Source organism: Manacus candei, unplaced genomic scaffold, assembly GCF_025592945.1.
Source record: "Manacus candei isolate 608988 ecotype Guabito, Panama unplaced genomic scaffold, ASM2559294v1 h1tg000071l, whole genome shotgun sequence".
Classification (NCBI taxonomy): Eukaryota; Metazoa; Chordata; class Aves; order Passeriformes; family Pipridae; genus Manacus; species Manacus candei.
The window spans coordinates 4,856,875-5,131,175 of NW_026138119.1; the positions used below are offsets into that span (position 1 = coordinate 4,856,875).

Sequence of the window (274,301 nt, forward strand, 5' to 3'; positions counted from 1 at the left end):
CCTCAGTTTTAAGCAGACTGAGGCAGCAGTTACTTCGTTTGAAGAAATACCCTCTGACCCCCACAGTTCCTGCTTGAAACTTTGCAGGGAAGTCCCTTTGCTGATGCAAATCAGGTTTTGTTTCCTATTTCTCCTCTCTCACATCTTAAGCTGCTCATGTGCAGCAGCTGCAAATGCTCATTTTACTCCTTCATGTTTTAAAGCAAAAATATTTTTAGCAATGCCCTGAAGAGCTTGAAGCATCTATTAAAAATAAAATAAAAATATAGTGTCATGAGTTGACACATGATTATAACAGAGCTCCTCAAACAACCTGCACTGAGATTCCCAGGGCTGCCTTTAGTAACCTTTGTAAATTGGCCCCTGAAAAGCCGTCTGTTGGGCACAGTCCTGGCAAAAAGGATTTTGTTAAGAGGGTGGTAAGGGACTGGCACAGGTTGCCCAGAGAAGCTGTGATGCCACATCCCTGGAAGTGCCCAAGGTCAGGGTGGACAGGGCTTGGAGCAACCGAGGCTAGTGGAAGGTGTCTCTGCCCCTGGCAAGGGAGTGGAACTGGATGAGCTTTAAGGTCCCTTCCAACCTAAACCAATCCCTGATTCTGTGAAGAAACCCAAACATGGCAGAGCAGCACTGGAGAGCCAGGTAACTTTGGGGCTGTCCCACCTTTCCCCAAGCTCTGCACCTGCAGCCTGAACCAGGAGCAACTCCAGTACCCTTCTCCAGGAGAGGGTGGTGTAAGGGGGGGTGACAGGTCCCTTCCAGCACTGGGGTGGGTCTGTGAGGAGGCAGAGCTGCAGCCCCAGGCCAGAGCAGCACCACAGTCCCAGGAGTGGAGCCACAGCACTTGAGCTTATCTCGGGCACAGGGACCGGTCGGAGTCCCAGTCCAGGCACTGGCAGCACAGAGTGTGCCTGCGTGAGATAAGGGCAGGCAGGGGGAAGTCCTGGCTCTGCAGCAAGGGACAGACACACGTTTGTAGAGAAGGAGCTTTATGACCTTCTAGGAGCTGCAGAAAAAGGAGGGATGGGGGGATGGTACAAGACAGGGAACGTGCTGAGCACAACCCCAGGGCCCTTGGGGGGGTGGATCCCACAGACAAACATAGGTGTGCAGAGCTGAAAAACGTGTGGACACATCCAAACTCATCCCTGGGTGAGGAAGAGTCATAGAATCACTAAGTTGGAAAAGACCTCGAAGATCATTGAGTCCAACCTTTGGCCAAACACCCCCCTGTGAACTAAACCAGAGCACTGAGTGCCTGTTCCCTGTGGCTGCAGGACCCCAGAGCCTCGTTGCTGCAAGAGGAAGGACAGGGATGGACTCACTGCTGACCCAGAGCTGCTCACCCCTGTGAGCCACAGCCGCCTCTTCCCAGCCCCTGGGGCTCCACACGACATTTATCTAGGAACAGAAACTCCCCTGGCACTCCCAGACACGCTCATGCCAAAGCCTCATGCAGGATTAGTTTTCCTTGTAAGCAATGCTGGAAGCAAAGCACAGGGGACACATGAAAACTAAGAAGGGATAAATAAAATGTGACTTCAGCCTCCGAGCCTGCAGTGTAGGGACACGTCCATGGCTGACAGGGAGAAGGGAGGCAATTCCACACCAAACTGCTGGAAAGGACAGAGACCAGTGTCCCTGGTTCCTGGGCAAAGGGGTGGCAGGAGAGGCAGAGCCACAACCTGCCTTCACCTTTCCATGGCCTCTGGAGCAAGGGGCTGAGATGTCCTGCAGCACTTTTCCAACCTCCCTGGTCTGTCACAGGGATCTTACTCATCCCTGACACTCACCCCACATGTGAACACGCCACAGCAGCCACTGTTGAGGCTGAGAAGCCCATCCTGAGCAGGGTGATCATGTCAGGAACACATCTGGTTTCTCCCATGGAACTCACCAGGATTTTGGTCAGAGACACACCAGCTCTGCCCCCAGCACTGCTCAGGCAGGAAGGTGGCTGTGAGGGACAAGGCAAGCCCAGGGATACAGCCCAGCAGCACAGGATGAACTTCAGCCCTGTGATCCCTTCTCAGTCTGACAGCAGTGGGATGCCATTGGCATTTGTCCTCCAGTCTCCTCTGCATCACAGCACTGTGGCACAGAAGGGCCAAAGGAACGATGTCCTTCCCTTCCCAGGAGACAGAGCCAGATACAGCCAGGACCACTGGTACTCTGCAAGACACCCACATTCTGGAACACCAAGCATTATACAGTAAAAACCTTTAAAACATGAGATTAAATATTTTTCTCCTACCTCTCTGTGACAAAGGTACGCTTTCTTTGCTCCTTTTCCAGGAAAAGGTTCTTTTCTTTTTTGCTCTTTTAGCCTTGGAGGAAGCAGAAATCCCTGGTCTGGTCTCCCCATGGGTTTGGGGAATCCTCTCTGTGCCTCAGGCTCCCCTCTGCCCACCAGTGTGACACTATCCCTGGTGCTCTGCCATAGCAGCATCACCAGCACTCGGCTCTCCGCTGCCTCAAGGCCACAGCGTGGTCTCAGGGGAGGGGAAAATAAGTGTGTTCTTTCCTTAGAAATAATTAAGACTCCACCTTTGATAAAAGCCCAGGAAGATTTCTGCTCATACTGAAGTGGCAGGAAAAGAGGGGCACAACCACCTTAGCACAGACAAAGGGATAAGCTCCTTCAGAGCAGTGGTGGAGCAAGTGCTGTTAGTTATCAGAGGATTAACCAACATGGACAAACTACTGGAACCAAACTCCAAGCCTGGTTAGTCCTTGACTTCTTCTCCAAGACTGCCAAGACTGGGGCTTTCTACATTAGCAGCTTTGCTCTTTGGTGGACATCTGTCCCAAAAGAGAGGGGGACAGAGGCTCCATGACCACAGGCCACTCAGCACAGATGTGACACAGCCCGTGACAGCTTCTGGCAACCACCAAACGAGCACCACGAGCACTTGCCAAGTCCTTGAGTCATCTAATGAAAATGCAGATTTTTCAAAGTCGACTTTGCTGGGGTTTGTGCATATTCCTGTAGGCTTGTGGTCACGATCAGCCTCTGCACTGCTCAGCTCCTCCAGCAGCTACTATGGAAACCGGGAGCAGCACCCGAATCTCAAGGGCAGATAGTTCAGAGGGTTGGGTTGTTTCAACCATTATTTGGGAAGCATTGCAAGAAAATGGGTCTGGAGTAATTCTAAAGGCACTTCACTTGCCAGGAGTTAAAACAGGTACCAAGCAGCAGAGCAGGGACAACCCCCAACTGCTCCCATCATTCCAAAAAAGAAACTTTAAATGGCTCAGCATGCCAACATCACATTCTTACCAAGCCAATCTTCTCCATAGCAAGAGGTTTCTGAGCTATCTGGGGGAGCACAGCTGATACGGCCTGGAGAGGAGGTGTCACATGCCACAGCCAGGGGAGATTAATGCAAAGAATTTAAGGTCAATGGTTTGGGCCAGCTGCTATTTATAAAGAGGAAGGAAAGCAGAACAACAGTTTCACCTCTAGGCCTTAAGAAATGTTGTCTAGTCAAGGAGAACACACCAGGAGGGGCACACTTCAATCCAGCTTCAGCTTTTCTTCACCTCCAACCAGCAAAGTTTGGAGCATTCTCTCCTCTGTTCCAGGGCTGTGGTCCCTGGATCACCAGCACTGACCCTCTCCCATCACATGGGCTGGAAGGTCACACACAAATCCCAATAGTGCTGACTCTAACGTGACCCACAGCACACCTGGGTCCATAAATCCAGGGCATATGGAAAAGCCTTGGGAGCCTATGGCCTTGCAAAGCCTCTCCACAGCTAAAAACAAGCCCTCTTTATTCACTGAATTTCCCACATTTCTTCCTTCTTAAAGGGAACCTACCTAAGGTTGTTCCCAGGTGCAGAGATAGGAAAGTCACCTGCCACAGGTAGGACAGGAGTTAGGACAGACACTGACTTTTTAGGCTGACTTGAAAGAAGTGATTTCTTCAGGAACTGTTGACAAAAGTAGTTTATAATGCTGGACGTGAAAACAAAAAATTATCATCTATTTACAATTCCCAAAAGTGACCACAGGCCCACCAAACCAGAAAATGCCACCTGTTTCTGCTGAAAATAGAAGCAGCAGAGGTACCCCAAAACATCCTAACAGGACCAACAAGATAAACCCATCCAATCTGCAGGAACTCAGCTAACACATGAGATATTATTTCAAATACCTCATTCCAGAGCCACAGAACCTGATTACATCATTTGGAGGTTTCACGGAGGTCAAATGCATCAAACAGAAGAAGTGTTTGGCCAGAATGCCTTCAGGGCATTCTTTAAAACATTTGCTCAGTACGTTCAAGTATAATAAACACAGGAGAATTTCACAAACAGTAGTGACTAAAGCCAAAAGCTACAGGGAAAAAGCACAAACTCATCCATGTTAGAAAAAAAAAAAATGTACCCAACAGTAGAATCCACGAGCCAAAGCCATGAGCTGCAAAATCACTGATGCCTCTGGATGGAGGTCAGGTGTGCACTTCCAGGGCCAGAAGTTTTCCCTATAACCCAAGTTCCATTTTTTTTGAGTTCTGTAAAATTTACAGAAAGGTAAAAATAGGAGAGCTTTTACTTCCCACCTCTTTGCTGAATGTTACTGCCATGGGAACGTGCTCTGCACGCTGCCAGCTTCTTCTCAGATAATTTCCTATTCCTCCACTAAGCCTCTGGCTCACACATGACTCAGTTTTAGCACTTCACTGAGATAAGCATGTGCCCCATCCTAGACTTAAAATTAGCAGGGTAAACCTCAGTCCCTTCTTAAGAGCCTGGGATAATCAGGCATTCTCTTAATGAAAAATGTGCTGGTTTATGTCAGGAACCAACTGGAGCTACTCCCTTGTGTAAGGCAAGGGATGAACAAGAGAAAAGCTGGAAACCCCAGAACACAGGGAGATAAACCCTTCCAACACAAATAACACCAAGGCAGATAAAATAGTTTAATATAGAGCGAGAACAAGTATTGCATAAAAATAAGCAAAATCTTTTCTTCTTTAAAAAAAAAAAGGAAAAAAAAAAAGAAGTCTGAGAACTCGTATTTAAAAGAAAAGCTGGTTGGATATTGATCACGTTGGTGACTCAAGAATGCAGGTTCTACAGGAGAGGTCAGCATGTTCCTAGCTTCTCCATCCACTAAATCCAGAGGAAGATCTGTGGAGCAAGGAAATGAAAAAAAGAAAACCAGGGCAATGAGTGCTAGAGCCTCCCTCAAGGCAGCATTAATTCAGCAGATCTCTCAATCAAACCTCCAGTCTCCCTGGTACCAGAAGCTTTTTATGAGAACACACGAGTATTTCCAGCATCTTTTACCTGAGCCTGCAGCAACACACCCTAAGTAGATATAATTGTGCTTATTCTAGAGCCTGTCATCTGCAGAGATCCATGATCTCTCTGCTTGACAGGGAAACAAAGTTTAAGAAACTTGCTGGAAGGGATCCAGCCAGGCAGAGTGGATGACAGAGTTAACCTTTAGCTGTAAATCATCATCTCACTTCAGCCACAAAAGTACCAATTTATTTCATTCCTTGTTTCAATCTGATAAATGGAAGAGATTTTCAGATTCACACACACAGTCTGAGCACACACATAATGTCCCTGAGAGGTGGAGAAAGAACATGATCCAGTTAGAAATTCTCTCTTATGAAACAGAAGAACCTCACTGGAAAGCACAGAGCCTGGACTTCAAGCTCTCTGCAGTGCCACCAAAATGGAAATCAGCACCAGTATTTCACTGTTATTTTCAGAGCTTGCTCTTGTAAACCATTAAACTTTTTCTTCTGATTCTATTTGTATTTTTATTGAAAAATTAGATACAAAAATGGTACTTACGTGTTAGGTGAACCAAAACCAAACCCTGAAAAATTAGAAAAATAGTTGTTAAAAGGGAAAAATGAACACATAAGATTTGTAGTAAATGCCCCCTCCCACACACAGACTGAAAAATATTTCTTTCCTGCCTTAGGCCAGGAAAAAAAAAGATGGGCAAACAATAAAGTCAAATCTCCATCTAGAAGAGAAGTGACTTGTTTGGCTCCTAAGAGGGCTTGGCTTTCACTGCTCATCAGCCAGGCCATTCATTAGCAGCACTGCAGACAATGTGCCTGGTTTATTCAGCTCTCTGAGAGCAGCTTTCTGGAGATGGTGTGTGCTTAATGCACGTCCTTGGTGACAGGCAGCCACCAGTGAACGTGGCCTTCCACAGGCTCTGCTCTCAGCCCTGGGTAAATCACTGGGGCTTCACTGAATTGCAGCAGAAAAACACTTGGCTATTGGTGCTCCAGCTCAGTTTTGCAGTAGTACTTACACACAGATACCCATGTGCATGGTACTGAGGAGATATTAATTATTTCTCAATATTTTCCTTCGAGGAGAAAGAGCAACTCCACAAAAAGGGATGAAAAGCAACAATCTGATAAGGTGTGCAGAAGAGGGAGGTATTGACATGCCACACAGCACATCAGTGATGGAATTAGGGGCTAAAGGCTGAGAAGGTGCTATACCCCACTCTGCAGCTCAGCTTTCCAGGACATGGTGCCTTATCTATAGCAGAGCCAGGATCAGGCAGATTTTTGGCAGGGAACTGATGAGTCACACCCAATTTCCAGGGATAACCAGAGACGTGGTGGTTGCTTAGGGTCATTATATTTTCACAGAATCACACAATGTGTTGAATTGGAAAGGACCCACAAGGGTCATAGAGTCCAACCCTTACCCTGCACAGGACCATGTGCCTGAGAGTATCACCCAAATGCTAATTTTAGCCTCTCCTACCTCCTCCACCTGTCCCAAAAGCTGAGAATCCACTGCTCTGTGTGCCAAAGCCGGTGCCCTGCTGTGACAGGGATCCAAACGTGGGGGTATTTTGGTTTGCCAGGGTGCCAAACGATGCTGTGTTGTTACTGGTACCACCAAACCTGCAGTTTTTAAAGAGAAAAGCTGTGTTTGCAAACACCTGCTCACTTACACTGGAAGTCTGTCCCCACACCAATGGTAACAGTGCACTCCTTAAGTGAGGATACATCAAAAGGTGAGACCAGTTGATATGAATAATTAGAATAGGTCATTTTGGAAAGAGAGTTTCTGGTTTGGGAAAGATTATTGTACATAGAAATGTCTGTTCAGCTCCCATTCTTAACATACACCAGGCAGAAAGGCAAATATGTTCATGCTTACCCAGGGTATGTTTTTCAAGTGCTTGGGAAAGCCAACTCCAGCCATGAAATGGAATATTTTAATTCAACTCTGTGTGTAGTTTTCACTAAAAGTAGTGCATCATTTCGTTTCACAAACAGGGCAGCAAACACAGAATTAATATGAGCTGCTCATGTCTGGAGCACAAAGCAGAGCACAGATACAGAACCCACGCTCCAAATTTCAGGGTGTACCTTACTCACTGCCCATGAGACTATCTGCACATTTCTCAATTCCTTTTTTTTCCCCAGCCCATTTAGAACCACAAAGAGTTCCAGTGCTTCTCTGAAGATCTGCATCTACCTGGCACTTCTCCCCATCACCTCTGGATCACTTCCCTAATTGCCTTTGGGAACTGAGATAAAAAACAATTTTATATATGGAAATTTGTCTCCTTTCTCCACCCACACTGTCCAAGCAGGCAGTGCAGAGCTCCCAGCACGACACACTAATGAGACCACGATATGCATTATGGTTCTCTGCCCCCTCTACACTCCTCCTAATTCTGAATGTAAGAAATGCACTCAAAGAACGACCTTCAAGTTTAACTTAAACTGGGCAAAATGCAGACACAAGATTTCCAAATGCCAAGCTCTGCTAAAGCTCTGCAAGTGCACAGCTCTACCAGCACTAACCCAGCACAGCCTCCCCTGAGCAGAGCTGGACCAGTCACAGTGTGCCAGCTTTGCAGAGCTCTGCCTCACACAAGCTCCTGTCATTTCTGACTTAAAATATGACCTGACAGCACGTTAACCCACCTCTCCATCCATCCACATCTAGTAGGCTTAAAAAAACCCCAAAACACAAACCCACATCAAAAGCTATCTCTGCAGATAAAAGACAGCCCTTGCAGCAGTGTGACAAGCAAGTCACCTGGTAAAGGACATCACCTCTCCTCTCCCAGACACTGCCAAGTGCACACACTGCTCCCACAGACAGCATTAGATACCAGGGCAGTTCAGTGACTCTGCATCTCTGGCCCTGCTACCCATCCCCTGTGCCTCTGCTTTGGCTCTTGACCCCTGTACCTTGCAGGCAGCTTCAGCTTAGAGCCACAAATGTGGCTTTGAACAGAACAGGTTTTTTTAGGTCTTTTAAAAGAGAAGCAAGATAGGGTGATACTTCTAGAACAAGAGGTTTTGCAGTGCTCCATCTTCTCAGGACTATACCACAACTCACAAATCACATCTATCTGGTGTAAGGCAGTGGAAGTGAAAACAGTGACAAGGAAAACTTGTGGTTCAAACTGCTCCTTTCAGCTGCAACTGAAACATGCCTGTTGGAAAGTATGATCAGGAAACAGCTTAAGCTACAGGCAGATTTTTTTTCCAAACATATAAAAGACACGAGATGCAGCCACTGCCTGGTAACAATTTAATCCAACCTATCTTGCCCAGGTCTTTTGTAAAGCTGATGTGCAAAACACAATTGAGAGGCACTTGAGGTTAGTTTATGAAAGCAAAACATTATTTGCTCACAAACAGTCAGAACTGCAGACTCTGAAGAAGTGTAGTGGTTTCTATTTTTGACACCCCAGTCATCTATTGAGTGATGGAGATTTTTCAGAATTGAAGCAGTATGAATCACATGTATTTCAGTCAGCAGGGTGTTCTCAGGAACTTGGAGCTAATACGGCACAATGTACTGGCAAGTAACTTCCTTGGAATTGGGATTTTTAAAGTTTCACTTCAGGAAAAAGGCAGAAAGGAAATCCTACACAGATGCTACATTATACTGCAGAATTAAACTATTGCTCAACATTTTGTGGTGAGATTTGGATTTTTGTAAAGCTGCCTGGGAATTCTGCACACTCTTCAAAAGTTTTAAAAATCAAAATCACATTCCTCAGGCAACTCTGAAAATATCAGACCGAGTCTGCACCTTTCTAGTAGAGAAAAAAATTGTCAAAACTTCCCACAAGTTCAGTCACTGAATTATCTTTCTTGAGTCTGCAGACTGCTTATGCAAGACCTCTGTTTCATCAACACGCTGCTTGTTCTGAATCCCATTTTATCTTTTAAGCTTCCAACGTTGTCAGGGAGCACATCCAGTTTCAGTACAAAATCCTGCAGCACAATGGCTGGATGTCAGAACTGAACAAGCCATCAGCTAAGTTAAGCTAAGTCATCCCTACAAGTGCATCCTTCTTTGTGGAGATTTAATCCCACCCTTTCCAAAGGGACTGTCCAATTTGCTGCACGGGAGCTCTGGGCAGCAGAACCCACAGCTGGAGCCTCCCACAGCTCAGGGGTACCTGCCCTAAACCTCTCAGGGAATTAGCAAGTTACACTTTGGGGTGTTCTAATGTGTCTTACATAAAAGGCAGTTCCTCCTGAAACCAGACAGAGACAAACACTTGTGAAATATGTAAACACCAGCACTGGGAAGACATCCGGTTTCCTCTCCTCACTGGAAGTTTTTCCTCTTTTTAATTGGCTCTGTTCAGTCTGAGTTTAACTGCAGGGCATGAGGGAGCACTGCTGGCTGGTAGCACAGTGTTCAAGAAGTGCACTTACTGCCAGTAGCAGAAGCTGCTCTGCAAGGTTTGAAATTCTGTATTTGCTGAACAAAGCCAGGAATAATGTACTGTCTGCTCTGGTGCCAAGCACAGGCTTAAGGGGTGCAGAACAGGTAAAAACAATCAGTGTGGGATAAACATAAAGCGCTCTGGGAGCACAGGCTGTTACAAGTGCCTCATCCCAAAGGTGAGGGAGCAGCCTGAATTCTCATTAGTAGCTCTAGCCCAAATCTAACCAGTGGATAAGGTGGCTGGACAGAGTCACAGATAACAACATTTGTTATTTTCTTTGCTAGGCCTGGATTTGCACTCGTTAAGTGAAATACTCCTGCATTCCCTTAGACAATTGCAAGATGACATCTCTAAAGCTAAAGATTCAACACAGTAGCATCAGCATTAAAATGAGATCACACACATTATTTCCTTTGGGGTTAAAGCCTTATCTTTATGCCTTAATTGTTGTTTTAAAACAAACCAAGGACATTTTTGAGCTCGCCAAACAATCAACGAATGTTTTCTTCCCGTTAATGCGGAGGTAACTGAGCATAATCTTGTCATGCAGGAATGTTGTTTTCCCCTGGTTGCCTTACCCAAATCCTCCAGCGCTGGCTGCTGCAGTACCCTCGCCGAACACTTTGCCTCCCGTTGAGCCCAGAGGGCTTGAAAAGGTTGGGGCTGAACCGAATGCTGGCACCCCTCCGAACCCAGGGGATCCCCCGAAAGTGGGAGGGCTGCCAAACACTGGAGCAGCACCGAAGCCACCTGAGCAAAACAGAGGCAAAAAAAAAAAAAAACAAAGAAAAAAAAAAAGGGGACAAGAACATCACATAAACAATAACACAGAAAGAGAAAGGAAAAACTAGGTTTCCAAGTAGATAATGGGGTTTTTCATCTTATCGTATGAACATCACATTATTTATAAAACTAACTGCAGGGTGTTTTGTTGCAAAAGAAACAGGTGAGAAGTGCCTGAATGCATGCAAGAAACTGCAACCAAATTAAATAAGCATCCACAACAAAAACACATTCTGTGTCTCTTGTGCTACAGCTCAGTCCTAGAGCTGCACTAGAAGGTGGTAATATATTGCACATGCTTGCACACCGTGAAGGAATCTCTACTTGCTTTATACAGAATAACTCCCAATATCTTAACTGTGAGAGAGCAAGTGTGCAGAATAACCATGGTCCAGTACAAATACATACAAAAGGTCTTAGACTGATGCTTTTACTATTATTATTATTATTAAAAAAAAAAAAAAAGAAGACATATCCATTCTTCATCATACAACTCTTTACCATGGGAAAAAAAAAAATCTCATCTTATTTAGTTTTAAAGCTCTGCTCCTCACCATTTAAACAGATGACTATCCAAAGGACTGCAAGTAGCAATGGGGAATGAGAAGTCTCCTGCAAGTAGCAATGGGGAATGAGAAGTCTCCTGCCAAGGTCAGGTGTATGAACACTTGCTGCTGTGATTTTATGCAGGGTTTTACCCTGGATCCTAATCTAAAACTCTGGAAGGACACATAAGTGTCCTGCAGACAGAACTTTTCTTGCAGGTGAGTGCTTAAGATGGAATAACTCCCCAGTGCAGTGAGCAAGTCTGCCCCATCTCTTAGGATGAGAGAGTAGATGCAAGCTTGGTTTTTAGGTGCTCCAGTGATGCAAAGATTCAGGAGGCAGGGTATTATCTAATCCCAGTTTAAGTGGTGGAAACTAAAATGCAAGGATTAAATGCCAGGTCAGTGGAACTGCACAATTCCCACAGAACTGTGCTCTGCTCTTGGCAATTTCTCTTCAGGGTTTAGCTGCCTTCTGCAGTCCTCAATGGGCTTGTACCCAGATTATTTTATTCTCTGTTCATCTGCTGATATGATTGGCCTGTTTCTAATTGACACTGTGGAACGTGAAGGACACCTGCTCTTTTGTCTGGTTAGGGATGAGGATGGGATACCACTGCACATTTTAATACCCAGGGTGAAATTCCAGTCCATGTCAAGGTAATGGATACTGTTTGGCTGTAAACACAAAAGGTCTGGAAAAAAAATAAATGCTAGGCCTGAATTATTTAAACACAGATCAGATATCTTGTTACCTCTGTCTCTAGGAAGTTATAGCACTTATCCCAGGGGCTGAAGCTTTGCTCAACATACACTCTCTTTTGCAATGCATTTAACATGTTTCTCTTTCTTTTTGCCACTATTTGTAAGTAGTGAAATGGGGATAAAAAGGGTTACAAAACCCAGAGTGAAGTTTGTAAGATAACATTCCAAGGAATTATCTAAAATAGCAAAAATTCTTTCAGTTCCATATTCTGTACTCTTCATTGTACAGAATATAGGATCAGAACTAAGTCACACAGCTCTCTGCTCTTAAATGGCAAAGGCAATTTTTGGAATTAACATTTGAGGATATGGTTTACTGGGGGCTTTCTTGCACAAGAGTGTAAATTTTTGCCTTGAACCCACCACTTACAGTTCCTTTCATAAGCCATTAGTTATTTTTATTTATTGTTCAGAGACAATGCTTGTATGTGCCAATGAGTCCAGTCTGTAGAGAGCCAAGTGGTAGAATTTTAAATATTTCCCAGACAAACTGTCACAGTGGGTGGATTCCCAAAGTACCTGCTTTGTTTGGACTGGAGAACCCAAAGCCTTGAGAGGCCACACTTCCACCACCGGAGCTGAAGGTGCCCGTGGGCTTCTGCTCTCCAAAAGATGAGCTGCCAAATCCAAAAGTCTTTGCTCCACTGTTTCCAAATAAGCTCGAAGAATCTGGGGAGATGAAGAACACTTGTCAACAGCCAATACTCATAACAGTCAATATTCTACACTGCACTTCATTAACTGAAGCAGCAGAAAGGAAAATGCCTTTTCCTTCCCCAACCCCCAAGCACACAATGAACATCACACTGAAAACAATGCAGAGAGAAGCCAAGTTTTCCCCAGTTACAGGGCTTTGTAGTTCCACCAAGATCCATTCTGGATCTGATGGACCACTAACAACCCTTTATTGCTGCAATCTAGTAAATCACCACAATGGATGATTTGTTTAGATGCATCCTGTGCCCCAGTCAGTAAAAGACAATCCCTCAAGTGAGAAATCCCAGCAGCTACAGTCAGTCTCTCCAGGCAACACAAATATCAGCAAACCACAAATTAAAGATTCTCGGCTGTCTTGGCAATGGCCAGTATTTCTACACATTACTATCTGACAGGACCTTAAAGTAGGAGAAATAACTCATGTTTTCATCTTTCACAAGGCTAAATGCAAAACTGAGTTTTTGCATTTAGAGTCAGGACACAGAACAACCAAAGCCTTTCTCTGGTGAATCATCTGTTTTATTTCATCTCAAAACCCAGCACTGCAATAAATTATTAAATTGGCAAGGTTAGAAAACTGACCTCAACCATTAATCCCAATGGATCATTAAAGATGTAATAAAATAAATGAATTTACTCTCTCATGAGTTGAAGTGTTACTTTTAGCCACTTGCAGCTAAACCTACAGCTACCTGCTTAACCACAGGTCATAGCAAAGTTGGATAAAGTTATCTTGAATGTGCTGCACAGAGACATTCATTTTTAGGATGAGGTCGACAAAACTTCTGTCCCTCACATATTTTTTAACTTGGTTTCTCTTGATTCTTTAACAATTTTTACAGTCTTAGGGCAGATGAGAGATAATTAAAGCTTTCTAACTTCCAACTAAGTTGGAAGCAGAAATTCAGTGATATTGATTTAGAGTATTTCATTTTAAGGAAGGATTTGGCTGAGAACTCCCTACAGAATATGGGTATTCTTCACACTTCCTGCATCTGCTTGTTTGTTTCAATGGCTTCTCTACTTGTTTTCCATAAACCTAAAAGAAAAATTCTGGATTACACATCACACATACTCTCAGTTACCCCCTCAAAGCCTTTTTTAAATTAACACAGAATTTACTCAAACACAACCAGCAGCAGAAAAGCAGATGGGATCACAAAAGCAGATGGAAATCACAGCACATTTTGTATTCTTGTTTTGCTCACTTACTCTGGGAAGCTGCAGATCCAAATCCTCCACTGGAGGAACCGAAGGGATTCTTATTGGCTGCATCCTGACTTGGCTTTCCTCCCAGACCACTGAAGAAGCCTCCACCTCTCCCACCACTGCCAGTTCCAAACAAGCCTCCACTGGAAGAAGATGGCTGCTAGAGAACAAAAAGGACAAAAAAGGGATTTAAGTGAAGTCAAAGCAGCACATGTTCCCAAGGCTGCTCTTTCTGTCTGGCTCTGGCCTATTCTGGATTTATGAAGGGGCTGACAAACCAGCAAGCAATCACCTTCCAACACGGAATGCCATGAAATTTTATTTAAGTTTGCCTTAAACTTCATCCATGGCATAGAATAACACCTTTGAGACTTGCCCTACATTGTTCACTTTCCACTTAGCATGGAATAAAGGCAGGTGACTTACTGCATCTGTGTCTTATCTTGCCTGTGATAAAATGTTTGTGCCTCCAAACCCCTCAGAAAACATTCATGCAGATGCTAGTTTGGTGCTCACTACAACAGCAAATGTCTTCACTACAGACTGGGACATGTTTCATTGAACACATCAAATTGTATTTTTTTTAAAATATATCAGTAATAGGGAACCCTGATCAAGTCCCCTACATGTAACAGTCCCTTGTTTCTACAACAATCCATAAATACTTGCCTGGCCAAAGACAGTGCCTCCAGAATTAGCTGCTTGCCCAAACACAGAACCTGTGGTACTAGAACCAAAACCTAAGAAAAGAAAGAAAAACAAACCACCAGAACTATTAGTAGGGTATAAGACAGTCAGGGAGGTGACACTAGTCCAGGACAGGGAAAAGACAGGTCTTCCATACCAAAATACAGGGATACAAATGATGCTACCAAACATATCCAGGCTGCACAAATACAAAGCATGTTCCAATACACAAATAATAAAATGCACTGAAAGTTTATTTGCAAGTCCTTCTCCTCCTCTTGTTGTCCAGCTTAAAAACAAACAGACAATAAGAGGCCTTTTCACTTGTGGGAGTGTTGCTACCAAGAGAACTGGATTTCTGTGAACCTGGCTACAATAGTGCTGCAAGTCCTGCACAAGCTCTGCAGCTTTCTGATTGCCCTTGTGTAAGGAGGATCTGAGCTTTGTTACCTGATGACTCCTGTTAAAGATAATGAAATGTTTTGATTAAAAAAAGAACTCCCCTTTCCATTTCCCAGTTCACTTAAATGTGCCTTTTGTAATAAAACTTGCATTTCTATAATTAGGAACACCTTTCTCGAGCAGAGTTCACTTCCCCCAATTTAACTATTCTCTGTTACTGTAGTTAAAATGAATAAGCAGTTGCCTCCAGTGCCATAATTTTTAATTAAATGAGCCTAATTAGTTTTTCTTCCTTGCAAATACATGCTCTCTATTATGACTATGTACTTTTCACTTTTCCCTGGGAGGTCTCTGAAGATTGTACAGATGAACTTCTGTAAAAAAACAACAATAAGCAGTGAGGAGAACAAAAGGACACTGAGGTTTGGTCTGTGTAGGTATTTGATTTAACTGTGTGGACAGGATGGTCGTGCTACTGTTATATTTAATTTTGAGATGTTTCCAAATGCAAAAGCAGATTTAGCGGATTATTCCTCACTAACTCATCACTTTGAGGGCTTAAAATTTTTTTGCCACCCCAGAAGACAACATGGTATTATACCTGTTTGTACATCCACTGTTGCACATCTGAAGGAAGGGCTGCATCTGTATTCATTGCCTTGGTTATGGTCTCAGAGCTGCCTTTGCCTCTTCCACGTAACAATTTACAACACTTATATTTATTGTGCAAGAGGCAGGACAAGGCGTCGTTCCAAATTAAATCAAGGTAAACTTGTAAGTATAAAATGAAGGCAGGATTGGATTGACAAGGCTGCACTCAAGAGAGGCCTGCTGATGAACAGTGAAGCAGAGCAAAAGCTTCTTTGGTCTCCAACATTAGTCTCCCCCTCACACACACATTGAAGCTTCTGTTCTTACTAACTGAAAAAAAACCAAACCAAAACAGAACAAAGAAGGAGAAAACCCACCAAAAAAATGAAAACCATCAGGTGCCACAGGGGGAAAAAAACCCACGTCACATCTCCCAGTTTGCTCTTACCTGAAGCCTGGCAGAAGCTGAATGCAGCAGACGACGTGGTGGTGGTGACAGCGGCGGTGCTCCCGAAGACAGATCCCCCCTGCCCAAAGCCAGTGCTCTGCCCAAACACAGGGGGGGTGCTTTGCCCAAAGAGCCCCCCTCCAGTGCTGGCAGATGGCTGTCCAAAGAAGGAGCTGGAGCTGTTGGTGCTAGCCGGTACTCCAAAAACATTCACGGTGCTCGAGGCTGCCGTGGAAGCGGCCGGCTGGCCAAAGGCTGGCATTGTCCCAAACCCAGACTGGCTAAAGGTAAAGACACTTGCAGAACTGCTTGCAGGCTGCCCAAAGATGGGTGCTTGCCCAAAGGCTGGCTGACCAAAGCCCCCTGTCGTGGTGGTGCCAAAAGCAGAAGTACCAAAGCCCGAGCTGGCAGCCGGTGTGGTGGCGGTGGCAGTGGACAGGGTGCTGGTGGTGAGCTGCCCAAACGGAGAGGATGCTGTGGTACCTGCTGGGAGCTGTCCAAAACCTGGTGGTGTGGAAGGGGTGGCAGCTGTATCACCAGCAGCAGGCTGGCTAAATGCTGAGCCAGAAGAGCTGGAACTTGGAGGCTGAGAGAACACCGAGGAGCCTGCAGAAGTGGGGGCAAACACAGGGGCACCGACAGCTGGACTCTGCACAGCTGTAGTAACGTCAGAGGGAGCAGCCAGCACAGCCGTGGCTTCTGCAGGAGAGGCAACGTTTGCTGCAGAGGTGGGTGCTGAGACACTCTGATCTGGTGGGGCGGCTGCAGAGATGGCAGGAGGCACCGGTGCCTTCAAATCACTGGTGGAGGCAGGAGCAGCCACGGCTTCGGGGGGAGGCGGTGCCGCCGCGGTGCCGGAGCCCTCCAGGACGGTGTCCCCGGCTGTGGCCTGGGGTAAGGCGGCTTCTTTCACTGGCTCTGAGAGCTGTGCCTGTGGGGACTGTGCCACTGGAGGTGAAGACACAGCTGCTACAGCTTCGTTTTCAGATGTTTTTTCTGACACAGGTGGTAGTTTGGCATCCCCTGCAGACTTACTAGAAGCTGCAGCAGGGATGGCAGTTTGTGATGAACTGGAGAAACTTCCAAACGAGAGGGACGTTGAAGCAGAGAGAGTAGAAGGGGTAGAGGTGGATGTGGTCACACTGTTTGTTTGCTGAATACCAAATGAAAAGGTGGGTTTGTTGCCACTAGAGCCTCCAAGATTAAACACCCCAGAAGCCCCTGTGTGGGTTAACTGGACATTGCCAAAGAGATTGCCTGTGGCACTCGTGCTGATGGACACGGATGCCGTGCCAGCTGACGTGACTGACGTTGAAGCAGCTTCTCCAGCTTTTCCTAATGTCAGGGGAGCAGCAAAATTAAACCCAGAAGGTATTGTAGATACTTTAGTTGACTGAGTTCCTGCAACACTGGTAGATGGTGCTTTAGTGGTAGTCTTGGCATTATCATCTACTTGACCAACCCGTAGTCCTGAGAAGCTCCCCAGAGTTTCCCCAGCCAGATTACTCTGAAACAAGTGATCTCCTGGTTTAGATGGAGCAACATCCAACTTGCCAGAGGCTGTGGGGGGAGCAGAAGATGTTGTTGCAGCAGGTTTGTTTGACTGGGTGCCATCTGCTGAGGAGCTACTTCCCACTACGCCTCCTGGAGCACTTGCTGACTTGTGAGACCCAAAAGCAAAGGAGCCCTCGGGAACTGGGGCAAGTTTGGAACTCCCAGCAAACAAAAATGGCTGGGTAGAATCTTTAGCAGGGGCTGTTGGAGAGAGAGAAGAGGTTACAAATAGAGTTAGGGTATGCAAAACTCATTTATCAGTCTTACAATACTAGTCCTCTTCAGCACTTCACAGATTGACAGTGCTCTTGCCTCAAAACTATAAAGCCTCTGACCATCAGGTAGCTGCCACTTTCATATGCAATCAGGAGACAACAGTAACATCTGAAGACTTTATAGCCAGGGTGGCAGTGAAAAACACCGTTACTGTCATGTCATAGCCTCCACTTAACCATCCCTGTCTTTGAGTACAGACAACCCCAGCCTTTGGTTCCTATTTGTTTTTCTACTGTTTGATAAAAATATAGAAGACCTGATTACTACAAACCATTTGCTATTGACACCACTTTCACCCTTTCTTACGTGGTTCAGCTAAACAATTCCTGACATTCACTACAGAACTGTTTAAACAGAGTTTAGGTCATAAAAATACTTTCTGAACACTTAAAGAGTCTTCTACAAATTCAAATCTTTACAAATTCAGCTATTTAGAGACCACCAACCAGTTTCTACACAGCCTGCTTTCAGCTTTGAAAAACTAGAGAAAAGTTCTCAAATATAATTACCAAAGCAGCTCCACTTGTAACATACACTGCTGTCCAACAGTGTGAAACTGCTGAAGTTTTAAGGGAGACTGGGCTAGTTTTATTTAATGTACTGTCATTTCATTTCTGAGCACCAAACACACAATTTCTGACTTGAAAACATTGCATTGGTGCTTAGACCTTGGGCCAATTTGGACAAAGTATAGGAAATCTGCATGGAGATCAAATAACAAAGAGTAAAAGCTTCTTAGCTGAGCTGTTATTATCCTTCTGCTTTCCCCTATAAGTATATTAAGTATATTTAAGTAACATACTCAATAACATCTCTTTTTTTCCTCCTGAGGCACTGAAATTCCTTCTGTTGTTGTTCCATCACCAGCTAATAGAGACAAAGGTGCTCCTACCATTTCACAGAGCAGTGTGAAGCATCTGCCCTCACACAACACTGTGGTTTGCAAGTCTGTCTCCTGCACCTCCCTCTTCTCCTTTATCTGTGTTATTTACCTAAGGTTTTATGTTAACTAAACCTTCACATTTTAAGCCCAGTTCATTCTCTCTGCTTAACATCAACAGAGTATCAGTAGCACTACTGTGACTGTGATGGTCTAAGGACAGAAACAAGCCAAGATTTGTAAGAAAAGGTGATATCTCTTATCAGAGCAACCAGTAACATTGGGAGCAAGTTTTTGACCATATGACCTCTTTTGCAAGACCAGAATTAAGAGGCAGAAAACTTCAAGAATATTATAAAGAAGATATATTGGTCCCCTTTGTCTAGGCTGGGCAAATATGATCTACCTATGAAGTGGAAAGGCAGCCTATGTATTGTCACTTCAATTTTAGAAGCAACACAAAGCCATTCCAAGCATTTCCCTCTGATTACTAAGTGCTCATTTCACTGGATGACAGTTTTCTCTGTCAGTCCACCTCAGCAACTTCAAACCTACAGATTAGAGACAGCAGAGGAAATGACTACAGATGTCACCCTTTTTATAAACTGGTACCTCCTAAAAGTTCTTGGCAACAAATATTTTGCTTACTCTTAACTGAAAGGCAGGTGGCCCAGATCCCTGTGTCACGGGACAGAGCCCTGTATGTAGCCTGTGCATGTACTGTTACTGCAATTTTAGTACTACAACTGCAATGTAGAACAAGAACCACATGAATTAAGGAGAGTAAATATTCTCTTAGTAAGGAAGAGATGCTGTTGGCACACTCTCCCAAACTAACCTTGCGAGGAAGCGAGGCTGAGCGGCGTCGGTGAGGAAGCAGCTGATGTGACACCACTAAAATTAAACACAGGCCTAGGAGGAAAGAGGAGGAAGGCAAAGAATGACACTTAGCTCAAAGTGTTGAAACTCCCAACCATATGATTAAGACAACTCTGAGACTCAGATTTCCAGTACACACTTGCACAAGGCACACAGCAACAGTTTCTCCAACAACTCAACTGGAAGAGAGAAGCATGCACACAGACTGTGCTCCATTTGTTTCCTCTCTGACAAGCCTTCTAGAGGGTTAAAGCAAGTCAGAATTCAAAGTTCTTTTGACCACCCCTCACCCTCCCACGTTCCTTCCTTTCTGCTGTATATTTTTCCCCATGCAGCTTGGCCACTGAACACCATGCCCCAAAACTTATAGCTTTGGGGAGACTGGCAAGAGAGGAAACCACAGTGGCAACTAGAGTTTAAAACAGCTAAAAAGGGAAGAGTCAGTGCATGTACAAAAGGGAATAACACCCATCAAAAAGGAGATCACTCATAGCAAGACAGAAATTAAAAGTTACTGTTAACTATTTCACATTAAAAACATTCTGTCTTGCAAAAATACTGTGATCTTTCATAATGAGCGCTGGGGTCTTACAGAGATCTTCATTCCCTGAGGCTTTTAAAGCTTTCTCTGATTCTCAGAGACCAGCTGCTGATATAGAAGTAAGGCTGTGGAACTAAGACATCACTGACAACAGCACTGTACTTAGCATATGGTTTACACACTGAGGCACTGCACATGGGACAAAGGCAGGGTTGTTTGCTTTTTGAATCTGAATTTCCATCACTCAAAAGGACTCTTTTAGCCCTCTGAAGAGCACAGCAAGGCACTTGGGTAACATCCTCTTGACAAACGTGCAGAGAAATGGGTAAGACTGCAAGAAACCAGCCATTTGAAAGTACGTGTGTTCTGAAATACTTAATGTTGCCCACTTCATAAAGAGAAACTCCCTTGAGTGTTAGACTGGTAAACATGCAGAATTTCAAACAATCATGTCTAAGGAGTTGTCCCTCTCCCCTAAACACAGATTATGTTTAGATGTGATCAAAGAAGTATTTCTGCCATCCCTGAAAAAACACTCCCTAAGAGAGATTTCAGAGTAACTGTATGTTCATAACATGTGCCTTGCTTTGTGCTATTGTTATGTAACAGCCATCACCAGATGGCAGGGGGCCTCTCTAGTCACCTTCAGGAACTGACTTTTTTTCCAAGCCAAAACATGAAATTTGCTCTGCTGTACTAGAATAAATAACTCATTCAGCAAGCCTGACCATCAGGACAGATGTCAAGCCCTAACTGGGAACTTGTTCAATACTCCACTGTAGATAAACCCCCAAAGCAAGCCAGTCATCCTTTACTCTTGATTAGTTACACACTGAAAAATCTCAAAGCAACACGATACTGCACCCAAGTCTCAGAGACCTTCAGACCTCGCTCAGGCTTCCACAAACAAAGTCTTCCAAGAACTCTGGTACAAAACTCCTGCCCTCCCAGTCTAACACCTGCAGGTGCCATTTTATAGCATTACACATCTTGCAGGCAACACCTGCTGTAACAGCCCATACTCATATTTAAAGTCAACCACAAAGAACTCTTAAGGTTCATACAGACCCCGCAGAAGAGAAGGAGAACGCTTTGTTAAGCTGTGAAGTTGTTGCTTGTACTGATGTCACAGTAGAAGAAACAGCTGTAACTGTTTTTACTGTCCCTTGTCCTGTAAGTTACAAGAAAAACAAATAAATATAAGGATAAAACATCTTTACAAACAAAAAACTAAAAGCAGTTGTCGTCCAACTATCAGAAAAGGAATGAATAGCTTGCACATGCAGTCTGCAATTTAATAAACTTCAAATAAAAAGGAAATACTACCAAATTCAGGGGCTGACATTTTCAATAAACCAAAATTTAAGAAGCATTTGCCAAGTCAAATATGATTCCTAGCTATTTTTACTGCTTTTTACCCCTGGCTAAGACGCAACCTACATCCACGGATTAAAGGCAAAAGACCAACAGAGATGGATTTCAGACATTTATGCAAGAGGCTTATAAAACCATGTCCAATGCAAGCATTATTATCTAATACACATTAAAAATCAATTCCTTCCTTCCCTGTCTCCTCTTCCACCATTTGCATGAGTGATTTTAACTGAGCATTCCTTTCCTAAGAAACTTCCAAACTGTGTGAGACTGATCACAGTATCTGAACTGGCTCTGAAGCTGGTCTTAGAGTTCAGTGCTCAACACACCCAGCACCAAATTAGTTCACTTCAAGCTTGTTCAGGTACTCCTATAATGCTGTGTGTTTAAAAATCAAACCAGCATGTTTAAAATGTTTAAAACCAGCATGATTTTCATGTTTTGAAAACAAAACAGCTGCTTTTGATTTGCTGTCAAACCGCAGCAGCCTTTGGAAGACGTGCTTTTGTGTCTACTGATAAGGATTACATGTCCCGAGTCCACTCTGAACAAGGAATTCTATCACTGAATTCTAGATGCAGGAACAGAGACAAAACACAGGGCAAGACAGAAAACCACCCTCCTGTGCTTCTGTAACTTGGTTTCTCAAATTCTCTCCCTCAAGACTGGCACAGCAACCTCTCAGGGGAGGCAAGTCTTTTCTCCTCTGTCTTCATTCACCCTGAGAGGTGGCAAGAGACATCCAGGCCTTATTTCCACCCCCACTCACGACAACTTACCTGAGATCTTGTTGACAGATGATGTTGGACCAGCTGTGGATGCCACAGTACAGGGTGCACACACAGAGGAAGGTGGAGTCTGTCCCTTAATGGAGCTTGTTAGAGGTGTCTAAAAACACAACGCCAGGTCAGTGCAGTCTGTCCATTGACAAAGGTCCTTGGACATTGGTTTGGTATTGTTAGTCAAGCAATGACTTAAGAATAAAATAGAGGAAGGTGGTTGAAGCTCTCAGAATTGCCCTTCAATCTTGGGCCCATTATGTCCTGACACTTAAATACAGAGTCAATACTGAACTTTTTCAACAGGTCAGTAAGCCTCCATGGGCAGCAGCTCAATGATTCCAGGGGACAAAAACTGCTGTGTTGTTTTTTTTTTTTGGATGTGTAGATATAAACCCCCCTAGCCTGACAACCAGTAAGAAATGTTTTCAGTAGAATAACAGGATAAGTGAACTACTCTGTCCCTTGATTGCCTATCACTTGGGTTTTTTTGGTGTATCTACCTAACACAGTTTCCTTTGCTGTTTTTTTGCTGCAACCCCTCCTGCAGCAAGGTTGTGGCCATTAGAAAGCTGCAAGTCTTCAAAAGTGAGAAAAGGCAAGACATAACAAAGATATGTCTCTGGCATCACACTGTTGAGGTCGCAGATAGATAAATGGTTTGTCAAGAATGCAGGGTAAGCTGTGAAAAGTGATTTTTAGATGATTTGTTCATCAACAACAACTAAACCCCCAAACTGGGCTGAGCATGCCCAGGTACAGCATTCCCTAGGGAAAGGGTTCTGTATCAGGTACCTGTTTAGCTTGATTTGTAGCAACAGTAGCCAAAACTTGATGAACTGCCTGGGCTGCAGAGTGAGGCACGGATGATCTTAAAAAGAAAAATTAAATAATTATATGAATAACTAGTCTGAAAGAGGATTTCCTCTCCTCTCAGAAAGCACAGCTTCCAGGAGCCTCGAACGACCACCGCCATTAAAGATTCCACACACAACTCCAAACGAACAAATCTGATTAGAGAATAAACCTCTTAAGTGAATCAGCCACATTTAACAAAGGAAGTCTGCAAGTGTGTTTAAACCTCTAGACTTAAATGATCAAGTCTTCTTCACATACTGAAGGGAGTCAGGGCTTTCTATTTTACAGGGAGTTGATGAAATATCAGCAGGTAAGGAGATTACAATTTTATGCTTTGTGGATAACAAATCTAAGCAGCTTCCTTTATAGTGTGGAGCCCAGACAAATAAATGCAATGCTCAGAAATGCTGAGCAAGGAGACAGAGTTGGGAGGGGGTGGAGAGAGCATTTCCTGTCTTTGAAGTGTTGCACAAACATTAACGAGGTCATGGCAAGAACTGTGATAAAATTAACCTGCATTCTACACTACAGGTTTGGGAATTCGACCATGAAATAAATTATACATGAGAACCCACAGAAAATTGCTGCAGAAAGGCAGTTTCTTATGGGGTGCAGCATCCAACCTCTGCACTGTGGGCTATTAACACACCAAATCACCATAACTTGGGAACAGCCATCCAGTTTTAACACCTCCTCAAGGTATGTGGCCCACCAGGTTCACAAGTTTCAATGGCCAATACCAGAAGATTCCAGAAGCTTAAATTCAACACTGTTTGCATTTTTTTTTTGTGGCAAAGGCCAGCTTTCTTACCCTAGCAGGCTCTCTCCATTTCGACTCAGGCCAGATGTTTCCTAAGGCAATAACCAATCTCTGTACTATAAAAAGGGCTGAGGCTGAAGTGAATCTGGGCATCTTAAGTTGTCTATCTTGTAAAGCATGTAACTTCCCAAACTGCAGTTACTGTCTGGTCAGCTACAGGCCAACTGACAGGAATTTTCTACCATATTCCAAAGGAAGTGGACACATGCATGAAACATTCTGCATGGCCATTTGGTCTTGGATATGGTTTTGTGCCTTAAACAGCTTTGCATTACTAGTAAGTCCTTTCTCCCCTCCAGCAATGCATGCTGTCTCTTCACACTGCATGGTCTGGATTTGCCCTCTGCCCAAAGCAAAACTAAAGCAAACAAGGAAAACTTCAAGATTAACACTGGAAGGAGTTGGTGTTGGGATGGTGCAGCTGTAAACTCAAGTTTAAACTGAACAAAGAAGAAAACAACAGAAGGTCTGTGAAATTCATGACAGGGTGGGACCTTTCCCCCAGAAAAGTCTCAAGACCATTTGACCCACAGGTTCTCTGACAAGGCTGTGGAAGTGCTGGGTTCCACTTCAGTTGTGGAAACTGGATTTTTTTTTTTTCCCCACTGGAAACTATGTATCTGTAACTGGACTGGGACCACCAACAAACCCAGTCACAGGCCACTGAACAACTGATAACAACTGAAAAATCGTTCCTGCTTAACAACCCGAAGAGTGTGCTGTGGCAGCAAAAGGGAGCCAGGATGTCTGAAGTAGCAAAAACTGATGAATTAACTTTGCTGGGTGAATGCTCTTCATTTTAGTGCTGAATCTGACTGGCAAGCACGGTTCATTTGGGTAGAATTTTTAGAAAGTACATTTTTATGAGGTCAGCTATAAAATAAGACTATAGAGAAAGCCTTCAAGATATCAAGCTAGCTGGAGATCTATAAATTAGAGAGATCAATCAATACTGCCAGTCTAAAACTACTTGAAAGTAAGACAGGTCTTTAACTACAGCTCAAGTGAAAACCAATCTCATTTATGTATTGCTTGCTCACGTCCTTCTCTATGCACAGCCAGTACTTTCTACTTTTTTCATCACAGTTCTGATGAAAAAGAGAGTGGAAAAGTCTTCCTGGTCACAATACTGCTAAAATGCTCCCACACTGTTTCACAATTAAAATGCAGAAGAAACCATGAAGTCAATGTCAAGGTCAGCAGCTGAGCACCACCACTGTAAGACTGTTCTCTGTCTGAAAAGCTGCATCAAAGGAACTTCACCTTTTTTCTTTGACAGTGAAGAGTATAAAAAAAAAAAATGTATGAAAACCAGAAGTGATGCAACAACAGCACTTGTCCCAGGAGCTGCATGTACAGCTCACAGTTATATGGATAAAGGATCTGCAACTCTGAGATATGTGGTGAGTTTATCCCACTTTATGCAGTAAGCCCAACTTTGCTCTTACTTCTCAGCAGCACCCTTGCCTTCCCAGCCCAGAATATGGTGGCCATGCACTATCCTGGTCTTAAGCAGCAGTAGCAACTTCAAACAAAGACAGTTTCAAGGTCATTACAATGACAGGGAAAAGGACTAGTTCTGTGGCTGGTGACAGAGCCTGGTGATAAGACAGAAATCTTTGGAATGAGCTGAGCTGGCTGTTGTCTGTACGAGGCAGAGCAGGGAGGCCAAGTGTTACAGCTAACTCACAAGAAATCATAACAACTTCAAGGTTAAATAACAGAAGTCAACACTCATAATTTACTCAGGAGGACAACCTGGCAGCTCTGTACTTCCCTAAAGTGATCAGCCCCCAGTGACACACAACCCTTCAGTCAAAATTCTGATTTCAAAAAATTTGAGACAAGTTTCCAGAAAAGCCAGAGCACAGTTCTGCCTCCCTCAGGGGGTGAATCTGGGAACAGACAGAAGAGGCATAACTCCAGAGGTTTTCTCTGTAATGGATGACAAAGTAGAAGGAAAACATCTGGACAGCCTAAAGTCAGACCACACTCAGAGACAGAGGGCTGCACGTCCCTCACTGAAAGAGGCAGAACAGAGGTAGTGACTGGAGAGATACCAGGTCCAAAGTACATATTAACAGTAAAACCATTGGATCCCAAAAGGAGAGGATGCCCTAAAATGCATTTCACAGAGTAATGGAGAAGGAGGTTAATACTGGTCTCATCATTTGTTCAGGACAAACCATGAGCAAATCCTTGAATGACCCGGAAAGAAGATCTATCTTTCTTTCTTTCATTCCACAAACCCAACACTCTTCTCTAAAACCCCTTTAGGCTTTCCACAGCCAGGCTATGTAAAACACTGCTACTGCTCCCCACTGGCAGATGTGCTCTACTGCAAGTGTTACTGAAGGCCACTCACCCTATTACTGCAGAGACAGCTGGAGTCAATGCACCAGGCTTGAGTTCTCGCACATTCACCACCTGAGGAACGTTTTTCAGAGTTGATTCAGTCAAGGAGGTGCTTACAGCTTTAAGGAACAAAAAAAGAGAGGAGGAAAAAAAAAAAAAAAAGATGTAAAGATGATCTCCATATTAAGCATTTCATTCAAGATGGTGCCTGAGTAACTCCAAAAAAATCCATCTCAGTTTCTACAACATATGTAGCATATCTGGCCAAAAACATTTGGTATCTCAGCCCTCAATAAAGACACCAGAGAAGTGGACAATGATCTATATAGTTGGTACAATTTTTGTTGCTTGTTGACCAATTATTCTTATGAATTTTCCCTTACACACACTGTAACATCTTCAGTTAACAGTGTAGTTACTCCCCAGCCTCTGCCAGAATTCATGTCACTAGTTAACCTTCTGCACTTAGGCACTCCTCAGGCAAGGAGAATAAACTAATCCAATTCCTCTACCAGTAACTGAGTTCTGTGTCTTTTCTGCACTGGCACTGCAGTGCTGGAGAAGCACCAAGAAATGTCTAAAGCTAAACAGGAAAAGCTTAGATTGGGGAACTCTTCTCCTGTCAACTCAAAACCTTACAAGCAAATCCAAGACCTAACAGTTCACCTTCAAATTTAAATTTCAATATTAATTTGTTTTTACAATTCAGATCTTTAATTGCATAGCTAATAATGAATAGTTATTACTACAGGCCAGTGACATCCTTTCTCTGCTCTCCAAGAGTTTCCTGCACACAGATCAATGGTTGTGCCAGGACCTCATCAACATTTCTGCCACTGCACAGATAAGAAAGGCAGAATAAGTTTGAGGTGGGAGTTCCTCAGGCATTTTGTACTAGTAGCTTCCAGGAAGAAGGAAGACAAAGATGCACTGGATAGCTCAGAGATGCAACAACTACAGATCTGTGTCACATTTTGTCTGATGATCTTCTCCTCTGAGAGAAATAAATTCCTGTGAAAGCCACATTCAGCTGCTCAGAGGTCACTTGGGCAATTAGCCATCCTTTTACCTGGGGACTGGTTAGCAGCCATCTGCCTCTGCAGAGCTGCAGCAGCTGCTGCTTGTGGTGCTGGAACAGTGACAGTGGGAGCAGGGGCCCCATGTTTCACAGTCTTTGTTGCAAGCATTGTGCTGTCTGCCCCTTGTGGTATTATTCTGTTTGAAGACGTAGGCACTAAAAAACAAAATGCACAAAAACATTACAGTCCACTGTATCTCTACAAATCAGGCAAGTCTTTGAAAGCCTTTGCTGAACTGCAGTTCCTCTAAAGTGCACAGTTTCCTTCTGACAAGACTGATGTGCAGACCTTTCAAAACAATCAACACAATCTGTCCCTAGCAGTTTTGGTGTATCCCAAGGAATTCAGCAAGTAAGTCTCAATAGATGTCATTTCAGTGCATTAGAGGACTTTAAGTTTGCTGTTACAGACACTTCTGGTGACACTTTATTTTTCTCTCTGGTTTCAAAGATTAAAAAACCTCTCCCACACAAGGAAAACTGAGTGTATGCAAATACAGTTCTTAGTGAGACTTGCTGGGCTCAGAACTCCTAACCTTGGCCACATCAGTCAAATGCAGCAGTACTTCAGTTTCCTAGTCTTTAGGGCAGTATTTTAGGTCACTACAATCTGAAAGAACCAGGTTATCATGAAAACACAGTCAATGAGTCAAGGTCTTTTAGTACTTTTAGCTCAAGTTCATGAGTTAACAATGCCACTCTGCTATTGCTCCGGGGAACTTGGCAGCATAAATCTGCCTCCTGCAATCTCACTTCTCCAGGGCCTGAAGCACTGGCAATGGATACAGTGGTTAAAGATACCCACAAGAACATACACAGAATTGAAGAGGCACTGCAAACACAACTCATGCAAAGTACCCAGGGAGAGGTGCTGCTTCCCAAAGGACGGAGACTGAGCCATCAAACCAGGCTGGATAGAGGGAGTTCGGACCACAGGAGCATGACGAGGGATCTGGACTGGAGCAGCCTCTTCTTCCTGGTCCACTGCTTGGGAATCATCATTCTCCAGTGACTGGGAAACTGAGGATGTTGAGCTGACTTCATCCAAATCTTCATAATATCTTGTGGACAGGAAGGCAGATCGGGACAAACTTGCTGCAATATCAGAAACAAAATCATGTGTGTATTAAGTTGAGGGAACCATTCAGCCCAACAGCCACAACAGGTGCACCCTATTTTAGGATGCTCTTCTATTGGCTTGTTTTAATCCTGCATTGTTAGGATTTGACTTCTTAGCTGCCAGGAAAGGCAGCCTTCAACCAGACAGTAACTGGAGAAAATTCTTACTGATAGCAGATGGGGGAACAGGAAAGGGTTGAGAAGCCAAAAGCTAACTTCAGGACTGAGTCCTACAGCAAGTACTCACCCTCCTAGAAATTACTTCAGACTTCTACATTAACTAAAGGTTTACCTGGAGCTGTAGACCTAATTGGTGGAGTTTTCCTCTTGGCTAGGAAATTCCTCAACTGTGCCTGCTTCACTGGGGACAACTTAGCTGAAAAATGGAAGACAGTTATTAGTCTGTAATCGAACTGCAAGTCAAAAAAAAAAAAGTAATTCACATTTATGGTCTGAATGCCAGGAAGAAAGAATAAATTACCAGGTGCTTTAGGCAGAGGTTTGGCTTGTGATTTCAAGGTAGTTTTCATCAAAGCATTGCGCAGGCTTTCAAGGTCGCTGTCAAAACTGGGACAAAACAGAGCAGTGAAAAAACATCATCAGCAGAAAGCAGTCAAACAAATCAGGAACAGAAGTGGGCCAAAAGAGCCACTAGAACCACTGGAAGAACAATCTGCTCCTCTAGACACTGTGTGATTTAAACAACTATTTTGGAAACTTCAAGAGTCATTCGCTTCTTCCCCCAAACTCAGACAAACAACCAGCAGTATCTCAGCCTGGAGGCTCTATTATCCCATTTACTATAAAACCCCTTAACTTCTAGGGGAAATTTCTGACACAGCATTGAACAGTGTGTCACAGAATATAACCAATGAGCTTCTATATCACCCGGGCACAGTTCACTGTAATTTTTAGGGACATCCTGTCCTCCCATACCATGCCCACAAAACATCATTCTTTGGAGGATGCACCTTTGCACACTGCTAGGGGCAAGAGAGGAGGAGTGTCAGCACCACTCAGAAACTCATGTTACACATACCTCTGAGCACTGCTGAGAGATGTATCGCTGGGAACACTCCACTGAGATGTCTGATTGTACAGGCGGAGCTGCTGCAGGCTGTTCACCAGGTGATTCAGTCTCTTCCTCTGCTGGTTGATTATTTCCCGGTTATTAGCCAGGGTGTTAAACAAAGTCTCTCGCTCAGGAACGATCAGACGCCTGAAGGGATCAGATCAAGAGGTAAGGACCATTCTGTCTATCTGGCCACAGGCAGGCAAGCAAACACCAAGGGTTTAGGGGTTCTGGCTACTTAAAACTCAGCGAGGTTTGGTGGTTCTGGCGACTTAGACTCAATGAGGTCAAACATGGTTTGGTTTGAACAACGAAGAAGTTCAGTTCATCTCCAATGCATATTTCTCCTTTAGATATGCTGCCCCTTTATCCATTTAGCTCATTTTCTTCATGATGTTTTATCTATTAGTAAGGTTTCATTAGCTACCATCAATGGATTTCTACAAGCCTTACAAGGTTCTTTCTATAAGCACTATTTTCACTTACACAGAGACATAGCAATGTATGTAACACGTATGAAGCCAGAGAGTCTAAACCTGCAGCTCCCAGTAGGTGTCTTAGCCAAGCTTTACTCCCAGACCCCTTGAAAAAGATCATACTGTTAAAAGGCTTCTGTCTGTTGATTAGAAACTAATTCCCAATTCACTGATGTGTTCTTTATAGTAGTTCTGTACTCCAATTTCAAAAACTTACTTCTGCTTTCTCTTCTGTTCCAGATGCCGATCCCACTCCAAATCCAGAACATCATTCACATCCTGAACAGCAAACTTCACGTACTGGTGCAAGCGCCGGATTTCCTGCCGTGCAAGACAAAGTCAGTTTTTAATTCAATTCAGAAATCTCAGTTTCAGAAGCTGAAGACTCTTTGGGTTCATTCAGTCCAAGCCATGCAGCACTTCCCCAAATTTCTGCCTGGAAAGTTTTACCAGCACAACAGAACCAAACATAGAGAAAATTTACTTATCAGTCAATGGGGTACAAACAGGGTTTAGCTTGGGCATTTTACCCCAGCTCTCATTTCTCTCTCTAGAAATAATACTTTCCATAATATTTGCAAAACATTGCCAGATCTTTAAAGAGAGGGTTTTACAAACACCAGGCATTGTACAAAACAATCCTTATTTCAAATGTCATTTCACAGAACATGAGTCATTTGCTCCCATTTTATAACGCTGAAACTTCTAACAATTGTAAGTGATCAAAGCTTTGCAGGCAATTCGCGAGGCTCTGGGAGACCAGCGTTCACAGACCATGATTCATGAAAGCATTCACAAATGCTCACAACTCCCACATTAAGGCAAGGAATTAATTTGATTTTTTATAGGTAGGAAAGAAAAAAAAATAAATAAAAAGCAAGCACGGAGAGTAAAGAGACTTATCCATGACCACACAGTTGCACAACTGCCACGGCTAAGCCAGAGACCTCTGGCCTCAAGCCCTGATCCTTAAACAAACCCAGCACTCAGTCTCATTACTGTCATCCCTCCAGCCTGCCATGGCACGGCCATGGCTTGAACTCTGACCTTGTAAATTGGAAATGGCAACTGCAGTTGGTTTCAGCTCATCCCAACAGAATGCTCACTTGAAATACAATGATGAAGCAGCCAAGGAACATGGCTTGGGAAAGATTCCACTGCAAGTGTTTTCAAGACACAGCATGAAATTCTAGTCTGACATCCCCAACCTGAAACCAAACCTAGTTCTGCTGTGGGCTTAGTGTTACACACTGCCAAGGCCAAGTTTTCTCCCTCCAGCAACTATATAGCAGCAGCTCTCTGGATACCAAATCAATATGGCTGGACATCAGAAAATTTTCAGGATCTTTAAAACTTCATTGAAAACTAAGACACAAAGCTGACTAAGGGAGCTTTTCTCACCCAGGAGAATGGGGATCATGCAGACTGAGCAAAATTTAAGAGTCAGAGCAGAGCTTTCTCACAAACTTTCAGGTCAACTTTCTGAAAGTTCTCTCCTTACATTCCAGTCCACTTCCACTTCTCTCTCAGTGTGTTAGCCTTTCCTCATGATCCTCTCTCTATAACAGGGAAACATGCATTTCAAGATTATCTCTGAAGTCACAAGCATATGCTTGAACTGTTACAGAGACATACTGGACATCAAAGCAAGGGGTGCAATTAAGACTGTGAATCAATCTACAGAACCCAGGTGAAGATCAGAGATCAGACCTGAAAGAAATGACTTTGTGTCAGCTCATTTCTAATAACTACATGCGTACTCCTGATAACTCCTGCCACAAAGATGACATTCAATTATGCCTTCAGCCTGCCAGTCAAACTTCTTGAGAGGAACTTATCAGTGTATAAAAGACCAAGTATCATTTGTAGGGCACATTCACTCTATTTTGCTTAGGGTTAAATAGCCCTCATCACCAGAGCTGTAACACAGAGTGCTTCACCCCTATTTTCTTTCATGTCTTTGAAAGTCTCTTTATGTACTGCTGGTTATTTTCCTTTGTGCCCCAGCTTTTAGAATATCATTAAGCTTTATGCTCCACCATCCATGAAATTAACCACACAATTCTGTAAGTCATAATAAATCATCAAATTGTTCCATAAGGCACTTGCTGAAGATAAAAATAATTCCAAGAACTCTTCTATAAAGTGTAGGAAAAAAAACCCAACACTCTTTTATCTGAAATCCCTGAGCAAATATTACAGGCTGAGAAGGAACAGGATGTCAAGAGTCACATTCTAAGCTTAGAATAGACTTAGATCTCAGGTGAACTACTTCCCTTCAGCAGGAGTTTTGAATCACTGCAAACGGCAACAACAGAGAGGAGCAATAGGAGAAGATTTTCAGAGTGTCTTTAAACTCATGGAAAACAAAGCTCACTGCACTTTTGCTAGACTATGTTGAAACAGCAAATACCTAGGGCAGAACAACAATGCTGGGCACTTGCACATGCAAACCTCAGTTATATTTTATTTAAAACTCTCTATTTTCGTACCTGAAGCTGTGCTTCACTTTTGGGATCCAAAGGTTTCTTATAGAGCAAGTGTAAATACCCCGAACTACGGTTCTGTTCGTTCTGTTCTTTAGCCTCTTCTACCCCTGCAAATCCCTCCAGCAAGGTTGTCTTCAGAATACTAATATCTCCATGAAGTGACTGCAATTAGAAATAGAACAGATGGGACAAGGTTCAAAGTAGGTTCTCATTGCCATCTCCAGCACAAGGGCTTTTGCAAGCATCTGCCTGAAAGCACAAATGCAAATGTCACCCCCACAGTAACACGGCAGAGTCAGATGTTCCATCTACATCAGTTCAGCTTTGGCAGGTTAAGCAGGAACATCAGGTGAGGAACAGTCACTGCTGAGGAGCTAAATGGTTTACAGCTTGAAGATACCCTGCTCACCTCTGTTGTCTCTTTAATTTCCAAGAGGAAGGTGTGAAGATCGTCTGACTCGGTTCGCAACATCTTCATTTCCTCTGGAGTTCCAACTTGGAAACAGGCTTTGGAAGTCCGGGCCTTCAGCTCCTCCATCTCCTTTTGAAAATGTGCAATCTGCAAAGTCAAGAGGAAGAAAGTGCAGCCAATGAAACACAGCAGGGTCTGGAACAAATGTCACAGCTCCTGGATCATGCTTCAACTGCACCATGAACACCTGTCACTTTGCAGCCAAAGCGGGAAATTTCTCTTGAACGTTTATCAGGAAAGAACAGTCCATCTTTTTAGCACAGTGAGTGAAGATGACTGAAGAGGACACACAGGCAGCAACTACAAACCAGGCTGATTATCTTGGGAAAAATTTCCATTCTGATTCCTAAGCTACTTACAGGCACCATCAGAACACGGCTGAACTGAAGTGTCTGTGTCTTAACAGTTTCTAAAATGTAGAAAACTGCTTCAAAGTCTCACCTCCTCTCTGATTCCTGCTATGACAGGGTCTGAATCCTTCCACTGGTGGGTCTGTTTTTCTACAGCTGCATTGGGGAGTGCTGATTTGCCCTGGGGAAAAAAAAAACAAAACCAATATTAAAGGATATATCCATTGCAACAGGGAGCTTAGAATACCAACAAAGGCCTTGTGTTAGAAACTACATTCAGACACCAGATAACTCTGATTATAACAACACAGATCAAAACACAACTCTCTAAAGACATGCAGAGAACATTGTTTTAGAACCACAGATTTGCTGTTATTTAAATGTCAAAAGCTAGCTAATTCTTGGACCTAAGAATACTAATTCTGTCCAAGGAATTCTAAGCAATTGATGGGCCATGCAAAATATTCACCCTCTGAAGAACCCAGTCCAGTCCCTGTTACCTGAGCAGAGCTTGGCTTTGCTGCAGACGGGGTGATTTTGGGTGTCTTCTGTACTAAGGAAGCTGAAGGAACATTTTGAGCAGGACGTGCCACTGGAATTTAGGAAGAGGAACAGTAATTTATGAACTTATACAAAGGTTGAGAAAACAGGTTGTGATCAGACACATAATCACAGCTGTCAAATCCAACAGCAGCAGTGCTATGGGCCCTAGCCAAAGAACACACCTTCCTCAGGTGCCTTTTCACTCCCAGTGAAAACTGGCTAACAGTAAAAACTGCTACTCTACAGTGGCTGGCTGTACCACTCCTGAGGACCTTGAGACCCCCAGTCACACAGCCATTTGAGAGATGGAATATCATTCTGCTAAGAAGTGAGTGCCATCTGATTTGAACTCATTTGTGATCCTTTTGAACTCTAGTCAATCCAGATGCAAAGAAAGGCATCAATTTGTGTGACTGCCCAGAAACATGCATAATCAGAGCTGCATTACAGAGCCCTGAAAATGCCAGAACTTGGGGATGAATGTAAGCAGCTGAATATAATTGTTTCACATATGTCTCTCTGAGGGATGAAGAGCACGAATGGAAAAACTGCTCAGTTTCAAGACTAAATGCATCACACCATTATGGTGTGCCAATCAGGAGGGCCATTAAAGCAAGAAAACCAAGAAAGAAAGAAGCCAAATAAAGCTCTCTATATCCTAAGACTTTTAGAACATTTTTTATAATGCACTATTCCCAACAACAGGATCAGTCTCCTACCCGTGGGAGGCACAGGGGATGAAGTCTTCAGTGGTGTGGCAGGAGAGGTTGGGACAGGTGTGGACTGGCTCAGAGAACCTCCAGAAGCAGGTTTTGAAGTGGTTGAAAAAGAAAACATTGTGGAAGTGCATTGGCCACTGCTGCTCGTGGGAGAAGAGGTGTCTACAGCAGTGAACCTGCAACAAAAAGCAGAACATCTCTCAGCTCTGAACTGATCCTGCTGCCTCCCTTCCTCCCTCCAAAATGAAGCATTCAGTTCCCATGAATTAGCATCCAGTGGAATCAGCAACAACTCAAGCTCCAGCTGTAACACCAGGAGGGTAGCTTCTGGAGATGGTGGGGAGGAGCCACTCAGGATAATTTCTGAATACATGGAACCACAAAGACCTCTACCACAGACCCACCCAGTGAGCAAAAGCCAAATGCCAGCAAAAAGTACTACACTGCTTCAAAATGCACCTCGTCATTTCACACCAACTATAGCAAATCTGAGCTGCCCTTCAGTGTCATCCTCACAGCAAGGCTCAAGCACAAATTCTGCAAGAAAAGATGAATTTCTATTCATCTGCAAACTCATCTCCTCAAGGCAGCCAGTTTACATATTCAGCCAATTCACTGGTGTATCATTTGCTTTATACACAAAATATAAAAAGCCCTAAGAGCTCCCATCAGATCCTGGTGTAGTAAAGATTTTCCCAATTAAAAAAAAAAAAATCATTTGAACCATTGGAAATTTCTTGTGATACATTTACATAAAAGTTGCTTTCTATAAAAAGCAGCTTCAATTAACATAGCTCTGTGTTTTAAACCATTTTTTCTAAAAACAGAGAGCAAGTCTCAGGAGTTGGAGGGAAGAGTGGGTACATGAAATCTGAGAACATTCACTCAAACCCATTTTACATAGTTTCTAATCAATATTATTTTTTTTTAGTTGGTGTGAACAAGCTTAAAAGATTCCAGATCCTGTGTTCAGTGACCAAGCATCCATTTAGGAACAAAACCAAAAGGTCTGGCACCTTCTCTGTCGAACACAGGAGTGGCAAAGCCATCCATCAACTGTGGATACAGCTTCCCCTCAGCTCTCCAAGTTACTCTTCAGGTTGGGGGAAGGAACCTCCAACAAACACTCTTGTGCTATCACCACCTCAATAAATCAGTCCCAGACAGAAGGGATTTCAAATCCCAGAGTTTTTAACCATAATTTGCATCAAACCAAGGCATGGAATTACCATTTGATGCCTATGAAGAAGACACATAAAAAAACCCTCCTAGGTCTCAGGCAGTTTGGCAAATTATCAGTCTAATTTTTGGCATTGTCCCTTCACTTATATCCTACCCATGAACATAACCTCTGGCATGGGAAGCACTGAGGGTTTTCACAGCTGAGACAGCTACATCTTAAAGATGGGCTTCCTCAGTGCTTTCTTGGGAGCATGGGGAACAGCTGTCAAGGCAAAAAGCCAGACACCATCTTCAGAACTACCATACAATATCCATGCCTAGAGCAATTTAAGAAGTAACCAGCCCCTGCATTCACTATTTATCTATTTACTTCTCATTGAGGTTCACTTTGACTGAAGAAGCTGAAGGTGCAAAAGATGACTTCTGAGCAGCAGGAGCTGTGGAGAGCGGTGGCCCAGGTGAGCTGTCTGCAGCTGGCTTAAAGTTCATGGATCCAAAAGGAAAGGAGGTGGCAGGAGCTGTAGTGGTGCCCACAGGAGGAGTCATGGATGCCTTAGGAGCAGCAGAGGAGAATGTTGCTGCTCCAGTCAGAGTAGGAGTCTGGGCTTGCTTGGAGGCATCAGTGGCAAAGGGGTACGGTGGAGGATCACTGCCCGAGGAGCCAGGTGTCTTCACAGCTGAAGGCATGAAGGAAAAAGCAGCTGTTCCACCCCCTGTGGGAGGCTGACTTGAGGCAGGAGCAGCAGGAGCAACACCCGGTACTGTGTCAGGCTTCAGAGAAGTTGGAGGAGTGGTTGGAGTTGGGGCAGTGATTCCTGCAAAAAGACAAATTGGAAAGGAGGAGACTCATCTGGCTGCACTGACTAATGGCAGAAGGTATTGCAAGGCCAAATGTTGTTTGATGGGGACAGCTCAGCACTGCCTCACTCACTGGACAGACAGCACAGTGAGGAAGAGAGATGGCAGAGCTGGGCCTGCAGTCCCCAAACTCAGCAAGTGATACAGAAAGTGCACACAGTCCAAGTCACGATCAATACTACAATCTGTCTAGATTAATGTTGTCTGCAGTTTCCTGTGAAAAGGTTTCACCTCTCTCCATTGATTTTGATGAGGTTCCTGCCATCTCAAGTAAAACAGGCAATCAGCACACAAGCCAGCCAGTGCTGCAGAGGGGCAGGCTGCCAAACAGCAGCATTGGGGATGGGGAAGGAGAAGCAAATTTGGGTTTAGAGACAAAAATGATGCTTTTGCAGTTATTACTCCTGCACTCAGACAAGCAAAACAATCAGCTTATCTGCCTACCCCCGCACAGAGAACTGCCTATGTCACACTACACAGGGCAACACATCTATAATCCAAAACAAAACTACTATTCTTCACCTGCTGACACAATTTTCACAGAGCTGCAGAAAGCTATCGTTTAAGTAAGGTTTGCTGCAGCCAAACACCTTAGTTTGCATCATGACCTCCTGTGGCAAAAGTATGGAGGAAAACCATCACCTCTCTGAAGTGTGCAGACCACGCTCTGGGTCTGCAAAGTGCTTGATCCTTGTCCCCAAGCAGAGCCTGCAGCCCCTGCTGCAGTTAGAATCGTGCACCCCAAAGCTGGACAAAGGGCCTCCTAAAACTGCTTTGGCTCTGTTCTCCAAAGGTTGAGTCTAAGAGCACAGCCTGCAAAGTGCTTGAGATCCTACAACAGACAGGACTAGATGATTTCACACTGATGCACAAAGGACACAGAACAGTCCTGGGAGCACAAAGCACCCATCATTACACAGAAAAAAAATAAAAATGTTTTCTGTGCTCACATAAATGTCTGACTACCAAACTGACAGACGAAGACGACACAGATCCACAAATGCAAGTGTTCCCCTACCCCACTAGAGCACTTACCTGCTGACTTTGGAACTCTCTCTCCTGCCAGCTGCAGCGGCTCTGGGGTCACAATAAGTGACCTGACCCCCGGGTTTTGGTTGATCATGTAAAACGGGCAGAGCACACCGTCCGTAGAGAGCAAGATCAGAACTGGAGCTGGGGCAAGGATCTTGTCATCACCTGCCAGAGATCACATATGTAAGTCCTGCAGTCAAAGTTTCTTGTTCTGTTCCTACTGGCATTGCCACCTTACTGTGACTTGATGAGTACAATATTTCCTACATTTCTCCCTTCATGATTTTATTTGCATTTTTGTTCCCTTGCTTCTCTATGAAATGCCCAGTTTTTTCCTTTTCCTTTTGTTGTCCTTTCTGTTCCTGACTTCATGTTTCATAATTTCATAGATGAAGAGTTATTTTGGCACTCAGATGTCACCTCCTGAATGACAAAGTCCAAATTCCACCCATGAATTCCTGTGCCAAGCTTTTTCATATTTTGAAGTAGTCCTTTTTCCTCACTGATATGCTGCTCCCTCCTTCAATCCTCTGTCCCTTTCAGCAGTCCCCATATTCCAGTGGGTCCTGTCACCTCATTAACATTCATATCCATAAAGTACCAAAGAGAATTGCTACATAGGAAGCTTCTTAACTTTAAAGAAAGCCAACATCAAACAAATATCCTTGTGATCTGAACCTCTGATATAAAATGCTTGTGTTATTTGCAGCTGCTCTGTGAGTCTGCTTCAGTTAAAAAATTCTCAACACAGTTAAAACGTTCCCTATATTTCCAAATAAAAAAGTCAATAATGGTTTAACCGCCTTTAATTAAACAAAAAAACTCATATAATCTAGAATGCAGGAAAAATCTGCTATAATCATGGTGCCTTGTTTGTCGGGCAGTGCAGTGGATGGCCATGCTTCTTTACCTATTGATTCTTCAAGAAAAGCATGCTAGGGAAGGGCAGTTTCCACATGGGAACAAGCTACAGGACAAAAGAGGTTTGTTTGCAACCTAAACTTGCTGTGAACTGCAAAGGCAATTGGTTGCACTCTGTGAGAATACAGAGAATGTGTTAGTAAAAAGCTTCTCCAAAAGCCTTTCTAAAAACCCTACAGGTTTTAAAAATCTGTCCTGACAGATTCCTTAATCCAGCAACTGTATAGATTAACAGAGAAAAGGCTTCAAATTCAATTTGGCATTCAAGTACAAAGTTTGACCTCAATTCCCTACTGTAGGTTTTCATTCAGGTAAAGTTCTCAGTTAACTGGCACCCTCCTGTGCTCTTCAGGAACTCCTGACTGCAGTACCTTCCACTCTGCCTGAAGGCATCTCTATTTCAATCTGTCTCTGGGTTTCAAGGGAGAGTTCTCAGAATTCACTAAGATACAACACAGTAGCTCAGATGTAGCTTCAGACTCTGACAAGGTGCTCAGAAGAGCCTTCAGGCAGCACAGAAGGTACAGCAATAGTGCAGCTGCCTAGATGTAGAGCACAGCAGGGTTTAGGCAGTACAGACCCTGTGCTTTAATGCAGAATTAAAACCTACACATTCACCTCAACAATCTTTGCTGTTTCTGGCTTTGAAACCAACCCATTTTTGCTTTAGATCAGTGCAAATGTACTTCACACAAAACAGTTCAGCAAAAGGACATAAGTGACAAGAATAAAGAACACCTTGCAGGCAGCCTGAAATCCCCAGTGTTAGAACATGACTCATTTAAACTCACTATTATCCCAGTTCTGTGAAACACAGGTGTAGCTCAGGAGCTTCGTTTCCCAAGTCTGTTACTGTAGTATCTCAGGCTCCTGAAAGCTCCAAGGAAGAACTGTGTTTAACACTTTGCCATTTGAATCCTTACACAAAAGTAAGGCCACGTGTTGTTGGTTTGGTACAAAAGGTAGGAGGTGTGTCAGTCTGCCTTTCAGAACCATCTCCCAGAACCCTGAGCACCAGCCTGCCCCTCAAAAATATCTCCTACATTGAGATTTTTGGACTACTCCACCAGAGAGACTAACAAGACTTACTGATCATGATGGGCATGTTACTGGTGTAGTCCACAGCAACACCAACGGGCAGAGTGTCATCACTTTTATCTGTCACAGGAAGTTCTGCCCTGCTGGAGTCCTCCAAAAGCCACAATTCCCAGTTCTGCAAAAAGCGAGAATATTAATTTGACTACTGCTTTCCTGTGATCAGCTCTCTTCAGAACTCCAGCCTAAAGGACTAGCTAGAGAGGATCTACTTAAATTTTTCACATTAACAAGTGCCAGAAGTATCAGGGCCCTTCACAGATCTGTGTGTGACTTCTCACACATCACTGCATGTCACCTCACATGAATCACTTCATTAAAGTGAGCTTGACCAAATTTTGAGACTGCTAAATGAATTATGAAAAACAGACTTCTGGTATTTGGTTCACAACCCACTGTTTCTGTTTGTGCTTTCTCTCTGTGTCACACAAATCTCTTGTTCATCTAAGAATTATCTTAAGATTAGAAGCTTGTTTAGTTTTGAGGTGCTTTTAAAAAATTCATCCTCTCATTGTATTCCAGGTTTTATACAGGTTATACTTAGATTTCTGGGAAAGAGGAGGTACACATGCACAAATACAACACAAAATATATTCCCCAAGTGGAACAAAAACATTACCTGATCCCCTTGCTTGGCAAGAATGCTGACTTCTGTGGAAGCTGCTGAAGCTGCCAGAACCAGATCCCTGCAAGCATGGACACAAACAGCTTAAAACTAACAAGACAGTCCACTGCAAGGTCCCCAGCTCCACAATTCATTATTATCTATATAAATTTGCAACTAGGAATCAACTAAGAATACAGTTGTGCAATACAAAAATGACTTTCCCTGCCAAGATGAGGGGAACATGTCTGGGACATCACTACAGAGCTTTTTCTTTCTTTCAAAGCAATGATTTGACAGACCCTGTATCATCATAAATAACAATGGTCCAAGTCAGGTAGCTGAAAAGTTAGAACAGCTTCTTCACACAGACACATAACTGAGACAAAAGTCATGCTTTACCCACCCAGAAACTTAAAATCTCAAGGGAGATAGTTATGACAGATTTTAAACAGTCTTATGTACCTACACGAAATCATACAAATTCTCACCAAACGAGTATGTTGGCACGGAGATAAAGCATGCAGGAGAAATAAGCTGTACTTTCACAAAGCATTTTCAGAATAGCAATTTAATTTCTCTCAAACTCAGGTATTATATAGTTTACAAAAAGAAGGAACACAATATAAGGAAAGGAATGACCACTCAGACACAAACACCAAGGGAAAGACCTTGCCATGATTCCTGCCACTCACCACTCCTCAACAAAGCTGAGGAAATAATGATGCTGTCTCTCTGTGCAGCTCCCATAGCACGGCTCCATGAAATTCACAAACTTCTCTGGTCGCTTCTCTTCCTTTTTCTGTAAAAATCAACATTCCTAATTTATCTTCCAATGCAGAAACTGAGTAATCTCCTATAAATCTGCATCAGGGTACACCAACAATGTCCTGATTTGATCTCAGCAGAGAACAGGGTGAACTCATTGATTTTCAAGTGGATTTTACTTCCTCCACTGAATCCCTCCAACCTCAAAACCATGATTTACCACAGCACCAAACTTGAGTTCTATATGATGCCAACAATAAAAGCAACTTGCCACTGTAATAAACAAGTCAAGAACAAGCAACAAACACTTGTGTAGCTGTGACTTGCTGGCACTTACAGGCAATATGGCTATGACCACTTCTGGGGCTGTTTCCAGAGTCCCATCAGCTGCTGCATACACGATAGTAAAGACATATGTGCCAATCCACAGTACATCCAAAACTGAAAGGGAAAGCAAATACCTCAGCCAGAAACACTTCAGAATGATACTTCCTTGGTTATCTTGATTTTAACTGTGCACAGCACACAGAAGGAAATGACAAAAAAATGGCAACTAACTCCTTAACTACCAAGTTTCAATGATTTGTCTGCAGAACATCAAAATTATTAGGGGGGGAAATTCTTTGATCCCAGAAATTTCAAATACAAGCTAAAAGAATATATTTGGGTTGCTTGATGATATCACAGATGAGACAATGCCAGTGTTTCCACATATAAGTGGTGGTGTGGCATATCCAAATGAAGCATTCCTGCTTTTCTAAACTTTCTATTTTGACATTGTATTGAAGAGGCAAAATGATGAGGTGAAACTCATGTGGAACATGAGAATTGGATTTATATTCAGAAATTTTCATGCTAAAGGGAAATACTTGTGACAGTACTGTCTTATCATATCAGTGAACAAAAAATAGCTTTCAAAATGCATATTGAAAACATTCTAGAAATAGAGCAGGACTCTGGCCAACTGGTAATTTTTCTATGCAATTCAAAGATATAGCATTTTTCCCAAATATGTGAATTAAATCACACTGTAATTACATAACCAGTGCAGTATACAGCTGCTACAACTAAAGACAACAGGAGAGAAAACAAGTTAAAAAGAAATAAAAAGATGTACCTTTAACAGGATTGTCCGAGTCATAAAAAGGAGGACAAGGGATTACTTTCTTCTCCTGTAGATTCTGCAAATAAAACAACTCTTAAATGCAAAGAAAAGACAACGAACAAAGCCAACTGCAAGTTTTGCAGAAAGCCCACAGAATTGTTTTAAAGCAACTCACTCTTTAACACTCATCATGTGCCACTCTGAAATTGTGACTTTTTAGTGACCATTGCAAAACCTTAAACTAAACCCAATCTTGGCCTAAGACACTTGAATATTACTGAAGCACTTGGGCAGCATTACATGGCTCACACTGTGTGCCACCTGACCAAATGCTGTAGCTTCTGATGAAAAAAGATTAAAAAAATCATATTGCAAAAGTATTGAGCAGATATAAGGCCTTACCATCAACAATACTTACAGGTAGATATTGCACCACAGTGCCATTTTGCCTCCCTACAGCCAGTTGTTTTCCCTTTGGGCTCCAACACACTAAGCAAAAAAAAAAAAGATAATTTCATTAGCACCAAGGAACCAAACAGTTACAAGGTCCCACAAAAACAGGACCAGTAAATTAAAACTGCTGTATTTTTCCCCCCTTCAAAAAATCATGAATCTGAATTAAACATGGAATCATCCAGACACAGAGAAAGCAAGTCTGAAGAGATCAAAAACCAACAGCTGATGATGCTTATTTGCCTGTTTTCCTGGCAATGAGAGTCAAGGCTGAGACAGCAAAAGCCACAGGTGAGCCCATTTGACAACTCACAAGACTCAGCTGCTCCAATCAACTGGGAAAGAGCAATTCCATTGCAACACGCTCTGAGTCTCAAGTTTAAATCTTTCCTTTTTTGCAAAGTTTTTTTTTTTTAATGTTAAGAAACCTCCTCCGGAGACAAACAGCCTGTGTTTTCACACCTACCGATGTGCACCCGCCCTTCAGCGCCCAACACCCCGTGTGCCACCTGAGGATGCCACTCACCAGATGTCACAGCCACGGAGGACGGGAGGGTGGCATGGACCTTCACGGAGTCTGTGACCTGCAGGACAGAGATGCTGCCATCGGACAGACAGATGGCCACCATGGTGGGACTGGCGGGGTTCCACTTCAGGTCATTGACTGTGGCCGTGCTCCCCGAGTCCTTGGCCAGTTTGTGGTAAGCAAATGCCTGTTTCTGCTGCTTTGCCTTTTAGGAAACACAAATACATGAGACAAAGCTGATCACAGAACTCTCCCAAAGTTATAGCTCAAAGTGGTTTTGACCTTTCTATAAATTAATGATTGACAAAAAGACGCAGATTTATGAGCTTACTGAGCAATTCCTTTACAAGACATCTCTCAAAGAGAGACACAGAAAATCCCACCCCAGCTATTCCTCTCCTCTGCTGTATTCTGAAAAAAAACCAAACCAAAATCTAAAGCAAAACCAAACCCACTTTGCACACACTGTACCTGATTCAGGAATGTGCGGACATCGAAAAAGCTGATGAAGGAACCGATCTCACTGGACGTCATACACACAGAGAGGGTGAGATTGTCACAGCTCAGAGCCAGGTGCTGCACAGGAAACTTCATGGGGACCAAGGTACTCTGAACATTCTCCACTGAAAACACAAAAAGAAAAGAAGACAGAATGAAGGGGACAAATTTAAATAGCAAGAACTGTTCTTGTAAAAAAATACAATTAGAAGGAGTTTATGCAAAAATCCACAGTCTTATTAACAGCAGCTGTCAAAGATAACATGAAAAACTGAGGAAAACAGAAAAACTGAGGGAAAGGGGTACATTTGTGTGTAGGAAAAATCAGCCCCACTGCATGGCACCAAACACAGGTGACCCTGAACAGGAGCACAGAGCTCCTGGTAACATGTTCCCAACAGCAATTAAGGTTCTTCCCCCAGAGGGTGGTTGGGCACTGAACAGGCTCCACAGGGCAGTGGTCACAGCCCCAAGGCTGCCAGAGCTCAAGGAGCATTTGGACAAGGCTCTCAAGGATATGGTGGGGTTATTGGAGTGTCCTGTGCAGGGTCAGGAGTTGGACTGATGATCCTTGTGGATCCTTTCCAACTCAGGATATTCTATGAACTGTACTTCATTTCAGCTACAGGTACAGCAAATATTGTTGCTGCCTTTCCACACAAGAACCTGTGGCAATTCAAACCCATGACAGAGCATGACAAGGTCTGCATCATGTATCAGAAGCCAAGAGCTCCGTGTTATAAATCCCACATAAACCTGTCCCTGCAAAGACCACGGAATGTCAGTGCATCTTACCGATTTTATTGGGATCTTCTCCCAGCTGGTTCTGCATGAGAAGATCTCTGGTGTGGAAGATCTGCAGGCTGGTCCCCCCACCAGCAAAGACCAGCCCATATTTGTTGGACACTGCGAGGAGGCTGGAGCGCTCTTTGGGAAGGTCCTCGGGAGCATCAAAGATACGGACCTTCTTCAGGGCTCTGAACTGAAAATCCTGTTGGGAGAGAGTTGGGAAGGAGCTGTTCATGTGCAGGGCAAGAGGAAGGGTTTACTTCAGCTTCTCTAAGGCAGTAAGTGAAAGAGCCTCTCCACAAGAGCTGCAAACTCGTGCCAAGGCAGAGCCCACATTGTTTCTGGCCATCTCAACAAATTTTATGCCTCATCCAGGAAAGACTGAGATCACACCACGTTTTTTCTACTGGCTGAACTTCCCTTCCACCCAGTGCCTGTGCTCATAAAACCTGCAGGAGCTGAATCTGTTTGGGACATCTGACCTTCTTAGGAACACACCAAAAGCAGCCAAGGGATACAGAGGAAAAGAGAAGGGAATAAAGCAAATACAGAACAGGACTGAACAAAACCTGCTGCTACAAATCACACACTTTCTTACATGGATCTTTGGTTGCCATTGTAACATATGACACACAGAACAGACACAGGTTTTCCTCTCACCCACCCCCAGAAATTACTTCGTACACTCAGATATTTTTTTTTTTGCATTCATTTCTCTCATAATTCACATTGTCCTTTTGGAAACAGGAGGGAGAGAAAAGCAGAGTGAGAGATAAAAGCCTCCAAACCCACAAAGTGAATTAAGAAACAGCAGTTGCACTGTTACCAAGCAAAACCTGAGGTTCCCTTTAGGAATGACCCTCCCTTCTCAAGTAGAGAAGGGAGATCTAACACTGGATCTGATGCCAGTAACTCCAATCAAGCATCTGAGTTTTATTTCCAAATTATTTCCAAAGCATTCCATAAGCGCATTCCCGCAACCTGAGGAACTGCAGGAACTCAGAAACTTCTGCAACACAAAAAGCCCAATTTCCCTGTTTCTGAGGGCAGAAAGCAGCTGCACAAAGACCCACACGTGCTCCAGGAACCTGTTCCCCCGTGTCTCTGCTTACACAGCCCCACGGGAATATTGGGAGACACAGCCAGGGGCAAGGCTGGCACCACACAGCAAGGCTCCAGTTTACACTGCCCCACAGCCCCACGTGCTGCTCCCAAACCCGGGAGATTCCCAGCACAAGGCATGCTCACAGGAGGGCTTAGGAACGCCTCACTCTTGTCCCAGAACAAGGCTCGTCCAACTCTCCTTCATCCCTGGAAGTGTCCAAGGCCAGGCTGGACGGGGCTTGGAGCAACCTGGTCTGGTGGAATGTGTCCCTGCCCACGGCAGGGGGTGGAACGGGATGATCTTTACGGTCCTTCCAACCATTCTGTGGTTCCTTCCCCAGGAGTTACCAAGACCCCCCTCCATCAAGGCCACGCCAGACTCTCCCTTCCACCCCCTTGTAGGAGACTCCGCTGAGAGTCCTCAAGTGCTTCACAGACCCTGCAAGGATGCCCCGAGCCGACCCCGGTTTGTGAGTCCCCAAAGCCCCCTCAGAGCCCATCACCCCCTGCAGCCCAGACCGAGCCCTCCCCAAGCCCTGCTTCCCTCCGGCCCTAAGCCGAGGCCCCTGGGCCGAGTCAAACCGCCTGTCGAACTCCCCTTTCCCCCGGCCGGCGGTCCGCCACCTCACACCCTCCGCCCCTCACCTTCATCTCCCGCTCGGGGATCACGTCCATATCGTCCCCCATGGCGGCCCCGGGGCCGCAGTCCCGCCGCCCGCGCCCCGCCGGGACAGTCACCACACACTTCCGCTTCCGCCGGGGCCGCTCTGGCCGCCGCTCTCGCTGCTCCGGGTCCTCCCGGCGGCACCTGTGGTTAATAAACCCCCTTTCCCCCCCGCCCCGTTCAGTCAATTAGGTTGGAAAATACCTCAGAGGTCATCGAGTCCGCCTGTGACCGAACACCACCAAGTCAACTAGTCCGTGGCACTCAGTGCCACGTCCAGTCTTTCCTTGCGCACCGCCAGGGACGGTGACTCCACCGCCTACCGGGCAGCCCCTTGCGATGTCTGATCGCCCTTTCTGGGAAGAAGTTCTTCCTGATGTCCGACCTAAATCTCAAGATTATGTCCTCTCATCCCGATTTTTTCCACATGTTCTGAGGCAGGGCCAGACCCGGTGGGAGCTGCAGGACCCCCATCCCAGCTCTGCCCTAAGGAGGTCCAGCCCTGCTCCATCCATAGGGGACGTAGGTCGGCTTCATCCTATGGAGATCCAGCCCGGAGGGGACAGACCCCACTGCCACCAGGGATGGGGTCTGGCTGTCCCTGCCAGGCAGGCGGCTGCTCCGCCCCAGCCATCATCAAAGCAAGGGGCTCTGATGACTCTTCTGTATCAGAGATCCAGTGCTCTGAGCTAATCACGTCCATATCATCCCACGAGGATCAAGTCCAGCTCCTGGCCCTGCCCAGGACACCCCAACACTCCCACCCAGTCCCTGAGAGCATTGTCCAAATGCTCCTGGAGCTCTGGCAGCCTTGGGGCCGTCACCACTGCCCTGGGGAGCCTGTTCAGTACCCAAACACCCTCTGGGGGAAGAACCTTTTTCTAATGCCTGACCTAACCCTCCCCTGACACACCTTTATGCCATTCCCTCAGGTAAAATCCTGTTCCCTTGGTATGGACTGCAGTGGGAGCATAGGGATGCTCTGGGTCAGTCCCTGTACACCTCCAGTTAGGGGTGGCTGAGCTGGAAACACAGAAGCTCTGCGAGCTGGAATAGCTTTATTGTGCTCCAGGGAAACACAAAAGCAGCATGTGGGTTTTTGATCACAACAGGACCTCGATTTCTTTACTTGCTCCTCAAGTTTTGGGGCTTCAGCCCCCACTCAGACAGAACACCAGCACCAGGCATCACCTTACACTCAGCCCTATGGGGACATGTTGAGAAGAGCTGTGTTCATCTTTAGTAGGTTGTGCTACTCTTTTCCAGGACCAAAAAGGACAAGGATTTCCATAGAGGCAGAAGCAGTGATGGCCTTGGGTAGTGACCCAAACTGTGGCAAACCACATCCAAATTTCCCTTGTGTAATAAGCTTCCTTTATTTTCTATCTGAACAAAGGTTTTACACACATAGCCCAGAAAAGCAGGTGCATTCCCAGAGGCTACCAAGCAGCAGAAAGCAGAAACAGGGCTCTGATCTCAGGAAAATCCTGTCCTTTTGAGAAACACATGGAAACAGTGCACCCAGTTATTCCCCAGGAAACCTGGTCTAACCCTTTTGATAATTCACATTAGACAAGAACCTCAGGCAACTGCTTCAAGAGCAGAGAGGATGAAAAAAAACCCACCACACTCTTTCAAGAGAAGCATTGCAAGTGTCTGCTCTTGTTTATTCCTTAAAACAAGCACTGCCACCTGCTCTCTTTCAGTAAATCAGGAAAAAAAAAAAAAAAGACAGCTTTCAGGAGGTGGCCTCTGTATTTCATCACACAAACTCCATGGCATTTGGTCAGTTACTACAGACAAAGATCAGATCAAGACAGTCCAAACCTATCTCCAGGATCTGCTTAAGGGTTTATATTAACAGTCTTGGACACCAGCTCCCTTAATCCGCAACCAATCATATGGACCAAGCTTCAGAGGAGATAATACAGACTGACACACAGTGTAGGTTCAGGAGATTTATTTTCAGTCCTTGAAGTAGACTGGTGCTGCTTTTGCTCATAATTTTTCTCTCCATTACAGTTTTGGTTTTCACACAAACAGTAGTGAGAATTTTTTTTTTTATTTTTTATTTAAAAGTGCAGCCTTTGGCAGGAACAATCAGCCTAGTAGAGTTAATCATCTGTATTTCCTTTAAAAAATGTACTTATTAAACCATGATTTTAAAAAAGTTAAAAGCTGTCAAGAACATTTAAGAAAAGAGTGGGAAAAGGGCAAAGAGCAAACACCTGGGTTCCAGAAACTGTGTGTGGAACAAGAATCACCACAGTAACCAGAGCATGGATAGCACAGTCCCAGTTCACACTGCATACTTACAGCCATTCTGATTTTGCAGACTTGAGGGATTATCTATGAGGGAAATGTACCCCATAGGCCCAGGGGACCCAGATGAAACACATACAGGGAGGTCTGCAAAACCAGAGGGACAGAGCAGCTGACTGAGGACAGATCCTCATCTGCAACTGGTCTGGCAGGACTCAGTTTGATCACCCAGCTTCCTTTCACCTGAAGGTTTGACTTCCCCCAGGCACCCTGTGGGGCTGCAAAGGCATCACAGCTTGTTTCTGCACTCCATGGATGGGACAGACAAACAACCCGTTCAGAGGTTATGCTCCTGGTCAGATCCAAGTTGAGATTTATCAGGAAGGGGGTCCCTAAGGTGACTTTAACCATCCTCACTCACAGTGGGTGGTGTTGGACCCCTGGGATCTGCCTGCAGGATGAGCCCCCGGAGCAGACAGAAGCTGTCCCTGCAGGCAGCCGTGCCCACCCCAAGCCAAAAGGCCCTGCAGGCAAGATCTCTGTGTCCAAGCACATCCCCACATCCACCTAGAACATGATCAGACAGAGCCTGATTTGCACTTTGAGGAGATCAGGAGGGGAAGAACTAGTCCAAAGTCAGGAAGTATAGGATGGAGTAGAGAAGGCACTTATTTCTTTTCACCCATTAAGCTGCTCCCAGGGGCTTTGCCAGAGAAATGCTCCATGTCTGGCAGCAAGGCCCTTTAGGTACCTGTTATGACAAGCACAGCTCCGAATCCATATGCTGGGAAGAAAGCAGCTCCTTGTCTGAGAAATGCAGGAAGGGCAGAGGAAAGAGTAAGATCACAGGGTATTTTTTTTTTTTTTGGTCTCACATTACACTTGGTGCTACAGCTTCTGTCTAAGAGATCAAGCAGCAGAAAGACACGAGCTGGGGGTCTCCAGCTTCCCTTGCTGTTCCTCTAAGGCAGGTTAGTTGAAAACTAGGACTGTCCACAGTAAAAAGAGTAACAAAGCACAGGTAACCTCTGTTACAGACCAGCAAAGCAAACAGTGCCCATTTTGCAGCCTGTCCTCTTCAAGGGAGGCTGGCTATGTCTCTCTCTGGAGGAGGACCAGAAGGTTTTGGGTTGCTTTCATTGGCTTTTCCTTCAAACATCATGACCCTGCAAAACACAACAGATATTACCAATTTAAAAAAAAAAAAAAAGGCAAATGCATCTTTGCCCATCGTTAGGCATTATTTGCTGAACAAGAGCATCTGGCTCCTCTGCAAAGGGCACCCGATAATTAACAGAGGAGGGAAAGCCAACAGAGGGCAGTGCTGCCAGCCTGGCTTTCCCAGCAGCTTCCAGAAGTGTGTTCCAAAAGTCTCTGCCGGTTTTCCTCTCAGAGCCCAGAGGATTAGCACATTTTGTTTAGACAGCCACTTCCGAAATCCCCCGGGCACACACGGCATGCCAAGCGCTCCTGATGCGTAAAAGCAAAAACCACCCCTGGCCCACCTTGCACATAACCACACAGCACAACATTCAGAAGCCAACACCAAGCAAGCAACAGCAACTACATTCCAGGGAGAGGGGCAGGGACAAGGAGCAAGGCACTGGCTATAAGAATCCCAAGCATTTTGCAGCCACTAGCACTGTCTTCCTCCCTAAGGACTGCAGCTACGCTGGGAATGCCAGCTGCCTCGATGGATCAAAGGACTGCACTGCTCTTAGGACAGAGTTTTACATTTCTGCTCCTGCTCTAGAGAGTCCAACAGACAATGGGGTTTCTGTTAGCAAGAGAAGGGACCGGTTTGTGAAAGCTGCTGCAGCTGGGAGGAGGGATGGAAGATATGGGACAGGCTGCAGGCTCAGTCTGGTTCTGTGGAGAAAGAAAGGAGGAGCAGGGATGTCAGAAGTCTGCGTGTGCTTGGAAGACGAGCATCCCAACACACAGAAACAGGGCACGCAGTGGGGAGACTCACTGCCAGCAAGAACGTACCAGCTTAGAGGAACCTTCCTCCCAACCTGCCCTGAAAGCTGGCTGTGTTTCTAAAGCTGCCTTCGAAAAGGGGGTAAGGAGGATGGAGAGGAGCTGCTCCTATTCATGGTGGTTACAGACACAAAAGCAGGGCCAGCCTCTGTGGCTGTGAAAGGAAACACCAGGCTTCAATGGGATGGAGATGGAGCCAAGCAAGTGTTTGGAAGCCATTTGTTACAGCAGCACTTTCAGAGCCCTGTTGAGAGGGCAGAGGGGGCCGTGGGAGGCTAGTGCTGGCAGCCTGTACCACAGAAAACCTCTCCCAGCATGAGCCAGCTGTTTCAAGTATGTGCCCCATCTCCTACCGCCTCCAAAAAATCAGGCGGGGACAGACCATCCTGTGGGAAACAGGAGCCAGCACTGCTGGTGTTGGCAGGACCATCATTAACCACTCAAGTCCTGCCACCATCCACAGGGGAAGCCTCTGCCCCAAAGCCAGCAGGAGCCTCAGGGAAGAGACAGGAAGAAGTCCTGCAGTGTGGAATGCCTGCACACCCTCGGGAAAGGAGGAGATCACTCCCACTGAGCACGTGGGAGGAAGCCTGTGCTAACACACAGCAGGCAGCTCTGCTGGGAGCACTTGCCACTGCTCAGCCTGGACATGGGCTTATACACCCTCTCATGTCACTCTGCAGACTCCCCCTTCACAAGGGTCCTGTCTCCCTCCACAGTCACTGAGCATGCACAGCTCCACCTCTACCAGACAGAGCAGCTTGTGGCTTCCCAGCTCCCCAGCTCAGGTCCTGTGTCTTCCCTGCTCCACCCCGGGACACTCACAGTTTAAGCACAGCAGAGCGTTTTCCAAGCATCACGTTGACAAAGTCCTGGTACGAGATGGTGTCGCTGACCCCTCCAGTCACCTCAGAGATCATCTTCTTCAGTTCTAGGTGGGTCTTCGGAGCCCCCAGCTTCTCCATCATCCTTTTGACAGACATCAAGTCTACAAGAATAAGGAAATGTGACCACACTAAGCACAGACCAACCCTAGGGACAGAGCCATGAGTTCCCACCTCAGCTGTGGACTCCACGACTGACAGCATTAAGCTGTTGCCAAAAGCCACGAGAAGCCTTCCAGTACAGTTTACTGCTGTACTGCCCAGTACAGAGCATCACTGCCCAGTTATGCAGCTCAGGATAAAAGCACCACACACACACAGAAGAGGGACAACTCTCCTAGTGCTCCAGAGACACGTGGGGACACTGCTCTCCAGCTCGGAGTGCGGTGCCAGGAATCACAAGGATGGGGAGGAGGGAAGCAAGACCGGGGTTAAAGCTGGAGACAAACAAGCTGTGGGGAGCAGGCGCCCCTGCCCAGCGCCACAGGCCATTTCCTTCCACTGCACTGCTGCCTGCTGAGACCTGCGGGCCCCTTCCCTCCCGGAAACCCTGAGTCAGGCCTCTTCCAGCTCCCCACAGGCTTCATTTCAGCTGGAGGACTGGTGGAGGAGGGGAATGAGGCAGCAGCCTCCTGGAAGGGCACAGGTCACAAGTGGTTACACTTCTATGTCAGCTCCAGGCCCGCAGAAGGCTGGGTCTTTATGTAACTGGTGCTTTCTGGACCCAAAGCAGGGTTGCTCAGCTGAGCCAGACTCACACCCAAGTCCTTTGCTTCCCTCTGCTCCCCTCCCTGCAAAGCAAAGAGCTGCTCTGCACCAGAAGTGCTCATGGATTTATACAGCTTCTGCTTCAAGCCAGGCAAACCCCAGGATTGTCCAAGCCCTGCGGCTTCCCAGCTCTGGATTCCCAGCTTTCCAGCAGAGGATTGAGAAGAAAGCCTCAGCAAAGAAAAAAGGAAAAGAAAAAAAGCATTTAGAGCAGAAAGAAGTGGAGGAGCTAAACAGAACTCCAGGAGAACAGGACTGAGAAGAGCTTAGATCCTGAAGTAGGCAAGGAGAGACTAAGGAAGCTGAGAGGCAAGACCTAGAAATCCAAGGAAGCTCCTGGCTGAAAAAATCAAGATTCAAGCAAGGCTGGGCACAGAAAAGCCCACAAGTTTTCCTCCTCAGCACCACAAAGCAGCAGATACAGCAGCAGACATCACCTCAGCAGACCGTTGTTCTTCCAGCCCAGCATCCCTCAGAATCACTCACCAATCTCCCCTTGGTTGTTCAGGTCAAACTCCATGTATTTCTCTGGAAGAGACACAGAAGCAAGTTAGCAGGACACTAGAGCAGGGGATGTGCAGGGCTTTAGAGCACTGCCTGCTTGGGGCAATGAAATAAAAGATATGGAGATAACATTGATATACTGCCGAATGCAAACTTCAGAGGGGGAAACCATCTCAAGGCCTCATTTTAGTACCCTTATCTCAGTTCTAGGGCTCTAGAATTAAGTACTCTGTAATTGTGGCTGCTTTTCACTTAAGCTGAAGGAAAACACTGGCATGAGAACAAGGTATCGGCTAGCCATGAGCAGCGTTAAAAGGTTTCCAGCCAGAAAAACAAAGCTCTGAACAGCCTCCCAGAAGGAGTAGCAAGGAAAACAAACCCCTGAGCACTCCCAAGATGAAGCTTGATCGGCTTAGGAGGGGGATTAAATGACGCAGTTGCCTGCAATAACGAGGGAGAAACTCCACAGTCCTCCCAGCACTGTGCTCGCTCCCAGAGCAGCTCCTGCCAGGAGAGATGCTCAAGGACCACATCAAGAGGGCCAAACCAAGAACATGCCTGGGAGCAGTGATGCTGGAGCAGGTTTTTTTGCCCTTCCAGCCTGCTGTCAAACACTGCTGACTCGAGCAACTCCAGCATTCTCAGAGAAAGGCAGAACCTGCTCCAGAAGGTCTGATTAGCTCTGCAGGACAAAAACTCTCACGCTGTAACAGGCAGAGCACTGATTTCAGTTAGAAAATTCAGAATTCCATCCCATGCAGTTTCTGCCCTTTGGAGTGGTACACCTGGGCTTCCTACAACTCCCCCCCCTCCCTTGCTGTTCCCCATTTAGACTTTAAGCTCTTCAGGCAAGGATTTGTCTGTCTTACAGACCGTACAGCTCCCAGCGCCTCAGGGGGCCCCCCATCATCTCAGCTGTGCTAAATGAAAAGAGCAAGATGCAAGATGCCTGCTGCCACCATCCATCAGTGCTGAGCTGGAGAAATCACCACTTGCCCTGCAGTTAGCACTCGCTCCCCACAACAGCCCCCGAGGACTCAAATTAACTGAGTCCTTCCAGGCCGCTCCTTTCCCCCAGGAAGGAAAATGGAAAAGACCTTTTGCCTCTCCTCCAGGGACACCAGCAAGCAGACGAGCGTGAACAGAGAAGTGGCAGGCTAATTTAAGGAGTCAAAGGGAAGAGTGGTTATTGCACAGAGCAGAGCCTTCCCAGGACCTGTGCTTCCAAAGAAAATTGCTGGGTTAAGTGGACTGATGGGCAGCTAAGGGCAGGAAGCAGAGGAATGGCTTGGATGTGTTCACCTGGGTCTCAGCCCATGGATTACTGCTGTCATGAGCTGACCAAGACAGACCTATAGGAATATCACATACAGACCAAAGCTGCTCATGCTTCAGGCAGGAGTAAACGTCTCCCTTCAAGCATCCAGCAACTGATCAAAGATGAAATTGGGGTTGTAACACGTGCTTAGGGACCAAAGCAATGCTTAATTGCTGTCTCTCCCCACACTGCCCCACCATAACAACCTTGTGCAAATGAACTGCTGCCTCCCTGGCAGGGGTCAGACACCCCAGCATGTGCCTGGGGACACAAACCCTGCTCTGCCACATCCCTGCCCAGCACATGTTTTCTTTTCTTCTCATCTGACACTTTGCCAAAAGTGCAGAGAACAGAGGCAGCTTTACACCAGCCTCAGCTTGCACATTGATCTCTTCCTCCCACCCCAGTGGCAGGGATTTAGTGGGGCAAAACCATGCGTGGTCCCTCCCTCACAAATACATTTACACCAACACTGCACAGGAGCTCCCCAGGCCCAGCTGGGAGGTGCAGCAGGAAGGGCAGCAGAGAAAAAACACTCCCCCCATCATCACACAATGAGTTGCTTGTTGGGGGAGCTGGAGGAGGCGTTGGAGAGTGGGACAGGCCACGGAGGCAAACTCACGAGGCAGCAGGAGGAGATGCCAAAGGCTCCCATTACAGGGAATTCTGTGCCTGTGACCTACAGTTGCAATGTTTGAAGAGCCCCAATTGTGACAGGGAAAAAATAATGCAGGGCTGCAGCCAAAAGCCAAAGTCACACAAAAGGCAACAGAAAGAGAACGGGGAGCACAGGAGGCTCCTCTGTGCCCAGCAGGGTAAGGGATCACAAAACCCCAGCCAGTTTCTTCCACGCTGGATTGCAAAGCCAAAATTCAAAGGGAAATAGCAGACAATGCCTGAAATGGAAGCAAGGTCAGGTTTTATTTGGTTAGAGCCGGGCTGAGGACAAGCCTTGAGGGCAGTGTGACGCACAGGCATGTTTTCTCAACTCCCTTCAGCCACTGCTTGGAAAGAAAGTAGAAGTACCCAGAACAGCCCTGCCAGATCTTGTCCTGTAACCAGTTTGGGGACAAGCTCCAGAGGACTCCAGGCTTTTGAGCTGTTTCTCTATTCCTTGTCCCAACAAATGGCCCAAACCTAAGCACTAGATCTGCTGACCCACTGGAGTTAGGCTTTGGCCAGGACTAGACACATTACTGCCATTGCCTCCAGGGTCAAGTGGCTGGGGAAGGACCAGATCAGACTGATGAAACTCTTGAGCAGAGGAAGTCCCCAACTTCTTCAGAAAGCAGCTCTGTGGGAAGAGGTCCTCCTACTCACTGGAAAAAAAAAAAAAAAGGTCCAGCTATTGCATGGTCCATTATGCCAGTTAGCTTGTGTGGGTAACTAGACAGAAACCATCCTCCTTCACTGCTCCTCAGAGTTTTGCCCACGCAGCAGGTTTTGCAGTAATAGCAGCCACCAGGCAGGATGTCTGCAGGGTGACATGTCCCTGCCTTGCAAGTGGGAGAAGCACAAAGGCTCATGTGGAAAACACCCCTCCAGGGAGTTTCAACGAGTTCCATAAGCAAGGGGGAGGCATCCATCCCAGCTCAGTCACTTGTATTTGGCAGAGAATCTCAGGCTGGTAAGATCCAAGTGCTGAGGAAAATAATCTGGTTCAGGGCAAACAGTCAGGCTGAAAGGACAGGGAAACCCTCCAGTTCTCACCTTTGAATGCTGCCAACTTCTCCTCCAGGTCTTCTTCATCACTGAACTTTGGATCACAGAGAAATTCCTATGACAGAAAAAAATAATAGCCCCAAGGTTAAAGATGCAAAGGAAAACACCTTAGAGGGCATGTACAGAGGCAGCATTACCCAGAAGACCCACACAACTCCCAGAGAGCCACAGCTGAGCAACAGCACCAGGAGACTTGAAGATGGGCTGAATCCCTCCACACCTTGTCATTAGAATTCCAGTGCAAAGGGAATCCCTCCAGTATCTCAGATTTCCCAGCAGCAGCTTGAGGGAAGACGGGACCCCACGTGCCTTTGGAATAACTGCATGAAACCCCATCTTCTTGCTTACCCAAGGTTTCAGCTCCCCACTGAAAGCTTAAGCACATATAGCACGTGGACTGGGCACCTATTCCCAGCAAGGGCTCCTAGTCCTTGCAAAAAGCACTCTTATCTCACACTTCAAACTCTTGGATAACTCTGAGGGCTTGCAAATAGAACAGGCAAAGTTTGCAGAATGTCATACACCCAGGAGGACGGGTGTGTGGGGCTAAGGGACAGGCTCTCACTCTCTCAGACCAGCTATCCATTTTCTCCCCGTACCCTGCTCACGCTGGAGGGGAAATCCCGGGTCACTTCTGGTCACTTGTGCCTAGCCCCACCTCAGAAACCTTCAGATACCCAAGAGAACAGACCACAACTTGCACAGCCAGCTCTGCTGCTTTGCCCTGCCAGCAACACCCCCCTGCAGCTGTGAGCAGCAGGGTCTTGCTCCTGTCCCTGCCCTCCCACACCGCCCAGCTCCAGCGAGCCCAGCACAGCTTAATGACTCGATCTGTGTTCAGCAACAACACCACATTCTTCAGTGTAGAAATCATTAACATCTGCACAGCTTATGCATGGCCTATCCAGGACAAACCCCTCCAGGGGTTAGTGGATGGAGGGCTGAGGCTGTTCCCTACCCTGGGTATGTTCCTCACTGTTGTTCTCCATGCTCATGGGGAAGACAGGAGTGGGTCACTAAGAGATGAGGATTTCTGGCACTGGTAGTGCTGGGGCAGCATTGCTTGTGATTAATGAGACCATCTACCCAATGAAGCCCTACCTGCAGGCACTAAGACACCAGGACTGCACGAGGTCCACATGCCCAACAGTAAGCCAAATGCTCTCCAGCCTCCGGAGCACACTCATTCCTTCCAGAAGGAAGGCTGAATCCAGCTATCCTCAGGTGTGATGAACTGTGGCAGTCCAGCTGCTGGGCAAGCTCCAGCAAAGACACAGCCCCAAACTCATGCCTGGCTCTGCTGCCACAGCCAGCCTTGTGTGCTGATCACTGTCAGTCACCCTGATCCTGCTCCTGTGCTCTGAGTCCCTCCAGCCCACACACCTGGAGCTGCTTCCTCCTTCCTCACTGGGACAGGGGAGCTCAGACCTGCCCAGGGAGTCCTCAAACCTTCACTGCCAGTTAACCACTGCTATGGCAAGTCCTTTACCTGCAGCTGAACTAAGGTTTTGTAGGAAGCTCACTAGGATAGAAGTGACTGCCATCCTGTCCTCCCACCTCGTGAACCACAGACAGAGACCATGGCCACTAAACCAGTGTGACACTGACTTCCCTCATCACCATGGTCACCAACTCAAATTGAGAGCTGTGGTGAAAAGTGGCATTCCCAGTTCCTTCTTTTGCTCTCCTTTGCTAACTCAGTTTCATTTATCTCAGTTATTTCTACCCAGGGGTATCATTTACCAGCCCAACACAAAGGCCCCAATTGAGCTCTGAGACTTGGGCCCAGGCAGCAGCAGAAGTCACCAGAGACTGGAGTAGTGTTACCTGCTGCCATCGCCACTGAAGAGCCTCTGGGGAAGGCAAACATCACTGAAAAACAACACAAGGTCAAAGCACCTCCTGACCACCAGGTCATAGCTTCACTCCTGCCCTGCAGGAGCAGCAAACAGCTTCCACCTACCAGCAGGACAGAGTGTGTGAAAGCAGAGCACAGCATCTCTCTGAGAGCAAGAAGCAGCACAGAAATGGTGAAGACCAAAGGGAATGTTACATCCATACGTGATGGCTGAGGGCCACGTGCCCAGGAGCCCACCAGCCCCTGGCAGCAAGGTACAAGAGCAGGACAAGTGACATTGCACACATCTGTGCAACCCCTTGAGTTTCAACCTGAGGAGGACTGGATAGACCACCAGCATCCCAGCTCTGCTCCAGGTGGAAGGAAGCAATAGGGGGGTGTATTTGAAAGGCATTCCACCCTCCACATTGTATGTGAGCTGGGCTGTGACTGCAATAAGGCAAACACTCACAATAGCACACAGGAATTCAGTCCCCAGGGCCTGTGACTCAGAGTGGCTGAAGTTCCTCCTAGAGCCCTTTGCTAAAGTTCCCATTTTAAGGGGCATGTTCTATTAATAAGAACTGCCTAATAAGCCTCTCCCCCGCTCCTGCCCTGAGCAGCCTTTCTTGAGCTGTTGAGAGACTTTTCTAAGCCAATAACCTCAGCCACACAAGTCCCAGCAAGGCAACCTGAGCAAAACCAGATTCTTCCTTGCTCCCCAAAAAGGTGACCCCACCTGGCAGGCCAAGCTCTTACTGGGATATTTAAGTGCTCAATGCCAGCTGCCCTGCCTTCTGGTGCTGGGAAGGGGCTGAGGGATGCTCCTGCCTGCCTGGATGAAAGAAGTGGGCACCTGCTCCCTAAGAGGCTGAATTTCTTCCCCACAGCCCAGCGTATTAGTGGGTAAAACTAGGTTGAAACTAATCTGTGCTGGATTAGACTTGCCACCTTGATGCACGAGGCTGAACAATGTGATTGCGTTCCCCAAGAAGAGGGGAACAGGCAAGAGGGGAGCCCAGAGGAGCACTTCAAGCTGGAAGAAAGAAGTCAGTACTAAGACTCAGCTGTCCTTCAGCAGCACATGTGCACTCAGGATGCTGCCTGCCAGACCCTTATCCCAGTGAGGGCTGCAGGGAAGAAACCAGCCAGGAAAACAGGGCTGGGAGGGAGCTAATTGTTAGGATGAGACAATGAGATTAAGCCTGACAGGAATTTGGCCTGATTGGTTTTATTAGGAGTACTTGACTGTTTTACAACCCTGGGGCTCTTCAGGTCTTGGGAAACCCCCTCTCTGGCTCCAGCCACAATATCAGCCCAAGTTTCTATCAGCTCTGTGATGGAGAGGTGTGCAAATGTTCACTGCACTCCCCCCACTGCCACGCAGAGCTGGCAGAGAGACCAAAGCAGGGCAGCATGGGGGCTGCTGCCCTGAGCACGATGGCTTCTCAGGATCCATAGGCAGCTGCTACCCATGCTATCTGCAGCTTGGTTTTGAGCTGCTCAAACCCCCTCTCCCAGCACTGAGCCGACACACAGGGCAGCAAGGATGCAAACAAGCAGCTCCATCAGCGGGAAGTTATGTAGCTTGTTTTGGTTTTTGTCATACAAACCTCACCCAAAGGAAAAGCCAGAAGTGATGGCAGCTTAGGGGATTGATAGGAGCTTCTGTCCTCTGTGTGGGAGAAGGAACACAGCAGTGGCACCCAGCAGCATCCCAGGAAGCGCAACTTCCCAGACTCAGTCCTACAGCTCCCACCAGCTGAAAGATCACATATCCATCCTGTGCCTGAGTGATGCTGGAGGGTGGTTCTGGAGCAGCAGAAACTGCAGCAGTAAGTACAACACAGTCCCTTCATCCTCAACCTAAGGGCCAACACCACCTTGGCTAGGGGAGATACCTATGCACCTTCTTGGAGCAGAGTGTGCCATGTCTGCCTTCCAAGGGCTCCTTTTTTAGCCAAGTGCTCTTATTCTACACCTTAATCCTGCAGCACCTCTTTTTCCACAGCACACCCTAGTTTCTAATTAATTGAATTATTTCTAATGACTTAATTCCCTCTCCAGTGACCTACATAAACTTCACCTCCACTGTCTCACTGCTGTCTGGTGGAACATATTGGCACTTTTCACAGCTCAGTCAGTGTGAGGGCAAGGTGAGCCACCATCTCTTCTGGGCTCTCATCTCGTGCAGTGATTTGACTTCTCCACCTGTAACACTAAGGTGCCACTGGCTATAGGAGCAGGCAACCACCAAACCCACCTGGAAACTACGCTAAAAATCCCAGCGTTGATTGTTTCAAGGTTAAACCCTTCTTTTCTCCCTCAGGACCGCTCTTAGCCGGGAGGGATGCCAAGAGAACTGCCCCTGCCGCCATGCCAAGCGAGGGACAGGGCAAGCCTGACGCTCTGGGGAAAGGACCTTGCCTGACCCTGGCATGAAGGGCACGAAGCCCAGTGCACTTTGCACTAATCCAGGAGCTGCCATTCCCCCTGCCCAAGGCTTGGGGCACGTCCAGCCATCCTGGGCTACTTATTCATCACCCGCTGTAGTGAAAAGCTAGAAAGGCTGGAGTCAGCTCTGAGCAGCAGCAGCAGCTCCTCGTTCCGGGAAGAAGTCGAGGAAGAAGCTGAAGTGCTCAATACAGTGGAGGGGAGGTTGAAGTCCTCCAGGAGAACAACAGCCCCTGTTCTTGCTGGAGCAGGTTCCCAAGGGGACTTTCACGGCAGCCGGTCCCCAGGGCACCCACCGGCGCCGCTCGGATCTGTCGGGGTGCGGGCGCTGCGGGGAAAGAGCCGCCTGCGAGGGCAGCACCAAGGGCTGCGGGGATGGAGCACGAGCCCCGCAGAGCCCCCCTGCCTCCTCTGGCCGCATCCCCCTCTCCAAAGCAGCTCAGGCAAAGGGGGCCGCAGCTCCCCTTACGCCCACCGCCCTCCTCCTCCTCCTCCCCGGGGCAGCCCCCTCCCCTCCCGGCCGCCCCCAGCCCGTTCCCCCGCCGGGGTGGGGTTGGCCCGGGGGCGGCCCCCGCCGCACCTTGTTGATCTCCTCCAGCCGCCCGTCCTGCGGGGCTCTCCGCAGCCCCCCGCCGCTCGGCCGGCGCGGAGCCGCCATCGCACCGAGCCGCCCCGCGCCCGCCGCCGCCTTAAATAGGGGCGGGCAGGGCCGGGCCGGGCCCTCCGCCCCCCGCCCTTAACCCCTTCCTGGCCGAGCCTGCCCCACGCCGGGAGGGCAGCGCGGACCCGCGGGGGGCTCGATGTACCGAGCGCGGGGGGGAGGCACCGCCGCCCGCGGGGTCCCCGCGGCGGGGAAGGGACCGGCCCCCTCTGCCCATCGGGCATCGCTCCGCAGCCGCCCCGGGACGGGCATCCCCGCGCCGCGGCTCCCCGCCGGTACCGGCGGCGGGTCCGCGGGTGCCCCGTGGGGCGATACCTTTCCAGCTGCTGGATAGACCCTGGAGCGCGAGCAGCGGGAAAAGGGATGGACCGAGGGACGGCCACAGCCGGGCTGATGCGTGTCCCGACCTGGAGCTGCTGTGGCGATCGCCCCCGTGATCTCAGCCTGACACCTTATGTTAGGAACATGTACTAAAGTGGTGTTTAGCAGGAGCTGTCAGACGTTCGCCCCTCACCACTCCAAATTCAGCTGCATTTCAGCCCCTGCTCTTTCAAAGCAGCAAGAGCAGGCACAGCGTTTGCCCTCTCACCTTCGCATGCCCTGGCTGGGCAGCTGTGTGTTATATTAAGGATTTTTAATGGATACAACTCTAGGCAGGTGTTGCCAGCTAAAAACACAGAATTCCGGGGAGAGCAGGAGGGAGCGTGAACATCTTCAGCAGCAGGCACACGGCAGAGGCTTGACATTTCTGTAACAGCAGCAAATTTGTGTGTTCACCGGAGATGTATAATTGTCCTCCCAGGGAGACAGTAAGTGGCTGTGGCTCCCTGCCTCTGGCCGAGCCGGATCACACTGTGCTCTCACTGCTCTATGGTTATGCTTTCCCAGAGCTGCTCTTGGGCAGAGGGAGGGGAGGCCCTGCCATTACACCCCCGCTGCTCTTGCACCCCACTCCTTGGGCAGCTTTTGTGCAGAATTATGAAGGCAAAGGGTTTGTTCTCAGTACGAAAATCCCATGTCCCTTTCAGGCACACTGAAGATGTTGCTGGGGACACACTGAAGATGTTGCTGGGGGAATTCAACATCTATGGCAGCAATTTTACATAAATTACACAAGACTTTAGCAAACCTGATTTCCAGCACTGTGAGCAGAAAAAACACAGGTAAAACTGGTTAAAAAGTGAAACCTGCTCCAGCCTGGGGACTTTTTTTTGGTCTTATGGGAATGACTTCATCTACCTGGAGTCAGGGCACAGCCAGCACAGGGTGGGCTGAGCCAGGACCTGCCTGCGTGGCCACACAGCCCAGCCCTCATGGGAGCACAGGGGAACACACATGCCTTTCCTTTAAAGGCAATACAGCCACCGACCTCTGCCACCTCGTGGGAGTGACACTGGCAGGAGCTGGTGTCCAGCTGTTCCCCATCCAGTCTGTGCTGACTGCACAGCCTGGTGCCACCAGCCAGCTCCTCCCAGTGGGGAGGGGGCGCAGGTGCTTATGTGGGGCTGTGGGTGATGCAGCTCTCCCACCTCTCAGCCCGGTGCCTGTGCCATCCAGCCCCTGGGATTGCAGATGTCGGGCTGGTTTAAAGCAAGACCTGGTGGCACCCAGTAAGCCAGGAGGAATGGGACAGGACGCAAGGAGCTGTAGGCAGCAGTAGTGCTACCCTGGAGCAGGGGAACAGCAAGAGCTGACCTGCTCTTACCCTGCAGCAGGTAGAGGATGTTCCACCTGCCTGCCAGGAGCTGGGTAAGGGTCCAGCTTTGCTTCTGCTTGTTAATTGATCCCTGCCTGCTGCAACCTCCCTTTCCTAGGAAAGCAGACAAGTTGTATGCCCTCGGGTGAGCAGCTCTCTGCCTCGCTTCACCAGGATTCCTTTCTGCACCTCTATGACCACAGCACATGAGCACGATACTGCAAGGCACTGTGCAGCAGGTGAGAGCCTCTCTCATCTCCTGGGGCAGGAGGGACTGCTGGGTGTTACAGCCTGGGTATGTTACCTACTTGATAAGCTCTCCCTGCCCAGTGTGCCATGCTGTGGTGGGGAAGGAGAGATGGAGGAAATCTGTGATGATTCTTTGTTCACTCCATGGTGAGAAACCAGCCCTGTGATGGCTCAATATCCTGCACAGAAACGTTGGTGGTCCCTGGTAGCTGGTTGTCCCCCCATCCCAAGGACTGAGCTGGTGGCTGGAGTCTTGCTGCAGAGCACTTGGAATGCAGAGCCTGAACTGGTAACAGATAAAGACCTGGGGTGTGATACTCTGTGGAGGGCAGCGTGAGTAGCAGTGGGAGGGATTGATGCTGGTTAACACAGGGTGTCCTTCCCCCTGCCTTTCCCTGTGCAGGGGGGCACAGAGGGGATGGGGCAGCAGCCAGCAACCGGTCACTTCGAGCAGCCCTCGGGGAGGCTCCGCAAAATATCCTCCAGGTTCCGCTTGTCGGCCCGGATCTCAGCCAAGTCACTCTCGAATGCTTGGATCTTCTCCTGCTGCCGGGCTGCCTCCTGCTGCAGTCGGCTGAGCTGGCCAGCCAGGGAGCCCGGCGTGGCCAGGCGCTGCCACAGCCGCTCCAGCTGCACTTGCCCGGCACTCAGCACCGCCTCCACCTCCATGTCCTGCTCCAGGTTGCCTGGACAAGGGGAGAGGACATGAATGAGAGCAGGCAGCTGGGCAGGAGAGGTTCTGGACATACTCCAGGGGCTCAGACCCTTGGCACCAGGCAAGCTATAGGGAGCGGGTGCAGCAGGGCATGGAGGCTTTGCAGCTTCCCAGTGATCACAGATAAGCAAACAGGACTGTGGCTCCAGGCAGGGCCTGGGCACATCTGTCTTACAAATGGGTGATGTCCACCCTTTTGCAAAATTTCTTGGATGCAAGACTCCTGGAGTACTCAGAAATGTACCCAGATGATCAAAGCGGGAGAAGCTGGAGCAAATCCAACCGGCAACAAGGAGTGAACACAGCCAAGTACATCCCTCAGCTCCAAAGGGAGCCCTTAACCCAGCCCTGCTCCTTCTGAAGGTGCCAAGGGAGATCGGTGTCCCCACACCAGGCATGGGCACACACATTCATTCTTCATGGGGGTTTTCCTCAAGACATGAACCTTCAAGAAGTTTTGCTGAGACCATGGCTGATCTCAGCCAAAGAGCACACAACTCAGCCTGGATGGCTGGTGAGAAGGAGATCCAGCATCAGTGATCAGAAGAGCCCCGGGCCCCCAAGGACCCAGCCCTTCCCTGGGAACCTGCACGCCATTCCCACCCGGATCTCACCGAGGCTGCTCAGCAGGTTGTTCAGGGTCTCGATGTCTGACATGAGTGAGCCCCGGGCTTCCTGGAGACTTTTTGCCATCTCACTCACCTCTGTCCCCACCTTTCAAAAGAGACAGAAACCCAGATCAGGGACCCTGTTGACCCTTGGCTGGATGGGAAAGGGGATCCCAGGAATATCCCCAAGGCATTGCCCATACTGTGGATCCCCAAAGCTGTGTTGTTCCCTTTGCTTTGGGCTGTGGGCAGAGCTTGTCCAGGCTCTAGAGGACACAACCTGCCCAAGGGCACCCAACTCACCTGGTGTGCTTCCTCCAGGTCCCCCCTGAGCTTCTCAGCCATGTGCTCCTGTCGGGATAGCTCCTGCTGGGTCTCGTTGGCACGCCTGGCAAGCTGTCTGGCATGCTTGTGGGCCTGTTTGCTCTCCTGCAGCACAGCCTGTGCCCTCTGCAAAGGGATGGAGGTGGGGACAGTCACCTGAGGACATGCAGCCCTGCCTGCAGCGGGCTGGGCTCTGCCTGTGGTGGCTGCCAGCCTGGCCATGCCCAGCAGTTCCCCACACCCCACTCAGACCTTGGCACTCTCCTCAGAGACTTTCTCAGCCTCTCCAGCTGTCCTCTGGGCTCTGATGGAGAGGGACAAGGAGTTTCCCAGTGTCTTCTCTGCCTGCTTAATCTTCTTCTGGGCATCCCCCAAAACCCTGTTCCGCACAGTGGCCATCCTCCTCCTCAGGGCAGCCAGGCCCTTCCGATGCCGCAGCATCTTCCTCATGCCTGTGGGGACAAATTGGCTGTCACCAAACTGTCCTCTTCTCCCCTTGGCACCCAGAGCCAGTGTGGTGAGAGCCAAGCTGTGGCTGGACATGCTCTGACTGGTGCCTTTTACCTTCCAAGCTGGCCAGGAGGGACTTGGCATCAGAGTGCACAGCTTTTCCATGTGAGACAGCCGAGGTGGCCGTGTCACGGGCAGAGCCAGCCCGGTCCCACAGCTGGGAGAGGAGAGGGAAGGAGTGAGGCTGAGGAGTGCTGAGAAATGTGGGTCTCAGCCAGCTCCCATTTGGCATGTGAGCTCCTTGGGAGACCTGTGAGCCCAAGGGGAGATGTCTCCCAAAACATCCTTTCCCTGGCCGTAGGCACAGTCCCTCCTGTCGCTGGAGCAGCAGGGGTGGGGCTCCCCATGCAAGTGAGCAGCAATTACCTGCTCAAAGCCATCAGTCCTCTGCAGCTCCAGGCGCAATCCAGCTGCCAGTGTGCGGGATGTCTCGACAGCCTGCTGAGCCAACAGCTCCTGGGCTGCTGCTGCCTGCTCCAGCACTGCCAGGTCCTGTGCCAGGGCTCCAGCTTGCACTGGCAGTACCTGCTGTGGGGTCAGGAGTGCCAGAGCTCTATGAGAGCATCTCCCAGCCCAGGAGGCAGCACTGCTCAGGGAGCAGGTTTACCAGCCGTAGCTTGGGTGCTGCTCACCTGCCCCAGAGCAGCCACCTGCAGAAGTTTCTTGGCCATGTCTGCGTTTGCCTGTTGCATGGCTGCCAAAGCTCTCCTGGCCTCTTCCATGCCCACACCCAGCTCCTCCTGGGCCCGTTGGATCTCCTCATACCTATGTGGACAGGATGCTGCTGTCAGCCCAGGCCCTCTGGTCCCTCAAAGGAGGGAGATCTGGCTCCAGACACAGATGTAGCAGAAAAGGCTGGGGGTTTTCCCTGAAATACCCACAATATAGAGCACCCTGTCTTTTTACTTGGCAACACTGTGGTGCAATGATTTTGACAGGGCTCAGCACGTCCCTGTTGGGCAGATGCCAAATCACTGTGATCGAGTCCTGTGACAGGGACCTGGCCAGAGGCAAGGAGCTGTGATGCCCTGCCAGCCCCTCACCCAGCCTCCAGCTCACGCTGCGCGTTCCTCGTCGCATTCCCTTCCAGCAGACTCCGCAGGAGCTCGGAGCTGGCGTTGGAGGCACGCAGCGCTCTCCTGACCACTGCTTCCACCTCTGCAACAGCGCCCTCGTGGCTGCAGGGACAAGGACACTCAGAGACATGATATTAGGATTGGCCTCCCTGCACCTCTGGCTGGGCAGACACCTCGTCTGCTTGTTGCAGCCGTACCTCTGGGACAGAGCCCGTGCCTCCAGTGCCCAGTGGCTCCAGTTTGTGGGCTGCTGAGGGATTTCCCGGGGAATCTCCTTAAAATGCAAACAGTAGCAGTGAGACCATGGCAAGGAGCAGGGACTCTCAAGCCCCACCAGCCCAGCACCAAGAACTTCTCAAAGGGCTGGGGCAAGAAAAATAGCTCCTCTTGACTCAGCTGCAAGGAGGGTTATACCCACACAGACCCCTGCTCACCCACTGTGCTGGTCACATCCACATCCCACCCCACCAGTCCTGGGGGCACATCCCCCTGCCCCCCAGGACTGCCAGCAGCCCCCCCAGAGCCCAGCTCACCGTGGTAGCCAGGGTGTCTGCAGCATTCAGGATCTCCTGCTGTGCCGACTGCAGCACGGCCCCGATCTCTGACAGCAGGATGCAGGTCTTGGCGGATCCCTGGCCAGAGCAGCTGGTGGCCTGGCTGGCGTTGGTGAGACGGCCTCGTGCGGTGTTCAGAGCCCCTGCCAGCTGCCCCAGCTGTGCCAACAGGGTGGCCCAGGCACCTGTGAGCAGCACAAGCAGCTCATTGTCCATAGAGGTGCTCAGGGCTCCCTGCTTGCCTTGTGGGGCTGCCCCACGCCCTCCCTCCCACCTGCTAAGGAAAGGGGAAGACAGTTCCTCCTGGTGCTCAGGAGGGACCCACATATGCAGCACCCAAAAGGCACCCAATGTGTTGGTGCTCAGCCATCAGTAGCACCCATCACCACCTGCTCCAAAACCTCATGGGTGCAAGCATCCCTGCAGTCCTCTGTCCTACCCAAAAAAGCATATCCCCCCCTCTGCGCTGCCCTCTGGGTCACCCCATCACCCACATTGAGTCCAGCACTGACCTGGGAACTCCTTGCATCCACCCAGCATGTCACACCACCCTGCAGGAGCAGAGGGCACCCAGAGGGGCCATATGGGGCTCCTCCATGGTGGAGGGAAGAGGAGTCCTCTATACCTTGCAGGACATGGGGAAAAGGAGTGTCCCTTGTACCTTGCAGGAGGTGTGGGCTGGGCAGCCCATCTCCCCGGGGTGCATCCCCCAGCATGAGAGACTGGCCTGGGTGGGCATTACACCCTGGTTTCTGCAGCCATTCCTCCATCTCCTGCAGCCTGGCCTTCAGCTGGTCAGCCTGCAAGCAGGACACAGGGGGACACGGGGGGACAGTAAGGCAGGGCGGGGGTTGGGGTGCTGTGCCCACCTTGGCAGTGCACGGGCTGTACCTTGTCCTTCACCAGCCCGTAGCAGGCAGGACACTGCTGGCAGTGGGAGCTCAGAGGGTCGAGGAAGAAGTTGGCCTGGCACCGGTCGCACTTGTAGCCCACAAAGCCAGGGTGGCAGAGGCAGGTGCTGTTCTCGTGGCACTGTGGGGTCACGGAGCCCAGCGGGGAGCAGTTGCAGGCTGCAGCAGCGGCAGAGAAGTGTCATACTGTGCCTGCCAGCCCTGCTTTAGGGACCGAGGCGCAGTCCCCACCCCCGTTACCTCGGCAGCCCCTGGCAGAGAAGCCAAAGAAGCCGTGGTGGCAGCGGTCACATTGCCTCCCCGTGACACCTGGCTGGCAGGAGCACTGCCCCGTCACTGCGTGGCACTCGCTGTCACGCGACCCTGTCGGGTGGCACTCACAGCTGGCACGAGAAGTGGGGGGACATGAGCAGGCAATGGACCCAAAGAGCAGAGAGCAGAGCCGGGGAGTCAGGGCCACCCTGCCCCTGGCAGCCCCAAGCTGTGCCTCACATACCTCCTGCACCCCACGGTGGGCTCCAGGCCGTAGTAGCCAGGTTGGCAGTGCCCGCAGGCTCTGCCCGTCACGTGTGGGAGGCAGTGGCACTGGCCCGTGACAGGATCACAGCCCTCCAGCCCCGGGTCTGAGCCGCTGGGGTTGCAATCACAAGCTGTGGGAGACAAAATAGCACCTACATCCCAGCACAGAGCTGGTGGACAGGACTGTGGGAATGGGACACTGGGGCTGGGATCCCCTGCCATCAATGTGGAGAGTCACGTCCCCCCATCAAACAGGACTTCGAGAGGCTGAGCCCCTGCAGACCAGAGATTCTCCAGGGATGGATGGCAGTGGAGAAAGAGGACAAACCCCATTCCAGAGCATTTGGGGCTAACCTGGACTATCCATCACCCCCTAGACTCACTGGGCATCCCCTTTCCACCCTCTGCCTCCACTGCTGGGAGGATTTTGGCTGCAAGTGAGCTGTCCCCAGGACTGTACGTACGTGCACACTTCCCAGCAGGGCTGGGAGCCAGCGCGTCCCCGTAGAAGCCTGGCTGGCACCTCTCGCAGTGCTCGCCCATCGTGTTATACACACAGCGCAGGCAGCGGCCAGACACGGGGTCACAGTTCCCCACGGCATTGAGATCCACGTTCCCATGACACTGGCAGGGTTCACAGGGATGCACAGGCCCCCTCTGCCCCAGGGGGTCCCCGAAAAACCCGTCATCACAGAGCTCACAGCGTTTCCCTGAGGAAGGTGAAAAGATGGGGAGGGTTTGGCTGTGTCGGTGCTGCCCACAGCTCCCGTGCCCACCCACCCCCAGCCTCACCTCTCTGCCCCGGGGGGCAGTGGGTGCAGACCACCTCCCCACTGCTGGGCACCTCGGTGCAGGGTGAACCTCCGGGGCAGGGACAGGGCTTGCAGTCATCAAAGCGCCCTACGAAGGGGTTGCCATAGAACCCGGGGCTGCAGCGCTCGCAGGAGGGACCCTCTGTGTTGTGCAAGCACTGGCAGTGCCCTGTGGGGAGAAAAACAGAGCTGAGGGTCTGCAAAAACCCAGCCCCGAATAACAGCAGGGACCGTGGGAGGGATGGAGAGCCCAGCACCGAGTGTGGTACACAGGGTGCCAAGAGGGATGTGCAGCTCCAGCCAAAGGACCATGCTGGGGTTGCACATCTCCAGCCAGTGCTCAGAACATTTTCCCTCCCTTCCTTGTCCTTGCTCAAGGGAGAAGGTTTTGGAGAGGACACGGGGGGACACAGCTGCGCAGGGACAAGGCAGAGCTGGCACAGGCAGCACCATCAGTGTGTGTGTGGAGGCTGTCGGCGCCTGCCATAATCAACAACACATTTCTCAGCAACGAGACACGTCCTTTCCAGCCTGTCATGGAAAACACAAGCAGCCATCCCGGCACCCACTGGGGAGCATCTCCTCCAGGGCAATCCGAGCTGGTGAGTCAGCCTTCCGAAATCGGCTGTGAGGAGGAGAAGGAGGAGAAGGATGAGGAAGGGTGCTCAAGGAATCCCCACTTCCAGGCAGATGCTCTGCTTCACTAGGGAGAGGAGGAGCTACAGGGAAGATTTTCCCCCACAATTTGTGGGGTCAGGTCATACCGTGAATGTTGCGCAGGAGGGAACGGGTGTTTTTTCCATATTCCCCACCTCCAGGCAGTCAGACAAAGGAAAAGAAAGGAAAAGCGGGTGGCAGGAAGAAGTGGGAAAATAAACTAAAGGAAGTGCGCAGGCTGGCAGAGCCCAGGCCAGGACATCAAAAGCCTGGCCCCGTCCCTGGGGATTGTGCAGCAGCGCCAGCCCCGGCTCTGTGAGATGAGGGCAAGTTTGCAGAGCTGCCACCACCCCCAGGAGCTCCCCTCCATCCAGGATCTCCGGGTAACAAATGCATCATTGTATTTCCAAGCTCTTTCCAGCACTTGTTGGAGCTGCTGTTGTCTGCAGGGGATGGGGAGCACAACAGCACCTCAGGGCTCTGGTCTGCATTTCCTTGGGGCTGACAGCAGCAAGGCTGTTGGATTCACACGGCCACCTCAAGCTCCATGGCAGCTGTTTGCAATCCTGCTCCCCTTCCCCATCCAAAGCCACCCAGACACTTTGTCTGGCAGCAGAGGTGAGTGACAGCACCCTGTGAACCACCCCAGACACAGCCATACTGCCCCAAAGACTTTGCTTTGGCTTTTTCCTCCCTTCATCTGCAGTCCCTGCTGCAGTCACACACCTCTGAGCTGGATCTGGAGGCAGAACAGGGCTTAGGCTGGCAGCACAAGGGCCAGCTCCTCCCGTGTCTTCCCACAAGCCTGGCACTGATGTGTTTTCCTGCTCTTTTCTTTGTTTCTCTGCTCAGGTCAACCCCCAGTTTGCAGATTCCAGGGCTGTGCCCAGTCCTGCTCCACCCATCGGGCAGCAATTCTGCCTGTGAGACCCAGCCTGGCAAAATCCTCTGCCTCTCTGCTGCCTTGACCTCTGCTCCCACACTCCTCTGAGGATGAGCACCCTTCCCTTCTCCTCCTTAAAGGTCATATAGTGCCATGAAAAATGCCCCTCTCATTATAAGTTACCACCGTTATTGCACTTCATTAATTATCTCTGTCTTTACAGCTACAAACCCAGTCCCTACAAGCAACTCGACTTGCAAATTTTGGGTGCAGCAACCCCCACCGACGGTTTCAGAACAAGCACAGACATGGATGTGTCCCTCATGCATGGGGTGAGTGGAGGGGCCGGGGGGTGCACACCTGTGAGGGGGTGACAGTCCCCGTGCTGGTTGCAGGCGCAGGGCACGCAGCTGACGAAGGGGCCTCCGAAGGGGATCTCCCGCTTGAATCCGGGCGCGCAGGACTGGCAGAACTGCCCGGCATAGCCCGTGGGACACGTGCACTCCTCCACCCAGCCCGCCCGGGTCCCCAGCCCAGGGCTGGCAGATGTGAGCTGGACCTCGCTCAGGGACAGCCTGCCTGCGAGAGGGGAGAGCGGCCTGAGGATGGGATGGCACATCCCATGCTCGGCTCTCTAATTCCTGCCTGGAAGTGCTCCAGACAGGCATAGGAGACACCAAAACACCTTCTGGAGAGCCCAGGGGTGTTCGCAGAGAGGAGCCAGCCCCTGCTCCAACACACCCCCTGCAGTGCCTCTCGTTCATGAGAGTCTGCTGCTGCTTTGGTGTCCCCGGCTCATCCCAGCTTGGTCCCTGTGGGAATGTTGAGTGTAAACCACCCACCTCGCACGGGGCCGCGGCTCACACGGAGCCGGAGGGCGGTCAGGTTGGAGAGCAGGCGCTGGAAGCTGAAGGCTGACAGCAAAGGCTCTGCACCCTCCTCTGCCTCGTGCAGCCTGTTGGAGAAGGAGCACGGGAGCAAGGACAGGGCCAGTCTTAGAGCCACGTGCTGCAGGACAGCTTGGCTCCCTGGCTGGGACCCAGGCACAGCAATGGGAGCACAGTTAAATCCCTGATGGGGGCAGAGAGTGGGGCTGAACCCCATAGCAAAGGGCAGCCCAGACAAGATCAGACACACTCTGCCCTAAACCCCACTGAGGTTCCCCAAAGCACTGTGACAGGTACCTGAAGGCGACAGCTTGCTTTCCATGCTGGGGCTGATTCTTGCTGCTGGGCATGGTGATCTCCATCCCCTCACCCTCCAGAACTAGCTGGACTTGGAGCAGAGGCATCCCGAGCTCTGTCCCTGTCCTGTTCTCCACTCCCAACAGCAGGGACAGGAGCTGCCCATAACTGAGGCGCTGGTTCTGCAGAAACTTCTCTGCAAAGGGAGAGAGGAGCAAAGTCTGTAGGACGTGCAGGAACCAGCTCTGCTGGTGAAAGTCCTATTCCCACGAGCATCATCAGGAGCCAGAATCACCCTCCTAGGGCAGTGCCAGCTCCAACCTGCCCTCCCAGGCAGATCCACTGTTCCAAACCTCCCCACCACCTTGTATTATTGAAACATGCTCAGCTCTGGAGTAGAGCCCAGTGCTTCACACAGCAGCATAGCAGTGGGACACCCCATGAGAGTACCAGGGGGTCCTCACGGCAGAGCAGCACCCCAGGGACCCAGCACACACAGTACCTGGTGCACGAAAATCCACCGGCTCCTCTCCATCCCACTCGGTGAAGATCTCCCCGCCAGCCCAGCGCAGGGGCAGGTCTGTGGTGCCTGGAGCTGTGGCAGCCCAGCCCTCCAGCCCTGTGTGACAGCACACAGTGGAAATGTTCACCAAAGGGAGCACCAGTAAGGTGCTGCTTTCAGGGGCTGTGTCCCTCCTCCCCAGGCTCTCCAGGGTCTTGGAAGGGGCCAGCACTTTGTAACACCCTGTTCCACTCGGGCTGTGTGCTCTCATGCACTAGAGGGTGGCCCTAGCCAGCCCCTATCTGTTTTTTTTTTTTTAGATTTGGAGGAAGTTATTATCTTTAAACTTTTGCCTCCCTGCCTGTGCTGCATTGCTAACATTACTGTGGGCTGGAGAGTGCAGGAAGCCTGGGGAGAGATGCTGGAGAAACCCAGAGAGAGATGGGGCACAATTGCATTAAGTTGGTTTCCTTCAGAAGCCAGTTAAACTCTCCCCCATTCTCTAGGGTTATTTCTTCTAGCCCTGCAGGACAAACAGTTGGAAATCCCTTCCCAGTTCTCAAGTGGGCTGTGCTCAGCTATCAAATCATCCCCAGTTTGGACTCTTTCACCCAGGACAGGAAAATTCCATCTGATCCAGCTCCACTGTAGATTGGGGGGCGCTTTGGGGAGTGGGGCTTTAGGAGAGTGTCATGGCTACATCTCAGCCCAGGGCTTTGCTAAACCAGTCCCAAAAGGAAAAGCCCTAGATTAGCTGTGTAAAGGGTGGAAAAAAGGACTTGATTTAAAGCCTGGCTCTGTTTCAAGGCTGTGGAAGACATTCCAGCAGTACAGCAATTGGCAGCGTGGCTTAATTGCAATCAGGATCAACCCGTGCCTGGCGGGTTCGTATCCATCTGCTCGGCAGGGGACAGGCGAGGCAGACAGGGGGTGCCTGCCGTGGGTGCTCATCCCTGCAGGGTGCAGGGGGGGAGTCCTGCTGAGCGGGGACTTGTGGTGAGGGCTGCGGTGTCCCTGCAGCAAGGGCTGCACACGCCGGGATGCGCGGCAGATGGCAGGGTTTCCCCGAGCATCCCGCACACATCCAGCCCTGCCACCACAGCCCTGGCTGCAGCCAGGCAAAGAGCACCCCATCCTGCTCTCCCAGCCACCCTGCCACATACCAGACGAGAGCGGGGAGAGGAGGGAATAAAGGGGAAAGTTCACAGCAGGCTCCATCCTTTTAGATTTTAACTTTCTGAGCTGTTTTTAGTGCTCCTGCAGTCACTGGTATTGTGGGGCAGCCATGCCTGGCCCCACAGCCCTCCCTGAGCCATGCACAGCCCCAGGAGCAGGTTGACATGGAGGTATACTATGAGGAGCCAGGGAGAGCCCATCCATCCCCATGAAGCTGGGGGCAAAAGCAAAGGTTTAACAGTAAAATAGGGGCAAGCCAGAGAAAATCCCCACTGGCCATCACCACTAGTTAGCCATAAAGGGGAATGCTCAGCCCCAAGAGGTGTGCTCAGCCCAACCCTTCCCAAGCTTTTTTGGCTAGAGGTGGCACAGCTGTGCCTTTTGTTTCACCCAGGGCTTAGTGGTCATACCGTGGCTGAAGTTGGAGCGGATTTGAGTCTCCTCGTATCCATCGGCTGCTGTGCAAGCGGTGGAGTGGCCGTAGCAGAAACAGCTGGTGCAGCCAATGGGGTTGTGGGGCTGCAGATTAAACCAGCCTGGCTGGCACCTGAGCACAGAGAGGAAATGGGAGAAGGTGGCACAGGGCAGGCAGAGCTGCAGGGAACCCAGGGTGGGACACTGGTGGCAGCTCCTTGTGTACCCGGTCCCAGAGGTCCAGAGGGATGCAGCCCCACAGTCTTGCCACCAAGTCCTGTCACTGATCCCAGACTGGAAAGAGACAGTGGTCCCATCCCCATCCCAGGGCCGTGCTTACCTGTGGTGCTTACCTGTTGCACAAGTGCCCCTCCACCCTCTCCTTGCAGGTGCAGTGCCCTGTGTTTTGGTCGCAGGTCCCAACGCTGCCCGCTGGGTCACAGGTGCAAGGTCTGGATGGAGATGAAGGCATGAGGTGAGCTCTGCTTCCATCCCACTGCTCCTGCCCAGGGCCAGGCTCCTCCTCACCTGCAGCCACCTTCACTGAGGCTGTGGTAGCCGTCCTTGCAGCGCTCACACTTCCAGCCCGTCACGTTGGCTTTGCAGAGGCAGGTCCCCGAGTTGTCACACTGGGGCTGCAGGGAGCCTGTGGGGACCCCAGCCAGCCCTGAGGCTCAACAGGACGGACTCAACAGAGACACAGGGTGGGAGCAAATGTGTAAACCTCGAGCAAGGGAGAACCCAGCAAAACCATCCCTCCCAGCTAACTCCAGCTGGGACAGGGGTTGTGCAGCCGCAGCCCAGCTGGGCACAGCCCCACGCACCTGCGGGGTGGCAGTGGCAGGGCTGGCAGGCTGCCTGTGGCTCCCAGCGGTAGTGGTTCTGCCGGCAGCGCTCGCAGTGGGGCCCGGCCGTGTTGTCGCGGCAGTGGCGGCAGTGCCCGCCGTGCCCGCTGCGCCGGAACAGCTCCCGGTCGTAGAAACACTCCTCGGAGCGGCCACTGCAGTTGCAAGCTGGGGGGAAGGCAGGAGAGGGGGTGAGCACCTGCGGGGCACAGGGCTCACCCAGGGGTTACAGCAACCTCCTGTGGGGTTGGATGAGCCAGAGGGACCGCTTGGCTCAGCAGTGTGAGCTTTCGGCAATGCTTCTGCCACTGGAAGCAGAGGCGGGTGCAGCACCACGCACGGGGCAGATGGCTGCGCTCAGGGGGTGAGGGAATGGGGAATCCACAGGGTGATGCTGTGAAGGGAAGCCCTGGGGTGCAAACCCTCCCTCCCTTACAAGCAGGTGCTCTCTTCCTGTACAGGAAGGGCAGGAGCCTCCGGATGAGCCAATGCAGCACCAGTATGGCCACACACCTTGACCACAGAGACAGCCCGAGCGATACTCACGGAGACACTCGTTGGCAGCCTCGGCGGTGCCGCGTGCCCAGGGCCGGTCCTGGTAGAAGGGCTGGCAGCGCTCGCAGTCCACGCCGGCCGTGTGGTGCTGGCACACACAGACCAGCTGCCCGGCCTCGTCCGGCGCACACTCGCTGGCGTGGCCGTTGCATTTGCACCTGTGGGGAAACCCCAGCACGGGGGAGCCTCTCTGAGCTCCGTGTGGGCAGCGGTGGCAGTGGGACAGTGGCCAGGCTGTGTGTGGCCCCTCCAGGCCAGCCACGGGGTGAAAGCAGCTCGAGGCTGTGCTGGTGTTGAGGCCGCCCATGGTGTCCCCGAGCTGATCCCAGTCTGGCCAGTCGGAAGGTCACACGCCGAGGGTGGCCTGTGCTAACCAGCTCCATCTGCTGACCCCGAGCGTGGGACAGCAGCTGGGAGCAGTCCCAGCCCTGCTGCCCAGGGCAGACAGCTCCCTCCAGGGTGGAGAAATTTCCCACTCGTCCCAGCTAGGGAAGGGCACGTGCAGCACAGCCCATGGGCAGCACCGAGTGGGTGCCTACTGCATCTCTGACCCACATCAGCTCCCCCTTCCCACAGGCAGCTGCTCCAGCTTCTCGGACTGTGTCCGTGCTGACTCCAAGCTCCTCCACCAACCTCAGCAGCCTCAGGCTGTGGCTCCACTAGAACCACAGGGACCCCTTTTGCCATGCCCGGGGACCAGCAGGGCCACAGGAGGAGCAACACAAGCCCCAGTGTCATTAAAAGCCATAGGGCTGGGAGGGGACAAAGCAAATAAAGCTGGTGGAACACACAGAAGAGTTTGTGGGGAAAAGACAAAGACCACCTTCCTGTACAACTGGGGAGGCTCCAGGTTTTATCACCCATCTCTGTATTTCCAGCTCTGGTTTACATATGGAGGAAGCCACATCTGGGCAGGTTTCCCAAAACCACAGTTCAAATAAGACTGTTGTGGAGCAGCTGCCCCAGCCCCACAGCCCCAGGAAGGTCCCCATACTCCTGCCCTCACCCCAATCTGGCTGCCCCTCACCTGCCACCGACTGAGAAGTCAGAGATAGCGTAGTAGTATGACTGCAGCACCTTGGGGTCCTTGAAGATGTCATCCCCAAATGTGTTGAGCCGGTTCAAGGAGATAAGCAGGTCAGTGACTGTCACCCACTCCTGCAGGGGACACAGGAAATGCACCTTGTCAAGGGGTCGGGGCCACCAGCTCCCAGCTGGGACTCATCCTGCACCTTTCCATACAGGGATGCTGGGCATCACCGGTGCTATTACCCCACGTGGGTGCAATAGTGCTCTCAGTCCCCGGGGCTCCATACACCCACCCCCTCCCGCCCTGGCAGCACCTGCAGCGCGGGGCTCCCATCGAAGTTGTAGGCGCTGGGCCGTCCCTCGAGGGTGGAGAAGGCCACGTTGCCCCCGCTCAGCGGGGAGATGTCGCTGAACTCATCGGTGCAGAAGGCCACCTGCTCATCCTCCCCCGGCCTCAGGTACTGCCGCGGCCGCTTCCCGTAGGTCTTCTGGCAGGATGCGCTGTAGTACTGGAAGGGCACCCAGGGCCCCCCGGCGTGGCTGCGCTTGTAGATGGCGAAGCTCTCAGGGCGGCTGGTGTGAAACTTCAGCCGCACGTAGGTGATCTCGTAGGCTTTGCCTGTGGACAGACCCACCGTGCTGTGACCCTCTCCAGGCCTCCCGATGGGCACCACCAGCCTAAATTACCCCAGTGCCCCATCCTGCACAGCTGCTGCCATCCCGCTGCTCCTACTGCATTGTCTCCCTCTCCACACCACAGCCAGAAGAGAAGAAATCACCATCCAGTTGCCCTTAACCAGCTCCTCCATGGTGCAGCTCCATCCAGCTCCAAACTGATTCTCACCCCAATGCAACGCCCACCCCTTGAGTGGGTGCACTGGTGGGTTGTATGGGCAAGGAGTCACTGCAAATCCAGGCTCTATCCAGCAGCAGGGAGGAGAGTCAGGCCCACAGCACTGAGAGCATCCCCAGGGCAGTGCCACAGGGATGGAGAGTTGGAAAGGGTCAAGGCCAATCCCTTTCCCAGCGATTCCCAGGGAGCTGCGTGCCAGGACCCAGCCTCACTGCCATGTTTGCTGGGATGAAGACAAAGAGAGGCCACCAATCCCTGGGGCAGCCAGCAAGCTCTGAAAGCACTTGAAAGAATTAGCAGAAAGGAGAAGAGAAAACACCAAAGTGAACATCAGACCCTCTTAATTGCCAGAGATGAAGGACCAGCTCAAAGCCTGGATTGCTCCATAACAGCACCACTCCTGACAGCACAAAACAATTAGCTGCAAGGTTTTGGCTTTATTTGAAAAGATAATGAGTTGGGAATGTTATAGGGGTTATTCTGGGACTAGGAAAACAAGCCTTTAATTGGGCCCATATGAATACTGTCGCGTATGCGCTGCGACTGCTGCGGGGGAGCCAAGGCAGTCGGCTACCAGCGCTGGGAAAAGCAGCTGCATCCCATCAGGGATGCGGGGAGCGCCCGGCTGAGTGCCTGGAGCTGGGGACAGACCCGCTTCCAGCCCACCCGGAGGTGACGAGGGCCAAGAAGGGTCTGCAGCCAGGCTGTCCCACCATCGCCACGCTCCCCTGTGCCTCTCCCCTCCCTCTGGGACCCCTCCAGGCTCATGACAGCAGGGGTGCCCTTGTCCTGCACCCCGAGCAAGGGGGGGGACGCCTGGCAGGCGCCGGTTCCCAGACAGCAGGGTCCCAGGGGGGATGTCTACCAAAACAGCGAGGTCAGGGCCATCACCTCCCAGAGCTGTTTCCTCTGGGAGAGGAAGGGAGCTCAGTGCTGTGTCAATAAACAGCCTCTGCCCCAAGCCGCTCCGCTCGAGGGGAGGGGTCAGCTAGGCTGGGGGAGCCCCATTTCGGTGTCTCCAGCCGGGATGGAGGAGACTCACTTCCCTGTGGAATCATCCTGAGGGAGTGTGTGCTTATTCTAGACAGGTTTTTCAATCAGCCGATTTCTACTTAGAAAAACCTGAACAAAGTGTTCCCTTGCCTCCCGTGGAGCCTGAACTGCAGCTCATACAGCACTGGGGGCTCCAAGAGGATTTTGGAGAGAAGCCTGTGGGACAGTCGCACTGCTTACATGTCCCCAGCCACCTCCAGCCCCACAAAACCTCAGCACTGGGCTCCCGTCCCACAGGAAAATCAGAGGCAGAGTCACAGACATGGGTGCTGCCTGATCTAGACACTCCAAAATGAGCCATTGACATTCAGGGAGCTTCCTGAGGAGCCCTGGTGTCTGTTGCCTTCACAAGCCATGGATATTTTGGGTTCCTCCCTGACGTCTGACAGAGCAAGTGCAGGAGCCATGGACACTTGGGATGATCGACCTGCTCTGAGTCCAGTGCACTGTAACGGCACGGCTGGAATCTCCCAGGGAAGAGAGGTTTAAAGGAGGATAATCTAGTTAACGCCAATCAACAGCATGCAGGTAAACACAGCTCCTGTCCAACTCATTCCATACCTTATTTAATAAACTCCCCAGGTAACCACTCTGGAGAACCTACATGACGTGTGTCTGAGCAAGACAAGCAGGCTGAGGGGACACTTTGCAGGGGTTAAAACACCCCATTACCCGGTGGAGCTCACGAGCAAGGACTCATTCTGGGGAGGCTGCAGGGCCAGTTGGGCTTTCTCTTCTTAACCCAAGTGAAAGCATTAAGGCAGCAATAAAAAGGTCTGCAGCTGGGACAGAAACAGGGCCTGGCAGCTCTGGCAAAGTCAGACAGTGATGTGCCAAGCACCAAAATGGCACTTTTTAGCACAGCAAGATGTAGGAGCCATGCAGGAGAAGGGGACATTTGCAGAAAATGCTCCAGCTCAGGAAGGGCCACAGGGACTGGGTTGGAAGATGAGCTTGGTGCAATTCTATAGCCTTGGCTGTGTTAACATAGACACAGCAGGGTGGGCACAGGGACTGGACTTCACAGGAAACCCGAGTGCAGGGTCCAACAGGGACCACAGACGAGCCAGGGAAGAGCTGGAAGAAAGGCAGAGACTGGGAAGCAAGCCCCAGGGCCTGTGGAGCCCGCACATGTCGCTGCGCCAAGCTGGGATTGGTGGCCACAAACTCGCCTGGTGGCACTTTCTCAGCCACACAGGCTGCACTCGGGTGGTCTGTGCCCCAGGACACCCACAGATAGATTCGGGGCAATCTGACAGTGGACAAGAGGCCGGCAGATCCCCTCGGACAGGGCTGGCAGGAGCGGGAGCAGGGATGGCAGGTTCCTCCGGCATCGCTTCTCGTGCCCGGCGGGGAGCCCAGCCCCGGCCCGGGGACAGGACCAGATGTCCTCCCGCTCGCAGGGGGCTGGGAAAGCGGCGACCTCCGCCCAGCCGGGCAGAGCCCGCGTCACTGCCGGGGCAGGCACGGACCCTCCACGGCCCCGGCGACCCCAGCCAGCCTGGGTGCCACCAGCACGGCTCTGGGCCACACCAACACTCAGTTGTCCCCTTACCTCGCTGGGCTGTCCCCTTACCAGCTCTAGCCGCAGCCCCTCCACTACCCCCCTTCGGCATGCAGATGGCAGGAGACTGCAGAGAATGAAGATTTTACAGCGCTGGCCAACAGCCAGGATAGTTTAGATGGTAGGAAAATGTTATAAAACCTTTTTAAAATGCCAGGCATGCCCCGTGGGTTTTAAGTACCCTCCAAGCAGGCGGCTTGCACAGTATTTAAAACACAGAGGGGCGGATTCCAGCTGGGGAAACCTACTGGGACTGCACGATGTGTGCAGAGCTCTGCACCCCGAGATATACTGGGCACCCTCAGCGATGCAGGGGTGAAACGGCAGGGGCTTGGCACCCGTGGTGCTCACTCGTCCTGGGCAAAGCTCTCCCAGGGGTAGGAACCACCTATCTCCTGCTCCACAGACCTCCATAACCAGTAAAACGCAGCTGGGGATGAAAAGGAGGGCAGGCACCCCAGTCTTGGGAGTCTGGGAAGCAGCACAGGCAGGCATAGCCGCTGGCATCTTCATCCCATGAAGGACCAGGGCTGATGGACAGGGCAGACCCTCCCTGAGTCCTTTCGGTGCTTTGCAGAGGGCACCTCCCTCCTTGCACCCCCTAAAAGACCTGGGGAAGCTCCTGTCCTTAACTCAGCACCGGCACCAAGAGCTACCAGATGCAGGAGCATCCACCCTTTCCCCCCCATCTCTGCACCCACATCTCGGTGCCCCCGCAGCCGGTGCCCCTCACCAACACCACTGCTGGCACTTACCGAGGTGGAGGGTGATGTTGACGGAGTTGGGGTGCTGGATGCCGAAGGCCATGGACTGGCTCTGCCACCAGGTGCTCTCCTCCTGGCTGTGGAAGTCGGTGAGGAAGGAGGCGTTGTGGTGGAGCCGGGGGTCGGCGGCATCGCAGCGGTGGCACAGGGCGCTGTCGTGGCGGGTGCCCATCTGCAGGCAATAGTCCTCCGGGGGCGACCCGCACGTGTTGGTGGCCCGGGCGGCCCGGCCGAAGGCGGCGTTCTCGAAGACGGGCATGCAGCGGCGGGGCTGCCCCCGGGGGTCCAGGCAGGCGGGCGAGCCCCCTGCCCCCAGCCCCAGGGCCAGCAGGGCCAGCAGGCAGAGCCCGGGAGGCCGTGCCATGCCGGGGCTCGCCTGGCTGGACTCTGAGCCTCCTCCCGATGGCAAGGCGGGAGCAGGCAGGACGGGATGGGATGGGACGGGACAGGGTGGGATGGGACGGGACGGGTCCCCTTACCCGGCACCTCCTCTCGCTCCGAGGTCCATCTTGTGGAAGCTGCTGGGAATGTCGAAATCTTCGTCTGTGAGCCAGAGCTGTGGGGTTGGTATCACCGCAGGCCATCCTGGTCCTCAGGCTGTGGGGATGGGCAGGATAGGACCCTCCAGTGGGATACATCCCGGCCCCGTTGCTTTGGGGATGGGGGATTTGCACCTCCAGCTGCGTGGATGGAGCAGAGCTCCTCCATTTCTCAGCCCCAGGAATGAGCCCCAGGAACGTGCCTCACCTGTAGCTTTTTTTCTTAAATTGGTGGTGGTCACCACTTTTCTTGCAGCCCTAAAATCAAAAAGGGGTTAGCGAAAGGCTTTGGAGCAGACCCAGCACCCTCTTCTCCCCTGACACTGATTTATGGGATGCCAATGCTCCTGTACTCACACCAGCCTGGCTGGGTTGTGGGTCTGTGACACTCCCTTCAATGCCTCCACACCAGCACCCACGAGTGGGGGTCCCATCTCTGCCTGCTGCCATGGACCAGCCCAGTCCTCTTGACCAAGGTGAGGGCACATCCCTGTGGAGGCATCTCCACGAGGTAGCAAAACCCAATCATCACCATGCCTCATTAACAGCTCTCAGCTAATCCTAATTATAGTCTGTGCCAAGGGAATCCCTCTGGGGACCACGGCACCTTCCAGATTTGACTCATGGGGGCAGGAGGGTGACAGCAAATAGGGGGAGAGGCAGACTGGCACAGTGCCATGCCCCTGGGCAGACCCTGCCCCACACTCCACAGGAGGTGTGTTTGCAAAAGAGGGGTGCACAGAGGGAGCGCTGCCTCTGACTCCCACGCTGCTTCACTGAGCTGCCCACAGGGGCCTTGGAAACTTAGCTCTCATTTATAATTTAAGCTCCCTTCTTCCCCTTCCCTTCCACTCTTATTTATTTTACTCTCCTTCCCCGTACACACTGCGGGAGAAAGCACCGGAGGGGAGCTGTGAATCAGAGTCCTGGGCAGCGGCTCCTGCAGCAGCGCCGTTTCAAAGCCCCATTATCATATATTGACCCAGGCTCTGACAGCCAGAGCCAGCTCCGCTGGGAAGGGTGAATTTCCCAGCACTGAGGAGCTCTGCAGCAGCTGCCTGGGAATGGGCGGCCAGTGGCAAACACACTGTCAACCTCCAGGGAGAAGGAGAAGGGTTTTCAGCTCAAGAGTTGCCCCGCACATCTCTGCCAGCAGTTTTAAGCAGATTTGCATTCTGCAGGGATGAGGCTTTCCAGATGTTTTGCTTTCCACTTGCTGCTGAGGCAAGGAGATGCTCTCTTGTGTCATGGGTTTGCTTCCTCCTCCTTGGATGTTACACACGCAGAGGAGATGATTTCCCTGCCCAGCTCATCCCCTCTTGCACAGGGGCCCATGTTAGAGAGTGATGAGACCATGTAGTGGGGGCTCGGTCTGTGCCCATGGGATGTACAGTGGATTCAGGCAAAGCTGATGAGCATCCCAACCTCACCTCCTCCTCCAGCACAGCCCACCTAGCATGGGGGGATGGCCCACAGGGCCAGGGCTTGATGGCAATTGGTGGTGACACTGCTGTGCTCAGCAGTGGTAATGCTGCAGCTGGAGTGGGAGCTGCACATCCCTAGATGGATTCAGCTGCACCCCGGGCTGAACGAGCCCCTCATCTTGTCAGGTGCTGGGCACAAGTGTGCCTCTTGCCTGCACAAGGAGATTCCCCTTCACATCTAATGTTACTCTGCAAGAGAATGGCAGGAGTAGCCCCCACAGGACACACCTTCCTTGCACTGTGATTCCTACCAGGTTTGGATGGTGGCTCCTCACAGCAAAACCTTCAAGCACAGATGCATCACCTGTGCCATGGGTGAACTTCACCCCTGGATATGAAGTAGAGCTAAGGCTGGATATGGAAACCCCTTGTCTTCCAGAGATATGGATGATCTTGAACAAGAGTGTCCTAAGAGTGATCAGAGCTGGGATTTGCCCCCAGCCCAACTGGTGTAGCAAAGCCCAACCTCACCTGAAGTTCTCTGTACCTGGAGAGACTTCACCCGCTGCCCCAGGACTTTGGTCCAAGCGTGGCAGAGATGTGGTGACCAAGTCTGGGATGACACACCAACCTGCCCAGGAGCCTGGGATGGGGGGGACCTGGAACCCTGCAAGGGTTAAAAGCCGTGGAGGCGGAGAGGAGAAAATGTTCTTCTGATTTGCTTAATGAACGTTAATTAAGAAGACAGAAGATAGCAGATTCCTTCAGGGTAGAGATGAAAGGCCCGTTAATTAAATCGGGAGAGCGAGGAGCAGGGCCGACTGATCCTTCTCGTGATCAGACCTGACAAGGCAGGCGTGGGGCAGGAGCGAGGTGTGCCGGAGCCCACAGCCCCCCATCTCCCACAGCCCAGCTCCAGGCTGGCAGCACGGCCAGGTTTCAACAGGGTGCACAGGACTGGGTGCCACCACGCACTTACCTGCCCCCATCCACCCCATGGAGCTGTGTGGGACCTGGGTTGGCGTCCTTGACTCCACTTGCATAAGGAGTGATACTCTGAGATGGGCACACCCTGGTTTCCAGCAGAACCTTCTCCAGAAGGGATGAGCTGACCTTGCTGTAGCACTGGTGAAGACAGAATGGCCAGTGCCTTCCTGAGGAAGAGGAGGAGAAGGAAGTTTGGTCACTCAGGGGTTTGCCCCAGGTCCCAGCACCGATGGGAGCTGGGCTCAGGTTAAACAGGAGCAGGTCAGAAAGACACTGGCCACCACTTTGTGTTGTGGAGGGACAAGGCTCTGGGATAGACACCTTCTCCCCATCCCTGGCTTTCGGCACACAGGCTGCCTCTCTCACAGAGTGGGCAGCTCCTACCACAGGTGATTTGCCAAAAAGGGCTTTTCTGCCCACAGCTGAGACCTGGGAGGCTGTGGCACACTAATGGGATTCTGCTGGCAGCTGCTGCCTCCGCACCCGCGCTCCCCGCCAGCTTTCAGCACAAGCTTATTTTTAAAAGCAGAGCAGCTCAGCATCCCAAATCACAACCCAAAACTGCAGCATCCCTACCTGGCCTGCCCCTAGACTGTGACCAATTCCCTCTCCCATCCCATCCTTTACCCTGGGACTGGAATGGGAGTTGGAGGCAGGTTCAGCTGCACGATGCCAGGAGTATTTCAAAGGGCACAGCCACAACGCTCTGCCACTCTCCCAGCACACAGATGAAGGGACATCTGGGGTGATGGGGTGCTCCTTGTCAAAACTAGCAGCCTCTTGGGCAGAGGGGAGGAGAGAGCAGCTGCCAGCCTAATCCCCAACTCTGCTCCCCATGGGGCAAAAGACCCCATGGAGGGGGAATGGGATGTGCAGCATAAATAACAGCTGGAGCTTCTCTCGTGTGCACTGGCTTATTTTGTAAACCTGAACTTTGCAAAATGTCACAAAATGGAGAAATGAGAGGCTGGGGATGAGTAAATCTCTATTAGAAATTCCCTGGGATGGCAGCAGTCATGTTCTCGCTCGATGATGGCACATTACAGCCCAGCCCGGCTCGGGGAGCGGGGTCATGTGTGGCGCTGATTGCAGAAAGTATTTAATTAACACTGCTGTAAATACAGCGCTAGTGATGCCAACCAGACCACGGCGGGGCAGGATGCTGCTGAGCTGCAGGAAGTTTTGCCAAGGCAGGCGGGAGGAGATGAGGGAGGGCAGAGAAAATCCAGCAGATTTTGTCCCTGCCTTGCCGCAGCCCTTGGGGGCATCAGGAAGCACGAGGAGGATGGGACAGTGACACTGCCACCTGAGAGGGTGTCCCCTGAGCAAGAAGGCTTCACCATCAGTGCCCAGGCAAGTAGGGAAAACCCATAACTGGGAAACAAACTCTGTCCCAAAGCAATTGCCAGGATACATATCACTATTCTCTCCCCTGATGCACAAATGGTTTAGAAGTCACCTTTTCAGAGCTAATAATCCCCAAATTCTCTCAATACCTGGCAGACAATGAAAATAGTAACATCTCAGCTTCACTCATGCATGACCACAAGCTCATCATCTCACTGATGAGCTGAATGACACCAGATCTGACCCAGCCCAAGGACACAGGGTGACAGATGAGCCATTGCTGTCCCCAGAACACACACTTCACCCATCTCATCAGGCTCAGGAGGTCAGGGACCACAACAGGAGGAAGGGCTGGGTCAGAGTAGGACCAGCCAGTTCCAGGCACAGCCAAAAAGGCCCTTTCCCCGCCTGAGCTCATCAGCAGCTTAATGACACCCGCTAAAAAGCTTCAAAGTCCCTAATCACTCATCATATTATGGCTGCTCACGAGTGAGGCCAACCAGTACAAACCTCCTCGAAGCCTTTCTAATTAATGAGCTGGAGCTTAGGCTCTCCCAGCCCAAAAGCAACATCTCAAATAAAACCAGCAGCCTCCTGCCAGCCCTGACCTCCTTGATAAACCCCTTTAATGGGCTTGTCTGCATCACCTGAGGGCACCCCATTGGCTAAGGAGGAACATCTGTCTGTCTGTCTGTCCTCCCCTGCCTCCCTGCTGTGGGTGGGGAGATGTCCATCTGCCCATGCATCCATTGTTCCATCCATCCATGGCATCCATCTGTCCCCGTGGAAGCCATGGGATGTGCTTGCCATGGCTGCCCCTAACCCTGTGCCAGGTCTCTGGACATGTCCCCTGCACATCCCCACCCACGAGGTGCCCAGAGCATCCCCTTCACCAGGAGGCTGGGTGACAGCTGAGCAGCAGCAGATGCCACCAGATGGTCACCACAACCAGAGACCCGGATAAACTGATAAGTGGGAGGGTGCTGGAGCCCCTCATTTCCTAAGTGATTCCCTGTACCAGTCCCGAGTGGAGTGAGCTCGGGATGGTGGCACTGAGCTCCTGCCCTCAAAGCCCCCAGGACCTTTGCAGCATTGGGACACCTGCATCAGCTCTGCCACAAAGGTTTGGGGCTGCTGTCACCCCCCAGGCTCTCCCCTGAGAGGGGCTGAGCACTTGCAACTCTTCACAGTGATGGTTTCTCAAAGGGCTTTGGAACAGCAAGCTCAGAAAGTGCTGGTGGTGGGCTCTCAGGGGGCTTTGGAAAAGCAGGCTTAGAAAGCACTTAACCACTTTTTGAGCCTGCTTTTCCAAAGCCCCCCAAAAGCCCATCGCTGTGACGAGCTGTGAGTGCTCAGCCCCTCTGCCTTCCCCTTCCCTCTCCCTCCCGTCAATCAGAGATGCTCCAGTACACTCTGTGACAAATAAGAAGTTGCTGTGGTACCTTTGACTTTAAAGCAGGAGAAATAACCCCTCTATAACGTGAGCTACCGTGTCTTTATATTCCCAAGCGTGTCTCCCGGGATCGGGGCTGGGGCTCTGATTTAATAATCTCATGGAAACCAGTGCCCTCATCCAATTACCACGGGGATTTCGGTGCAGTCAGCAGCTGAGCTGCCGGTAGCCCCCGGCATGGGAGTGAGCCCTAAGGGGGACCAGACCCACCGTGATCTGGCTGGAGTCACCCCAAAACTGCTGCGAGGGGGGTCCTGAGTTAATTTAGCACCCCCAGACAGGGGCTGTGCCAAGGACTTCGTTTAGACTGGGAAGCGCTGGGGGAAACTGGGAGAGCGAACGAAAGATGAAGCATCGCTCCAGGCGGCAGCAGAGAGCTCTGTGGGTAACATCCCTGGAGATTTCCACTTACCGCGGGAATAAAATCCCTCTGTTTCAAACTGGAATGCCTGCTGCTCCGCATCCCCCTCCAGCCACGGAGCCTGGATGTTCCCTGGTAATCCTGCATCATTTATTTTCATTGGCTGACAGAAAAAAAGTGCCGTCAGAAAAGCAGTGTTAGCTGTGCTGGCTGGCATGGAAAACGTTGCTTTAATTGTATTTTATTTGGCAATAAGGAAACAGAAGCAAGAACAAACCCTCCAGATATCTCCTCTCTCTCCCCATTTAAAATTTCAATTTGGTGATTTTATGACAATGTTTCTGATAAAGCCCAACAAAGCACATTAAAGTGAGATAAGTGATTTATCCTTTTCTGTGGCACATGATCTTTGGACACATTTCCCAGTCTATAAATATTAAGATGGTTAAAAAAAAAAAAAACCAAACACAACCAAACTTGTTTGGTTTTCTTTTCATGTCAACTGTTATTTTTCAAAGAGCAAACTCACTATTTTTTCCAGCCCTTTTTTCCATGCTTCTGATCTCTAAAGGCAAAGCCGGGAAGTATTGGACATCCAAACCAAAAAGCAGCCTCACTCCCTCCAGCCCTGGTCTGGGCATCACACCATCTCCTGCTGTGATTTTACACTTTCAAGGCCATTTTCCTTGAAAATTTCCCTTCCATCCTATTCCCAAAGAAATGGTGTCATTGATTTACTATTGAAAAGGGAAGAAGAGGCTGGCTCGTGCTCTGATGCCAATGCCAGCTGGGAGCTGCACCAGCTGGCCATGATTTGGAGGTTTCCTGACCTTTTCCCAGCATCTCCACAAGTCAGGAGGATGAAACCTTCCAAACTGCCACGACATCAATGTATAAACCTGAGGATTTCTCTGTGCCACCTGGAATAAAAAATTCTGAGTCTTGACTAACCAGCCCAGCTCGGTCAGTTCTCCCATCCCGAGCATCCTTCCAGCATCCTGCAGATTTATTTGCTGCACAAAGCTCGCACCCAGCGTGGCAGTGACGCCTTCAAGGCACCAGGTGTTCCACATGGTGCGGGGGGAGCTCGGGAAGGGGTTAATGGGTGGGCAGAGGCAGTGCCGGGGAGTTGCTAGGAGACTTGGGGCTTTAGGATGCTGGATGTGACGCTCAGCCAATGGAGGAGGCCTCTGAGGAGTAAATCTGCTAATTTGGGTGTCGATGATTGCAGGGGTTAGGGGTGGATGTGGGTGCTGAGCAGGGCTGACCCTGACCCCCCCTCCTCCCAGCCCCACACCAGTGCTTTCCCATCCTGCTCCTGCAGTTTCAATTAAACCACTGAATTAATCTCTTGCAATAAACTCGGCCGCTATTGCAGTTTGCTTTGGGATTCATCATCACTTTTCCAGCAAATACAGCAATTAAACAGAGAGGTCTTGGTAGCCTGGCAGGGAAAGCCGGGGTTCCCCCAGGCTGATGGCTGGGATCAGGGTGCCTGCCCCCCCTCAGGGATAGCTTTTGTCAGCCCAAAGCCCTTTTAGGGGCTGCTGATAACGATGGAGCTGGGGGAGGCACCACTGCCCCCCCTCACCTGCATATGCTCCTCCAGATGGCCCAGGCTGCTGCTCTCCATGTGGGAAAAGGTTTTAAATTAAAATCTTCCCTGTGGTTTTTGGCGATTTTTGGCTGGGCTTTTTTCCCCTCACTTTCCATTGCTCTGATCCATTTGCCATCATTAAGTGTAGATGGAACATCGGCACAGTGGAGTGGAGGGGGGGAGGAGGGTGGGCACAGGGTGGTTTTCAGCCAGGGTCCTGCCCTGCAGGGGCAGCCATGCGCCCCAAAACGAGCCCCTCTCAGGCCAAGGTTAGCTCCAACTCCCCACAGCCCTCCTTGGATGCCTGGAAGCAGAATCACTCCTCTCTGGAGAGCCCCTGCTGAGCCCCCCAACCAGCCCCTCTCATCAGCACCAATGTCCCCCTGTGCCACCATCCCCTGTCCTGCCAGAGGGGTAGGAGGGTATCTTCAGATGTCCATCACTCTGGATATCCATCCCAGCAGGATCTGACCTGGCTCTGCTCCAAATCAGAGCCTTCTCCTACCTATCAGCTCATGCTGTTCCCTCCACCAAGCATATGGCCCCTGGCTTTGCAGGGATGGGATGGGGCAAGTCACAGCCTTCCCTCAAAGCCTCATGCCTGGCAGAGGAGCAAGACCCATGCTGGGGCAGGATCTGGCCCCTCCAGGGACTCTGGGATGCCAACTTTTCTCAGAAACAGCGGATTACAGCACATCAGCTCCGATCAATACTCTGCCACGGCAGAAAGCAAAGGGAAAAGAGGAACAAAAAAAGGTTTCTCAGTTGCAGGGGATTTGGGGGTTTTGTTGTGTTTGGAGGGAGAAAAATAAAAGCCTGAGAAAAGGCTGGGCAGGAAGGGTCAGAAGGTGAACACAGCAGCCCCCCACCCCCTTGGGGCACTACTGCAGGGTGGGACTCTCTGTAACATGTGGGGTGCCAGGGAAAGCACATGGACATGGGGTGGACATGGGGTGGGCATGGGGTGGGTACAGGGTGGGCATGGGGTGCTCTGCTCTGCCTGGTACAGGGGGTTTGATTCTTTCCTCCCCAGATCAGGGCATCCACAGCAAAACCCTCCTGGCTTCCACCACGCAAGCAGGGCAAAAGCTGGAGGAGAGGGTTTGGCAGAGGGGAGAGAGAAGAAGAGATGCTCAGTCCCTGGTCTGGTTCTGCTGAGACCCTCACAACGAGTGACCAGGCTTGGGGATGCTCTAGACAAAATGAGGGTGTTAAAGGAGGTTGTTTGGAAACCCAAATGTCTTGCAGGGGGATGAGCAGAAGAGATGCCCCAAGAGCTGCTGCCACTGACCCACTGTTGGCTGCAGCCCAGCACATCTTCACGGGTGGTTTGTCTGATTGTCTGAGCCATCGATTCCTCCCGTGGAAAAAAAAAAAAGGCCCCGGCACAGCGAGGGATGTCCTGCCGTGCCTCTCAGTGATGGACACAGCACTCAGCCCCTGGGAAAAAGGCTCCTTCCCTGACAGCCAAAACAGCCTTTCCCTGCCAGGCGGGGGAGCCTGCACAGAGCAGTGACGGGGACAGCAGCTGGGAACACCGCGGGCTTCCCCCCTCCCAGGCAGGGACCCCCCAGCACCCAGTGGGGACAGCACCCATCGGGGACCTGGCAGGTTTTTGTCCCCCGGTCAGCGGCCTGGTGAAGGACCAGCGAAGGACCATCCGGGCATCGCAGCGCTCTCCCCTCGGCTGCTTTGGGATGAGGCTCACGCGCCTCCTCTGCATTCTGTGCTCTCGCCGGCGCGGGGACGAAGAGCTTTGAAGGAGCTGCCCTTTCATTATTAATATGATGATGATGTCTGACGCCGCGCGTGTGCAGCGGCGGCTCTGCCTCCGGGGGCACCCTGCCAAGGAAAGCGCACGCTGTTCCTCGGGGAGGGGTCGGTGTCCCCCCCACGTCAGCCTTGCCCCCCGGCCCAGCGCTGCTCCGTGTCTCGGGTGTGGTTCTGCCCTGCACAGCCCCTCGCTGGGCTGGACCTACGGGACTTTGGTCCTCTTGCCATCTCTGGCCTGCAGCATTTTGGGGATGCAGACCAAGTGTGGTTGAACTCAACAAGGGGGGTAAAGTGTCACTGAGCCCTGTCTTGGGGTGTCCCACTCCCTGGGGTGTCCTCTCCCCTGACCCAAGCCAAACCCCTGCCCAACACCACCACTGCAACTTTGCTTGCTGCCTTGGACCACAACATAGATGACAGTCTCTGAAATTTTTAAAAAAGACTCAGTTTAGTCCATGGATCTGGTCCCGTGTTGCTTCAGCCATTTTCTGCCCCCAGGCCAAGCCGAGACCCCTGGGCAGTGTGGGCAGAGCTGGCTCTGGGAAGGGAAACACTGCCAGGAGCCGCAACTCCCAGCAGGACCCGCAGCCTCCCGGCATCCTCACATCAAACCTCTCTCCCGTTTTTGCCCTCAGGCCACAGCTTGAGACATGAATCATCCCCTCTGTCTGCCTATAGATCAGAGCTGAGCTGCTGACAGAACCCCTTCTCCACCTATCCAAGCCCCTGTCAGCCCCCAGGGGGGCCCATGCCCATTGATGCCCAGGCATGGCGTGTGCCCAAGTCCTTGGTGCACCCTGAGCATCCAATCCCTCCTGGCACAGCCTATGGAGTGGAATCCAGGGCTGTGGGGCCATGGGGCTCATCTGGCTGTGGATGCCCATATCCATGTCCCCAGTGCCACAGCTACAGCCAGACCCCATGATGGGTAACAGGAGGTGACACAGCTCAGCATGAGTCAGGGATGAGCCAGGCCAGTGTCCCTGCCATCCCCTGGCCCACCAGAGCATGGGCAGGGCTCACCCACGGCTCCCAGAAACATAGCCTTCTCCTCCAGGCAGGCACCCTCTATCCTGCTCATCGAGTTGCTCGGAGACTGGAAACTGGGAAAAGCACTGGGAGCGGCCGAGCCAGAGCCTCGCGGGCACCCCTGTGTCAGGGTGCAGCAGGGACACCCCACACAGGGCAGGGGCTGTGAGGGGCCAGCCCTGCCTGCACACCCCTGCCAGCGGGCTGCCAAGCATCCCGCCCCGCACCACCTCCGCGATTCGGCTGTGGGTTATGTCAAGGTATGTTGGATTGCAAATTAACCATCAGCCCTCTGCACGGTCCCGGCTCCATCTGCAGAAAATGAGTTGCTGGACTTGGAGAGTGTCCAGTTGTGCAGCTCGGCGTGCCTAACGCCCAGGGCTGACAAGCCACTGAATCACTCCTCCTCGCGCTGCCAGGCCACATGAAGCCAAGATGCATTTCTTTTTAATGATAAGTTTTTATTGTTTGGAGTTCAGCTAAAACAGCCTCCCGGGTGCCCGTGGCCTGATGCTTCCAGAGTGGCCGAGCAGAGCCGGGGGCTGAGCCCGGCTGGTGTGGGCATGTCAAACACCCCACTGGTGGCACGAGCTGGCCGGTCTCAGCTGTAAAGGGAAGTCCTTGAAAACCATCCGTGGGGAAGGAGCTGGGCTGCCAGCCATGAGCATCGCCCGGTAAATCCACACACAACATCACTGCAGCCAAAGGCAGGATTTGCACCTTGCCAGGAAACAACACATACACACACACACACACAGAGTACTGACTGCTTGAGGCAATGCCTGTGATTCCCTCTTTTGGAACCAGCCGACCCAGCATGCACCAACTCTTCCCCAAATGGGGTGTGTGTCCTGGAAAGAAGCTGCTTGGACCCCTGCCCCCCAACACACATACAACCTGACACCCCCACACACCTTACCTGCCACCACATGGGAGCTGCTGGAGGGTCCCAACTTGAGCTGAGCTCCAGGGACAGAGACCCAGGGGGGTTTGAACCAACCCCCAGCCCCATTGTGCTGCCTGTCCAGGGGACAGCCCCATGCTGCAGGACAGGAGTGTGCAGGGTGGCTGCAGGGCCCCTCCAGGAGGTTTCCCAGGGGCTTCTCAGCACGGACAGATAACCCAGCCTCCCCCTAGATGGATTAAGAGAGGGCTGAGCCATTGCTGCTCTCACGATGCTCCTCTGAACCTCTCAGCAACGCTCCTGCCCGCAGGTCAGACAAGTGGCAAATAAAAGATTTACGGGAAGTGCGGCAAAGCTGTGGGAAGGAAAACCACATCCACTCGGGAGTGGCGGCACATCAGGCCGGGAGGGACTCCTGGCACGCAGGGTCAGCACCGCTGCTTTGGGCTGACAACGCTGGGGTTTGGGCAAGGGATGCTCCAGTGGGCATCGGTGTGACCCCGCAGGGAGGGGAGCTGCTGCCTCCTCCCCCATCAGCCCGCACCAGCTTCCCACTGTGCGCTGGGCTTTGCTCCGAGCCCCCCAGCACTTTGGCTACCCTTGGGCACAAAGGTTATAGGGGGGTGGGGGCGTGCCAATGGCCCCCCTCTCTCTGCCCAGCACCCTGCCCATTCCTGCCCACCGGTGGGATTGAGCCCCGTCAGCGTGGGGGTGAAGGGGCGTATCTTTGGAAAGGGGGTGAGCGGGTCCCCAGGGCATCCGCCTCCCCCTTCGCCCCCCGGTCCCCTGTAGCACCCCTGGCCCCGCCGGCACCAGCCCCCACCTTACCTGCTGCCGCTCCTCCAGCTGTGCTGCCACATCTGGGCAGCTGCGGAGCCCGGGGCTGGAGGAGGGGGGATCGGGCCCCAGCCCGGAATGACTGGGGCGGCCGGGGGGCTGCGGGCTGTGCTGGGGGGGGCGGGAAGACCCCCCGGTGCATCGCCGGGCGGGGGGCCCGGAGCGGGGCCGGGGGAGCCCCGGGGGGGAGCGGGGCGGGCGGGGAGGGAAGATCCACCCCCGTGTCCGTGCCCGTGTCCTCCCTCCCTTCTCTTCCTCCCTCCCTCCTCCTCCTCCTCCTCCGCCGCCGCCGCCGCCGCCGCCGCCCGTCCTCCGCCGCGGCCAGCCGGGCAGCGCGGGCGGGCCGGGGGCTGCGCCGCCGGGGAGGAGGTTTGGGGGAGCCTGGGGGGGTCCGGGCACTTACTTGGGCTGGAAGTTGGCGGCGAGATGGGGAACGAGCGTTGGAAAACCGTGGGAGGAGCCTCGCAACTTGAGGATGGGCAGCAGGAGAAATCGCAGGTACGGGGCGGAGGGCGGAGGGGGGGTCAGCCATCCCGGGGGTCCCACCGACCCCCCAGTTCCCCCAGCGAGCTTTCCTCCCAGTGCAGCCCGGCGTGGTGAGCTGCCTCCCGGTCCTTCCCTTGCAGAGGCCCCCGAGTTGCACCCCCTCAGCCCCCCCCCCCCCAGTTATTGTGTTTATTAACCCGCGGCCAGGGTCCCCCCCGCCAGCGCCGGGGCTGCCCCCGGCCGGGTAGTGGGCGATGCTCCGGGGCTGCCACACTCCTCTGCTGAACCGCTGCAAGCTTTAAACTGCTTAAATAACCCTTTAAAAGGGATTTGGCATCTCAGCTCCCCGCGGCAGCCAGAGCCATCCCTCCCTGTTCGGGGGCTCCCGGCTGCCTGGCCCGCTCTTAACCTCCAGGAGCGCCCCTGGTTTTCGGGGGGGAGGCCGGCGTTGCGGTGGGTGCGGTGGAGCGGCGGCAGAGCCTGCGGTGACACGCGGGGGATCCGGCACGTGCCGGAGCCCGTTCGCACATCCCGCTGCACGTGTGCCAGCCCCCCCATCCCCGGCACGGCCGGCTTGGAAGGGACCTGAACGCTCATCGCGTTCCAACCCCCCTGCCGTGGGCAGGGACAGCTTCCACTAGACCAGGTTGTTCAAATCCCCGTCCAGACTGGCCCTGGACACTTCCAGGGATAGGCACAGGCACGGCTGCACGGCCGGGCACGCTGGGCGCAGGCAGGGTGGGAAGAAGAGGTGCTGAGTATGGACAAATGTGTCTAGGAAGAGCTGGAGGAGAGTGAGTCTCCGACTGTGACTGGAGGGAAGGAGCCAAGAGCTGGCAGTGCTGCCCTTCCTCCGCACCCCGGCGCTGGGCGAGGGTGGGGGGAGCAGCCGTGAGACACGCTCGCCCCCAGGTCTGACACTTCCTGTCCCCTGTCACCCGCAGTGAGGCAGGAAAGGGACTTTTGCCTGGGTTGTCCCTTCTGCACACCCTTTACCTGCGCCCTCTTCTCCCCGGTCAGCCCCTTCACGGGAACGGCTTTCGCGCCTCACGGGAGAGGGGCTGCGCACCCCGGGAGACCCCTGACCCCCCAAGAGAGAAACCTCACTCTTCCCTCCCCGGCAAAGCTGCCTTCCTGCGCGCAGCCCCTCCACGCAGGGATCCGAGCAGTGCCATCGGGCTGGAGCTGCCATCCCCCGGCTTTGTGCCCCCCGTGGCCCCGAGAGTGAGCTGGGCAGGATGGATCCAGCCCCACCTCCCGTACGGGACTGGACGACCCAGCCTGGAGCTGATGGTTCGCGGTGCGTTGCAAAGGATGCACAGAGTTTTCCGTGCTGCGATCCCAGCTTCTGTAAGCTCCGCTGAAATCCCAGCCCAGCCCGCCTGCATGCTCACCCACAGAGCCGGCTCCGCTGGGCTCGCCAGCCTTCCCGTCTCCTCTTCCCTTCCCGATCCGCAGAGCGTGGCGTGGGAGCGGTCGCAGGCAGGCTCTGGATGATGAAAAGAGCTGGGAACGGGAGCGGGATTCAGTTCATCTGCTCGGTGCCTGCGGGGAGCCAGAGGAGCGCGGCGCTGGGCTCCGGGAGGCGGCTGGGATACAGCCCCGGCGCCGGGCTGAGAACAGCGGGGCTGCACAGGCGGGGAGGGTGGAGAGGGACGGGGCAGTGGAGCAGAGCAGGGCAGGGCAGCGGCTGGGATGCAAAATGAGCTGCTCGAGCAGCTCTGGGCAAGCAATGAGTTGGGGGGGCGGGGGGGACAGGGGACTGACCCTTGCTGCCCCGGGGTGCCTGCAGGGCTCCAGCGGGAAGGTGGGGGTACCTGGGCTAAAGTTTGCTCCAGCAGCTGAGCCTGGGCAATGCAAGCCAGTGCCCCCCTGCCTCGGAAGCAGAAGAGGGGTCCTGGTTCAGGAGGAGAGGACCCAGGCAGCCAGATCGCTGCCTGCCATCCCACAGCAGCACTTGCCTGGTGAGCTGGCAAGGAGCAGTGACTTTGGCAGGAGCAAAGGGCACCTCCTCCTCAAAGGGCATCTGCCAGGGCAGAGCTCAGCCTCTCCTGCCACCACTCTGTCAATGCTCTCCAGGCATCAGTCACCTCTGTCTGCTCTGGGGACAAGCCAACTGGTGTCCTCCCCTCCTTTCAGGCTGTCTCCCATCCCCAGCACAGGCTGGGAGGAGGCTGGGGGATGTTTTGGGGGCACGATGGGGTGCAGGGCAGCCTGCAGGTGGCTCATGCAGTGTGGCTGGGGCACCAAGGACACAGTCCCCACAGGTGACCGAGCACAGAGCTACTGCCTGAGCCAGTGCAGGGCATGAAGAGCCTGGGTCAGCTTTGCACCAGGGACAAAACCATACCTTGGTTTCTGCCTGGGGCTCTTTTCCAAGCTCTAGTCCCAGCTCCACAGCAGATTTGCAAGTAAAGCTCCACTCATCCTGAGCACCACCCAGTCTTCGGCTTCTACTCTCCTCAGAAAGGAGTGATTTGGAGACCTTGGGACCTCCAGCCTGATGGATGTCTCCAGAGGGATATCAAGAACCAGGGGCGTGTCCTGCAGCTGCCTGAAAGTCTTGGCAAGAAGATCCAGGAGCCTGAGGCCACGGAACAGACAGCAGGAACCCCTGGGGTCATGAGGGCCGTGGCCATGGTGGGGCAGGAGCATGTGGCAGAGGCATCCACAGGGTCCAGTGCTGGGAGCTGGCCATGCTATCATGCTGGGGGAATTTGGGGGGACCACTATCCCTGTTTGGAGCATTGCTGGTGCCACTGACTGAGTTTCCCTCCTCTCCCCACTGCAGGTTGCCAGGTAACACAACCTGCCAGCAAAATGCCGTGGGACTCGTGAAGCTGCCGCCACTCAGAATCTTGTGGTTGCAAGCAGAGGGGCTAATTTTGGAAGGGGATTGGTCCCCTATTCCTTGTGCCGGTAGGAGGGCAGTGATTCTATGCCTTAAAGGCTGGAAAGCAGCTGGATACAGCTCCCGGTGTGATGGTAGACTTGAGCAGAGCTGCAGGATTTTGGTGTGTTAAAGCCCGGTTGGGATTTGTGTGGCTGTGGGAAGTGAAGCATCAGCTGTGCACAGCTCTGCTCTGGGAATCTTTACTGCTCAGAGAGGTCCCTTGGCCCATCCATGTGCCCCCTTGAGCTGGGGACATCAGTGCAGTGGGGAGCAGCAGCAGCGGGATGGGAGGGCACAAAGTTGTGGAGCTGAAGGTGCTGTGATAGCCAGGACAGCCACAGGGACACGGTTCCTACTCACCCCATGGATCCCAAACCTCCCAATGCTGGCTTTTTTCAGCAGCCATCCCTCCTGTCACTTCTGTGCTTGCAGGGTGCTGAGGGGCTGGGTTGAGCTCAGGTCCTGGCTATCCATGTAAGGATCTCAGCAGTGGGCATCTCCCACCTCTGTCTGCCACCATCCTGCTACTCCTGGGTGTCCCTTGTGCCCCCAAGCCAGGGCTCTGTGTCTACAAACACTGGGCAAACTCCCTGACCCTCTGCTTGCCAAAAGCTCCCCTTATTGCCTTTGACATCTTCTTTTATCGTGTGCTGAGGGGCTGAGCCTGGGGCTCTCTCCTTACAGAGCTCCCTGCAAGTGGCTTCCCCATTCAAGCCAGTGCTGTTTGCATCTCCAGCCTCACTCCCTGGGCTGGGGAAGAAACCTGGAACATCCCCTGGGGCTGGTGGCCGGCCAGTCCCTCCACAGCTGGGGTCACCTTAATGCAAATGGTTGCGTGAGCGTGAATGAAATGAAGGGTGCTTGAAGGAAGGTGTCACTCCAGATAGATGTGCACAGGAGGGGACAGGGCCTGGGAAATCTTTGCAGATGCAGCAATTTTCCCCTCGTTTCAGGGGAAAGTAGTCTTTGTCTCTCTGAATCTGCAGTTTGCTGCCAGCCCTGCAATTCCTTATGACAGCTGTGGCCAGGGTCAGGGGAAAATCACAGCCTCTGTCCTGCAGGTGTAATGAGGAGGGGAGGTGGAGTGGGACTGGGAGCTGGCGGGATCGGGTGGCAGCTCACTCCCTCTGCACTGACTGTGTTGGCACTTCATGCTTTGCAGGGAGAAAAGGCTCTTGGTGGGCAATGGAGCAGCTCCCACGGGCTGAGCCAAGGGGTCTGTACAGCAGCGGAGCTGCTGGAGGGGCCTGGGGAGGGTCAGAGACCTTTCCCACAGCACCTTTCCCTCACCAGTAGGCTCTGGGACTGGTCTGAGGGCTTTGAGAGCAGCTCTGCTCCCCTCCAGCAGGCAGTGAGGGCGCAAGGGGGATGGGGACATGTGGCAAGCCACAGCTGGGAGATGCCCCATGCAGAGCAGGTCCCCACGATGCTCAGGGCAATGTGTGCCCAGCAACAACCCACAGCCTCCCCTTGCTGCTGGGGCAGCCCTTGCCTCCCCTCCCCTCCCTGCAGTCCTGACTCCAGGGAACACGGGGGGTGTTTTCCCTTTCTCTCCCCATATTTGTGCCCAGGGCACCAGGGACCCCCACACGCTGCTCTCCCAGGGACCCAGGGCTGCTCCAGCCGAGGATCACCACCATAAATAAAACACACCAGCGGGAGCTGGCGGCTGCCGTGCCTTCGCTCTCGTTATTATTTCATACCCTGCTCCCAGGCGGGTTTAGCTGCTTTGCTCACTGAGTGTTCACCTGTGGCCTCCACGTTCCTGGCAGAGCCTCAGGGCTCCCTGGGGTCTCCCACCTCCCCTCATCTGTCACCACCCCCTTGGCCAACCTTGTTGCTGGGCCCCCCCAAAGCCTGTGAGGGTTTGAACCTACCTCTTGGAGGAAGGGGAGCGGGATGGGTCTGTCCGGACGGGCGCTGACGGTGTCTGTCTCTCTGCCAACAGAGGATGAGCTGCGGGTACATCCTGTGCACCGTCCTGCTGTCAGTGGCCGTCCTCCTGGCGGTGACAGTCACGGGGGCCATCCTTTTCATGAACCACTACCACACGCCCGTCACCGAGTCGCCCCCCGTCATCAGCACCAACCCCGAGGAGGCCAACGCGCTGGTGACCATTGAGAAAGCCGACAGCTCCCGCATCAACATCTTCATCGACCCCAACTGCCCCAGCGCCGCCGGCACCCTGGGCCGCATGGAGGGGCTGCAGATCTCCCTGCTGCGCGCCGTCACCGACCACGACGCCGAGGCCAAGGCTACCAAGAGCCAGCAGAAGGCCCTGCTGGTCACGGTGGCGGACGAGGTGGCCAAGCTGCTGACACACGCCGTGCAGCTGCGCGCCGACTGCGACGGCCTCAAGAAGGGGCACAGCGCCATGGGGCAGGAGCTCAGCGCCCTGCAGGGAGAGCAGGGCAGGCTCATCCAGGTGAGCCGGGGCTGTCAGCGCCGTTCGGGGCTCCCTGGGGATAGAACACCCTGTCCCGGTGTCCCTGAGGGCATTGCTGGTTGCAGCCCCTGCCCATGGTGTCTGGGGGAGACCTCCAGCAGAAGGAGCTGAGGTTGAAGGTGGGTTCTTGGGAACTGCAAGTTGGGAAGTGTCTCGTTGCCAAACCACCTCAGTGCCAGTGAGCTGGGCATGCAGCCTCCCACATTGTGGTTCCCCTGGCTCCGGGTCCAGTTTGGAGGTTCCAGTCAGAGCTGAGCACAGCACAGGACCTTCCCAAGGACAGTTCACACAGCAGTCACCCTCCCCTTATTTCCAATCCCCAGAATTGCCAAGCTGATGAACTGTATTGCAGTGCTTACCTGGGTATGCTGTGGGTCTGCCAAGTGTTGTAGCAAGATCCAGGGCACGGCTGAGTACTCAGCTCCATGCCCGACCCTCCTGGTGCTCAACTCCCTCCATCCGGAGCTGTTTGTTTCTCTCTGCTTCGCTCCCCATCCTGCTGCTCTGCCACGGCCACCCCGTGTCACTCTCCCAGCCCGGGTCACCTCAGGGAACGATGAAGAGCTGGTGGCTGCCTCAGGACACGGATATTCCTGCCGCCTCCGTGATCCTGTCCTTTGCCCAGAGATGCTCTTTATCCTGAGGGGTGGCAGCACTGACACACCCAGGTTCAGGGATTTCTCAGCCCTGGTGGCAACAGGCACTATCTGGAGCCTGACCCACAGCCAAAAAGAGATGCCGTAAGGGATCTGCTTGGCTTTATGTCCCCACCAGCCCATGCCCTGGCAGGGAGCACTGCTGAGCCGTGGGAGCAGGCAGAGCATCCTCACAGTGTCAAGGGGCTGGGGCGTGGAAAGGGTTTAACCACATTTAACCACAATTCCGTGTCCCCCCCCGCGTGTCCCCTGCCCACAGCTGCTCTCGGAGAGCCAGACCAATATGGCTCGGCTGGTGAGCTCCGTCAGCGACGTCCTGGACACGCTGCAGAAGGAGCGGGGCGGTGCCCGGCCCCGCCTCAAGGCTGACCTGCAGCGAGCACCGGCCAGGGGGGCGCGGCCCCGGGGATGCTCCAACGGTGAGACTTCATCCCTGCCAGTCCCTGGGGAGAGGGATGTGCCTGGCGCTGCTCTCGGGAGGGGGAAAACCACCCAAGATGGGGCAAACCACCCTGGAGAAGGGATTTAATACAGCGAGGGGGCTGGCAAGGTGATGGAGGAGGAGGGAGACAGGGAGGTGTGTCCTGGAAGGGGGGGTTTCTCACCACGTTTCTCACTAGTTGTCTGTAAACCAGCACAAAAGCCACTTCACACCCCTGCAGACCCACCTGCTCCCCAGGCAGATGTATCTGGGGCAAAGGCAGAGCGAGGAGTGACCGTTTGCCTCCATTTGGGTGCAGAGGGTGGCCCTGCACGGGCTCCAACAGTCACATTTATCAGCGTTTGGTTGAGTTGCAGCTAAGACTGTCCTGGGGCCGTGAGCACATGCCCACCCTCTGCCCACAGCCCTCTCTGGGCATCGGCTCCCCCATCCCCAGCTGGGTACCAGCGTGCCCTTGCCATCACACGGGGGACGTGGGGTCAGTCCCTGCAAGCTGCTGGGGGCTCCCCGTGGTGCAGCGTCCCCCTGGGCACCGCTCACCATGAGCATTGGAGGAGAAAGGAAGGAAAGAGCAAGGCAGCACCAAGCAGCCAGCTAGAGCTGGAAGCGAGGTTGGGAGCCTGGAAGAAATGGCAAGACACTAAATTAGATCATTAATTAACCAGCTTTCCTCGTCCCACCCCATCCCAATGCCACGCTGCAGGCTCCCGGCCCCGAGACTGCTTTGACATCTATGCGAGTGGACAGCAAGAGGACGGGATTTACTCCATCTTCCCCACGCACTATCCCTCCGGCTTCCAGGTCTACTGTGACATGACGACGGACGGGGGCGGCTGGACGGTGAGCTGCCACCAGGCTGGGGGACACCGGGGGATGCCACTGCTGGCCACGGGCTGGCCCTGTGCTGGCATGCCGGGGGTGGGAGATGTCAATTTTAACACTTGAATGTGTCGTTGGGATCTGGCATAAATGCTGAGGGGGTCTGGCTGCACACAGGGGCCCAGTCAATGCCCGTGCTGGCAGCATCAACTGAGCTTCCCAGCAGTGCCAGCCAGACCCCTGAGCTGGAGCCCAGCAGCCCTGCCCTGGACTGGGATGGGGAGTTTGGCTGGAGCTGGAGGGTGGTTTCAGGCAGGGACTTGGATGCCAAGGCATCCAAGGAGTTTGTCCTTCTCAGTGGGGCTGGGGCACAGTTGGGGCACAGCGTGGCTGCAGTTGTGCCATGGGGCACAGGGCTCTGCTTTGCTATGTCCTCGTGGACGTGGTGAGCTGGTGCTGGGGCTCAGGTCAGACCCCAAACCCAGCACTCTTGGCCTCATCTGAGGCCAGGGTGCCTGGGGCGCCTGGGATGCTGCGCTGATTCACTCTCTCCCTGGCTGCCCTGTCCGATTCGCTTTGCCACGGCGGCTGCCACGGCCGTAATCACAGTAATGGGGGCAGGGGGAACGGGGGGACACGGCAGCACCAAGCTTGGAGCCCCCCCATTGCCCCAGGGACCACTTGGGTGTGAGCAGCCTCCCCTACCCCAGAGGGCATCACCTGGGGTGCCAGCAGGGCAGGAGATGGTCCCAGGGAGGTGGTGGGGGCTCACTGGGAGGGGTGGGCAGGCAGCCTCTGCCCCGGGGACACACTGGGTGAGCCGGGCTAGCCAGCACCCCTCCAGCTGGGTGCTTTAGGAAACAAATCCCCACGATCTGATTCCCCTAAGCAGCTTTGAGCAGTGCCAGGAGGGAGCTTAGCCCCCCTGCCCCCAGGGACTGATGAGCCTTTGACCTCCCAGCGCCCACCCTGTGCAGGAGGAACCTGTGGTCTGTGAGTTGGTAGCAGCAGCTCAGGTGGGGAAGCCAAGGCACAGTGCAGCCCTGGAGACCTCATCTCTTGGGGGCTCACAGAGGGAAAAGGAGAGGACCTCTCCGGCTCTTCAGGGTGTGGAGGGTCTTTGCAAACCCCATGCACAGTCTGCACAGCCGCCACCAGCCCCAGCCATGCCTGAAGAGCAGCCCAAGGTGATTAGCGAGACACTCAGAGGCTTATTTAAAGCTGCTGCAGCCAGGAGGGCTCGGGCTGAGCTGGGGAGGGGGCAAAGGAAATGATTTTAAGCCCAGCAGCACCGTGGGGGCCTGAGAATGGGATGGCACAGCACTGCCTCTGGCACCACAGCCAGGCAGCACCTCGGCTCTGCCCTGTCTCGATGGCATGAGGAGCCAAACCAGGTGCTGAATCCCACTGTTCCAGAGACAGACACATCCAGAGCAGGGTCAAGAGCACACAGCCCAGGCTCCTGTTTCTTGTGGCTGCTCTGCAGCAGCAGGTCCCAAACATACCTCTGGTCCCTTGGGTACAGGGGTTGTCTCAGTCACATCCCACAGGGCTGGGCACGAAGAGGGTCCTTGTGTCCACTGGCTTATCCAGGCTCCAGGTAAGCCATGGCACAGCAGGGTGTCGTGGTGCAGAGCCTGGGAAATTTCCCTCCCCTCCTCCTCTCTGGAGCGATTACTCCTGACATTTGGGCTTATTTGCATGTGGGTGGGTGGGTGGAAGTGATGGCAGCAGCTGAATCAATTTTGACTCGGGAGCTTGGGAGCTGCTGAGCTAAGCTTTAGCCTGCACGGACAGCTTAGAGACCACAGGGCAGGGGGAAGAGCTCACTGGGTGCTGCTCAGCACCTCCCTGTCCCCGGGGTGTGATCTGCGGTGCCACCCTGTCCCCTCGCCAAAGGCAGCTCCCTGGTCACTCCCCATCCCCTGCCTCGGGAAGGCTGAGCAAGGCACAGCTGTTTTATCCCCCCTGGTCCTGCCTGCCAGCCACATTTGCAGCTGGTGGGGATGTGGATCCAGGTCAGTGCCCTGTGCTGATGGGAACATCCCCATCCTGCGCTCAGCACCGACTGTAATTGCAGTGGCTGCCCTGGGCTGACCTGTCCTCGTGGCAGTGCCGGGGTCCAGCTCTGTGATTGCCCAGCCTGACCCTGACTCCCTCCTTGACACTCACCTCCAGCACTTTATTAAAGTAATAATGGGATGATGGATGGCAAGGAAGGCTCAGTGTCTCAGGAGGCTTCAAAAAGTTGCCTTTTCATGTGCTGTTTGTCTTTGGAATGTCTTTGCAAAGGCCACACGCTCCTCACGGTGCCCCTGAGCCTCCATCCAGCATCTTGTCCCTGTAAGCCATGGTGCCACAATGGCTGTGTGCCTCAGCATCATTTTCCATGTACAGTGCCCATTGGGAAGTGGTGGGAAAGCTGAAGGATGCAGAAGAAAAGGCTGTGCCAGCAGGACTAGGGCTGTGGTAATGTTAAGCGACAGCTTCCAGCTTCACGGGCACCTGCTGTGCCAGGCACAGCTTCACCAGCTCATCCTTCACTGGAGGGGTCCCAGAGCAGGCTGGGGGATGAGCAGACACATGGGCTGGGTAAGCCAAAGGCAGCTGGAGAGAGGAGCCTGGGGAAAAACCTGTTGTTTCCAGAAGATATGATTTATGTGTCGCCACAAACAGGGATGAGATACTCCTGCTGGTGGGGACAGGCAGGAGTTCCCGGGATGGGCAGTGCTGTGGTGATCAGCACTTCCCAGAGACTGGCCTTGCAATGCTCTGGGATTGCCTTGTCCAAGGCTGAGCCTGAAGATGGTCTCCCTGCTGTGACGGGGCTCAGAGGAACACTGTGGGGCCAGGGCTGTGGGATCTGTGCCACGGCTGCCAAAAACCCGACCAGGAGCCCGAGCACTGCACAGGCAGAGAAGTGATGGCAGAGTCTGTCCCCAGACTGGGCCTGCCTGGGTTTCAAGCACACCCCAGGTTTGGTGGAGCTGAGGGAGAGGGAGCAGAGCCCTTCCTCACTGCCAATGCCACAGCAGTCACAGGCTGATGCTCCTGCTTTTCTCTGCTTTTAACCCATTTTTCTGGTTTGGTGCCTTCGCAGGAGCCTGTCCCTGTCCTGCAAGTGTGACCAGGGGAGGCAGAGAGTGAGGGAGATAAATATTTCAGCCTCGCCTTTAAAGGGAAGGAAATCCTTTTTGCTTAAGAGGGGGTAATGAATATTTGATGAGGAGGAAAAGAGCAGCGAGGCAGGGCTTGGAGGGCGATGAGCCTGTGGGTCTCCCGTGTCCCCAGCATCCCAGTGCACCCAGTGTTCCAGTGCCCCCAGCATCCCAGTGCACCCAGTGTTCCAGTGCCCCCAGCATCCCAGTGCAGGCAGCATCCTGGTGTGGGAGGCAAGGAGGAGTGCACGGTGGATGCACAAATGAAGCACAAGGGGGACTGTGCATAAGAGATGATGAGGATGGAGCAGGAGACCTGGGAGGACACAGGACCTCCAGCACCCGCCAGCCCTTCCAACCCGGTTCCAATCCCCCTTGGGGACGAGCCTGGTGGGCAGTGGGGCACTGAGGGCTCCTCTGGGGTGATTCCTGATCCGTGCCAAGGCTCAGCCAACAGAGCCATGTCCCTCATGCTTCCCTGGGCACCACTCAGGCAATTGGCCTATTTAAAACCACGGGTCAAAGCCGATTAGGAGGGAGCATTGGTGCTGCATCCACTGCCTTCCCCACACGGCAGCGCCGGAGCCGACGCTGGCTGAGGAAAATCAGCTTCAGGCCCCCGTCCAGCCGTGCTGTCCCCCTTTCGCAGCAAGCCTGAAGAAAGCCCCTTTAAGTGGGCTTAACCACAGCTTCTCAAGTGCTCAACGCAGGGATAAAAATTAAGGCTCTAATTCTAGAAGGTAAGTACAGCAGGATCAGAGCCGGGCCACGCCGAGGAGCGTGTCGGAGCCTGCGGCCAGCAGGCACGGCCCCGAAAATGCCCGTCTGGTGAAGGGCAAGCTGGTGTGAAGCTCATGAGGGATGAAACCCTGCTTGTGCAAGAGGGCAGGAGCAGCCCAGGGGAGCAGAAGCACGGTGGCTTCCCAGCCTGCGTCAGGGCTCATCAGTGTTCCTGGAATTGGGGTCCAGCCCCAAAGACGGGGTGCTCTGCCCAGCCAGGGCATGGGATGGCTTTTCCTAAATCACTGAGTGCTCCCTGCCACAGCCACAGGAGCACAGAACTTGGTGGGAGTGGGGCAGGCTGGCTCAGCCAACTTTAATGCAATTAATCCAGGACTGGAGGCTTAATTAAGTTCAAATGGTCAGATACGAAGCAGCATTTTCTGGATTGCTGTCAATAAATCAAACCTGAATAAAAGGGGATAAAAGGGGATGAAACACACAGGACACAGCACACTGATGAGCAGATGGCAGAGGAAAAGGGAAAGGCTCCAAGGAGAAAAGACGTGCTGAGCCCCAGGATCTGGAGGCTCTGCAGGGGTCAGGGTGGTCAGTGCCCCCCAGATAATTTCTCTGAGAGATAAAGTCTCTGGGAGACTAACGATGCCATCACAGGGATGATGCCTTGTAATGGGGTGGCTGCCCAGGAGAGCATGGAGATCCAGGAGGGGGAAATCAACTGCTGGGTTTTACACAGCTCTGAACACACACGGTTGGTAGGAGGGCTTGGACTGGTCTGGGCCGCACGAGCTGCAGGACAGACCTCAGGTCATGCTGTCCATCCATCTGTCCTTACCTCTGCTCCCATGTGCAACAGCAGACCCAGGCTGGTTGGAGGTGGGTGTAGTGTGCTCACCACTCCCGGGGGCACAGGACACCTTCCCACAGGAGCAGGCCACAGGTTTCTGGGGCTCTGCTCCAGAGGGAGGATCCTGTGAAGGGTTTTATCTGAACTGACTCACCCACCCTGGGATCTGACAGGTGATGATCCAGCATTTCCCTGGGGACCTCTCCCCAGCATCCCTGTATAATGGCTGAGCATCCCTGTGTAATGACTGGGCTGATGGGGTTTAATTCGTGCCTGTATGTGATCAGGCAGTGGCAGGGAGTGGTGGGCAGCACGGTGGGGAGCAGGGGGGCTGCCCGGGGTGCACAGCCTTGGAGCAGCCCCACAACTGATGCCCTGTGTGTCTCCCCAGGTGTTCCAGCGGCGGGAAGATGGCTCTGTGAACTTCTTCCGTGGCTGGGAAGCCTACCGGGATGGCTTTGGGAAGCTGACAGGAGAGCACTGGTTAGGTGTGTGGGGCTGGCAGTGCTCACTCCTGGGTGGGCTGGCAAAGCCTGGGGTCCCCTGAAGAGGTCCAGGGTTTCCTTTGCAGAGGAGGGCACACCAAGACACCCTCGGCCAGCGCCCATGTCCTGGGAGTGATGGGCTGGGCAGGCAGGGAGGGTGTCAGGGGGCTGCACAGGGCAGGGAGGCAATGGGGCTGTTTGACCCCGAGCTGAGCGTGTGCCCTTTGTGTGCAGCCAGAGTGAGGGATGGAGGGTGGGAACCGCTCCCTGTTCCACCCCAGGCCCCCTCCCCAGGGCCCACTGGCCACCCCATCCCCAGTGGGGTCCCTGCACTCACCCCTTCCCTCTGCTGCAGGGCTGAAGCGGATCCACATGCTGACAGTCCAGGGCACCTACGAGCTCCGCATCGACCTGGAGGACTTTGACAACGGCACTGCCTTCGCCCACTATGGCAGCTTCGGGGTGGGGCTCTTCTCTGTGGACCCCGAGGAGGACGGGTACCCCATCACCGTCACCGACTACTCGGGGACGGCAGGTGAGGCAGCGGAGTGGGGGGACACACATGTGGGGGCAAGGGGAGCCCACAGCCACCAAACCCTCTCGCTGGGGTGTTCCAGTCTCCTCTGGCAGTGGCACTGGCTGTATCCCTGCGGCTGCAGGGAGCTGGAGGCAGTTAACAGGATTTTGCAGGAGACTCATTGCAGGAATCCCACTGTGGTGCCCAGGAGAGTCCCATGGGGCAGGGAGCTGGCCCAAGGGCAGGAAGGGCTCATCACATCTCCTTTTCCCCGGGACAGGTGACTCCCTCCTGAAGCACAATGGGATGAAGTTCACCACCAAGGACCTGGACAACGACCACTCGGAGAACAACTGCGCCGCTTTCTACCACGGTGCCTGGTGGTACCGCAACTGCCACACCTCCAACCTCAACGGGCAGTACCTCAAGGGCCACCACAGCTCCTACGCCGATGGCATCGAGTGGTCCTCCTGGACCGGCTGGCAGTACTCCCTCAAATTCACCGAGATGAAGATCCGGCCCATCCGGGAAGAGAATTAGCTGGATGGCAGGAGCCCCCCACACTGTGCCCAGCCCCCTGCCCTTCCCCACCACCCTGCAGCCCCGTCCCCCCCCAGCTGCCATCCTCCCCATCCTCCCCGAGGGCTGGCCCATCTTTGAGGGGCCTCTGGGGAGCACCTGCCCCCAGTGAGGGTGACTTTATCTCCTGGGCATCCACGGACATTGCTGGACCTTTGGTTCCCACTGCCATGGCTCCGCTGCAGCCAGAATGGCTCTGTCCTGTCCTGTGGCTGGTGCTTACACCCCAGAGAGGGCAGTGGGATGCAGGGATTTGGGGAGCAGTGCCCAGCAGGGTCCAGCAAGGAAGAGAAGGGGCTGCCTGGAGGTAGGGAGTAGCCCAGGTAGGCTGAGCACCTCTGATCACCTCTGCTCCGGGCACAGACTCCAGGCAGTGGCCTCACCAAGTGACTGGGGGCACTTGCCACAGGGAGCCCCAAGACCCCCAGAATCCCCCAGACTGGGACAAGGCTGCTCCACAGTTCCAGCTCCCCCCATGGTGCTACTAGTGATGGGGAGGGCTCAGCTGGGTCAGCCTGACTGTGCCAGTGATTCTTTCTCTGGACTACAGAACATTCGCCTCTGCCCCTGGAAGAGCAACACAGCTGGGAAGGGACGACTACCAGCTCCTTAGTCCCTGTTGTCCCTGTCCTGCCTCCTGGAGCCTCCCCATGGGTCAGAACACCCCAAAGCAAGCTGATGCAGTGCTGCAAGGATGTCCACCCAGAACTGAGCATGGCATGGAGCTGTTTTGGCAGCACTGGAGAAATGGGAAGTGCGGCAAGGAGGAGGAGGAGGCGAGGAAGGTTCACTTCCCAACACGGCTCTACCTGCATTTCACAGCTCCTCCCTCTCAACCAGACTCAGATTCATGTCGGCCATCCAACAGCTGTGACCTTTCCCCAAACCCTTGGCTTTGGGCAGCACAGACACATCCCCCACGTGAGCCCCCTCTGCTCACTGCCGGCCCGGGGACCCGCGTTCACTTTCCCCCCGGCTGAGCCGTGTGCTGGCTCGGCACCTGCAGATATCCAAAGCCTTTCATTTCCTCAAATCCCGTTAAGGTTTTGCAAAAAGAAGCCCCGAGTGGGGCTTAGCATCTGCAGGGCCCTGATAACTGGGCAGCAGCGGCGCCATGCACCAGCAAACCCAAGCAGGAGCTGCTGTGGGGTGCGGGACTGATGTCTCCTGCTGGCTCCCTGGAAGGACTCAAATGGGGGATTTTGTCCAGAAGAAAACTAGAACCAAATGTGAGAAGGCTCTGAAGCAGGAAGGGAAGGAGACAGCAGGGACCCAGTCACCCTGTCCATCATTTTCTGCCTGTGCTACAGCAGCAGTGGGGACCAGAGCCCTGGTCCCCCGAGACACTGTCGGACAGATGGATGGACCGAGGAGGGGAGGAAAACTCCCAGTGTCCCCATTTCCAGGGGGGCTTAAGGCATGGGGAGATCAAAGGCTCAGCTTCCCAGCTGTGCCAGGTTTTACTGCCCTCTGTGATTCTTCTTTTTTTAAGCCTTCCCACCTCGGATCCTGTGCTGGACAAGCCCGTTCACCTGCTGGTGAGTCCCTGCCTGTCTGTTTTGCGAGGAAAACAAGGACAAACAATGTATTGGGATTGCTTTTCCCTGTTCCAGAGACATTCCTCAGAGCCCTCGGGTGAGGATGAGCTCTGAGTGCAGGCACCAGCTCTACCTACTCCAACCCTGCCCAGAGCAGCTGGTCAGGCTTTCTGGAACAATGGAATTTGGGGAGCTCAGCAGTGGCATTTCCCAGCTCAAGAGCAGGAGTCCTGACAGCTTCCCAGGGCCTTCCTGTGCCCCACTGGACCTCTGCAGAAAGGGTCCCGCCTGCACCCATCTTTACTTCTCGTTCATTTATTTTGTGGAGTAGCTGTAGCTGTGTTTTCTAGCACTTGCCTTTGGGCCAGGAAGGCACATGGAGCCATGTGCCGGGTGGGAAGGCCCTCCCCTCCCCAGACCCCTCCACTGCTGTTTTGCCACGCCGGGGAGGGGACACTGTACGTCGGTTTGTCGGTAGCACATCCTTGAGTAACTGCCTGTGTCATCCGGGACCCCCCAATGACTTTGTTTTGACTTGCACGAGAGGTATTTAATCCATGCCAAGACGCAGGATTGCCCAGGATTATTCCCAAGAGCGCACACATTGCTCCATGGCCCTGGATTAGGTTAAACCCGTCCGCGGTGACACCTCCCCATAGAGGGGAGGGCAGGGGCGACTGGGGGTCCGGGATGTGGCCACGTACCTTCCCAGCAAAGCCCTGAGCCAGGTCGTGGTGTGTAGCAGTGCCGTGAAGTCTCTCTAGGTCGTGTGTGAGTGTGTCCAACGCTGTACATGTGGACTTTCTAAACTCCTTAATAAAAGGATCTCATCGTTAGCCAGCGTCCCGGCGGCTGTGCCCGCGGCGCAGCGCGGGGCCAGCGCCGGAGGGACCTGCCGTGGTGATGGCAAAGGGAGTGACGCTGGATCGCTGCAGCCCCTGCTGTGCTGTGGGGACAGCTCCTTCCCTGTGCCAGGCTCGTGGCATGGAATCCGCGGGAACTCGATCACTGAACCAAAACCACTCTGCAAAACAAGGGCTGGGGAGAACCGGGGGGCAGTGGAGGCTTCCCAGAGCTCCAGCCCAAACTGAGACACCGTGGGACCTCAGGGTGGCCCTGGGGCTGGGACTGGGAGGGTGGCAGGTCTCAGAGCCAAGGGAACCCTCTCCCTGCTCTGACAGGCAGAGCACCAAGCGATGCCCTCAGCCCCTTCCCTCTGAGCTGCTCCCCCCACGTCCCATTCTGTCACAGGCCAGGACAGACCCGGAGGGGACAGCAGGGTCTCAGGCACTGGGGACCACGTTTCAGCCCTGGTGGCTGCATGCATTGACCAGTGAGGGTGGGAGTACTTGGGCTTATCCATGTGGGGCCAGTCCCTGGGGGAATTCGGGGGTACAGGAGTCTCCCTTGGTGCCTGCGTACCCCCCACACTTACACGTATGTCTGGGACCCCCAAGAGCTGCACACAAAGACACACCAGCCAAAGGGGGGGGACACACTTGTGCCCCCAGACAAGACCCTCCCTCTCAGCAGCATCCCCAGCTGCCAGGGGCTCAAGGCCAGCTCCCAGCCACCGCTCCAAACAAGGCAGCAAATGAAGGTGGCGCGTTAATGAGCGGTGTTGCCGTACTCACACTGTGGCAGCTCCACCAACCCCTGTCCCCCCCATCCCCCTCTCCAGCCCCCTCCCCGAGATTCCCACCCTCTGCTCTCTTTGGCCACACGTTCAAGAGGTGACACAGCAATTAGACCTGGCGGGTATTTAATGGCCCAAGGCAGGCTGGCTGCTCATCTGGGCACAGGGCAGCTCGGAGCAGGGCCAGGGCCAGCAGCGCTGGGCAGCACCAGGGCAGAGAGGTGAGTGGCTGCTATATGTCTGTCTGACTGTCTGTCTGTCTGTCTGTCTGTCCCCACATACCTGCTTCACACCCGCAGCCAGTGAGGAGGCAAAGGAGCCAGTGGGAGCCAGGTGGGGACCCACCAGCACCCCCAGACCCTGGGAAGGGACTCAGCACCTCTTCTCCGGCTGCACCCAGTGATTTGGCTCCACGATGGGCAACTGGGTGGAAAAAGAGAGAGAGCAAAATGACAGCAAGGTGTGAAAGAGGCAGGGAGCACCCATAAGTGAAGCCCCTGGGCTGAGGGGTGCTGGGGAGGACATGCAGGGGCTTTGGTGCAGCTGGGTCTGGTGTAGGAGTCAGGAGCACCCACCTGCAGCAGCCTCCACCCTGCAAGCAAGGGGCAGAAACCCTGGCCCCCAGAAGCTGCAGTGACTTTTACGCCAACATCTCCAGTAAATAATAAATATAATAAGAATTCTTAATAATAATACCACCATTTCCCCTTCCTGAGCCTTTGTGGGAGGCACCATTGCACATGACCCAGGACTGCACTCACCCCCACTCTGCTCAGACCCCACTGCCAGGGCACCTTCAACCCCCATAAAGCAGAGGGATGTCGAGCACCTTCCTCTGCACCTGTGTCATCCAGGCACTGCGGGCAGGACTTACTCGTGGGGACAATCAGGGTGATGCACAAAGTCCTCCCGAGGTGCCTCCAAGAGGAGCGGGCAGCTCTGGAGCCCTTCGCCCTGCCCGGCTCTCAGCCCCCCACCCCAGCAGAGCCCGGCTGGCTCCCGGCTGCGAACCAGGGGAGTCGCTGCAAGGCTGGGATTTGTGAGCACGGAGCTGCTGCTGCTGAAGGGCAGCGGGTCTGAAGGAAGCGTGGGGAGAGCTCAGACACCCCCAGCACCCGCACTGGGTGCTGGTGTGGAGGCTGCAGAAGGAGCAGTGGGTGCTTAGTGTGGGGTGGAGTTCTAGCAGGGCCAGCGGGGCTGGTCTGGGGGTGCTGCAGCAGGGGTGAGGAACTGAGGGCAGAGGGCATCCCGTGCTGCCGCCTCAGCCGCCGCCCGAGGATGCTCGGCGGTTTACTGACCTGCCTTTCCCTCCCTGTGCTTCCCCCAGATGAGAGCACCCTACTCGCTGTCCTGCCTCTTCCTCCTGAGCCTGGGGACCTGCTTCCCTCCCAGCGAGCGGCGGGAGCCGGGACGCCCCGGGGAGGGGACCCTGCTCGGTCCCAGGTGGCAACCAGCGGCGGAGGACCCGGGCGCCGGCTGGAGGGCAGGGGCCAAGCGGAGGCGAAGCGAGGAGCTGGACGCGCTGCTGGGCATCGCCCGGGAGCTGCGGGGCTACGGCTCGGCGGGGGCCGGGCAGCGGCCGGGCAGGCGGGGGGGCTCCGAGGTGCTGCCCGCCGCGGGGGAGAAGCGCAGCGGCACCCTGGGCAACCTGGCCGAGGAGCTCAGCGGCTACAACAGGAGAAAAGGGGGCTTCACCTTCCGCTTCGGGAGATGAGGGCTTGGATTTGATACCCCCCACCCTCCTGCGGGTCACCCCGTCCCGTCCTTCCCTTCCATTTCGCCTGGGTTTGCTCGGACAAAAGGGTAGTGGGGGTTTTTTTGCTGCTGGGATTGCCTTGGGGATGGGGGACACCGCGTTTGCTCCGCTCACAGCCCTGCTCTAGGTCTCATGTCCCTGTTCCCAACCAGTGCAACAGAAGAAGAGGAGGGTGCCTTAAAAAGAAGCCCCTACATCCCTTTCCTGATCACAGACAGTTTTGCAGGGGCACAAGGAAAGGGCCGAGCACTGGGTCGAGTGCTGCAGTGCTGGCAGAGAGCAGGGGTGGCACATTGGGACAGGTAGAGCAGGGGTGGCACACTGGGGCAGGCAGAGCAAGGGTGGCACACTGGGACAGGCAGTGCCAGTAAGGCCAGGCAGCAAGGCTGGAGGGTTAGAGTGGGATAATCTTGGTGGTGACAGTCCCCAGGGACTGCCTGTAGCTGCCATCCAGGACCGGCTGTTAGGGAGGAGAGGGTCCTTCAGAGCTCTCTGCCGAGTTGCTGCTCTCCTGCCTATTAAGGAAAAGTCCCTCCGGCAGCAAATTCTGCTTAGTGTCAAGATGCCGCTCACACGAGGCAGCCCCTGCGTGCAAAAACCAGGGCAGAGCAGCGGGGTTTGAGAAAATCTTGTCCTTAGCAATCCCGGGCATGAGCATGGAAACCTGCCCTGGCATCACTAGTCCTGCCACAGCCCCAACACCCCTTTCACTCCCTGGCCCCCAGAGTCAGTCCTCACCAGGGTGAGGTGGTGATGATCGACCTTTTGTATCCTTGTCACACCACCCCAGCACCTGCCTGGAAGCCTGGCCCTTCCCAAATCCTTCCTGGCCTCATCCCCACCTATTCCCAGCTGTAGAATTTGGGTGCAGAAGGGCTGAAACAAGGACTTCTGCACCTACCCAGGGCCACTGAGGACTTCTCAGTGTCTCCCTGCTCTCCAGTCCCCAGTGGTGCAGCTTTGGGAATCACCAGCCCCAAAAGCCAGTACAGCCACAGCGGTGCAAGACAAACCCCACTGCCCAGACACTGCCTTCCCCTCCTCTGGGCAGACTGAGCTCTGCCAACATCGGCACTTGCTCTGTGCCTGCCAGAGGTACCAGCAATCAGAGCTCTAACTACCTGCTGCAGGCACTAACAGCAACTTACACACTGAGAGACTGCTGATATTTCATTGCAGGCACAAAAATGAGCCGGGAGATGATTTGCAAGCGCTAAATTGCACCCTCAAAAATCAGAGACCGTGGCAGGACTTGGTTGGGGGAGTAAAAAGATTAAAAAAAAACCCCTAAATCAGGTTGCAAGAGGTGCATTGTAATATCCATCAAGCAGACAGACCACTTAATGCAGTGCTGCGTGAGTTGCTCTGGCAGCAGGAGCAGTAACTAAAGGCTGGATGGAGGAGCTGGAACCCCTGGGAAAACATCAGCCATGGGGTTCAAGGAGGAGTGATGGAGACACTGGACCAGGCTCATCTAGGGAGGGTGCAGAACGGGAGAGACTCCAGGTTTGCAGGGGCACAGAGGAGATGCCAGGGTTTGGTCCTCACATGGGGACACCACCAGCTGCGAAGGCGAGGAAGGGCATTTCCTTCCCCTGCATCCCTGCTGCCAGGACCACCTCACACTGCAGGGACCACAGCAGAGACCAACAGCACTCAGGATGGTTGAGCCCACACAGCCCCCCACCCCAGGCACCCCCAAACCCACCTCCATCCCTCTCGATTCCGCCCCACCACAGGCCCTGGTTTGGGTCGGGACGCAGGCGCCGCGCTCGCATCCCTCAGTGGAGACGGGAGCTTTATTGATGTTTCTATGGCAACTACTCTTTTTTTCCCCCCCCTTTCTTTTGAGTGTTCAAACCATCAATAAATACGCACTGATCAATTTTACCCTGCACTGGAGTCGGGGGAGGGATGGGGAGGGAGGAAGGGGAAAGAGTTTTGGAGCAACTCTGGGTTAGTGAGGGCTGGTAAATCCCTGGCTTTGCTGTGATGGATCATTGCAGGGAAAAGTGGCATTGGCTGCTGCGGAAAGGGAAAGGAAAACTGCTGGGCAATGCTGTGGCCACAGAGATGCCTGAGCTACTGCTCTCAAGAGCAGGAGAGGAACAGGCTCAGAGCAGCACGATAAAAGCACACGTATAACGAGGCTGACTGATGTCCAATAACCTCTGTAGAACTCACTGAAAAGTGAAGCACTTACCAGGCAGGTGGGACAGAGCTTGGCTCAGCCCCTGCACCCCAGGGCTCCTTGATGGCCAGCTTGGTGCCACAGGGGTGATGCCATGCCCCTCCTCACCCTCTGGCAGGAAAGGGGCTCCCGTCAGGCTGAGATATGGGGCAGGTGAGGGGCTGTGGCACCCCTGGAGCTCGCCTTGGCACACACCTTAGGGTGGCTGGTGTGCTTGGGAAGAGGCAGCATTCCAGGCTCTTCATTATTGCTCCTTGGTGATTAACACTGCAGGGAGAGGGGAGGTAAAAATGAATGGAAAATAACTGCCTGGAGTCTGGGGATGTGTCTGGGAGGAAGGAGGGGGGAACATGCAAAGAACGATCCCCAGGAGGCTGGAAAGCCTGTCTCTGCACACTGGACGTGGTGTCTCCCATCCAGCTCTTCCCAAATCCTCCCCTCCCTGGTCCCTTTGTGGAGCAGCCCCTGAGGGGACACCGAGACCCCCAACACCTTTGTGAGCTGGAGTCCTTGGAACCCACCTGCACAACAAACTGTAAGGAGCTGGATCCACTGTGGAACGGCCACACCGGTGGCAGAGAGGAGCGTGGACAAGGCAGGACATTCCTGGAGCTCTGGCACCACTGTCTGCTGTGCCAGCCAACCCACACAGGGATGGCACCAAACTGGCACTGGATTCTTCTACACACGGCCAGTGGGCCCAGGCAGCAAGGGCTGATGCAGACAACTGCTGCCAACATCACCACTGCTGGGACCCTCTATAAAACACCCCCTTATCCTCCCCTGCCCAGGCACAACCCTTGTCCCTGTCCCAGCCCCATCTCTGCCCATCAGCTCCATTCCCACAGGCTGCTCCTCACCTTTCCTCCACCCCGAGCAGACCTGCAGCACTACAACACACACAACAGGAACAGCAAATTTCAGAAGCCCAGGGGATCCTCTGCAGAGAAAGAGCCCGATTTAATCACATCCAAGGGACTCATGAAGAGGCTCGTGTATCATAACTGGGTCATGCAGTGCTGCGGCTCCTGAGCACTGGTGGGACCTTTATCAGCAGAATGGATGGCAGGACAAGCACAGAACCCTCAACACGGGGGCAGTTGCTGGGAAAATGTTCAGCATGGACTGGCTTGCAGGTCAACTTTCTGCTGAGCTGGACCTACCGTTCAACACCCACCGGGCAGCACTGCCAGGGAGGACAGCTCTGAGCCCAGCCCCTACATGGGAATGACTCGCAGGGCTGTCCCTCATCCACAGCTTTAGGGGCACCAGCACTGCCCAGGCATCAGGACTGAGCATGGATTGATTCAGGAGCATCATTCCCAGCAGCCCAGCCAGGCCAGGGCTCAGCCTTGCACCAGAGTGTGTCCTGCTCTGCTGCCAGCCCACTCGTAGATGCACAGGTGATGTCAGGATCCCTCTCCTCAGAGGTGACACTGTGTTTAGGTGTGTTTTCCTCTCTTTTCAATTGTGGAAGGATGAATGTCAACCAAGGGAGAGGCTGTGGGTTGTCCCTGACCATCCTGTGGGACAGGCAGCACTCCCACAACACCTGAAAGCACTGCTGGCCCAGCAGCACCTCCACAAACCAGGCTGCCACACCAGCCTGTCTGTAATAATGTGGGATTTTTAAGAGAAAAGAGCCTAAAACACTGACCACATTTTATATCTCATGACAAGCAACTTCTCAACAAAAGGCAAGATGACAAGTTTTCCTTTAAAACGTAAAAGAGCGAACATTGTAATTTCAAAGACACGAAAACCAAAACAAAACCACAAACACAGCTATTTTTCCCCCAGAGCACTCTCACTTTCAAGCTCAATAGCCTTGAAAATTGGAGCAATCAAACTGTTAAATGCATCGATCTGTTAAATCAACTCCTACTGTATTCAGCTAAATTTAGCCTTTAATCCCCTCTCTTTCACTCCCAACACCACAGATCCCCGGGCTTTCCCCAGCCAGGTAACCCAGCCTCTGCCTTCCCACGACACCATGGACTGGTCCCTAAGCCAGGGGAGATGAAGATCACCAGGAGTGGTGGTATTTAGGGGCAGGTTAAGCTTCTCCATCTTCCCTCAGCCCACAGCTATTCACCACATGCAAGTCTTTGAAGAGCAGCCTGGACACTGACCTTGCCAGGATCTTGGTCACACTCCCACCTGGAACCCTCCAGATTTGCTGGAAAGGCTGAAGATAAAAATGGGCAACCAAAAATGAAGGAGGGAACTGTATAAGGAGAGAAACTCATGGGTCATTTCATAGCAGAGGAGGAGGGAACCACAAGAGCAGCTGAATTACAGATTACAAACCATTAACAGGAAGAGAAGTCTAGTCAAATCTCTGATTTAAATCTTTGAAGACAACAGTGAAGTCTTTGATTCAAAAGAGGTGATGACACAGTCTTTATTCTGTGCATCTCTTTTCTCTCCTGACTTCCCAGAGCCAGATCAAAAGAACATGGAAAGGGGCTGCTGCCTGGCTCCACAAATCCCTCTGTGCCAAAGGGCCACAGTGAACCCCCCAAACAGGGAACCCCTGTTTTCAGATGCTGAATCTAAGGGGAGGTAACTGGGTTGGAAAAGCTTTGCTAACAGACAAACACAGGTTTTCCTCAACATTGATTTATTTTTAAATACACTACACAAGAGAGACTGGAATAAAAAATAAATCAAAAAAAAAAAAAAAAAAGAGAAGAAAAGTAGAGAAAGAGAGGAGGAAGAATTGAAAGTCGTGTACAGAAACAATCTGTACTGGACTACATTAAAGGGGAAACGACCCCCTTAAGTATCACAGAGATGAAGGACAGAGCTATTTACACACTGTAAAAAAGACAAGTCTACAAAAGTGTGTAATAACAAGATACAAATGTATAATATAGTGGCACAATATGTTATCAAAGTAAAAACAGTACCTCCAGGAAAGAGACAGTCCAAGGGTTGTTTTTTTTTTTTTCTCTTTTCTTACTTACATTTTTAAAGGCAGCCTGTGGCAGAAGTGTGTATTTTCTTTTGAACATTTGTCACGTGTTAAGTCATGGCTGTTTGTGAGGGCGAGAAGTGGTGTGAACACACACGAGTGAACTACTAGAAATCATATACAAAACAAACAGTTCCCAAGAGAACAGCATAAAATACAATTGAAGGCAATTAGTGTTTAAGATACACAAGAGGGGTCACAAGAGTTACAGAGGAACAGGACATGAAAAATGTGTTTTTCTCATGTTTGGAACTGTTAAGAGGAGTTAAATTGCACTGTTAATAGCCCTAAACCTTGTTCTTTCACTATTGTCACAAGTCACAGTTAGTTCCCAGCCGTGCTGCATTAGTTGGGAAGGTCACAGGACCTTGGAAAGGAAGGCCAGGAGTCCTGCTGGCAGCATTTTGTGGCAGTTTCCTTGGGAGATGCACCCAAGGGAAGTGTCTGCAGTCTTCACAGATCCTTGTTTGATGCTGGATGGAACCACACCACCATGAAGGTACTAATGGTTTTACCCCAGAGTACTGGCACTGGAGCTCTCCAGTGGAGCTCCACTGGCACGGAAAGGCAGGCACCACAGCCCCTCAAAGCACAGGAGGGCAGAGGCCAGGCCCCATCTCTGCTCACAGAACAAAAAACTGGAAATTCAACTGGAGGCACAGCAGTTCTCACCCACTGCAATGTGCAGGCTCAGCCAAAAGGGCTGCTGGAGGCACAGTGGTGTCTCAGAGCTCATCCCAAGCCATCCCCCCTCACTGCCACCCTCTGGCTTTCAGGGAGCAATGCCTTGCTCAGCATCAGCTCCCCGGGCTCTGCAACCCCTCACCCCAAACACCAGCCCAAATAATGTCAGATATCACGAGACTGTGATAGCACAGCCTCCTCCAGACCTTCCCCACTCCTGTTTTGCTACCGAGGGAGATTCGCAGGTGCTGCCTCCAACATTGGAACCCAACAACTCATTTGAGCTCAACAACACTGAGAATCTACTGAAAACACAGAAACAAAGGGCAGCTGGTGAAATCACAGGAAGAATTTGGGCAATCATCACTTGTAGCATTCTGTCATTCAAAAAAAATTTACACTAATTATTTTTCCCCCTGCCCTCCCAAGCGCCAAATCTGTTGCATTCATGTCAGGTAAATGTCAGACTCGGGCCAGGGCCACGTGCTGCAGCTCTCCCAAGAAACACAGTGGGTATATTGCTATCCAAACACTCCTCCTTGTGTACAGGGGGGCAGAGAGAGGGGACAAAAATGCAGTACAAAGTCCTCCTGAGGAGGGTGGTATCTCAGTGTCCATCAGCCTGGCTTCAGTCTTAACGGTCTGTCCAGAATAATAAAATATTACTAAAAAGGCATGGCGTGACATCAGCATTTAGACTTGTAGTCCACAAGGCAAGAACTCCACAGATAAGATGATTACGACTATATGAAACACAGGGGATCTGAGTTCAGAGGGTGGAAAGTGCCTCCTGAACACAGCCCTGCCCTTTGGAGCTGGGGCGTCCAGTCACAGTCTGCGTCCTTTGCGCAGCCCCAGCCTGAACGCCCCGGTCCTTTTGTCAGTCCACACGTTACTCTCTCCCCAGTTGGCTTTGGCCCATTGTGTGATTGATTTGACTTGAGTGTTTCTAACCCAGTTTTTCTGCTACCTCTGAACAATGTCGCTGATTTCTTTCACTGAACTGAGAAGTTTGCTAAAGTCCTGGGTGGCCGCGGCACCGCTGCCGGCCGTGGCCGGGCAGATCTGAAGCTCCCGTAGGTTGTTCTCCAGCTTATTGATGGCCTCCCTAAAGGCAAATTTGTTCCTCATCTGCTGAATGGAGTCCACGTAGCTCACGCAGAAGGTGTAGAGGTTCTTGCCAGCCTCCAAGACAGCGCTGTGGCTCGCCATTTGCTCAGAGTTCTTGCTGATGGCGATCCGCAGAGCCTCGGTGCTTTCCAGCACCACCCCCTTGGTGATGGTGCCACTGGCAATCCTCTCCGGGGGCTGCCGGGTCTTCCGCAGCGAGACCCTGGTGGATATGAGAGGGATGAAGGCTGTGGATGACGCCTGGTCCCCGCCTGGGGCAGAGGGTATGGACGAGGAAGAGGCAGCTGGGGTTGCTGTGCTCAGCAGCAGCTTTGTAGAGGACTGTGGCTTTGGTACAGAGGGGATCCCCAGCTTTTTCACACCTTCCCCTGACTGGTTTGGCTTGACAGCATCACTGCCTGCAGCCTCTCCAACCTGAGTCAACTGTTTGGATTTCGGCCCAGACACCACATCTGCTGCTTCATGGCTGGGACTGTGAGAAACCTTCCCAGGCTTGGCGATGGAGGATGAAGAGAGAGGGAGTGGAGGGGCCGGTTTCAGCTTTGATAACTTCCCTTTGTCCTTCCCTGCTGACTCCGAGGTCTGCTTGATCCTCCTCAATCGTGGCTCCTCAGAGGAAGCCTTGCTGGCCCCCATGAACCCAGCAGGGTTGGGTTTGGCAGCAGAACCTTGGTCCATGGTCACAGTGGTACCTAAGGCACTGGATTTGACCCCATCGTCCTTGTGGAGCCCGCTGGAGGAAGGAGGGGCAGCAGGTTGCCTACGGCCAAGTTTTGGTGTCAGGGTGGGAGGGCTGGAGCCAGGGCTCGACTCTGCGTCTTTGAACACATCATCAGTGGTCTCTTCATTTTTCTTAAGCAGCCGTGGAGGAGGGGTCACTGTCCCCCTGACAGCAATGTCAGTCTTGGCCTCGTTTGCTCGCTTCCGAGGCAGTGCTGGCTTTTCACTTTTGTGCCCCCCGAAAGTGGAGGAATCAAACTGGCGTCCTGTGGACTGCAAATCCCGAGGCAGAGTCACGGATTTCCACTCCGTGTCCTTCGCTCCATGGGGCACACAGGAGGCTGAGCAGGACCTCAGGAAACGCTTGCTGGAGTTGGAACTGCTCTCCTCCTCCCCAGCCACCCCTCGACTGCTGCTCATCGTGCTGGACTTCTTCCGTAAATGGGGAGACAGGAATCCCGAGTTCCCAGCAACAACCCCGTTGGTGACACCAGCCCCATTGCTTGGGTTCTGAAACTTGGGGGGGTCAGCTGTGTCTGTGGGGGGTGCAATGAAAGCCCCATTGCCAGCATCCCTGCACTCCTCCTCCCCACCCGCCCGGCGGTCCGAGTGTCCGTCCATCTCTCTGAAGGAACTGCTCCGTTTCGGAGGGGTGGGAGCAGTCTTCTTCTTCTTCTTGATCAGGGCACTGAAGAGGTTGTGCTTTTTGTCCTTTGGAAGCAGCCGTTCATCTTCATTCAAACTGCTCTCCAGGGTCACCCTCTCCTTCCGTGGGAGCAAGGGAGAAATAGCAGGCTCATGGTCCAGAGGGTCTGCAAGGGAAATGAAAAGAGTTTTCTGAGCGTTGCTCCAAGAGCCAGAATAATCTGTTTTCTTACAGGAGCAAACCTGCAGCACCTCCAAAAGGTGGAGGTTCTCTAAAGAGACACAACTTCAGAGCAGAGCTAAAACAAGTGCAGCCACACTCAAGCCTGGACTGAACGTGGTCCCTGATACTGCATCCATTCATTCCTGAGGTGGCTGCCAAACTGCTTTCCCTGTAGGTTTCCCACTGAAAGAACATCACACAAACATCACATATTCGTGTTCAGATTCCCATCCTCACATCTGGAGACTTGTCTAAACTTCACACTGTGAAGAAGATAAATACAAAGAGGCCTTTGCTTTAGTCCCTGTGCTATTGCTGTCTTTTGAATCGCTGACCCTCTGAATTAATAAGGCACCTCTGTAACCCACCTCCATCCCCAGGCTTCTCCTTCATTTTCCTGATGTCACCCTTTGTGGGGAACGGAAATAACTGTTCCACGAGCAGAAATCAAGACCAAGATATGACACTTCAGGTCGTACCACGGTGAAGATGCTCAGCTTTGTACAGTAACAGAGGAAAGGGGCAGCACCAGCCTCCTTCAGCAGCACCGCTGCGGAGGGAAGTGATGGGGTGACCCTTTCTCCACTTACAAGAGGTATTTAAAAATGAATAATGGTTTATAATAAATTCATACAGAGTCCTGAAGATCTCTGTGTTTGACTGACAGAGGGGCTCATTTCCAGGCCAGGCACTGTGAAGGCATTCTGATCCAAAGGAGGAATGCCTGCAGGGCAGCAGATACATTTACAGCTTGACTAGGCAGTAAGAGGGGAGGTGAAGCAAAGTCACAGGGGGAGGAAGGATGCTTCTTAGTCACATGTTGGACACCATCATGCTATGGGTAGGATTTTGGTTGAGGGGAGAGAATTTGAAATAAAATAGTTGTGGACTTGGAGAAGATAGCACATTTTCACAGGAACACCATTCCCACAGGACTTATGGGGACCTGGACAGCCAGAGCACAGGTCATGGCCTTTCTGATTATAGACACAGTGGAGTTGCAGGATCCACAGAAAACTAGCAGCTTGCACTGAGGATCAGCTTCCAGCTGCTGGACTTGCTATGGAAACACTGACAATTGGAAGGGAAACTGCAATAAAACTTTAATGTGCAAAATTTTCTTTCACAGTAAAGAGTGAAATGACTCCCAGCATAATGTTAAAATCGTATTATTCCTGCTGCACTTGAATCCCTCAAAACTCTTAAGTATTCAAATGAAATTATTTTACTTCAAAAGCTTGTAATAATAGGCAATTTCATTTCCTATATATGGTAAATAACCTTCATTTCTAAGTCACTTTTACTTTCTTTTCCCAACATTTTAAATCCCCTCCTTTTTCCCCCTTCTTTGTCTAGATGTGCATTTGCTACTGAAACATGTACTACTGGATGAACCTGACACTACATAAAAAAGGTCACATGAATGGTCAGAAGAGGCAGCCTCAACAGGAGCTGAAAAAAACCCCCACTGTATTTCATTTTACCTTTTTATTTTTCAAACGAGGTAGATACAAATCTCCTGTACTCATTCACCCTTTTTTATTTCCTCGGAATGGCAAGTAAACGTTTGAAGAAACTGACTGGAAGTTTAATTTTATGGAAGATTCTGTAAATACCTCTTTGCCCCTCGCTGAAATTATATTTGGTGCCTGCCAAGAGTAATACTCTTCTGTGCTGCAAGCACAAATCTGGTAGGATGGAAAGTGAAGAAACCTCCCTTATGGGGCTTGCAAAACCCGAGCTATCACCCCGCTCTAAATTATGCAGTGTGGTAGTGTAAAGTGGCTTGAACACAGCAGATTACCCCGCACTCAGAGGCAGTGGGAGATCCCACTGATAGCTCCTGCCAGGGAATGGGAAGAGGATATGATCAGAGAGCTCTGTGCTCAGGCTCTGGTCTTTAGGGAGCTCCAGGTAACAGCCATTATAAGTTAAAAGAACTCCAAGGGCTTCTCTAAGCAACGGCAGGGATAGCACCAGTCCCTCAGCCAGTTAAGGATTCACACTCCCAGCTGCTGTGCGTATCTGGTCCCAGAATTAACAACCTACCTTTGCAAAAACTAATAAAAGGAGTTCTGGACCCAGGACAGCAAACTCAGCAGCCTGTCACCCAGAAACACAGCACTGGTATAACAGAGATGGCACCTGTTATTAGGTACAGCTCTGCCTACGTGAAGGCCTGGAGCTAGATGTGCATGTTGTTTTTCCCTGTATTTCCTGAAGGAATAATGACTTTAATTAAAACCTACCACATTCCCCCTGGCCTCGAGCATGTGCAGTCTCCAAGCCCTCGTTGGCATCTTTGCTTTCAGCAGCTCTCCTTGATGTTCGTGTCTTAGTTGGTAACTCTGGGGCTTGGAGGAAATTGCTCACTACACTCCTCATGCCCTTCTTTCCCAATTCCTTCTCCACCTCTGCAACGCACAGAAGAAAAACATTTATTAAAATCAGCAGAAGATAAAAAACCACTGCACTGTTTGGAGTTAATATCACAAAAAGAAAAGTGAGCAATGCAAAGCAGAAGTTCCTTGAGGTTATTCAGCCATTTGGCCCTTCAATATGAGATGTCTGCTCCCAAAAAATCCCACATGCAAATATGTATCTGCTTTCTATGCCATTTACTACCAGGTAGTACAACCTAGGACTGAGATTCAGTGAAAACAGTCTATGAATAACATGCAGAGTTAAGGATGCAGTCAGCCCTTTCCCCATCTCTGGAATTGCTGGTCCAAGAGGAACTTACCATCTGATATGCTGGATTCCTGAAACATAGTTTCAAAGGCCTGATGGATCTCAGCAAAGGAAGGTCTATCAGAAGGGCTCCACTGCCAGCCTGAAAAAAACACACCACCACTCAAAACTTCCCTCCAGCAGCAGACACTCAATACTCTGCACCAGGAGCAGCCAGAAATCACACTTCCCTTCTAATACACTGAGTGAGATAAAACACTGACACAGAAATCTGATTTACAGGGTGCTGGGTGTCTGCAACCACTTTGGCTCAGTGACAGCTGCAGATACCCAGCACTCCCTAAATCAGGTTTCCATGTTAGTGTGTGACAGTAGGTGCTGAGCACCACTGGAAAAAAGCCTGTGGCACTGAGTCACGTACCAAGAAGCCACAGTGAAGAGGAACAGTCAGTCCTGCAAGAAGTCAAATGAAGCTCCTGCTTCATCCTTGAGCACAAGCTTTTCTTTAAGTTGTCAGGAAAGAGGAAACAAAGAAAGCATTGAGATCCACAACAAATCTCTCCCCGAGGCCTGTGGGCTCCCAGCAGGGATGAACAGCTGGTTTCATGGAGTGTTCATCCTCTGGGGAAAGCAGCTTTAACCAAACACTTCCACACAGCATTGCACCTTCCCTGGGACTGGCAGGGGGTTTCTTGTGCCTTGCTGCACGTGGCCAGATCCCGGCACTTTTGTTGCACCCTTGCAGAGCCAAAAAGCAGCATTTGCAAGGCTGAGGAACACTTACATGCTCTCATGAGCTCATAAACTTTCTCAGGACAGCCTTCAGGGCGCTCCATACGATAGTCTTTCTCCAACAGCTCATAGACTTGAGACAGGTCGATCCCAGGGTAAGGGGACATACCATATGTTGCAATTTCCCACAGCAGAACGCCAAAGGCTGCAGCGGAGAAAAAGGGAGGGGGAAAAAAAGAAGAAAAAAAAATCAATAAGCTTTGTTTTCATCTTAAATTTGGGAGGATGTTTGGTGGGACTGGTCACTAAACAGTGCTGCACACTTAGACCAGCTCTGGGTGGCTCAGACCCCATGCTCAGCAGCAGCTTAAATGTTAAAGAAGCGTAACAAGCCTCTCCGTCAGCACAGACAAGTCTCCTGCGATATGACAGGGTAGAATTAGACTAATTTTCAATGTATCAGTTGTCTCAAACCTGAACGCCTTGAGATCCTTCAAGTCCTATTAGAGGCACAATTAAGAGACTTCACAGTGGATTAGCTGAAACCGCTTCACTGCTGCACTGCAGTCGCTCCCTCAGTGTGACAGCTCCTCTCATTTGCAACCTCTCCCTGGAGGACTTGCACATTTTAATAGCTCAGTGTTTTTGGGGTGCCCTTGTTTAGCTGCAGCGTGGTCTTGAAGGGAAATGTGGGAGGCAGCAGTGAGAGGAAAGTTTTAGCAGTTGCTAGCAAGACACGGTGAGGGCGAGATGTTCTGGTCACAGGGAAAAGCTGAACAGGAAAAGGGAGAGCACAAAAAGGGTCTTGGAACAGGCGAGGCATTCAATTCTTGGGAGCTGGTGGGGATGCAGGTCAGCACCAGGGTCAGGCAGCTAAACCCAGGAGTCAGGCACACAGAATAAACCCAACACCAGTTCAACAACCTGCATGTAATTAGTTCAGTCACCCTATTCTGTTCTTAACCTGAAGAGAAAGCGATTACAATTCTGCATAAGTAAGGAAATCACATCACATTACATGGCAAAGCCACCAAGGGCAATTTACATTAGACATTTCTGTGCACAATTTTCTTTGATTGCTGTCTTGAGGCAGTGAGGTGAAAACATCTAAACTCTGGCATTCCCAGCAGCAGCCGTGGCCTCCAGGGATAGCAGGTTTGCTCTGATCACACCCCAAAGTCCACTGCCCCAGCTCTGCTTTGCAAGGTTACAACTAACCCTAACTAAAGATACCCAATACTCCTGTGGGATCTTTTCTCCTGGATTAGTCTACTGCTGAAATGCAACAGGGATCCTGCAGCCACCACAGCAGCACCCTGAGGCTGTGGCAGACAGAAACAGCCAACATCACTTGCAAGCCCAAAACAGCAGAAACACCTTGGTCAGCAATCACATATTCTTTGGGAGGCTGTTTTGGGCTTTAGAGAACATTTTGCATCAGCCATCTACCTAAAAGTTTCTTCAAAATAAAGCCTTTCTCTGCACAGTTTCCCCCAAACTGCAGAAAACTTCAGCACTGCTTCAGTACTGTCTGCTGGTCTATATATAGAAGATGTTCAGGATATCATTTTCCAAGTGCTTTTGGGACCATGTCCCACAAACTTCTATCTCATGTCACTGGGCACTTCTGAGAATTTGACCAACAGCTATGGCAGAGATATAAAACCCAAAGAAGGGCTGATAAAAGTACAATGAGATTTTCCGTGGTCAGATTTGAAAGAACAGAGCTCCACTTAGCTAAGCCTACTCTTATCACCAGCACTTCAGGGCTCTTCAATAACCATTTGTCATCAAATTTTCCCTCTGCTTCTCCTCATCTCACTCCAAAGATTATTCTTTTAAAATGCAGAAAGATGAACGTGGAGCTATCGCTAGACAGATACACACATAATTATTATTTTTTTAACATAAAATGAACCAGATTCTTTCCTCCCTGAAGTAGTTAGAAAGTTTTTTTGCTATATAACAATATATCCCTTCATAGTCCTGTGCCATAACTCCATCAAGGCAGTAGCATTGGTGTCCTCTAGTCCCATTTCATACACTTCTATAAACCCTACAGTATCCTTTATTTTCATATTTGCCAACAACTCAAATATATAAAGTCAGGTCAGCTTCCTCTGTGCTCTGCTCTCAGACTGCCCGAGCAGAGATTAATTCCTGCACTCTGACAAGCTCAAAGAACAATGTGGCTCAAACCAGGGAACGTGTTCCCTCCTTGTGAAATGTTCCACAATGGCCTCGTTTCACAGGCCTGGAAAAGAAGACTATAATCTGCATTAATTTGTACATGCAAACTCTTACCCCAGACGTCGGATTTAATGGAGAACTTGTTGTAGGCCAGGCTTTCTGGGGCAGTCCACTTGATGGGGAATTTGGCTCCAGCGTGGGCCGTGTACGTGTCACCCGTCATTAACCTGCTCAGGCCAAAGTCTGCCACCTTCACCAAGTGGTTCTCCCCTACAAGGCAGTTCCTGGCAGCAAGGTCCCTAAAAAAAAAAAAAAGGACAAAAAATAGGCAATGAGAAGTCTTTGCCATCTCACTTTTAGTGATAGCAAGGAAACCTGCTGTTCCCGAAGAAACCTGGGCCTGTGTGATTATTTTGATCAGAGTATTAAACAGAATTTCTGTAGTTACATGCACACATGTGAGAGGGAAAGTTATTTTCCATCCTGGCTTTGTAAGACTGTCATCCAAATGTTTCTTTTTTTTTTTTTCCCTAATCTGAAGTGAGAGCTTCAAGAAGCCCCCTCAGTTTCAATAAAAGCTGCCACCCTCAGGATAAAAATAATTTAAAGAAATGTCAGTGCTCAAGTTATCAATAGCTGAGGATGAGCACTGAAGAAACCCAGTCTCAAAGCCTCACTTTTTGCCCACCCCTCTAACGCTTCAGTCACCCCAACTAACACCAGTTATTCTCCAGACTCCTTTTCCAGTCCTTGCTCAAGCACCAGGATTAGCTCCCAGCTCTGCCCTCCCTCCTTCCAAGCGTACCACCTTTTACAACACAACTTGTTCACACCATCTTTTGGCCTTTGAAAACCTGTTGTAGCCTCTGCTGTCAGTATTGACATTTTCAAGGGACTGGGCAATAAGTAAAATTAAGCTTGTCCTCTGCATTTTTTCACCTGGCTCCACTCTGGCAGGTGGGAGATGTGCATATTGCATTTGCCTCTTCCCTGGCAAGGGAAAACCTGCTTGCAGGAAAACCTGTTTGCACACTCAGAAATGCTTCAGGAGGATAAAAAGGTAAAGCACAGAAGTATATCTTTCCTAATGTTAGGTTTTGTTAGAACACTTTTCCAGATTAGGTCACGTTGAACTAAAAATTGATTCTACCAGGAAGCTCCAGTGAGATCTTTAGATAAGAGGTAGACACTGCCACTGTTTCTTTTGCTTGTTCTGCTCAATCAGAATAAATTAAATATTTAAAAAAAAAGAGAAAAGAAAAAATTACATCTTACTAGATGCCCATTAAATTTTCACAGTGTTTTTGAATATACCTGCTTATCAATGCTGATTACTACAATGTGTATCTAAATAAAAGCTCCTCTTCATAATCAAATTCCTCCTCCCTCCTGATTCATTAAATGAGGTCAGAGCCCAGCATTTGAATCCATGGATGTGAGTTGTGACAACACTCTTCAAATAATTGGGTAGGTGGTTATGGGGGTGGCTGATAAGGAAAAATGCTACTATTTATTTTAGATAAATGGATCATCAGAAATAAGAGGAAATGAAGTGAATGGCAGAGCAGACAAACGAGATTCACACAAAGCAGTTTTTAAAGTTTACTTCCTGCAGGTTGACGGGACAAAACACTTTCAACAGAGCAAATCAAAGGCTGGAAATTTTAATTGGCAGCATCACTGTTCAATTTATTGACCGATGGCAGCATTTAAACAGGCCTTTCAGGCAGCAAAGGCAATGCATGACTTGGAGGAGCACCTAGAACTTTACACACGATCTTCATATTTGTCTCTATGAAAAAACACGTGCTAATTCCATATTCCAGTTAATTGGGCAGGAAAGGTCACGCTACAACACCGAGAGCATCTTGTATAAAGCTCAGTGACTCTCCAGCCCCGGCGCAGGATGTGTCATTATATTGCCAGGAGCCCACTTCTGCAGATGAGGAACGTAAAGCTCCAGCCATAATTGCAGCACACTTAAAGGTCAGAGTCTCTGAGACTTTTAAGACTGCAGAGATGCTTATTAAAGTGAATACGCAATCCGGACAATAGCGGGAACAATCCCTACAGAGGATGGGAAACAAGGTGAACCAAATAAGAAAGAACATGGGCTGACGTGGCTCTTAGAGGGTGGCTCTGCTGTGAGCACTTGCTCACATCCAGCAACACCAACTGCAGTTTTAATGGCTGTTACAATCAAGGAAGTAGCTTATCTGGTCCATTAAAAGTCTGTTACTTTGGGAAGCCTTTACAGTTAAGGCCCTCGCCCAAAATATAAAAGAACTGACGTGTCTTTCACCTGCAGCTTCTTCAAAGGTAAGAGAAAAACCCTGAGAGAAAACCCATCCTACAGACAGGTTAACAGACTGTGTCAGAACACAATGCACTAGTGTGTTAAATATAGAACACCAACTGCATCTAAGCCAATGCCGTGACAGCCTGAAAGGCAGGAAAATACATCAAGGGGTGTTCTGCGCTCGAGATTCAGGGGTGCTCATGGTCCTTCCTACCTGTGAATGAAGTTTTTCTTCTCCAGGTACTCCATGGCTGAGGAGATCTGAGTTGCCATGTACAGCAGCACCACAGCATTCACCTCCTGCCTGTTACACTCCCGCAGATAATCCAGCAGGTTCCCATATGTCATGAACTCCGTGATGATGTAGAAAGGAGGTTCCCGTGTGCACACCCCTGGGGACCAACATAAAGGTGCCAGTGAGTGTTTGAGAACCTCAGTGAATCTTCAGGTTTTGTCCTCGAGGGCAGTTTGCACCTCTAGAAGGCAGAAATATGGGGCTTATGGAAAGAATGTGTTCTGCTTGGAAGTGGTTAATAGAGGGGTTTAATTTTCTGCTTCAGGCTCTGGCAAATTAAACATTAGGGAGACGAGATCATTAAAAACCATGTATTAGTGGTACAAATTGTGAATTTTGCCAGACAATAAGTGTCTGTATTTAAAGCCTTGGTATGGTAAGCAGCTTATCTGCTCCTTAACATCCATATCACTGCACAAGGGTTTAGTTCAAATCCCTCTGCTTGGTATTTATCACTTACCTAATAATTGCACCAAGTTCGGATGCTTGATCTCCTTCATTACTGCAGCTTCTTTCAAGAACTCTTCCACTTCCATGGTATCCTCCTGCAGAACAATGGCAAAGCTTTGGCAAACAGTGTGCACAAAGGGGGAACAGATTTTTGTATGAGGACACAAAAAGAACTGCAAACTGACAACATAAGCCATAGTTCTTGCAAGGTAATTTTTCCCTGTAGTCACATCACAAAGCCAGGGAGTTAGGAACATTGGTTTTTTTGTATGATTTTAAAAATACATATTTTTGTCATTCTTATTCTAACTGAGCTTTCTGGGGAAAGAAAATCCATATCCTTTTTGTGAGGGGTCTCTCACAGGAACACTCAGGAGCTGAAAAGGAAAAAAAATGTGCTTGTTCCTAACAGGAAAAAAAAGATAACATGAAATAAAAAGTACAGCAAAGGAACAAGAATGAACATAAAGGGAAGGACACAACACAATCAAACGCTTGAGAAGCTGCTGAAATTCAGGTCTGCAGATTCAATGGGCAGGAACAAGAACCCCCTCCCCATCCCAGACAGGGAGGCACAACTGATGGCAGCTACTCTGTGATTGAAAGTCCAAGGTTTCACAGATTCATTTCTGGCATTTAGAGCCTGACCCATGACGTAACCACTGTGGGCAGACGTGTCACTACCCATTTGCTGGATGCCATAAAGTTACTTGGCACAGCACAAACCCAAGGAAGAGACAGTCTTGCTCAAAAGACATATTTTTCTGAAGCAAATATGCCCCAAATGGCCGGAAGGTCGTTTCAAAGTGGTGCAAAAAATACAGATCTATTCCTAAAGCAATGTTTCTTTCTATATCCATATTTTTTTTCATTGATGGATTAATGTTGACAGGCTACATGGACAAAGTGTTTTAAGGAAGGATTGGAAAGGATTTACTGCTGCTGGTGAGAATGATAACAGTGGGCTGCCACGGTGAGATCCAGCCAGCTCCCTGCTTTGCAGTTAGCACAGAGAACATTTTTCCAACAGTTTCATTCAATCATTTACTATTCATTGCCAATTAGTTTGATTGGCAGCTGCAATTTTTCTGAACACACTGTCAAAACTAATAGTCCAAAGGTCCTTGTGAGCAGGACCTTAAACTGTTCTCTTTGGCAAAGGAAACTGGGTTAATAATCCAGGTTGCAAAATTACCCTAAATACGCCTTGATCTTATTCATGCTACACAAACCCTGGAAGGTTTCTCCTCTGCATAGCTGCTCCACTGTTTGAAATCTCCTACCTCTGAGTGACCAAATTAATAGGAAGGACACATACAGAGAACCACTGTAACAATGATCTCTCTGAAAACCTGATCTCGTGCAAAGGACCAGCCTTAACCGGCTTCCAGCTCCCACTGGAAGAAATAAAACAGTTCTGGCTGTACAGTATTTTCCTAGCAGAGCACAGGGCCATGCCATGGCATTAAGGGACACTGGGGTTGTGTGTTGTCTAATTTAGAACACAGGTTTCTCTGCTGGGGAAAAAATACAAAAAAAAAAAAAGGAGAGACAAAAAAAAAAAAAAAAAGAAAAAGCAGAAGCAGTCCTAGTGGCTGCAGACTCAAGGTGTGCAGTGAGAAATGTGCTGAGCTGACCAGCTCATAGCAGTTCAGCCATTAAATGGCCCTCAGGAGAACACGCTGTGGCCACAGTTACAGCAGGATGAATTTGGTCCAACACTGTGCAGGTCACAGAGCTCTGTGCCCCATTCCTGCAGCCACTGCCTGCCTTGTGCCCCCTTTCCAACACTGGGGGTAAAAACACAAATTCAGAGTGTGTCCCTTATAAATACTGATGTGTCCTGTGCAACTCGTGGAGCTGCCAGTGATGCATTTTAATGGGAAATATCTCAGCACCACAACACTGTCTGAGGAACAGTGTGTGCTGCTTGAATTGCCTCCTTCTAGAGTTCTGTGCCAGCCATGAGCTATGTTTAGACACTTGATAGAAAACTGAACAACAAATGGGTGTTCATAAGCATCATTATTCAAAAAGATGCTGGAAGGACCTTTTTTCCCCCTCTCTCTTTTAGTCTGCCCTCCCCTTTTTCTTACAGAGAGATCTGGAGTAGATGGGGAAGGAAACAAGAAGAGTCATATAAAGTTTTGAAAAATATTCTCTCAGAGGAAAATAAAATGAGTCATCTGAAGGGTTGCACAGAAGCTGCGAAAGGCTTGTTTTCCCCAGTAGAAATGGGATATAAATGTGATTTAAAAATGTTTCCAAAAACTTTGAAGAAAGCTATAATCCCACCTGTCAGGCAGAACACTAATGGATTTTAAAAGGTGGATTATAAATTCGCTTTTAAGGATGGTTTTAGCGTGCATAATTGCAGGTTGGAGTGTTTCTCAACTCTCTCTTCTTGGTTGTTCTTACACTCCCCAGTGGAACATGCTGCTCCATGCTACATTATGAACCACTTTTAGCAGTGTTTCATTAAATATTTATTTGATATATTTGAAACAGCCATGGTCTGTATTAAGGTTTCTCCTCTGCACAAACAGATTTGATGGGATAACATACAATTTGTCTTTGTTGAGGGGTTTTAGAGAGAAGAGAATGAAAGCAGGATGAGAAGTCTGAAGGCGTCGGGAATCCTCACACTGCAGCTCACAGCAGGAAGATGTTACATCAAGCAGTGTTCCAGGAAAGCACTGAGTTCTCCTCAATATAAAAGAGGTGTTTTCTTGAACCTGGTCACATCCCAGCTCACCTGCTCTGCAGCACTCCCGAGTGATCCCGAGCAGGGACAACACTAGATGTCACTCGCTCCCTGTGCAAGCAGCACTTGGACTCCCCCGCTGGGAGCAACAGCAGGAGCCTCCAGAGTACAAAAAAGGCCAAAATGAAAATACTTTCTGCAGCCATAGCAACCCAGAAGTACTAAGGCAGCCACTGCTCAGAGAGTAAGGATGAAATATTTTCCCGAAATCAAGGAAAGGTTCTTCCCCTGGCACTAAAGCATCTACACAGTTCTCTCCACTTCAAAAATTCCACTGCAAAAAAACCAAAAAGAAACAAACAAAAACCCCTGTTCTGTTTGTTTCTGCAAGACCAAACCACGTCCCCATTCGAGGAGAAAGAACATGGTGTCAAGTTCGCATAAACTCCTATTAAGCAATCAAATGCAATGTGTGCAGATGGTGCCAGAAGATCTCAAGACAGTTTTATAAACATAGATGAATTAAGCAATGACCTTATGAACTCACAGAGCACTATTTGCATTTCAAGAGACAAGGAAACCAAGACACAGAAATCAGGGAGCAGAGCCAGCAGCAGAACTGATTATCCAGTTCTTCATTAAAGCCACTTATGAATTTTAATACATCTTAGCTTGGATACCCTTTTTCCTCCTCTTGTGTGTTTCGATCAGAAGCAGCTGTGAACAATTGCTTAAGACTTCCAGGTACACAGGGAGCTTGTCTTTTGGGAGAGACGCCACATAAGACAGAAAATCAAAACATGTAAAGCCTCCCTGAAGCACAGCCTTTGAATTTTGTGTTGACTGACTCATAATCCACAATTTTCCTTAACACACCAGATTGTGCTGGTGTGTTCATCCGTGAACAGCTCACCTTTACCACACCCTGAATGCGAGACACCACGGCACTATTTACTTTTCTAAGGTTTCATCCATTCTGAAGTAAAAACTGTGCTGTTAACATCCTCCTTTGTTTATATATGAGTGTTTCACGCATCGCATAAAACGTAGTAGGATCAAGCTCTTTCAGAAATTAACTATTCCAAGCCTGCAGCACACAAAGGAAGGCCCAACATCAACCCAAATTTCTGACCAGGGCTAAGGGCAGGGCAGACACCCCGAACTCGCGCTTCCTGCTGGGAACGTTCCGAGATTGAGTCCTACCTTTAGAGTCTTCACGGCCACTGTGAGGTTGTACTTCTTCCAGACTCCTTCATACACCTCTCCATACTGCCCTCCACCCAGCTTGTGCTTCATGGTGATGTCGGTTCTCTCGATCTCCCACTTGTCGTAGTTGGGGGACACGCCGTAGATCGTGGGCTTGTTGCGCTTGGGCGCCGGGTAGTGCAGGGTGGTGATGAGCCCATCTGCCACGGTGGAGTGGTGATGGACCAACTCTGCCAAGGTGTTGAAGCGGCTCTCTGAAGACACATACAGCTGGGAAGCAAAGAGACACAGAAAACTCGTTCAGGTAACGCACGCTGCGGTAGGAATACGCTCATACGTAGAAACCGCATCGCAAAATTGTGAAAGCGGAGTGTTGCGCTGCTTCTACTCAAGCTGCAAGAACTATGAGCTCCACAAGGTCTTGTAACCAGCTCCAGAGCCCAGAACAGTCACTGCTTACATGGGAAAGGCATCGATTCAGGAGAAAATACATGCACTTCGCCAAAACAAAACAGGGGGAACGACTGCAAATAGCACCAGACTGACATGCTGCTGCTTGAGGTGTCTCTTTTCAAAAGGCTGGTCAGTAAACATTGTGGGACATTTCCTGGAGAGTGGGGGGGGTTGTCAGCCTCAGTGTCTCAATTTCACTATTTCTATTCAGGTTATGACATTTCCTCCTTGAAGTGTCCTTGGCAAAATGGAGGTTTCCCTGCTTTTTCCTAAGCTTCTGCAGAGCATTAGCATGAAATCAGGGAGCTGGTCTGCTCTGTCCTTTTGATGGGCACTGATCGATAGCACAGAAGTAAAATCATTACCACTGAATGAAAACCTGCTGCGAGGCATGATAACCCATATTTGTTACCTTCTTAACATTTATACAGAAGATCCATTTTAAGCCTAAAATCCTAGTAAAGATAACAGACAAGTGACTCCCTCCCACCAGAGGGAAACTATCTCCAATTTTCATCCTCAAGCCCAGCCTTCTGCCAGGCAAGGTGACAAAAGCTAGGGATTTAATTATTTGAAAAGTGATGCTGGTTACACCTGAAGGAGAGGGAGAAATCTTTGTATCAGAGTGCACTTTGCCTATGCTGGACACAGAAGATGGAAGAGCTCCATTTCTCACAAAGGACCAAGGTCTGGCAAGGGACAGACTCGCAGGAAGAACAGCACCATGCTGGCCACCCAAATTTCTGTCCAGTCCACACACTATTCCTACTGCTCATATCACATGCCAATAGCTATGATCAAACTTCTCAAATGCCTCTGAATTGTTGGATATGCACTCAACAGGTTCTGCATGTGCAGTGGCCATCTGTCAGGGATTTCAGGAGGCTGGGAAGTTGACGGAGCTGCCAGGCATCCAAAAATCCCAGGCTTAGGGTCAAATTCTGTCTCTTCCACCTGGACAGAATTGCTGGATGGAAAAAGAAGATGCACCAGTGAACTTCCAGCAATAAGCAAATATGTCTAACAGAAAAGGGAGATGCATTTGCAAGAGGGAGAAAAAAAGGTGTGCAGGGAGGGACAAAATCCCCCTCAAACTCAAATAAAGTCTTTGTACTGGAGACTGGCAATTCCTGTATGGATACACCTCCTTTGCAGGCATCTGTTTACTATACAAACTCATAAGGAGAATGAGAAGAAATATTCTGAAGCATATGGGAGCACAGGCACTACATGCAAGAAAAGGTGAGGGAAAAGAGCAGTTCTATCATCCAAGGAAAGAGGAGTAATGGATGAAAGTGCCTCTCCCCCTCAGCATCCTGCTTGCCCACATCCCTACTCAGGTTTATGAGGATGAGCCACAAACTTATGTATGTCCAGTGACTATTATGGTCAGAATTGGTAAAAGCTGATAATCTATGTGTGTCATGGACTTATTTGGAAGAGATGCAGAAAGGTAAAATGCTCAGCTCAGGCACACTGTAACTGGGAAAGGGGAAAACAAACACAGCAGTGAACGACCTCGCAGATCAGCCACAGTTAGACTGCAAGGTACAGGGAGGCCATTGGCTTTCCAGCTATGGCCTTTGTAACACAACAAGGGCCCCTGTAAGGGTTCTGGGAAGTGAACACTAAATAGCATTTGTCATCCAAAAAAGGCAGCTATGCTGTAGAAACCTACCTCGCCAGTGGTGGGAAATCACAGCCCTTGTTAAAGGTTTTTTGATGTGCAAGGACACTCAGAGTGGAGGGTTTTACACCCTGGTCTGGAGAAATCTACTTTCCCTTCACTCTTGTTTTTCTTTTGCTACAGATGCTGATAAAAAAAAACTCTGGGGGAAATTCTAACTCTAGAAAATAAAGGTATCCTCCTGGGGAGCATGTTCACAACCCTCTACCAAAATGAGTTGGATATTGTTTTGGTAAAGTGACCAAACCTCATTCCAACACCACAGCTAAAAAAAAAAAAAAAAAAAGCCCCAAACAAAAAAAAAACCCCTCCAAACCCCCACAACACTTTGCATGGTCAGTGAGGTGAAATCACCTAATAACAGATGTTCTGAAAACAGAAAAATGACAACATAAGAGGCTTTCACAGCTGCTTGGTGCGAGCGACCAAGCATTAGCTGGTACAACCACAATTTAAAACAAGCCATGCCTGTTTGGGAACAACTTGAAGTACTTGCAGTGGTATGAGCAGTTCACATGTTACACCGAGGATTAAAATCTAAAAATATGGATGTAGAGAAAGCTGGACTCCAGGATTACTTGGAAGTATTAGAGAAGTACGGAGAAGGAAGCTGCCCATGGTTTTATGACAGCTTATATCTCATAAGAATTGGAGATATCTGTATTTAGTGTGACAGATTACATGATCTTGTTATAGAAGGAGAAGAGGCTAAATAAATGGCCAAAGGTTTCAGAGAAAACCTGCATCAGGATGGAGGACATTCACACCAAAAAAAATCCATGAAGGTCCCTGATAAAGGAGTGAGTCTGCATCCGAGTTCAGCCATTGGAGGGTCCAAGAGACTCAAGCAGGACATGAATCCTGATTCCTTAATGCTGAAGACAACAGGATTTGAAGAACTAGCTGGGCAAGGCTGTTTATTCAGTTGGTTACTCAATAGGAGGCTTTGCCTCAAGTACTATCAAGTCAGGAAAACCAAGTCCTCTGTACCACGGAAGTGGTTTACCAGATGACTGGCTGCACTGTGCCAGCCAAATCAAGCAAGCTCACTTTTAATACCTTCCTTAAAAAAAACCCCAACCAACAAAACAAAACATTAGAAGGTGGTCCGGAAGAATATGACCCATTGAAATGGGAAATAAAGTAAAAAATCCCAGAGAAGTTTTTTTTAAAGTTGTTGAAGCCCAATGCATTCGGTATCACCAGTACTAAAGTTAAGACAAACAAACCTCTGATCTCTTCCTAGTCCCTTCAACTTCCCTCCAGACAAAGCCTGGGTAAGGCTGTGCAATGCAGGACACACATTCCTCTAACACCTCTTTTTCCTAAAGCATGTTCTCTCAGGCAAAGGATATGATCCCACCAAAGCCATTCATCCTTACTGGAGAACTTGCAGACATTAAATTCCCTGGACAGGCTGGCTAATGATACAGCAGGCTGGGGAGGCCCCAGGTGCTCAGGGCAGTGAAGGTAAGAGCTTTCCTTTGGCACAGCCACGCTCTGCTGCAAAGCTGGTAACTGAGTGTGACACGAGTAGCTCAGAGAAGGAACCTGCTCCAGCAGCCTCCATTCCGCAGAGGGACAAACAGGGATATTGGCTGCTTCTCCCCCCAGCTCCTCAGCTTTGACAGCCAGGGACAGTGTGTTGGAAGAGCTCAGTGTCCCCCAGCCCAGCAGCAGAGTGGGCAGCACATCTGGCACTAAGCTGTCACAATTCACTGCCCGGCTCATTAACACAAATTGAAAATGATGGGGTTTAACACGCCAGGCTGCAAACTGCAGCCCATGATGCATGGACATGGCAAACTGCCCCTTCTGCAGGGATGCTGGCACTTGGCACAACACCAGGAGGACTGTGGTACCTCTTCACTTGCCCCTGCATGCAGAGGTGAAGCACAAAAGCCACAGCTCTCTCAGCCACTGCTGCTCAGTTTAGCATTTCCAGCCACCATGAGCTGCAGTGCATTGTTCCGACCTGCACCTTTTCTCAAAACCACCAATTCAAACAACTTAGTGGGAAATGAACAGTTAACCTGGCTAATACAGACCTGAATGGATTATTGTAGCTCTGCAGAACTGTGTTTCTGGGATAAAAACAGCTCTGCTGGGATGAAAGCCCTCACATGCCAAACCCTTTTAACAGCTCAAATGGAGAACATGTGCTCTCTCCTCACGGACACGTGTTTATTTACACCAACCGAAGGAGGATTCGGTTCAAAACATTCACATGTGAACACTGCTCATCTGCCAGCATCTATGGGAATAGAGGGACTATGAGCTACAGAGACAGGAGGAGGAATAATATTATTCCAGATTGCCATGTAGCCCTTCAAGTATGCTGCACGCCACAGTGCTGATGCTGACCACAGAGTGTGTCTACATGGGAGGGAAAAGGAAGAATCAAAGCACTGTAACTTGGAAACACGTTGCCTTAAATAACATGGTCAGAATTGTCTCAATTACAACCTGTTTGCTAAAGCAGGCAAAAAGTATTTCATCACTGAATAAAATCTGTTTATCTTATTAAAGGTTTCTGAGAAATAAGGAATGTGATGTACTGGTTCCCTATGTTTTCACACTAAAGATTTTGCTGGCAGTATTGCTGTAAGAAGAGTGAAGCTCTCACAGGACAAGGGAAAATTGGGCACAGTGGGCCACTACTGTGCTTGATTATTTCTAGTTTTTTCTTTTGAAGTGATTTAATGGCACAGAATCTGTCATCTATTAGATGCTGGCAAGAAGAGCCTCAGCAGCCATGCTCCAGACCCACACTTCAACTTCTGCACAGGATCTAAAGAGACACTGCTTAAAACAGATTTGTTAAAAAACGTTTTCCGAAATCCAATGCCAGTAGAAATGTTTCCATGAAATTCAAACAAAAATCTGTGGAAAACTACACTTTTATGCTAACATTTCTCTGCAGCATCCACAAAGCACGGCATTGCAACACTGCTACAGCACACAACAATCTAGGGAAAAAATGAAGGAACTAGGGACACAGCCCATATAAAAGTGAAAGTGCCTACCCGTCTCCAATGATCACGCTGAAATACTGTAGAGAAATCAAAACAGTAGTTAAAAATACTGCAGAATAGCTCAAAAGCATTCTGTCCCTAATATTTACAGGATTACTGTAATAATTACAGCAACAGGTGCTGACTTTTCTATTTGGCAGTCAAAGAGATTCTCTTTTGAACATAAGGGACAAGAATTCATCCTCAGAATCTCTTATTAATGATCTCCATTACATTCAGCTCTGATGTAACTCTGGTATCTTCTACCTTAAAGTGTTTCACTGCTGAGCTGTATTACACCACAGTTTGCTAAAGGAGTAAAAGTGTTTTGCCCCGGCCACGTCAGAATCTCAGAGTTTACTGTAACTACAGATGACAAACGCTGTGCTCAGGGTTCAGAGCTGCTCAGCTCAATTGCTGCTGTTTGACCTCGTGCAGTCAGCGGACAAAAGCATCCCAGCCCGGTTTTCCCTCAGGGTTTGGATGTCCTGGAGCCTACCTTGCCGTCGGAGGCGGTGTTTATCCGGTAGTGGTACACCCTTCCCTCGTACCGCAGGGAAATGGATCTCTGGCCCGGGCTGCTCTCGCTCTCCCGCACCAGGAAGCTCCCGTTGATCCCACTGCTCAGGAGGTACTCGGCAGCGTTCCGTGACACCGGGCCATGATACCAGGAATGCTTCTCCAAACTGTTCACGGGGGTGATGTAGTTGCTGGGGACCCAGCCCTGCCCGTTCTTTGTCTGGGCCTCGCACCACTCCCCGTTGTGATTGTAGCCCAGGACACGGAGCTTTTCACCTTGGAAAACAGAAAACGTATTCACACATGGCAAACCTGGCAGCTGAGGACAAAGATAGGTTCTTTCTGGCTAACAGATCACTAGTAATCTCCTAGAAGAAGAGGTATCTGACTCAGCAGGGAGCATGTGTTTCTCTTCAAGCTTGAGTGGACCCCTCCAAGCCAAATAAAGTCACATGCTTCAGGAGATTTTCAGGCTCTCGTGCAGTTCTGCACTAGCTCCAATACTGCTTGAGCTTAAAAACTCAATCCAGCAAATTTTATTTGAACTGAGCTGGTTTGATGGAGCCAGGAGAGAACTGGAGTGGATAAACAATTAAAAAGTAATTTCAATTAGCAAGGTAAGTAGACGTAACTTGGAGTACATGTAGTGTTTTCTTACTCGATCCTTCTGGTCCTTATACCTACATACACAGTCATTTGTCATACAGGGACTGTGTTTTGGAGAACTATGAAAGTAGAGGCCAGCTCCAGTGGTTCTTGCTTAGTTTAATTTCTCAGTTCAAATTCTTGCTCCTAATGGAGACCTTAGTTTTGAGAAACAGTTTCTCGTTCAATGCAACAACAAAAAAACCCAAACAAAACAGTTTTAACCTTTAAAAAGGTTATGATTCTGTGAAATACTTGTATTTGTTTAAGAAGAATCCTCACAGTAAAAAACAATTCCGTAGGGTTTAGTGTATAATTCAGTTATTTCACTGTGACTTTTCTTCCTATGCCTTCTCACACATTCTCAGTGCCATTCTGCCCAGTAACCTTACCTTTAGTTATGCTGAGAGTGTTGTCCCCACTCGCCACAAAATCATACAGTGCAACAAAGAGATGGGGATCATTTTCACTAGGGCAGGACAGAAGGTTTTCCTTGGAGTTCCAGCGAGCTGCTTCGCTCAGACCTTGGGGCTCAAAGTCTGACACTACCGGTCTCTGAAGGGCTTCTGGAGGAGAAGGAGAGAGAGAAAGGAAAAACCAGGTTCATTTTGGCTGATAAAAGCCATCTGGTCAACCCACGCACTCTGACTTTCTAATTTGCATTGTTTCTTGACACGTGTGCTCCTCATGCATCAGAAGACAGATGTGGACAGCTCTTCAACGCAGATCTCCTGCCACATAGGCAGGACACTCCTGTTCCAGAGCTGTCCTCCAGCCTTCCCAGAGCCCCCAGCTCCTGCCTCCCACAATACACAGGAGAAGGAAAGTCCCTCTCCCTCCCTCCCTCCCTCCAGTAAATGCAGCTCACGTAGGCTGTTTGCTGCCTGCAAATCCTTTGGCTCACACCTAGCTGCTGGAATGGTTAGATGTGAAAACAAACCCAAGACCTTTAAAAGGTAAATCCCTTAATTATCCTATAAATGAAATGGCCAGAATGTGCGGCACAGAGAGCCAGGGAGGGTGAGATTTCTAAGACATGGTATTTAAGGAGTTAGGTATTTCTGTTCTTCACAGTATTTTTAACCACTTTCTTCTTATCTGAGGACAAGGCAGTGCCTTTTTTGTTGCCTCCTCTTGAAACCAGAGCACAGCAGTGAGCACACTGGGCACAATGAGCTGTCTACATTTCTAGGAACCCTGAGAAACCTTCAGAGAAAGAGATTCCTAGAAACTGAGCTACACAGGTGAGTAAAAACCAACCCCCAAAGTTTTTTGTACACTGCAGCACACTGGGCATATAATATTCTGTGATGATCAGGCAAGTCCAAGTCCAGCAAGGAATTTTATTGCAGTTGCTCCTGCAAACTCCCCCGCTCTGGACAATGAGTGAAGAGTTTGGGGCAGTGATGCCCCAGGTAGTTGTGCCCCCTCACTTCAATGTGCCATCCCCAGATATTCTGGCAGCCCCACGTGTGACTGTGTTAGCACAAGCAGACCAGGACAATAAGTTGTGAAACCCTTGTTTTTCGAAGGGTCATTTTCCATCTGGATGAGTTTTTTGAGCGAGGTCACAGCACTGCACACAAAGCACTACGTCAGTGCAGCTCTGGGGACAGGAAACACGGCACTGTCACATCAGCCCCTTGCGCCACAAAACTGCTCCTCATTACACAGCAACAGCCCCCACCTGCTGAATCCCTCCTCTGCACAGGCAAACACAGCAGGGCTTTGGAGGGAGAAATACCTGGCCAAATGGTTCCTACATTATCAGGTCACCTGGGAGCACAGCTCACTCTTTATATTTGTAGATTCAAGAACTGATACAACTGACACCAGAAAACATATGGAAGTCAAGTGTGGATTGGGACAGGTCCAAACTACATTCCCCAATGGAGAAATGCTGAAAAAAACACGCTCCCAACCCTGCAAACACTAACAATACACAATATTTTCCAAGCTTTGGTGGTATAAGTGCCACTATTCACCCACAGACAATCTGGCGTCCTCCATGTGTTGGTCAGGTCACCACTGGAAAAGGCTCTCTGGGTGGTTATTTATGTACATGAGTACTACTGTATTCTTTGGAAAACACAGTATCCTATATGTGAACAAAACAGCAAATATAGATACTGCTGGGTCTGTTTTCCCAGCTAAACCGTATCTGCAAGGAGATATATTTTTGAAAGCAAAATAATTCCACTTTCTACACTCTTCCAAAGTAAGAAATGTGTTGGGTGTTTTTTTTTCAAAGCACATTGACATCCTTGCCTCCCCTTCCTGTGTGTCCTCCAGAAGAATATATTTTAATAGCCTGAGTTTGTTTGAAGAGGGACAATGAATAAAGAAGGAGGAAATCCACTTTCAGAATAAGCTATAATCATTTCACCATGAAAATGCTTTGATCCTGTCAAGCCCATTAAGCTCCCTTATCAAACACAGGGCACTGCAGTGACTGGAGATACTCCAAGGAGTTACACCATCAGTAAACACCTGGAACAGACAAACAGCAGAGCTGTAAGCAGCACATACACAACCTCAGCGAGGAGCCACACCGTGATGCTCTCCCCAAAACAGCACAAACCAGCACATGCTGCTCCGTGGGATGGACCATAACCTCTGTTAGGAAGGAAAATGCCTCCCACATGGGGCATAGATTCGACAGGAAGGCAGGAAATCCAAGGCAGGCTCCCCTCCAACTCCAGCGCGATCGCAGCCCAGTGAAGGACGGATCATGCACAGCCATGGATGAGGATGTGGGAGGAAAGCCAAGCGCTCCACAAGAATCCCTCCCTTGTGCCCAGGGATGCTGGGACTGACTCACTGCACACGGATGCCAAGGTATGTGCTTCGATTCATCTGTGAGACAACACTGTGCCAAGAGCCAACAACACCCACAGGCTGCAGTGAGAGAGTCAGGGAAGGCAGGTTTTGCTCGATGACATTCCTACACACACTGACTCAGTGATAATGTCTGCAAACCCAAGGACCAACAAGAGCAAGGGCTGTTAAATACACATATGAGAATGTGCGAAACTGGAAAACCACCCCAGTGGCCCAGGATGCCCATATGTTCTGTATCCCCCAATGTGACCCCACTGTGCAGCAGCCACCAGCACCCTGGTGTGGGTACATGCTGAGCATGAACCCCGCTGTGCAGGACAGAAGGATGGGGAGACGCCAGACCCAACTCTTGGATTGGGTGGGGCTGGTGTTTCCAGAGGGCAGAACCCCAGGTTAAGAACTGGGGTGGGGAATGAGAGGATGGGCGGCCAGAGAGGGAGGATGAGGCCCTGAGTCAACACGGAGAAGAGCATAAAGGAAAGAGCAGAGTTGTGGTGACCCGAGTGTAGCAGAAGCTTGATAGACCGTGACAAAACACACTTTTAAAGGGCTGGGCCCCAAGAGGAGGCTGTCAGCAGACTGAGGACACAAACCTATGAAGCGAGAGAAGCAGACAGGACACGTCCATCTGGGAGCCACGTACAGCCCGGCTGTCAGCAGCGTTTATCCCCGCGAGCGATTCTCCGGTAAATTCGCCCAGACATTCCAGTCCTTCAGAGCAGGAATCAGACATTGCTGTTCATACGTATTGAGGGTCTTTCTCAACAGCTTCCTCGCCTCCTACTGCTGGTTTTAACTACAATTTTACAGCACTTTCTGAGCTCTTCAGTGGGCCAGATTCCTCCTAATAAATCAGCCTGGCTGCTACACCTACGGGAGGCCATCCTGGCACGGCGACGGGGCAGGAAGCAAAAGTAATTCAATCTGTTATCGCTGCGCTGTCGTTCCTTCCGTGCATCCACTTTGTCTTGTGCTGCATCCCAGTAAGACTGTCATTTATTACTCTGATCATACAGTGCTCTGGATAACACCTGGATTCCTGGTAGGAGTTCCGAGGCAGCGCTGTAATTCAGTACTCCACTAACACCAACTAAATGATGACTCTTAATTAAAGTGGTGCAGACTTTGAAGTAAGACAACAGCAGCTTATATTTTGAGGCACTAGGCATAAGAATGTCATCATTTCCCTCCTAAATTAAGTTTTTTACCAGGAGATATTTATGCTTGCACACTAAAAGGTTTCGTAAGGGTAACTATCTCCTGCTCATTACTGTTTATACAAAGCCATGAATCATCGTTAGGGGCTGTGTAAGAAGTTCTCAGACATGAATAATTCTGGTCTAGATCAACGCAAGCAAATTTCCTTCCCAATGTAAGGGAAGGGTTGGGAAAAAAGGCAGGAGCACAGAATTACACTCGGCTTCTCCATAGCTGACTGCAAGGCAGTCCCGAGGGAAGGAGGAGACCTCCTGTCTCCCTGCAAAGCAAACATCCTGTGGGCTTACAAACTGTGCTGGCAATTTTTCCACAAGGTTTGTAGAGCGAGGGAGAGCAGAATACATCTAGTAATCTCTTTGGAGGTACAGCACATGCCACCTAAACCTTCTTCCTCTACATTCCCTGTACTCTTCCGCTGGAAGAAACTATGATAAATGGCAGAATAGTTATGGATATTTAATACATCCAAATGGTCCTGACTCTGAGCACATAAGATGGAGCAGCTGCCTCTCTGTTCAATATTTCCTTAGTGACCCTCATGGATTCCCTATGCCTGATGGAATATGGATTTAAAAATTTATAAAAAAAAAAAAAGTAAACCCTATCTTCCCAAAAAAGAAGGAAGGATTCATGTTTTATTTCAGATTCATCCCTTTAGTGAGATCAGGGTCACGAGGACACTCATGGCTCCTGCTGCAGTGCCTGTGCTCAAAGGGGCCCTCACCACCAACTGAAGGGCTGGATCTTGTCTAACACTGAGCTCCCTTGGTGGTGTGCTGTCTCCCCCTCCTTCTGATTCTGCCATCATCAAACACATCTGTTGTTTTTTGTTTGGTTGTGGGTTGTTTTGTTGGTTTTTTCTGGAAGTTCACTCTTACACAGGTCTGTAGGTTCCCCCTGAGCTCATTCACTGAATTTATTCCATTTATAACCCCTTAGTGACATGGCAAACATCATCTTTCCCCAGTCAGCAAATCACAGTTGTAGATGGATGGAGTGGAATAGGGGGCACGGCAGAAATTTGGATTTTATTCCCAAATCTGCTACTAAGCTGCTTCCTGACCTTAGACAATAACCTCTGGGAGAGGAAGGGGAAAGAGTAACAAGATCCAAGTGAACTTCAGTGACACTTCAGTATTTCTGACAACTTCACCTTTCCAATTTTAGGTTTGGTTTCCTTATTAAGGGAGCAAAAGCAGTGATGTGTGTCCATTTCTGAGCCATGGGAAGGGAATGCACCAAGCAAGAATCACCAAGATTTACTGTTATATTCCCCTGTTTTACTAAGCAGCCCCACAGACTGCTCAGGGAAGGACTAACATGTCTGTAGATGATCAGTTTTAAGTCTGAAAACAGTTACAGCTTTCCCCAGGAAATGATAATCCTTTCCTCACCACATCCCATGGGAAATGGTAGCAAAGCACCATCAGCCAGATTTTTAAATGAGGATGGGACAGGCAAGAACCACTGGAACAAGCACATAATTAACACGCCATTACAGAGCCAGAAACGTGTTTAACAGCAAGAACTCTACAAGGGGAGGCAGCAACTCCAGCTTATTGCATTTGCTCTTCCTAACAGGGTGACCAAAGCCCTCCCTGCTGATCCTGGTGACATCAGGGCAGGATGAGTTGCTGCGTTGCTGATTTGGCTCTGGCTCAATATGTGCCCAAACACATTAAAAACCCTCTCTCTCCAGGAACAGGGCAATGGCTACAGGCTGCTGCTCCTCCCCAGGGTTGTCTATTCTGCTGTTACAAGACACTCTTAAAAAAAAAAAAAAACAGAGAGAGAGAGGCAGTCTGACAGCTGGCAGGACAGGAATCATTTCAGTTAGAAAACAAAAGGACTTTACTAGTGTCCCCAAAAAGTTTTTTAAACTTCACAGTGAACACTGACAAGTTTTAAACAAGGCTTCTGCCTTTCAGTGGTAGAGCCAAGCCCAAAAAGGCAGCGAGAGTATTTCAGCCCCTATTTGGGACATGGACACGTTCTGTTTTCCTGATCAGATTGGCAGCACTACTCGCTGTGCCTCTTCCCTTCTACTCTTTACCCTTTCTTGGTGTGAAGTGGGTGAGGAATTATTCACTTTGGCAAAGGCAGAAAGGAGAAAGCAGATGACAGAAATTCAGATCTGTCACATTTTAAAATAATATTTACTAGTGGGAATAGAAATGAGGGCAAAGAAATGCCCAGCTCAAACATCAATATGAAAACTCAGTCATCACTAGAACCAGTTGAAACTTATTTTTGATGAAGTTAAGAAAAGATTTCAGCTTCTTCAGGGAGCAGAGCAGCCTGCCCATGCATAGTACCACACACAGCCATGGGCCACAGCACCTGCCAGCCCTCCACACCACCACAAAGAGGATCCACAAACAATCCTCATTCCTGCAAACTAACAGAGCATAAAGGCCTTTCAGAAGGGACCACCATGAAAAGAAAACCACATTTCTGATTACTTGGTCAAAAGGACATGTGGCTGACACTAAATCAGCCCTACACCAAATCCGGACTCAGAAAAGTATTCTCAAAAAATGTGTTTAAAAATACAAGTAACAGACTTGATTTTCTTTTGATTTTTGCTATTCATCGACCAAGCACTGCTATGTTTTTATAAACACACAAAATACAAAATAAGAAACTGAATTAAATAAAATGTCATCCATCCTCCTGGCTGCAACTGGTTTTCCAAGCACCTAATGTTTAAGGTTTCCTAAACTAGTAGTAAAGAAACTTTCAGCTTTCCCTTTGTCCTGAACAGCTTCCCATACAACTAAGATATCAGGAGCAAAGTTAAATCCTCCAATGATATCACCATCATCTCCTTAATCCTTTCAGAAGCTTCACAGAGGCTGTGGAACCCCCGTGGGAATGGACTGGCCATCACATGCTGCTCACAGGGATCCAGGAGCAATGATCTCTAGTTTCTGACCCTTGACATAAAACTGTCCCCTTCTCATGATCTGCCAAGCTTAAGTGGTTTCTATCAAAATTAACAAACCCGTATGTAAAAACTCGTTATCTTCTTAAGGGCAATGCAAGCAAATGGTTTTCACTCATGCCCTTGGAGTTCAGGGGTTTGGGACAAGCCACCACCACTCTTTCTAAAGAGTCCTCAATAGCACTTTCAACCTCATAATAATTTTAATAAGAAAGCTGCCCAGGAATACCATGTGGGGACCTTCAGCTTTAGAAAGGAACAACAAAAAATCCTATTTTTTTTTTAATTATTTTTTTTTTCCCCACCAGATGAGTATAGATTCTCACTTCTTACCCTGCTACCCTGCTTTCCAAGAGGTCCCCAGTAGATTATGAGGGTCCTGGGCTGCCTGTCCTGACTGACTGTCACATCGTGGTCGCAGTTGCCACATCTGTTCACCTTTAACACGCCACTCAGCTTTGCCCCATGCTGAGCTGAGAAGTGAGACTGAGCTACTTTGAGAGAAGACCCTTTAAAAGTTCAATGCTCGTTTCCCACCCCATTATTAAAAAAAAAAATAAATATGCAACGGCAGTCTCAGGGAAGCAGAAGGTGAAAATATTACAATATTAATCGTGTTAATGATCACGTTCTTAACCCGCGCTGCCGATATGGCCAAGTTAAACTATGTTCTAATCCTATTATGCAACTGCATTGCAAAGTGGGAAGGGGGGCAGTGGTTGTAAGGAACACAAAAGAGAAAACTTGCAAAAACAGTCAGGGTAACACCCTTGTAACATCATCCTTTAGCATTCATTTCTGCAGGGAAGAGAGGCCCCAGATGCTCTGCCTGTTCTCCCAGGGCTGTGTTGAAAGATCCAACGGCACAGAGAGGAGGCCCAGCACAGCTTGGAGCTCATTCTCAACACACAGACTGAGCAATACCAGAGGCAGGGGACACAGACAGAGGTTTTATAGACTTAAAAGATCACAGAAGAACTCAGTCACAGAAAAAGATCAAAATTACTCATATCCATCTACCCTCTGTTTGGTTTCTGAAACTTTGAATAAACAAAAAAAGTCCTCTGGAAACCGTTCTTTGACTTTAGAGAACAGAAAATTCTTCAGAGCCACTAAATGCACCCGACAAACACAGACTCTTGATCCAAAACTACTTCAAGTGAGTTTGCCACGAGCAGCCATTTGTAGATTTTGAGATTCCTAACCTATGAATTTCCGAGGGCCGTTTCTGCACCGAATATTTGAGAGTTGAGCAACAGCGACTCGCGATAGGCCCCTGGAAATCAGCTGCTGCCTTTCGTGCCTCTGATTTGATGAGTTAGCACGGTCCTCCTGGCATGTGGATTATTTTTACTGAGGCAACATCCAGCAACACAAAAGAAGTTGAAGGAGCCTGGACGGCCCCAGTGGGTCGGACACAGGGGCTGGGGCTGGATGGGGGGACTGTAACGCTGCTCCACAGGTGGGGTGTGAAGCCATGAGGTCATGCCAAGCAAGACCTCACCCCAAACTCCCCCCACCCAGCACGGTGCCTCAGTCGCCCAGGCTTTCCATCCCAAGTAGTTGAGTCCATATGTTTAACATCTCATTGTCTACAAGCAACCATGGGTGTGACTCAAAAATCACTTCTCAAAAGCAAGCATGCGAGAAAATTCAGCTCAGTGAATGCCTGTGGAGAGCAAACTTAGAAGGGGATAACCAAAATTAACTAAGACATTATGCGTTAACTCACGCTGAAAATATTTTACGGATGGACTCATCTAAATTCTCTTCTTGAGTCTGGAGTTGGGTTTTTTTAATGTCCAAAATAAGGGATATCTTCCCTCGAAAAAAAAATAAATAAAGCTGAGGCCTGAAGATACGGATTTGTTTATGGGCTCGGCAATAAGATCACTTGACATTTTACAACCATAAATGGTAGAGCCGCGCTCCCTCTGTATAACTGCACTTAATGAAAGGCACCTGGGTCTGGACGCCACGAACACCCCTCGGTTCCTTCACCCCAACACCCAAAAACCCAGCCTGAACCTGGGCAGGATCAAACGTGCCCCCAAGCCTGGCCCCAACTTCCAAGAGAGGGATATAACTCGTGTCCAGGATAGTGGAGGGATCGGGTTGTGCCCCCTGGGAGCACGACCCAACTCCAGCCCCTTTGGGTACTCACCTTCCAGGTAGCAGCTGGAGGAGGAGGAAAGCCCCTTCTTCGATTTGCAACCCACCAATTTCAAGCAAATCTCCAACATTTTCATTTGTTAGAGTTTGGCTTCGGCTGTCTGGTTTCCCTTCCCTCCCCCCCTCCTTCAGCTTCTTCTCTCACTGTGGAATTATCCGTTAAAAGTCTAAAAAGAAGTCTGAAAAGATCCGGTAAGAGTCAGAAAAAGTCCAGGAGAAGTCTAAAACAAAATATCCAAGAAAAGTCGACGAAATCCAGGGCTCTGAAAAGCATTACAAGGGTGAGCCTGAGAGGCGGAAAATCCAGGGGCCCCGCATCTCCTCTCCCAGGGAGTTAACTCCAGCCATCTTCCCTCCTTCCCAACTCTTTTGGCGGGAGAGGGAGGAGGAGGGGGAGGGAAAAAAAAAAAAAGAAAAAAAAAAGGAAAAAGGAAAAGAAGAAAGAAGAAAAAAAAAAAAAAAAAAGCGAAGCCAACCAAGTTGGGCAGAGTCAGTCGTGCCGGGCGAGCGCTGGGAGCTGGGGCTCCGCTGCCAACAAAGGGCCCCTCAGCCACCGCCGGCCTCCATGACATCAGGCATCCAGCAACGCCCTCGCTCCTTAACCTCCTCCTGCCTGCGCCTCTCCCAGCAACACGGAGGCCAGGGGGAAAACCAACAGGTTTCCCACTCCTGGGAGAGCCCCTGCTCGGTTTGGGAAGGCGGGGGGGAAAGGAGGGATGGAGGAACGAGGCTGCTGCGCTGGCGCTTTGTGCGCGGCGGTTGCGCCAAGCGAAGTGTGGGCGAGCGGCAAAGTCTTCAAAGCGTGTCATTGCACAGCGGATTAAGGGGCTGTTGGAACACTGGGAACGGGGAGAAGCAACTGGAGAGCGATGCCCATTTGTAACCCGGCACAAAAAGCGGCGGGGGAGCTGGAGCTCCTTCCCAGGGATCCTGTCTTAGCATCCCTGTGCTAATTACAGGCAACAGGACTCAGGTTTCAGCTGATGCAGTGACACAAGCAAGATACTGCCAAAAGTTTTCGCTCTCCCACTACCTACTGTTCTTTTTCCTTGCAAACTGTGCCCTTCCCCTGCAGGTTTCTCAAGGCTATGTGTTAATTAGAGCTCTCTGATTTTGCATTTTTTATAGATTATTTTCTAGCATCGTCATGCGTGTCCTTTTTGAAACAACCATCGCTTTTGTCACATATATTTATCTATATACATCTCTCTCTAACGGAGATAGCAAACTGCAGTTTTTTCCACTCAAAAATCCCCTTTCATCTCCCAAACCTCGGGGAGCTTTTGCTGCTCGGAGCAAGAGGTGCTCAAGGGTGTAGAGCTCATCAGGGGTGCCAAACAGAGAGGTTGGGGAAAACGGCCTGGGAAGCTGATCCCGGCACAAACCGCACTGCAACGTGTGGAGTGCTTGGTGTGTCACACACAGAGCCAACAAAGCAGCAAATCCTCATTTCTGTCCTGAAAGCTTGCCTTCACATTCTGACAGTTTATTTTGGCAAGGTTACTGACTAGCTAGTGCTCTTTTGCCCTCCAACGTTTTCAAACACTGAATACTTGAGGGGAAACTGCATGCTTCCAGCATCTGAGGACCATGCCTCCGAAACAGCAAACATTGCTCAGACTCTTTAAACATTATTTTACAGCATTACTTTGCCTCAGCCTTCTGATCCATGGGGTGTACACATGAAAGACAGCTTGGAAAAAAATCCCTGATCTCTCAACCCGTGCTGAACTGCAATAATAGCATTTGCATCTTTTTTTTTTAAATACTTTTAAAAGTCTCATTTCTAGCAGAGAAATAATCACAGTAAGGACAGTGTGATGTTCGAAGCGCTTTCATGTTTTTCTCAGAAAACATGAACGTGGATATTCCCATTTAATACATCAAGAAACAGTGAGAACATTTCAACATTTCCTCAATTCAGACAGTTCAGCAAAGAGATGAGGCCCCAGATGCCATCCCCACCTCTGGGAGGCTGCACAAGCTTTGTGAAGACAATGATACAGTTCCCTCCACGCTCTCCCATCCTCCTTCCACTTCTGGAGGAGGATTTCTATTTTATGGAAGCACTAAAGTTTCAAGAGAAACCAATACCTAATCCACTTGTTCCCTTCCTGCCTAACATGGAACTTGTGTGGAAATGCACTGGGAGAGAGGAAAAAAAAGGAAAGAAAAAAAAGAGGAGTTAAACACAGATTTGGAGGAGAAAGGTTACATAAATCACAGAAGGAGCTCAGTCCTCACGTGCTTTGGCCCATGTTTAGAGAACTGGGATGAAATGATGTCTTAAGAGCAGACCAAGCATCTTGCACACAACTTCTTTTCCATGTCAGGAGCATCCCCATCCCTATCCTGCTACTCCTGCAGCTGTAGGAATGAGGAATCCCCACAGCATTCCTTGGCAGTACAAAGGCTGTCCCCCATGAACACCACCCAGACATTACAATTAAGGTGAACACAATGAGCACCAGCAGAATTAATGTGGATTACATTCCTGATGAACTCCTGGGGTTCTTATTCCTGAAGAAGAATGCCTCATCTCAAATTAAATTAACCCGCTTGCAGAAGAACCTCACTGCAGGAGAAACACATCCACTTGGGGAGTTAAACACAAAGAGCTATCCTGGGATAACTTCCTCTGTAGATAAACAAATTAATTCCCTTTATGCTTCCAGGCAGACACGCTTGTGTGGTCCCTGTGCTACAAACATCATCCTTCAACATTTCCTCTTTTGTCTCATGGCAATCTGGGCTGTAAATACTTAGAGCAAACACCCTCTGCTTTTCCTGAATGTCATGAAATTAACTGGTGATACAGAAATAAAAGCCATATTGGTAGTGTCACACAACCTCTGCCACTGTTACAGCTGTCAGCTATTAATCCCTTTCAGGTTTGTTTGTCATATACACATCTTAGAACAAAATCAGTCATGAAACGTGCGCAGAATTCTGGACTACAATGACTGATGCAACCTTCAACTCAGGCTCTGTGTTGCAGAATAACAAAACAATTTGGTTGGGATCAGGTTCAGAAGGTCTCCAGTTCCTGCTCCTGCTCAGAGGGCAGCTATCTCTCTAGATCAGGCTTTTCCAGGCTTTTTGCAGCTAAACTTTAACTGAGTCTGCTGAGCCACTGAACACTTTTCATCCTCTCGCAGCTACCCAGCTTTGCCTTGCTGCAAGTTTTAAGTGTTGCTTCTCCTCCTTCTGCTGTGCACCTCTGAGAAGAGTCTCCAGCCACCAGTTGGGTGGTTATGAGAGCACTGGGACCCCTTCCATCCCCTCTGCTCTGTCCAAGTTAAAGGCAGCTCCCTTGGCCCCGGGGGGCACCGCCGGCTCCAGCCCCCGCCAGGCTCCCTCCGGTGTGTCAGCATCTGCTCTGGGGGAAGGAGGGAGCTGGACAACGTGCTCCAGATGTGGCTTCACAGGCGCCAAAAAGAGGGAAATAATCACTTCCCTCGACCTGCTGGCTCTGCTCTCGTTAATGCAATCCAGTATCCATTAGCCTTTATTGTTCATGCTCCTACAAGAGCACAAACCTATTCAGCCAACGGCCTTCGTGTTTGAGCTGTTTCTAGCAGACAGATATTTGTTCTTTACTTTCTTAAAGCTACCCAAAATTTGAGGACAGGTTTTTTTCCCCAAAAGAGGATGGTCACACACACAACAGCAGCAGCGAAAGGACTGGACCCCATGAACAGAAAGTGAGTTTTGGCATGATCCCACGTGTTAGCAGCTGGAGTGAATTTTGTTGCAATACCATTAAAAACAGCTTGAGTGTTTGTCGCCCATTTAAAAGCAGAGCTTAATTTTGGTTTAAAATCCTCTTCTGAAACATGGAAAGATAACAAAAGTTGAAGTCTCAAACTCTGGGTATTTTTTGATAGTCCCAGTCAGATGATTTGGGATGGAAAAAGTCACTTGAAAACATCACAAAGTAGTGGTTAAAGCAAAGGAGTAAAGGAGCATGCCAGAAAAAGAGCAGATTCTTTCTTACAGTTTTGAGTTACCTGTGCCTTATCTTTCTCTTCTATAAATGCAGTTGAGAATTTCCCCACAGGTGATAAACTGGCACTCAGTGCCAGTTGTTAAACACTTTTTTTGTCTCTGGAGCAACAAAATGTAGAATCACATAATTTGTGAGATGTGTTTTTCTGAGTAAGTGATAAGATTACATGTGATTTTGGGCATCCATAGGTCAACTGTCTTTAGGACTAAAAATAGATCCATGCCACAGAACACTCCCATGCTACACAGTTCTCTTCTGATAACATCTCTCACATAGTGGAATAACACATTCTATCACCATTACCTGATTAAAAATGTATATGTATATGAAAATGATCAAAGAAGCCTCTGTCGAAATCCATGAATGACCACAGCATGTGCTACAGATGCAGCTGTAAGAAAGCTGCTCTTTGATCCAACAGCAAATGCAGCATTGCCTGTTTTCCTGGGGATTTGTCCAGCTTTGACTGACAGATTCCAGTTTTACTTTGGATTTTCAGGTCCTCCACTATTAAACAACTTCATCCACTCTTAGATACAAACTGCCAAATGTTTGGGGAGATGCTGGTGTCTGTTAAATAGAGACCAGCCACTTTAAAATCCTGGCTACTAAACTCTACCTTCTCGGCAAGTGAAGCACAAGCACACTGGTGGAGTCTTGTAAAGCTGTTTTTGCAAAGAGTCCAGCTTCAGCGGATCAATTACATTGATTGAATCACAAGAGCTTTGAGAAATTCCTTCTGCCAAAGAAAGCAGGGCAGAAGGTGAGTCTGAGACTGGCAGGGTTCGAGGTGAGCACACATCCCACACCCAGCCCGTTAAAAGCTACCTCAGATTTAAGCAACTGTCTCGAGTCAATCACCTCTTAGTCTCAAGGAATTGTTCAGACACCTTGTAACTACTCCAAAAGGATGAGTGGAAACAAGTCTTCCAGGCTACTCCAAGGTTCTTTGCTAACTGGAAATGACAGCACTGCTCACAAGGTGATGACGTTTGGGATTTATTTGTAATACCTGCCACGTAACGGGCAAGAGGGGGAGAAAAGTCCTCCTTGGTGTGTGCACACAGAATGACTAAATCAGCCCAGTAAAACTTTCCAAGTGTGTTCATGCACCTCAGGAGAAAGCCCAAGCAACCAGGATACTGAAGGATCTCCCAACTTCCACCATTCTGGTGAGCACTAGGAATCCTTAACACCACTGGCTTTAGGAATGCACACCCAGATAAACAGGGCTCAAGTGGTTTTACTGCTCTGCCCACATGTGTGTGTGTGCCTTCAGAGATGTGTGTAATGTGTACTGCCACCCCAACCTTCTCCAGCACTGCCCAACCTCAGAACCACTCCACCTGTGCTGCCAGTGTCTCTCTTCTTCCAGCTTTTTACATAGAAATCTCTGCCTTTCCTTTTCCACTTCATACACAAAGCATTTTTAGAAACCACTGTTCTACCTTCCTGTTTAAGCTCTTCTCAAAATCCAGCTGACATGTTTACAACAGCTAGTTAAAACAGCATGTTAGAAACAAAAGTCTCTTGCTGCTACTCTGACCATGCTACAATAGGCATTATTGTAAATAAAATAAAAAAAACCCCACACATGGATTTGAACAAAGGCAAGTTAACACCTGAGGGCAAAGAGTGTTTTCCTTCCTTCAGCCACCATCCAGCACAGCATGAACAGCCCTGCAAGAGCACAGAGAGGTGTCTGCACCTATACTGAAATATTAACACTTCTGGCACTTGGACTTTGCAAGTCCCAATCTCACAGGAAGAAACTTCAAGAAAAAAAGAAAAGCCAGGTTACAAAAAGTCCACTGTACACATCAACGGGAAAGCAACGGGTTTTGCAATAAAGCATGTGCATTTGTTGGGTTTTCTCCTTGATTTAACAGATGTTTGTTATTTGCAATTTTCATGAGTGAAGGAGGAGGCTGGGAAGTGATGGGATTTCAGAGATGGGACGCTCAAGTATTTGAAATTCCTTTCAAGCAACAGGGCAGAATCCTTATTTTTTAAGGTAGTAACAAGGCAGAAGGCACTACTAAATTCCTGCAGTGCTGGTCTGTCTTCACTGTACTCATGTAAAAACACAAGATGGGTTGTGGGCTCCGCAGGGAATTGCCTGGGGTATTAGGATTTGAAGCCTACAAGGTTAAATTCAAGTCTAAACAGCCTCGTCACAAATCACTGAAAAAGTTTGGGGCCTCTTCCATTAAATGTTTTTTTGAAACATCTGCAGGCAAAGAAGAAATAAGAAGTTTCTTGCACTTTTCTGATGTAAAAAAACAACAGTGTACCTTAAAGATACAAAAATTGCACAAATTCCTACTCACTGTAATGACTGAACTTCCCTTGTCCAGGCAGTTTATTAAGGTTGCAAAAGAGGGAGCAGGGACTGGGAGTTTCTGTGCAATAGGTAGAGTCACATCAGTTTAGGAATCCTACTGAAGGTCAGTGTTTTCTGCCAGACCAGGGAGGAGAGGACTCACAAGACAGCCAGGATGCAATCAGAGAAGATACATGCTTGGAAAGTATCAGCAAATAAATTTTAGAGAGATTTCTTTGCCAAATACTGACTCAGATCTTGAGTGGGAGCATTTCCGTATTTCTTTTAAATGAAAAGGCAAGGAAATGCAGATGAAAAAATTAAAGTTAAAGAAGAGGGTAAAACTGGGAGCTCAGAACTGATAAGTTTGTGGGCTTTTCTTGAGGAACTCCGAGCACGTCCACAGGAAGAGCCAGAGGGACCAGTAAAGAGGGTTTAGTCCTGCCAGTAACTAAGTGGTTAATGTCTCCATTCAAGAGCTGAAAAATCTGCCAAAGCAGAAGAGCAGGCCTCAGAGATCAAATTACACATGAGGAGGGGGTGGAAGAGGAGAAGAAGAAAAGAAAACAAGTATTACTGAACCACTGCTGCAGGAGACCCAGCGGGGATTAGGAGGAACATGGAAGAGGAGAGGTTTATCCAGCGCTGGCTGTAAACACACACTGGTCCGTGCCTGCACCTTGTCACTCCCACTGTGAGAACACTGACCTGTCCTGAGCACCTGAACACCAGCCAACTTGGAAAACCCTTGGTGCATCAGCCACTGAATTCACATTATGGCACCAGCTGAAACTCCTTTCTCCCCAGCTCTCTCCACCCAGGTGATTTGGTTGTGCTGCATTTTCTCCCCCAGCTGGAGAGTTCAGGTTCAGGTCTGGGCACAGATCTATGGATGTGTCCTGCACTTCTGCTGCTGCCACAGGTATGGGAATCACCAAAGTACTTGAAAAGCAAAGAGGAAAAAAACCACACAGGGCAAATAATAATCCACAAATAAACAAATAATCGATCAAACCTAAGAGCTGTTCAGCTCCTTTGCCTTAAAGTTGATTGCACAAAGGAGGTCTCACAGCAGTATTAACATTTTTACAGCCATTTCCAGGCAGGTGAAGGTTCCCCTCCCAGCCACACATCACTTCTATCCTCGCTCGCCTAAGCTGTTCCAGCACTGAATTCAGCAAAGATTATTGTAATTTTCTGAAATGGAGAAAATTTCAAGTACCATACTCAGCAACAGGAGAGAAGGATAAATTCAATTGCAAAGATCATTTTTCTCTAGGGATCTAATCCTAAACAGTGCCTTTGAACAGTATCAGTATCGACAGACAGTAACCTTTACACCATACATGTTTCCTGACACTGCAATCAGTGTGCTTTTTTTTTTAATTAAAATAAATAATAATAAATAAAAAAAAACCACAAAAAAACCCAACCCCAAACTCCAAACCCCAGTGCCTTCCACTCAGGAATTCCAGACGTCACTAATTCACCCATAGGGAAATACATATTATTTTGAGAAAGAAGTAGAAGCCCTTTGTAACTACAGAAATAAAAAATAATCCGTATAAGTATAAAAGATGCTATATAAAGTCATTTACAATCACTTGATTTGAATTACACTATTTATCCACCCACTGGATCTACTCTTAGCCTCCCTCAGATGTGCAGGTAAGTGCCTGGTGCTCCACAGCACTAATTGCTTATTATTACCAGTGTAAGAAATTAAATATATGCTCCCAGAAAGGAAAAGCTTCCAGTTAATTAGAACTGCCTGCAGCAATGGTTCCCTCCAAACAGTTCAGCATTTTATTTTGTTGTCAGGACACAATATAAGAAGTTTTAAGAGTCCTGCTGGGACTATGACGTAAAGGCAGGACCAGTGTTTTTTCCTGTGAAGACTGGGGCCAACAGGAAGAAACTGCAGACAGAAATAAGCTGCTTCACCATGAAGAAAGGCAAAAATAAAATGTATATATACACCTCTGTCCTGGTCCAACTGGAGCAGGGATGCAGGAAGAGGTCTCCAGTTTACTCATGCACTGCTGAGTGCAAATGCAGTTTGAATGCCTGACCTAGTGCTAAACTCTCACAAGGGTTTAACACACTTTTTCAATTCCTAAACATAAAAACACATTTTTATTTGGATTTTTTTTTTTAAAAGCTAGGGAACATACCCCCCCAGGTCACACCATCAAGACAAAGCAAACGTCTGATGCTGAATTCATAAGGGGCAAAATCTCTTAAACTAAACTCTTTCAGGATGAGTTTTCCTCGGTATGCTTAGAGTATCATGCTTGTCATATCTGCACTTAGATTTAGAAAATGGCATGAGACTGTGGGATACCTCCATGTTTTCTGCCTTTCCATGCAAAACTGGCAAGAAAAAGGAAGGTGTAAGAAAGAAATCAGTGCTACTGACCTCCAGTAACCCCAAACTCTGCCTGTTCCATGTATGTTGAGAAGTCCAAAATTCCTTCCTATTCACTCCCTCTTTACCTGCCCACCACTAATGAGAGCCATTCCCAGAGCAGATATGTTACATGTGGTCTGAGGTTTACAGCTGCTGGAGTAAAGACTGGAGGTTCTGTCTGCCCACATACCAGACAGAAAATAGAGAGAAGTGCAGAGGAATCAAGGAATAGTGACTGCCAGCACCCTACAAGCCATCTGACCCTGCACCACACTGGCCCTAGAGCTGCCACTTCTTTCATTTCAGGTTCAGCCGAGTCACTTCACTGTTCAGGGAGAGAAGTAAATCTTGAGGATCTGCACAAATGATCAAACAAACAAACACAAAAGTAAAACACCTGTCACTGCTTTGAAAACTGGCACAATGGAGCAGGAGGGCAGGAAGCAGGAAAGCACTACAGGTTGTGCTGACAGGGAGTGAGGGTCCTCAGCCAGTTAACCCCATCTAAACACAGAGTGCCTTGGTCCCACCTTTCCCATCTTCTCTCTTTTGTTGGCATAGTGCTCACACAACCATATGGTGACCCAGTTCAAGAACATGAAGGCTCTCCTCACTGTATGTTCACACAAATAACAGTGCTGGCATCATGAGGGGGCTAGGAAAGCTGTTTCTTAATTCAAAATACTGAGAAAATAATCTGGATTGACAGACTGTATGAACATCTTAATCTTGCCAACCTTTCCTGCTGAGAGAGCCACAAACAAACCCCAAATAAATAAATGTAAATGTTGGACTGGACCAGCTACAGATCCATTTCATTAATCATTCAGAGACCCTCAAATGGACCACAGAGTCATTCAGTGCTGAGAGAGTTGCTTCCACCTGAAATGGAAGTACTTCAGCCAGCCTCGAGTAACTGGCTGCACTCCAGTCTGGATCCAGGGAATGCAATGCCTCAAATTCCTAGAGAGCTGACAGATACCCAGATATGCAGCAGTGCTGCAATACAGACAGTGCTCTCTGAAAATACAGCCTGGGGAGAAACCTTCTGCAGTATGAAGTTCCTCTGCAGCTCCTCTCTGAGCCTCTCCTGATTCCGGGGGTGTTCCATGAAGCTCCAGACAGAAGATATGACCAATCTGTAATTAAATTCACAGCTTTTCCTATTTCTGATTGATCTCCAGTCCATCCTGAGGTCTCATGGCAGTGATATGTAAGTCAGGTAGGCTTTCATGCAGAAAGCCCAGATTTCATTGTCCATGGTGTACTCAAGATTCCCTGTGCAAGTTCCTCTGCCTGCCCAGCCAAGTTAGAGATATTATATCAAATTACTGCAAGAATAAAGACTGAAAATAAGTGAACAAAAGCAGCCTAGAACATGTAGCAATGCATGGGAAGGAAGAGTCTGGCCTGAACCAACATCAGGTGGGAAAACCCAGAGCAAAAGCCAAACATCCCAATTTCCTCCCTTCTCTTGGTTCAGCTCAGTCTTTGCAAGTCCTGCTCCTGGAACAGGACCAGAGGATTTTCAGAGGGTGAAAGAGCTGCTGTGTTCCCCTAATCCCTCCCTACACCACACACAGCAGTTAGGGTGCCAGGAGAACCTATTTTAAAATTAATCTCAAAGGAGAGGAAAGTCTGGAGAAAGAAACAGGACTAGAAATCTCCAGTAGCTCTGGAGTCAAGGGGGATGAAACCTGGGCACTGCAACAGATACCGAGGAGGTAACACAAAAGGATTTTCAGCCATGTAACACACCATTTTTAAGAGCAAGAAAAAGCACAGAGGAAGAACCCCACAGACTACGTGATCTCTCATTTTTTAATTCTACTTGAAGTGTTTATAAAGGATGTCACAAGATCACTGGAAGGATTAGCAGGTTTTTGTTTTGGAAAGAGCTGATGATACCTTGGGTAGCTTTTGCTTACACTGTCAATTCCTCAAGCAGTGCCTGGACTTTTAGAAGATAATAATTTTAAGAAAAACAAATAAATAAAATAAAGGAAGATTAACTATTCTGCTTAACCACATGCTCTAGGAATAGACACACCATGGTTTTATTTCCAACTCTTCTTTAGGTTTCTCTTGTCATTGTGGATAAACAATTACCTGACTCACGTCTCCATATTTTTCAAACATAAAAGATTTCGTGCCACCTGGTTTCTGAGCAAGCTAAATACAAATCAGGTCCCAGCCTCAAGACCCACTGCTTGGAGGTACTACACCAGTGTGAAACGTTCAGTAACACACTCAAGACACCAACTTCCAGCTTATAAACCACATTTCTCATGTACTTCAAGGGCACTCACATTCTTTCCATCAAGTGGAGCTGCCTCATGGCAGCATGGCTGTGAGAGGGCAGGATTTTAAGACTCCTGATGTTGAACTTGATGGAGGCTTTTCACAGCTCATCCAGGATGTGCTCAGTATGAACAACACATCCTGCACCACCTGACAAAAGCCTGCACACGCAGAAATTATAACAGACACAAAAAGGAGAGAGATCCAAGGACAACAGACAATTTTTTTCCTCCTTGCACAAAGAACACTTTTTTTTGCATCTGAGAGAAAGGAGGTTTTCGTGTGTTGGAGCACCAAGAAGCCTATTCTGGGGGGGAAAACAGGTATCCCAGATGACAAGCTGTTCCACATAAATGCACTGGGACTCCCTGAGATCTCTTAAACTCAGATAGAGGAATAACAGAAATGCAGTGAGCTCGACAGCCTCAGGACAAAAGTGCTCCAAACCACTTCAGTCTCGAAAGTTTGAGGAGTCAACATCGTATTAATTGGAAAATACGAAGGCTTCCACAAATGCCTGTGAACACTGATTACTGCCCTGTTCTGAATACACTCTCTTCAAGCTTCTTGTAATATCATAAGAAAAAGCAAACACAAACAGCAATGAGGAACAGCCTATTCTGAAACCACTTCCAGGAACAGGGATTGTTTAAACAAAATACATTAAGTGAAACCATCTGTATTAAGGGTCAAACGCCATCTGAGGCTGAATGTGCAAAAATAGCCATTTTACAAAGTTTGGGCAACTGTCCCTTTGTTGGTTCTGGTTTTAATATGAATAACCAATGCCATGGAGGTGTTACCAAGGGGGTAAAGCTTGAGCAAGGAGTTTAACTCGGCAGCTCCTGAGGCTACAGTGCCAAGAAAACATTCCTGTTAATCTTGGTGCTGCCCTCTCCGGAGTGCTGGGAGGAAGGTTTGCTCAATCCCATTCCCTGAGCATTCTACTCCCAGGCAGCGTGGGGTCCGGCACAGGGGGTCAGGCACAGGGGGTTCGGAAATCGGCCCTGGATCAATTCCCAAAGGAGGATCCTCCCAAGCACTGCCTCATCCCGCTGCCAGACAGTCAGTTGATCTGAATCACAAGGGATGCTGCTTTCACAAGACTTGCTGGCAAAGGATAGGTGACAGAAGAGGTTCGGGGAAAGAAAAAAAGGCAACTTAAAGCTGCAGAGCCACCATAAATGTGTTTTAACCTGTTTCAGCAAAGGAAATTAGTGCTGGAACTCAGTAGGATTTGAAGATGGTTGGCCATTGCTAAGGATTATAAATATTAAGCCAAAATATTCAACATTTATATGGAGCCTGCAAATGGGCACCTTGTACAAGACTGATGCATTGCACTGCTTCAAATACATGTTGATCCTTTCCCACCCTGAATTCATCCAACTTATCTGAAACTTAACTTTAATCAGAACAAATTCAGTGCTAAAATGCAAAGGGAATGGAGCAGATCCTGGACACTAAGCTCCTCAAATATTTATTGAATGTAAATTGTGAACTGATATCACTATACAAAAGGGGAAAGTGCCACGAAGGGGAATCTGCCCTCAGAGATCCTGCTCAGTGCAAAAGAGGGAGAACAACTACATCTGACTATGGTCTTAGTCACCTGCTGTGGATTTGATAATATCCAATTAAGTGCAGAAATATTTCCGTATTCATCACTAGTGAAGTCAGACTGCAATCAAATATTGCAGCTGCAAAGCCAAAAAACTCATTAATCATTTTTTTTCTGGGAGCCAAGTAAGGTGATGATGGAAGGGAAAACTACGATTCATTTGTTTTCAGCAAAACTGCCAGCAAGAAGGCCAAAAGAATACCAATTTCTTATTTTTTTTTTTAATTAACATTTACATGCTAACATGTAAATGCCTGCCAGTTTTTCAAGCAGACAAATATTTAATGGATCCAACATAAATGCAAATCCAGCTATCAGAAGTCAAATTGCACAGCTATGATGTAATGAAATAGCTTTGCTTTATGGGGGATGAGGTCACAGGTTTGAAACATGGCCTTAGGTGTAAATAATTAAAAAAAAATTTCACAGAAGTTGCAAAAATGTAATGCAATTACTTGCCTAATTCTAAAATTTTATAGGAATTTAAATTCAACTCTAAAGATATAAATGAGTCATTGATTTGCATTAGGATGGCTGGGGACCATATCACTCTTCAATCAACATGAACTAATGAAGCTTTCATGGTCTGAATACAATAGCTAAACTGTAACACTGGAGTGCATGCACATTACAGTCACAAAATGTTTTAATGTTCCTGATAATAAAGTGTCAGTATAGTTCTGAAGGAGCCCAGGGACTGAGCTGCCCCTGCTTAAAAACCTGAACAAACAGGAAAATACAGGTTTTTTCTTTTTTTTTTTTCATTCTCGGCTCTCAAAAAACTGTTTTTTTCATTTTCAGAAAAGTCACTCCAGAGGATCATCTTACCTGTAAAGGGCCAGCTCGCTTTGATGCCTCTTACCCTGTCCTGCTCAGATAAAATGACAAAGTTCAGCACCTGAAATTACCCTCTCCCAGCAGGAAAAGAGCCAGCCCAGGGGGGAGATTTGTCAGGACTTTTTGCTATGTTCTATTACCTCTGCTGGGAGGAACAGCCGTGTTCTGCTGGCCTTGTAAATGAGGAAAATGGGATCTCAATTCTGAAGCAAAACCAATAGGGAATATATGAAGCACAAGAAATTGCCTTTCATTTCACTGTTAGGCCACTTTTTCCCCTCCAGAAATAGACCATAAAGATTAATTCATCTGTGGTTTTGAGGTATCCAAATACTACAAACATCCCAGAAAGTTTACAAATAGAACAACCAACACAACAACAGTATCATGACAGACCTTGGCTACTTCGTGTGTGATAGAAACAGAAAGTGTTTTAAGAAGAGCACACCTAATCCCTGAAATGACCACTGCTGGCTTTGAAGGAAGGAGGTATCCCATAGCCATTTTGTCTAGCTGTGGGTGGACACGAAGAGAAAGGTCAGTGTCCACTGACAGCAAATCTCCCCATGGTGGTGGCACCTACGGCCCATCGAGGAGTTGGGCACATCCTTACAAACCACATGGAAATTCCATGGCAGGACCTCCTCCTCTGGGAGCAGATGAGCTGGTCCAAGAGCAATCCCAACACAGCTGCAGTGCAGCAACAGCACAGCTCGTAATGCTGTGGAAACCATCCCAGATCTGAAGGCGGTTGAACACGTTAAGCAAAATGATGAGTGGGGGCCAAACCGAAAGGCTGCCCCCCTCCTTCCTTCCTGTCCCTCCCAATAAGTTATTCATTAAAATACCAAAATACACATATCAATGAAGAATTCATGGAGATTCCCTGAATACCGAATCACTGAGTATAATGGCAAGAAGAACTTGCTTAACACCCTCTTCCAGTTCCACACCCTGTCCCAGGTGGATCACTCATAAAGCTCTAGTTCATATTTACAGCAGCAAAACCCCCATTGAACCCCTTCCTCACCAAAGCCTTCCACGAGTGCAGACCATCTCTAAACAGAGCACTGGCCACAAAGGCTGTATCTTTAAATCCATCCCCATTTCGTTTTCCAAGTTTCTGTTTGAGCCGTTACAGCTCCCTCAGGACTGCACTGACTCACTGCATCTTCTGGATGACGCAAGCATGCTCTTCTGCACAGCTTCAAAACAGGCTCCAAACATTTCCAGGCAGAAAGTGGCCACCAAAGAACCACAGAAATCAGGTGCTCTTCCTGAGCAGGCATTACCCTGCAAAGCAGGGGGCAAACTTCGGTTCCTGTCCTCATTGGAAATGGATTAATCACTGGCACTTCTGCTCCCCAGGAATGCTGCTAGGAAAGCTTAAGTTTCCGCTCTGAAATTCTGTGGAAAATAGTTTGCTCCTGACAGAACACCTACAAAAGCTGGCCCACCACTTCCTCTGATCCATCCAGCTCTGCCCCTTCTCCTGTGGGTTTGTGGTTCCAACCCTGTTGTTGAGTGTTAATGCAAACCTCTGCTCTGAAGCTGCACCCTTTCAAAGGACCCTGCAAATTTAAAATCCCTCCTAAATTGCCCATACTGGTTCCCAGTTTCTCAGTTCTCCCTTCCAGCAAGGGTAGGCAGATAAAGGAAGAAAGATTCTGTTCAGGGAGGGAATGTTTAAGGAATGCTACCTAAGTTAAGCACTTGTGCTGGTGGGTGGACTCTATGAGGACACTTGAAGCCACCACGGGGACAGATGCATGCAAAAAGAGCTGGATTAGGAAAGCATCTTCCATGACTCAAGACTGAACTCTGTTTCTCTTCCTTCTGAATCCCTTTACTCAGCTCTTTGTGCTCTCCCAATCACTGAAAGTCAGCAAACAGCCCTTTTATGTACATTTTTTCATACAGGAATGGTAACAAAAGCAAAATAAACACTGGGCTTCTGACTGATGTTTGCTGCTTGATAGCAAAGGCAGCTGAAAAATTCTGGTTTCTGCTTGTAGCCTTCAGCTTTTATCCACTCTGAAAGATTTCACTGTGATAAGAGAACTGGAAGTGACATAAAAATGTAAAACTGAATAATGAAGCGGAGAACAAATTCAGAGAGAAAGACGAGTGTCCTGGTTTATCATCTCCACTAACATCGATAACACACATCTCAGGAAAGAGGCCTCCTTGCTGGAAAGCCTGCTTTTACTCCCTTCAAGCCAAGTTAAGGAAGATAAATGTCTAAGACAAACCTGTTCACACTTCACTCTCTGGAGTGGAAACAGCCTTTCACTAGCAGAGGGCTGCCAACTGCTGCCTCACAGGGAGCACCTAACATTCATTTTCTCACACTGCAGAGTGACACAACCCCTGTTATGATGAACACTGCAATACCTACAGCCAGGAATATGGAGCAGACAAGGAGCTTGGAGCCACCAGGAGAAGACCAGGCAGCGGGAGTGGAGCATGTACATGGTAAAAAGTGCAGGACAGCTTCACATGGTTATGTAACCAAGAGTCCAGCAACCAGTGCCCAGGCCCCATTTCCTGCTGCAAAATTTTTTTCAATTCTTACTTTCAGTCATTAAAAAAAAAAAAAAAGGCACACAGATCTTCATAATCTATGTACAGACATCAGGAGTTTTATGTTGAACCATATGTGAAAAAGATATCGGGTGTAAATATATGCAAACAACTTTACTTAGATATAGATTTTTTTTTTTAATTAGTTTTTGTGCTATCTTGGAAAGACAGGATTGAGAATCCTGCTCCCATTTATAACAAAAAGAGTAGATTTTCTAAACAGACAAACACTCTGTTTTAAACAGTGAACTGAAAACTGCATACAAGGCATGCTTCTGCTCACAGTCAAATTACTGGTGATTTATCATATTTCTACAGCTAACTAAACTTCTTTTGCTAAATTTTTAGGTCTCCTAGTTCACTCTTAAAGCAACAGAGAAAAGAAATGAGCCACAGAGATAGAGCTGTGCTTCAGGATTTAATGGTGTAGGAAGCTGGCCAGCTTTCTAAACTGCTTGAAAGCACGTTCCTTCCAATCAGACTGGAGTCGCAGCCCGTGAACCAAGGACGCACTAAGGACAGCGATTAGAAAAGCGTCAGGAATTATGATTCAGAGAGGTGAATCACCACCAGCTCCCCTGGGGGGTGGATTTGGGAGAAGCATACCCAAGCTGCAGCCCCTATGCCAGATTACACAACCCCGGGCAGCAAGCACAGCCATCAGGATCGTTTACTTGGAGTCAGAACTCAGGTCCCCGTTCCCAGCCCTCTCTCCGCGGAACAGCACAAGGCGCCTGCTGCTCTTGCTGGGCTGTTTCCACTTGCAGCCTGAGGTTTCAGCTGCCCAGAAGCCCACACACCAGCACGGCCCCGCTGCCAAGCACGCGATAGAGCCCTGGCATGGAAGTCGGATTTGATCTTCTCAAGAGCTGTTTGTTATTCAACAGCCACAGATTAGCCAACTTCACTCCAGCTCCACGCAGCAAGGGCAGCGGTGCCGTGCTTCACTCCCGGTGTGCTTTGCTCCACTCTTTTCACCCCAGACCTTTAGACAGCACATGCTTGCCCAATACTTTTATCCCTAGCAAAAGCACATCCCGAGCTCAGACATCACACTTGGCCAAATAACCCGCAATGCTTCCAGAAAACTGCATTTTGTTCCACAGGAAACTCCAAGATGTGTTTTTACGAGGGTCTTTTGAATCACGGATGCGCAAACAGGGAGAGAAATTCTGCAGCCCATATTTGAAGACATCTCATGGCTTTTTGCTGGAGCAGGAACTGTGGAATTTGGCCCGTGGTGCTTTATCCAAGAAGCCATTCGATCCCATGACTAAGTGCATGTGAAGCGATGGGGGCGGTGGGGAGGAAGAGACACGCAGGAAGATGGAGCTCTCATAGTAAACATCTGAGCTGTCTGGAGTCAAGGCTGCGCTACTAAAACGAAGCCACTGCCGGTTTTCCAGTATCTTCTCCTCTGTTTATCTCAGTTGCCATGGCTCTCACTTGAATCATCTGCACAAATTACATACACATGTCCTGGGCCACATTATTTCCACTCGATCCACAGCTCCAGATCAACTTTCACTCACCTGGCAGCTGCTTCTGCCAAACAGTGTCATCGGGGCCAGCGAGGGAGTGCTGCTTCACGGACACCCTGACTGCAAACCAATGGCAATTCCTTCAAGACAGCTGATTAACATTTCAGGAAGTGCAGAAAAGAGGAAGAACTCTGAAAATAAGGCCTCGTGTTATCCTTCATGACCTGGGTTCCAAGAGAGTTGAGTCTCCAGTGTTGACATGACCAAGGGCTCTTTCAGGGCAGCTGGAACAGACCAGCTTTGAGCTGCAGAAGCTGCCCCCCTGCTCCCTCAGTGTATGAGCAAGATTCAAAGTAATGGAGTCAAAATTCATCTCCAGGCTATCTGAATAGTCCAATATATTGTCCTCTGGCTGTGGTTACCTGCCAAGTGTCCCAAGCTTTACTTACACATCCCACAGTTAGATACCAGCCTGCTGAAAGAGGGTCAGACCCTCAGTGCTGCTGATCCCCAGCTCTCAGAAAAACACCTTATTGCTTTGGAAACTCAGAGCTCAACAAGATAACCCCGAAGCATCCTACATCTACAGTAATAAAAGATCTGTTTTCCGAGTATTACTCTCAGCATCAGAGGATTTACAGAAGGAAACTGTGCTCTGCCTTAAGCATAGAGCGTGAAAACCAACCTCTACCACTGGAGCCGTGTGAAAATCAGGAATATTGAGGATTTCTGCCCCTCCTCCCCTTTCCATCTTCTCCAAACCATTAAGAATCAGAAGGCGAGGGCTGACACTGTCTGAAAGCAGCAGTTGAGGCAGCACTGCAGACAGGATCCTTTGCCCAGACAGAGATTCTACTGCTGCTGGAGACATAAAGACGGCTTAGGGAGACTGCTGTCCTCCGGTGTCAGAGACAGCAGACACCACGAGGAGAGGCTGCTGCATCTCAGGTTGCACAAAAACAAGTATCCCTCAGAGTTTGTGTTGGGAATGACTTTCTGCCTGGAACTGAGCAAGATGGAAACATAAGGGGATTGCCCTCGTGGTTTCAGAAGCCGGATTTCTCCTGCTCACCTGCTGTCCACCCCTCAGCTAAGAGAAATCTTGCTCAGCCAGCCAGTGGTGTGTGAGCACCTGCACTCCCCAGTCACACAGCTCGGAAATGGAGCTGAAAATTGAAAATCATTTTCTACAACACCAACGTTCCCACCCTGGGAATTTAAGAAACAAGCAAATCCACCAAGTAAACTGCCACTGTAATGTTTAATCGACACACTGTAATGTTTTAATCAAGTTTGCATTAGGAGCAGGCCCGACCTCAGAATCTCTCTGTTGCCTTCAGCAACCCCATTAAGCTGGCTTATTCTAGAGGAAACTCCAGTCTTTATGAGGTTTTCTTTCTGTCTTATAATCCTGGGATATAACTGCAAATTAACAAAAAGAAGGAAAAAAAAAAAAGAACCACTAAAAGGGACATGGTTTAGTGGTGGCCTTGGCAGTGATGGTTAATAGTTGGACTCAATCTTAGAGGGCTTTTCCAACCTCAACCATTCCATGACTGTGAAAAGCACTAGTGTGTTGACTTTACTGTGTAGCTCCACAATTCTATACTGAACTGAACACAACACAAATTATCTGCCTTTGCAGCACACCAGATTTCAGACCCCAAGTAAACTGATCCCAAATTCTTGAGATTACCAATTTGCTCCAGGACTGGAGCTGCTAGAAAGGTTCTCCTGGCACCAGTACCATGAAATCCACTAAAACAGTTCAAATACTAGATAAATTCAAGAATGTTTCAACAGTCACAGTGTTGCCATACGGCAGCACAAGAAGAGCAGACTTAGTTTTGTACTTTATTCTACTGCTCTGACATTCTGGGAGGAATTTTTACCAGATTTGAATGGAAAGAGAAGATACAATAAAGTGGAATGAAAGGGTTCAACTTGCCATAAACAGAAGGGAAGTGGGAAATAAATAAGTGTGATTTTGGTGGCCAAAATAAATCCCAGAACAGGCAGCCATGATGGTGGGCATTTTCCTCTCCAAATACAAGCCTCAAATGAACAGCCCCATATCAGTCTGTGCCACGTGGAGAAAGCAGCTGTCCAGGCTGTGCAACACACTGCACAAAGGACACGAGAAATGGAGAGCCACAGCTTTCAGTCTCTCCTCATGCCCTGGTAGGCTCCTTTCTCCACAGCAGAAGACATACAGCTTTCCCTCACACCCATTAATTTTTGCCTTTCCACAACAGTTGTACTTGATGATCTTAAAAGGTCTTTTCCAACCTTAATGATTCTGTGAAGATAATTTCTGTGGTTAGTCCAGCAAGATATATGCTGGTCTGGTCAGCTTTTACTGGGCAGAAAGGTTAAAAGATAAGCTTCCCCTGCTTCTCCCTCTATTCCTGGGTTAAATTTGGCTGCAAGCTATTAGGCACAGACCAGCCACCACACAGATACCACCCAGGAAACCTGCCTGAAACCTATTTTCTTCACTTGAAAAAAAGGCCAGCTAGCAGATTCACTACCTAGAATTTCACTGAAATTTTATGATTTCAGAGAATATTCTGAGTTGGGACCCATGAGGATCATCAAGTGAATGGCCCATACAGGGATCAAACAGGAATCAAACCCACAACCTTGGTGTTATTAGCACCATACTCTAACCAATTGAGCTAATCTCAGGGTCATAATAAATTAGCAAATAAATACATAAAGCAACAAATAAATAAAATAAGTTAGCAAAAACCTCTCCAGCACCTGGATTGTGCCTTTCCATGCATCCATGGAGAGATGAGCAGCATGGCCTGAACAGCCTTCAGGAAGCTGCTGACCAGGTGTGAACATGTGGATATGTGTCACCCCTGAGACACACTCCAGGAATGGAAACCCGTCATTTACTGTCTGTGACTGCTCCACAAAAAAGTCCTACCAGCACATTACATTCCAGGGAGTGATTTAATGGGAACTGATAACATGGCATCTACAGCAAACTGGCATCAAAGAGCTTGGATCCCTACACCCCTACTTCACACGCAAATACACCCTTGTACACCAGTCCTTCCTTACTCTGGAGATTCGCTGTGGAGGAGCACACACTGGTCAGTTGAGTTCAAACCCTCACTTCAGTGGTGATGGTTTTATTTTAAAAGACTGTCACCAAGTGGCAGAGCTCTGAACCGCTGCACAGGGGTCAGCAGAACACGCCACGGGCGTTTGGGAAAGCAGAGCTGCAAACACACCATCAGCTGGAGTGAGACGACCAAAAATCCACCCCCCCCAAGACACCTCAGCACAGTGATGGGAAGGGTCGGGACAGATCGTGCAACGAAACCAAAATAAGCCATGAAAAAGAAATTATCGCAGAAGGAAACTTCAAATACTGTGAGGTTTGTTCTTTCAGTATAAAAATGGATAAATTCAGTTTCTGATCCTTTCCTTTGAAGCACAAAAATCACTGACAACAGAGCCTGACGACACTGCTTCTTGTGAAACAGCCACCTTGGGGGTTACAAAACAAAAAGAAGGAAAGACACAGCCTCCCACTTTAATCTACAGCTTGAGTCAAAATGCAGTGTTTTATACCTGACATGAAGTGATGTAAGTTATGTTTAACTATTATACTTAATGTTTTCCCAAAGCACTAAAAAAAGGCAATTTTTAAGAGTGCATACATCTACACAAAGCAGGCATTTGAGGATTCATCTATTAATCAACCTGGAGCCTGGCTGGTGAAGCTGTTAGCAAATGGCACTACCATTGTGCCCACGGGGATGGGAGGCTCCTCAGCTGCATCAGGCACATCATGATCCACGTAGGAAGTTCAGGATCCATTTGTTTCGTCCCATACCTGTGAGCTGTCATCTGCACTACAACAGCAGCCAGGCTGTGCTTTTTGTTATCCCTCCAAGAAAAACACCGCAGTTTCTCTTTTAAATGGCTCATAATCTTAATTCATTTGAAATTGCTGATTTTTCTACGTGTAACTGAAGGTGAGTAAGGACAGGGGAGGGCATTGCCAGAAATCACCAAAATTTACATCAGCAACAACCAATCTTTGTGGGTCACTGCTAGATATAGACTATATCCAGAGAGCAGAGACCATCAGAGCACACTGATGGAGCACGTGGTGCCCGAGAAGTCTCTTGACAACTGGCTGTCAGTGCTTTAGAAAGAGCTTTGATGCACCATCATTAAAGCTACATCAGCTCTCTGGGTCTAAACTCATGGCAAAAGAAGCCTGGAGTTAATTTAGGCTACTTGTGCCTGCTTTCCAGTTAGAAACTTGCCTTCTAATTTATTTGGGGAATAAAGTGAGTTTACATGGAACTTTCTTTGCACTCTCTATTCATTACCCAGAAACCCACAGCAGTGTTAAAGATCTGGGAAGATTTTCAGGAGTAAATTGGAGGTGGTAATTTTCTTGCAAGCCTCCTGGTGCCTAGCTGGTGTTTATTTAGGCCCGCTATAGGGTTTTCTCTTCAATCAGCAAAGTTTCTCATCTCTGACAAGTTACAGAAGTTTGACAGATTTCCATCTTCTGTTCCAGGCTGGCAGGCCCAGCTGCAAGGGGCCTGGATTCCCTTGGAGGAGAGGGACACAGCCACCCACAAAGGATTTGCACTGAACAGTACAAAGACAAGACGGTGCCACATTTCTTCTGCAACCGCCAGTCTAGTTAAAAACAGCATCACTTGAGAAAGAGGAAAACATCAAATCTGCAAACTGGAGTCTCTACACTTCTGCTGTAGCTGCACAGCACAGTTTGAAAAACACAGTCTGCTAGGCTGAAGGATATTACCTTTCAGAGCACCAACACACCCTCATCCCAGCCCAAAAGGACCGAAAACAGGTCAATTTAGCTGCCCCTTGGCTGCTTCCAGCACTCCAGTTACCCGGCACAGCCACAGGGAATGCACCCACGGAACCCACACTCCAGGGCACCGACACAGACAGGGCCATCTACACATCCAGGAGCTTGTGTGCCAAGAGCTTCGACTCATCCCACAGCCCACAAAACAATGAGACATCGATAATTCCACTTACTAATTGCTCTACTCTAGATTGCAATAATGATTCAAAAGAAACAGCCGCCAGCCACTCCCTGAAATAACCCATCATTACCACCATCCTCCTTGTCTCTCTCAAAAAAAATAAATCCTTCTGCCACAGCAAACTGATCTGGAAGCTTTACAGCTCCTGGAGGAAATCTTGCATCACGCCTAGAGACCTTTAGAAAAGCACTGGCAGCAAAATAAATTATTTACAGCACTATTTCTGACAATACAATCTTCATAAATGATACAAGATTGAAGGGTTTAAAAATGAGTGCGTGTGGTATGAGGCCCGAGCATGTGTCTAATAGAAATATTGATTAACTCCGTTTCTACAGACTCTGTAAACAGTCTGATGAAAACGGAAACCGCAAGTAGATTTTTTTCCCTTTACTGTAAAGGACAAAGCAATCACTTCACCTGCTCAAACTAAGCCAAATCAAAGCGTTTTTGGATACTTACAAAATTATTTTCTCTTTAAAGCAATCCAATCTAGATGTTGTTTACCTGATTCTAATTCACGACTTACTCCGTTTCCCCAGAATAACTCAGTCAGTCGAGGCTTCTGGCTTCCAGCAAGGTTCCTGCTGTTTACTTAGGTTTTCCAGCTGGGTTGAATGATATGCAAAGAGGTCTGAGGACTTGCTGGAGGTCATAGGGAGAGGAAAGTCAGTTGGCTCCGCCAGCATAATAGCCTTGCACTTTTACAGCTCCCAGGACTTTGCTCTAAGCACCAGCCTAACCTTCTCATCAAAAGATACTAAATCTGTTCTCAACATTTCAAACATTCCCCGGTTCTTAGGAATAAGGCACTTTCCTCCACAAAGAGGTTGAATCGACCCTTTGCTAAAGGGCACGATGAAAATCTGAAGGCACTGTGAGTGCACATGCTCACAATTAGAAAATTCAGTGGAAACTGCTAACGTGCAGTTTTCCATTTTCAACAGGAGAATTTCAAACACATTTAGGTGTGCAGTTTAAAAGAAAGGACACTTCAGGGGATGTTTAAATAGAGCCTGCCTAAATATTTTGTTTAAGGGAACTATTTTCATCTTGGCTGGAAGTTAAAGGGCAAAACATCCTGGGCAATCCAATGGCCATCAACCTTCAATTTGTCCCAGTCTGGAATACCCCCATGGCCAAGGACAATCCATTGCACCTCCCAATGCCTCGGTTCCTGCAGAGCCACCTGGAAGGTAGGGAGTTCTCTCTCAGGTTTTCCCACCCCTACAATCCCACAGGGCTCGGGAGCATATTTTTTGGATCGGCTGCAGGACTTTTGATTTGTGATGTTTGGCGGTGTTTTCCCAGAGCAGCACCAGGGACATGTTCTGCTGGAAGAGCGATTTACCTCCCCTGTGCCACTGCAAATGTGCTTCACATAAACAAGCCCCCCTGAAACTCTGACATGACAAAAGCAAGGGCTGTAAACTTCTATTTGAACACAGCCTTGACACTAAGAGAGATTAACAATGATATTTTGGAGAAAAAGCATTTTTGCTAGTAATTCAACACCCACTCCCATCCATCGGGGCAGCAGCATTACCATCCATCCTCCAAGAACTGCAGGGCCCTCCAGCAAACCACTTTTCCATTTCATCGCTTCACCCCAACAGGCCTCCTGCCCTTCAGCTTTTATATTTTTGTCATTTAAAAACCACTCATTTTCACTTCCAAGCACTTCAAATTCATGCCCAGATGTTCCTCAGCTCCTGTTCTCTTCCATCCCAGAATAATTCAGGCAATTGTACTTCTGAGATCCGATCTGCCATCTCAGCCCTTCTAATGCCCTTTGGCTCCAGTGTGGCTCCTCAGCCCTTTCTTTTGCTCTTCCACTGCACCAATATTGCATCAGCTCCCATTTCTCAATTTCCCATTCTTCCAACTTTCTTCTTCTTTTCAACCTTCACAGTTTATTCTCTTTATTTTCTCCCAGTGTTACTCACTCTATCCTCCTAATGGACATCTCCAATTAAACCTTAATTATATCTCATACCAGCAGCTGTTCTCAGGCTGATGAGCACACTCTAGAAGAAAACCCAAGGCAAAAGGTCTTGCCTGTTAGACATTTTGCTGTAATTCAAAGGTCATGTGTACAGACACATAACCCAATAATTTACACTTACTCCAGCATCACAGATTTTTCTTTTTGTTTAAATTACTTCGTAAGAGGTTACCCTGCCCTTAACAAGGTTAAGTATCTTCACATGGTGAGGTTGCACATGTCCAGAGCTTGGCAAGCTGTGTTGCTGGGACAGCAGTGCTGGCTGGCTGGTTTGGTACATCAGTCACAGGATGAGAGTCTTTCCTACATGACAGCCCCTCCTGTCACAGCATTTCTGCTGTGCCATGGTGGACTCAGACCCTGAGCTGGTCTGGGTCTGGATCTGGGGTTACCACAGTTCTCCAGCCTGATCATGAACCAGCCAGGACAGGGGGTGGGGATGGAGAGGCCAAGTTATGCCAGGAATGAGGCTGGGGAATGCAGCAGAGGTCACGTTGCAGCGCGGGTACCCGACACATGCCGCTCGTTCCAGCCCGCAGCCTGCTGAAACTCCTGGATGGAGGGCTCTTCCAAAGCCTGGGAAACTAGTAGTGGGCGATGACCTGCACCCACTGGAGCTTCATCCTGCTTAGCATATGCCAAACACAATAAGATGCATTAAGTCAAGTCTCTGCTCTACCCAGCGCATGACGTGATTGGCAGAAGAACCTTTTTTCCCCCTCTAATTCTGCTGATAGTATGTAATTCTGTTCATCCCTTTAGCCTTAGCCAAATATTTATGTCAAGCTGGGAAAAAAATGCCAGGCGCAGAGCTGGGGGCGTAGGGAAAGCAATCTAGAAAAGGCTTATAAACCAATTTCAGCACATAAAGCACTTTACTTCTGCACAGTCATACTCAGATTAACAATCAGGTCGCTATGCTGGCCATTCCTTTCCTTAATTAACCTTCAACAGGTAAATAGCCCAAGACCACACTATTAGACAACCAATAAACATAGGTGCTAATTCCATACCCACAACACAAATATTTCACTGGGTGAGGAAAAAAACTTAATGATGCCACTCAGTTAGGAATAATTCAGCACTCCTGAACTGCATTTGATTCTTCAGTCACACTGCTGCTCCCAAGGCAGGGATCTAACATGTGCATCACTTCTACCACTTGCCCAGTTCTGGTTGAATGGGAAAATTCATTATTCATTTAATTTTAAGTAACAGCCAAAGGGGCCCAATCATCAGGATAGTGTCCCAGTGCTGTGCCAATGCAGATGAGGAACAGCTTCTCTCTGATGCAGAGGGCTCAGTGCTGTGGCTCCTGGGTTAAGAATATGCCATCATTTTCTTAAGAGATTCAAAAGCAGAAACAAAGCCATAAATTATTTTCTAATTGCTTAGCAGTGAACAAAGGCAAAAAGGACCTGCTGCGTCGCAGCTCTCCCAAAGGCACATGTGAATAAACAGGACTGCTAGGAGCCTAACAGGCTGACAGCCCATCCCAGGGAACACAAAGAAGAATGTTTGCCTAAACACTGCCTTTCAGCAAGACTGTAATCAGAGAAAAAAAACCCATGTATGATAAGAAAGATTCCTGGTGGTTCTGGCGCAGCGATTATTTTCTACGTAATTGGGAAAGTTTGGAAACACTGACTACGCTGTTCTGATGGCATGCTCTCAACAAACACCAAAAACCCAAATGCAAACAGCAAACAAGGCCCCAAACCAGTTACTAAAGCAAAGCACTACGGATCCACAGGGAAAAAAAACCCAACACACACACAGAGTTCTTCCCATTTTCTGCGCTATGAATGAAGAGATAATGGAAGCCTGTACAGATATCTGCTATTAGCCTGTCCACAGGACTGGGGTATAACTATTACAAGTTGAAATAATCAACTTGCTTTTACTTAGGAGTCAGACAAAAGAGCAGAGAGGGGAGTTCCAGCTGCACATCTCAGTAGGGACGGGACAGGGCAACGTGACACCGTCAGGTATTGTATCCTGAACATTGGCCCTCCTGTGAGGAGCACTCAGGAGGTCCCTATTTGATGACTTTGAAAGTGATCCATGAGCTGTACTAGGTCTGCAGGAAATCAGGCCAGCTTGCATTTTCTGAAGGGACTAGAGATTAAAACAAAGGGGCAGAAAGATCATGGAAGTAGTAAAAAAAAAAAATCAGGAACGGCGATAATACCAGTAAAAACAAGTGAGTAATAGAACAAGAGGAAAATAAACTGGCCTTTTCCTTCCTAGAGAAGCAGGGAGATCTTGCTTAAAAGCTTCCTAGAATGAGTGCCATTTCAAAATCCTACCAAAAGACAGCATGTGCTGAGCAAACAATGTTCTGCTCACGAGAAGATGAGTCCAATAAAAATTGCTCCTGGAAACCCACGGGGCACTCCTGTACTGTCCATTGGCTCTCCCTAGGGACAGTTCCTGCATGGAAAGGATTTACCTTGGTACAACTTACCTGTGCAAGGGAAAGGCAACACAGCCTACACAGTTTGGGGTTAAATACAAGTTAATACAGTTTACCTGAACCAGGCCAGAGGCAGCTGTGGAATATAATGAGTTTGTGATGGAAAGACATGCATGGCCTGAACTTCTAAGCCACAAAACTGAGCTAAGCCAACAATTCATTAGTTACTTTTTCTAAAACTGGAAGGGGGAGGAGTATCTATTGAAATATGAGCTAGATCACTCAGCAGGTATTTCTCAGATGAACGGGAATAAAACACCCTGCAAGGCATTATTAACGTTTATTATTTGGGTCTGTTGCAACACAAATTATCACCAGTTATCTTCAACAGGCTCAACACCCAAGCCTAAATTAACCTGGAGTTTTACAGACAACAAAAAACATGGGTGCACAGCCTGGAGGGGATCTCCCTGGGCCGAGCTGTGCCATTGCTCCAGCAATCCAAGTCTGCAGGCTGGCACACCACTGATTTACACCCACAAAGCCCCCAAAATGCCTCCACACACAGGAGTGTATTAGTGAAAGGAGAAGTAATGCATAACCCCTTTCATCAGTCATGTTGACAAATCAGAAATAACTCAAGATATCTTAATTACAAAGCCTGAAAATCACTTTCATGGCTCACCGGGAGTCGTGGGGAGGGAATCAATCCTTCAAGGGAAAGGAATGAGCTGCTTCAGGTTCTTAGGGATGGTAAAGGGGCTGCAGCTTCTGGTTTTAAGTTGATAAAAACATTTTAATTAATCATTCTTAAGAATAAGTGGTTTTTCTATAATGTTATTTTATTTTCAGGATGCCCGTTATCCCATAACAACCGAAATAAAAAGATTATGCTGAATTTCCCTACTAGCACCCACAACCCCTCAAACAGACATCCCAAACCCATATAACCTGAGTTATTAAATCAACAGTCACGGCACATTTTAAGAGCTCCCTGCATAAAAGCCCTATTGAAGGCAGTTCTGGGGGGGGACCCTGCCTGTTGACCCCAGGCAGACGTGGCTTCGTTGGCCTGAAATGGAGAAGTCTGGCACAAAAAGGTGTTTTGTCCAGGAGGCAGAGAAACACAACACCACCCCCCCTTCAACACACATCTCCCACAAACAGCCCTACATCAATCAGCTCTGCAACATCAGTGCTTTAAGGCATTCACAGAGTGAAACAGCAGTAGGAAAGCCTGCTCAAGCCTCCCCAGAGCAAGCAGGGATTCCACCAGCTGCCCAGGAAAGACCTAAAAAAAGCTGTAAAAGCAATCTCAGCTTCAATCAGGGAGGCTGCTCCTCTCTATCTCTCTAATTGAGCAGGAGAGCAAGCCATGGGGATAGCAGAGGAAACCTGCTCTGCTTCTCTCCCAGAGAAACATAATGACATGATGGCAGAGCGTTTCCATCAGGTCCCCAGACTGCCAGAGCACCATTCATCAGGAGAATGGACCAGGAGAACAATCAGAAATCCATTAGCAAGCTGCCACTTGCCTTTGCAGCTCCCTGAACTCCTGATCAAATGTCAGAGCACTGAATGGCTTCTGCTGCTTCAGAGGATGGAAGGATCAGGAAATTGTTCCATAGTGATAAAGATATTATTACAATTTTAACTTTCCTTAGCATGAGGGCAACCATTTGCTATCAACTCTTTGCTATTAAGCTTCCAGCATAATTAAGATGGAGAGAGATCTCCTCCAGGACCACCAACTGGCACCACAAGGAAAGTGGTGGGGGAGAAGGAAAAGCTGGAGATGGAAGGAGTGCTGCTGGGTGGTTGTGATCAGTGCTTTTACTGCCTATATTCAGCAGCCAGAGTTCAACTAGGAAATACTGCAAAGTTGCAAGAAAATAGCAAAAATTACCAATGCTGCTATTTAGCAGCAGGGGAGTGACCCTGTGAGAACATCAGCTCATCAGCAGCATTTCACCTTGTTCTTCTGCAGGCTCAGTCCTGCCCTAAGTAAGATTTCACTGCCCACCTACCACAGCGTGAGACAGAGCCAAAACCAATCTGCTCAAAATCTTCCCCAGCTCCTTCCCTTAGATGAAAAGTGATCAGGCCGTTTGGAAAGCAATGCAAATAACCAGGTTCATAAATACATTTGCCCATTAAAGACTCCGTACCATCTCTCCCCGATGTTATTTGTGTGTCTGAAAGCTGTTATCTGAGCTATTATCCAGCACAGAGACTAGAAAAAGATATTCTGAGCATATTAGCAGCATATTGAAATGATTTGTGCAGATTCCCCCCGTTCAGATGCTGTTGATGCTTGAAATACAAAGAAGAATTTCAAACAGGAAACTTGCACATGCACTGGAAGTAGGGAAAAAGCAACAATTAAAAAAAAATTAGGAATTCTCCAGCGCAAGTATTTCTAACTGCAAACTGATTCTCATTATCTTTCATCTGCCAAGAAAACAAATTAAAATATCAATCAAATGTAGCGATCCAGGTAAAAGTCTTCAACTGCATCTCTGGTTCAATAACAGCAATTACTGTGTCATCGTTCTCAACTCGTTGAGCTCCTCAAATGAGATCAGAAATGACTACTGAAAAAAAAAAAACCACAAAATCTCAACATTAATCTGTCATCCACAATACCCGAGTTACATTTGAACGATGACATTTTTGCCTCCAAAACAGGTAAGAGCGAAATGAAATTAAGGTTGTCAGCATTACTGTTATGAAATGTTAGCCATAAAAACTGCCACTCTGGAGTCTACCTTGGGTTTGTTTACTAGAATTTTTCTATTTTTTTTCAAGTGAAAGTCAGTCTGAAGCTTTGAAGTGTGTGAAAACAACGTGGCAGTATGAAATCCTGGAGGATTAAAGGCTGCTGAGCAAGGCTGAGATGCACTTACTATGACACTGGAAGTCCACCATGAGTACAGGGTGTGTTTTACACCAGTGTGCTGAGCTATCACGAGTTACACACAGGAGCAGATCACTGAAACAGTAGCTGGTGTCATCCTAAAGCTCTGTTTATTTTCCACTAAGACAAGAGGAAATGCATATCCAGCAAAAGAACACTTGGATCCACGCGAGACTCAGAGACTTTCCTTCATCTGCAGAGACCAGACCATACACACAAACATTAAAATACTGTCAAATAGTGAAAGGGACCAGAACTAGTGGCAAAACTCTCGCTGTAACGTGCAACTCCAGGTCTACCTGTAGGCCTGGGGCTTTAAAAGCTGAGATTTCCTAAGGAAACTCTTTACAGCAATACCTCCTATATTATCTTTGTTTCAGAAAAGCCGTTTTAGGGGTATTTAGACTTCATATGCCAACTGTCAGCTGAGTGTGAATCTTCTTTAAAACCTTAATTAAGAACCAATGGAGGAGGGGTGATTTCCTTCCTGGTACAAGGTCTGTGTTTTCCCCATAGCCCAGCCAGGCAGGGATCAGCCATCACAAGCCTCCAAAGACCGTGGTGTGGCTGATACCAGATGAGATGAGCTACTAGTTATGGCCCAGTTCCTACAGACAGATGTCCCCCCAGCATTCCATGAGCACAGCCATCAGCCTTCCTGACAGCATCAGCAGCTGGGGAAGTGGGCAGGACAGACTAAAATGCCCTTTCTCTCCTTAAAATGCCCAGAATCCTTCCCTCAGGCACCGCAGCCACCGCGCTCAGTCACTGCCTGTGGATCTTCTGGCTCGGGGACTCTTCTGCCAGGGGTTTCAGACAGGCTCCTTTTGAAGCGCCGCGTCCGTGTAAATAAGTAGTTTTCTTAAGAACGAATTAGCTGAGCATATTCTATGAAGTTATTTCATTTGTTTTCGCTCCTGTTCATTTATTCCAATCTGCTGCACCTTCCCTTGGAGAGGTTATTAAACGCTCTGCTAATGGCCGCCAGCACTCGTTTAATTCTTCCTAATGAATGTATGAGTGAGTAGCGGAAGCTATTATGTGGGGCTTAATAAAGGGCGGGAAGGAATTTCCTAAAATTTATTGCCACAGGCTGCTGCTTGAAGATAAAATAAATGGTAATTGCTTGGAACAGGAAAGAGGAGGATGATAAAATGTCCCTAGACATGAGGTAAAAAAAAAATACCAAGTGCTCTGAACCAAAATCTCAAAGCCCGGAGGATCACGAAGGCAAGATGGCTTCCTCCAGCTTTAGCTTCTGGTAATCCTTAAGACTTTTCCTTTGAATATGGATGCTGACTGAACTCGATCTCAGCTGGAATGATTATTTTATGACACTAGAAAGACAACCATTCATCTGAAAAAATAAAAAAAAAAAGGCATTAAGTCAGACCGCATCTTATGAAAATATTATTTGCTGGAAAGGGGCAACGTGGAGGAAATGGAAGGACAATGTTTCTGGACTATTGAGTCCAGCAATACAATCTTCCCTAAAGTACAGGCTTTGTGGAATGCAGGAGACACGTAACATTTTGCTACAATTATGTTTCTTCTCTCCCATGGCTGTGTTGGTCAGGGCTGATGGAAGGAGGGAAATTGCCCAGAGGTGAACCTGTGTGTTGTTTCTTCGATTTCTGCGACTGTTTGTTAAAAGAGATCAAAATCAGCAGGTTGGATGAGAAAAAGTGTCTGAGCTGAACCGAACCGAGTGTCTGTCCTGCTCCAAAGTGCTGCAATCACAGCGTCAGCCTCCTGGCAAGCTCCAGGTCAGGTCTCAACAACTGGCGAGAACAAAGTGGAAATCTAAGCCCTGTCCCCTGTAATTGCAATGCAGGAGAAAAACCACGGGTTTTCAAAACAAAGCTTCTTGTTATAACTCACAACAGCTTCCTGTCCACAGAATCCTTCAGGCTTCGCTCAGACGGGGTGATCCAGTCACACAGATGAGTTTGGCTAAAAACTTTTGATCGGTCCCATCAAGGACGCTGAAAAGCAAGTTTCCCCAGAATAAGTCTGATTTTTTCATTCCACTAAGCCGTTGTAGGTGATATTTTGCACCTTAGAAACTGCCAAAGTATTCATTAAGATCGGGCTGTTCGTGAGTTACACCAGCTTGTATGTTTAATAACAGAAGCAGCAACCAGATTGGAACGCTTGTGATTAGAGCAAATAGCTCAAGGGTCACAAGCTGTGGTGAGAGAGCAGAGCAGGGATGTCTGGATGCCACCTTATCCAAGTGCCACCCACATTTCAAGTCCAGCTGCCCCAAAACAAAAAGGACCCTGCCAATCTCTAAGCAGCATCTTCCCAAAATGCAGCAGGAAGGAACAACTGTGTTGAACTACAGAAAGAAGATGTCAAAATAGCAATTTGAGCGGGCAAGGCAACCATCTCCATTTAAATAAAGGGGCAGAAAGAGAGAAATACTATTTTCAATAGCAAGCTAATATATCCAAGAGCTTAAAAGCTGACCCAAGAAGAAAAACAAGATTAGGTTTGCTCTTTTTTTTCCTGCTTAGAGCAGACAAAGCCTCTCTCAGAAAACCACCATTTTTCATGCCAGCTTTGACCATCTTAAAACCAGGGGGAAAAGAGGATAAAATCCAATTTTTCTTTCTTAAATCCTTGGCAGGTCATCTGCAAGAGCAGGCCAACAGCTTTTCAAGCAGGCAATAAGAAATTATTACTTTCTTTTCTAAACAAAGATTTCAGTTGCTTCAGCTCAACAGCAGGATTTTCACAGTCCAGTGGAATACAAAGCAATCACCCGACCTTCAAGAGCATCCAATTTGAAGATGGACAGTTGCTTCTCCAAGAGAAAAAGCAATAATTTGATAGAGAAAAAGAAAAACAACCCAAAAAACCCCACCCCAAAATAATCAAAACAAAATAAGCAGCTTTAGCAAACTGGAAGACAAAGGGTGACCAGTTACAAGATGAGTGTGAAATGTCAGGGGATATAGATATATTACACAGATTTGCAAAGGATCAAAAAGGATCAGCTTTGGGTGGCTATCAGATAGGCATCTACAAGAGAGTGTTATACATGAGTTTAATCTTCCCCCACCCCAATGAATAAATCAAAGCCAAATCAATGTGCAATGAGCATTCTGTAACAGCACCAAAACCTGTACAAAAGACAGAGCTTCCAACTTAAAGCAGCAAATACAAACTAACCCATCTCTGAGGACCTTCAAGCACTTCCACCTTTTTCTTAACCCTCTTCCCCTCCTATGAATAAGTCTCGTTACAGATTTATATGGGTTATAGAGGAAGAAGTTGAAGCTTTATGATGATAAAGAACATAAAGACAAAGGATCTGGTTTTGACTTAGGAACAACCCAAGCAGGTAGTTGTTAACTACCCGTGATGCTCACTGCTGTTCCCTGCTAAAGGGAAAAAAACCACAGCAGTCCATCTGCCTCAGGATGGGCACATCCCCGGACTCACTCCCTACACAAACCTCAATTGCCCAGCCTGAAAATACATATTTTACTTATCCAAGGGCAATCCTTGCGCTGAGGAGAAATGATTGGGGAAAAAAAAAAATAAAATCTCAATTATACTTTCAACCGTAACACCGATGTCAGGCATAAACAAAAAGCTGCTTTTCTTTCGGTTGTATTTTGCTTGGTTTTGGTGGCACCGTGTGCAAGAGCCAGATGGGGGAGGAAAAGTGTAGGTGGCACAAGGGAAAGCAGGAGTGAAGGTCCCTGTCGAGGTTTATCTGTGGTACACTACATTTCACAAGAACAGGAGCTCTGTCATCCAGGCTGGCTCGTAACCACCCCCGCAGCAGGAAGCGGCAGAAGAGCCCCGGAGAAGCCCCGCACATTTCCATCACCCTCCTCCCCCATCCCTGTTATCTGCTTTTACTTGTGCATCTCATAAAACACCCTCAGGCCAACCCCTGGCAAGGCCAGCTCCTCGAGCCAGAGCTTCATAAAACGTTCCAGGTATGGTCCCGGGCTAAAAGCAATTCCCTCACCAGAGCCGCAAACCTTGGATGCTCGCACTGACACGTCAGCCTCCGAAATCAAGAGTCAGGGCAGGTGATTTGTACTCCAGAGGAGTCAGAGGTGCTGCATGGCATGAGGAGATGAATTCCAATGTCCCTGGCTCTGGTGGGACTTGGGGCAGGAGTGTATTCACACAGGTCAGCTGGACATTGGCCCCACCACGACACGGTGCCAGGGTGTAGGTGCACCAACAGAACTTCTTAACAGAAGCTCTCCCACAGACATCCTCCTCCCCCACCTCTTCTTTTGCCTAAAGTATTGCACTCTGAGATTTATTTTTTTTTTAAACACATTTTTGATGGTGAAGGAGGCTCAGGGGAAAGCATCCAACACACTCTAATCCAGTTTGCTGTAGCCTAAAGAAATCCATTTGTTCGGCTTTGCATTCAGCATCATTGTGAGAATAATTTTTAATAGTACTGCTTATTTAGATCCATTTAATAAATCACAATTTGGTTACAAGCCAGGAATGCACCCTGAAATTACCTTTTCAGGACATGTCCTCTCAAGTAAGACCCTACTCTCCAAAGGAGGCTGCAAAGCTTCCCTGGACTCATCTTTTATGCCTGCTGCACAGATGGATACCTCCACGTGGCTGACCATGGATCCAGCCACAGAAAACACTGCAGTAAGGATAAAGAGAGCTCAAATCCAAGTGTGGTTGGGCAAGATTGTCGTAAAGAGGTCTTGGAGTAGAAGACAGCACCTTTACTTGCACGGGGTTAGTTTTACTCCTAAAAATTTTAGGAGTTAGTACATTTTTAAAATTCAGCTGCTAGCAATTCCAATTTGAGAATTATAAAAAGTACTATATTAATAATTGAAATGTAAAATGCCTGTCTGATTCACTCCAGCCCTCAGTCCCCCTCCCCAAAGGGCTTGTTAGCCTTAGGGGAGCATTTCACAAGCAACACATCAACTTTCTGAAATATAGTTTGAGCAGATGAAAGCCTCAATAACCACAGAAGAGCTGCCATCCTTCTAATTCTGGAATTTAAAAACTGTGACATCCACAGAGCTATTTAAACTAATTTAAAGGTGGAACGGCCAAAATATTTCAGCCCAACCAAGCACTTCAGCTGCCACACTGTACAGTGATTTCAGATGTGGCTCACCAGCATTGCAGCCACAACATCCACCCTTTATCACCCGGCAGACACCGTTCTGACTCACCAGGACCAGGGTGATGAGGCACCCTCAGCACTGGGTGATTCAAGACTATCTGGTGGCCATGAAACGTGTCTCATTCCAGGGGCTCCAGATCATCCAGCTCTGAAGTCCTGCTGAAGCCCACCACTTCCTAATTTGGGAACGCTGCAGATGACAGGGATGTCTGAGCTGGAAGGCATCTGCTCTCTTGGTGTCTGTGTCTTTCACCTTGATGTTTTTAATGCCTCTGTGGTTATGCAGGACTAAATGATGTGGACATGGCCAATACAATGCAGTATTCACTTTTCTGGGAAGAAGTAACCTAACTTATCAAGTTAGAACACAAACACCTCACTTGGATTTGTGCTGCTTTATTCCAATGAGTGGAATGCAAATATTTCAACTTAACATTTCACGGTTCTTTGAGCCCTTACCTCATAATAAATGCAGCACTGATCCATTTTCATTTAATGTTCTTCAAATCCTGTATTTTTAACCACAATTACAAAGCCACGCTGCTGCTCAGTGAAGTTCACCATTCCTCTCAGGAGAGGTCGGCTTATCAACACTGCAGCAGGTCTTCAGTGAAATGTCATGCACTGCCTTTGCTTTGCAGAGGCAAAACTGCAGTCACCAAGATGATTATATTAGCATTTGAAGCTAGTATTTGCCTCTAAAAATCCAACCTTTATTATTCTAATTCATCCTTTTGCTTGGCTCAAAATATTACCTACTTAAGAGGGGTTATTTAGCCATCCCTTTTGCTAACCAGTCACAGCCCGCAGGGTTTGCCCCTCTGCAGACCTGTCGCTGCAGCAATTCCAGCATTAACTCCTAGATTATGTCTCCAAGTTGTACTTAATGACCACAGCAGAACCCACACCACACCTGGTGGGGTATCTGTGGTCACACAAAGCCTTGTTGCATCCCCACTCTCCAGCAAGAGCGAGGTAAAAACCACCAGCAGTTCTCGCAGTGAGGTCTAAATTAGACTGACGTTTCCCCAACATTCCTTTTTTTTTCCCTAATGACAGGGAATGTGAAAGGTTGAGCAACACTTACACTGTCTTATGTGATCACCTCATAACAATAATTACTACTTAATACCTGAAACATGATAGCACCTTGACATCCAAACCTCTGTGTGGGAGGCACTATTTAGACATAACAGACAATCTGCAGAGCTCAGAGAAATTGCAGCTTCTGTATGAACATCAACAGTATCAAATGATGGGAAGAGCTTTGTCTTCCCTCCAGTTCATTTCCTGTAAAGGACATCTATTTTCTATTAAATAGCTGCACACTGGGTTAAAAAAAAATATGTATATAGCAAACACATTTAGTGCAATCCATCAATAGTCTTATAAAGAAGGTTTGATTGCAGAAGAAATTTAAATGCAGCTTCTTATCCATCCAGTTAAATATATCCAAGAAGAAATAACAGCTTGGCATTTATTCAGACTATTTCATTAGAGCTTTCCTAAGTTATTTGCAAACATGAGGTGTAGCCAGACAACAACAGCTCTAATAGCTGTTCCAGTCATTCTGGCTAAACTAGGACGTAGCTTTTAAATGAACATTATGTGTTGTCAGACTTACAGAAGAGATGAAAAGAACTTAGAACAAATAAAAAGAATAAAAATAAAAACCCATTCAAGCATACATATTTATAGCTTAAACTATTTTGCTTAGATACACTAAGTCTTCTTCGTTATTATAAAATTCTCCCACCCAAAAGAGATTTGAGTTAAATAGAATATTATTAGATTACAGTTTTGCTTTTGTAAGCATTGTTATGACTTCATAACAGTTCAACTCCACAATTAGTTCTGTGAGAGCAATTCTGACATTCAGATAACACCAACTGTGTAAATAGCTATAACAGGCTGAATTTGTTTCCAGATACTCCCTGAGCATCTTTGCCAGGAACAGTTCACGTTTACACATGTTGAACACCATGCTACAAGAGGATTTACAGAACCTCTATACCGAGAGGAATTTAATATTAAAAAAAAAAAGTATATGTATTTTTAAAAAGTCAGTGCAGCATAACAAAAGTAGTAGGGGAATGAGATCAAATGCAGAAGACAGCAATAAATGAAAGGGAATGTAGCACTGAAAACTGTTTGGCTTTTTTTTAAAAACAAAGAACGGTCTGAAATGGAGCTCGAGGAGGAGAGGGAGCAAGATTTTCCCATTAGCAGCAAAAGCAAACATCACCTACCAACCTCTTTTTCATCAGCTCACAAAGATTACAGGTTCTAAAAGTAACTAAAAAGACTTGACAGCCACTATTTCCAAAATTCGCCGTTGTCACTTCTGACCCTTGTTCTTGCCATTAAACTTTTGCTCACTTCCAAGACGCTTCTTACTGCAAGGGCTGTTTTAATCAGTGCAAGTTAGGGAAGTCACAGAAGACATCTGGTGGCCAGTGCCCCAAATGACAACTGCAGTTTCTTTACACCTTTATAATAAACCTTAAATTTTAATTAAGTAAATAATTTCAAACAAACATTTTTAATTAATTAGATAATTTGATTAACCAAAATACAAGCAAAACCAGCTGTGTTTACTGCATAACAGCCCTGTGATAACCTACTGTAGTCAGGCCAGGAACTGAGAAATTGGGAATAACCCTTCACCAGGTATATTAAATGAGGCAGCACCTAAAAAGCAGCCTTTGAATTAACACAAATGACATAGCAAACACTTCCTGAAAGCCCAAAGGATTTCCTATTTAAAGTTTCCATGTCCTTATCCCACTCCCATGAAAAAGCCATCAGTTCCTCCAGGCGTGGATTGGTCACGGATCAGCTCACTGGGGTCACTGCAAAACCTGACAGAGCTCATCTCTGTGTGTGTTGGTACATTCTGGATGCACAGAGTAAGTGAAATTCCCTCCTCTACAGTGTCAGTGTGACGGGAAACACAGGGAACATGCCCAGGTCACTCTGCTCTCCCAACAGCAGTGGACATTGGACAGGGAACAAACAGCAGGTCAGCAAACGAGGGACTCCTGTCCTGCAAGCCTTGCTGTCCAAAACCCAGGCATTTAACAGGCAGCAGAGTATGTCATTCAACATAGTCTTAATCACACATTATTCCCAGTTTCTGAGGCCATCACTCCCTCTTTGATGCAAATGTGGAGTGCAAAGCACAGCAGAGGAAGGTTGAGCCTTTTACTATTTTATGAGCTCTAAGGACAGACTGGACTGAACATTTACTATGGCTCAGACAGCACTTCAAAGGAGGAATCTACAGAGAGGCAGACTGAACACAGCTCAGGCCCTGGGAAGAATCCTGAGCTGATGTGGTAGGAATAAGGTAGGAACTGAAGTCACCCAAAAAGATAAATGTACCAAAATGCCTTAGAAAAGCGGCACTAATGGATAAGCAGCTTCTCAAGGCAGGCAACGTGTAGCAATATTGATTCTTTAATAGACACAATGAAACCAAAGTCTTAATGATTAATAATCTGTTGTGAAACTCTATTCATTAGGTAAAAACAGTGCTCAGAGATGACACAACATAAATCAGGCAGTCTCCTCACCCATGAAAGAATGATGAGCTCTCTCACGTCCATGTAAATTAGCAGCAATCACTCTGCAGACAAGCGAGCTCCTGCTTTTCACAACCCAAACAGTAACAGCAAGGAAGAAATGCTGGGTTAAAAAAAAAACACAACACACGGAAAAACTCCCCTAATTTCAACACTGTCTTCAAAAAGTACTTTAGGCAAAAGCTAAAGCAAGCTGGTATTCAGGACACGCTTGCCCTGGCATTACAAAGAGATGTGTGGAAAGGGACTCCTCCCACAGCACAACACACCATTTTAGCAGATTTATATCAGATTTTGCCATGAGGGCAAAGAAACTTCCAGCCATTTCACAAAGAGTTATGCTTAATATCTATGTGCAGCACTGGCATTGAACATACAGGTTTAAAGACAGAACAAAGTTAAGAACTAAGCTCTAAGTAAGAACTAATTTAGTTAAGAACTAAGGAAAGACGTTGCCTAAGGCAGCTTTACTCACTAAAATTGAACATTCATTACCTTTTTGTGCAAGAATCCTCCTTAAACTGATAAAACAGACACTCTGGTAAGCAGATTAATAACCTCTACAGCTTGTTTAGATCGATCTTCAATCAACGTGGAGCAGGGTAAGAGCCAACTGATAACACAGTCACAAAAGCAAGGCAAGCAAGAGTCCCTCTTGCTTCTGCTGAAACTGCTCTGCATGTTCCTACAGCAATGGACTTCTGGGATTCACAACAGACCTTTCATAAGGAGACTTACTACTTCTCACAAGAATGGCACAGCACGGCTGAAATGACAAAAGACTGCTGGGTGAAGACACTGGTGCTCTTTATACAGCTCTCAACAGACACTGCAGATAGAAGGCAGCCCCCTCCCCCTGCCAAAAAAAAAAAAAAGGAAAGCAAAGTCCATCTGCAACAATAACTCCAGAAGGACACTAGTGTTTTAAACACTTCCTTCAGTCTGTGTGAATGCAAATCAGAGCATTTTATGCAGCTGAAAGACGTGGCACCTGTAACACCCCAAACCCACAGGACCACGGCCATCCAGGTTTTAAATGATGTGGTGTGGATTGAGTGCACTGATGGAGCTGCAGGAATGTTCTGGGAAATCTGGGGACTCTACAGTACTCCAAACAGGGCCCAAGGCTTAAGGCAGGGTGCTTTACTGAACACAGCTGGGATCAGCTGGGTGTTGAGCTGGACTAACTCCTGCAGCCCTGCATCCAGACTGCCTGGTGTCAGCTGACAGCATTCCTAACCTCACACCTGCAAGACACTGGTTACATCCACACAAGGACTATCAACACTCACCCATTTATTTCTTGTCTGCTTTATCACAGTTCCTATAAGCACAGCTGCAAACACAACACTGTTGTTCCAAGAAGCAACCCAAAAGCATCCCCACCCTTACATGACAGTCAACAGGACAAGATTTTCCAAGGCCATCTTCACCTTTCTGCATCCTCGTGATTTGCCACGTGCCACAGAGCCCATCACAGGGCATGAACTCAAGATTCCCAACTCTCAGCAACAGGACTGTGAAAACTCCTCACTTTCAAGCTTAAGATTTAAACTTTTCAATTTCAAATACTGAGAGTTTGATGGCAAATGTTGAAGTGTACTGGAAGAGATGATCTCCTGCAAGCAAAGACTTCTATTCTAATACACAGCAGCTTTCTCTTGCCTCCCTGTCCTGATTTTCTACCATAGCCTTCCTATTAAAATTTGTAAATAAGACTGCAGAACCAGCATAATCTGTTAATGAAACTCTGGCATACAAGAAACCACCACCTATTTGTCATGAAGGAGATGAACTACTTAAACATGGCAAGTTATCAAAGATTAGTCAGTGCACAAAACAGAACTGCTTTTGCCCAGGAAAGGGATTAGCCTTTCCCCATCATCATCATCATCATCCACCTCGGTCTGTGGAAAAGCAGTTTAGCAAGTCTTAGGTCTCTTTCCTAACATATTCCAACTTTGGATGAAGTTTTGTGGAGGAGCTTCTTAGCAAAACCTACTGGTATTTGATAATCGGAGCTGGAAAAAATACAGGAAGAGCTTTTTATGATGAAAAGGGATATAGTCAGAAGCAGTAAACAAATCTGCATTTGGCATGCAGCAGATGTGAGCATTAACCAGGCTAATACTGAGGCACAGCAAAGTTGGATACATGAGCAATGATCTCAAAAGCTGGGGATAAATCTCTCCTAATAGAGATGGAAATTAAAGTTTGGGAGCTGCCAAATCTCCAACGTAACAACGAAGAAAGTTTTGTCAGTTCAGAACACAGACCTGAGACACTGAAGGCAGGCTCTAAATAATGGATTCCTATTAGGCTGATGCTAATGGTCCAATTTCAGGTGAATGGTCTAAAACAGAATCAGGAGTAGTAAAACAGTTTCTTTCAAGTCTCAGGTTTTGCAGCTGGTGAAGCACAGAGTGTAAAAATGCCCCGAGGAACAATGGAAAGAGATAAATGCAGGGTTTATAAGTACATGGGTTTGAAGAGACAGTTCTAGTATGGAAGGAATCTCAATTAAATCATTTCCATGTATGGGCAATTGACTATCTAATAAATGGATATTGCTTATAAAGAAGACATATTGACCTCACCTGTAGGATAAAAGATAATGAGTACAAAAATCAGACCTTGAAGATCATTCCATCCCATCCCCCTGCCATGGGCAGGGACACTTTCCACTAGACCAGGTTGCTCCAAGCCCTGTCCAACCTGGCCTTGGAGCGATGGGGCAGCCACAGCTTCTCTGGGCAACCTGTGCCAGGGCCTCTTCCACAGGGAAGATTTTCTTCTGAAAACCTAATCTATATTTACCCTCTTTCAGTTTGATCCCATTCCCCCTTGCCCTATCACTCCATGTCCTTATCCAAAGTCCTTGTCCTGCTTTCTTGGAGCCCCTTTAGACACTGGAATGGGCTGTAAGGTCTCCACAAAGCCTTCTCTGAGCCGAACCCCCCCAGTTCTCCCAGCCTGTCTCCACAGCAGAGGGGCTCCAGCCCTTTGAGCATCTGCATGGCCTCCTCTGGACTCACTCCAACAGTTCCATGTCCTTCCTGTGTTGGAGCCCCCAGAGCTTGAGGCAGAACTGCAGGTGGGGTCTCACCACAGTGGAGAAGAGGGGGAGAATTCCTTCCCTCACCCTGCTGGGGATGAGCCCAGGTTATAATGTAATTTACTCATTTTCACAATTCAAATAGTTGAAATAGAGAATTTAACAGCATTAAAAAAAGATAGATTATTAAACCTAAAGACACTTAAAAATTAATTTTTAATCAATAATGAAGGGAAAGATACTTTTAATTGTTGGGGGTTTTCCTCATAGTGAATTGCATAGGGCACATCTCCAATTGGCAGCTGTGGCAATCTGATGCTATGGATCCATTTTGCACAATTACTTCCTAATTAAAGCAGTAAAACTTTCATCACCCTTGTAAGAAAAAGAGTTCAGATCTAATATGGCAGAGACTGTAGCTGGCTGACTTCAGCTATATTCAGCATTAAAGACATAAGAAAAAGGATCCAGTTCTGCTGTTTATCTCTCTTTACAGTGAGGTAAACAGCTCCTTTGATCTTCCCTATCAATTACCTGCTGGAAGAGAAACTCTTAAGACCACATTTTATCATTATGAAAGACTAAGAAAAGAACATTCTTGTGTGACTGCTTTATCAATCTCTTCTTCACCTCAGCACCACGTGTCTAATGATTAAAATTCATTTTTTAAGCCTTCGAGTGCTGCTTTTGCTTGGAGATGCTGTTCTACCAAGATGCTTCAGGGAATCTGCTCATCATTCAGCACAGCAACACCTCTCCAAGACAGTTAGAGAAGGTGTGGTGTCTGCTGATCACTCCAGTTAACTCCTGCCAACTCCAGGATCAGAGTTGAGCCCTCTGGGAATACACCTTTCTTTTCAGAGGTTTGAGTTTTGCTGAGATTGATGTTCTGGAAAGGCACAAGATACACTAGTGTGCAAACTTCAAAATGCACTGACAGTGTCTTTCCCATTAACTGTCTATTGACCACAACTTTTCTCTCAGCTGGATATTCCTAAAAGTAGTAACTTCAGACTCATTTCTCGCCAAGAAAAGCACGGGGGAAGAGCAAACTTTGCCTTTATAATTCCTCTCAAATTCAAGCTTGCAAGCAAACTATGAGCTGAAGTAATCTGCATCAGGATGAAATCTGAAACATCCCATCAAGGGCTAACTCTGCTGCCCAGGGTAACGACACCAGCGTGAACTCCAGCTTGTAAAACAGCCTTCGTGGGGAAACTAACAGGACAAAGAGAGAAGCCCAAAACTTGCCCATAGATTACTTTTTTCCCCTTAAGGCCCTCCACAATTGTCAACTCATGACAAAATTTAGAGCCTTTCTGCATTATTCTCACACAACATTTGAGCACCAGCAGAGCTCATTTCTGGCCAGTTGCCTCCTTGCTTTTCAGAAGCCTCTTGATGTGTTGCTTTGAGTGCTACGGAGAGTGCAACGACCGAGAAATGAAAGTTATTTTGCCCTACACTGTTAGCATTTGATAATTTTCACCAGCCCTTTCTGCTAAGATTTCATACCACTGAAGCAATTTGGATCTTCAGTGGTCTGAAAGCCACTCTAAGTGCCTGCTGAAGGAGCCTTGGTAGAACTTTGCAGGTAGCACTCCCACCAAAACAGGGCCTTTATGAAAGAGCTTTATGAAAACACAACCCTAAGAGGAAAGAGCCCTGCTACCAACAACTCCAATTTTGGGGGTTTTTTTACCATACAAGAACTTCAAACAAGTACCTTAAAGAGTTCACCTGTCTCTAGGGGGTTAAGTTGCCCACCATGGAATTTCTCCTTAAGTATTTCTTACTCAAGAAAAGCCAGAAACGTGATTTTCCTGGGACAAACTAGTTCCCACAGTGTGATAGAGAAACCAGATACAGTGTTTGGTATTTGGAAGAAACTCTGTAATGACAGTACTGAAAGGCAAACATGCAAACATTTAAGCCCTGAAAAAACACCCATCTGTTTTCATGAACTACAGCCCATGGCACAATCCCTGAATAGGGCTGAAAGCATTAAATACTGTTCTGTCCATTAATTATGAACTATGTCAAGCTATATATTTCAAAGACAAATTATCAAGATGAAAATTGAAAAGAGCTTTCTAAAATGAACTTTGTTCCCTCTGTATTTGTCCAGATATTTTAAGATAGCATCTTTCAGGACAGGAGCAGCCCAAACTCAAACAGAGCTGAATAAACAACGGTGGTACTGCCTTCTACTGCCAGGAGCTGGAAGAACCATTTCATCCACTCAGAGGAAGAAACTTTTCCTCATGTGGATAAGCGAGGCTGATCTTTTGCAGTTCTCTTAACAGATGTCCTTGCCCTGATGTCCTCCTCTTTCAAGTTTATTCTTCCCTAAATCAAGACACCGAGGTCTCTCATGAACATATGGCGTGTGGACATTAGAGATGCCATTTTTCCTTGCAAATATGCTGGGATCTGCTGACCTCAGGTCACACTGGCAAGAAGTTACCATCTGTCTATTCCTGTTGGATGATCAAAAAGGAGCATTTCTGGCTCTTCTGCTACAGCAAAACACCAAAGGTAGTTAGAATATTGTACTGCTTGGAGTTAGTGCTCTGGCTGTATCTCATCTGACCTTGAAACTCTGTCCAAAGTAGTAAAAGCAGGAACCAAACTGGGGGTGGAGGAGGAGAGGGTATATCACAGGACTGAGAGCATGGAAAAATCCAGCAGCAGAGGGATCATCAAAGGGCCAAAGTAGCCCTTACACTCTCTAACCTTCCCTTAATTCCCTTCAGTTTCCTTCAGTGCACAAACACTGCATGGGAAATGAAAAGGAACAACACTGAAGTAACTCAAAGCAGTGTTTCAGCACAGCAGTACACACATGGGAGCCCCGTGTGTGCCTTTGCTGAACACTGCAAAGGATTTCTTGGGCCCTTCTAGAAACATACACAGAACGAGAGAAAGTTTGAAAGCAAAGCCCAGCCAAAAATAAAAACAAAACAAAACTTTTCCACTAACTAGGTCAAACACGGCAAATATTTCAGGTTTTAGTTACATGAAGATTACAGATGTAGTTTTGTTTTGTTCACAGGTAAACTTCCCCTGCGGGACAAAACTGTTGCAGAAGCTTTGTCAAAATCCCATTCTCCAGCTAAAGACAGCAGCCAGAAGTGTGTCATCTCACATTGGAATTAAAAAAGTGTTGTGCAAAAGCAAGGATTACTCCAAAAAGTTTCACTGAAACAATGCATTTCTGCTCCCTGTTTCTGTAGAGATGCCTTCAGCTTACAATTTCTTTGGCCTTCTTTTTTTTTAAGGAAAAAACCAACATTTGAAGCAGTCACTAAACCTACCTCTGAGTCCTACTGAGCTTTTCAACTGGCTTCTTTCCTGAGATTCTCAAGTCCCCTCTTACTTTGCAGAAGACCAGCAAGTGACAGGGTTGCTGTACCCCAAACTTGGCCCCATTTGGCCTCTAGCACTTCAATCCATCACAGCACAAGATGAAGGTTTAAGCAGTTTGAGAAACCACTAAACAGAAGTGCTGCAAATGCACTAAGCGAATTACCAAGAGCAAATTCACAAACTTTCCAAAATAAGGTGGTTTTTTTTCCAAGTAGCAGAGTCCCTTTTGTAAAGATAATTAAAGAACACTTGTCGCTGACCACAGCATCACCATCAGCTCTGGTTAGTGGCTCAATACTGCGACCCAAACAATTAAAAAGTATCAAACAAACGTTTTCCCAAACTGCACACCAGAAGGCAGAAATGAGAAACTTGTACAATGTTAAAGTCACTTCCTTGTATTTCACCTTTAGCTGTACAACCTCTCCTCAGATTTCAGGCAATCTGACTCAAGTATTTTCTTAATAAACAATCACAGAAGATCTGCATTTAGCAGCGAGGGAGAGAAAACAAGACTTCCATAGAGTACATGTCTGTATCTGCTCCGTGCCCTTGAATAAATCCATATTGTACCTAGCTCAGCAAACCAAAATTAAAGCAAATGCCAGTAGAAACCTCTCACCATGTTCGACGAAGACGTTACAGTGTGGGCCCCCATGCCTCGATGACTCCTTCTTCCCTGCTCCTTTGATAAAGTGCAGGGCAGGCAGACTCGGCCTCCTTTGGTCCCCAAGAACTTTTCCAGGCTGCTGCCCCATAAAGTAACTATGGGCAGCCTTTCCCAGGGCGAGAAGTTTTTCGAAGAAGTCCGTGATCCCTGATCTTCCAGGCTGGGAAGGAGCTTTGAGGGAGAATGTGTTTAGGTGGGTGCGTTGGCTGCACTCACGGTGGGATAAAAGTCACTTGAGGCGAAGAATTAAGACAGATTCCTCCAATGCTCCTGAAGAAAGCAACAAGGCTCCTTAGGTGACTTTACGAAAAAAAAAAATAAAAATAAACAAGTAAAAGTTCCAACCGCTCAGCAACGACCAAGCATTACCAAAGTTCAGGTTGCCATATGTAGCGCGTCCTCCACCAGGTAAAAAAAGGCGAATTAGCTCATCTCACAAGAAAGAAACCACACACAGGCTCACCCAGGGCAGGAAACAGCCATTCCCACCGCAACCAGTGTCAAGGTTTCCTTTTTTTTTTTTTTTTTTCTCCTCCTTTTCTTTTGCATAGCATTGAGTTAGCGAAGGGCCAACGTGCCACGGGGTTTGGCTTCAAGTGCCGCCGGAGTCCAGCAGGGTCAGGTGCGCTGGAACCATCTCAGCTCTCCGGGCGAAGCAGCAGCAGCAGCAGCAGCAGCTCTGGGCGGGCTCCTCGCTCTCCTTGGGGTGCGGGAACGGGACGGGGGCTCCTCGGCTTCGACTCCTTCCACCGCCGCTACCTCGGGGCCGGCGGGGCCGGGGGGGCCATGGCGGCGAAGGAGCAGCGCTGGGGCGCCCCGTGCCCGCCGCCTCAGGCGGAGCCGGGCCGGGAAGCTCCGGGAGGCCGGGTCCTGCCCAGCGGCCGGGCGAGGGCAGGCGGGGGGGACGGCGCCGGCCGCATCCCCGGGCGGGCCGGGCGGCGGGAGGAGGAGGAGGAGCGGGGCGAGGGGCCGCGGGTGCCCCCGGGTGGGGGGGCCGGCGGGGCTGTCGGGGGGCGGCGGAGGCGGCGAGGGAGATCCCGGAACCCCCGGGCCGGCGGGCGGGCGGTCACATCCCCTTCCGGCCCCTCCTCCTCCGCCGCCCCCGCCTCCCGCCCGGCAGCGCCCGATCCCGGCTCCGGCCCCGATCCTGGGGCTGCCCGGGGAGGAGCCCCCGAGGAGGTGGCCGGCAGGGCAGGGAGGGGGTTGGTCCTCCCCCTGTGCCCGGCCCTGGGGTGCTGTGCCCGGTTCTGGGTCCTCAGGACAAGGGGCTGCTGGAGCGGGTCCAGCGGAGGCCACAGAGATGATGAGGGGTCTGGAACATCTCTCCGATGAGGAGAGGCTGCGGGAGCTGGGCCTGGTTAGTCTGCAGAAGAGAAGACTGAGGGGATCTCATTAATCATCCTCATCCGAGAAGGTGGTACCAGACTCTTTCCAGCTGTGTCCAGCGACAGGCCGAGGAGTAGTGGCCATAAACTAAAACACAAGGAGTTTCAGGTCAACATAAGGAAGACTTTCCTTCTATAGAGCTCTGGAACAGGTGCCCAAGAAGGTTGGATGTCTCCCTCTCTGGTGATATTCCAAACCCACCTGGATGCATTCCTGTGTCACCCGCTCCAGGTGACCCTGCCTGGGCAGGGGGATTGGACTGGAACATCTCCAGAGGCCCCTTCCACCACCTAACAATTCTATGATTCTGTGAAAAAAACCCTCTGAGGGGAACGAGGGACCAAGCAGGACTGGGGGTCGGTGAGAAGTGGGGGCGGAAGAGGGTGAGGTGAGTTTCTTGATTAGTGCTGTCAGAGCATATGCAGAACTCAAAACCTAAACCAGCCATAGAGGCCATATGAATGTGACAGTAAAACACATATTTTATTGATCTACTTTTTGCCATTTGGTACAAACATGGCGTTAAACCCCCAAATTTTCCAGCCTGCGCTGGGACGTCCTTGGATGTGCAGCATGAGCATTCCTTGGAGCTAAAGGGCAGACAATGTTGCTGAAGATATTTAATTTCTCATACATTCTCCAGTTCACCTTGGGAATAGAAGAGGGTTGAGGCAGCAGCTTGAGGTCAGGGTGTTTCGGTCAAAGGTCTGTAGTTGCTCCCACTCGACAACAGGAGAACACACAATTGCAATTCTGTGCTGTAGCCTCCTGCTCAGGGTAACCATCTGGACACAGAGAGGCTTGTTTGTACTGACTCCTCCCTTGTGACAAATCCAAACACACTCCTTGTCTCCTACACCACATTCAAGGTCCCTGGCAGACATGTATTTTTCATCTCCTAACAACAGCATCCAAAATGTAGCACTCTATATAGCCCTACAGGATCCTCCACCACTGCTATGCCTGTCTGCTCCTACATCACTAATTCTTAGCCAGAAGACTGATCCCAAACCATTCCTATTGGATTTCTCCATCAGTGGCTGAGATTGCAGGCACTGAGGCTGTTTGTGCTGCACACACACACGGGAGAGAGAAATTCTGGCACGTCGTGCTGAGACAAATCCGGGGTCACATCTCTTGAACTCAGCAGAATTTCTCCAGGTTTATCTCAGTAATGGGAGATCAGCTTCTCACCGGGGTGATGTGACCCTCTGCTCAGCTCCCATGGATTGAAGGAAAAGCGAGGAAACAAAGCTGTCTGTCAACATAGGCTGAGCAGCAAAAACCAATACCAACCATTCTTCACTGAAAAACTTACTCCCTTCTGGGCCTGACTGGAGCACTCTGGATAATATCTCCTACCATGGCAGGACTGAAGCAGAGTGAACTCCAGAAGAAAACTGCGAGTCTGTGATAGTCAGAAAACCTTCCCCAAAATACACAAAAGTAATTGCAAATATGCAGGACTTCATAGAAACCCAGAATGGTTTGGGTTGGAAGGGACCTTAAAAACCATCTTGTTCCACCCCCCTGCAGGGGGCAGGGACACCTTCCACTAGACCAGGTTGCTCCAAACCCCATCCAGCCTGGCCTTGGACACTCACAGGGATGTGTTCTGGACAGCACAGGCTGTACATACCCTCCTCCCTGGCTCACCTGAAGTGTTTATTTAACAGCCTAGGTGAATTTATCATTCAGGCCAGCAGGCAGTTATTCCTTCTGATGCTTTGCAAGCATAAGCAGCAAAGTGGGGCAGTTTCTTTCCCAGCCCTTCCCAACCATTCGTTTCTCCAAAAGCATTTCCCAAAGCAGTGCTGTAGTTAATCTGGGACAATATACAGGCAGATGGGCCAGCTGGTCACTCACAAATGTCATAGCAAGATACCTGCCTTCTTTTCCTTCCTGAAGAGTATTACATTTTCTGTCCCCTAGCCTGCAGCCAGTTTTTGTGAAGATGATTGTCTCATGTTAACAAACTTGGAAGTCACCCAGCGGATTCAGGAATTGTTAGAGAAGACAGAGACAGAAAGATTGTGTGAATGTAAAATAAATGAAAAATGCTACACTGTTTCTTTCAATCAAGCCTGAGTACATCCTATGGATTTATTCTTTCATAAGAGGTATTTCAGTACTTTTTCTGTTTACCTTTCATTAAGTGTGGGTTCTTACACGCGACAGCTGCAGAGACGTTTCCTCCATAACAGTATCTTAAAAGCTTCAACCTCTTCACCAAATAATAAAACTTAGCATATTAATTAGCGGTCCTCAGGAGCCCCAGACAATCATTTCAAGATGCCTCTAATCTCAGTGGGGTTTCAGTCTCTTCTCAGGTCTGCTCAGAGCTTTGTATTTATACCATTCGCCTCAGCTGAACAGCAAAACTGCACATGGATGAGACAGAAGTAAAGCAATAAGCAGCAGTAATTGGATTAATAACCCATTAGCACAAATTCAAAATCCCAGTGGTTATTCCTAGGAGTACAAGGGAGGGGTTGCCATGCTTCATATTAGTACATGAATTAAGCACTGGGCACCGAGAAACAAGAAAATTATTTCTGCAGATGAGTGATGCTGTGTTGTCCTTCCCACAGGCAGCACTCACTCACAAGGGAACCAGTTAGTAACTGCTTCTGAGCACGTCTGCACCATGTATTAACCCTGGAGTAAGCAGCACGTGCTACAGCTGGTTTACAAACACTCTCCACACCTGTCAGACACTGGTGACCAAAGAAATCAGGTTGGTCTGAGCTGTTCTGTAGCTTCCATGGGCATTTTAGTTCCCCATATAAAAATGAACCCTTAGCAGCTTTTTCTCACCCTGCTTTCAATTACTTTTTGTTTTTCTCTTAAACCAGAGAAGCCATAGTTTCTTCCTTTTCACTCTTCCTGCTTAGAAGTTGCCCAGCAAAATCCCACAGACTACTTCAAGAATTCAAGAGGACACTGCTGTTGCTGGCTTGTTGTTACCTGCTGGCTTGCAAAGCTGTGCTGGAGAGGGTTGCAGGAGCTGGCAGCAGTGACCTTGCTGAAGCCTTGAAGAATTTGGGTCTGGGCTTGGCACAGCACTGGGTGAGTTTGGAAAGATCAGTAATAACCCCTCAAAATCATGGGGGAAAAATAGTGAGACCGTCAGTTCCCACGATCAGGAAAGATCCATAATCAAACCTCACCAGCTGGTGGTCTTCTTCTTAGGCTTAAAAACAAAAGTACCAGTTATTCAGGAGTAAGGGAACTGGATGAGTCACATAACTCCCCCATTTAACACATCCCTAAATAACAAAGTATCAGGAATGCTGCAGCAAGCAGGAGGAATCAGAAAGCTTGGAACTCAAGCAGTCCAGCTCTTGAGCTCATTGTTTTTCAGGCTGTATACTCACTGAGCATATATAACCAAAAAACATTAGCAATGGGGAGGAGGACTAGCATGAGAAGCTTGGAAATACAGCACAGTTTTAAACACTGACATGGAAAGGGGGAAAAAAGGAGAGGAAAAGGAATGAAAATACAGAACAACTCAGCTGTGCTGCCCACGCAGCCTGACACGGACACCAGCACCCTGTTCCCAAGATCAGTGTATGGGAAGCTGGCACTGTCTCACCCTGCAGGTCTGACAGCTCACACCTGGATCCCATCCACCCCTAAATTAACCACCTCCCGAGCACAGCATCCACCACATCACCAATAGCACTTTCAAGAGTCTCATAACCCCTCCCAGCCCCGTTCTGACCTTTAGATGCCTGCAGAGAGGTTGCTTGAGGACAGAGGAGCATTTTGCATTCATGTACCTGTTCAGCAGAACCATTTCCAGGTATCAAATCTCTCTAGGTGGTAATGAAGTACAGTCTCTTCACTCCTTTGTCCTTTAACTGACACAGAGTTGTTTCAATTTAAGTGGCAGAGATGCAAAGAGATTTACTGGATTAACTACAGCCCTCTCCATCTGCCTTCAACAATGCACATTAAGTATCTCATTGCTTGTGTATCCCCAGCCTGCTTATATCTAGAACCCTCACAGCAGAAATCCCTGAACCTTCCCAGGTCTTAATAAGAAAAAGAGCTGCTAAACTACAGCAGCTGGGTAGGGAAAAAAAAAAGATAATTTTATAATTAAAAGATGCAGAGGCCACTAAAGCTTTTTTAGCCTTTTTGAACCATTCTTGTCCACACAGATGTGGGTAACATGGCTACCAGCAGCCTCATGCACAGACCTGACAGTGTCAGCATCCAGCTTGTTTTCCAAATTCCCCAAGTCGCCTTGAGGACGTGATTGTTGCGACACTTACTAAGGAATCCTCATAAAACTGAAAAATAACAATTCCCAGCTCTTGTGTGGAGCATTCCAACGATACCCCCAAGTAGTTCAGTGCTATTTTACAGAGGCAGCACGGGCAGAAGTTTGAGCTGTGCAGCAGCAGAACGGATTAGCCATGTCCTTGCTTGTCCTCAGCCACTGAGCCCCATTATGCTGTAGGATTTGGGTAGCAGCGCTGGTGGCAGCCGTCCAGGCCCTGCTGTTTGGCAGGGCAGTGAGGCGGAGCTGGGGAGGGAAGTGCCACAAACGCGATCCAAAGGTGCCATCTAGTGCCTGCTCGGGACCACAGGGAGAGCAGCCGGCGCTGGAGGAACAGCAATGAAGGGAATTTCCAGTTCCCAAGAAAAGACTGAGCAAAGAATTTCGCCTGAGGGAAGTCTGAGAATTTTACAGTGTTAGAATTGGATTCAGGAACAATTAGGGCAGATGGGTTTTTTATCACCCTTTTTAAGAACCACAGTGCTGTGGTGGTGCAAGTATGCATTTGCAATACAAATAGATACAATACATATATAACACAACAGCTCTAATACAGCACCAGAGAGCTGAGAGGATGCTCCAAAGAAAGCATCACATCCATTCTGCACAGAGGAGGTGACTGACTGCCTGCCCACCTCTAAGCACCAGCCTGAGGATCACCAGTGTCATACTGGGCTCCCTGCCATCCCCCAGTGACCTCATGACTCACCTCTCCATGGCATCCTGCAGGGACACAATACTGGGAGAGCCACTGTGAACAACTCCAGGCAATCCTTACAGAGGAGCCCTGCACAGAAGGTGGGCTGAAGAGGAAGGTCAAGTCCTGCTTGAATGGGATGAAGAGCAACAGCTGAAGGGAAGAAACAGGACATTGCAACCCTTCCAAGTGTCCTGGCACGAGGAAACTTGAGCCAACTATAGCTATCAAGCTAGACCAAATTAATTCTGGAGAAAAACAAGCTAATACACACACTGCTGAAGGACTGATTTGTTTCAAAAAAATTTATTGAAATGTAAAATATTTAATACAAAACAATTCTGGTGCCTCCTCAGAAGAGAAACTCACCACATGAGGCATTAAAAAAAAAAGAGACCAGCAGGATGTACACAAACTAGGACACAGCTTGTCCATGGCTCCTGGCTCATCTGGACAGCAACAGTCACATCCCCTCTCATATCCCTGAGAAAAAGCCATGAACAGCCAGACTCAAATTGTGGTTAGCAAGGGTGTGGATACTCCTGTTCTCTAAACACATGTGCTTGGATCTACAGCCTTAAAAACAAGGGCTCTGTCACAGGACAGACTGGCAGATCTGTGTTACAGTAAATTAAAATCCAAACCATCTTTTGGGGAGAGAGAAGCATCACAAAACACATCCCTTCCTCTCTCATTCTGCACAAATTTATGGGGCACTAGACACAGCAACAGGTGCAAGGAGAAATGTCCCAGTTGCATCTGCATCTTTATAAAGGTCAGATATCAATTTTTCAGGCTGCTGCACTAAAAGGCTATTGGACTTAAGTACTACTTTGTCCTATTGTATTAAAAGGACTCAAGAGATATCCTAGGAATGAGGAATTTTGGTGATTTCTGAAGTGTGGAATGAATGTTGGGGACTGGAACACTGAAAAGAATATATAATACTGAGAATCAAAAGCTGCCATGCTGGGATTTCAAATGACTGCTTCTGGCCATGTGCCCTATCCCTCCAAATCCAGCAACCTCTGTCGAGCTTCCAGAATGATCTCCTCCATCACCTCTGGTTTGAGAATGTCCTTGATCTGCAGTGGAAACAAGAGCAACATTGGCACCAGAAAGCAATTACTGTTTTTGCACACTCTATGGGGACAAATGTCCCTGACAAACAGCAAGGGAGTTCAGAGGATTGTGGTGAAATAAGACCTATGGCAGAGGGTCCAATGCAAAGTCAACTTGGCCAGAGTTAACAATTCTTACAGAGACCAGAGGAAATCAAAGAAGATGCTACTGACAACTCTTCCATCTCTCCTGATGGACACACACCAGTATTTGGGAAGGGGAGAGATGACTTAAACAGAAGGATACTTCAAAAAAACATCCCATGTAGCTGAGCAGGCTGGCATTGGGAATGAAAGCAGACAACAACTCAGATCCCATTCATTTATGGGAGGAGAATTCCTTGTGATTGTCCTGGCAGAAATCACAGTGAAAAGCTGTACAGCAAGAGGTCAGTGCAGGATGTGGACACAGACACAAGACCTCTCTGTACAATACATGACACTTATTTTTTCATTGGTTCTTAAAGTGCACCATACCCTCACACCATCCCAAATTTAACAGTGTTTTCACAGCAATCACAGGGGATCCATAATCCCAGCGAGGGATACACAACATCTACTGAAAAATGGACTTATTCCTCTATAGGAGTAGTTGGACATTGCCAGAGGCAGAACCCTTCAAAAACTATCTCTGAAATCGTGCAAGGTAACTTATGCTATGCAGAGGGGGGGAGTTTGTATTGTCACTTACCACAGGATGCTTTGGAAAGCTAAAAGGAAGCCCCACCACCTAAATTACTGACTTCAGCAGCAACTGGTGCAGCCTTTCTGTTCCCTCCCCCACTGTGGAACAAACCCCTCTGGTTTCTGTACCTGATGAGGAAGGGATGCTTCATAGCAATACAGGATGCTGGTGTCAAAGAGCATCATCTTGTGAGTAACCAGAGCCACGATGCAGTTTCGGAGCCGTGAGATCACCTCCCGGTCAGACAAGGGAACCGGCTGAGGAAGATCAGAGGAAAAGAGATGAATGCACAAGGGAATAATAATGCAGGCTGACTGTAAAAAAGCCTTGCTGTGAACCTAATACCAAATCCTGAATAAAAACCATTGGTAGGAGAAGGTTCATCTTCCCTGAGGCCTCACCTCCAAGTTGGTGGTGAAGCCCCCGGCCTCTTCCTCCTTCTGCTCCGGGGTTGGGTAGATCCAGATGAAGCCGTTGTTGCCAAGGATCACGGAAGCACCACAGGGCAGGTCATGGAAGTGAGTCTTCTGGCGTTTCACGAGGGAGGGAGAGACCTGAACCAGCACACCCTGGGCAAGCTGGAGTGGAGATGAGACTCAGCGTGAGGGACACGAGCCACCACAGACAACATCAAGTCACCCCCACTCACTCCATTCCTGGCCTAGGCACCACTCCATTTTAACACCTTTTCCTGTGAAACAGTGAATGTAAAACCTGCCTGCCTCTGGGAGCGCTGGGGGGATTAGCTAATGCCTGTGCAGTCCTTTGAAGATGAAGAATACTCTAAGTGCTTAGCACAAATGTTAATAATATCTTGATCACAACTACACATCAACCATCCCTGCAGAAAAACGAGGAGTGAGAGGCCCAATTTAGCAGAACACTTTCTCTCTTAATCCAATCACTGTCCTTCACCCTTTGTGCAATAACCACACTTCCCTTTCATCTTTTAAGTGCTAATACCCTTGGTCTGGTAATCCCAAACTGCAGCCTACGCTCGGATGGCCCCTTGGCTTCTTTCAATGCACAGAACCAGAGATAAATGCCAACTGTGTAAAGCCTAAAATAGAGCCCTGGGGAGAGAAACAAGTTACAGGGGCAACAGCCTGCAGAAGAGGAGCGAGATTTCTCCCCAGGATTTAATTTCCAATGGCTAGTGGGAGAAACAGGACTGGCAAGCTGGAATTGTGGACAGGGAGTGCAGTGGCTCAAAGGGCAGCTCAAGGACACCTCCTCTGCTTTGGGAAAACTCCACTTGGTGCTCCCACATACTGAGATTCTTGCTGTCCTGCAGGAGTCAGTTATAACAACATCCTGCTCTATTCCGGAGCTCTTTTCTTGAAAAAAGACTCCAAAAGGCCTCATACAAGTCAGCTTTGGAACAACTTACCTTCCCGTATTTCAGGCTCCGGGTGTGCAGTGATACAGCCCCATCAGAAAATATAGACTGGACCTCTGCCTGTCGGTGCCACTTAAGGAAAACAAAGTCCCTAAAGTTGCCCAGTGCCACCCTAGCACAGCTCTCACCCCCAGCCAGGCCAGCTGCGCTCTGGCTGTTCTCCCCATCCTCTTGGCTCATCTGTCAATGGGAGCAGCAGAAGGATACACTGATGAGGTCCCCTTCCTGCAGGTAATCCCTCATGGCAAGCTCATCTTCTGCCGACCTTCTTCTCTGAAACAACACAAGAAAAGTTACTTGTGGCCCAGAACGAGAAAACACCCATTTAATATCTCACTGCAGGAGACCGTAGCATGCCATGTAAAACACCCTGGTCACCAAAGGAAAATCAGGCAGAACAGCACACCTTTAGGTCACTGAAGTATTATAACGAGGAAGGTTAGAGATTCAGAGCTACAGATTCAACCACAAACCCCACCATTATGCTCATGCTAACTGTGGGAAGGGCTCCAAGCTTCCCAGTGCTCCTGCCATGGAAGCAGCACACAACAGGCCTCTGGCACTGCTCTGCCTCAGCTACACTCACCAGTTCCCCACCAGGTAAGTTTATAGACGACAGCAACAGGACTGAATCCAGCCTGGAATTTGTTTCCACTTTCCATCGCTTCTGCTGAACCTGAGGGGAAAAAAAAATAGCCTGCTGCTATACACCCGAAAATTGAACGGGAGCTGCAGCCCACCAAGCCCACAGGAGGGGACAGCCCTGCTGGTTTTTCCAGCCTCATCACGGTTAAAACCGGTGGCTCCCAGTGCCCCGTGCGAGGACACTAAAGTGTATCAGTGTTTCAGGATCCTGCGAAGTGCTCCAGGTTGGATTGAACCACTCCGGTCAGGGGCCACCCTCCTCCTTCTCCTCAGCACACGAGCACATCTCCAAACCCTGACATCAGCACCGCGGGAAAAACGGGGCTTTACCTCCGTAATCCTGCCGACCACGATGTCGCCGACCTCGCCGTTGTACCTGGGAGCGGGACAGGGAGCGGCCGTCACACACCTCACCCGAGCGAGGCCCAGCCACCGGCCCTCACCTGCCACGGCCACCTCACCTGGCCTTCAGCGCCCTCACACACACTAGCTTGTTCACCCTCTCCACCACGCCGGCCACCGAGGCGATGAGCTTGTCGTCCTCCACATACGTGCCGTGGCCCCTGCGGAGAGAAGGGCGGCTACCTGAGGACTGCCCGAAGCCAAGCCGCGCCGCCGCCGCCTCCCCTGCGCCGCTGCCCGCACCTCATGTATCCCGTGTCGGTGGTGATGGTGTCCCCCGGTGCCACCAGGTGCTTCTCGGCGCCGCGGGGCGCGCTCGCCCCCAGGGGCCCGCGGACCTGCGGCAGCCTCATGGTGACCGCGGCCATCTTGGGCGCAGGTTTAATCCCGCCACAGCGCGGCTTCCGCCCGCCATGTTGGCTGCGGGCGAGAACACGCCTGAGGCGCGGGCGCCGCCATCTTGAGTGAGGGCGGCGGGGGGAGGTCTCTAGGCATCCATATTTGTTACTGGCAGCAAAGGGACTCGAGGGCTTCGCCCCGTTGGAACGCAAGGGGGGGCGCGGCCATGTTTAGTGAGGGCAGGGTGGCTCACCCCCTGGCAGTGACCGGCACCCCAAAAACCTGCCAGGCAAACCGGGGGGCTCCAGGGCCCCACAGACCCTCCCGCGGGGCTCACTGGGCCCCAGCACCCCGGCTTGGGCTGCAGCCAAGGGTGCGCTCGGCCCGGAGGGAGCAGCCCCCCCCTTCCCCCCAGTTTTGGGGTGCCCGTGCTCACGGAGCGTCCTCCGTGTTTATCTGAAGACACCCCCCTAATCCTCTCCCGAGCTGGCTCAAACTTGGCTTAAACACCCCCGAGGGGCTCGGGATTGCCCCCTTCCCTTGGCAGAGCTGTGCCAGCGGGAACTGATACGTCTGCGGAAAAGTTTAATCCGTTTAATTCAAAGCACCAGTCCGGCTCTTGGAGCTGCTGAGGAAATACCCAGGGAAAAGCAGCTCAGCGATGACCGTCAGCAAATTAGCTGCGTTTTCAGGATCCAAAACAAACCTTCCAGCAAGACCTGCACCTGTGTCCCATCGCAGCTGAAACACAGGCATTAATTCTTGGGAGGTATCAAAGGATATCAACAGCTGTGGCTTCAAATAGGGACTGCACAAGTGCACAAGGGACTGTTCAAATAAGAACTGACAGGGTGGAACCAGACCAAACACCACCCCCTCCAGCACTCACCACTTCTTCCAGACCTGAAAAAGGGCTTCTTTAGCCAAAACCTGTTTTTTCCTCCTCCCGCCTCCACTCCTTGGTCCAACAGATAATGCCACTGATTACTGTGTTAGTTAAGACCTTCACTCATCCCAAACACTATGTCCTTCCCCTGGCACATAACAAAATAAAGCTCTCCATGCTATCCCTCTTCTAAATGATAAATGTCCCAAGTAATTTTTATTTAGAATACAAGAGAGAGGTACAAATGTATTTACACTGTGTACATATACAATCAAATAATATATAATATCAAAGTTTTGTAAATAATGTTTACATAAATATTTACAAAGTTAAAGTGACAGTTGTTTGTTTTTTTGTTTTCTTTTTCTGGAAGTAAAACACGGTTTGTGAGAACTTTATACAACTTAGACTTATAATTAATATTAGAATACCTTCTTTTAAGCTTTATGATACACAGCCCTCCTTCAGGAGTGTGGGACTCCAGAGGGCGCTTAGAGTTGTCCTTGGGGACAGAGCTGGCCCGGGGACGGGTTTTCTCTGTCCCCAGAGGGCAGTAGCAGTTCCAGCTGAAATGTTCCCTCACGGCTGGGGAAGAGTTGCTCCAAGGGCTGGAACAAACACAGCCCGGCAGAGCTCAGGGTCCCCTCAAAACCTGCCTGTGGATGGGCATTCCCAGTTGGCACGGTGTCCCCATGGAATGTGTCCCCTCTGCCTACTCGGCATCACTTGGAATGGTGGCAAAGCTGGAGCGTGGCAGGCAAGAGGGTGCTTGGGTGGGGGAAAATACAACTGTTTGCTAACTCAGGGCTCCCGAGGAGGGAAAGGTGTCCCTTGGAAGGAGCCACCAGGGCCAAAGCCACCCCTGGGACAAAGAGTCATGACCGGGGTGGCCACATCGGGGCTGTGCCAGCCTTCCAAGTGTCTGCTGGGCACTCGCTGGAGCAGAGAAGGAGGAGGGATAAGAGCAATTTTTCTTTCCTCCAAATTATCTGTAAAAGCCAGGTGTGACTCATTCAGGCCCCGCTTTTCAGCTGCTCCAGCCCACTGGCAAATCCCTGCAGGACATCCTGCTGTGTCCCTTCTCCCCTGCCAAGCCTATGGACCAGCAGCCTGCCCTACACCCCGGGCTACAATCCCACACAGTGCAGCTGCACAGTTGGGTGTTCCCCTCACTCACCTGCCAAACCCATGCCCCAGAAACAACCCAGCGCCCCCTCCAAGACACAAAGCGGCCTCTGCCCCCCCAGCTCTGCCAAGGGCCACCCCCCCCCCAGTCCATTGCATGTCTCAGCATCAGTCCTTGCTGTCCAAAAATCCCGCTGCCACGCCAGGGGCTTCACAGCACCATGGTGGGGATGTGGTGGGCCAGGGAGGCAGGGTGGGGCACGGGCAGGGCCGGCGAGTGGGCCTGCAGGGAGGCGTTGGGGGGCCGGTGCCGGGCGCTCTTCTGGTGCGCCCGCAGCCCCGCGAGCTGGGAGTAGGCACTTTGGCACACCTGGCACTTGTAGGGCCGCTCTCCCGTGTGCAGGCGGACGTGGTTGCGCAGGGTGGAGGACTGGCTGAAGCGGCGGTTGCAGAAGCGGCACACGAAGGGCTTGTCCAGGGTGTGGATGCGCATGTGGGAGCGCAGGTTGCTGCGGGAGTTGAAGCCGCGGTGGCAGATCACGCAGCGCATGCGCCCCGTCGTGCTGGCCCCCGTCTCCACCGCGTGGAAATCCTCTGGGGATGACAGGACACGGTCAGGCACTGCCCTGCAGCACGGCAGCACACCCCGTCCCTGAGCACCGAGGTGCTGGATGCCCTGGATAACCCCCCGTGCCCCCTCGCTGGCTCCCTGCTTGTGGGGACACCCATCCCAGGCTGGCACTTGGGGCTTTGGGATGGGGCCAGCACTAGGAATAGACTCACACAGATTTAGAGGAGGGGGAACATGCAAGGTGAACTGAATGAATCCCTAACAGATGGGCACAAAAAGCACTTTTCCCCTCCATGGTCTGCAGCAGAGCTGGAGGGGTGAGGGCAGGAACCCACAGCCATGCTGTCCAGCCCCTGCACTGGTCCCACCTTCTCCCTCTGCTCTTCTGGGCTCTGGCCCGGTTCTCTCATAGTGGAAAATACAGTCAGAGAGCATGGATGGGATCCAGCTCTGAACACAGCATCCTCCAGCAGTGCCTGAGCTCTGCTGTGCCCGCAGAGGAGCACCTTGAGAAACCACCGAGAAACACAGAGAGTGAACACCCAGGGAGAGAAAAGCCTCCTGAGACGGTGATTTGGGGATAGATCCATTAAATGCAGAGTGGGGTCGTTAAAAGCAGAGCTAAGATGTCTAATATATTCCATAAGATGTCCCTGGCCTCACGCCCACCCCATGGCCTCGGAGCTGGGCACAGGGTGATCAGGCAGAGATGGTGCACCCGCTGCTCTTTCCAATGCTACCTACCATGTTTGTTCTTCTTCTGCTCCTCTTCCAGCCCTGGCACACCAGGAATACCCAGGAAGGTGTTGTGGGAGTTCCCATACCAGACCAGCAGCTCTTGGTCTGGAGGAATCATCTAGAAAGAAAGATACAGACAGGGATGTTTGGAGGGGACATAAACACCCATTCTTGTGCTGGTCCCTTCGGACCTACCCTGGCTGTACTCCATCTCCTGGGAGCCCCTGCTGCCATCTGGGACCTGCCAGTGGTCCCCAACACCCCAGGCAGGCACAGCACTGCCCAGGCTGCAGCACTGGAGGCGATGGCACAGCTCAGCACCACCCACCACCAGCACAAACCTGGCCAGGGGTCTCCCAGGCTGAGACACAAACAAAGTGACAGGAAAATACACAGCAACAGAGCACACAGATAGAGCTGAGGGCTCTGGAGTGCAGGACCTGGAGGTCCTGGCAGCTTGGGGAGATGAGGACAGGGTGGCACACAGAGACACAGAGAAATAACCCGTTTGTGGAGACACAAACTGCAGCGAGGCACAGGTGACAGAGACCAAGGCAGGGAGCTGTGACACAGAGCCACAGCCCAGGGCTCCAGCAAAATATTTCAGCTCTGGACAGAGCCACTACCACCCTCCTGCTGTAGGGCACAGGCAGCATCTCCTGCCTGACCCTTCCAGGGCTGATTTTGCAGATCCATCAGCAAAGGACCCATCAGCCCATGGATGAGAGGAGAGCTCGGAGCTGCTCTAAGAGACCATGACTCGGGTGCGAGATGTTGCTTATGTCCCACACCAAAGGCACTGTGCCTGCAATAGCCCAAGGATATGTACAGGGCCAGGGAGGGGGTTTTGCATCACACATGCTCCCATTTTCCTGAAATGATGGCACTGCTTCCCCCATTATGTTCCTGCACTGCCAGGGTGAGTGGCCGGGAAACACCACTCGAGGCTCCCCGTGTGCAGCAGCTGTGGCTGGGAAGGTGGACACTCTCACAAGGGTTCAGACAAAACTAATATCAACACCACTTCATTAAAAAAATATACACATTTCCCCTTGCAGATCCCTAGCACTGAGAACCAAATTTAGGAACAGGACAGTCCTGTCTTTAGGAGGATGGTTTTGCACACCCAGAGTAGTCCAAGAAAAGCATCATCCACATGAAACACAGATCGTAAGTTAGATCACCCAAACACTGAAAAAATGTGCCAAATTTTAAGCATCTGAAAGCAGCAGGAATTTGACTTCGTATGTTTTAAGTGCCCATCTGCATAAAGACCTTATTGGGGCTGCAGAGAAGGAATTTGGAAGGTAGTGGAAGCCGATATCCCTTTGCATCCCAAATTGGTGCTGGGTTTTGGTGTCATTTTCTCTTAAAAGAAAATGAGTTATTTTTAATACAAGCAAATAAAATATTGCTGAAAGGATAAAACAAGTCTGCATGGGTGCATATGTGTGTTTTATTCTACTGAAGCAGCTGTGCCCACACCAGCAGTGGGTGAGCACACACCCCAAAGTAAATATAAATTGTCCCCGAGGAATCCCATGGCCTTCAGATCAAAGGCCAGAACTCGCTGCCCTCACTTTATTTTCCAGCAGCAGCAACTTGGTATTGCTGAGAACGAGGATGGGAAAAACTAATTAGCAAGTAAGGGCAGGAACGGGCAGAAGACGTTAAAATACTGAAGGCAAATAGCAGAAAAGGCACGAAATAAATCTGATTTTGTGGTGCATAGTTGAGAAAGGCATCCTAAGAGATGTGCTGGAGCCACGGTGCAGCAGAGGCAGAGAGGCAGGGACTGGGCAGCTCCCGGTGCCTGCTGGGGAAGGGACACTGTGGGCACGGACAGGAGGCTGTGCAGGGGGACAGGAGGAGTGTGACAGTGCCCATGCACAGACACATGTCCTGCTGAGCAGGGCAGCTCTAAGTTTGGGTCAGTGTGTGCATATCCTGCTCAGGACTGAGCTGTTCCCGCTGGTGTCAGGCTGATGCTGCACCCTTGAGGTGAGGGAGTTGACAGGACAGGTGTGGTGGGTGACAAGGGGGATTGCTCCAGTCCAAGGATGCCAAAGACTCCATGTGATTAACGAGCAGAGAGAGAAACACTAAAGGAAAACCCTCTCTTACTTTTCCTTTTCTTGTTGGGTGCACAAACTCCAGTAGGTTTGAACGAGCGATGGATTTTGGACTGCGTGTGTATGTGTGCATGGGCAGGAATGGGGAGCCCAGGAAAAAGGCAATTCCTTGACCAGTTGTGACCCAGCTCCTCACACATTCCATGCTTTCCCCTCATCACACTCTCACCAATCCCCTTTTCCTTCTCCTGGCATGGAGGCATCTATGCCAACACAGTGGCAGCAGGAGCACTACCTGCCATGCCTGGGGAGCATATTGCAGCATGACAGCAGGTACCCTTCATCCCCACCTTCTCCTCTCCATCACTCAGGGTTCAGCACTCTCAGCATTCCAATTTTGCTGCTTGTGCCAATGGAATTAAACTCATCCTGCTCAGGTGCTCACTGCTTCAGCCCCAGGAGCAAACCTGCAGATGGACCATGACTATACAGGGCCTCTACATGCACCTCCACAAATATTGGATCACCCATCCCATCACTCATGCCTGCACAAGGTGTGAAAACCACAGCTGTATTCCTAATTACACCACGGCTACCTGAAATTATTTCACTCATTTGCATAATTAAGAACAGTAATAAAAAGCAATTAAGGTGCTGTCACAACAGGCACAGCTGCCCACAGGAGTATCGGATCTTAAAACTGGGAACAGCTGAAGCCTTGGGAGAGATGTCCAGCATGGGGAGAGCAGCAGGGAAGCACTTGGGGCTCTTGGTCACAGCACTGCATGGGGAAATGCAGCAGAGCCCGAGGGGCACGCGGGACTCTCCCGCAGCGGGAGATAATATACCTGCTCCTCTTCCTACCCACCCACTCGCCTTTCCACAGCACTGCAGCAATCCCTAACCCAGCCCTGCTGCTGGCTCGGTGCAGAATGGGGCTGTGGTCCTGTGCCATGGAGCATTTGAGTGCGTGCTCCTCTGTAAACCAGTGCAGAAGCTCAAATATATCCGAGGAGCTGCCCACGGAACCATCAGGCACTCGCACTCCTTCCTGGCAGAGACCCTCTCCCAGCCAAGAGTGCTCCTGAGCAGGTGAGACTCTGGACCCAGTACTGAATAGGGACAATCTACAGTTCTGGTCTGGGGTGAACTGGGAGATTTCTCTCTTGTGACTCTTTAAGCCAAAGCTGCTGCACCCGACACCTCCCTGAGCCACCACCTTTCTCCACCTTCAACAGCACCAGCTTATGGGGACACTGCACACAAGCAGGGCTGGTCCTCACTGTCATCCTGCTGGAACTGTGGGACAAGTATGCACATGGCATCAATAATGCCAGGAGCCAGACACCCACCACCATCCCAGTGTCTCCTGCAGGGAGCTGTAGGTGCCACCCTCCAGCCTTCATCCCGCAGCCTGTGCCATCCCTGGGACCCAGTACCTGCTCCTGTGCCAGGCCAGCACTGACCAGCACTTCATACAGGAGCACAGGGAGGAGATAGGCAGGACAAATCCCTTCTCCATAGCCCCACTGAGGAAAGCCCAAGGCATGGCTGTGCCAGCACTGCTCCCTGCCTGCTCCATGGCTCCCTGCTCCATGTACAGCCAGAGTGTGACACCCAAGCAAAGCTGTGCAGAGTCAGGCACATCCTGCACTCAGCACCTGGGTTTCACAGAAACCCCCAAAACATACCCTTGCTACAGAGAAGCAGGTTCTGCACAAAATCCTATTTTTTCAATAGAGCACCAACCCCCCATCCCTGCCTGGGCCAAGATTGCAGCTCTTCTCACACTTTACACCCCAGACAAGCTCAGTGTTTGTTCTCTCTCTGCTCAGCACAGGTCACCTCTTGAAAGGGGGCAGAGAGGAGAAGGGAACTTTACTGCTCCCTGAAGTCCATGTAATGGCCACTCCCTGTGGTGCCTACCTCTCCCCATGGATCTGGATACTAGGAATGGCAAAGCTGCCCTGTGCTTCCACAGACACCCCAACAACAGCCCAAAAAACAAGTGAGGGAGGGACTGTGGGGTGGCAGATCCCACCACCCTGCCTCCACTCCTGCAGCTGCCCAGTCACCCTTCAGCCCCACTTACCTCAATGGCCTTGTAGAAGATGCTGTTCCCGATCTGGACCACCTCCAGGTTCTGCTCCTGCTCGTTCCGTGCACACTTGATGTAGGTCATCCAGCTGCGATGATCCTCCTGGCTGGCGTCGATGAAGTAGCGCACAGTGCCGTCCTCGTTGAAGACCTGGGAAGGGGAGAGAGCAGTTGGTAGCGATGAGCCCACACTGGACTGAGCCCCTCCACCTCCTGCCTCTGGGATAAAGCCCCTGGACAGGGACAAGCTCAGCCCCAGGGCTGTGCTGGCTTTGAGACCCAGCCAACAGCCAGGAGATGTCCGAACCCTTTCTGCTCACGGTCCTGGGCTGTGCATCTGCAGTGGGGCTGAGAAGGCTGCTCTGCTCTGGCATGGCTGGGCCCACCAGACCCTATGCCCCTGGGTAACCCAGCTCTCTGCCCCAATCCCCCTTCTTGGCAGAGCCCCACCAGCAGCTCAGCCACAGAGGAAGGAGCTGTTCCAGCATCCTGCAGGTGCCCGTAGGAGTGAGAGCATCCCTGGGTGGAGGGGGAAGGTGCCTGCCAGACGTGGAGAGGTACTTTGCAGGATGGCAAGAAAGGTAAGGCAAGTTTCTATTAAGCATAAAACTGTAATAATAATAGCAATAATTAAGTGCAAGTCTGAGTGAAACCAAAAAAAGGAGGAAAACCCTGTCTACTTACTGGGCATAAATGTACAATATCTTGGCATTTCAGATCCCCCAAACCCCATGGCTTCACTTGGGATTAACCTCACCAGGTCTGGGACAAAGCAGGGGACAGGGCAGACCTGTTTTTGCCTGTGGTGCCCACTGTGGGCAGCAGCCAGTCGGGTGTTCCACCACAACAGGGCAGGGCAGCAAGACATGAGCAGCAGCAGCATTTTGGGGCTCCTCTGAGGGCTGAGGAAACCTCATCCTTCTCCTGCCTGAAGGGTTTCCTAAATCCACCTGCCCAGATCTTTGCAAGAATGAGGAAACTGAGGCACGGGGAGGGCGTCAGGCGCCACACAAGCACAGGACAGAGCCCCAGCACCCCGGCCCTGCCTCTCCCCGGCCGGTCCGGGCTGCGCGTACAAGGGCGGTCGTTACCTCCCACATGAGGTTGTTGTTCTTGCACAGGTCCACATGCTCAGGGGAGATGACTCTGCCCGTGAACGGCCCCATCTCGGTGCCAGCCTTGATCCAGGTCTTGGAGAAGATGCCGAGCCCTTCCCCGGGGATGGAGCTCTGGGCGATGATCACTTCCGACGGCAGCACCAGGCTGGAGAGCTTCTGCACCTCTGTGAGGGGGGAGAGGGCTCAGAAAAGGACCGGGGGGGAAGATCGGGGGCGGCGGAGACCCCTCCCGATCCCCGGCCCCAGCCCAGACCCCGGGGCTGAGCCTTTTAAACGCCCAACCGGGCTCCCACAAAGCGGTACAAGGTTCCCCCGGGGCATTGAGGAGGTACCTGGGAAAAGCATCCCGAGCTGGGCGAGGGAGCGGGGCTGGGAAAGGAGGTTAAATGGTGTCTATTTCGGCCCATCCAGCAATTTGTCATGCTGTTAAAGTGATCTGCATTCATTAAACTCAACTAGAAAGAAATTGCTAATTCTAAATTCATTAGTCCTTTAGGAATGCTGTAGCGCTACATTGTGCCTGAATGGCGCGAGGGCTTGTTTAAAAGGGCCCAGGAATTCCTCTTACAAAATGGGGAGATGAGATGGTTGACATATCGTGAATGGAAATGGAATTAGCCTTCATGGTAAATTAAGAGAGGAACAGAAATCCGAGAGGGGGAAAAGGGAGCCGGGACGCCCCGGCGATGCCGGGGCGAGAGAAAAGATATTGTCCCGGGCGGCTGAATGCGGGGCGGCCCCGGCCCCCCCGGCTCCCCCAGCCCGCGGTTTAAGTGGGAACTTTCTCAGGTCAAGCCCAAGTTAACCAAATGAATTTAAAGCCCTTTTTCCCCAGTCCCACGCCTGGGGAGAGCGGGGCGCCCGGACCGCATCCCACCGCCGGGCACCGGGAGCCCGGCCCGGGGCCGGTGCGGGAAAGTGGGGGGACCTGGGTGGGTCCGGGGGGGTTCACTCACCTCCGGAGAAGGACTGAGCCAGGACCTCGGCCGTGAAGGCGGTCTTGGGACTGCTCTTCTCCTCAAAGAGCTGCTCGCCCAGCACGTTTCTCCAGCGGCCGTAGAGGAAGCTGTGCAGGATGTCGGAGGTGATCACCTCGGCCAGCGAGAGCCCCTGAGGCTTCAGCCCGGGCTTGAGGACCAGGGCCTCGGCGGGCAGCACCGAGCCCATCATGGGGGCGAGGCGGCGGGGCCGGACGCGACGGGGCCGGGCACGGCGGGCGGTGGGCGGCGGGCTGGGCTCCGTGCGGCTCGGCGGCTCCCGCCCGGCTATATATGAGCTTCATTGACCCTCCTAATTGGTTATTAATGACCTCCCTGACGTTGGCGGAGAGACTGGGGCTGCCGGAGCGAGGCGAGCCGTCGGAGCCCCCCCCTTTCCATCCCCTCCTTCCCTCCCCTCCCAGGGGTGGGGTGGCTGAAGGGAGGGAGGGACACGGCGAGCACGCACACACACACACCACACACAAACACACACACGGATATACATGTACACGCACATACACGCGCACAGGCTCGACCCCCGCACCTCCCGGCCCTGGCAAACCCAAAGCCGGCACCTGCCCCCGGGCACGGCAGAAAAGCAACGAAACGGGCAGAAATGCCCTCGCCGGTGTTCCACGGACGGGGCGCACCCTCGGGCACGGTCCCGCACGGGCTCGCTCCCCGCCCGGCCCTCGCGCTCGTTTTGGGGCTGAAACGCGGCGCTTTGGGGCCGCTGAGCACCACAACGAAATCGGCGGCCCCGAGCCCGACAGCCCTGGCCGGTCGATGGCATTTGGCCCCCGCGGCCCCGGGGGAACGGGCCGAGGCTCCCCCAGCTGGCCCCGACCGGCCGCGGCTCCCCGCTGCCCCCCGCACCCCGGGCCGGTACCGGCGGCGCCGGGAGGAGCCGGCGCTGCACCCCCAGACCCCGGAGAGGGTCCCCAAGCACGGACAGGGGGGTAGGTGCTCCCGGGGCTGGTCCCCGCATGACCCCAGGGATAGGCTCTCCCGGCTGCCGCCTCCAGACCGGCCGGTCCTCAGTTCCGCATCCCCGTGGGAATTGTGCCCACGGGTGGATCGGGGATCCGCTCGTGGATCCCTCAGCTCCCCGCAATGGCAGCCCTGTCCTTCCGTGTCCCCCCGGTGCCGGACCCCGACCTCGAGGGGGGCTGCAGCATCTCTGGGGCTCTGCTGCTGCAACACCCGCATCCCCGCACCCGAAGACATTCCCCGGCCAGACACGGCGCCCATCCCTGCCCCGCCGAGCCCCGGGAGCCCCGCCGCCACCCCTGATGGCCAGGAAGGTGGCACCAGAGCAGTCACCCCAAACCCAGCGCTCCCTCCCTCCGGGCCCGAGCTTTGCCGGCTCAGCAAAGGGTTAATCTTTCCCGGATTTAAAGCCAGTCCTGCTGTGTCGGAGCTTAGAGCCCTCTCCTTAGCCTTGTTCTTTTGATTTTCATGGGGACGAGGGGCTGTAAAGGGCTGGGGGAAGAAAGATAGGCCCCCAAATTCCTCAAGCGCTCAAAGGCCGGTTCCTGCGCCCGAGAAGCCCCGCCAGATCTCACCGTGCCCGGAGCAGGAACCAGGCACAACTCAAACCCCCATCCCATCCCCTGGGTGGGTGCTTTATAGGATGAAGCTGTGGAGTGGCTTCCGCCCTTGGCAAAAGGATGCTGCTGCAACCCAGGTGCAATTATTTCTATTAATCCGTTCAAGAAGCAACGCAAATGTCAGGAACCCCCCCAAACTTGCTCCAGCTGAGGGTGTTTGCCCAGCGAGAGGCAGCGGTGCCCTGGAAAGGGGAGGTTAACAACCTGCCAAGGGTTGGTTTGGGGTTTAATAAGCGTAAAAAATAAGTTTATTTGTTTTTTTCTGGACTTTGGCTGGAGGAGCCGTCAGAATATTCCAGTTTTGCTAAATATAACGCATCAGGTGGAAAGGTTCCCAGCACCGGCTCCCTCTGGCCGCCGAGACAAGCCAGTCCTCGGATTGCTTTATTCCCCCTCCCCCCCCCCCGCCCCCAGGAAAACCCTTCAACCTTCAAGTTATCCCGGGACAAAAAATAATAGATGCTCTTAAACCCCCTGCGGCTCCGGTGCGGGCTGCGCTGAGCCCCGCTCCCGGCTGCGGGGGCTCGACGGTGCGGGGGGGAGTGATGGAAAAAGGTGGAAAAAAAATTCTTCCATTTTCTGCGTGGTTTTAAATATCCCCAGCTGTTTCCCAAAGCTTCTTCCCAGTCCTAGGAAGGTGCTTTGCTGTGTGTCCGTGTCCCGTCCCCCCCCCCTCCTCATTTCTCTTTTTTAATATCGCAGCTATCCCTCCTTTTTAACATTTAAGAGGAAACAAGTTTAATATTCATGGCTGTTAATAGAGAAGGGCCATTATCGCCGCCCCATTGTTCTGAGCCCCGCACAATGCTGCTTGTATTTTCATGTGTATATTCCCAAAGTTCCTTCTGAGCGTTTAGTGAGCACTTTAATATTCATGGGTGTTAATAGAGAAGCCCTCAGTATATTGGCATATTGTTGGGAGGTGTACATATTGGTCTGACTCTGAATAGCCACAGTCCTCTTTTCTTTTGCTCTGTTTTGCAGGGTTGATGGGCCAGGAGTAAATGGGCATTTTTCCCCCCCGTCTCCCCCTTACAGAGAGAACATCTTTATTCCAGTCCCAGACTTTCTGGTTTCCCATTCAGGACCCTCAGAAATAATGTCAGGCAGAAGAAAAGTGGAGCAAATCAATCTTTCATGGTCTTTTTGAGACCAATTTGACATCCATGGACTCTTCTTTTCTTTCACAGCCTACAAGGGGATGGTCAGGATCTGGACAAGGTTGGGGTCTGATGAGGGGAGACATGGGATCATAATGCAGCAAAGAGAGAAAAGAAAAGCAAAACAAGAAAAGATTGCAGGGATGGGGTGATGGAGGAAAAATGAGGGTGAATGACAGTGCAAGAAAGGAGATTAGAGCCCAGCAGCTGCTTTTTGGGGGGCGGGGGGGAGGGGGGAGCTCTCTCCCCTCTTCCAGCCCTTCGCATGAATAGGATTTGAACAGAGCGGAGATTGATTTATAGTTATTGCAGTTGAACATTTATTGCTCTTAAAGAGTGGCGGGGAGAAAAGAGAGAAAAGGGGTTTGAAAAGCTCCTTTCTGTATTAAAGAGGTATCAAATGAAGACTGCTGAGATAATATACAGTGGCCAATGGGAATTTGATTTGCTTTAAAATTTAACTCTTGTGGGGCCGCCGGGGATGGAGCCGGGATGCGGGGATGGAGCCGCCGCTGCCCCGGGCCGGTGCAGCCGCGATTCGATTCTCAAACCCCGCAAACAGCCCGGCTTCACCGCGAACATCTGCGGCGGCTCCTGCGCGGCGGGGAAGGGCTGCAGCGAGGGAGGAGGATTTAGTGCTTCGTTAGTATAGTTTTGTATTATTTTTTATTTTATTTTTTTTTTTTCTCTAGGGAGGTGAAAGCAGGAAAGATGCGGAGCTACGAAATAACCGGCGCAGGGAAGAGCCCTTTTCGGAGCTGAGTTTTCCTGCTCTAAGACCGGAGGTTTCTCCTCTCCGGCGGCAGAAACGCGATCGCAGCCGAGTCCCCCCGGGCGCAGAAAGGAGCCCATTGTTCGATGGGGAGAAATACATTTTTAGCGGTGATTGAAAGCTCCCCTCTCGTTTGAACTCTAGAAGAAAGTCCCTGGCAGGGAAGAGCATCCCCCTCCCTCTGCCCCAACATCTGTTTGGAGCAATCCAGGCTCTAGGGCAGAGCCGGGCTCTGCCCCCTCCCAAAGTCATTAAAAAGATATTAGTTGAGCTGAGAAAAGTCCAGCGCAGCCCCTCGATCCGAGGTGGAGTGTGTGTGGGGGGTGATGCGTGTCATTAAAAACGACTTTGGATTTAACAGTGCTAATATCAGGCAAAGGAGTCCTAGTTCAAAAGCCCCCCGGCCCCGGCCGCCCCGCCGCGCCCTGCCCGGAGCCCCTGAGCCCGGGGCCGGCTCGGGACAGGCCGGACAACCCCATCACCTGCTCCGAGCGCCCCCCGAGCGCCGGGAAAGGGGGACGGCAGAGAGCCGGGATGGGAGACGAGGCGGTCAGCTGCTCCAGCCGCATCCCCCGCGCCTCCACGGGCTGCAAAATGCCCCGGGAGCCGGAGGGAAGGGGGGGCAGGAGGGATCATCGCACCCCTGCGGGAACCGGGGGAGCCGGGGCAGGAGGGATCATCGCACCCCTGCGGCTGCCGCAGGAGCCAGGCGCCTCCGAAGTTGCTAAATGTGTCATTTATTAAAGCATTCAGGGGGCTTTTCTTTGGCGTTTGCTTGCAAACTCACAAAGGCCGAGCTGCTGTTTGGGGGTCTTTTCTGATGGAAAAAGGGCTCGGAGACCCCCGGCACAAAAGAAATCCTGGCAGTGCTTTCAATGGCCAGGACTCAATGAGGGGGACCCTGTGCGCAGCGGGCGGGGGCGAGGGGCCGCCCGGTGCTGCCTGAAAGGCAGGCCTGAATGTAATGGGGAGATCTGCGTTTATTTGTTGGGATCACATTTAATTAGCTTAGTACAACCCTTGAAAGACAAAGGGACCTCAATCTGGATCCAATCTGAAGCTCGTTTGGAGAGCGAGGGCTCCTGGAAAAGTCAAAAGAGAGAAAGGAGAAAGAAAGGGAAGGCTGGGAGAGAAAGGGGCTGGGGGCCCAGCCAGGTGACTGGCACGCGTGAAACAAGGGGGCCTTTTGGGCACAAGGCAGGGCTCAAAAGGGAGGGAGGAAAATAGCCTCTTCCTCAGGTTTTACCTACTTAAACCCCCTGAAGGGGCTGGAGCTGAAAAGCCTCAATGGGGGCTGAGGAGGCTGCAAAGCAAACAGCAGCACTGGAGAGGGGCTCCGGCCCTGCCGCCGCAGCAGTTGGCGGCACTCGGTTATGGGAATGTGCCCAAATGTTACCTGCGCCCGGGAACGCTCCCAGAAGGAGGTGCGGGGGGACAAGGAATGCCCAGGGTGAGCCTGGGCCGGGGGGTCTGGAAGGTCCCTCACAGGCCCCCATGTTCCCCCCATAGGGTGAGACTTCCCCCCCCCCCCCCGTGCCTTCACTCACCCCAAGCAGCACCTCTGCCCCATCACTTGTGGGGCTTCATCCTGTGCCAGCGGGGCCACGGTCAGGATGGGGCACCGAGGAGTCCCCGTGGGTGCCCCCCTTGCCTCAGGGCAGCCCCCAGCATCCCTCGTCCCAACACAGGGCACATGCAGGTGCGTGGTGGGGAGGATAGTGGCCCGTCCCCAAGGTGCCACATCCATGGATGGAGCTGAACGGACCCTTGTTCCCCTCCAAACTGCACCCTGCCTGTCTGTCCCTGCTGCCCTCCGAGGGGGCCTGGAGCAGCAGGGAGGGTTCAGGATGCCCCCGAGCAGTGCTGGCCCCTCAGTGGGTGCCCAGAGGGTGCCCAGCAGCTCCGGGCGGGGAGGGGTTGGTGCGATGAAGCCGTGACTCTCCCGGCGAGCGCTCCGGCACCGGGCACTGCAGCCCCTCCGAGCCAGTCGGGCTGATTGCACTGCTCGGGAAAGGAGCTCCAGGGCATTATTTGCCTCCATTTCACTCTGCGGGAGGCCACGGAGCCGAGCAGAGATGCCGAGTGCGCTCCCCTCCGCTCTCGCTCGCTTTCTTGCCTTTCCCCCCGCGCCCCGTTCCTTTCCTTCAGGTATTATTCTCAGGGATGGGTGACAGGAGCGGGGCTACCCGGCAGACAGGTGACCCCGGCCGCGGGGATAGATGAGTCCTCCTGCGGCTCCTGCCGGTTCCCGACCCTATTCTCTCCAAAACAAACAGAGCAGCAGCTCCAGCCGCCCCGTGTAATGACTGCACGGCAGCGAAGTTTAATATTCCCTGGTGAATGGGCCAAACAAGGAGCCCCGCGGGCCCGTGCGGCTCACCGGGGCACGGCCGCGCTGAGTGACGGCTCGCACAAAGGGAAGGCACCGTCTAATCCCCCGGGACCGCGGCACCTGCACCCCAGCCCGGCCGGGATTAAAGGGGAGTGAGCCGGGCTCTGCAAAGATCAGAGGCTTCATTACAGCGGCCTTGAAATAGGATTTCCTCAAGTGATAAGGGGCAGGGTGGGAAGATAATTAAGGGGGGGCTGTTGGTACCTGCCCCCACATCAACCCTGGAGATGCTCTTTTGGGTCACCTGCCTTGAACGTGGTGCCCCAGACCTGGAGGGAGGTGGCAGGGCAGAGCTGGGCATCCACTGCTCCAACTCCCTCAACCCAGGGGTGGCTGGTCCCTCCCTGCCATCTCCCTCCATCCCCAGCTCCCACCGAGGTGCCACCCAGACAAGGATGGGGCTCGGTGCCCACTCACCCTCTGCCCTCAGCCCCGGGGGCCACTGTCTCCTCTCACCAACAGACCACGGAGCTGTGGCTCTTTCAACTCATCTTCACATCACATAACTCCAGTTTCTGCTCATTCCCATCATTAAAAATTGTGGGAAATTCCTTTTGTGTCTCTCCCAGCCCTACGAGAGCAGAGAAACGCCGTGTCTGCAATGGTCACCCTGCACCAGTGCTACTCACGGGGAAAAAAATGTCCAAACCAGCCAAGGCTAAGCAGCTCCCTGCATGGAATAAACACCCATGTGCTGCTTGACAGGATACATTGACAAACATCACTGAAAGATCCCAATTCCTGCCCTGTAACACAGCCCTACAAACACCAACAGCCCCCAAAATCCTCTTGAGAGTGGGATGAACCAGGCAGGTTTGGGGGAGAAGAAGTGCAGAAGGGACCTCGTGAACATCAAAAAGCTCCACATTAAACACCACGAGCTCTTGCTCTGGCCCTGCTGCCCGTCATCAGTTACTGTAAATACACCGTTCCTCTAATGCAATTAAATATTTAATAATTGAAGAAGGGGAAAAAAGAAAGTCCCACGTCTTCTTGTCTCTTTCAAGAGTCATTTCAGTTTAACTCACAATGGCCATAATGTAGTTTGTCCTCAAATCATGCAAAATTCAAGAAAGTATTTTAGAGTAATCTGAAAGTCTCCCCTCCACTCCCAAAAGAGCCTTTCCTGTTCAGGCACACTGAATATGGAGCACAGGAGAGCATCAGGGTCATCACAGACTCAGTGAGATCCTTTAGTGACAGGGTTTTTCAGGTTGTTGCCCAGAAAGGGTTTGCAGAAGGACCACAATAAATGCCTGCTCAGGATTTGGCCTCTGCCTGCGGGTGCTGCCAGCCTGGGTGGTCCCGTGGGACACTTGGGTCAGATCCCCTTGGCAGCCCACTGAAAATGTGCTGCTGGACAGACCCGAGAGGGATTCATTCTGAGGAGCCTTCACATGCCTGAGCCAAGGCCTCCAGAAAGGGATCATCCCTGAGAGAAAGAGCATTATTTGTCAAGGGCAGGGAAGAGCAGAAGCCAACGAGCTGGGGCTGGGCACCTCCCGCCGGGGCACTCACCTGGGATGGCCTTTGGCTCCGGTTCCACTGTCCCCAAACTGAAGGTCTCCTCGTAGGACCTCCTCGCTGTCCCCCAGGATTAATGTCCTGCCACGGCCTCGTGCTGGGTGCTGGTCCCCTGTGAGGAGGAAGAGGCTGCACCGTCCCCATTGCCACTCACGGACCCCAAAATACCAAATGTGGCCCCTGTGCTGGCTTCTATGTGGCGCCTTGGGGACTGCTCCTGCTCCTTGCACCATCCAGTTTCTGCCAAAGGGACAGAAAAACCACCTCTGCCTCAAAACCCAGTGCAGTCAGGGCTTAATCTGCTTTACTGGGGGTTAAACTTGCCCAGAGCTGAACAGGAGACTCAGTTCCTCTCCTGGAGATCACAGACCTGGCTTGAAGGCAGCACAGCAGCCTCTGGGCTGCACCACACACCTGAGGCAGGAGGAGCTGCCCACAGACCTCAGAGGGAAAGGTGAGGGGGCCTGTCCAGCCCTGGGGTGGGACCGACCATCACACCAGCCCCAGGACTCCCTGGATGGCCAGAGACCAGGATGGCAGCAGGGCTGGAGTTTGGGGGAACCCAGAGGCCACCAGCCCACCGTGAGGTGCCAAGGCCTCTCTTTGCCTCCCACCCTGCCCCTCTCCATCCCATAGTGGACTCATAACAGCTCCACAGCCGTGGCCTCCGCCCCGAGCAGGCAGCAATAATGGAAAACAAATTGGTGAACTTGGGAACATTTCAAGCACTTCAGGACACCAGACTGCTGATGAAAACCCAGCTTTGCAGGCACCATCTTAATGACAGGCCAAATTTCAAAGGCTTGCAAACTATTTCTTGTGCTGCCCCACCCCCTCAATAAAAGGCTGCATCAGAAAGAGATATTTCCATAATTTATAGTATGGACATTTCACTGGGGAGACTCACTCATCTGTACTTACAGATACATTTAAGAAAATGCATCCTCCCACAATCCTGCGCCATTTACGACTATTGGCACAATCTGTAATCCTCAGTCTTCAATTAAGGGACACCTTAGGGTTCATTATCACACAATTGCTCCCTGTGAACCATGCCAAATGCTGTTTTGGCACAGAGCTTGGAAGATGAATTAGAAGGAAGTCTTCTCAGTAATGCCCGCTCCCAATTCCCATCAGCAGCCTTTATGCCCTCCTCTAGCCATTTTTTCCCCCCTCTCCCCTCTTTCCAAGTGGCTTTTACTATCCCATCTTTCAATGTCTCTCTTGATTCTCTGGAGGTATATTTAGAGATGCTACATCTCCTTTTCTTCCGGCTCTCAACATGCCTCCCGCTCCCGGCTTTGCAGATGGGATCTTCTTTCCTCCCTCCCTCCCTTCCCCCGTCCGTAAACCCCTGCAGCTGCCTGGGAACAGTGGATGGACTTGCTTTGGGTTGAAGGAGCTCAAAACTCACATTTTTACAAGAAAGGGATCCCCTGAAGGGGCTGCAGTTGTTGCCAAACTTGGCCTGGGCGCAACTAAAAGTTAACGTGTAATAGGTGAGAATGGCCAGAGCCACATCTCTCCCCATCCCTCTCCCAGTCAGTGCTGCTCCAGCGACCCCACTTACAGGGATGGCAAGTCCTGGATGGATTCAGCCACAAAGACAAAGCTGGAGAAGAGCAACAAGTTGAGAGTATTAAAACCAGGGGCTGCCACCTCCTCGACAAGCAGTAAAACCTTCACAGGGCTGTAGGAAACCTCCCGGTATTAAAACGGATCCTTCTGGCCCAGACAGCGACAATTACAGCAAATTCCACGGAAATCCTCGGTGGCACAGTGCCAAGAGAGACCTGAAGTGACATTAACAGAGTTTCACTAGAATTAAGGCTGGTGCTGACCTCACTGATCACCCCAAACTCCCCGGGACGCGGCGCAAGGAGCCGGAGCCTGTGGAGTGCCGGGACCGCGGAGAGGGAACAACGGAGTCCAAACAGACGGGAAATACTTCACCCACAAGACACCTTGTGGAAATTTTATTATATAGTGTAAAATGCAACTGTCAGTCAAATAAAAAGAACACTTTTTTTTTTTTTAAACACCATGCTCGACATTATCCAATCGCGGTTCTTTATAGTTAGACATTTCAAGCATAAGGAAAAAAATAAGGAAAGAACCCAAGAACAGTAAATTCAGTACATTTAAAAACGGAATGTCCCGCAGGGCAATTAAAAATGCAAGAAAAAATAGCTTCAATTCCGTTTTTCCTTTAAAAATACACTGTTATCTGTACAAGAAACACTACAAGTAAACATCGGAAATCATATTATCCCTTTTATTAAATCAAAATTATTTAGCGCATACCGTGGTTAATACTAGATTCATTTATTTCTCTAGGTAATTTGACAAATATTAGATAAGAAAATATTTAAAAGAAATGAAAAAGCAAAAAACACCTTGGAATTAAAAAATAGTTACTACCTTTTATATGGTTTTATGTTCCACAGTGTTTGTTAAAGGTACTAATAGCAGATTCATTTTAATATTAAAAATAACAGTATTTATATTTCTGAGAGCATAGAGGAAAGTTTTTTCTTTTTTTTTTTTTTTGTTTTCTTTTTTTTTTTTAAACAAGCTTGGAGGTCTTAGATACATAAATGCAACTAGCAATGGAGACATGAAAAAATGTATTGCTAAAAAAATTAACACGTTTTTATATTACCCCTTTAGACTCTAGAAATTATACAAACCCTACAAAATGCCCCCCCGCCCAGAACTTGCAAACAGTAACTGTCTCAATACAGAATTCATATCATTAATTACAATACATATCATAGTTCAGTTTTTTAAAAATGCAGTAAAATCAAAGACAGCCAAGATACAAGAAATTAGAAGTAAAACATTTAATGAATTTACATATTTAAGAATATTTAAATACTGTTTAAAATTTTTTTTTTCTTTTTGTTACATACCACACCTAAGACTTCCAAGCCACTCTTTCTGTGTCAACAGAAAAGATCGAAAATTAAAAGGAAAAAAAAAAAAACAAAAACACACAAAAAAACCCACATGTTGAAATGTCACAGCTCTGGGGTGCGTTTTGGTGCCTGCAAATTCTCTGGCTTCTCTCCAAAAAGAATCCCGGAGGTTTGTTTTTTTTTTTTTTTAATATAAATTTGGAAACAAAATTACCAGCATGTCCATAAGTTTAGTACATTACTAATTGTTCCTGATTCTTAGAAAAGTTCAGTATAGATTATCCTACAGCTAGTGTTTCACAAACAGAAAAGTCTTCATCAAAATGTTGCAAATCTAGAAACCTCTGTTACAAAAAGGTTTTCTTCCACAATGATTCCAAGAGAAAAAAATTGCCACGAGGACCTTGTTCTACTGCTCCTGGAAAGAGAGAGGGGAGGAAAGGAAAAGTTACTCAGTGGCAGCAAATTCCCAAAGCTGCCGAGCCCTCCTCCCCCGACACAGGTCTGTCCCCGCTCCAGCCGAGCGGGATACAGACCTCAAAGGATGCTCTGAGCCCCTACCAAAGCCCTCCTTCTCAGCATTCCTCTTACCAAACAAGATCCCTCTTTCTAGTGGGCCAGACTTAGAGGGGAATGAAGGGAACTCCCTTTTATCACCCACCGCTTCCAGGTCACACTTGCCCAGCGCCGGCGGCGACGCCGACAGCGGCACCGGCTCGCCCCGCTCGACCTCGGCAGTGCAGCTGCCTGGGGACGGGGCTGCCGCCGGCATCCACACCAACCCCTGCTCCCAGGAGCCAGAGTTAAACGTGGATCAGTGGGGAGAAGGGTCTGATCACTCTAAGGTGCTTGGCACAGAGTTTTTGCTTTATTGTTTGCTCCGCGAGCCTGGTGCTCGGGAAAGGCCCGTGGGATAAACCCCACGCAACCCTCCGGTGGGCTGAGTGACAGCTGAGGTGAGATTTGCCTTGAAAGCAGGTTAATTCAAATTATTTTTCAAGAGTTTTGGTCTCCCTTTCAGCACAGGGAGCTGGTGGGTGCACAGCTCTTGTCCCAGCACCACAAAAGGCAGAGCCTGCACACACGGTCCCGGGATGTGCCAGTGCTGTGCTACTCACCAGCCTGGCTCAGTCATTCCTTTAATTCCCCAAAGTCACACAACAGCCTGGGGGTCTCCCAGGAGAAAAAAAATAACCTCCCAGTCCTCTCCCAAAAAAATCCTCACCCTGTACAGGGAAACAAGACTCTGCCATTGAGACAACACTTCCAGGATCACTTCCTCAGCCACAAAATATCTCTGCTTCACCATGTGAACCCAAAGGAGAGTTCCCACACCAGGCCCAGGCCAACACACCCAATTCCCCAAGGGAAAGAGCAGTGGGGTTGAGGGAGGGTGAATACAGACCTGGCTGTGTGCCTGAGCCTGCCCTAGTGTCTGCCCGTAGTAGGCAGCCTGCTGTCGGTAATACTCTGCCCAAGCCATCGTGTAGTCCTGCTGGGAACTTGCCTGAGGAGCAGCACTGGCAGCGTGACCTGGAGGGAGAGATGGGAAGAGATGAGCAATTCTGTAAGTCCAAGCCCAGGGTTAGGATCTCCTTTTGTCAAGCTTAAAGAAGAGCCAGCCCCTTCCAGCTGCTGCAGACACCTGAGAGAGAGACACCGGCTCCGCTGCATGGGACGGCGGGACGGGCTCTGAGCTGGATCGGGAGGGACAAGCCAAGAGCAGGCACAAAGCACCCAGAGCGCTCCTGCAGCTGCAGGGACAGGCTGACAGCCTGCACCCGTCACCCTGGCCCAAAGCCTCCAGCAGCACAGTGTCCAAAGCAAGTCCAGAAGTCGGGATCATGCGCTCCGTGACGCAGTGGAACAAGCCAGGCCCATGTTTTTCCACGAGCTCTCCTACCCTCTCACAACCCAGCTCCAGCTCCCTGGATTTTGCCAGCATCAGCTTCCTGTGTGCTCTATGCTTCCCCCAGGCAGGCTGGCTGCAAGCAGGGCAGGAGGTCTGCTGGGGACCGTGGATAAGTGGGAGCAGCTCTCCCGAGGCACCACAGCGCGACCGAGAGCTTTCCGTGGGAGAACTACATGCACCATCACCAACAGGACAGGACCAAAGAGGGTCTGGAAGCCAATAATGGCAGGGATGGAGACGCAAGTCATCGGATTAGAGTTCTCTTTGTAACAAGAGCTGATTCATCTCCAATAAGCCTGTTTCACTCACTCTGTTTTTTGAAATACTCCTCCCATGCTTTGCTGTAATCGGGATGGCTGTTCTGCTGCTGGCTCTGTTGGCCTGTGCAAAGATGACAACAAGGGGGGCACATCAGTATGGAAGAGGTGACAGTTTCCAGCCAGTGACATCTACCTTTCCACTAGACAGGTCCTGGATCTATCACAGTTGCCCAGACTTGACACTTCAGCTTCCATTTTCCTATACTGTTGGGCATCTTCAGCTCAGGAAAGCCAAGGAAAAGTTCAAGTTCCTGGTTTCACCTCACCTGTGCCCTGCTAAAGGGCATGAAGCCAAGTCTCACCCTGCTGGGACCTGCTCAAGCCAAAGCACATGGCTGGGAGCTGCTCAGCTGCACACCAGCCACCCTGGGCTGTCAGGCCACTTGAAAAGAGGACAGGGATGGAGGGGAGACCCCTGACAGAGCTGAGACCTGTCACCTCCATGGAGCTGCCAAGGAAATGGCTGTATTTTGAGTCACCTCACTTGTTTTTCAGGGGCTGCATCCTTCACCCCCACTCTCCTCAGCGAAGCACAGCTGAAGGAGCCCCAGTGTGCCCACACGAGAGCCTTCAGCACACAGCCTGCCCCAGCACACAGCTCCAGGGCAGCCACACCACTCCTGCCTCCTTAGGGAGCTGAGAGCCCGGCACAAGGCACAGCCAGCACCACCTGCCCTCAGCACACACCCCACACACCACCCGGAGAGGGAGCCACAACAGCCCCAGCTGGCTCACAGCACTGTCTCCAGACTCCCACGCTGCTCCAAGGAAAGCAGTGCCACTGCCTGCTCACAAACCCTGGGCTCCACCTAGCACAGACTCCTCGCCTTTGAATCACCAAGACACCTTCAATCCAGCACACCTGAGTGCAGGGGAGAGCCCAGCCTGGTGAGGCAGAGGCAGGATGCCCACACTGCCCTCAGTCCCATTGTGAGCACAGAGCCCTCGGCGAGACACGGCGAACAAACAGCCCTGAACAGCAAACACAGCATTTGGGAACTGCAGGGAGGCACAGGGAGAGCCAGTACGGACCCAGCCAGCAGGCAGGGACAGAGGACACGCGTGGAGCAGAGCTCTTCCCAGCCCATCCCACTGCAGGCTGGCCCCAGCCAGAGGGGGGGCTTTGAAGTGGGGGGAAGGGGGGAAATAATACACTGCAAGTGTGAAGTGGGTGGAGGGAACAGGGCAGCAGAGTCCTGTCCAGGGGCATAAAAGCGGGTTAAAAGACTTGACCAACGCTACAAGTCAGGACCTTTTCTGGCAGAGGTCAAGGCTGCCTCAACTGTCCACCTGCTAATGCCAACAAAGGACCTCCTTCAATGCCTTTTCTTCTTGGAGAATTACAGTCCGCAGCAGGCTGAAAGGACACGCAGCTAAATGCATTTCACAGCAAAATGTTTCCCCAGCCAGTTAATTTATTTAAGATGGGGGAAGTAATTAAAATCTAAATACATGTGTAGGGGGTGGGGGTCTGCCCCTCCTCCCACAAGGGGGGCACTCAAGGCTGTCCCCAGGACGCCGGCGCGGTGACAGGGCTAACAGAGCTGTGACACACAGGCTGCAGCACTCAGGGAAGGGACCCTTCACAGGACTGTTTTCGAATTAAAAAGTGCAAAAGCAGGTATTTACATAGTTTCTATTTAAAAGTTTCTATTATTTCTATAAGAACCCTCCCACGCCTTGGTGAGCTCCACCTTGCCTGCCTGGGCACCACTGTGCTCTGCAGCAGAGGAAAGTGGTGAAGGCTGCTTAAAGCATTACTGTGTGTGCCCTCTCTCCTTACCCAGGCTGCCTTCAGCGTGCCTGGCTACAAACAGGAACAGGGAGCATCCTAAGCAGACATGGAACTCGAGAGCCATCATCATCCATCAGGTGCAATAGCAGAAATAAAATATCTGCCCCCAAAAGATGACATTGTGGGGCTAAACTCACACAGGGAAGGACAGTGGCAAGGCAGGATGCTCCACGGGTCTTGGGAGCCACTGGGCTATGAGCTGCACTATGGGTCATCAGGGGGCTCGAGGGGGCTGTGCTTCCTATACCAGGCTCCAAAGCCAGGAGGGGTGAGCTTGAGACATGACTGTAGCAGGAAGGGAGGTTTCTCTTTCCCCAGTGGTGGGTGGGCAGGATGAGGGGATGTTTCAGGGAGCGGAGAAAGGATTTAAGTGACTAAGGTGAGTTTCTAAAAGGCATCCTGCAAGGCAAAGAGCAATGCACATTCTGTAAGTATTTATTCAAAGGCTTTATGGGAAGATAAAAATTAGATTTTTTTGTAGAGCTTTCCCTGCTGCACTGACTGCTCTGCTTCCCAAAGCTCAGGGGAGTCCAGAGCTTTTGGAGGCGCAAAGGAAATGAGTGGAATAACATTATTTTGCTGTAAAACAAGCTAAGGAGAAAACACTCTTCTTCAGTACCATACTATTCCATTCCTGTACAGCAGAAAAGTCCATAGAAGCCCACCATTGCATTTTACTGTCAGAAAGCAGAACAACTACTGACCTCCAAGTCCCTGGAGCTCAAGAGAAAAGTCATGATTTTTTAGACTGTAATTGCTGAGGAGCAATTACTCATCCAGAGTTTAACACACACTTCCCATGTCCCATGTTTCAGAAGTGCACCAAGTTAACAATGCAGCACTGAGATTTCAAAATTCATACATTCACCATTTCATAAACATTCAAAGGTGGTTGGTGTCACAGGGAATCACAAGTGCAACTGCAGGCATTGCCCCTCCAACGATTCCTCTACCTCAGGCACCTCAAAGAGCAGGAATTTACACTGAAGTCGATAATCTACTTAACTGCTAAATCAGCCTTAAGACAGTGAAAAGCATCTGTCATCAAACCCCTTTAAAATTACCCCCTCCACACACACTTTTTGGTGCTTAGCTTTAGTTTCATGAGACCAGGCCTGTAAAAAAACCCGTATTTCTTGAAAAATTATGATTGTGTCTGTCGGACATTTCCACCACCACATGAGCTTTGAGATTAGCCAGCAGACATAAATCTGCTCTGTTTAGAACAATACATTCCTCTGGCAGTAGAGGACACAGGATGGTGCAGTTACAACATCACCACTAGCATTTACTGAATTATTATGAAAAGGGATACTTCCCTTCCAAACTGCTCCATTTTGACTAAGCAGGTTTTTAGGAAAAAATGACCAGTACAGGAGCCCTGCCTAACCTTTCTTCCACTTTCCCCATCTCCTTTCCATCAGTCTGGGAGTTGAACAGTGAGAAGAGATCATAAGGAGTAATTAAGAAAGAAAATAAGCAAGAACTGATAAGCTCAAGAACAAAGAGATGGGAGGGCTCAGCAGCAACACTGGGTGCCTGTCAGGGGGAAATGGGGTTGGCAAGTGTTTGCCTGGAGAATCCTGGGAGAACAGAGCCTGAGGCAGGAATGTTTTTGTTAGGAACAGACAGCAAGGACCAAGTTTCTACCCAAAGAGCAGAGAGAGGCAGTAAGCAGTTTAGCACACAAAAAGCACTGCAGTTTTCCACAGCCTTCAGCTCATCCTGAGCTCAAACACCACCACGTTTCTCCACACAACTCTTCTGCTCAGGAAATCATTTTGCTGCTTTCACACACGTGGTCTCGTGGGTGGACCTGCCTTTCACAGGCACGAAGCAGCAACTGCAAAGGAAACACCAACCCTTCTCCAGCCCAGGTCCTGGCACTTACTTGGGACTTGCTGTCCAGGCTGCTGCCACGTCTGGTAGGTACTGCCCCAGCCCTGCGTCATGAACGCCTGAGGACCACTGCAGAGGACAAAAAGCCATGCTCAAGTAGACAGTAAAATACTTACCAGGCCACAGACATGAAGCTGTCCACAGGAGAGAAGTTGTAACTCATAGTCAGCAGCTGCTGAGCAAACAGGTGAACATGGGAACAGAAGGAAAGGCTGTGCAGGTGTGAACTGCTATGTACTGCCTTGGTGTCAGTCTGTTCATGAAGCCAAGATGAAGATACATCACACTTGAACAGCATTCCTTGTGTTCCATGCAGTTCAGGCTTCTTCCCATGCTCTCACTGCACTAGAGACAGGAATTTTGGAGATGCCAATACCTACCTGGTTTATAATTTAATAGATGAAATTTTTCCTGTGGTCAGGCTTAAAGGATTGAGCTTGCTTGCTTATGCTTCTGAACGCTCAATCTATAGAAGGCTCTGCTACATCCCACCCCTTCAGGGCCCTCCAACCTTCTCCCAACACTTCCTGGCTCCCAGCCATCCCCTCCCAGCCCGTTGGTGATGAGATGCAGCAGCTTACTTTTGATGAGGTGTAGCGGGTGCTTGGCTGAACGGACTTTGACCAAATCCTCCAGGTCCACCCATGCTGGTACCCTGTCACAGAATCCACAAATATTTAATGCCAGCTCCAAGTACAGGGCGGAGGCAGCTATTATGAGTAGTAAGAAAGGAGAGAAGACAGCCTGGGACACGTGGATCCTGAGGCTGGTGTCAAGCCTTCTCCTCTCAAGCAATTCAGCATGAAGGTTGCTTTTCAGCTTTCCTATGCCCCAGTTCAGTATTTTCCATATTTTTTACCAAAGTAGTACTGCAGCCTGACATTATTAAGCTTCAATACCACAGCACTGCATTAAGTGTAAGATAAGTCATCCTGGATTTACTGGAGCAAGGAGTTGAATGTTTTGCTTTCAGGATGATGCTGCCAGGATTACGTCATTTTAACATAGCAACGCTGTTGTCTTCCCTTCAAAAACATCCTTTGGCTGCCTTCTCATACCTTATTATTGCTGTTCTTCCCTCTCATATAACTATATACTCTACCCATGATTATATCAACAGTCAGATCCTTCTGGGACCACAGCAAAACTCAGCCCAATGGATGCTGGAGGGCCATCGAGTTCAAGACAGCTGCTAACAGGCAAATGGTCTTGAAGCTGAATAATGTAAGCATGTATATTCAAGTCCAGGCCTACAGGTACCTAAACCACGTCTGGAAGAGACAGATGAAGACCAACAGAGATGGAACTTACACCAACTTTCTCATCTATGAGATGTCTAGCGAGCTCGATTTGCTGGGGAACCCCTCTGATTGTGAATATTCGTACGCCGGGGTCTGTGTTGGGAGGTGGGTTTCTCTGGAGCTCCACGTGGGCTCCCGACTGCTGATTTATGCTCTTGATGTTCTCACCACCTGAAGAAAAGAAAACCAAGACATAAGGAGGGATATCCTGCATCTCTTTCCACAAAACCATAGAGAAGTCAGGTTCTGGTGGTAAATTATGGTTTCAGCTGCCTTCTGTGTGCCTCAGGAGGTGGGCTGAGGATGGCAACAGCAAAAGAAACCACAGTACCTGGGCTCATGTTGCTCCTTTAACGTGCCACAAACATGACCTGCAGCCATGAGCTACTGCAAGTTTGGGTCATGGCATCATGGACAGTGCTGCTTTAAGAACACCCAGCCCCCCTGTGTGCACACATCCCAACAAGATGCAGCATGGCTGGGATACACTCTGACAAAACAGATGCAAAAACTGCACTGACTGAATTCTGGTGGTTTTGCACAGCTGTTGAAATCCTCCGTAAAAGAAGGTAACCTGCAACCAAAACATGCTGCTGCTTTCTTTTTTTATCGTCACTAAGGCAAAAAGCCACCAGCCACATACCTTGTAGCTGAACAAAGCTTAAGCTCTCTCCCAAACATGTGCTGTTTGATAGGTTATTGCCCTAAAGCAGCCTCTGCTTTCACCCTGCAGCTACACATCCCTCCACAACCACAGCAGCACAGGATTCCAGGCTGTCTCCTGCTATTTCAGAGTTAGCTGTGCATGCAGTGAACATGTCTGGTTCGTTTGCCATCTGGATACACAAGAGCACAGGAGTGCTTCCAGCAGGATGCAGCAGGGCCAGTCACAGTGGATCTGATTTCCTCAAGACCTGCTAGGTCCCGGTCTCTTCATGAAATTTGCTTAACAAAAGCCTCAGCCAATGTTACAATGGTTCAATTCTTCTTTTGGAAGCTCACACAACTTACAGAGCAGCTCCACTCAACTGAAGAAATTAAAGGGTGCAGGGAAGGAAGAAGTTTTAAAATTTTTAAAATCACAAACCAAAAAGTCATCAGCCCAAAGGACAAACAGCAAGCAGAATAGAGAGCAAAGGAAACTCACCAGAGATTTGTGTCTGGTTTTAATTAAAAAGAGTCTTCAAAAATAATCTCCTCAATTTTGCTCACATTTCCATCTCTATACATCCAGCACAACTTCAAAACAAACTGTGGATGTTGCAGACACTTGTTCATTTCATTGTAATGGACTCGTGACCTTTTTAACATTTTAAAGCCTTCTCAGGGAAGGGAGGAGGAAAAGTTGCCAAAGGGCAATTAACTCTTTCTAAATGAATTTTTGAAGATGCATTTAACAAAAGATAGTCGTGTCACATCCCTGGGCAGACAACAGGGATTGTACTGTGCAGCCAAAAGCCAACCCACTTACTTTCAGTCAAGCATGGGAAAGGGGGAAGATGAAGTTTCAAAACCAAGAAGGTTTTTTTTTTTTCATGTAATGCTTTTGTCTGATGCAGACTTGTTTGAAGCTCTGTTTTTTACATATTGAGGTGAGATCTGAATCAACAGCCATTTCATCTGCTTAATGAAAACAGAGGACCCTTTCAGGCAACACAGTTTGAAGGAGTGGCAGAACTTCTTTACTGGGCGACCGAGGGACAACCAGGGCTTGCTACTTCCACTGCAGACCACTTTCTCCTTCCAAAAGGGGATTAGAAACTGAAGCACTCTTAAGCTGGAAGCAAGGGGTAATACAGATTTTAAATCACTGCTCCATTCAGCACCAAGTCCGTGGTTGTTGGGACTGTTTCCACAGCAGGTCTCTCCTAGACCATAACACAGGCTCAAGTTTGCTGCCGCTCCACGAGGGAGGCTGCAAGTTCCTATTCTCATACCAGGACCTGGTGCCCTTGTCCTCCTTACCCTCCTACAATGCCAAAGCGCTCCCTCCCATCCAAGCCATCCCAACCCAGCCTCCAGAGCATGCAAATGGAGTGACGCAGCCCCCGTGATGCTGCCGGGTGCCGGAAGGAGCTGATCCTCCCCACGGCGAGGTGACCCGCTCGGCACATGGTGGCTGTCTATAGGGCATTCATCCCGCTCCATTCTTCCACCTGATGGGGGGCAGGAGGGATCCAGGAGCGGCCTCCCGGCTGGACGTGAAATCGTAAAGCAATTAATCAAACCTGCTCAAAGCCGGGCTGACAAGCGCCGGGCCGGCCGCCGTATCTGTCAGGATCGCCGTATTTATCATGGAAATCCAGGGGGGCCCAGGGAGGGCGGCTTCCAAGCACCACCAAAACACAGACAGCGCTTGACATGTGTATGACGTTTGCCTCCACCCTTCCTCGGGGCCTTTGGAAGGGAAAAGCTGCACCTACCCACCCTCTAGAGGAAAAAGCCAGGCACAGGATCCACGGGGAGCCCTGTCGGCTCCTGAAGGCTCACGCTCCCAAGCTGAGAAGTGATGGCCATAGGAAAAGGGCCCTAGACCTTCTACCACATGTGTTGCAGAAACTGAGATGAGAAACTTCCCCATCTCCCTCTTTTCCCTGTCTCAAGTGGTCACAGGGAGCTGGAAGCACAGCAGCAGTTACGTGGCCACATCACATACACCACACTGGGGGCCTGGGGCACCCATGGCTTAGGTGCTGATCTGGAGGTCAAACTGATGGTCCAGAGGCCTCAGTCAGATTTTACAGAGAAGCTCAACAGTCCTGTCCTGTATCCTAGTGGGAAAAAAACACCCAAAAGCTGGAAACTGCTCAGAAACTATAAAGGAGAGCAAATGTTTTATAATTGGTCACTATTAAAAAAAAGACCCATTAAGATCCCCTCTGCCCTGCACAGGAAGCAACAAGAACTGGCTGTCTTGCATCAATGTATGGAGAGTGTAGCACATCCATGCCGATCCAGGCCCCAAAAGGCAACACTACAGCCATCACTCACTTGACAAAAGTGAAGGCTGCAGCAGCCTAAGAGCATAGGCACTGTGAGAACACCGATTACAAGGTGGTATTACAATGCTACAAGCACTCAAATCACCATACAACTAGTAATTAGTCACTCCAGAAAGCTTCTGATCTGGCCGGGTAAGAATCCCTATTTTGCTGTTGTGGAAACAAAGGTAAAAAGCCACCCTTCACCCCCCAGTGAGGCTGTGCCAGGCCCTGCACTTGAATGGTAGGACGTTCTCTCCACTACCTGCATTTATCTTTTCAGCACGCAGTGCTCTCTGTAGTCACAAATGCTCCACTTCAGTGCACTGCAGAACAACAAGTGACCTTTTCTGATCCTTTATTAAGGATGACTAATGGATACAGCAATAAAGTTTCATTATAATTTGCTTTTTCCGTACATATAAGTCTCACTCATGGGCTTAAAATTTGCTTTGCTTGATCTTTCGCCCAACTGGCCTGTTCAGTGAGGACAAGCACAATCACCCTGCAATTTCTGCATAATGGGGAAAGCAGGTGGGTTTTCATATTGGAAAAAGTGTTCAGGTTTTGTGGTACAGAACAACATCTGAAAACAATTGCAGATACGTGGCTGACCTGCCCATGTCCCTTGTCATCCAACAAGGCAGGAGCTCAGGGTGCTGTGGGGCCAGACACATGGCAGGGAACAGCAGTGATGTGCAGCAGGGGAAAGAGGCCACACCACATCTCATCACAAGCTCAGTCCTGCCCAGAAAACTCCAAGCCACTGAAACATGTCACAATGCCCTCAGATCTCTGCCTCCTTTCCCGGTGTAGCTTGTCTATTCCTATTCTATTTGCTGAGGCTAAAAGCCAACTGTGATTACCTAAATACCAGTTAAGGCACATATCATTCTTTCTGAAATAAGCAGATAGAACAATTAAATACACCTCCTTTGATAGGTCAGTGCATTAGCTCAGACACATCACAACAGCTCAGAGCAACAGAGCTCTTCTACTCCTGACTCTACCCTAAGTACTGCTCCATGTGTAGCTCCTGCTCTGGGACAAACAGAGTGCTGCTGCTGCTGCTCAGTATCATAACCATCGTGGGGTTGTCCTGGTCCTTGAGAGGAAGGTCTGATGACTCCTCCTCCATCTCCTCAGCATGAAAAGATCCAATGGCTAAGGCAGCCAAGGGGCCTCCATGGCAGTGAACATGCTCCCAAGGTGCACCAGGTCAGGTGCCAGCCCAGATGCAGACAAGACAAATCCTGCTACTTCACTTTATTCATCACCCACTTCAGGTATGTGGCTGGAAGCAGCTACTGTTATTACCACACTCAGAGACCTTCCATTTCATCACACAGCACTCAGAAATCCAGCATGATGAAATGACTGCTCTGCTTGTCCCTGATAAACTGTCCTTTAAACGAATTCTATATAAAAAGAATCCACAAATGAACCTGCCTTTTCTCAGCCAGCTGCTTGTTATAACAAGCTTATTTGACAGCTCTGCATGAAGAGCCTCTCTTACAGCTTGTGAACAAGGGCCTGGAGAGTACAATTATGAGTGAGAGCACCACAAAGAAAACAACCACGAGCGGTTATAGCTTATTCCTATGCTGCATTCACCGGCCACTAAATACCTACAATTACAGAAAACTCCAAAGCTTCACTGTCAGGCAGCAAGAACGTGACCATCCTGAGAGGGAACGATTGCAAGCTCTGGTATCTGGAGTCACCAAACCCACCTTTGCCTATAACAAGCCCACACTTGTCAGCTGGCACCGTGTAGGTGATTTCCTGCATGCCCCCGGGTGTTCCGACGCTCCAGTCCCCACGGCCACGGCCTCTTCCTCGGGCAACAGCCAAGCTTCCAAAGCCATCTCGTTCCTTCCAAGGCAAAACATGTGTATCAGTGTTTTTTTTTTTTTTTTTTGCTGGCCCCAGTGCACATTAGAAAACAAAATAAAGCAAGGTAAGTTAAACTGGCTGATAATCAATGGCGCTGGATTAAGATATTCTTGGACAGCAGTTTCACACTGAAGGTTTTGAAGCACTTTAAAGAAATGCCAAGTAATGTAGGTTACAGTTGCCTTCCTGACTCAGGAAGATATTTATATTTTTAAATGCATGCCTATATATCTTCTGAAATAAACCTATAAATAAGCATCAACTACTAAAGGTCTTTTAGTCTGTGATGGGGGCTCTCTTTAAAGCAAACAATAGATCTTGGCACAGACACACACAGGAGTTGCTTCCAAACCCTTTCAAGTGTCATCCTTTAAAGAACTGCTGGAATTAGTCAGCTGAAACTCACATTTTCCAGAACTTCCAGAGGAGGCTTTTAAGTTCAAAGACACGTAAAGGACGTACCTATTTTGGGTAACTGATTTCTCCAAAATCAAAAAGCCATGGGCAGTCAGAGGTTATCATAGTAGACCTCATAACTTAAGTGGATTATTAAAAAAATTAATAAAATCAAGCATTCAAACCAGATCCTGGGCAAGAAGAGTTATCAAGATGGACAAATTATGGACCTTGATGGACAAATTATGTTCAGGTACCTGATATGGCCTAAAGTCTTAGTTTCTTACAATGCAAAAGGGAATATACAACCTCCTTCATGAGTCTGCCCTACCACTTCACCCACCTTTGTACTTCTTGCTCTTGGGCAATGCAATATGTTGCTGTGCCTTAGAGCACAGTGTCTCAATACCTGAACATTTATCACCCTCCTGTGCCCTCCCACCAGACCAGAGGGCTGGAGTCTGAAGAGGAGGCACCACTGAGTGCTGGCAATGCTCTGCTGTCTGAGCAGAGCCTCCAGTCACTGTCTGATGTGACTCCACTCCACCAGGTCACCATTTCCAAATAACTTAAGTTCCCATATGTTCCCACAGAAGCTCTTTCCCAAACTCACCTGTGCTGTGAGGATGAGCTCATTGATGATGTGGGCTGCGTGTTGACACCTGTCAGGAAGCCCCATGACCTGTGCAACTCTTTCAGAGCTAATCCCATCATCTGTGAAGAGAGGTGGCAAAGACCAAATTAAAAGGAGAAAACATCTACTCGCCAACACAAGCTTCCTTCCAGCACCACCACTGCTGGCAGCATTTTCACACAACAGAACTATCCCAGGAGCTACTGCTTCCCTCCACCTTCAGCCCCTCTTCCCTGGACTGAAAGAAGACAAAACCCAGCCCACACTGCAGAGGGAACAACACTCAAAAGAAAACACACTTTCAAATGTCAAAAAGCCATGAAAGAGATTGATATAATTTTAAGAGGACAAAAGGCAGCTTTGATAGGTGATCAGACAGCCAAGGACCCAGAGAAAGTTACTCAGAATTAATCAACTCCTGATCCCCAAAGGCTTTAATGTCCTGAAGGAGAATTCTTTAACAGGAAATAAAAGATTTTTGTTATTGTTATTTTGTTTATCCATACAGTTACCACTCAAGACATGACTGTTGTGACAGCTAATGTTTGCAAATGAGCTGTATATAATCTTACTCTCTGAAAACCAGAAGTGCATGAGGAGGCAGCACATCATATTTAAATGGGTTTCAGAAAGAGAACAATGCACCTGTAAATGAGGAAAGCCTAAGCTGCTGGAACCTCAGCTCAGATTCACTTTAGCAATCCCAAAGTGGAACACTGGTCAGAAAGTAACGGCTCTCCATCCTCACACAAACCTGGTTTAAATTGAATCCTAACTCCAGCATCATTCTGAATCTTTTTGATCATTTCTCCATTTCTTCCTATCACAATTCCAACAGCAAACCTGGGCACAGAGACCTGATGGGAAAGGCAAAGGAGTATGAAAGCTCAGAGAACTAGACTGAATGACTCTGATTTTACAAGGAGATGCTCTTTAACTTTGAGGACGGGCCATGTTAGGCAGCTCCAGGCTACAGAACTGCATTGCTAGAGAAAAAACAAACAGGTGGCCACAAATTCCTTCCCCACTAAACGAACTCTGCACTACAAGAATGCAGCTTAAAAAAAGAGACAATTAGAAAGGTGCCATCTGGGAGTCTGCAAGAACTCCTCCTCTTCGCGGCCAGACTCAATTCTTCTGGCAAAAGAACACAACGCATTTCAAAACAATGTTACATGTGCAGTTTGATGACTTCCACCCACTGCCCACCCCACAGGGAGGTTAGCAGAGTACTCGTGACGGAAACGTACCTCTATGCTGCCTCCTCCCATCCTAGCACTGAAATCATTGCGCACGCCTCGGAAGTCTGCCTGATCTTTCTCTCGGATGATCTCCAGTACCATTTCCCTCGCTTGCTACATGGGGAAAGAAGTTACAGTTAGCTTAAAATTGTCCTGCTTGCCCTCCTGGTGTTAGGGCCTCGACAGTGGCTCCAAGCACAGGGATCTCCACCTCCTTAACGGGAACAGCATTTTGATTTAGGGTTTCTTTTTACCACAGTCAGTGGAGATCTGTTCTTGATGGCATCTTCCACGTCTGACAAAACCTGCCGAGTGCATAAGGTGGCAGCTTGTTGTGTGCAATTGCTTCCTCCAGTCTTTCAAAAAGGCCCTTTGCCTTTCAAAGTATCTTCGATTTTTTGTTCTATTTTTAGATTAAAGGAAGTGAAGGCCCTTTCCTACTGGGTATCAATATAGTAAGGTAGAAGCTGAAGTAGCACAGCAGAGATCACGTCCACCAAGAGCCAGAGAGCACGTACCAAGGAGGCAGGTGGGCAGCAGTGAGCTTACTGTCTCAGTGAAAAGTTAAGCCCAAGTCTGCAGCAATCCAGCAAGATGTTTTCTGAGACAAGTGAATATTCTTCCTACCTACTGGGAGCCCTCAAGGCCATTCACAAGCCTGCATGTAGCCCAGCTAGTAAAAGGGTACCTTGGAAATAAGCCAAGAGTAGTCACCATTAAAAAAAAAAGGAAAAAAAAAGCCTACATGTCAAACCCAAGCCTTTGTTTCTCTTTATCATCAGTCAGGCTTTGACACCTGGGTTCTTTTTCCTAGCTTGAGGGACAGTGATGAATCTAACTCCTTAAATTTTTACATATTTTCCATGTTTCCAGGGTATATTTTACAGAAGGAAACAACAACATCAATTTCAGAGATGTCAAGACAGAAATAAGGGCGATGGAGGGATTTCATAGGGATTTGAGGGAGTTAAGAACCACTGTTGCAGTATCCACAGAATCCCACCAAACCCAAGGATTCACCCTGCTTCTTGAGTGCTTTCTAAGCATGCTCAACTTTAAGTGCCTCAAAGGTCTTCCAGGCTGTGCAGTCTCCATGTTTCCTTGGAGTGACATATAGCACAGAAGATGTGACAAGAGCAAATCTTGCAAGGCAGAAGCCACCTGGGAAGTGGCAGCACTGAAAGTACGATTCGGTTAAAAGTAGCCAGACTGCCATTACACTCCTTTCTGCACAGCTATACCTCCACAGTAAGAATGTTGGGGGGGGAAAAGTATTAAATCTAAAAAAAGTATTAGATCCAATAAGATCTTTGAAAAATACAACCCAAACACACTGTCCCCGAGCAACATCAACTGTTGCAGCAATTTATGATTAGGGAGATCCTATGAAACAGAACTACTTTTATTGGAGACAGGAATGCTAAGCTAGATTTAAGTACTTAGCAAGGTATGAAAGGCACTTGCTGAGAAGTGAAACCATGGCTGAGAAGTTTAGCCATGGTTCAACTTTAATGCTTTAATTCAAGTGCTCCCATCAGGCTGCAATCCTCCAGTCTCTGGCTGATCGTGGGTTTTAGTTTGAACCGCAGGTATGTCCAGGTCTGTAGAACCCTGACACAAGCACACTGAGGTACCAATATTAAGCAAACCCCTTGGTTTCAGGAGTTGTTTTGGGATAGTTTCTTTTAATTACCTGCGTCAATTGGCTGTCTGAGAGTTTTGTGGAAAGTCCACTGTCTCAAACGTGTGATTTAGTCACTCACTAAGAACCCATTTGCTCAAGTGACAGAGCTGGGATTTTTTTGCCACACAGACTGGAAAGCATTTCAAAGCTACTTTCTCCAAACCCTCTTCATCTCTACTCCTACCCACGTGTAATATTTATGTGGAATGACAGCTCCTAGGTTACGCTGTAAACAAGCTAGTCTGGTGTTTTAACTTGCTCTACTCAACCTTACAGAACAAAACCAGCATGGATTATTACATTTACAGTTGGATTTGACTCCATCAGATGCTCACAAATACACTGAAGTTTAAATTTCTCCTCAGTTCTCTGGGGCAACTGCTCACTTGTGTTACATACCTGTACTTTAAATGCATCTCCAGTAATTCGGAGAGGTTTGTCTGCTCCAGTGGGCAAAGGACCATCCTGGATCATGATCATTTTCACCCCCGTTCGCTCCTGAAGAAAAAGCACAGAGCACTTTGCTAAGCAGAGCCCCTGAAAAAAAGGGACTAGATCTTGGTTACTCAACACTACGTAGGTGAAATCAGCACCTTTACAGAACGCTACTTTAGCTCTTCACGAGCAGTTATAGCACAAATTCAGTAACAGTCCTAGAGTGTGAAGGACTGCCAGAAAGTGTGCCACTCCCGAAGCTCTCAAATAGCTGAATCCTTGCAAGGAGAACCCCCTCTACCTTGACAGCTGATTTTCCAGCCCTTTCCAAAATCTGTAGCTGTCTGCATGTAACAGTTACTATGTGACCAGCCTCAAAACTGTATGACAGAGGTCTAACCAGGGCACTCAAAACCCCTACATTTTTTGACATAGATGCTTTTCTAAAACCCTTTACTCTTTAAAAACTTGTACCAGGTGGAGGAATAAAGAATGTCTAGGAACATAGTTTATACGTAACACAACACTTTTAATTAGAAAGGGGGTGGGATGAGGAAAAAAAAGATGACACACACCAGCTTTATCACAGATCAGCAACAACAGAGAAGCACAGCACTCTATGACAGCATGGCTGGCATTAAAAATACTGCAGAGCAGAGCAGACAGAGCCCTTCCTTGGCTACAAGGATCCCCTCCTGAACAGCACACACCAAGTGTTATCTACAGCACATGGGTTTCTGTCACAGTTCTGGCAAAACTCCACTACCTGCATAGCTGGGGCCACACCGATTTTGTTTGTAACACAAGATTGGATTTGAGTCCAGCTCTCTGAAGGCAGAAGAGTAGTCCCTGTTGGAGAAGGTTAGAGCATCTAAAGCTCTCCATTTCAGCCCGCTCCTGTCGATCTAGAGAAGCTGCAGTAGGGAAGAGGAGCCCTAAAGGAAATGCATCTTGCGCACCTGCAACTGTTTTATTGTTTCACCTCCTTTGCCGATGACTAGACCCACTTTGGATGCCGGGATCAAAATCTCCTGAACGGTACTGTTGCCATCAACATCGTTGTGAAAACCAGGTCCGTTCCGACAGCGATCTACAATCTGCCCCAGTAGCCGCTTTGCTTGTCTTTGGAAAAGAATCGAGGGAAACAACCATTAGACAACATTGTTCCACGTGACCAAGAGACCAGGAACCATCGGAATGGAAAGTGATTGGGGAGAGGAGAAGAAGTGAAAAGATGGAAGAAACCATAGTCAGCACAATGTTTGCCTTTTTTTTTTTTTTTTAAACTCTTTGATATCTGTTTTCCCCTATCATGATTACTTAATAAGCAGTTTGATTTTTGAAAGGGGAAGAGAGAAGAAAGAGCAGCAGCATGCTCTGACCTCTTAGGAAGTTAAGGACAATAGTTGGACTATAGCATTTGGGGTGCTTACTTTCAATGAAGATGCTTTAGCTTCTGAACTTTCCTAACACATACAGTATTTGGTAAAACTCAAATTCTGTTCTCCTCAGTCAAGACAAAACGTACACACTACTCTGATACTAACACAGCCCATGGATTAACCATTCTCTGATCAGTCCCAGGCAACTGCCTTGCTCTTCTCTGCCTGCTCTTACCAGCAGCACCAGAACACTGTCCTAACACAGCCTCTGCTCCAAGCAGTAGGTGCTGAAGCTACACCGCGAAGTGAGGCAAGGATACTGCAGCAGCCAGCAGTGAAAGACTGGGTTCTTCTACTCCTGGTGAGAAGAGACACACAAAGAAGCATTTGGGAGATTAAAGATCCCTCCACTAAAATATTTAGCATGTCAGAGGTAACTGACAGGGTTGCCCCTCATCTTGATGACTCCTATACCAACACATCCCATTCCTGCCCTTGTCCCAACACCCTTCACTGGTTCCCTGCTCATTCCAATGCAGCATCTTCCCCTCTCTCCACTTCACACCAAGCTGTGGCACCCTAAGAATGACTGTCTTCTCTCTGGGAATTTGAGGAAGCAGTACAAAGTCGCCCCTTCAAGCAGACATTCACCCAAGGCAGCTCAGGGGGTGGTGCTGAGGCTGCACACAGAGCAGAGCACCGCTTGCTCTCGTCTTTCTCACAAAAGAAGGGAAAAGGTGGAATTTCTGGAAGCCCACTTCAAATATTCTAGAGAAGTCTTAGAGAGCTTTATTTATCTATCTTCATATTTTGCACAAAGTTCTTCTAGTCACAATATAAAGACCACAACAGTTAATACACAACATATTTCAGATGAGAAGGGGTCACTTGGAAATTAACCCTATTAGTTTGCCACTGGATATAACTAATGAAAACATTCCTCACAAAACCCTTCTCAAAGAAGTCTGACATCTAATTGGTTTCCTTTCTTCATTTTCTTTTTCTACAAGTAGCCTGAAAAAAATACTTCAAACAACCACCTTGACAAGAATTTTAGCACAAAAGTAAATTAAATTTCACCTAATTCCATGTCCATGTTCTGCTTCACAAATTGAGTATTCTCACTTCTAAATGTATTAATGTTTTATTCAAAGGACATGACATTTAACTGCTTATTTCAGAACCATGAAGTCTTAACTATAACTCTCCCCCCTTTTTCCCCAACTGCATCAGGCATCCCAGCTTTTTAATATTTTGCTCTTGTTCTGAAATATCCTTTGCTAAAGGGGGAAAAAGCACTTCAATACCAGCAAGAAGACACTGCTTGCCCTATAATGTGAGTCTGCCAATTATATTTATTCTGGCTCACTGCTTGCAGTATTATGGTAGAATAAGGAGATTAAAGTACCCTTAGATCTCTTAAGAATGGAAGAATGATGAGTGTCTTCTCTTTAGAGAGACAGTCTTTGCACCCATGTATTTTCACTATCAAATGCAACTCAAAGATTTCCAGATGGATTTTAAAAAACCCACCTACCCAAAGGCTGGGGAGAGAAAGAGCAGCTCCATATGTTAAGTGTGTTCCTGTAAGCCTGAGGATCCTGGATCCAGTTCCAGCAGGAGGTCCTCAACTGGTTTGTGAGAGTCTCAAACTCAGCTCCTGGGAAGGGGGAGGGAGGAAACACTGTCCCTAAAGTTTCTATAGGACTAAAGATCAGAAATCCCTGCGGGCTTGGCCACGTGCCTCTACCATGCAAGGAGCAGAATCAAGACTTGGGTTCAGTCCTTTGCTTCTTGTTGGCAGCGATGCAGAGACAAGCACCCAGTGGGCCTCATGCTGCTCTGCAACAACACCAACACCTCCAGGGTATCCTGGAGTGGCACCGACAGGCTTTACAGGCCTCATGCAGCCCTTCTTCAGCTGGAAGGATGGTCATCTCAATAGGAGTAGGGAAGCGAAGGGGAGAAGAGAAGTGCCCTTCAAACAGCTTAGCTCAGTATCCTGGAAAGCTGCAGTTGGAAAACTGCATCCTAGGTGCCCTAAGAGCAACCTCACCCTGCGGAGGGGAATTCCAAGGAAATTTCTGCAGAGGATTCAAACTGCAAGTGGAAAAAAAAAAAAAAAAGCCTTTGAGGTGCACGGTTTAAAGCATCAGACCAAGAGGTTCTATGCTCCAGAGACCCTCAAGTTTCTCTAGGCCAACATTTGCTGGTGTGGCTAATAACCAAGTAGCACCACTGACAGAGCGCAGCATTAGGGAGAAGAGAAAGAAGGAAAAAGGAGGGAAATGAAATCAGAACTCACTCAATGCTCTCTGGTGTCCCAGTGAGTACACAGGGCCTCTCGGGCATCCCACCACTGTCTGCAAAGGAAACAAGAAGAAAACTTGTAATACACGGAATTAAAAATGTGGCAGCTGTTTCAGTAACTATCGAGCACCAATGGAAGCACCACCCCCCTGCACGCAGAACATGCTAAAAGAATTCAAAGACATCCAGGATCAACATATTTTAAATGATTTACTGGATGTCTGCATTCCTTTAAGGCCTTCCCCACCAATTAGAGGGAGGGGTAAGAACTCAGATGACATTCATCAATAGTTCCATGTACAGCACTGCAGCACAGCCTTCTCCAAAGCAAACCAGCACAGAACAATGATCCCATTTGGGTGGATGGTCCCATTTTATGATGCAAAGCAAGCACGGAGAGCTGCTGCCACCCTCCTGGAATGTCTTCTGCCAGGACTTGGAGCTGACCAGACTAGTCAGAGGCAAACCACAGAGCTGAGCAAAGTGGCACCACCAGGAGGGAACCAAACAAAATGGACTGTCCATTTGCACTGTGCCATTCCCCAAACCACCTGACAAACCTGTTCTCTCTGCTGGCTGGGAGGTGGGTCCCACAGCAGCTCTCCCATGTCTGTATCCCTGTTAATGGTGATAACACACCGGGATCATGGGAAGTACCTGATCTAATGGCCACAACACCCTTCAACATTAAAACCTCTTCACCCACCCTACAAAGAGCCTCTTACCTGGAGCAATTTGAATTTTGCAGCCAGACTCTGCCTGAATCCGTGAGATCTGTTCTCCTCCCCTGCCGATTACTGAAATGAGTTCAACAAGCATCAGAACATACCATTTTCCCAGGTAACTGCAGAGCACCTTCCCCCTTTTACTCCTCTGCAGCTATCTATAAAGGAACAGTTTGACTCCAGGATTGCAGAAGAGACATCCACAGCATGATCAAATTCATCACAGTAGAAAAAAAACCACTAAAATACTGCTGAAAGTTATTCTATTTGCTTGCAAAAACAAACCAAAAACCCTGTCTTGCACTGGAATGGAAATACATAAGGCACTAGTTTGAGTGTGGCTAGAAGAGTAATTTAAGTACATCTTGTTCAGCCTGAATCAATAAACCAGTTATCTGGGGGACTAAAAAACACAAAGACTTTTATTTCTTTAAAATTCCTGTTTTACTGCCATTTTTGAATGGCCATGCTATTTGTCTGGTCTGCATTTAGACAGAACTACATCCTGAAATGCTCCATCAGCCTCAAGTGAACACAAAAATCCATCTCCCTTAACTCTCAGAGTTGACACATTGCTGTTTCACAATGAGACACACAGAGGACAGACTGTGCCAATCCCCATTCCTACCCTTCCCAGACTGCAAAAAGAGCAAAACTGTCAAGTCAAACAGGTATGCCTGGCTCAGGATGCTCCCAAAGAAGCATCCCAGCTGCGGGTTTGCATCCCCCACCTCTGTGTGCCCCCGGACCAGGATCAGATTTAACACAGAGATGATGCCTGCAAAGCTCCCCTCTTCCAGGGCCAAGCATCCCTCCAACACTGCCCCACGTGTGGCACCAGGATTGATAAATAAAGAGGTCTGGCAGGAGAGGAATGAGCATTTCCTTTGCAGGAATTTGAGTTACAGTCTTATGGTGTCTTTCGAGTCGGGACAAAACTTGGCGCCCTATGGGGTAATTATCACGGCCTGTTATTTTCCTTTTTACTCTCCATATATCAAATTGGAAGGGATACACAGAGACCCAGCAGTGGAAGAGTCTATGCAATCACTGTAGTAACACATCAGCAGGAGGTGCCATTGAAAGGAAGAGTAATGATCATTAAGAGGAAGAGAGAAATTAGGATCAAGCTTGAAAGAGAACAGTATCAGGAATGCAAATGCAGCAAAAACTCTCATCTGGTTGTGTTTCCCTGCAGCAAATGTAGGAGAAATTTAAAATTCTGTTTAACTTGCCTTTAGTCAACTCATATTTTAACATTTAAAATATGGTTCCCTTCTTCAGCTCTCATGGTTTTGCATACTCAAAGTAAAATGTTTCAATGAGGGGAAATAAATTCACTTTTGACTTGTTTATGTATTGTGCTAATGGGAATTTAAAGGAGAAAATCACTAGAACTCCTAGTAACTTGTACCAAATGCTCTTCTTTTTATTACAGGGACACCAAACTTTTCCATGCAGTTTGCATCTGGATTTTAAACACAGATCCTCTGGTCCCCACGAAGACAGCATTACACAAGGCTTATCCAAGGCTAGTAAGCACAAGAACTTGTGTCAGAATAAACAGCATTCCTGCACAGGAAACACATCAAGAAGCATCAAAAGCATCAAGGTACTTACTAAATCCAACCATTTTATCAGGCACTTTGAACTCTTCTGTTATTACAGCCCTAAAAGAAGAAAAAAAAAAAAAAGAAGAAATCCCCATCAAATAGTCATTATAAAGAACAGTTTGGAGACAATTACATCCCTGCCATGAAAGCTGGGCTCAGCACAAGGATTCTGCACACAACCACAGTCAAAATCATTTGTTTCTGAAGGGCCCTCTCATGGTCACCCAACTCCTCCTATGCTGGATCCATTTCCAGTCTATCTCTGCTATCTTCAATGGAGCTGCTGGAAAAACCTCTTTTTGTCATTCTTACAGACAGGTTTAACAAAAAAAAAAAAAAAAAAAAAGGCAGTTTCCTTAATATTGAGCCTAGACCTTCCAAGTAGCATCTGCCAACTGATCTGGATATGCTCTTCCCAAGACACACTAATCAAAGCCAGTCCTGGCATGACCCCCCTCCAATATTCACTGGTTTGGTGTTCTGGGGGTTTTTTTTGCCTGTTTGTCCTTATCATTCTTTTCCTTGGAATTAATAAAAGTTGCCTTTAATTATCCTCTGAATTCTTATTATCTCAACACTTCCATATTTATTGCTCTTTGGACTTTTTCAATGTGGCTCTGTCTCAAAACAGCACCCAAAGCAGTTTCCTAAGACCTGACCATAGACAAGTAAAAGGAATTAACTTGGTTATTTTGTTATGCCATCTCTGTCTTGTGGAAAACACAACAAAACGAATATGAAATTTGCATATATGCATTATATACTGTTTGTTCAGCAATCCCAAAAGCAATGAAACCCCTGCATAGTAAATTCAATCCACGTTTTGTGGTGAGGTACTTTAAAATGTTCCCACTTTTTGTTTTAGATCAGTTAGGGAAGGTATAAAATACACACTGTATTAGTTAAGTTGCAGATAAAGTACTAACACTGCCCACCCCTTTCTGGGCTGTTCTAGCTGGACATTAGCTTTAACTTAACCATTAAAAATTCAAGGTTCTACAGTCTTCATGCACATTTTTTGTCCCTTCTGCTGAGGCCCCAAACAGCTGGTCAGGATGGAAATGCATTACTATTCACCTTCAGGCTAATGCAGCTTTAGAAGAGCTCTCCCCCCTTCCTACTCAAAATAAGACAAACAACACCTCAAGACCAGGATTTGAGAAAAAAGTGATAATTTGACATTTGTATTAGATGCTAAGATGTGCTGCACAACAACTCATAGTTGCTTCAGTCTCCTAAAACCATCTTTGACAAAGGAGTCATCCCAGGTCATATTACATCAACAAAACTAAATAATAATAATAACAATAACACATCTGTTTGATACTTCCACCCTTTGTCAAAATGCCAGACCTTTTTAAACTTTTTCTTTTTTGCCCCCTGCCAGGGCAGGGGAAGGGAAAGGACAGAGAATTTTTTTTTTTTTTTTTTGGTCCTGCAGATTTACAGGAGACAAATCCAAGTTTCACATCCACTCCTCTTTTTTTCATCAGAACAAACAGCCCAGGCTGGAGAAAACCCAAGCTGACAGTTTCTCCACATTCTCAACCTCTGACTTCCTAACACTACTACAGATGGTGGATCAATAAACAATTAGAACTGATCAATAAATAATAAAACATAACCCACTGCTTACCTTTGATGTACCAGGGCCCCTAACTGGTTACCTACTGTGGCAGAGAGAGAAAAAAGGGAAAAAAATCAAAGCATTAGCACGGATAAACTAACTTCATCCCTACAGAAAAAGAGTTCTTACCGTTTCATCAAAAAAGAAAGAAAAGCAAAACAGTAATTTAGGTTCAGTGGCTGAAATGAATGCGTTATGTGGTACAAAACAGGAGGGGATTTCTTGATCAACACACACCATAACCCAGTGTCCAGCTGAACACAGGATAGGGAATTGATCCGTGTCTCCCCATGCTGAGAGTCATGGGAGAAAATCCTGCCTGCCCAAATCCAAATCCCTGCAACTAACCTCCCCCCTTCCCAAATTAAGCCCAAAGTAGTAAAAAAAAATAAAAAAGAGTAAAAAGGGAGGAGGGAGGAGGGACAAGAGAAATTTCAAGCAGACTGGTACGTATTAAAAACAAGAATAAAAGCTGAGCAGAGTCAGAGATTCACTCAGTCCAGGCCAAAAGCATTAGGGACCGCTGGCACATACTTCTCTCTGTGTCTCTGATCTGTGCTCCATGGAGCCCACTTACACGGAGACCTGTTAAAGGAATAGGTCTGTTAAGTCACCTCGTGACACCCAAACAGTATTTAAGCCCAACCAAACACATGTTCCTGAACACACACATTCCAGGCATTTCTGCCACGTTCTCTGGTGGTCCTCCTACGATCGGTTATCTCCCCACTGACACCCCTCAGACAGACTTCTCTCCCCCCCAACCTCAACAGATTAGATCTTTCTTCCAAATGTTAATGGGGAAAATATCATTAGACCAGCTCATGCAAAGTGGGAACACATTCCCTGCTGAGCTTCCTACTGGACTTTGCCTGCAGCAAACCAGCTAAAACCCAGACCATTTGGTGCTAACAACCAGTTGAAAGATTATATTGCATGCCTGGAGGGCACAGGGAGCAAAACAAATGAAGCTGGCCAACATGTGAGCTGTGATAATAAAGATGCTGTTCCAAACTACCTTGCAGCAAGCTGCACATTCTTTGACCTGAAATAAATTGGCAATCAGCTGGCAGGGATAGAAAGTGGATGCATCTCACACTCTCTAAACCCAGTAGAAAAATGCATAAAGTTTGTGGCCAAACACTTTACTCAGAGAAAATAGACAAAGAGAGTCAATACTGTATTTCTGCTGCGTGTCAATACCTTCGTAATAGTTCTGGACCATAATATTGACAGCATATATATTTTATTACTCTCCCCAGCTCGGTGATAAGACAACTGCTGCTTTATTGACTCTGCTACATTTGTCTTTGCATATTCTCATCCGGAATATAAAAAGTTCTAATTTGATAACTATGAATATTGCAGTTGAAAAAGGTAAGTGATGTAATGGGGATTATTTGCTCTGGCTGATAAGCTCCTACCATGGAGCTGAGCAAACAGGACCAAATTCAGAATCTTGCCCCAAACTGCACTGCGGATATTTTTAGTACACCCAGTAGATCTGGTGGCTATTGGTGTAGTGTGGGGTTGCCACAGCCAAGGCCACTCATTATCAAGATGCCAGGAAGAGTGGTTTTAACTGTGCAAGGCTGTATTTAAATATTCACTCGGCATTTCAATTCACCGTGGCAGCTCTGAGCAGCCTGTTCGCTGCAGCCGCTGCCCACAAATTATGAGACAGATACACATCCTATAATCAACTACCCAAGTTCATGCAAGGAAGGGAAGAGCCTTCATTTTGTAACACAATCCTACACTTGAAAAAGACAACTTCTTAGGGGAAACCTGTACGAGCACGGGAAGTTAAAGCAGTCAGGGAATTAATGCTTTAGATGTACGTAACAAGGTCTCCAACCCATTCCAAGTACTATCCAACCATAATAAACCATTCACCACTCCAGGCAGATTTCAGCCTTAATGTAGGTTTATTGTACAAATTACTTCCAAAAAATAATGCCACAATAACTTATGTGAGAGACCATTCCTTCCACATTTCACAGGTAACCTCTCCAAGAGCTGAGACTGAAGGCAGACGGAGAGAACTGGAAACGATTTACTTCCAGTCAGTTATGATTTCTCTCTGTTTTGGTGGGGAAAAAAAACGACCTAAAGGTCCATTCCTTCTCCAAAATGCCCATTTTGCTCTGAGAAACAGGGACTAATAGAGAGGCAGGGCTGGGGTAGCCCTTGCTCGCTGTAATTCCAAAAGCTGATGCACCATTCCACTGTCTCCCTTCACACCAAGGAGGGGGCTGAACTCTGACAAGCCACGTACATATTTCCCCATTTTACATCTGTTGAGTACAATTTAACTGTAACTGCAGTCATTTTACTGCAAATAAGGAAAAACAGTGAATAAAATCAGCACAATTTCCTACTAATGGCACCTGCTGGTTGATAACTCTTCATTCTGCTTTAGGCTTCACCTTAACTGAATTCCACCTAACAGACACTCAAAACAAATGCGGATTTTTTTTTCCACCCCATAAAACAGAGCAGTGCCTCCCACTAAATTAATGTGCATGATGGGAATATACAATCTTGTCAAGAATACCTTCATGGCTAGAATAAAATCAGAGTGACACATCTCCCAGAGAGCAGTGGAACAGGGCTGCATTTCATACTTTTGAACCAAAGTGCTACCATCATAAAATTTAGAAGGCTACAAGAGATTAGTTAACCTAATTCTTCATCATTAAATACTGCAAGGTTTTTCTTTAATTAAGTGGTCAAAACCTAGTAATTTTTGTGTCTGCCTCCACTGCAAATCTTTATAGGTGTTTTTTCCCCTCCCTTAAACTGCCTTATTTAAAAAACGGTCATCTGTAAAGTTGCAATTTTGCAGAACAGTGGCATTTTGTGCATTAAGCTAACCTTCTGCCAAGAGATCTGGACTTCTGCCCTGGTCCTACTGCTGCTGCAGAGGTGTCAAGGAGCATCAGCACTGACTTTCACCAGCAGCAAGATGGGGATAAAGTTTCCTTCCTCCCACCACTGTTTTTATTGAAAATATGTTAGAGCAAAGAAATAAAGTCCTCTGTACAACTGGATCATGTTGTGTTTGAGCCTCTCAGTTCCACAAAAATGAAGTGTTATTACACCAAGACAGGCCATCTTCATATCTGGGTGCACCAGAGGAGCTTGGGGAGGGGAAAGGGGTGGAGGGAGGTGGTGTGTGAAGCTTCTCCAAGGTCTCTCATCTTTGTTTTCCCAGAATCAAAGGATGCCCCAGCCCTCAGCTGCAACACTGCTGCTGAACCCTACAGATCTCACAGGACACTCCTTGAAAGCAGCCCAAAGCAGGGCAAACAAAGGTAACATCCTCATCTGCCTCTTTCCAGCAGACTGGATCCCTGCTTCCTACGAACAAAAGGAGATTGCTTCTCTAAAGATCATTTAGCATTAAATAAATTTATTAAATCGTGCTGGTAATTAGAGGGAGCTATTAGTTAGAATGGAGGTCAGGGGAAGCCTTTGGCCTGCTGGGATCTGTCCTCAGCAGCAGCCACAGGCAAGATGCCACCAGGTCTCTCTGCAGGACTCACCTGTCCCATGCTCACCTTTGCTGTGAAACATTAACCCCTGCAAGTGGCCACAGAAATGCTGGATACAACTTCCTGGGAGCAGTACAATAAATCTGATCTCTTCCCTGCACTACAGATATTTTCAGGATTATTTTAAAGTTGTTTGCAGAAAGGGGAGATAAATAAGCCAAGGAAAAGAGGAATAATAACAGTCTCAAGCTCCATCCAATACCCCCAAGCCAGGTCACCAGGGCTGAGCCTACAGCTCTTGGGTTCAGATGAGGGTTAAAGTTAAGGGAAGTGCAAAAAGCATTCACATTCTGGTTTCCAGCACGATGACAAATCTATTTTTCCTGGAAATGCTTTAAAGGCAGCTGCATTTGTTTTGATCAGTGCACTGTCACCTGTCTTAAGACCACTTCCTAAGCTGCCAGCCAGCCACAGCAGCAGCTGTTTATAAAAACAGACAGGAAGAATTAGATTGTCCTGAAAGACAGACAGTTTTCCTGTCACCTTAAATACTTCCTCTGGAGCCAATTTTTTCCAGCAGTATTAGCAACAGCATTAATTTCCCAAGAGCTGCATGGGGATAAGGAAGCAGTGAGACCTGTACCCAGCTGTGAACGTGCAGTATACAGGGGTAAATTTCCCACCAGATTTGTTTCCAAGCTGTCCAGAGCAGCAAAAGGTATCCAAACCCCTGCACAGTAACATTTCTAGAGCGTGTGTAACAACACAATTGCTTCTTGACAATGCCTCCAAACTGTGGTTCACAGACAAGCAGAAAATGGAGACAAGTGTGGGCATGCAATCCTGACACCCCTCCAAACAGAAAGTGATTTCCTACTTTAAGTGTCCTACCTTCCAGATGCTAAAGGTAAAGCTGCATTATAGACTTTTGATGTCATGGCAGCAAGAGCAGGTAGCCCAAGTCTAAGATATGGATCACACCACAAACATACAGAGCAAGGAGGACTGGCAGCTTCAGGAGTTGCTTTGCCAGGCTGCAGGTAAAGACTAGCACAGGAGTATCACACAGGTAGGTGGGGAACTCATCACACACCTGTATCTCAGTACAGGATTTGCTAATGCCATTAGAAATAAAACCAAAGCTGAAAGAAGCAATACAATCCCCATTCCTACCTTGACAATTCCCATTTTTTTGTGAAATTCCAGTCCTCTAAAAATATTACTTCCATCATTTCTCTTCTAAGATCTCACAGATCAGATTTTTGGGAGGGGAGTGTGACAAAGCTATATACAGATGTATATGAACAACCAAAGGGCAAATACAATAATACTTTAAAAACAGCTACAGACAAGGCCCAGAACCAAACACAGGGTGAGCAGAACAAGAACACAGCAGTCAGGAGCAGCCAGTCTGGAAGGCTCCCCCAGGAAGGATACCTGCTCCATGGAGTTATGTATCACAGCACAAGAAACCAGTAATAATGTACATTTATGGCCCAGACTGCAACAGTGCTGACACGGTCTGTGTCAACACAAACAAGGCTCAGCAAGTTCATGGCTCACCAGTGCAAGTTTAAGTACAAAGTCTAACCTGTGCTGTCACTAAGCCCTACAACCATTTCACATGTAACAGGTTCCTAAAACCCATTTTGTCAAGAGGTCAGATCTCTCAGTTCAGTCTGATGAATCAATGAAAGCAGGGCAAATGTTGTGAATGACTGGTTCCCAGAAGGCTATTTTTATTCTTTTCACCCACAGCCGTGTCCCAAAGCTATTCAGACACAGTTCAGAGCTGTTCAGCATTCCCCAAAAGGGAATGTGCACAGCCTGTGATGGCTGAGCACCTTCCCCTGCAGAACCAGCACCCACCAGCACTGCCAGATCTCCTGCTTCTCACAGATATAATGATCCTCCAGCTTGAGATACAGTCCCAGACAAATCCCTCCTTTCCTAAAACCCTCAACCAAAGGAGCAGCAACCTGTTGCTCAGATAGAGCCAACAGCAAAGAACAGAAGTGGGTGGTGGCATGTGTTCAGAAAACAGTAACATTGCAAGCCAGGGGCTCCACATAAAAGAAGCTTCTCCCCATGCTCCAGCATGTTCTTTCAGACTGAGGAGCAGACCTGCAGTTATTTTCAGCCTTTGTATCAGACAGAAGTTTTTTTCAAAACAAAGTGCTAGGCAGCAGCCTTGCTTATCTCCTCAGTATTCCTGAACATATCCATGGGGGAGAGAATCACCCTGCAGGGCTACCTGTGCCAGGAAAAATACTAGAGCAAATAGCAAAAAGGAAGACATAGTCATGTTTTTCGTTTTTGTCATAATCAACCACAAGTAAAGGTGAGCTCTTTGCAGCTATAAAGCAGCAGATAATACAGTTTAAACACTTCTTGTAACAATGCATACCATCAGATTTGTCAAAACCAGAAAACTCTTGTTCTAACATTTCTGTTGTTCCCAAAGATAAGACACTAATGGTTTATTTTAAAACTGTAACACTTCATGCAATATTGACTCATTACAGTTACCAGATAAGCTCCATTCAGTAAACTATTACTTGGCTGGGACCAACGTTAAAAGCTTCAGAGACTTCAGAATTCTTAAAGAAAAACAATGAATAAAGCTAAGCTTGCATCAACTTATATCAATACCTTTTCTCCTTAAAATTTATGTGCAAAGCAACCAAAACTTTTGACAGCAACTCAGCTCCTGTGCTGTGACCACTGCTACCCATGGAAGGGAACACAAGTAATGCTGTTCCTACACACTGCCTGCTCCCAGGAAATAAGGGTTTACAGGGAAGAACAGCTTTACTATGTACATTTGGCACCCTACACATGGGGCTCCAGCACAGGCCCAATAAGCACATCCTCCTCCCTCCCTAACTACCACAGAACAAGATTTAAATTACAGTTTATCTGCTAATTCCCACAGTTCATGAATTAACAAAGAATTGCTCCAAATTAACGCTAATGCCTTTAGATCAGACTAAACAGCACAGAGAATCTTGTATAAAATTTTTATACACAGAAAGATGTGTTCTCCATCCTTAAAGCAGACAGCTGCCTCCATGGAGGAACTTCAGGAGCTGCATCCCCAGGGATGATCAATCACAGCCAGCTTACCTCCATCATCCAGGGGCCGTTTCTGCACTCCATAACCGTACACTGACGGGTCCACAAGTGTTGTAGAATTATTCAAGTGAGGAATATCTCCAATTTTAGCAGCAATCTATAAAAACAGGGGATAAAAGCTTGATTAGCATACCTGAAGTTTCAGCCACCACAGGTAAACACTTTCTCCCAATAAGACATTGACCCCAGTCCAAGCTTCTTTCAGGTGGCTTTGTAACAAGGTGTTTCTTTTGTAAAGTAAACAATTTTCTGCTTGCTTTTAATATTTGCTTAATTAAGATCACATTCACCCAGTTCCTCTTCCTGATCACAAGCAGGCATTTGCTCCCTGGAACATTATATTCAGAATTATTTGCCCGATGATAGCTGACAAGCTAAATCTTGCAAAGAGGAGGGTTCAAATTAGCTCACCAACTTTGTCCTGGAGCTGTGTGGGAGGACACATAATTCCTCTTGTGTCCAGATCCAGACACCCAGAAATGCACACTCACACATCCATGGGGGAGCAGAGGGAGAATGTGAAAACACACAGCACAAGCACAGGTTTGGGAACTCCCTGTCAAAGAGACTGGATCACTCTGTTTGCTGTATGAGGAATAAGCCAGTGGGCAAAGCATCAGTCCAGAATTAGTTTCCATTTCCTGGAGTGGTCAGTACAGCACAAACACAGCTAATGCTGCCTGTGTCTCTGCTTCCAACCCTTCCAGAGGGGGAACTGCCATTCCCTGCCAAGCCAGGGTGCAAGGAGTTTATTTACAGGAAAGAGGAGACAGTCAGGTATCACAGTAAGGGGACTTAGGTAAGCAAATAAACAAGTTGAGGCACACACCTAAACATCACTTCATGAAAATGAAAAGTTGATCTCATCTCTAGTGACATTTGGGAGCTCTTCCACCCGCTCTCTGTGCTAACTGGTGTAAACCCATCCTAAAAACATACAGGTGCATTCCCTGGGTGCTGCACCCAAGTTAACACCCCCTCCCAGGGACAGGCAAACTGCAGTCCCACAGCACCTCTTGCCTACATAAAGTACTTTGCTGTAATAAGCAAGTGCAGAACAAAGTAGATACAGCACAAATATAAAGCACAGTGTATTCTACAGCATTTGCTTCCTTTTACAGCAAGAAGAAAACCATTGCATGGGATCTTTACTAGGAGACTGGTCTCACTCTATTATACCTGGATTTCACCAGAGAATAAGCAACAGGAAGAGATGAAAGAGCATTTTACACAGTGTGTTTTAAATGACAAATTACACCTAAAGGTGTTTCTAAAATTTGCGTGTTACTGCAACAGAAAGACATCTACAGTAACTCTGGTTGTTGACACTACCTTCTGCTGCAGTGGAATAAACAACTGGCCAAGATTCAGAACCACAGGGTGCTGAAAAAAGCTATTTAAAATAATCTTGAAAGATTGAGGGCACTGCTTTTAGGGAGAGAGTAGGAAACATTTTGTTCAATGCCTTGCATGAAAAGAGCTCCAAGTTTGGACCATTTTCTCCTCATATTCCATTCTGTCCTGTCTCCTTTCAGAAAGTCGACAACTTCATCGTGTCAGAAATGCCAGAAAGAGAGTAAAATCCTCCTCTGGTACCAGCACAATGATCCTGTAGTGAAACTTTGATGACAAGTGTTTTGTACATCAACATCTCCAATCAGCCCCCAGAAAGCTGGTTCTGAAAGCATTACCACACCTTGTGCACTCCATGAGGGACTGCCAGGTGATGCCTTGCTTTTTTGTTAAGTGCTGTACTGCATCCATGGATCCAGCCCTTTGCCCACATGCTTTCCCCTTACATTTGGGATGTGGAGGATTTAATGAAGGTACCAAGACCACAGATGTATTCTGACTACTTCAACACCGAAACAGAAATTTTAAAATATACTTTACAACAATCTATTTGCACCTTTCACCTATTAACTTACAACGTAGACCAAAAGGAACAGTGTCAGGTATAACATACTCTGACATGTTTTGGGATATTTGATTTTAACATCCCCTTCACAAACTCTCTCTCTGTTAGTAGTTATTTACCTGTAAGTCATGAGTGATAGTCTGGAGGTGAAATCACCCACCACATGCTCCAGAGAAATAAAAAAAATGGTCTTGGACACTGGAAGTTGGCCTAGGAGAGGAAGCCAGCCTGAAGTACAAGGGTGTGCAGGAGCAGTTCCCTGGTACCAAGGCTGGCTGCTCCCAGTGCAGGGAAGCTTTGCAAACCCCCACTCATGCTTTGCACATCATGACCACCCTGGCACAGAACCCTCTAAGTAGAGGGCAAAGCAAGAGTGTTAAAGCAATTTTTACATTATCAGCTTTTGGTATATTTTCCTCTTCCCCCCCCCTCCTTTATTTAAACTTGCACCCTTATCTCTAAAGCCTTCCAGCTGCCACGGGATTACAGGCAGACAACATGTCACCTCAACTACAGCAGGAAAAAAAACCATCCTGCAAAATTAGGAGCTTGAGCTTTCAAAGTACATGTGGCAGTTAAAATACATTTTAACTCCTCATGTTCGACTTAAAATGGGAAGCTCAGTCTTTATGACAGGTTCAGCAGGGGGCAGGCACAAAAATCAGAATATGGCAAAAGTAAGCAGACCCAGCCCTTATCTGCCAAAATGACCTTGAGTAATGTTCTGCTGTTAGCCACTGCTTTTGTCCTGCTGTATGTCTGTCTTGGGGTTATTTCTGCCCTTAACATAACACATCCATTTTACCAAGCTCTGAAACACACTGGAAAAAAGCATCACTGTTCCTGCACCTAAATTCCCCAAAATCAAGCTCTCCAATGAAGACTTTAAAGGACACAGTACAAACCCGAGCTACAAACTGCAATGGTAAAGCCAAGAAAAACACAATGATTCCACACAGTTGTGTGAGGGACACACTTTTTTTCCTATACCTTGCACTTCTATACCTTTAACAGACATTAAAAATGGTGTAATAAAAACCCCACTTAAATATGAAGCTTCTTTGCTAAGCACAGCAGGGCTCAAACACAAACATCTGCAGAATTCAGCTTTAAGAGGACGGGCCCAGCTTCTAGGAAAAACCTCTTGGTGCTGCCCTGCAAAGAACAGCAACTGATAAAATCACCAATTCTAGGTATTAGCAGAATTAAAAAAAACCAATAAAGCCCTGTCATCTGACCCTTCAGACTGTTCTAGTGCTTGTGCTGCTTCTCCCATTTGCTGAGCACAACACTGGAGTTGGTGTCTCCAGAGCTCTGGAGGAAGCAACAAAACCTCCCACAACCACTGAAGTTTCATATCACAGGTGGTTTTATTAAATACTAAAGCAATTGCAAAGCCCTAAAGCTATCTGAGGATGATCTGAAAAATGACTCTGTGAGAGGGTAAAGAAAAGTTCATCTAAGACCCTTCCTTCACCATGGAAATTAGAAGTTTGAGCCTGATATAGAAAAGGATTTCAAAGACGCAGCTCGTTAACTCTCAGTAAGTCTCAGGGTGTTCACCCACTTATAAAGTATCCAAGATGGCCCACTACAGGCTCACCAAGCCTCAGCCTTTCCTCTTCCCAGCATTCCCAGAAATTGGGATTCAGACAGTACATCTGGCAGGTTACAAAACCAGCACATGAAGGAAGAGCTGCAAACCAAAGTGTTGCACTGGAAATGGGCTGCCAAGGAGGAGAGGGTGAGCACCAAGCCAGATGCTCTTTGGTCAATAAGAACAAAAGGCCAGTCCAAGAGAAATTAATTTTAGTCCAAAGTACTAACAGCTCTGCTTATGTTCTGATCCTATTACTCAAAAGGGGAGCAAAATCCTCTCTCTCTCTCTCTCTCACCCCCCAAAATGCCACAGAAGAAAAGCCACCCTGCCTGGGAGCAGCCAGGCAGATCAGTCCCCACCTATGATCCACTAATCCACTCACTTGAGGTGTGGTGCAGAAGATGCAGGACAGACCATCTCAAAGCCCCAGTACTGCCTTAAAGAAGCAATTATTCATAAATCTCAAGTATTTCAGGATTCACAAAAAATCCAGGCAAGTCCAGCACAAACACTGAAAGCAATGTACAAATAATTTCTTTCAAAGGTATTCCAGGTTTCTTATTCTTATGTCAGCTCACATCCCAGTAGCTCTGAGGAATGCAGTTGCTTTCCTTGGATCAGGAAAGTCTTCCTTGTTCTGAATTGTTTAGTTATTCATAACCAAGCACTGTATTCCACAGCCTGATTACAGTGTTATGGCTCTCACAAAAACTGAATTTAGTAAATTTGATTACTACTCTTATGTATGACATTAAACCCTGAAAGCATCAAACATCAAGCCAGGGATGATGTACCAACCCCTGAGACAAGAACTATGACTGAAGTTTTTTTTTGCTCTGCTCCCTCATCCTCCTAAAGCAAAAGGAATACTCTGCAAAGGCCAAAACCAGCACAAAAGCTGAGATCTCCACACCAGATCAGTCCAGCTCAGGCAAATACAGCATTAAACACCCCTGGTGAAAGCTCTGCCAGCACCTCCACAGAAGTCTTGGGTGTAAATGTGTAAATGTAACTGCCTCTACATCCCACCTGATTCTCAGCCAGGAAGTTCCACCACAGATTGCCTGGGTGGTGAGGCAAATATCCATCCCCTGAGCAATTAAGGCCTAACCCCTCACTGACTTTTGGCAACAAGTCACCAGTGACAATTTAGTTCTGTGCAGGACAAGACCACCTGCTCCCTTACAAACCCTCTACAAAACTAGATTAAATCAAGTACTTTCACAGACAGAGGGAAATATTTTAGCACTCCAACAGCTCTTTTCATCCCATGAACAGCAATGGAAAAAATCACGTTCAACAGTCAGCAAACAACTCACTGCACAAAAATTTAGGACACTGTGCTCCCACAAACACGTGCAGAGCCCACATTTCCCAGCACACTTGTTTCCAGAGCAAAAAAGCAGCAGGAAGGTCGCTGCTGAAATCCTCCAGCTCAGACCAACTCGTGGAAACCCAGTACAAGCAGTGTAATCACAGCAAGTGTAATGAACTTAAGAACAACAAAATCAAGTGACCACAGCTGGGGCACAGAAGTATTTATTGCTCCATTTCCTTCACATGTGGGTTGGTGGGGGCTCACAGATTCACCCCACAAACACAACCACAGCACCCAGGCAACACAAATTTGGATCAATTTGCCATTAGTGCTGTGTTTTAGCCCAACACCAGGTTGCTCCAAGGCCCGTCCAACCTGGCCTTGAACACTTCCAGGGATGGGGTAGCCACAGCTTCTCTGAGCAACCTGTGCCAGGGCCTCACAGGGAAGAATTCCTTCCCAATATCTAACCTAGATTTCCCCTCTTTCAATTTATACCCATTCCCCCTTGTCCTGTCACTCCAGTTCCTGATGAAGAACCCCTCTCCACCTTCCCTGTAGCCCCTTCAGACACTGGAAGGTTCTGTGAGGTCTCCACACAACCTTCTCTTCTTCAAGCTGAACAGCCCCAGCTCTCTCAGCCTGTCTTTGTAGGGGAAGTGCTCCAACCCCCTTATCAACATCATGTCCCTCCTCTGGACTTGAAACATGCTCACAAAATAACTCCAACAAGCTGCAATGTACCAGCAAATAATTATTTTCTTTTACATAAAAGAGTTATTCAGCTGCTAGCAGGTGGGAATATTACCAGATATTCAAAAAGATGTTTTTGCAACGAGAGGCCTCCAGTAACAGACAACCAGGTCGAGACAAGCAGAGTGCAACACCCCTCAATTTAACTGCATCAGGCAGGTAATCCTGGGTGTTCAGACATCAAGGCCAGGGGGCTTTGCTAGTGAAAGAAGTGACACATGACCCCATCAGGGAGGCAGCTCAGACCCCACCTGCCTGTGCTGAGGAAGAAAACAGAGACCCAAGAGCAGAGCAGCTCGTGGTGTCCCTGGAAAGGTGCAGGGTGTTGATCTACAACACAGAGTGGCTGCCACACTGATTCACAGGTGAGCTGAGAGCCAGGGCAAAGCACTTCAGTCCCATCAGAGAGAGCATCTGAGAGGTCTCAGGGCCCAGCTTAGTTTCTCCAGACGTTTCTCAGTGAAATCACAGGGAGTCTGGGCAACAGAAGGAGATTTCTCCCACCTGGAGAGAATAAAGTCAGGGTCTTTGAGCACCAGCTGGGCTGTGGTCCTGGTGTTACATCTCCTTATGGTGCAGTCACTAAACACAAGTAAAACACAACCTGTTCAGAGGTGGGACAAACACCTGGGAGAGACATGGAACAGATGTGATGAACAACCACAACATCTGCCCTGTGAGCAGCTTGAGCAGCAGCTCCTTGTCCTGGAGGCACTTCCCACAAATCAAGGAGCACACAAACACCTGGAATATCCTGTGCTGAAGACAAGGGTGCTGGTTCCTGAAGCTCTAGGCACTTCTACTGAAACTTTCCATTTTAGTACCATGTAAGCTCAGAGGTTCCTCTGGGGAGCACCTGCCTCCCTCCCTGGAGGGAATGTGAAGCTCCTGCACTGCTAAGATTTGTATTCACAGAATCACAGAACAAATCAGTTCAGAAAAGACCTCTGAGATCATCAATTCCAACCTGTGACCGATCACCACCTTGTCAAATAAAGCAAAGCACTGAGTGCCAAATCCAGTCTTTTCCTAAACACCTCCAGTGATGGGGACTCCACCACCTCCGTGGGCAGCTTGTTCCGATGTCTTATCGCCCTTTCTGGGAAGAAATTCCTTCTAATATCCAACCTAACCCCCTCTGGCACAGCCTGAGGCCATGTCGTCTCCTCCTATCCCTTGTTCCCTGGGAGCAGAGCTCGACACCCCCCCCGGCTTCCCCCTCCTGTCAGGGAGTTGCAGAGAGCCCGAAGATCTTCCCGAGCCTCCTTTTCTCCAGGCTGAGCCTCCCCAGCTCCCTCAGCCGCTCCTGGTGCTCCGGACTCTTGCCCCGCTCCGTTCCCTTCTCCAGCCGATCCATCGTTCAGCCTCCCGCACAAGGCCCCGCTTAAAACCCCCATTAACACCAGCCCACTCCCCCCACTGCCCAGAGCCAGACGGCCGCGGGCCGCCCCCCTCCCGCACATCCCCGGGGGCACAGAGGGGGCAGCGCGGCCCTTCCTCAGCCCCGCGGCCTAGCGGCGCCCCCGCCGCCGCCACCTCCCCCTCCCGCGCGCCCCTGGCCCGCCGGCCGGCGCCTCACCTGCCGGACGCGGTGCAGGGCGTCCACGAAGCCCTCGGGTTTGATGCCCACGGGGGCCGCGCTCTGTCCCTGCCCCTGCGCCAGGTCCGCCATGGCCCGCACCCGCTCCGCCCGGGCCCGCGCCCGGAAAGGGAAGGAGCCCCCCGCTTCCGCCGGAAGTGCCCTAAGGGGGCGGGGCGTCGAGGGGGCGCGCGGGGAAGGGCGGGGCCGCTGGAACCAGGCGGGGAGGGGATTGGGTGGGGGGAGAGGGGCGGGGCCAGCGCAGGGCACGCCCCCTGCGGGACCCCCCCAGAGGACCCCCCCCAGGGGAGAGCAGGGGAACCCCCGGCGGGACGGCCGGGAACGCCCGTGCTCTTGTCCCTGCTCCTGTCATCCCATCCCTGCCCCTTCCATCCCATCTCTGTCTGTGCCATCCCACCCCTGCCCATTCCATCCCATCCCTGCCTGTAACATCCCGCCCTTGCCTGCTCCAACCCGTTCCTGCCTGTTCCAACCCATTCCTGCCTGTTCCATCCCGTCCCTACTTGTAATATCGCATTTCTGCCCGTCCCATCTCAGCGCTGCCCGTTCCATCCCATCCCTATTACTGCCGTCCCATTCCTGCCCGTTCCATCCTGTACCTGCCCCTTCCATCCCATCCCTGCCCATTCCACCCCATCCCTGCCTGTAGCATCCCATCCCTGCCTGTTCCAACCCATTCCTGCCTGTTCTATCCCATTCCTCCACCTGCTCTTACAACCCTGTCCTGCCTGTGCCATCCTGTCCCTCCGTGCCTGTGCCATCCCATGCCAGGCTGTGCCACCCCTTCCATCCCGGCTGTGGCATTGCAGAGGTGCCCCACCAGAGCCACCTTTTAACCCCTCCATGGAAACACATCACCCACAGCGTCTGTTCCCTGCCTGGCTTGGCCCATGTGTTTGAGGACTGTGTTCCTGACCCACAGGGCTGTGGTTGGGCACTGCCATGGTATTGGTGACACCTTTCACAAAGCTCCTGGACATGGAGTGTCCGTGTGCTCTGGGGAGCTCTGCCAAGCACTGGAGCTCCCAGAGGTGCCCATGCATTGCCATGGAGCCCCCAGGTCTGGTTCAGCGCCCAGTCATATCCCTCCCACTGCAGCAGAGCAGCAGGAGACTCCAGGATGATGCAAGGACCAGTTAGTCCAGGATTAATGCAAAAAACATGCAAAGCTTGTTCCTTGAGCAGGACCCTGTGCAGCCCTTCCTGCTGCTTTTTGGGGATGTCCTCCTTGAATGATACCTCCCCGATTCTGCAGCCAGCTCCTGGTCTGGTTTACACACTGAACCTGGAATAGTCCAAGGTTCCCTGATCCCAGACCCCATTTCCCAAAGCCCTGAATATGAAATTCAAAACCCAAGTGATGTCCCACATAGCGCTGCTTCCTCCTCAGCTGGCTCTTGTTCTTTCCAGTTTCGTGCATCTCATTTGTGCCTACACAAGTAGGCAGGAATTGCTGAGGCTGATGGAATTATCTGGTGGCTTTCCAAGAGCAGGGAACATGCTTCTTCACTGGGATGCACAGTCTGCTGCCAGTCATCTCTGTTGCACTGGCTGATCTCCAACCTTTCCTCCTTTCTGATGTTGGGATCATTTTCTTAAGCAAAAAGTCCATTTATTTTAGGAGAAAGGGACAGAGACCATGGGGGAAGGATTTTAACCATAGAATCATAGAATCACAGACTGGTTTGGGTTGGGAGGGACCTAAAAGATCTTATTCCAACCCTGATTCAACCTCTCTGCCTCAGGTGGGGACACCTTTCACTAGACCAGGTTGCTCAGAGTTCCATCCAGTCCGGCCTAAAAGGACCTGTATCACCTCAGCCATTCCAGCATCTTCCAGCCATGGCAGAGGCAACTTCTCCAACCATGCCTCCAGCTTTGCTTCTTCCTCTCTTGCAAAAAGAAAGCACAAAGACTTTGCTGGATTCAGGGACTTTTTCCCTTCCTAACCCCAGCTGGGAAGACCCAACACGTTCAGCACCAGCCTCTCCCCAGCTGCCCCTTTCACCCAAGCAGGTCCTGGGTGGAGGGATCACCCTGACAGCCCCACTCAGCTCTCAGGGGTGCCCCGTTCTCAGTAGGATTCACCCCATGACTCTCTGGCTAATGCCAACCTCAAAGTGGCTGCAGAGGTGACCAAGCCTGAATCCTAAAGCCCCCAGTGCTTCTCCCGGCAGGGAGGAGCTGGAACATTCCCTGCCAGACCCAGAGCTGAATTTTGGCAGCCTCAAGCCCTAGAAAGAGATGGGGGAAACTCAATGCCAGGCAGGACTAGGATAGAGGCTGCTGGGAGGGTGACAACCAGCCCCGGTGCTGGATGGGCAGGGATGGCTGGGAGGGAGCCTGCGAGGAGAAGACATCAGGTAGGAAATTACAGGCCTTAAACACTTCTAGAAACAAATTTCTGATGTAAATCTTCCTTTTGAGGAATAAAAAAACAGGGGGGAGAAAAAAAAAAGCAAGCAAGGAGCGATTCTACGCCTCCATCACCCGCCTCCCCCCCCCGGCCTGAGACACACACACACCTTCACACACACACGCGCTGAAATTAGTTGTGACAGCTGAAATTCTCCGCTCCTTGGACGCCGTTTGACAGGGTACTTAAAAAAGGAGGGAGGAAAAAAAAACAAGGGGAAGAAGAAGAAAAGGGAAAGTGGTTTGGTGTCGCACGGGGGAGGCGGAGGGGGGTGATGTGGTGGGGGGTTTCAAGTGATACAAGACGCATAATTCAGGCTTCTTGGATTGCAAAAGCTCCTCTTACCTAAAGGGCCTGCTGCCTTTATTTTTATCCAAATGGCTCAATTACTGCAAAGCCCCACAGAGAAAATTATGGATGTTTGCCTCTATTTTTCTCCTCTTGTCTCGACAACTGTAGATATTTTGTTTTCCTTCTTTCCATCTTTTTTTTTTCCCTTTTTTTTCTTTTTTCTCCCTCTTGGTGGTGGTGGTTGCAGGGGGTAGAAGGTGGCTGGGAGTGAGATGAGGTATGGATAGGGAGATGTAGGGGACCTGGGGCGAGGGATGGGGCACTGGCATGTGATGGCTTTGCCACCATCACACAACTTGGTCCTCTCTCCGTCTCCCTCACGTCACCTCCCACCTTTGGCTGCTCACATCTCTTTCATCCCCACATCCCCCACTCTTCTCCCTTCCTCCAGCCCTCTCTCCCTCTCTTCTCCCCCATCTTCCTCCTCTCCTTCCCCCTGCTCTCCTCCCCATCACCCCCTCCCTGTGCCTCTCAAAGCCACCATAATAGCAGCTTGTTTGGCACTTCAGTTGGTCTCAATGAGAAAATTCCCCTCTCTCCCTCTTTTTGCCTTCGTTATTTCCAAACCCTGCAATAGCTCCTTTGCTCAGGGCTGCGGGAAGTGCCCATTTTTCAACATTTTTCTTTGGCTTATGTTTGTCATCCTCTGAATTACCGCACCGGGGAGTCCAGTCAGCCCGACACCGGGCCCTGCTATTCACGCCTCTCCTGCTCCTTGAGATCATGTAGGCAGAAATTAGTTATTTATTTCGAGCACCACTGCAATGCACTTCCCCACACAAGTGTTTGTTTTGATCTCCTGCTGGAAAAGGAGGCTCCACAGGGAGTGCTGGTGCGGCGGCAGCGCTGAGTCCGGTGGGAGACTCGGTGAGGGTAGGGCAGGGTGGGGGAAGACCCAGGGGTTCCTGGGAAAGCTGTGAGCATGGATACTCCCACCATGCTGAGCTGCTTCCCTGAGGCTGCTCCTCGAGCTGATGCTCTCTGCAGGTCCTGAGAGTTTCCAGGTGATCTTGTCCCATCAGGAAACCTGGTTGTCCGTAGTTTTACCTCTAGGTCAGATCTGAGACTGCGTGGAGCCAGGGGAGCATCCCACCCCAAGGTGGACATGACTGTACCAGGCAGTGCTACCCGGGAGTCTCTGCCAAATGCTGCAAGGTTGGGCAGATTTGGTGGCTGGAGGAAGAAACCCTGCTCCAGCACAGCCCACAGCCACTGGACACAGTCCCCAGCCCCATTAACCAGCTGCTGTCCTGCCCACCCCACTTCACAGAGCAAGGCCAGCCCTGCACGGGCAGCCTGGCTTTAGGGCAGACCAGGAAACATTCACCAGCTCAGAGATAGTCCCAGTCGATGGGACATGAGAAGGACACTGCCTGTCCTTGGAGGTTGGGATCCACCTCCCCCTTCCCCGTGCCAAGGTCAGGAGCCAGCGAGTCCCATGACAGAGCCCAGTGGTGCCATTGCAGACCAGGTTGGCATCACTGTGGCTCCATAGCCAAGGTGTTGCCAACACTCCAGAGCCCTTCTCCCTGTGGAGATGCCACAGGCAAGCACAAGCAGCACTGGCACTGGCAGGCTTCAGGGAAGGGGCCCAGCGAGCTGCAGCTTTAAAGAAAGAAGAGGAGCAGCAGGAGGAAGAAAATGCAAAATTGGCCCAGTGGGTAGACCTGCTATTTAAGTGCAGTTGAGAAAGGAACGGGAGGAATTACAGGAGAAATGATAGTGCCCTGACAGCTGCCATTTCCCACCGCCAGTCTCCCCTAATGGAGTCCTAATGTAGTGGTGGGCTCTTCGCTGACAGCCCACCCTGAGACAGGGCTTGTCTTTGTGCTGGTGACAGATGGGACAGTCCGGCAACAAACCTGTAATCCTCTGATTTCTGCCTGCACTGGCTCAGCTTAACCCCTTCTTCCCCCAACACCCGCTCGCTGCCCAGGTGTGTGGCTGGTGCGGGGTCTGACCTGCCCCCATCATCCCATAGCAGTGTCCAGGTCTGGCAGCTACACAAGGCAGTGGGAATGGCAGGCAGCTGCCTGCAGCTCCCTCCAATTCACTTGGCTGCTGCTGTCTAGGGCAGCGTGGCAGGGGGCCAGCCTGGTCACTGAGCCTGAGCAGGCGACAGCACGGATCCTGTGGGTCTCTGGGACCCTGCTCTGCCCCTGTGACAATGAACTGGGCAGGTGAGTGTGGGCAGGTGAGCACAGGCAGGTGTGCTTGGCAGCACAGTGCCTGCCAGGAGGGCTCTGGGCTGCCTGCCCAGCACAGCGCCCACCGAGAGCCTCCCGCTACCACTGGCTGCCAGTTCTGGCACTGAACCTCCTTGCCTGCCTCAAATTAGCCCCAAACAAGGGTGTGATTAGGCAGTTTTAAGCTAAAAGGTGTGACAGCTCCCCCCGCCCCCAGACCAGGCTGCAGAGACTACACACAGCTCCAGTCCTGTTCCCCAGCAAGCTGGGGGTGGCAGCAGGAAAAGCTGACAGAGGTTTTTCTGCAGAAAAATAAACACAGCTACTCCATGCACCAGTCTGTGTCCCGGGGGGGACCTTCTGAGCAGAAGGGTGAGCAGAGGGATGCTCTTGCCCCTGGGATGCAGAGGGGGAGATTACCCACCTTCTGATCTCTTCTCCCATGTCCCAAAGGGCCCAAAGCCCTCCTTGTGAGGGCTTTTTGGATGCTTCTCCACTAGGCAAAGGTCCAAGCCCCTCTGCCCCCTTCACAGCATGAAGCATCTCTCACTTGCATGCTATCTGCCCTCCATGGGCACCTGAGTCTCCATTCCCTCTGGTGAAACCCACTGGCATCCTTCTAAGCTGCAAGGGGACTCTCTCCCATTAGCACGGGGCAGCCAGCCCTTCTCAGCCTTCAGGCAGAGAGCCATCACCCCAGGATCACAGCCACTGAGCCTGGTGGGGTCCCAGCACACATCTCCTTCCCACCTTGAGCTCCCATCCCAAGGCAGCTGCCTGCCTGCTTTCCTTCCTCAGAAGGAATTAGCAGGTAGGACAGAGAGCTCCAGGCAGCTCTGCCGGGTCCATCTGCTCATCCATCCTGCTGCAAAGTGGGGCCTGAGCAGATCCCCACTCCTGGCTCTGTGAGCATCCTCTCCATCCGTCCCAGACCTACCCAAGGCCGTGGTGAATAGAAACATCCTCATCCCGCATCCCTGCCCCACCACACCCTGGAGAGCAGTTGAGACCCCCTGGGGCCGATCCTGGTGGATGGTGAGGGTTCCCATCACCCTCTGGTTGCTGGGGAGCCGTGGCAGCGTTAGACCCTCCTCGGCAGGAAAGCGCAATGCGGCGCGCGCAGGTCCTCGGCACAATTAGCCAACAAGTGGCTGTTTTGTGAGGGATTGTTGCTGATGTGTTTTAAGTGGCTTTCTGAGTGGAAAATGTGAGGCGCTGGAGAGGCTGGCAGACAAAGAGGGGGATGCATTAGGTTTTATTGGTCTGCTTCGCACACATCTGACATCACTCCACGGAGCAAGTTCTGCCTGGCTTTAGGGAAAATGAAAAATAAAGCAAGAAAAAGGGGCCGAGGGTACAGGGGCGGGGGGAGCGGCAGCGATTCAAGCAGGCAAGTGGGGGCTTAATAGCTGGAGACACTGGAGCAAACTGTGTCAACCAGATGGGACCCGGGTGCCGCGGGAGGAGAGGGGAATTAGCCAACCCGCGCTTTGTTCCCGCAGAAAGCGCGGCCCTCTCCCCCCAGGAGCTGCCTACATGTGATATAATACAGCCCCTTTCAGCCGCTAAGCTGGCCAAGGACAAAAGTCACCGATAAATAGCGAGAGGGCGAGGCTGAAAGCAAAGGCAGAGTTGCCAAGAGCCTCAGCTTTCTCCTCGGGCTGCCCATGCTGACGGGCATCTGCCCCGGCCACCGGCGCAGGGACCTGCGGGCACGGTGTTGGAGGGGCTGGGGGTGATGCTGTGGGACAGGAGGGGTTTTTTTGGAGGCATGGTGCCTTCAGCAGGGGTGATGCAGCCTGTGTGGTGGCATTGGAGGTTTGTCCATGTGTTCCTTTCCTTGATTCCCTTAGCCCAAGCCATGAAAGCGAGAGCCTTCGTGCCTTGGGCATCCCTCAGCATGTGTCAAGAAGGGCTGGAGACTGTTGTACTAGAGAGGTCTCTCACTGCTTGGGCTTATTAAGTTCATGTTCATTCTTTGTTGTTTTTTCCAGGCTCCTATGAAAACACCAAATAAAAGAGTTCAGAATCCCTCACCCAGGCCCAAATGCTGGGAGTCAGAAGCAAACCCCACCAAAGCAGCCCCATGCCTGTTGCTTGAAGGCTGAAGCCATCCCAGCTCCTCAGGTGTTGGACTCAAAAGATATCCTGGTCATTGTGCCCCAGTGCAGAGCCTGAGACTCACACACTGCAAGGAGGAGACCCCAGACACCCCCATTCCGAGCTGGCACCATTGATTTGGGGTCTCCCTCCCCTCCCAAATCCTGGCAAGGACACAGCCCAGCCAAGCACTAAACCAGCCACGGGGCTGTGCAAACAGGCAGGACCCGCCCATCCTTTAATTCCCTGGAGGGATCTTCATTGCTTCTGCAGAAATATTGATCCAGATAAACCAGGGAGGCACATTAGGTGCCCCGGGGAGGGTCAGGGGATCAGCGGCTCAGCTGGCTGCCCACTGCCCTGTGCCCGCAGGGTCTGGCTCTGCAGGATCAGGACGGGCAAGGGGAGCACCGAGGGCCTTGGGAAGCCCCTTACACCACTGAGGGGGCCAGGGCCAAAGTGCTTTAGCCAAGGGGAGGTAAAACAAATCGATGAGGGGCCGCCGTGACACGCTGACCCGGCGCTCAGCCATGGCTTTAACGCGTGACAGTAAATCTGGGCGGGGGGCTCAGAGGCAGATGGCTGGAGGGGGGAGGCGAGACAGGGTTCTTACTGGTGGGACAAGGGAAGGGCAAGAGCTCCCAGACTGAGCAGAGGCCAGCAGAGCCACTGGGGAAGGACAAGGAGTTGGCAGAGGGGAGCTTGGACACTGGCATGGGGATGGGTGATGCCTCTGCCATGACCAGGATACCCCTCATAGCCGAGGATCACTCCCAAGTGGTCCCTTCCTACTGCTGCACGTGCCTTGGTCCAGCCCAGAGAGCTGTTGGGTGCCAGAGCAGAGACACCCCAAGGCTTTCTCCAAATCCATTTCCATCCAGCTGAGGGAAAGCACCCCCTCTGAATGGAGGTCTCAGTTTCCAGCCCTCAACTCCTCACTCCCACCTCCCATCTCACCCCCTGCCGAAGCCAGAGGAGAGGGCAGGGAGGCACCAACAGCTGTGGATCCGGTTACCTGCGGCCAACAAAACCTACCTGTCCCTTCCCAGCCGCTTCCCCCGCCCCCTCTCCAGGGGAGACAGACCAGAAGGACCCCCCTGGCCCTCCCTGAGCATCGCTGGGTCGCTGCCCGCCGTGATCGAGTGACCAGATGGACGGTGGGCTCACACCGCAGCCTCCTCTGTGGGTCCCTTGTCCCCCCCTGAGCCAGCTGAGCTTTGACGCTCTGTCCCCCCGGGGCAGCCTTTGTCAGGGGTGTGCAGAAGGGCCCCTGTGTCCCTCTGATCCCCGCCGGCCCCACGGCAGCGTGTCCCCGGCCGGAGTATAAAGCTGGCTTTCAGGGACCCGGCGTTGGGAAACTCCCGGGGAAGGAGCAAGGGAGCTTCTTGTTAAAGGAGGAGACAAAGCCACCTTGTTAAGGGGTTTACAAAGGCGACCATCTCCCCCCTTGCCTGGGAAGCTCACGACCGGCGACTCCCAACCTCACCGGGGGGATGGCTTTCCCTTTGGAAAGATTGGGAACATTTAATAACCGTGCTGTGCCGCAGCCCTCTGACCCATGTGCAGGGCCCAGGGCACCTTCCCCACTCCCAGGAACTGCTTGGAGCCCCATCTCCAGAGGAAAATGGGAACCAAATGCTCATTATGGGGAATCCTGAGGTTTTCCTGTGGGTGCACCATTGCTACCAGTGTCCCTGATGAGGGGACAATGTCCTTGGTGCCCTGGCCCAGGGACAACCACCTGCAGAAAATGACATGATACTGGGTAGCAAAAGAGGAGTTTCTGCCCCACCTGTGGGAGAGGTGGGCTGGGGTCTCCTCCCACACACCACACAGGTGGGAGATGGGACCCCAGGAAGGGATGTGAGGGGGACACAGTCCCATAGGGTATAACCACACAAGACCTCCCTGCTTTCTTCCTGCAAAACATCATTCCTTCTCCTTGCATGGACCCAGTGATCCATTTCTTTGCCCAAAAAAATAAAGTTTAAGCAAAAACCCAGCAGCCCCACAGCTGCTTTGTCCCTCTGGGAATTTTCTTTGAAGACCCATCTATTCTTACCATCTTTTGCAGGAAAAATCCCTGCCCCAAACAAGGTTAGCACAATCTTTGGCTTGACTCTTGTGCATCTGAATCTCTGATGGTGACTCAGCCTCTGATGGGCCCCTCCAGGTCCCTGGGCTCCTCATTTTACAGCCCACATCTGGGGGCTGCACACACCCTGGCCACATCTGAGCCCCTGGGTTGCCCAAACCTGTGCACTGTTCTGAGTTGTTCTTGGCAATCCACACTAAAATCCATGTGCATATTAAACCTTAAACCAGGCAATTACATCTACCTCCACCTCCAGATATATGGGAACATTGATTTTGCCATAGGGATGCAGCAGCCAGAGCTGGCTGGGCAGCTTAAAAAAACAGGACCACCTGGGCCCAGAGCCCATCTGAATGTGACAGACAGCTGGGCAGGGGAATGGGAGACCTGGCTCTGCTAGCAATCCCTAGGGATGGGCAAAACAGGACAAGTTCCAGGTGGGGAACCCCACCAGGTAGCAAAAGCATTGCCAAAGGAGCCAAATTAACAGCAAGGAGCTGTCACCCCTGCTTTTCCCTGGGGCATGTGCCTGCTTCCCACCCACGCCTGCAGGTGGCACTTTGGGGGTCCACATCCCTCCTGGCATCATCCCCACATCCTCCTCCTCCTCTCTCTGGGGAAATGCCACCTGTGGAGGACACATCACCTTCTCTGAGCCAGCAAACATGAGCTGTGTGGTACCACCTGGGGTGCCAGTCCTTCACTGGGAAGCCCTGGACATGGCTCTATACCCCGCAGGGCCAGGCTGGAGGCGACTCTCCCTCACTGGGACAGCAGTAAATTGGACTGCTGCAGCTTTAAAGGAGAGTGTGTGCTCCTGGGCTGGCTGCAGGGCTGGTGGCAGCGGGGAGAGCTGGAGGACACCTGCGGAGATCCTGTACAGCTGGGGAAGATTAGCCTTTTCCACTAGACAAGACCCATTACCATGTTCCAATATACCATCACTTCCGCTAGGAGAGCCTGCAGATGAGATATCGATTGCGGTGACCCCGGACAAGCCCTTCCCCAGAGCCTGGGAGAGTGGCAGAGCGGCCCCAAGGCATGGCCTGCTGTGCAAAGAGGGGGTGCAGCCTCCCAAGGGCACCCTCAGGGACCCCCAGACCCAGGGCACCAAGGGGCTGCCTGGAGCTTGGATGATGTGTGGGGGAACGTGCAGAAGAGCTTCAAAGTGCAGCAGCGACCCAAGTCTCTTCCCAGGGTCCCTCTGGACTCTTCCCAGGGCAGCTCTGCCCCAGGAATGGGGAGCCCCCAGCCCATGTTCACTGCCCTTACACAGCCAGGTGGGCATTGCAGAAACAAGCCTGTCACTGTGAAAGCCCAAAATGCCTCTGCTGGGGCGTTCCAGGTGGTTCAGGAGCTGCTCACACTGTGCCAGCTCCAGCCCCCAGAATACCTTCCTGAGACACACAAGGGGTGGGTGGAAGGACTGTGGGAAACTGCAAAGGGGACAGTGAGAAACCACCAAATCATGGGAACTGGAAAGGTTGATAACATTTAAAGTAGTAAACTAATTAAACGCGTGGTGCGTGACTCACAGTGCCCTATCACTGCAGTCCCTGGTGCTGCACCAAGGGAAAGGGCAGGCACGTGGTGGGTCTCATCTGTCTTGTGACTCCATGATTTCTGGGAGGATTTTTCCTTCTGCAAGACTCACGCTGGGTTGGACTTGGCTTTTTGAATACACTGAGCTCTGCCTTACCTGCACGATCCGCTTGCAGCCCAGCTGGAAGCCAACACATGCTGCTCCTCCAAGGCTGACCACAGTCACATCCACCACTGCCTCAGAGAGCAGCCCTGTGCTTCCTGAGGAGCTGGAGCTGCCGTGGCACACAACATTCATTCTCTACCTGCAGCCAAAAACTTCACTGGACACCCCAGCAGGTGCAGCAAGAACACCCTGGGATCTGCGCTCCAAAGGACTGTGGCACTGGAATACTGGAGGATATTCAAGTTAAATGGCTTTTTCCAGCTGATAATTTAAGCACCCAGGGGAGAGGTGGCCCAGCTGAGCCCTCACAGAGAACATCCAGCATTTCTCAAGGTTTGGGACACAAGAAACTTCTGCTGAAACACTTTTTTTGTTGTTGTTGCTGTTTTGTTTGGGTTTTTTTTCCCCCTCCCAAAAAAATATCAGCTCCTCATTGCACTGAATCCTTTCAAACTCCAGTTTTTCAGTGGAGAACTCTGCCATGGGCAAGAATGGGCACAGGAGGGAATGCTCACAGCTCACAGGGCTACACGTTGTCCCACAGGCCAGCACAGCATCTGTCCCTGGCACGCAGGACAGAAGCTGCTCTGCTCCCATTGTTTTGTGGATGATGCCACCAGGAGATGGTTCCTGATGAGGTTCCAAGCCCTTTTCCCCATTTGGGAGAGGGCTGGTGTGGGAGGAATAAAGCTGGTTCAACACTGAGCACCACACTGGGGTGGCTGGTCAGCACAACCCACAGGACCCCCACGTGCATCTGCACCTTCAGCATGGACTTGCTGCTGAAAGCAATGAGATGGAGGGAATGGGGCACCCCTGCACAGCCTCCCCCCTTCCCTGCAGCACACGGGGGTCAGACAGGCTCCACCAGCCCAGAAAACCATTTCTCTCCCCTCTCCTGACAGCCCTCCACTGCTTTCTCCTCCAAAGATGGTCGCTGCCAGTAATAGC

At 49.5% G+C, this 274,301-nt stretch overlaps 9 protein-coding genes across 17 annotated transcripts; 2 read left to right on the plus strand and 7 right to left on the minus strand.

Moving 5' to 3' along the window:
* Positions 1-4,914: 4,914 nt before the first annotated feature.
* NUP214 (nucleoporin 214) lies at positions 4,915-46,199 on the minus strand. Of its 2 annotated transcripts, none has more exons than XM_051807804.1 (36): positions 46,071-46,199; positions 44,328-44,523; positions 43,506-43,657; positions 43,035-43,239; positions 42,474-42,544; positions 42,068-42,131; positions 41,288-41,391; positions 40,878-40,984; positions 40,198-40,264; positions 39,573-39,696; positions 37,566-37,727; positions 36,043-36,487; positions 34,491-34,666; positions 33,729-33,820; positions 33,320-33,409; positions 32,816-32,965; positions 32,410-32,568; positions 30,135-30,238; positions 29,409-29,588; positions 28,851-28,936; positions 28,662-28,745; positions 28,109-28,345; positions 27,242-27,406; positions 26,183-26,291; positions 22,935-23,010; positions 22,140-22,248; positions 21,055-21,157; positions 19,405-19,478; positions 15,857-17,611; positions 14,398-14,468; positions 13,732-13,885; positions 12,322-12,471; positions 10,288-10,459; positions 6,760-6,902; positions 5,818-5,842; positions 4,915-5,139 (listed from the first exon to the last, which is right to left on the minus strand). In XM_051807804.1, exons 1-36 carry the CDS (start codon positions 46,110-46,112, stop codon positions 5,106-5,108), a joined length of 6,237 nt encoding a protein of 2,078 aa, XP_051663764.1. In that variant the 5' UTR covers positions 46,113-46,199; the 3' UTR covers positions 4,915-5,105. The 2 variants fall into 2 exon arrangements, with proteins under 2 accessions (XP_051663764.1, XP_051663763.1); XM_051807803.1 differs by having other exon boundaries at positions 13,732-13,888.
* Positions 46,200-48,034: 1,835 nt separating this feature from the next.
* On the minus strand, positions 48,035-60,497 carry AIF1L (allograft inflammatory factor 1 like). Its single transcript, XM_051807823.1, has 5 exons — positions 60,399-60,497; positions 55,516-55,582; positions 52,470-52,511; positions 51,157-51,319; positions 48,035-49,517 (listed from the first exon to the last, which is right to left on the minus strand). Exons 1-5 carry the CDS (start codon positions 60,474-60,476, stop codon positions 49,430-49,432), a joined length of 438 nt encoding a protein of 145 aa, XP_051663783.1. The 5' UTR covers positions 60,477-60,497; the 3' UTR covers positions 48,035-49,429.
* Positions 60,498-61,095: 598 nt separating this feature from the next.
* Positions 61,096-80,323, minus strand: LAMC3 (laminin subunit gamma 3). 3 transcript variants are annotated; one of them, XM_051807806.1, is made up of 28 exons: positions 79,924-80,323; positions 76,013-76,317; positions 75,697-75,827; positions 74,661-74,827; positions 74,094-74,282; positions 73,798-73,915; positions 73,623-73,721; positions 73,266-73,402; positions 71,680-71,796; positions 71,178-71,373; positions 70,836-70,948; positions 70,354-70,572; positions 68,434-68,622; positions 68,106-68,351; positions 67,619-67,772; positions 67,363-67,505; positions 67,103-67,281; positions 66,873-67,011; positions 66,191-66,396; positions 65,855-65,931; positions 65,625-65,759; positions 65,214-65,346; positions 64,948-65,106; positions 64,636-64,738; positions 64,324-64,523; positions 64,051-64,197; positions 63,754-63,853; positions 61,096-63,110 (listed from the first exon to the last, which is right to left on the minus strand). In XM_051807806.1, the coding sequence occupies exons 1-28, from the start codon at positions 80,294-80,296 to the stop codon at positions 62,866-62,868; spliced, it is 4,719 nt and encodes a 1,572-aa protein (XP_051663766.1). In that variant the 5' UTR covers positions 80,297-80,323; the 3' UTR covers positions 61,096-62,865. The 3 variants fall into 3 exon arrangements, 2 of the variants coding, with proteins under 2 accessions (XP_051663766.1, XP_051663765.1); XM_051807805.1 differs by having other exon boundaries at positions 64,948-65,109; XR_007907761.1 differs by lacking the exons at positions 61,096-63,110; positions 63,754-63,853; positions 64,051-64,197 and having other exon boundaries at positions 64,482-64,523; positions 64,948-65,134.
* Positions 80,324-92,519: 12,196 nt separating this feature from the next.
* On the plus strand, positions 92,520-108,626 carry FIBCD1 (fibrinogen C domain containing 1). Its single transcript, XM_051807819.1, has 7 exons — positions 92,520-92,681; positions 97,511-97,987; positions 98,924-99,083; positions 99,810-99,946; positions 105,063-105,159; positions 105,512-105,691; positions 105,954-108,626. The coding sequence occupies exons 1-7, from the start codon at positions 92,610-92,612 to the stop codon at positions 106,211-106,213; spliced, it is 1,383 nt and encodes a 460-aa protein (XP_051663779.1). The 5' UTR covers positions 92,520-92,609; the 3' UTR covers positions 106,214-108,626.
* Positions 108,627-109,156: 530 nt separating this feature from the next.
* On the plus strand, positions 109,157-111,465 carry QRFP (pyroglutamylated RFamide peptide). Its single transcript, XM_051807824.1, has 2 exons — positions 109,157-109,647; positions 110,754-111,465. The coding sequence occupies exon 2, from the start codon at positions 110,754-110,756 to the stop codon at positions 111,138-111,140; it is 387 nt and encodes a 128-aa protein (XP_051663784.1). The 5' UTR covers positions 109,157-109,647; the 3' UTR covers positions 111,141-111,465.
* A 4,514-nt stretch (positions 111,466-115,979) lies between these two features.
* ABL1 (ABL proto-oncogene 1, non-receptor tyrosine kinase) lies at positions 115,980-194,662 on the minus strand. Of its 2 annotated transcripts, XM_051807808.1 has the most exons (12): positions 193,964-194,662; positions 193,547-193,864; positions 139,031-139,204; positions 137,974-138,269; positions 132,318-132,590; positions 128,421-128,505; positions 127,880-128,057; positions 125,481-125,665; positions 123,229-123,381; positions 122,497-122,586; positions 122,003-122,167; positions 115,980-119,697 (listed from the first exon to the last, which is right to left on the minus strand). In XM_051807808.1, the coding sequence occupies exons 2-12, from the start codon at positions 193,680-193,682 to the stop codon at positions 118,001-118,003; spliced, it is 3,432 nt and encodes a 1,143-aa protein (XP_051663768.1). In that variant the 5' UTR covers positions 193,683-193,864; positions 193,964-194,662; the 3' UTR covers positions 115,980-118,000. The 2 variants fall into 2 exon arrangements, with proteins under 2 accessions (XP_051663768.1, XP_051663769.1); XM_051807809.1 differs by lacking the exons at positions 193,547-193,864; positions 193,964-194,662 and adding an exon at positions 147,806-148,871.
* Positions 194,663-200,261: 5,599 nt separating this feature from the next.
* On the minus strand, positions 200,262-204,777 carry EXOSC2 (exosome component 2). Its single transcript, XM_051807822.1, has 9 exons — positions 204,464-204,777; positions 204,280-204,381; positions 204,149-204,194; positions 203,760-203,849; positions 203,381-203,446; positions 203,165-203,233; positions 202,176-202,352; positions 201,903-202,031; positions 200,262-201,053 (listed from the first exon to the last, which is right to left on the minus strand). The coding sequence occupies exons 1-9, from the start codon at positions 204,586-204,588 to the stop codon at positions 200,973-200,975; spliced, it is 885 nt and encodes a 294-aa protein (XP_051663782.1). The 5' UTR covers positions 204,589-204,777; the 3' UTR covers positions 200,262-200,972.
* Positions 204,778-206,646: 1,869 nt separating this feature from the next.
* On the minus strand, positions 206,647-214,505 carry PRDM12 (PR/SET domain 12). Its single transcript, XM_051807821.1, has 5 exons — positions 214,123-214,505; positions 213,140-213,330; positions 212,044-212,199; positions 207,886-207,997; positions 206,647-207,164 (listed from the first exon to the last, which is right to left on the minus strand). The coding sequence occupies exons 1-5, from the start codon at positions 214,334-214,336 to the stop codon at positions 206,782-206,784; spliced, it is 1,056 nt and encodes a 351-aa protein (XP_051663781.1). The 5' UTR covers positions 214,337-214,505; the 3' UTR covers positions 206,647-206,781.
* Positions 214,506-223,547: 9,042 nt separating this feature from the next.
* FUBP3 (far upstream element binding protein 3) lies at positions 223,548-262,632 on the minus strand. 5 transcript variants are annotated; one of them, XM_051807811.1, is made up of 19 exons: positions 262,474-262,632; positions 255,297-255,402; positions 249,208-249,258; positions 248,683-248,713; positions 247,054-247,103; positions 245,434-245,505; positions 244,704-244,761; positions 241,976-242,138; positions 240,981-241,079; positions 238,907-239,011; positions 238,411-238,513; positions 237,636-237,736; positions 236,464-236,605; positions 231,760-231,920; positions 231,030-231,103; positions 230,441-230,517; positions 226,744-226,815; positions 225,928-226,055; positions 223,548-224,940 (listed from the first exon to the last, which is right to left on the minus strand). In XM_051807811.1, the coding sequence occupies exons 1-19, from the start codon at positions 262,564-262,566 to the stop codon at positions 224,932-224,934; spliced, it is 1,695 nt and encodes a 564-aa protein (XP_051663771.1). In that variant the 5' UTR covers positions 262,567-262,632; the 3' UTR covers positions 223,548-224,931. The 5 variants fall into 5 exon arrangements, with proteins under 5 accessions (XP_051663771.1, XP_051663770.1, XP_051663773.1 ...); XM_051807810.1 differs by having other exon boundaries at positions 248,683-248,716; XM_051807813.1 differs by lacking the exon at positions 249,208-249,258.
* Positions 262,633-274,301: the final 11,669 nt, after the last annotated feature.

Coding starts and splice junctions, on each gene's coding strand:
- NUP214 (XM_051807803.1), bottom strand. CDS start 46,112: ATGGGGGACGATATGGACGTGATCCCCGAGCGGGAGATGAAG. Junction 36,488..37,565: donor GAGAGTTCCAAAGTCAGCAG/GTAAGTGCTCTA, acceptor GTCTTTTTGCAG/GAATCACTGCCCCAACTCCA. Junction 14,469..15,856: donor CAGCTTCTGCCAGGCTTCAG/GTAAGAGCAAAC, acceptor TTCTTTTCTTAG/GTTTTGGTTCTAGTACCACA.
- AIF1L (XM_051807823.1), bottom strand. CDS start 60,476: ATGGCGGCTCCGCGCCGGCCGAGCGGCGGGGGGCTGCGGAGAGCCCCG. Junction 52,512..55,515: donor GAAGTTGGCAGCATTCAAAG/GTGAGAACTGGA, acceptor TGTCTCTTCCAG/AGAAATACATGGAGTTTGAC. Junction 49,518..51,156: donor CGCTCTGCTGTGCTTAAACT/GTGAGTGTCCCG, acceptor TGTGTTTTGCAG/GGTCATGATGTTTGAAGGAA.
- LAMC3 (XM_051807805.1), bottom strand. CDS start 80,296: ATGGCACGGCCTCCCGGGCTCTGCCTGCTGGCCCTGCTGGCCCTGGGG. Junction 75,828..76,012: donor ATGGGAGCCCCGCGCTGCAG/GTGCTGCCAGGG, acceptor TGTCCCCTGCAG/GAGTGGGTGACAGTCACTGA. Junction 67,282..67,362: donor CTCTGCCAGGGGCTGCCGAG/GTAACGGGGGTG, acceptor CCGCTGCTGCAG/CCTGCAACTGCTCCCCGCTG.
- FIBCD1 (XM_051807819.1), top strand. CDS start 92,610: ATGGGGAACGAGCGTTGGAAAACCGTGGGAGGAGCCTCGCAACTTGAG. Junction 99,084..99,809: donor GCCCCGGGGATGCTCCAACG/GTGAGACTTCAT, acceptor GCCACGCTGCAG/GCTCCCGGCCCCGAGACTGC. Junction 99,947..105,062: donor CGGACGGGGGCGGCTGGACG/GTGAGCTGCCAC, acceptor GTGTCTCCCCAG/GTGTTCCAGCGGCGGGAAGA.
- QRFP (XM_051807824.1), top strand. CDS start 110,754: ATGAGAGCACCCTACTCGCTGTCCTGCCTCTTCCTCCTGAGCCTGGGG.
- ABL1 (XM_051807808.1), bottom strand. CDS start 193,682: ATGGGGCAGCAGCCTGGAAAAGTTCTTGGGGACCAAAGGAGGCCGAGT. Junction 123,382..125,480: donor CATTAAATCCGACGTCTGGG/GTAAGAGTTTGC, acceptor TCTCCGCTGCAG/CCTTTGGCGTTCTGCTGTGG. Junction 119,698..122,002: donor TCGAGGCCAGGGGGAATGTG/GTAGGTTTTAAT, acceptor TTTCCCTTGCAG/ACCCTCTGGACCATGAGCCT.
- EXOSC2 (XM_051807822.1), bottom strand. CDS start 204,588: ATGGCCGCGGTCACCATGAGGCTGCCGCAGGTCCGCGGGCCCCTGGGG. Junction 202,353..203,164: donor GGAGCCTGAAATACGGGAAG/GTAAGTTGTTCC, acceptor TCTCCACTCCAG/CTTGCCCAGGGTGTGCTGGT. Junction 201,054..201,902: donor AAGCATCCCTTCCTCATCAG/GTACAGAAACCA, acceptor TTTCCACTGCAG/ATCAAGGACATTCTCAAACC.
- PRDM12 (XM_051807821.1), bottom strand. CDS start 214,336: ATGATGGGCTCGGTGCTGCCCGCCGAGGCCCTGGTCCTCAAGCCCGGG. Junction 213,331..214,122: donor GGCTCAGTCCTTCTCCGGAG/GTGAGTGAACCC, acceptor CCCCCCTCACAG/AGGTGCAGAAGCTCTCCAGC. Junction 212,200..213,139: donor ACAACAACCTCATGTGGGAG/GTAACGACCGCC, acceptor TCCCCTTCCCAG/GTCTTCAACGAGGACGGCAC.
- FUBP3 (XM_051807810.1), bottom strand. CDS start 262,566: ATGGCGGACCTGGCGCAGGGGCAGGGACAGAGCGCGGCCCCCGTGGGC. Junction 238,514..238,906: donor TGGGAGGAGGCAGCATAGAG/GTACGTTTCCGT, acceptor CTTTCCCATCAG/GTCTCTGTGCCCAGGTTTGC. Junction 230,518..231,029: donor CCCGCTACACCTCATCAAAA/GTAAGCTGCTGC, acceptor TGTCCTCTGCAG/TGGTCCTCAGGCGTTCATGA.